General features: G+C 38.1%; 39 protein-coding genes, 1 long non-coding RNA gene, 2 other non-coding genes and 2 pseudogenes across 46 annotated transcripts; 16 read left to right on the top strand and 28 right to left on the bottom strand.

Annotated features, from left to right (window-relative positions):
• Positions 1–3,984: 3,984 nt before the first annotated feature.
• On the bottom strand, positions 3,985–5,748 carry LOC110773707 (AAA-ATPase At2g18193-like). The gene is made up of 2 exons (XM_021978235.2): positions 4,853–5,748; positions 3,985–4,693 (listed from the first exon to the last, which is right to left on the bottom strand). The coding sequence occupies exons 1-2, from the start codon at positions 5,678–5,680 to the stop codon at positions 4,232–4,234; spliced, it is 1,290 nt and encodes a 429-aa protein (XP_021833927.2). The 5' UTR covers positions 5,681–5,748; the 3' UTR covers positions 3,985–4,231.
• Positions 5,749–8,830: 3,082 nt separating this feature from the next.
• On the bottom strand, positions 8,831–10,772 carry LOC148293350 (AAA-ATPase At2g18193-like). The gene is made up of 2 exons (XM_088243984.1): positions 9,708–10,772; positions 8,831–9,529 (listed from the first exon to the last, which is right to left on the bottom strand). Exons 1-2 carry the CDS (start codon positions 10,452–10,454, stop codon positions 9,008–9,010), a joined length of 1,269 nt encoding a protein of 422 aa, XP_088100110.1. The 5' UTR covers positions 10,455–10,772; the 3' UTR covers positions 8,831–9,007.
• Positions 10,773–11,517: 745 nt separating this feature from the next.
• Positions 11,518–13,288, bottom strand: LOC110773658 (AAA-ATPase At2g18193-like). Its single transcript, XM_021978182.2, has 2 exons — positions 12,327–13,288; positions 11,518–12,216 (listed from the first exon to the last, which is right to left on the bottom strand). The coding sequence occupies exons 1-2, from the start codon at positions 13,152–13,154 to the stop codon at positions 11,737–11,739; spliced, it is 1,308 nt and encodes a 435-aa protein (XP_021833874.2). The 5' UTR covers positions 13,155–13,288; the 3' UTR covers positions 11,518–11,736.
• Positions 13,289–16,639: 3,351 nt separating this feature from the next.
• LOC110773714 (AAA-ATPase At2g18193-like) lies at positions 16,640–18,540 on the bottom strand. The gene is made up of 2 exons (XM_021978243.2): positions 17,441–18,540; positions 16,640–17,326 (listed from the first exon to the last, which is right to left on the bottom strand). The coding sequence occupies exons 1-2, from the start codon at positions 18,257–18,259 to the stop codon at positions 16,862–16,864; spliced, it is 1,284 nt and encodes a 427-aa protein (XP_021833935.2). The 5' UTR covers positions 18,260–18,540; the 3' UTR covers positions 16,640–16,861.
• A 4,362-nt stretch (positions 18,541–22,902) lies between these two features.
• Positions 22,903–25,564, top strand: LOC110773669 (AAA-ATPase At2g18193-like). The gene is made up of 2 exons (XM_088244736.1): positions 22,903–23,808; positions 24,889–25,564. Exons 1-2 carry the CDS (start codon positions 22,969–22,971, stop codon positions 25,315–25,317), a joined length of 1,269 nt encoding a protein of 422 aa, XP_088100862.1. The 5' UTR covers positions 22,903–22,968; the 3' UTR covers positions 25,318–25,564.
• A 2,254-nt stretch (positions 25,565–27,818) lies between these two features.
• LOC110773646 (AAA-ATPase At2g18193-like) lies at positions 27,819–29,767 on the bottom strand. Its single transcript, XM_021978175.2, has 2 exons — positions 28,690–29,767; positions 27,819–28,450 (listed from the first exon to the last, which is right to left on the bottom strand). Exons 1-2 carry the CDS (start codon positions 29,671–29,673, stop codon positions 28,001–28,003), a joined length of 1,434 nt encoding a protein of 477 aa, XP_021833867.1. The 5' UTR covers positions 29,674–29,767; the 3' UTR covers positions 27,819–28,000.
• A 1,502-nt stretch (positions 29,768–31,269) lies between these two features.
• Positions 31,270–32,945, bottom strand: LOC110774017 (AAA-ATPase At2g18193-like). Its single transcript, XM_021978538.2, has 2 exons — positions 32,004–32,945; positions 31,270–31,931 (listed from the first exon to the last, which is right to left on the bottom strand). Exons 1-2 carry the CDS (start codon positions 32,523–32,525, stop codon positions 31,482–31,484), a joined length of 972 nt encoding a protein of 323 aa, XP_021834230.2. The 5' UTR covers positions 32,526–32,945; the 3' UTR covers positions 31,270–31,481.
• A 9,565-nt stretch (positions 32,946–42,510) lies between these two features.
• On the top strand, positions 42,511–42,617 carry LOC148293349 (small nucleolar RNA R71). Its single transcript, XR_015825972.1, has one exon. It is a non-coding gene; the product is annotated as a small nucleolar RNA R71 (small nucleolar RNA).
• Positions 42,618–49,860: 7,243 nt separating this feature from the next.
• Positions 49,861–50,340, bottom strand: LOC148293348 (AAA-ATPase At2g18193 pseudogene; annotated as a pseudogene).
• Positions 50,341–51,031: 691 nt separating this feature from the next.
• LOC110774207 (AAA-ATPase At3g50940 pseudogene) lies at positions 51,032–52,621 on the bottom strand (annotated as a pseudogene).
• A 5,611-nt stretch (positions 52,622–58,232) lies between these two features.
• LOC110773780 (HECT-like ubiquitin-conjugating enzyme (E2)-binding protein) lies at positions 58,233–61,370 on the top strand. The gene is made up of 5 exons (XM_021978304.2): positions 58,233–58,784; positions 59,214–59,295; positions 59,406–60,200; positions 60,406–60,666; positions 60,904–61,370. Exons 1-5 carry the CDS (start codon positions 58,379–58,381, stop codon positions 61,061–61,063), a joined length of 1,704 nt encoding a protein of 567 aa, XP_021833996.1. The 5' UTR covers positions 58,233–58,378; the 3' UTR covers positions 61,064–61,370.
• A 91-nt stretch (positions 61,371–61,461) lies between these two features.
• Positions 61,462–64,071, bottom strand: LOC110773791 (AAA-ATPase At3g50940-like). Its single transcript, XM_021978315.2, has 2 exons — positions 62,901–64,071; positions 61,462–62,171 (listed from the first exon to the last, which is right to left on the bottom strand). The coding sequence occupies exons 1-2, from the start codon at positions 63,885–63,887 to the stop codon at positions 61,656–61,658; spliced, it is 1,503 nt and encodes a 500-aa protein (XP_021834007.1). The 5' UTR covers positions 63,888–64,071; the 3' UTR covers positions 61,462–61,655.
• Positions 64,072–65,560: 1,489 nt separating this feature from the next.
• On the bottom strand, positions 65,561–68,483 carry LOC110773898 (AAA-ATPase At3g50940). The gene is made up of 3 exons (XM_088244339.1): positions 67,937–68,483; positions 67,197–67,814; positions 65,561–66,480 (listed from the first exon to the last, which is right to left on the bottom strand). Exons 1-3 carry the CDS (start codon positions 68,336–68,338, stop codon positions 66,004–66,006), a joined length of 1,497 nt encoding a protein of 498 aa, XP_088100465.1. The 5' UTR covers positions 68,339–68,483; the 3' UTR covers positions 65,561–66,003.
• Positions 68,356–68,961, top strand: LOC110773909 (uncharacterized). The gene is made up of 2 exons (XR_002529392.2): positions 68,356–68,495; positions 68,647–68,961. It is a non-coding gene; the product is annotated as an uncharacterized LOC110773909 (long non-coding RNA).
• Positions 68,962–70,735: 1,774 nt separating this feature from the next.
• LOC110774174 (abscisic acid 8'-hydroxylase 3-like) lies at positions 70,736–74,101 on the top strand. The gene is made up of 9 exons (XM_088244216.1): positions 70,736–71,070; positions 71,542–71,866; positions 71,980–72,129; positions 72,297–72,548; positions 72,673–72,759; positions 72,872–72,950; positions 73,235–73,341; positions 73,513–73,631; positions 73,881–74,101. Exons 1-9 carry the CDS (start codon positions 70,808–70,810, stop codon positions 73,972–73,974), a joined length of 1,476 nt encoding a protein of 491 aa, XP_088100342.1. The 5' UTR covers positions 70,736–70,807; the 3' UTR covers positions 73,975–74,101.
• Positions 74,082–78,440, bottom strand: LOC110774166 (TIM-barrel signal transduction protein). Its single transcript, XM_021978712.2, has 9 exons — positions 78,117–78,440; positions 77,374–78,030; positions 76,697–76,903; positions 76,283–76,498; positions 75,950–76,172; positions 75,397–75,644; positions 74,911–75,089; positions 74,562–74,815; positions 74,082–74,405 (listed from the first exon to the last, which is right to left on the bottom strand). Exons 1-9 carry the CDS (start codon positions 78,405–78,407, stop codon positions 74,254–74,256), a joined length of 2,427 nt encoding a protein of 808 aa, XP_021834404.2. The 5' UTR covers positions 78,408–78,440; the 3' UTR covers positions 74,082–74,253.
• A 748-nt stretch (positions 78,441–79,188) lies between these two features.
• On the bottom strand, positions 79,189–80,310 carry LOC110774132 (heavy metal-associated isoprenylated plant protein 2-like). The gene is made up of 2 exons (XM_021978670.2): positions 79,987–80,310; positions 79,189–79,566 (listed from the first exon to the last, which is right to left on the bottom strand). Exons 1-2 carry the CDS (start codon positions 80,069–80,071, stop codon positions 79,292–79,294), a joined length of 360 nt encoding a protein of 119 aa, XP_021834362.1. The 5' UTR covers positions 80,072–80,310; the 3' UTR covers positions 79,189–79,291.
• A 3,514-nt stretch (positions 80,311–83,824) lies between these two features.
• LOC110774183 (S-adenosyl-L-methionine-dependent methyltransferases superfamily protein) lies at positions 83,825–85,417 on the top strand. The gene is made up of 4 exons (XM_021978731.2): positions 83,825–84,021; positions 84,142–84,546; positions 84,627–84,896; positions 84,994–85,417. The coding sequence occupies exons 1-4, from the start codon at positions 83,947–83,949 to the stop codon at positions 85,327–85,329; spliced, it is 1,086 nt and encodes a 361-aa protein (XP_021834423.1). The 5' UTR covers positions 83,825–83,946; the 3' UTR covers positions 85,330–85,417.
• Positions 85,418–91,120: 5,703 nt separating this feature from the next.
• LOC110774006 (tRNA-methyltransferase non-catalytic subunit trm6MTase subunit) lies at positions 91,121–92,226 on the bottom strand. The gene has a single exon (XM_021978527.2). The coding sequence runs from the start codon at positions 92,014–92,016 to the stop codon at positions 91,258–91,260; it is 759 nt and encodes a 252-aa protein (XP_021834219.1). The 5' UTR covers positions 92,017–92,226; the 3' UTR covers positions 91,121–91,257.
• A 5,426-nt stretch (positions 92,227–97,652) lies between these two features.
• LPPEPSILON2 (Phosphatidic acid phosphatase (PAP2) family protein) lies at positions 97,653–99,669 on the top strand. The gene is made up of 4 exons (XM_021978516.2): positions 97,653–98,201; positions 98,398–98,623; positions 99,156–99,229; positions 99,387–99,669. Exons 1-4 carry the CDS (start codon positions 97,842–97,844, stop codon positions 99,612–99,614), a joined length of 888 nt encoding a protein of 295 aa, XP_021834208.2. The 5' UTR covers positions 97,653–97,841; the 3' UTR covers positions 99,615–99,669.
• LOC110773954 (putative pentatricopeptide repeat-containing protein At3g47840) lies at positions 99,658–102,529 on the bottom strand. Its single transcript, XM_088244331.1, has one exon. The coding sequence runs from the start codon at positions 102,462–102,464 to the stop codon at positions 100,332–100,334; it is 2,133 nt and encodes a 710-aa protein (XP_088100457.1). The 5' UTR covers positions 102,465–102,529; the 3' UTR covers positions 99,658–100,331.
• Positions 102,530–103,175: 646 nt separating this feature from the next.
• On the bottom strand, positions 103,176–105,734 carry MAN7 (Glycosyl hydrolase superfamily protein). The gene is made up of 5 exons (XM_021978493.2): positions 105,182–105,734; positions 104,870–105,064; positions 104,600–104,722; positions 104,059–104,261; positions 103,176–103,837 (listed from the first exon to the last, which is right to left on the bottom strand). The coding sequence occupies exons 1-5, from the start codon at positions 105,503–105,505 to the stop codon at positions 103,381–103,383; spliced, it is 1,302 nt and encodes a 433-aa protein (XP_021834185.1). The 5' UTR covers positions 105,506–105,734; the 3' UTR covers positions 103,176–103,380.
• A 1,514-nt stretch (positions 105,735–107,248) lies between these two features.
• Positions 107,249–110,574, bottom strand: LOC110773986 (GTP-binding protein Era-like protein). Its single transcript, XM_021978504.2, has 9 exons — positions 110,130–110,574; positions 109,894–110,039; positions 109,368–109,508; positions 109,178–109,294; positions 108,932–109,057; positions 108,381–108,479; positions 108,156–108,257; positions 107,791–107,871; positions 107,249–107,594 (listed from the first exon to the last, which is right to left on the bottom strand). Exons 1-9 carry the CDS (start codon positions 110,521–110,523, stop codon positions 107,508–107,510), a joined length of 1,293 nt encoding a protein of 430 aa, XP_021834196.2. The 5' UTR covers positions 110,524–110,574; the 3' UTR covers positions 107,249–107,507.
• Positions 110,575–111,181: 607 nt separating this feature from the next.
• Positions 111,182–115,457, bottom strand: LOC110773969 (bacteriophage N4 adsorption B protein). The gene is made up of 4 exons (XM_021978480.2): positions 115,104–115,457; positions 113,798–114,669; positions 112,185–112,625; positions 111,182–111,765 (listed from the first exon to the last, which is right to left on the bottom strand). The coding sequence occupies exons 2-4, from the start codon at positions 114,663–114,665 to the stop codon at positions 111,590–111,592; spliced, it is 1,485 nt and encodes a 494-aa protein (XP_021834172.2). The 5' UTR covers positions 114,666–114,669; positions 115,104–115,457; the 3' UTR covers positions 111,182–111,589.
• Positions 115,458–116,941: 1,484 nt separating this feature from the next.
• Positions 116,942–119,269, bottom strand: LOC110773963 (Tetratricopeptide repeat (TPR)-like superfamily protein). Its single transcript, XM_021978472.2, has one exon. It carries the CDS (start codon positions 118,718–118,720, stop codon positions 117,137–117,139), a length of 1,584 nt encoding a protein of 527 aa, XP_021834164.2. The 5' UTR covers positions 118,721–119,269; the 3' UTR covers positions 116,942–117,136.
• A 227-nt stretch (positions 119,270–119,496) lies between these two features.
• LOC110773572 (Chaperone DnaJ-domain superfamily protein) lies at positions 119,497–125,830 on the bottom strand. The gene is made up of 8 exons (XM_021978097.2): positions 125,302–125,830; positions 120,850–124,603; positions 120,695–120,761; positions 120,468–120,550; positions 120,317–120,382; positions 120,136–120,225; positions 119,860–120,036; positions 119,497–119,695 (listed from the first exon to the last, which is right to left on the bottom strand). Exons 1-8 carry the CDS (start codon positions 125,682–125,684, stop codon positions 119,660–119,662), a joined length of 4,656 nt encoding a protein of 1,551 aa, XP_021833789.2. The 5' UTR covers positions 125,685–125,830; the 3' UTR covers positions 119,497–119,659.
• A 3,836-nt stretch (positions 125,831–129,666) lies between these two features.
• LOC110773945 (gamma carbonic anhydrase 3) lies at positions 129,667–131,839 on the bottom strand. Its single transcript, XM_021978458.2, has 5 exons — positions 131,468–131,839; positions 131,140–131,283; positions 130,810–130,935; positions 130,544–130,695; positions 129,667–130,333 (listed from the first exon to the last, which is right to left on the bottom strand). Exons 1-5 carry the CDS (start codon positions 131,580–131,582, stop codon positions 130,055–130,057), a joined length of 816 nt encoding a protein of 271 aa, XP_021834150.1. The 5' UTR covers positions 131,583–131,839; the 3' UTR covers positions 129,667–130,054.
• A 579-nt stretch (positions 131,840–132,418) lies between these two features.
• Positions 132,419–135,982, bottom strand: PPA2 (pyrophosphorylase 2). Of its 2 annotated transcripts, none has more exons than XR_015825763.1 (9): positions 135,750–135,982; positions 134,868–135,017; positions 134,545–134,573; positions 134,142–134,207; positions 133,804–133,911; positions 133,633–133,698; positions 133,113–133,269; positions 132,875–133,005; positions 132,419–132,763 (listed from the first exon to the last, which is right to left on the bottom strand). XR_015825763.1 is itself a non-coding variant. In XM_021978550.2 (9 exons), exons 2-9 carry the CDS (start codon positions 135,001–135,003, stop codon positions 132,721–132,723), a joined length of 651 nt encoding a protein of 216 aa, XP_021834242.1. In that variant the 5' UTR covers positions 135,004–135,017; positions 135,750–135,978; the 3' UTR covers positions 132,419–132,720. The 2 variants fall into 2 exon arrangements, 1 of the variants encoding a protein (XP_021834242.1); XM_021978550.2 differs by having other exon boundaries at positions 132,875–132,956; positions 133,149–133,269; positions 135,750–135,978.
• A 3,024-nt stretch (positions 135,983–139,006) lies between these two features.
• Positions 139,007–141,511, top strand: LOC110774061 (Rer1 family protein). 2 transcript variants are annotated; one of them, XR_002529420.2, is made up of 5 exons: positions 139,007–139,166; positions 139,469–139,827; positions 140,613–140,793; positions 140,915–141,045; positions 141,151–141,511. XR_002529420.2 is itself a non-coding variant. In XM_021978591.2 (4 exons), the coding sequence occupies exons 2-4, from the start codon at positions 139,481–139,483 to the stop codon at positions 140,933–140,935; spliced, it is 549 nt and encodes a 182-aa protein (XP_021834283.1). In that variant the 5' UTR covers positions 139,007–139,166; positions 139,469–139,480; the 3' UTR covers positions 140,936–141,511. The 2 variants fall into 2 exon arrangements, 1 of the variants encoding a protein (XP_021834283.1); XM_021978591.2 differs by having other exon boundaries at positions 140,915–141,511.
• Positions 141,119–145,549, bottom strand: LOC110773723 (uncharacterized). The gene is made up of 11 exons (XM_088244432.1): positions 143,948–145,549; positions 143,675–143,785; positions 143,541–143,573; positions 143,008–143,185; positions 142,739–142,920; positions 142,503–142,639; positions 142,327–142,422; positions 142,137–142,206; positions 141,971–142,045; positions 141,853–141,898; positions 141,119–141,737 (listed from the first exon to the last, which is right to left on the bottom strand). The coding sequence occupies exons 1-11, from the start codon at positions 145,340–145,342 to the stop codon at positions 141,676–141,678; spliced, it is 2,385 nt and encodes a 794-aa protein (XP_088100558.1). The 5' UTR covers positions 145,343–145,549; the 3' UTR covers positions 141,119–141,675.
• Positions 145,550–146,747: 1,198 nt separating this feature from the next.
• LOC110774113 (alpha/beta-Hydrolases superfamily protein) lies at positions 146,748–149,193 on the bottom strand. The gene is made up of 7 exons (XM_021978655.2): positions 149,064–149,193; positions 148,868–148,969; positions 148,641–148,779; positions 148,183–148,353; positions 147,620–147,863; positions 147,279–147,370; positions 146,748–147,111 (listed from the first exon to the last, which is right to left on the bottom strand). Exons 1-7 carry the CDS (start codon positions 149,164–149,166, stop codon positions 146,832–146,834), a joined length of 1,131 nt encoding a protein of 376 aa, XP_021834347.1. The 5' UTR covers positions 149,167–149,193; the 3' UTR covers positions 146,748–146,831.
• Positions 149,194–149,434: 241 nt separating this feature from the next.
• On the top strand, positions 149,435–151,510 carry LOC110774106 (alpha/beta-Hydrolases superfamily protein). Its single transcript, XM_021978645.2, has 4 exons — positions 149,435–150,069; positions 150,178–150,280; positions 150,721–150,929; positions 151,074–151,510. The coding sequence occupies exons 1-4, from the start codon at positions 149,435–149,437 to the stop codon at positions 151,339–151,341; spliced, it is 1,215 nt and encodes a 404-aa protein (XP_021834337.2). The 3' UTR covers positions 151,342–151,510.
• A 395-nt stretch (positions 151,511–151,905) lies between these two features.
• On the top strand, positions 151,906–155,472 carry COAD (4-phosphopantetheine adenylyltransferase). Its single transcript, XM_088255835.1, has 8 exons — positions 151,906–152,030; positions 152,290–152,365; positions 153,424–153,562; positions 153,664–153,735; positions 153,950–154,009; positions 154,561–154,655; positions 155,002–155,071; positions 155,184–155,472. The coding sequence occupies exons 3-8, from the start codon at positions 153,443–153,445 to the stop codon at positions 155,289–155,291; spliced, it is 525 nt and encodes a 174-aa protein (XP_088111961.1). The 5' UTR covers positions 151,906–152,030; positions 152,290–152,365; positions 153,424–153,442; the 3' UTR covers positions 155,292–155,472.
• Positions 155,473–157,253: 1,781 nt separating this feature from the next.
• On the top strand, positions 157,254–158,234 carry SYP112 (syntaxin of plants 112). The gene has a single exon (XM_021977810.2). The coding sequence runs from the start codon at positions 157,272–157,274 to the stop codon at positions 158,172–158,174; it is 903 nt and encodes a 300-aa protein (XP_021833502.1). The 5' UTR covers positions 157,254–157,271; the 3' UTR covers positions 158,175–158,234.
• A 457-nt stretch (positions 158,235–158,691) lies between these two features.
• LOC110773322 (Galactose mutarotase-like superfamily protein) lies at positions 158,692–161,804 on the bottom strand. The gene is made up of 10 exons (XM_021977838.2): positions 161,652–161,804; positions 161,444–161,578; positions 161,227–161,340; positions 160,845–160,896; positions 160,289–160,426; positions 160,009–160,107; positions 159,599–159,696; positions 159,269–159,376; positions 159,091–159,172; positions 158,692–158,924 (listed from the first exon to the last, which is right to left on the bottom strand). Exons 1-10 carry the CDS (start codon positions 161,717–161,719, stop codon positions 158,859–158,861), a joined length of 960 nt encoding a protein of 319 aa, XP_021833530.1. The 5' UTR covers positions 161,720–161,804; the 3' UTR covers positions 158,692–158,858.
• Positions 161,805–162,544: 740 nt separating this feature from the next.
• On the top strand, positions 162,545–164,778 carry RUG2 (Regulator of chromosome condensation (RCC1) family protein). The gene is made up of 4 exons (XM_021978009.2): positions 162,545–162,892; positions 163,289–163,505; positions 163,669–163,981; positions 164,065–164,778. The coding sequence occupies exons 1-4, from the start codon at positions 162,573–162,575 to the stop codon at positions 164,547–164,549; spliced, it is 1,335 nt and encodes a 444-aa protein (XP_021833701.2). The 5' UTR covers positions 162,545–162,572; the 3' UTR covers positions 164,550–164,778.
• Positions 164,779–165,008: 230 nt separating this feature from the next.
• Positions 165,009–167,519, bottom strand: LOC110773468 (laccase-11-like). Its single transcript, XM_021977993.2, has 5 exons — positions 167,337–167,519; positions 167,054–167,205; positions 166,571–166,944; positions 165,519–166,442; positions 165,009–165,430 (listed from the first exon to the last, which is right to left on the bottom strand). Exons 1-5 carry the CDS (start codon positions 167,517–167,519, stop codon positions 165,300–165,302), a joined length of 1,764 nt encoding a protein of 587 aa, XP_021833685.2. The 3' UTR covers positions 165,009–165,299.
• Positions 167,520–171,552: 4,033 nt separating this feature from the next.
• TLP2 (tubby like protein 2) lies at positions 171,553–174,089 on the top strand. The gene is made up of 5 exons (XM_021978018.2): positions 171,553–171,902; positions 172,393–172,749; positions 172,841–172,928; positions 173,058–173,187; positions 173,279–174,089. Exons 2-5 carry the CDS (start codon positions 172,393–172,395, stop codon positions 173,940–173,942), a joined length of 1,239 nt encoding a protein of 412 aa, XP_021833710.1. The 5' UTR covers positions 171,553–171,902; the 3' UTR covers positions 173,943–174,089.
• Positions 174,090–174,695: 606 nt separating this feature from the next.
• On the bottom strand, positions 174,696–176,730 carry APC10 (anaphase promoting complex 10). The gene is made up of 6 exons (XM_021977922.2): positions 176,302–176,730; positions 176,140–176,200; positions 175,944–176,036; positions 175,752–175,822; positions 175,063–175,167; positions 174,696–174,964 (listed from the first exon to the last, which is right to left on the bottom strand). Exons 1-6 carry the CDS (start codon positions 176,478–176,480, stop codon positions 174,895–174,897), a joined length of 579 nt encoding a protein of 192 aa, XP_021833614.1. The 5' UTR covers positions 176,481–176,730; the 3' UTR covers positions 174,696–174,894.
• A 58-nt stretch (positions 176,731–176,788) lies between these two features.
• On the bottom strand, positions 176,789–176,862 carry TRNAN-GUU (transfer RNA asparagine (anticodon GUU)). The gene has a single exon. It is a non-coding gene; the product is annotated as a tRNA-Asn (tRNA).
• Positions 176,863–177,703: 841 nt separating this feature from the next.
• On the bottom strand, positions 177,704–183,311 carry LOC110773936 (ARM repeat superfamily protein). Of its 2 annotated transcripts, XM_021978450.2 has the most exons (7): positions 183,085–183,311; positions 182,718–182,791; positions 181,789–181,866; positions 180,968–181,153; positions 180,418–180,525; positions 178,893–180,049; positions 177,704–178,746 (listed from the first exon to the last, which is right to left on the bottom strand). In XM_021978450.2, the coding sequence occupies exons 3-7, from the start codon at positions 181,843–181,845 to the stop codon at positions 177,981–177,983; spliced, it is 2,274 nt and encodes a 757-aa protein (XP_021834142.1). In that variant the 5' UTR covers positions 181,846–181,866; positions 182,718–182,791; positions 183,085–183,311; the 3' UTR covers positions 177,704–177,980. The 2 variants fall into 2 exon arrangements, with proteins under 2 accessions (XP_021834142.1, XP_088100449.1); XM_088244323.1 differs by lacking the exon at positions 182,718–182,791.
• A 6,032-nt stretch (positions 183,312–189,343) lies between these two features.
• On the top strand, positions 189,344–190,821 carry LOC110774046 (protein RADIALIS-like 4). Of its 2 annotated transcripts, none has more exons than XM_021978581.2 (2): positions 189,344–189,768; positions 190,538–190,821. In XM_021978581.2, exon 1 carries the CDS (start codon positions 189,490–189,492, stop codon positions 189,733–189,735), a length of 246 nt encoding a protein of 81 aa, XP_021834273.1. In that variant the 5' UTR covers positions 189,344–189,489; the 3' UTR covers positions 189,736–189,768; positions 190,538–190,821. The 2 variants fall into 2 exon arrangements, with proteins under 2 accessions (XP_021834273.1, XP_021834264.1); XM_021978572.2 differs by having other exon boundaries at positions 189,346–189,768; positions 190,602–190,821.
• Positions 190,822–192,222: 1,401 nt separating this feature from the next.
• On the top strand, positions 192,223–196,910 carry LOC110774123 (uncharacterized). The gene is made up of 8 exons (XM_021978662.2): positions 192,223–192,673; positions 193,103–193,198; positions 193,485–193,595; positions 193,956–194,265; positions 194,508–194,598; positions 195,156–195,498; positions 195,862–196,010; positions 196,209–196,910. The coding sequence occupies exons 1-8, from the start codon at positions 192,401–192,403 to the stop codon at positions 196,714–196,716; spliced, it is 1,881 nt and encodes a 626-aa protein (XP_021834354.1). The 5' UTR covers positions 192,223–192,400; the 3' UTR covers positions 196,717–196,910.
• Positions 196,911–197,645: 735 nt separating this feature from the next.
• LOC110773734 (uncharacterized) lies at positions 197,646–201,662 on the top strand. The gene is made up of 2 exons (XM_088256010.1): positions 197,646–197,869; positions 198,285–201,662. The coding sequence occupies exons 1-2, from the start codon at positions 197,745–197,747 to the stop codon at positions 201,382–201,384; spliced, it is 3,225 nt and encodes a 1,074-aa protein (XP_088112136.1). The 5' UTR covers positions 197,646–197,744; the 3' UTR covers positions 201,385–201,662.
• The last annotated feature ends 3,626 nt before the right edge of the window (positions 201,663–205,288 follow it).

The following is a 205,288-nucleotide window of genomic DNA, read 5'->3' as shown; positions in this document are numbered from 1 at the left end:
GGTATGGATCAACTCAAAAGGGATACAAGTGTTACCATCCTCCTACTCGTAAGCTCTTTGTCACTATGGATGCCACATTTCATGAAGATTTATCCTACTTTAAAGCTGCTATGCCCCCTTCTCTTCAGGGGGAGAGAAGGAATGAAGAGAAGGAAGAAAAGGAAGAAAATATCCAAGTCTGTGACAAAACGACCGGTCGCAACCCAGAAGCGATCGGTCGCTTTCCTGAAACGACCGGTCGCACTGACCACAGCGACCGGTCGCATTGCTCCAGCGATGATGAAGATCGACTCTGTGACAAAACGACCGGTCGCAACCCAGAAGCGACCGGTCGCTTTCCTGAAACGACCGGTCGCACTGACCACGACCGGTCGCCTTGCTCCAGCGATGATGAAGATCGACTCTGTGACAAAACGACCGGTCGTAATCCAGAAGCGACCGGTCGTCGTGACAAAACGACCGGTCGCACAGAATCCAGCGACCGGTCGCCAAGCACCAGTGAACTTCAAAATTTGGACAGCGATGAAGGTATTGGAAAATTGTCGTTCTTATTTGGTGAAGATCCCGGAGGAGACAATTCAAATGGTTGCTGCGATCAACAACAAAATACAACCCCTTCTTCTCAACCATCGGACCAGTCGTCTCGTGATGAGGAAACACTTGAGGTAATTCCCGAAGCACCTAATGCTATACCATACACTCTCCCACCTAGGACCACTAGAGGAAAACCCAAGTCTCAATATTGTCCTGACCTTACTGCCAAATCTAAATATCCCATTAATAACCATGTTTCAACTCATAGATTGTCAAAGTCATATGCATCATTTGTCAATCAATTATCTACTGTATGTGTTCCAAATAAGTGGCAGGATGCTATAACAGATTCCAGATGGGCTGAAGCAATGGCGATTGAAATGGAAGCTCTGGAAAAGAATTCTACATGGGAAATGGTCCAGTTGCCACAAGGGAAGAAACCAGTTGGATGTCGGTGGATATACACCATTAAATACAAAGCTGATGGATCCATAGATCGATACAAAGCTCGATTAGTGGCCAAAGGGTATACACAAACATATGGAATTGACTACCAAGAGACATTTGCACCTGTTGCCAAGATCAATACCGTACGTGTTCTCATGTCATTGGCTGCAAACCTTGATTGGCCACTTTTGCAGTATGATGTAAAGAATGCATTTCTTCACGGGGAATTGCAAGAAGAAGTGTATATGGAACCACCACCAGGGATCTCCATGGCACTTGGTCCCAACACCGTGTGCAAGCTGAGAAAATCATTATACGGGCTAAAGCAGTCACCACGAGCCTGGTTTGGAAAATTCACAGATTCTATGAAGCGCTTTGGGTACACTCAGAGCCACTCGGATCACACTTTATTCTTAAAGCGTCGTGGTGACAAACTTACGGCCCTTATCATCTATGTTGATGATATGGTGGTTACCGGTAATGACAATGAAGAAATGAAGAATCTGCAGAAGCTCCTTGCTAGTAAATTTGAGATGAAGGAATTAGGTGAGTTACAATATTTTCTTGGCATAGAAGTTGCTAGATCAACACATGGCATATTTCTATCCCAACGAAAATATGTGTTAGACTTGTTAACAGAAACTGGAATGCTTGATTGTAAGCCAGCTGACACACCTATTGAGCAGAACCACAAGTTAGGGATGTATCCAGACCAAGCACCCACTGACAAAGAAAGGTATCAAAGATTGGTTGGGCGACTGATTTATCTATCACACACACGCCCCGACATAGCTTATGCTGTGAGTATGGTGAGTCAGTTTATGCATCAACCAAGTGAGGCACACATGAATGCAGTAACTCGAATCATGAGGTACTTGAAGGCTGCCCCTGCCAAAGGGTTGATATTCTCCAAACATACACATATGAACCCAGAAGGATACACAGATGCGGATTGGGCAGGATCCATCACAGATAGACGTTCTACTTCTGGATACTTTACATTTGTGGGGGGCAACTTAGTCACTTGGAGAAGTAAGAAGCAAAAAGTTGTGGCTAGATCAAGTGCTGAAGCAGAATTTAGGGGAATGGCTCAAGGAGTTTGTGAATTGCTCTGGTTACGGAAATTACTGAAGGATCTGGGAATTAAACCATTGAAAGCTACAAACTTGTACTGCGACAATAAATCAGCTATCGAGATAGCACATAACCCAGTACAACACGACCGTACCAAACATGTGGAAGTCGACCGACACTTCATCAAAGAGAAACTAGAAAGGGGTATAATCAAGTTTCCATTTGTAAACTCGGAAAACCAACTTGCTGACATCTTGACGAAGGCCGTATCAAGTAAAGTTTTCCATGACTCACTGGACAAGTTGGGCATGCGTGATATCTTTGCACCAACTTGAGGGGGAGTGTTAGTAAAGTCAAAGACAAAACATAGACATCCCTAAATGGCTTGTCTACCACCTTGTTACTTTTCCTTGTTTTCATATTCCTTGTTTTAGGGATGGAAACTCTCCATGTTTCCCTCCATGTCTTGTGCATTGTTTGTAACTAATAATCACCTTGTATACTTGTATATCTAACCCTTCACTAAGTAAGAAACTCAATTGGCAGATTTGAATTCTCTGCAAAACCTATCTTGTTCTTCTTATTATACATTCTCAACTCTCTCAATTACACTATATTTGGCATGTCTATGTGATCCTAGCCGCTGTATGGATTTCATTTCAGAAGGCAACGTGGTAATTCTGCTCACGATTACTTGTGAACGCCTAAAAGGTCCCAAGTCAACGAGACATGTTTGAAGAAGGTCTATAAGACCAGAAATTTCCATCAAATGCTGGTGGTTGCTTCTCGTTGCCTTCCCTGTTGACCAAAGTCAAAGTCTCAGTTTGCATGACTTTTGCCACATGAATATGGGACATGATACTTTTATTTCTTACTCCTCTCTTCCTCAGTTCCTCTATTTGGTATTAATCTACTACAAGACCATTTTATTTTGGACTAAAAAATTGCAAACAGTTTTCTCCGTAAACTCTTTTGCACTAAAGAAAGAAAAACTTCATTTAATAGTCATTCAAATACAAGAATTCCTTGCAAACCAATACAGTCAAAGCCTTATTAAAACCTTGCCTTGAAAACTCCCAGTGGAAGATAATCCGATCAAAGAAAAAAGTCGTTAATTCTTGTCACTTCAAAAGACGCTTGCACTCTACGAAGCATGAAAAACTACTATGTTTATCCTTAAATCTCTTGGAATGTAAAATTACATTTACATCCCAAATTGTATCTCCGGTGAAACTATATGGGATTTTTACTCAAGTGGGTTGGATGCAATTATATGGGGATGTAAAATCGAGAATATAATCTCAAACATTTAATGTTAAAGTAAGAAGATCATTGGTGCGGGGGGAGTTATAAGCTGAATGTGGATGGTACCAGGAAAAGTGCTTCTGGATGCATTGGTGCAGGGGGAGTTATACGTGATTCCTCTGGGGATTGGACTTGTGGGTTTGTTGCTAATTTGGGCAGAGGTCAGATCCTTGAGGCTGAAATGTGGGGCTTGTTTTTTGGGTTAAAGCTTACTAAGGACAGAGGTATCTGCAATCTGTTCGTGGATATGGATTCTGCAGTGGCTGTTAAGTTGGTGAAGAACTCTACTGCTCTTGGTTTACATCCTGTGGCGTCTCTGGCTTCATGTTGCTGGGAGCTTATGGGAAAGTTTGATTCTTGTGCTCTTCAACACATTTATAGAGAAAGAAATATGGTTGCTGACTGTGTTGCGCAATGGGGCTACAATATGGACTTAGGTGTTTGTCTTTTTGATATGGCCCAAAGTTGGATTGGCGCTAGCCTTGTTGATGATCTGCTTGGAGTCACTAGGACTCGGCTAGTCTGTAATGAGTAGTTTCTGTTTGTCTTTGGGGTTCTACCCCCCCAGTTCATCGAAAAAAAAAAAGTAAGAAGATCATTTGGAAAAGAACAAAGAAAAAGGAAAAAACGAAAAAGGGTTAACCACACCATTACTTTATTTGTCGATATAACCAAAGTGATTACATCATAATCAGATAGGATAATAGGACAACACCAAACATAGACCCAACAGAAAAGGGACATGACACCAAACAAAACCTAGGAATCTAACATTCATATTTATTTTTCCAACAAAAGTACTTGAACCCAAAACCATCTCAAAGGGGCTCGCTATAGCTCATGTTAGATGGATGAGTAGTTATCACCTTCATCATTCACTTTCAGATCCATTTCCTGCCTTTTCTTCTTCTTGAGTTTCTGGCTCATCAATATTATTAGTCCCTTCAAGCTTCCTAAGTTTGAGAAACTTGACAACTCTTTCAAGAGCAGCATCAACATCAACATCATCATCATCATCAACATCATCGTCATTTTTCTTCAAGAAATCTTCACAAACATCAGCAGGGGTGACCTTTGTGCTCTCTAGCAACCCCGCGATTTCTCCATAAAGGGGATGACGGTCCAAGTCCTCAACACCAAGGTAGTTGGAGGCCAAAATCCTAAACGCACTCGGAGTGCAATAAGACATGTGAATGTGGACGTCCATTCGACCAGGACGCAGCAATACAGGGTCGAGACGATCCTTGTGGTTTGTTGTGAACACAATAATTCTCTCATCACCACAACTTGACCAAAGACCATCCATGAAGTTTAGTAGGCCTGAGAGTGTGAACTGCAAAATCAACATAACACTGAATGTAAATAATATTTTTATTATTTATAGAACAAATCACCAAATGCAATTATCAGATACACATAATTAAGGAGGTGCATTTAAGGTCACTAAAAATTAAAATTCACCCAAAAAAAAAAAAACAGAGTAGGTACTGACCCTGTTATCCTTACTATGGACGGTGCAATCAATATCCTCAATCACCAAAATGGAACGATTTGTAGTGGACAGAACCACACTCTTCAAATGAGAGTCGCTGCGAATACTAGCAAGCTCCAAATCAAACACATCAAATTTGAGATGATTAGCCATGGCCGCAATCAGGCTGGATTTTCCAGTACCAGGAGGGCCATACAACAAGTAGCCTCTTTTCCAAGCCTTGCCCACCTTCTTATAAAACTCCCTCCTCGCCACAAACCTGTCCAAGTCCTTCATAATCTTTCTCTTCAGGTCGGGCTCCATGGCGATCGTCTCGAACGTAGCTGGGTGCTCCAAATCCACTGATGCGTTGTTAAGGTTAGAAAGTTTGAGAATCTTTTCCTCTTTTTTAATGGCTTCGGCCCGACCAACCACATAGGGCAAGTAGGAGCTCATGACTTTTTCTTTGTGTTTCTTTTGGAACGTTAGCTCGAAGCGATGTTCTACGCTGCCGTCCGGGAATGTTTCGACCACGTAACGCCAGTTGAGGTTAATGTCCTCAAAGGTGTCGGGGACTTGCTCACCGCTTTCCATGGCAAGCTTGACGGTCTCTTGCCTCGGCGTTTTGCTCACTTGGATGGTTCGGGTGGAGGGATTGATCAAGTCAATGGTTGGGAGGTAGCGCTTGGCGGCGTCGTAGACTTGGTTGGGTGGCCTGTAGTCCTGGCGGATGATGAAAGTAAGGTCCTCATGACGATCATGACGATCGTGACGAGGGGAGATAAGGGTAGCAAGGTAATCGAGGGCAGTGGAAATGAGAAGCAGGAGCTGCTCCAAGATAAAATTCATGGCGGATGGATCGAGGCAGCAAGGGAGAGAGGCACAGCTCGAGAACAAGGTGTGGATGGTGTTGGGAGGCGTTTCTATATATATAGTTGAGAGGTTGCTTACTTTGCAAGCGTTTGGGTAGACCCCACAACTCCAAGTATGATATGAAAAAAGGGTAATGCTAGGCATACAACATTTTTATACCACATTGTGTACCATCTCTCTAATAAAGGTGGAGCCCACCAATACAATAGGGCCCACCTTTATTAGAGAAGTGATACACAGTGTGGTATAAAAATGTAATATACCTAGCATTTTCCATAAAAAAAGACAGAGAGCTAGCCATAGCCCAATATAATTTCCAGGGCATTTGTGCCTACGTGTGCTGCACCTGGATGCACGACAAGTCTTCACTGTGGAGTGGGTCCATATCCTTGACATGCATCAAACCCCAGAAGCTGCTGGTTCGTGGTTGCTTCTCCTTGCCTTCCTCTTGTTGACGAGAGTCTGCCTTTTTTCTGGTTTCCAATCTGACCAAAGTCTCTAAAAACAAAACTAAAACGGACAAAAAATCGCATTTAAACTACTAGCCCAAATCACTATATAATTAAACATAATCTCAAATAAATTCCACAAATCTAATATAGCTGAACCCTAAAACAACTTAGGTGCCTAAATGAACTATACAACCATCACCACCTAAGAAAGCATTGTAGTGACCACACCCATCACCGTATAAATTCTTGACACGACCATTTTGCCAAATTTTAGTTTAGACAACACCACTTGACGGTAGCCTTTTTTTTGTTGTTGCCAAGGTTAGGAAGGAGGGGAAAACTCACACGCACAAGTATCATGGGGCTTGAATCCAAAATCACTTGGGAGCGCACCAAAAGTCTAGGTTAGTTACTATTGGTCAATAGGGCCTGACTATAGCCTTTTTATCAATCAAAATGTATGCATGCACCTTCTCTAATCACATCTTTTACAAATTAAAATTGGATCAAAGTTGGGGATATTTACGTGAGGTGGCTTAATGTGCAAGTTTCTTAGACACGAAACCGCGTGCACACAATCCCCAGTATGTTATTGTCATCTTGTTGACTAAAGTCTTATCCCTTTCCTCGTGTTTTGGATAAATATTTGATTGATTATTTTTGGACTGCTAGTGGTACAATAACAATACAAATGCTTGACTTTTTTTCTTCATGATCATGTGAAGTGAACGTAGGAGTTGGGGTGAATCATGATCATGCTTGACTCTTTTCTAACCATTCACATGCGCAACAAACAAAAAAGGCCTTCATTTGGTTGCACAGAAATTTCACGCCCAGTACCTTTCATTTGTTTGCTTCTCTTTGCCTTCCTTTTCTGGACCACACCTTACCACAATTAACTATGAAAGGATTAATTCAAACTTTTTTCCATTATAATGAAGAAGATTAATTAATATATATATATATATATATATATATTATAATTGATTTTTGCTACCAAACCAAACACTTTCCAGCATCTATATATCACTATCATTTATTTTCTATGTCATCATTCACTTTGACATCCATTTCCTGCCTTCTTTCTTCTTCAGTTTCTCTCTCTTGAAAATATTAATATTATTAACATCGACATCCATTTTTTATGTCGTGACCACACCCACCACCGCATAAATACTTAAAACGACTATTTTGCCAAATTTTAGTTTAGACAATACCACTTGACTGTAGCTTTTGTTGTTGTTGCCAAAGTTAGAAAGAAGAAGGGGAAAACTCACAAGCACACGTACACGTACCATGGAGCTTGAATTCAGAACCACTTGGGAGCACACCAAAAGCCTGGCTACAACTAACACCCTATTAGCCTTTTTATCAATCAAAATGTATAGACACACCTTCTCTAATCACATCTTTTACAAATTAAAATTGGATCAAAGTTGGGGATATTTACGTGAGGTGGCTTAATTTGCAAGTTTCTTGTTGAAACCAATTGTGTCCCACATCGGAGAGAGGGAAGGAGAAAGAGTACTTTAAATAGAATTACCCCACTCCAACTAATACCGAGGCCTTTTGTGATAAAACCCCACACCTGAGGATTGTGCAGGTGGTAAAGTGGGGACAGTATCGGTGTTGTTGGAGTGGACCCTCGGCCCGTTAACCTGGAAAATTTGACTTGGTATCAGAGCCGACTTTCTGGTGACCTGTGTGTGTTGTGCCCACCCGTGTTCTACTGTGGGCCCTAATTTCTTTTAGGGTTCTTGTGTCTGTGCCTTTGCGTGTTCTGCTGTGTGCTCTGTCGTGTTTGTGCCTTGTTTAGACCCAAAACCGCGTGCACACAATCCCCAGTATGTTATTGTCATCTTGTTGATTCATGAATCATGATCATGCTTGACTCCTTTCTAACCGTTCACATGCAGCAAACAAAAAAAGTCTTCATTTGGTTGCGCAGAAATTTCACGCCCACGCCCAGGAGAAATTATAGAATAGTACCGTACCACCACGTCAGCTGGTGATACTCCCATTCAAAATTTGACATGTGTATAACTTTTTGACAACTAGAGTATTCATTTTACCCTTAAAAAAAAAAAAAAAGAATTTTAAACACTTACAAATAAAAAGAAAGAAAAATAAAAACCCAAAAATCATTTGCCTCATCGACGGCGACGAAGCCCCCTGTCATGACTATCTGTCTCTCTATCTGTGAATATGATGACAGCCCATGGCAAATGAGTTTGCTCTTGATATATGTTGAAAGCTTGGATTCCTCAAAGACCATAAACTCACCCCCAAGAAAGTTTCAATCTAAATTCCTTGAACCCTACCCGTAATAGAGAGGAGGGAGGAAGAGGGAGGAAGAGGGAGGGGGAGAGAGAAAAACACAAAGACATGAAAAAAGAAAGACCAGCGGCAGCCATGGCAGAAAGGTGGGGGTGGGGTGGGGGCTTTGTCGCAAGTTGAAAGAAGGGGTTGATGTTGCTGAGGAATTTTTTTATTTATTATTATTTTAGATATTTCCATTTTTGTTAAATTAAATTTAAATTGAAAAAAGGATTTTAAATCCAGCTGTTTAAATTTTAAATTTTTCTTTAAAAAGTTGTACACATGTTAAATTTTGAGTGGGAGTATCACGAGCTGACGTGGTAGTACGGTATCATTCTATAATTTCTCCACGCCCAGTACCTTCATTTATTTGCTTCTCTTTGCCTTCCTTTACTCTCGACCACCTTATCACAATTAACTATGGAAGGATTAATTCAACCTTTTTTCATTATAATGAAGAAGATTAATTAATACATATATTTTATAATTTATTTTTGCTACCAAAACACTTTCCAGCATCTATATATCACCATCATTTATTTTCTATGTCATCATTCACTTTGACATCCATTTCCTGCCTTCTTTCTTCTTCAGTTTCTCTCTTGAAAATATTAATATTATTAACATCGGCATCCATTTTCTGGTTTTTTGCTTCTTCAATTTCGGGTTTATCACCTTCAAGCTTCTTAAGTTTGAAAAAGTCGACAAGTCTTTTGAGAGCAGCATCAGCATCTTCATCATCATCCTCATCATTTGTATTCAGTAGTTCCTCACAAATCTCAGCAGGGGTAACCTTTGTGCCCTCTAGCAAGCCTACGATTTCTCCGTAAAGGCTATGACCGTCCAAGTCAGGAATGCCAAGGTAGTTGGAGGCCAAAACCTTAAACCCACTTGGGGTGCAATAACCCATGTAAATGTGGACATCCATTCTGCCAGGACGCAACAATGCAGGGTCAAGCCGATCCTTGTGGTTTGTTGTGAACACAATAATTCTCTCATCTCCGCAACTTGACCACAAACCATCCATGAAGTTTAGTAGGCCTGACAGTGTGAACTGCATGCATGCAAATATTAACATAATATTAATCTTTATTATTTACAGAACAAAATCACAAAACTATCAAATATACTAATTAATAAAAATAAAAATTCAGCCCAGGATCCAAGGTTCTAAATTCGATTACCCGGTGTCGCTTAGTATAAAAATTTACAAACAAAGAGTAGGTACTGACCCGGTTTTCCTTATCTTTATTGACGGAGCAATCAATATCCTCAATCACCAAAATGGAACGATTTGTAGTGGACAGCAACGCCCTCTTCAACTCAGAGTCACTGTCAATAGCATCAAGCTCCAATTCAAACACATCAAACTTGAGATAATTAGCTATGGCCGCAATCAAGCTGGATTTTCCAGTGCCAGGTGGGCCATACAGCAAGTAGCCTCTTTTCCAAGCCTTGCCCACCTTCTTATAAAACTCCCTCCTGCTCACAAACCTCTCCAAATCCTTTATAATCTTTCGCTTTAGGCTGGGCTCCATGGCTATCGTCTCAAACGTAGCCGGGTGCTCGAATTCGACTTCGTCGTACGTGTTAATGTTGCGGAGGTTGAGAATCTTGCTCTCTTGTTTAATGGCTTCGGCGCGACGAACAACATAGGCCAAGTAGAAGGTCATGACTTTGTCTTTGTGTTCCTTTTGAAACGTCAGCTCAAAGCGACGATCAACACAGCCGCTCGGATGTTTTTCGACCACGTAAAGCCAGTTCAGGTCAACGCCGTCAAAGGTGTCGGGGACTTGCTCACCGCTTTCAATGGCGAGCTTGACCGTTTCTCTGCGCGGTGTTTTGGTGACTCGGATGGTCCGAGTGGAGGAATTGATCAAGTGAATGGTTGGGAGGTAGAGGTGGGCGGCGTCGTAGACTTGGTTGGATGGCGAGCTCTCCTCGGGGATGATAAAAGTAAGGCCATGATGATAATTCATGGTGGATGGATGGATGCAGGGCAAGGGAGGCAGAGGTTGAGAAAGAAGGAGGATGCTCCTATTGGGTGGATTTTTTTTCTATCAAAATTTGGTTATATATATAGTTGAGGTTGCTTGGTTTGCGAGAGCAAAAAGAAAAAAAATTCAGGTTGTGGCGGACTGCATTGGACATATTTCATATGTCTTCCGTCTATTGGATGGTACACCAACCACGTGATGTACCGGGAACACTCAAAAATTTCTCCAGTAAAAGACATGGAACCACAAAAAGCCAAATGGACACGTGCATGCTGGTCAGCCACACACATTTGCATAGCAATAGCGACGAAGACGACTTCTTCCACATAATTTCTCCACTCTGGTATGTACACTATAATTAACAAAGAAACTGTTGTTAATTAATGCATTTCCAATAGCAGCCACTGTGTTTGGATGAGGGGAAAAAGATGGGATATGAGCAAAAATCGGGATTTCACTCATGGAAAACGGAGTATTTTGCAGCATTTCCAATACCATCAACTCAGAATTTTGCAAATTACATGCGAGCAATATTGGGGAATTTTGCAATCCGAAATCCCGAGCTCAAATTCTATGAAAATATGCAAATTGTGTAAATCTCAACATGGGAAATTTCATTTTCGGCCTGCCAAATCTTCTGGATAAATACCAGGACCATCTACCCATATCAATTCTGCTAGAAGGAGAGCGAGAGGAGGACATCCGTCCGATGGTGCTCGATTCCCAAATTTTCCTCCATGTTGCAATGTATTACCTAATCGTTAAATCTGTTGTTAAGTGATAACATGGTCAAGGTGAGGCCCACATTTTGCTGAGGTGGCAGCTACATTTGCACCTTGTAAATGGTTTTATTTTTTACTTTGCAATGTTGCAAATTAATATTAAAATAAAAAAACTTTATAAATAATTTTTTAAAAAAACCAGCCCGTCCCTCTCTTCTTCTCCCAGCCCACTGGACCCTCCCTCACCTCCAACCAACGTCCATGTGTTTTGAATCTGAAGAGACGCATAGATAGAGTGGGGGTTGGGCCCTTATATTAGGCGGTTAATTGAACTGACATCCAATGTCATAGCATTAAACTAGAAAAAAGTTCAAGTAACTATTACATATAATAACCATAACAAGGATAGCCAAACAAAAAGGAGAAACACAACACCAAACAAAACCAAATACAAAAGTACTTAGAGCCAACGGGACTAGCTAGGCCATCGGAAGATGCAACTTATTCTACTGCCTAGCTAGATAAAGCTGTGGTCGATTATTTTAGGTGCTTGAGCTCTCACTGTCGTCATCATTAACATTGACATCCATATCCTGCCTTTTTCCTTCTTGAAATTCTGGTTTATCAATATTATTATTATCCCTTTCAAGCTTCTTGAGTTTGAGAAATTTAACAACTCCTTGGAGAGCAGCATCAACATCATCATCGTCAACATCATCATCTCTCTTCAATAGCTCCTCACAAACCTCAGCAGGGGCGACCTCTGTGCTCTCTAGCAACCCCGTGATTTCTCCGTAAAGAGGATGACGGTCCAAGTCCTGAACGCCAAGGTAGTTGGAGGCCAAAACCTTAAACGCATGAGGAGTGCAATAGGACATGTGAATGTGGACGTCCATTCGACCAGGACGCAGCAATGCAGGCTCAAGCCGATCCTTGTGGTTTGTTGTGAACACAATAATTCTCTCGTCACCGCAGCTCGACCACAGACCATCCATGAAGTTTAGCAGGCCTGAGAGCGTGATCTGCAAATATCAACATATTAATTAATATTTTCACTATGTTACACACAAAAAAAAAAAAACCAAAAATTATCAAACACCTAATTCACAAAAAAATTTAGGTAGGTACTAACCCCGCACTTTCGGTTTCGCGCATTAACGGCGCCGAAATCAATATCCTCAATGACCAAAATAGAACGATTTGCAGTGGACAGTAACACGCTCTTCAATTGAGAGTCACTGTAAATACCATCAAGCTCCAATTCATACACGTCAAACTTGAGATGATTAGCCATGGCTGCAATCAAGCTGGATTTGCCAGTGCCAGGAGGGCCATACAACAAGTAGCCTCTTTTCCAAGCCTTGCCCACCTTCTTATAAAACTCCCTCCTCCTCACAAACCTGTCCAAGTCCTTTATAATCTTTGTCTTCTGGTCGGGCTCCATGGCGATCGTCTCGAACGTGGCTGGGTGCTCCAGATCCACTCGTGATGGTGAGTTAACGCTACGAAGTTTGAGAATCTTTTTCTCTTCCTTAATGGCTTCAGCCCGAGCAACCACATAGGGCAAGTAGGAAGTCATGACTTTGTCTTTGTGTTTCTTGTGGAACGTAAGCTCAAATTGACGTTCTATACGGCAGTTCGGGAGTGTTTTGACCACGTAATGCCACTTAAGGTTAATGCCCTCAAAGGCGTCGGCGACTTGTTCACCGCTTTCCATGGCAAGCTTGACAGCTTCTTGCCGCGGTGTTTTGCTGACGCCGATAGTACGAGTGGAGGGATTGATCAACTCGATGGATGGTAGGTAGAGCTCGGCGGCGTCGTAGACTTGGTTGGGTGGCGTGCTGTTCTGGCGGATGATGAAAGTAAGGTCATGATGATAATGGCCAGGGGAGAAAAGGGTAGCAAGGTAATTGAGGGCAGTGGAAATGAAAAGCATGAGTTTCTCCACGATGAAATTCATGGCGGATGGATGGATGCAGGGTAAGCAAGGCAGAGGTTGAGGAGAAGAAGGAGATGTTCTTGTTGGGGGATTTTTTAATCAAATGTGGGGATATATATTTGAGGTTTGTTACATAGGGGGCAAGTTCATATACAGTAACAGTACTAGTGAAACCACAGCCACAATTGCACATGGCAAGATCGACAAAGAAGTCTACTTGTAGGAGAAGACCACTGGTGAAACCGCGTGCATTGTCTTTTGTGTAGGTTATTGTCGTTTTGTTGACCAAAGTCTATCTTTTTTCTCTTTATGCTAGATGTTTTTTTGTACTGTGTGCTAGGTGACCTAGTTTAGGTACCTCTCTGGATAATATTTGACTGTGTTAGGACTGACAGTGGGAAATGCTCGACTCTTTTTCTCCTATCATGATTCATCATCATGTGAAGTTGAACGTTAGGAGTTGGGTTGGGTGAGTTGTTTGATTAGATTGTTAAGCTTTTATAATGGTAAGTTGCACATCTATTTAATATGTGAGGCCAAAACGAATAAAGAAATGGAAAACAATTTTCTTAGGGGAAAATTACTCAAATGGTCTTTAAATTTGTACTCGATTTACATTTTGGTCTATAAATTAAATTATTCGTTCAAACGGTCCACCAACTCTTTATCAATTGTCTCTTTGGTCTTATCGTTACATTTTCTTTTAAATTTAGTCATGTAAGCAGCACATGCTACATTTGTGAGGGTAAATAAGACTTTTGACCTATGTATCACCCCTTTATCATCACTGTATCACCTATCTAGGGAACATAGGAAGGTTATGAACAGTTTTACCCTTACATTTGACTGCAATATTAACATAATTTAACGATAAGATCAATTGAGCGATTAATATAGAATTGATGGATTATTTGAACGAATAATTTAATTGAGGGATCAAAATGTAAATTGGGTATAAATTTAAGGACTATTTGAGTAATTTACCATTTTCTTAGTGAGGCTCTTTCAGAGTTTTGGATGTTTATTTTTCCACAAATTCGGACTCTACGAGAACTTTTTTTTGGACTGGATATTAGTTTTCTCCTCCTTGGTAATAATGACTTTTCGAGCATCACCCTTCTTGATTTCCTAGTAGTTTCTCGCTGTTTTCATAGAGACCAGCACAGCTCGAAAGCTTCTGGTTGCACCAAAATTCAAACCCTATCAAGACGCACAACTAAAAATATAAATCTTATCCACTTTGGTAAGTAAACTATGATATAATTAAGAAAGTAACTGTTGTTAATTATTTTGCACAAATACCACATTCCTAAAAAATTTATTTTGACAAATGTGACACCCAAACTTCCCTCCATGTTGCAAAGTATCACCTAATCGTTAAATTTGCTGTTAAGTGATGACATGGTTAGGGTGGGGCCCACATCATGCTGAGGTGGGAGCTACATTTGCACCTTGTAATACAACATCACCTTGTAAATGTTTTTATTTTTCACTTTGCAATGTTGAAAATTAATATTAAGATAAGAAAATGTGAAACCCTGTATTTTAAATATATATATATAATTGTCTTGGTACATGTTATACTTCCATAAATATTATCATTAATAAATATATACTTTAAATAAATATCCGAATATGTTTTATTAATCTTATATCGTTGCACCTCTTGCATGTTATTAATACTTGGTGGCTAAGTAGGGTTGTAGTGATTAACTTTGATTCATATTAGTGATAGACATATCCATTTTATTATAGCCAAGCTAGGAGCACTATCACCTTGTGAGTTGTCATCATATGCATATCTTGAATTTGTTTAGCTTTGAACACCTCCTGCTATAATTTCTTATAGCTGGCAGCATTACATTCATATGCACATGCCAATTGACACCACCTACTTGATATGCCGACATCCCCTTTCTATCTCATCTTTAGCCAACTCTTATTTGCACTATAAATAGGAGCCTACTTCAACTACTAATTCAATACAACAAACTTAGAGATTGCATGCGGCAAATGCAAAGAGAAGAGAAAAAGAGAGAGAGAGAGAGAGAGAGAGAGAGAGAGAGAGAGAGAGAGAGAGAGAGAGAGAGAGAGAGAGAGAGAGAGAGAGAGAGAGAGAGAGAGAGAGAGAGAGAGAGAGAAAACAAGAAAGAAAACAAGAAAGTAAGTGGTGATCAAATTCTCCGGAGGAGTTAAGAAGTCGGAGCTTGTGTTTTCTTAACTTGGAGCTAGCTTTAGAAACGAGGTAGGGATTTCTTGGGGGCCTTTTACAAAGATTGATTTAATTAAATTTCGTGAGCATTATATTATGCATGATATTATTATTATTGATATTGGATGTTGAAGTGTTGTTAATGATCTATATTATTTTATTAATATTGACATGATCATATGTTATCGGTGATGGCTGGAATTCTTGGGTTGATGGAAAAGAGGGTAATGGAAATAGTCTTTTGTGTAGTCGAGTCTAACTCTTGGCAGGTACCAGGTCTCAGGGATCCCACAGTGCACATGATTTTTATTGGGTGATTTGGGACTGGCGAAAGGGAGTTAGACAAGATGACTAACAAAAGGGGAATTGTGGGATGATTGAAATGGGTGTTAGTTCATATAAATGGGCATTCGGGACCAAGTGGTATAAGCATGGTATGGGACGTGCAGATCTGCTTGTCCAGTTATATGAATTAACGGGATTAGATGAAGAGCATTCATTCATGCATTATTCTTAATTATATGATATTTCGTTGTGTGATTGCATGTCACTTAATTTAGTTATATCAATCTACTGTGGTAAGGTCTCATGTCCCTACTGAGCGGTGGTTGCTCATCCCTCACTCTGTCTAATTTTTCAGATGAATTAGTGAACAAGACAAAGACTAAACCAGTTGAGGATGAATTAGATGAGGGTGATAGAGTTTTATTTATTTCTTGTAAAGTTGTAAGATTTTGGAATCTATTTTTATAAGAAAAGTTTATTTTATGTCTTCGACTTTTCTTTTATTTCTTTATATTTATTATTTTCTCACGCACCGGGCGCTGGATTTCCACCTACCCCGGGTCCGGGGCGTGACAGAAAACTTCATAAATAATTTTTTTAAAAACCAGCGCATCCCTCTCTTCTCTACACCACCTACGCCCAATATCCATGTGTTTTGAATCTAAAGAGACACATAGAGACAGTAGGGTTGGGCCTTTATATATTAAAGTTTTTTTAGTCCTGATCTCTTGGACCACAGGGGTTCAAGAGATTTGTGGTCACTCACCGTTGGATGTAAATTCAACGGTTCACTCACTCTTGCACTCCTTTTAAGAAACTTTTTTGAATCATTGGATTAATATCCAACGGTAGGTGACCACAATTTCTTGGACTCCTGTGGTCCAAGAGATCAAGACTGAAAGTTTTTTTATCATCAAATTTTATATTTGAATCATACTTCTTTCATATTTTTATTTATTTATTTGTTAGGCTGTTAATTGGATTGACATCCAATGTCATAACATTAAACTAAAAAAAAGTTCAAAAGACTATCACATATAATAACCATAACAAGGATAGCATAGCACCCCGCAAGGATAGTCAAACAGAAAGGAGAAACATAACACCAAACAAAACCAAAAACAAAAGTACTTAAAGCCAAAGGGACTAACTAAGCCAAAGGGACTAGCTAGGCCATCGGAAGATGCAACTTATTCTACTGCCTAGCTAGCTATAGCTATGGCCGATTACTTTAGGTGCTTGAGCTCTCACTGTCGTCACCATTAACACTGACATCCATATCCTGCCTTTTTCCTACTTGAAATTCTGGTTTATCAATATTATTATTATCCCCTTCAAGCTTCTTGAGTTTGAGAAATTTGACAACTCCTTCAAGAGCAGCATCAACATCATCATCTCTCTCCAATAGCTCCTCACAAACCTCAGCAGGGGCGACCTCTGTGCTCTCTAGCAATCCCGCGATTTCTCCATAAAGGGGATCACGGTCCAAGTCCTCAACACCAAGGTAGTTGGAGGCCAAAACCTTAAACGCATGCGGAGTGCAATAGGACATGTGAATGTGGACGTCCATTCGGCCAGGACGCAGCAATGCAGGCTCAAGCCGATCCTTGTGGTTTGTTGTGAACACGATAATTCTCTCGTCACCACAACTTGACCACAGACCATCCATGAAGTTTAGTAGGCCCGAGAGTGTGTACTGAAAATGTCAACATAACACAAATTCAAAAAATTATCAAATACCTAAATAAGAGATGCACTTAACCTCATATATGTGTTTTTTCAAAAAATAAAAATTCACAAAAAAACTGACCCTGCGTTCCTCATCATTGACGGAGCAATCAATATCCTCAATCACCAAAATGGAACGATTTGTAGTGGACAGCAACGCGCTCTTCAACTCACTGTCACTTTCAATACTATCAAGCTCCAATTCAAACACATCAAACTTGAGATAATTAGCCATGGCTGCAATCAAGCTGGATTTGCCAGTGCCAGGAGGGCCATACAACAAGTAGCCTCTTTTCCAAGCCTTGCCCACCTTCTTATAAAACTCCCTCCTGCTCACAAACCTCTCCAAATCCTTTATAATCTTTTGCTTTAGGCCGGGCTCCATGGCGATGGTCTCGAACGTAGCCGGGTGCTCGAACTCGACTTCGCTGTCTGAGTAAACGTTGCTGAGGTTGATAATCTTGCTCTCTTGTTTAATGGCTTCGGCGCGACGAACAACATAGGCCAAGTAGGAGGTCATGACTTTGTCTTTGTGTTCCTTTTGAAACGTCAGCTCAAAGCGATGTTCAACACAGCCGCTCGGATGTTTTTCGACCACGTAACGCCAGTTCAGGTTAATGCCCTCAAAGGCGTCGGCGACTTGTTCACCGCTTTCAGTGGCGAGCTTGACGGCTTCTTGCCGCGGTGTTTTGGTGACTCGGATGGTCCGAGTGGAGGGATTGATCAAGTCAATGGTTGGGAGGTAAAGGTGGGCGGCGTCGTAGACTTGGTTGGGTGGCCAGTTCTCCTCGCGGATGATCAAAGTAAGGTCATGATGATAACGGCGAAGGGAGAAAAGGGTGGCAAGGTAATTGATGGCAGTGGAAATGAGAAGCACCAGTTGCTCCATGATGAAATTCATGGCAGATATGGAGGCAGGGGTTGAGAAGGAGACGAAGAAGAAGAAGAAGGAGATGTTCTTGTAGGGGGATTTTTTTAATTAAATTTGGGGATATATAATAGTACCTGGGGGTGCAAGTTCATATACGGTACTAGTAACCACAGCCACTATTGCACATCGCAAGATCGACAAAGAAGTCTACAGTCTACTTGTAGACCACTAGTGAAACCCTGTGCATTGTGTTTTGTGTAGGTTATTGTCGTTTTGTTTTGTTTTTACTCTCTTTTTTCCACTGGTGTTTTGTGTAGGTTATTGTCGTTTTGTTTCTCTCTTTTTTTTTTTACTGTACGTGATGTCTCTGGAATCAGGACTGATAGTGGGGAAATGCTCGACTCTTTTTCTCCTATCATGATTCATCATCATGTAAAGTTGAACGTAGGAGTTGGGTTCGGTGAGTTGTTTGAATAGATTGTTATTGCTTTTTCAATGGTAGTTTCTCTCTGTTTTCATAGAGACCAGCACATGCATGGATGGATGCGTTCAAATTTTTTGCTCAGAAGATTATTGGGTTGATACTTGGGAAGGTAGCAAAAGCGAGGAAGAAACCTAGTGCAGACAATGATTAATTTGATGGATTTGATGTTTTCAGTCATACCGGATTGACCTTAACTTGAGCAATTTGCACACAGTTGCCATTCTTTTCCAATCATTCACATGCAACAACACAATAAAAAGCTTCGGGTTGCACCAAAATTCAAACCGTATGAAGACGTACAACAAAAAATATAAATCTTCTCCCCTTTGGTAAGTAAACTATGATATAATTAAGAAAGTAATTATTTCATTTCAAAAATAGCCACTTGCACTCTAGAGTGAAACATGAGAGTATGAAGCTAATGGGTCATACCATAGTGGAAAAGTATGTTTGATCTAAGACTAATGATCTCAGGTTCGTAACCTCTAGGTACCTGTGTGTGTGAGTAAATTCCCCTCCCTTCCTACCTTTGATGACAACAAAATCACATGAACTTTATAGAGTGTTGCAATGTACCACCTATGTTTAATTCTGTTAAATTTTCCGTTAAGTTTAAGGGCATTTTTGTTAATTTTCTATAACTAAAAAACTTAGGGATGTTTTTAAAACTAACAAAATTATAAATTTATTATTTTAACAAAAAAAAAACTTAGGGATGTTTTTGTTAATTTTCTCTGCACACCATTGGATCATGTTTGATCAGAGCAAGATTGCGAAGATTGTCAAGACTTCTGCAAAACAATTAAATGCAAGCTTTGGTTTGGTTCAAAAGGCAGAGGTATAGTTAAGAGGTTCAGAAATATCATTTGGTATGGATTTCGTTTCAGAAAATGCAACATGGTAATTATGCTCACAATTACGTGTCAACCCCAAAAAGGGACCCTAAGTCAACGAGACTTGTTAGAAGAAGTTGTATAAGAACAGAAATTTCCATCAAATGCTGGTGGTCGCTTCTCTTTGCCTTCCTTGTTGACCAAAAGTCAAGGTCTCTGTTTGCATATCTTTTTCCACATAATTTCTCTACTTTGGTAGGTACGCTATAATTAAGAAAGAAAAAAAAGGAAGAGTCTGAATATAATCAAGGGAATGCTAGCAACCTTCGTCGTTTAGTATGAAAATTACATAAAGAAAGAGCGGAAATTCCATACATTATTTCATTGACTAATCTGTCTTCCTCTAGAACTTTCTTCGTCCTTTAATATGAAAATTACATAAAGAAAGAACGGAAATTCCATTCATTATTTCATTGACTAATCTGTCTTCCTCTGAAATTTTCTTCATCATTTAATATGAAAATTACATAAAGAAAGAAGGGCAATTACATACATTATTTCATTGACTAATCTATCTTCCTTTTTGCTTGTTCTCCCAATACACGATAGGAACTCATACACATCAATAAGTTCAGACATAATAGAAAATTGACAGACCAATTAAGGAAAGACAGTGTGCACGTGAATAAGTGAGAAATGTAAAAATTTCCACATGAAGAAAAACTAACTGTTAGCTTTGGTTTCATTGAATGATTGGGAATACTAGCAACCTGAGAAGGTTGGAGAGAAAGTTGCTAGTATTCCCTTTTATATATATAGTGCGTCTTCATAGGGCTTGAATTATTTGGAGAAATTTATATATATCATGCTTTTCCGAGTCAATAACGTTGGATGCTTGCTTGTGATTGGTCAAATTAACAACATATTGCTGTCTAAAGTAAATGATTGAAAGCATCAAATCCATCAAATCAAACATGGATGGTGTGCATGCAGTAGGCTTCTTCCTCGCTCTTGCTATATGACCTTCCTTCCCGAGTAAGTATCAACCCCAATATACATATCTTTTAGCAAAAAGTTGAAAGCTGGCTCTCCCTCTCTGTGAAAACAGAGAGAAACTACTAGGAAATCAAGCATGCATGGTCAATAAAAAATAGTTGATTGCCACTACATATATCGTATTGAATAATAGTTTTCTGCTTACACTAGTAAAAAAAAAAAACAGGACAACACATACCAGGCGTGCTTTGCCCACAAAAAAAGGCATTAGTGTTGTCTCATCAACTTTGGCAATTAGAAAAAAGTTGGTGTGCACTTACTTTTCAACAGGCCATTAGCATTATGTTTGATAAGTTTAATGGCTTGTTGTATCCATTTTTTTCCATGATGCTTTATACAATTTGACCCAAAAAAAGAGCTTTTTACAAAAGTGAAAAAGAAACATTTGTATATGGGGAGAAATTTTCAATTATCATGCTTTGTATATAGACTCAATAATTAATCATCCAAACCTTACTCAATTATTGGGACCATACTTGTTACAATAAGTATATTAAACGAATGTTAATATGAACGAAAATGATGAAATATCTACTTATATTATAATACGTATCATATATAACCATCCTCAGTATTTTAGGTAACCATAATTTTTTTGTAAGTGCCGAAAGGAAGGGAATATTTGACTAGGACGCTACAGATAAGACTAGTGATGGAAAAGAAACATCATATCCTACTCAGATTGCAAAGAGAAAAAGGAGAGACTTCGGTCAACAAAACGACTACATGAAACTCCTAAGCAACTTCTTAAGCACCAACTCAATTATATATATATAATATACATAGGGCTTTTATTGAGAGATCTCTTAAATTAACTTATTTGAGGGACTCACTCCGTATTATATTCCACTAATTCTAATGGTCTATTTTGTAAATACTCATTCAAAGATCATCTCTACAAAAAATCACTTGAATCAGATATCATTTGACCACTTAATTGAATTATTGAAATTTTAGTAATTTCTTGAAGCACTGTGTTCATTGATTTTGTATGACACAATTGGATATCGAAACGGTTTCCAATTCATCTAATTTTTTGTAAGAATGATCTATGAATGTAGATTTGAAAAATAAATTGCTTGGATTGTTGAAAATAAATTCGTAGTGGACACTAAAGGATGTCCCTCAAATAATTTTTATTTGAGGACTATATGGGCATGTTTGGCATGCCTCACTATGCCTCACTGGATTGGATTGTGTTAAATAGTCCTTGAAACCTATGTTTGGTAAAGTAGGGGATTAACTTAAATGAGATTGTATAGTCCAAAAGGGGAAAAAACATGGGACTCGCTCGGGTAATATAGCGAGCCCAAAATGTGGTTCTCTATTTTGAGCATGCGAGTCCGCCTGGATACCACAACCACCATCAAACACACGACCTTGACCACCACCACCATGATTCCACTACCCTCAGACCACCACCATCAAACCCATAACCAGCCACCACAGACCCAATTGAACCATCATCACCACCCAATCAGTCAATCAAAGCATTATCACCACCCATAACCAGCCACCACATACTCAGTTCAACAGCCATCACCACCCAATTGAACCACCACAACCTTTAATTAGTGGAATCAGACAGAGAGGAGGGTGGGTGTTTGCAGCCACCACATACCCAGAAGTGGATATGGCTCTCTTAAAAATTGGGGTGCAGCATGAAGAGAGAGTGAAAAGGAAGGAAGGAAGAAAAAAAGAGAAAGGAAAGAACAGGAGGAAAGAAAGAAAGAAAAGAGATGGAACGGCCTGGAAAGAAAGAAAGAAAAGAAATGGGGGAGGCTTGGGAAGGAAGAAGAAAGGAGGCAGAAAGAAAAAAAAGAAAGGAACGGCCAAGAAGGAAAGGAAGAAGAAAAGTCAATGGAGAGGAGAGGAAGGAAGGTAAAAAGAAAAGGAGAAAAATAAAAAAATAAAAAAATAAAAAGGTCGTTTGGAGTGTGTGGCTTAATTATTTGTTTGACCAGAGAGATAAGATAATAAACCACCACATACTCACTTATTTGTTTTCTTTTTATTTATTTTTAGGTAAAAGAAAGCCTTAATTAAAATTAAATATTAAAATTTTATTAATTTTTCATGAATTAAAATTAAATATTAAAATAATTATTTTTAGTCCGACACAACACCAAACATAGGTCTTCATTATTTTTACAATCCAGTTTCTTAGTCCGACGCAGCACCAAACGTAGGTCAGTACTTGATCCAACTTAGTCCAATCCGAGCTAATCCAAGACAGTCCCAGGATTTAGTCCAGTCCATGACAGTCCGCCGTACCAAACGACCCCTATATATATATATCCTCTCCTTGTTCTCTCAACCTTGACTGCCTTCCTTCCTTTCCCTTGCTTGCAGCATATCTATCCATAATGATTTTCATCGTCGAGCAACTCATGCTCTTCATTTCTACTGCCCTCAGTTACCTTTCTACACTTTTCTCCCCTCATCCTCGCCAATGCCATGACCTTACTCTCATCATCCACCAGACCAACGCCCCACCCAACCAAGTCTACGAAGCGGCCCAACTCTACCTCCCCACCATTGACTTGATCAATCCCTCCACCCGAACCATCCAAGTCAGCAAAACGCCGCGCCAAGAAACCGTCAAGCTTGCCATCGACAGCGGTGAGCAGATCGCCGACACCTTTGAGGACATTAACCTCAACTGGCTCTACGTGGTCCAAACATTCCCGACCGGCCAGGTAACACGTCGCTTCGAGCTAACCTTCCACAAGAAACACAAAGACAAAGTCCTGACCTCCTACTTGCTCCATGTGGTTACTCGGGCTGAAGCCATTAAAAAAGAGGAAAAGATTCTCAAACTTCGTAGCGTTAACTCACCATCACGAGTGGATCTGGAGCACCCAGCCACGTTCGAGACGATCGCCATGGAGCCCGACCTGAAGACAAAGGTTATCAAGGACTTGGACAGGTTTGTGAGGAGGAGGGAGTTTTATAAGAAGGTGGGGAAGGCCTGGAAAAGAGGCTACTTGTTGTATGGCCCTCCCGGCACTGGTAAGTCGAGCTTGATTGCAGCCATGGCTAATCATCTCAAGTTTGATGTGTATGAATTGGAGCTCAACGGTATTTGCAGTGACTCTCAGTTGAAGAGAGTGTTGCTGTCCACTAAAAATCGTTCTATTTTGGTGATTGAGGATATTGATTGCACCGTCCATGACATGCAAAACCGGAAATCGGAGGAGCCCACGGTTAGTACATACTCTTTCTTTTTAATGTAGATTTTTTTTCGGGTTCTTAGATCTAGGTCCAAAACGATTAGCTGTCATTAGGTCTAGTCCTCGTGTTTTTTGTTTTAGATGTAGGTCTTTGGCATTTATTACTTTTTTGTTGTGTCGATTTTACCCTTTAAGGTAAATAAGGAAAACACATTGAAAATCTAAATTTAATGCATTATTTCCTTGAAATTGAATTCCAAATTTTGAATTTTGAATTTTTTTTCCTTGATAATATTCCTAATGTATAAATAAAATACAATTTAATCAATAAAAAGTAAAGACTCACATATTATACCAATCGATCAGACAAGCACTCACATTAAATTATGTACCTGATATACAGGTAAATAATGTTAATACATACATGTATATATGTACCTGCCTTACAGGTAAGTGTTTTTTCCTTGAGTTTTCTTAAGCAGTTTTTTCTGGAGGTTCATATTTATATACATACTTACATGTCTTCCATGAATTTTTATCTCAGTTGAGTTTAAAGATCCATACCAAGATATTATATGAGTTCAATTAGCTGGGCTAGAGAGTATAACTACCTAGACTAGAGGTAATTTATGGATTTAATTACCTGGACCAGAGGTAATTTATGGGTTTAATTACCTGCATACTGCATACGAAGTGTATGCATAGGTACCTTACCTATTGTTAAGGTATGGAGTTTTCATGAACTCTTATTACAAATTTTGATGTCGGTATACCTTGGGAAAATTTCAGAATTCAATAAATAGATTTGCAATTAAATTCAAATCAAATATGATAATTAATATCCTACAAATCAATAACTTACCAGTTTTAGGAATTCATAATTTACCTTATTTATGTTTTAGGTGCATAATTGGAACAAAAAATAAAAAATAAAAAAAAGTAAATATCAATAAATTGAAAGAGGCATGCAATCTTATATGGCGCAAAAGTCAAAGGACTTGGATCAACAACAATTTCTGCATGGATTGCACCCAAAGTCTCTCCTCATAATTGGACTTATGCCAAATTTTCTATTTTTTTTTTTGGCATTCACTTAACTGTTGATATTTGCAGTTCACACTCTCAGGCCTGCTAAACTTCATGGATGGTCTGTGGTCAAGCTGCGGTGACGAGAGAATTATTGTGTTCACTACAAATCACAAGGATCGGCTTGAGCCTGCACTGTTGCGTCCTGGTCGAATGGACGTCCACATTCACATGTCCTATTGCACTCCACATGCGTTTAAGGTCTTGGCCTCCAACTACCTTGGCATTCAAGACTTGAATCATCATCGCCTTCACGGAGAAATCGCAGGCTTGCTAGAGAGCACAGAGGTCACCCCTGCTGAGGTCTGTGAGCAACTGTTGAAGAGAGATGATGATGTTGACGACGATGATGCTGATGCTGCTCTTGCTGGACTTGTCAACTTTCTTAAACTCAAGAAGCTTGAAGAGACTAATAATATTGATAAACCAGAAACTCAAGAAGGATCTCAATGTTAATGATGATGACGGTGACAACTCGTCCACCTAGCATGAGCTAGGGCAGTAGAATAAGCTGGTGTCATATGTCCCATCTGATAATGAAGTAATGTATGGTTATATTCAGACTCTTCCCTTTTTTATTTTCTTAATTATAGCGTACCCACCAGAGTAGTGAAATTATGTGGAAAAAGACGTGCAGACAGAGACCTTGACTTTTGGTCAACAAGGAAGGCAAAGAGAAGCGACCACCAGCATTTGATGGAAATTTCTGTTCTTATACAACTTCTTCTAACAAGTCTCGTTGACTTAGGGTCCCTTTTTGGGGTTGACACGTGATTGTGAGCATAATTACCGTGTTGCATTTTCTGAAACGAAATCCATACCAAATGATCTTTCTGAACCTCTTAACTATACCTCTGCCTTTTGAACCAAACCAAAGCTTGCATTTAATTCTTGTGCACAAGTCTTGCTCTTTTTCTTTATTTTGGCAGTCTTACTCTGATCAAACGTGATCCAATGGTGTGCAGAGAAAATGAACAAAGTGACAAAACCCGAGTAACGTAATAAGTTTCACTTTCCCCTCTCAGTTCTACTTTTTTCTTACATCCTTAATCAACCAATGCAAATATATTCCATTCCTTATCAGTTGTCCCATTAATGTATTTATGAAATACCATATCAGTTTGCAAACATTTTTAGATTTGGTTGAGCTTGAGACATGGTTGTTCAAGGGAAAATGGGATTGAGAATTGTTGATTTTCAAGTAGGAGTTTGAGACATGGTTGTTCAACCTCATCACAACCTAAAAAGCATATATATACTTCCACAATCAACGCCACCTCACTCGATCAACACTTGATTTCGTTTAATTAAACTAATCTCTCTTGTATTAAGATACCAAGTTGACAACTCCTAAATTATCTTTTAAGTTTATTGTCCTGCCAGCACTTAGTATCGATTCCAAGTTGCTAGGCTAGTTTATTTTCCTAAAATCAGTTCATTAGTCTGTCAATTCCTCACTTACTTTTTCTGTAAGTTATTGCTTATAGTGAATTGAATTGAGAAATCTTCAGTTTGTTTGTGAATTTTTATTTTTAGGAAAAATACATATATGAGGTTAAGTGCATCTCTCAATTAGGTAATTGATAATTTTTTTATTTTGTGTTATGTTAACATTTGCAGTTCACACTCTCGGGCCTACTAAACTTCATGGATGGTTTGTGGTCAAGTTGCGGTGATGAAAGAATTATTGTGTTCACAACAAACCACAAGGATGACGATGATGATGCTGTTCTTGAAAGAGTTGTCAAGGTTACCCCTGCTGAGATTTGTGAGGAACTACTGAAGAAAAATGATGGGGACGAGGACGAGGACGAGGACGAGGATGCTGCTCTCGAAAGAGTTGTCGAGGGACTAATAATATTGAAAAGACAGAAATGTAAGCAGAAAAAAGGCAGGAAAATGGATCATCTCAAGTGAATGATGAAAGTGACAACTCATGCATCTAACATGAGCTATAGCGATCCCCTTTGAGATTGTCTTTTTGTTAGGAAAAGAAATCTGGATGTTAAGTATAATCCTAGTTTTGTTTGGTGTCATGTCAGGTGTTGTCCTATTATCCTCTCTGATTATGATGTAATCACTTTGGTTATATCGATAAATAAAGTAATGAAATGTGCTCCAAATAAATCCTCTATGATCCCCAAATCAATTTTGGGATCAATTCTTCAACAAACACCAAATTTGTTTGGATTTGGTGGAGAGAGTCTGGGGGAGAAATATTATGAAGTGGAGTGTTGCAGAGAGTGGGGGAGGGGCTACTGGGCAGAATGAGAATTGGTGTTGGAAGGGGTGGGGAAGTCGCGGGATAAATTAGGTTAAGTTTTTTTCTTTTTTTTAATATTTATAATTTTGTTTGTTTTAAAAGTATCCCTAAGTTTTTTTTTTATATAGGAAATTGACAGAAATGCCCTTAAATTTAATGGAAAATTTAACAAAATTAAACATAAATTGTACATTGCAACACTCTATAAAGTTTAGGTGGTTTTTTTATTGTCAAAGGTAGGAAGAGGCAGAGGAATTTACTCACACACACAAGTGCCTAGGGGTTTCTAACTTGACCCCATTAGCTTCATACTCTCTTGTTTCGCTCTAGAGTCCAACAATAAGTTTCTCTGTGTTGGTTCATACTTACCCTCATCATACTTACCATCTATTTTACTTGTCAAATCCCTTATTTTTAACATTTATATTTAATTGCTTTGAATTTTGGAACCTATTCTTGGACACTTATTTTTTGAACCTGTTCTTTCTGGGTTTATATACTTAATGGCGGTGCTCCAAGATTTGAGCATCATAAAATCATTTCAACCAAAAATAAATAACCTAATACATATAAAAATATTATAGCTAAACAAACAATGATAATATCTACCTAATACAAATTATTTTTATTCCCAAAAAAGTATACAGGTAAAAATATATAGGTAAAAAAAGTAAATGGGGGTGTAGTACTAATATGAAGAGTGAAAAAAATATTTCGAACAAGATATTCAAAAGTAAGTACCTAATTTATTAAATAAAACAAAAACTCAAACAAAACAAAAGAGCTACAAAGAAGTGGACGGCAATTCAAACTTTACTCATCTAGTCTCCCTATATTTTCATTGTTTGAGTTGATCAGAAACCCAAGTCCAGCAATTTACTCTGTTTCTTCACCCTCATCAGTTTTCTGCCTCTTTGCTTTCTCAGTCGACCCTTCACTCTTATCCTCGGTTTTGTTACTCTCAACCTTCTTACGTTTCAGAAAATTGACAAGTCCTTGAAGAGCACCATCAGCGTCATCACTCTTCATGAGCTCCTCGGCAACCTCTGCAGGGGTCACCTCTGCGCTCTCTATCAACCCTTCAATTTCGCTGCAAAGCGGATGAGGGTCGTTGCCGCCACCATGGATGCCAAGGTAGTTAGAGGCCAAGATCCTGAACCCACTTGTGGTGCAGTATGAGAGGTGAATGTGGACGTCCATTCGACCAGAACGCAGCAATGCAGGGTCGAGCTGATCCTTGTGGTTTGTAGTGAACACAATGATTCTCTCATCGCCACAGCTTGACCACAATCCATCTATGAAGTTGAGTAGGCCAGAGAGTGTCAACTGCGATACCCAATTTGTTATATATATAACACCGACCATGTCAATTGCATTGCAACATAGTTTTGATCATTAAAACATGAAAAACGCTTTGGTCACCATGTTAATTATAAAGTTAGATCATCTAACCTAAAATAAATCAAGGATAATAACATATTAATTGAATCGAAGGTTGACTTAAATGTTGACTGAAAATTAGATTAAGAAAATTTATGAAAAGTTAGTGATGAGAGATGACTGGCCTTGTTAGGTAGTTGAGAATAGTCTTTGTCCTTCAACTTGCGGTTCTTCAAATCCACAGTGCAATCAATATCCTCTATCACCAAAATTGAACGATTTGTAGTGGACAACAAAACCCTCCTCAGTTCATGGTTGCTGTAAATACTAGCCAGCTCCAAATCATACACGTCGAACTTGAGATAATTAGCCATGGCCGCAATCAAGCTTGACTTGCCAGTGCCAGGAGGGCCATACAACAAGTAGCCTCTCTTCCAAGCCTTGCCTGCCTTGTTATAAAACTCCCTCCTCCTCACAAACCTCTCCAAATCCTCCATAATCATTTTCTTCATCTCCGGGTCCAGAGCCATCGTCTCGAAAGTAGACGGGTGCTCCAGATTTGCCGAGCCCCAGCTACTGATCAGAGTCATGTCATCATCGTACGAACACAGGCTACGGCTGTAAAGCTTCACAACTTTTTGTTCTTCTTTGATGGCATCTGCCCGAGCAAGCACGTGGGGCAGGTATGAGTCGATGACTTTGTCTTTGTGTTTCTTGTGAAAACTCAGCTCAAAATGACGCTTTTCCGCAGACTTCTTGTTTCTCCCGTTGCCGCCGTTCGTGGCTTCGGTGGACTTGAAGTGCCATGTCAGCTTGACATTGTGGAAGGTGTCGGAGAGTTGCTCGTCTTTGTGCATGGCGATGGTGATGCTCTTTTGCCGGCTTGTTTTTCTGACTCGGAGGCGCTCGGTGGAAGGGCTGATGGGGATGGTTTTGAGGTAGACCTCAGCCGCGTCGTAGACCTGGTTGCGGGCGGCCCCGGAGAGCTCGTCGATGATCATGGTGAGGTTGGAGGAGAGGGGGGTAAAAAGGTAATTAAGCTTTGAGTAGAGGTACGAGCGGATGGGGTCTGGGATGAGCTGGTTGGCCATGGAACGGACCAGCATCATGGATCCTGCAAAGGAGGCATATGCAGAGAACATAGAGGATGCTGTTGTTGTTGTTGTCATTTCTCTGAGATTGTTGAGAGAATTTTCAATTTGGTGCGTTGAGATGAATTTGTGAATGATATGCAGCAGCAGGGAAATTATATGAACAACATTATATTAGTTTGTTGATTTCCAAGAACCTCTCTGTTTCGGAGAGTCGCAGAGTTTCAGAGAGCAGTTATATCTACCCATTTTGTTGCTAAAAGAAGAATTTGAGCATACAATCTGCGTTTCCTGAAAAATAGAAAAAACATGATATATAATTTGAATTGCATGAAGACAATATTATAGAGGTTTGACTCTGCTGCTGCAAGTTTCCTCATTAGGGAGAGAGATTGGAGTTGTGAGTTGGACCACACCAATTGGAGTTTCTCAAACTTTGACCCGGATTGATTGCTAGTTAGGCCTAAGCACCAACATAAATTAATGTAATATTAAATTTTCTTCCTGTATGTGACACAGATATATTCTCTCAATTTTCTGCCTCTTTGCTTTCTCAGTCCCTTCAATGAATTCATCCTCCACTTTGTTGCTCTCAACATTCTTACGTTTGAGAAAATTGACGAGTCCTTGAAGAGCATCATCACTCTTCACGGCTTGCGTTGAATATGCGCGCCATAAAAAAACGATTTTTTACAGTGCACAATGTATGCATGCCTTAAGAGTCATTTTTGGTGGACTGTATGTTCATTAAATTAGTTTGTTTTATTTTGCAAGAATCTATCTGTTTCAGAGAGCAGTTATATGTACTCGTTTTGTTGCTAGAAGAAGAATTGGTAATTGGTTTTTAGTAATTAAGTTCATCTGCACATATATAGCAAAAGACTTGCTGTACAAGCATACCATGGTTTGAATTGCATGAAGACACTATGTTAGAGGTTTGACTCTGCTGCAGCAAGTTCCCTCATTACACACAGAGAGAGAGAGAGAGAGGACTGTAAAGTCTGGCCCAGTCTTGGACATTTCCTGGATTTGGTTTTCTCAAACTTTAATGGAGCTCATTCTTGCTGTGAACTTTGACCCGGATTGCTTGCTAGCTAGGCCTAAGAACCAACATAAATTAATGTATAGTAATTTTTCTTTTTCTATGTGACGTTGATATAACTTTCCATTGTTTTCAATCTTAGAGTTCATAAAATCAAGTTCAGCAAGTAGGTTACATCAGATAAGATATCATAAGAGAGAGCTTGAAAGCTAATTAAGATGATCTAAAAGAGGGGTTTATCTAATTTTGGCAGAGGAGGTTGGCTAAGAAAAAGTATTGATGTTGTGTAATTTTATTTATGAATTAGCGACATTAAAGTTTGTTTGATGTCCCTATCTCTGTTTCAGAGAGTTGCAGAGTTTCAGAGAGCAGCTATGCACCCATTTTGGTGCTAAAAGAAGAATTGGCAACGGGTTGTCAGTAATTAAGCTCATATGCTTATATAGCAAAGGCTTGCATACCAACTGCATTTCCCCCACACACAAAAAGGCATGATATTTTTGGTCCACATATTTTGAATGCATCAAGACATTGTTTGACTGTATTGCTGCAGGGGAGAGATTGGATTTGTGAGTTGGAACCACATCTAGAGAGAGAGAGAGAGAGAGAGAGAGAGAGAGAGAGAGAGAGAGAGAGGAGACTGTAGTTGCTCAAAGCACATTTCTCTCACCCTGCTGCTTTCCTCTGAATTTGACAAAAGCCCATTTCCCCAGTTCCAAAATTCATTAGACCATTCAGATACAAATTACAAAAACAAAACCCAACATTCATAACAAATTTTTGTTAAAAAAATAAGCAAAGTCCCAAACGCACACACACAAAGTCATATGTTGGAAAGTCAAAATCACCAAAGATGGAAGCTGAACAAGTTTCTGATCCGTCTTCTACGACGTCGTTTCTTCTTAGTTTTCAATTTCTTCATGTCCCTCTCAGTCTCAATCTTCTTCTTTATGATGAAATTGACAAGTCCCTGAAGAGCAACATCAGCATCATCACTCTTCATGAGCTCCTCCGCAACCTCTGCAGGTGTCACCTCTGTGCTCTTTATCAACCCTTCCACTTCACCACAGAGGCGAGGGCGGTTGTCGTCATGAATTCCGAGGTAGTTAGAGGCTAAGATCCTGAACCCACTTGTCGTGCAATACGACAAGTGGATGTGGAGGTCCATTCGGCCAGGACGTAGCAATGCAGGGTCAAGCTTCTCCTTGCGGTTGGTGGTGAAGACAATAATTCTCTCATCACCGCAGCTTGACCACAAACCATCAATGAAGTTCAACAAGCCCGAGAGCGTCACCTGCATCATGCAACATATTGATTGAATCTATAACACCAAAATATATAACAAACAAATAAAAAGTATACTAACCCTTGTCTTAGTATTAGGTTTGGGCTTCTTCTCCGTTTCCAAATCCGAATCCGAATCAGAATCAGAATCAGAATCCGAATCATGTTTCCGTTTTTGAACATCCACCTTACAGCAGTCAATGTCCTCAATGACCAAAATGGAACGGTTTGTGGTAGACAGCAAAACCCTCTTCAAATGAGAGTCACTGCGAATGCTAGCAAGCTCCAAATCAAACACATCAAACTTGAGAAAATTAGCCATGGCCGCAATCAGGCTGGATTTTCCCGTGCCTGGGGGGCCATACAGCAAGTAGCCTCTTTTCCAAGCCTTGCCCACCTTCTTGTAAAACTCCCTCCTACTCACAAACCTCTCCAAATCCTCTACAATGGTTCTCTTGAGATCTGGCTCCAGCGCCATTGTCTCAAACGTGGCCGGGTGCTCCAGGTTTATGGATCCCCATTCAGTGTTGCCATCCTCAAAGACGTCCTCCCATGACAAGATATGACGTGTATAAATCTTGAGAACCTTTTCTTCTTGCTTCATGGCGGTTGCCTGGGCAAGCACGTGGGGCAAGTATGTTGAAAGTTAAACCAAGCAGGAATCCAAAGCTACTTTTGTAAGAGCATGCTGTCGGGTGGAATATTTTGTTTATTGGCTCAATGAGCTACTGTTATTCTACCCATGCTGTCGGTTGTTGTCCCAATAGAACTTTTCTCTTTTGACTAAAAGCTTGTCTCTAAAAGAGACGTCTCTAGTTTTGTAATGAGAATGTTGTAGTAAAAATACTATTATTATTGAATGTGAACTCATCAGACGGGTTAAGCCTTTCTTCCATATTCTCTCTGAGTTTCCAGCTTGAGTCTTCTTCCTTCTATTCTCTTCCGTGTCTGTGAGTTTTTACTTGCTTGCTGTGTTATTTGGTTTGCTTGTCTTGAGTTAGCTGCCGTGAGTTTTTGATTTATTCTACATCTGGTATCAGAGCTGAGGCTCAAGAAGGATGGCAAACAGAAATGACTTTGTGTTGCATTCCTAAGAGGACACAAATTAATGTGCAAACAACCAATTAAAAATACCCGCAAGTGCACGAATCTATTGAAGTATAGATTATGTAAGTACGGGGTCGATCCCACGAAGAACTTGTCGGCTTCCTATAAGTTCTAATTTGAGTACGTAAATAACACTTAATTGACACACCACAAATGCACAAATGCAAAATGGAAACTAAAAATGAGTAAAGAAGTGTAAAAGAAATGAAACAACACAAGAAAACTAAACAAAAACACAAACAGCATTTTCTATCACCCTTTTATCACCCATTTATCACCTATGAACAGTGCTAAAGCGACCGGTCGTCAGGTAAAAGCGACCGGTCGTTTTTGGGCAGATTCGAAACTCAAAATTTGACTTGAAAAGCGACCGGTCGTCAGGTAAAAGCGACCGGTCGTTTTTGGGCAGATTCGTTTTCTCTGTTTTTCAGTTTCGACCTCTGTCCAGTGTTTTGCCTATAACTTTCCAACCGTACGTCCAAAATTCACGTTCTTTATACGGTTGGATTCAGCACAGAAAATGGAAGAACACAACGCAGACCAAAAGTCCAAAATAATTACAGAAAGAAATAAAATTCAGTAACAAAGACACGTAACGTGTCAAACACGCAACTCACACACACATTGGGGGGGGTTTTGATTTGGTTCAAGTGATCTATTTCTATTGCATGTAAGTAAATGGACTTCGAATTTAAATGAGAATGGAAGAGATGAATTATCAAGATGTGAAATCAAAATGTAACAAACACTAGGGTTTCGGAATCCACCCTAAACAATTCTACCCAAGTTCATGAATACTCAAGTGATGAACTCTAAACGTGTTGATGAAGATGTTCGCAATCAAGACCATGGGTCGTGGCTCAAGATGCATTGATTCTCTCTAATATACGTAAAGTGCATGGTTCGTGCTACAATACTTGTGCCCTCCTCATAACCGAACCTAGGTATGGTTCGTACTTCGATTCAATTACAAGGAGAACCCATTAAGTTCAAAGAGAATATGAACATCACAAGAATCCTAATAGCATGATGTTTACATTAGGTATTCAAGAAACCAATTCACATGGATGATTCTTACTTCATCCATTTATTGCTTAGGATAACATGAGGATACACATAATCCCAACAATCTCAAGAAGCATGCTTTCAAAGGTGATCAATCAAAGAAGAACATACATCAAGGATAGATTAATTTGGTGAATTGGAATTCATCAACAATATCTAGAAATTCATACACTCAAGCATCAAAACAATAAGGTATTCATGTTTAGGGCTTCAACCTAAGCCCTAGCTATGGAGTTTAGTTCCTCATAATCATTTCAAACACAAATTCGAAATAAAACTAGAAAGAAGTTACAGCTTTTGTGAAGGTGGAAGCTCAAGGTCTTCAATGGTGGAAATCTCTTCCACTTCTTGCTTGGATGACTTTGTCTTCCTCCTCTAGCTCTCTAGCTCCCAGCTTTTAGAAAGTCTCTGCAAATTGTAATAAAAACTGAATGAATGATCCGTTGCCTAGCTGCTGCCCCAAAGTCAATTGATTCCTCTCTATGCTCCTCTCTCTCCTCCTTTTCATCATGGCACACTTTTGCCTTTGTTTTCTTGTCTCCTCTCATGATGAAGTTTTGTCCTCACAAATATACTCTCAGAAAATTCCACTTAACTAAAGTAAAATATTGTTACGAAAGGCATGGTAACAAGTAGAAGTAAGATCACACTAAGTGGAGGTGAAAACTGGCCAACTCGGATTTCCAGAGCTGTGGTAACATGCTGGATTGGTTGGATAGGCAATACTTATCCAATGGAGCTCAAATTTGGATATGTTGTAGTCAACATCCATTGGAACAAGTCTTATGAAGATCATCACCTCATCCAAGGACCGGAACATGCTGATCCAAGGCCACGAAGTTGACCTACGAAAATGAACAAAAACAGAATTTATATCAAATAATGCACTTTTAGCTCATTTTCATACAAACCAAAGTAAAACCTATTAAAACACAAAAAAGAAGTAAAAAGCTATAAAATGTCAAGAACTAACTCAAAATAGTGGGTGAATAACATGAAAAATCATGTGTAAAAATGAACCGAACAAACTTCCCAAACTTATCTTTTGCTAGTCCTCGAGCAAAACAGAAATTAAAACAAGACTCGAAACAAAACTTTCCGAACACTTTCCAAAGAGAGAGTGACTTATGCAACTGACTCAAAAGTTTTCACAAGAAAAAACTCAGTTTAGACATCATTCACAAGGCAGCAAAGTTCAGAACACAACATGCTCAAGTGTAGTAGTGTGATGGCCAAATGGAACTCATTCTCCAATTTCAGTTTTCACACAACTTCAAAAATCATACCAAGCACAAATGTAACTTCAAATCTCACCAAAGTTGTCCTCTCACAAATGAATCACTCGGAAGAGGGTTACAATGCATCACTCAATAGTAAATATGAGAATAGAGTTAAACCATACGGGACTTAACTCACAATTAGCAAGATGAAAAACATGCATGAATATGATCTCAAGAAGGATGCTAAACACTTAAAAGCTGAAAAATGTGTGCAAATCAACCACATGACATTTAGGATCAATTTAGGTCTTTATTATAGGTTGTAATGGGGCTAAGGGTGTAAGGTGAGTAAGAAATGAAGGATATGGATACAACAAAGTCCAAGGAACTCACAATGTAAGAGCATATAATCGTTGACTAAAAGACTTTGAAACATCACGCTTGAGATTTTCACTCTTTTTTTTCATTATTATTATTATTTTTTATATGTGATCAATTAGACCACAAAGCCTTATACCTCCACTAATTATGATTCACACTCCTTCCTTCCATTTGAACAACCAAGAAACATGGAATTGAATTTGAAACCATTGCCACTTAACCACGACTTTTCTCTTTTCTTTCACCCTTTGAGTGAGGTACTCATTTTTTTTTTTTTTTCTCTTTTTTTTTTTTTCGAAATGTAATAACAAACTTCCCAAACTTAGCATGAAAAACACATCTAAATTAAAGCTCACGAGTTCCTTAGAAAGGTAAATTCTTGTTTTTCAGGCTAGGGCTAGAAGTAATAATTGGTTACTTGAAAGAAAAGGCATACATATAGGCTCAAGGTGGTTAACAATGGAAAATCATGCTTAAGCATGCATAGGGTTAGCTTGAAAGGCACAAACGGTCCAAAGAGGGCCTTAATATCATTTCTCAAATGTCATGTAATCAAATTGCACAAGAATGAGTGACTTTTAAGTGCTCAACCAAATCAATGAATAATGAGATCAAACAACAACTCAGATGACAAGAAAAGTAAGAATATGTGTATAACACTCATGAATTGAAGCACAAGGCTCAAAGCTCACATTATATGGTTATACAAGTCTAATTCATGCTTGATACAATTCTTTGGATCATGCAAGTCCCTCAACTAGAGAATTATGAAACAAATGGCAAGTGCGTAGAGGGTTTCAAACATATCATGCTAGAACGATGCCATTTAGTGAATAACAAATTATTATTATTTTTTTTAGCATTTTCAATCAAGTCATTTAAACATTCATCACAATCTCATCAAATATGTCCGGAAAGTGACTTAAGAACCCAAAAAAAAAAAAAAAAAAAAAAAAAAAAAAAAAAAAAAAAAACTCAAAACAGAAAAGAAAACAAAATAAAAGAAAGTAAGAATTTAAGTGAAACGAAAAAGACTTGCTATCCCTTCCCAAACTTAGAAACAAACATTGTCCTCAATGTTAAAGAATTCAGGCATCAACAACGTTATAACAAGAATTAAAGGGAATAAAGCAAGTAAATACAGGAACAAACACGAAAAACAACTACAACACGGTTGCAAAAACAAAAACAAAAACGAAACCAAACAGAAACAAATAAAACAGTAAGCCCTAACAACAGTCTTACACATGCAGAAATCCAACCCAAAGAAACGCACAAACCAAATGAAAGCCCAACCCAGACGAAAGCCCAAAAGCGAAGAAAGTAAATAAAACAAAGAAACCAAGTCAGAAGCACAAAGAGCGAGGACTCAGTAAAATAGAAAAAGTGGGCCCTGAAGTCTCGGCACCTGTGAGTCACGGGATACAAAGTGAGAGACGTGTCGACAAGCAGCGGTCTCTCTCTCGGTCCCAAGCCAGAATTATTGGCTTCATAGGAAGGTGTGACGACTTTCGTTTCTCAAAAGTGCTGAAAGGCGGAACTGTAATTAAAGGGGTTGGGGACCAGGTGAGGTGACCTAAGGGGATAGGCCGTAAGGGCCGCGCAAAACACAGAAATGCAGTGGCTAGGGTTACGTAGAAACTAACTCTATAAAAGAAGAAGAGAAAGAGTTGGGGAAAAACACACAAACGCAGAAACACACAACAGAGAAAAGAAAGAACAAAAGAAAAGAAAGTTCAAATGGCTTCTTCCTACCCATTCTCGCTGGATCTCAACCTAGCTCCACCGACTCAGACTCGGGGCCAAGCAGTGGCACCAGTGTGGATGCCCTACTTTGCCTCTGCACGGGGGCACGTGACAGTGAATGACTCGATACTGCTGGACAACGATGTTGCCCTTGGAGTTGCTAGAAATCTAGTGACTCCCAAGGATATACGGGTGCTGGGATCAAGGGATGACAACAGGGTCGTGAGCGATGCTCTGGCACTAAGCGTGCAAAGCACCGCAACAGTCGCAAGTGTGGGTCATCGCCTACTTGCGAAGTCCCATGAGGTGGAGGTGCTAAGAGGTCAGTTGGCGGCGGAGCGAAGTATGGTGGAAGAGTGCCAGAGTATTATTAAAAGTTTAAAAAGGGAAAGGGCAAGGATAGTGGAGGTGAATCGACACCAGCTGGAGGCGTTGCGGGAAGAGAACCAAAATCTCTCAAAGATGGTAAGTGTTTACGCCCATGACATGAGAAAGCAGCTGGAGGACCTGGACCAACCGGGTAAACGCAAGAAAACAGATCGCGAAAGTAGATACGCTCAAGCTAAGAGTGCGATCTTTGGGAGCTCGAGTGATGAGCCCCAAGAGGCTGTGCGTGAAGCCCCGGAAGAGGATAGCCATAGGGCTAAACTCAAATGTCCAATGGCCGAGACACCGAGCACTGTGAAAGAATAATTTCTAATGTATTAGTGGTGTGCCTGGTTGTCTTTTCCCTTTCCGTGTATTTTTTTTTAATTTTTTTTTTATTTTAAATTTCTCGTTTCCGGAAATAAAAAGAAAAGAAAGTTGCAAAAGACAAAGAAGAAAAACAAAACGCACTTCCCCAAACCGGAATAAAAGGAATGCGACAAACGAAAAAGACACAAATCACACTTCCCCAACTGAAATAAAACAAAAACGACAAACTGAAAAGAAATCAAAACATAATGCACCAGAAAACAGGGAGGAAAAGAAAGCAAAGCGAAAGTAGAAATGCTTCCCCTTTAAACCGGACGCAACCGCAAATTGCGCAGGAATTGCAAAGTGGTGTCGGCTCCCTTATGAGCATATGGCTATTTAAACCACTTCTCGGTTGAAAGAAGGAGCATCCTGCATTTCACCTGCAAACTCAAGAAAAACCATCAAAAAGCCCAGACAGAAAAATCAATGGCATCCCCAGATATGCTTGTTGATGACCTTAACCTTGAGTTGTCCCTTGCACCACCAAATGGCCAGACACGGGCTCCTCCAAACCATATCTTCCCAAACTCCTCATACCACCATGGCTCGGCCTCAAACTTCTCTGAGGTGGTGCCGCGTAGGGCAGTAATGCCGGAGGGCATGACTGTCAGCAGACTTACAGTTGCAGATCATCTGCATGTGGCGCAGAGGTCTGACCAGATGGCAGTGGACGAGTCCCACAACCTAACCGTGCTCAACGCGGTCTCGGCCACAAATTTGGGCATGCGCCTACTGGCGAGAACACGGGAGTGCGGGGCACTGAGTGAGGAAGTGGCGGCCCTGAAAGCTCTGGTGGCGGACCTGCAGAAGCGGCTCTACAGCGCCAACCAGCATGTAGAGATGCTGCAGAAAAGGAACGAAGATCATGTAGAGCTGCTGCAGATTCTACAAGCAAGAACAGACAGAGGCAATTAGCAGAAGCCTCTGGGGGCGCAGAATGCAACAATGAACATGTGATTAGGAATTTACTGTACGCATTTTCACTAGTATGTATGTAATCACATGTTATGAAATAGAAGAAGCATTCACGCCCAATTCTGATTGTGCATTAATGAATTGAAAACACTTCCCAAACTTATAATATGCCACAATTATACCCAAAAAAATTAACCACAATTATGCACAAATATGCCACAATTCAAAAGAAAAACAAGTTAGAAACAAGAAAAAAAAAATAAGAAAAACAATTAGAGTTAGAAAATCAAAGAGGAAGAACAAGAAAAAACGAAACGAAACTTTACCTTGGACGGCTTGGAACCCTAACTGCAAATCTCTCAAGAATTGATGAAATACTTGAGGGAAAAATGTGAGAAGAGACAAGAGGGAAAAGAAGAAAAACAGAGGCGGTTGTAGAAAAATAAAATAAAATAAAAAAAACGCAACGAGCGACCGGTCGCAAGTGCAAAGCGACCGGTCGTTCTGAAACAGATTCAAAATAAGAGAATTGCGCGAAGAGCGACCGGTCGTTGTGAAAAGCGACCGGTCGTTTCTTCACAGATTCAATTTTTTTTTTTTTTTTTTTTTTAAAACACCAAATGAGCGACCGGTCGCAAGGCAAAAGCGACCGGTCATTTTTATACAGAATCAAATCTTCAGCAATTCGCGCAGAGCGACCGGTCGCGATGGAAGAACGACCGGTCGTTTTTTTTTTTTTTTTTTTTTTAAATATTTTTTTTTTTTTTAGGGACTTACCTTCCCAACTCAGTGTTGCATCCCAGCAGGTACATCAATGAAGTGGAGCACTTCATCGTCTTGTGTTGGTCTTCAGGAGCGATGGCAATTTGGTTGTATCCTGAATAGCCATCCAAGAAGCAGTAGTAACTGTGACCTGCAAGACGTTCAAGCATTTGGTCAATAAATGGTAATGAAAAATGATCTTTTCGGGTGGCGGTATTTAATTTTCTATAATCAATACAAACACGCCATCCCGTTTTGACACGAGAAGGAATAAGTTCATTTTCCTCATTTCTTACAACAGTTATTCCTGACTTTTTAGGAACCACTTGGACCGGGCTTACCCACTTGCTATCGGAAATAGGATAAATTATACCCACATCCAATAGCTTCAGAATTTCTTTTCGGACTACCTCTGTCATGATTGGGTTTAACCTGCGTTGAGCATCCTTTGTGGGTTTGGAATCAATTTCCAATAAAATTCTATGCATGCATCTTGTTGGGCTTATGCCCTTGATGTCCGCAATACTCCAACCAATTGCTCTCTTGTGTTCTCTTAACACTTGCATCAACTTCTGTTCATTTTCCACATTGAGATTGCTAGCAATAATCACGGGCAATGTCTCTGTTTTACCTAAATAAACATACTTCAAGTGGGATGGCAATGGTTTGAGCTCTAACTCGGGTGCCCTGTCAAGAGAAGGAACAAGCTTTTCAGTATTGACTGGCAAAGGTATAAAATTTGGAGTGTACTTACGTGGTATGGCTGGACATGCATCAAGGAATTTCACAGCCTCAAGTAACTCATTATCAACAATTTCAGCAACTTGAGGATTTTGTGTCAACACCTTTTCTAATGAATATGTACCATGAGCACTATTAAATGTATTTTGCACAATATGACACAATGTATCAATACGAAAACATTCATGTTCATCATTGGGGAGTTTGAAGGCATCATATACTTTGAACTTTATTGTTTCCCCTTGAACTGTCATTGTCAATGTTCCTTGTCGAACATTGATCACAGTATCTGCAGTGGCCATGAAAGGGCGGCCAAGAATCAATGGAAGATCCGCACCCGGAATAGGAGCTTCTTCCATTTCTAGCACCAAAAAGTCAGCTGGTAAAATGAGATCATTTACTTTCACAAGTACATCTTCCAAAATTCCTCTTGGATATCTCACTGATCGGTCCGCCAATTGAATGCTGACAGAAGTTGGTTTAAGATCACCTAAGTTAAGGGCTTCAAAAACAGAATAAGGCATCAGATTAATTGAAGCACCTAAATCAAGTAAAGCTTTGTCAAACAATTTATCTCCAATAATGCAAGGAATTGTAAAACTTCCTGGATCTTTTAATTTGGGAGGGAGCTTCCTTTGCAAAACAGCAGAAGCTTCTTCCGTTAGTGCAACCGTTTCATGATCTTGGAATCTCCTCTTGTTGGTACAAAGGTCCTTCAAGAACTTTGCATAACTCGGAATTTGCTTGATTGCATCCAGGAGAGGAATATTGACTTGCACTTTTCTGAAGGTTTCCAATATTTCCTTGGCTTGTTGAATTTTTTTAGAACTCATAAGCCTGTGAGGAAAAGGAGCACGTAAGATTTCTTCGTCAGTAGGTTCACGACTTACCTTCTCCTTTCTTGCCCTTCTTGCAAGTTCATGCTTTGGGATCCACTCGGATGAAGAAGCTGCTTGCTTATCTCTCTCTTTGTTGCTTTCATCCTTTTCTTTAGGCTCAGCCACTTGTTCAACCTGCATGTCATCAACATTGTGAATCAAATCTTTAGAACCATTTATTTCACCAATTACCTTACCAGTTCTCAAGGTAACTGCTTGAACATGCTCACGCCCAGTTGGATTAATCTCTGGTTGGCTAGGCATCATACCAGGTTCCCTTTGACTCAAAGCTTGAGCAATTTGTCCCACTTGATTTTCTAGATTGGCAATGGCCTTATCCGTTTTCTGCATGTGGGTGTCATTCCTCTGCATGTAGCTTTTTGTCTCAGTGATGAAACTATCTGTGTTTCTAGCCATGGAAGCAACAAGTTCTTCCAAAGATTTTCCTGTAGATTGTGGTTGAGGTGGTGGTTGTGGTGGATTGTAGTAGTGCATTTGACCATGAGGTGGGCGAGTATGTTGTTGACCTTGAGGTGGGTGAGTTGGCCCTTGAGATGGTTGAGTTGGCCCTTGTTGAACATTCGAATTGTCACTCCACCTGAAATTTGGATGATTTCTCCACCCCGGATTGTATGTTTGTGAGAAAGGATCATTCTTAGGCCACTGATTTCTCTGAAATGAGCCCACTGCATTTGCTTCCTCATGTGCCAAGGGACAATCTTCAGTGTCATGACCAATTGTGGAGCAAAATGCACAAACCTTGGATGATCCCGGTGCCAATTTCTTCACCATGTTGGTTAGGTTTGCAATCTGAGCTTCCATACTAGAAAGGGTACTTACATCATAGGATTCCCCTTTTCTGACTGGTCTTTGCCTTGAATTATATTGGCGAGCATTTGCAGCAATAAGATCAAATATTTCTCGCACTTGTGTTGGAGTCTTGGTCATTATAGTTCCTCCAGCAGCTGCATTCACATTATTTTGATCCGCTTCAAAAAGTCCTTCATAGAAGTGTTGCATTAGAAGCCAAGCTTGTACATTATGATGCGGACAAATGATTAGAAGTTTCTTGAAACGGTCCCAATAATCCTGGAAGCTTTCTCCCGGCCTTTGCAGAATTCCTGTAATCTGACTTCGGAGTTCATTTGTCCTTTGTGCTGGGAAAAAATGTTGCAAGAACTTTGTAGCAAGATCCGTCCATGTTGTGATGGAATTTGGAGGTAGATAGTGAAGCCATTCCTTTGCTGTATCCTTCAAACTAAATGAGAAAAGTCTCATTCTTATCTCGTCACTATTCATGCCTTCGATCTTTATTGTGGAACACACTTCCTCAAAGTCTAGGATATGTGCATTAGGATTTTCTCCAGGATTTCCCAAGAACTTAGGCAATATGTGTATCATGCCCGATCTCAACTCAAAGTTTTCCAAAGTGCTTGCGGGATATACTATGCAAGATGGTTGTCCAGTTGTTGGCGGTGAAGAGTATTCTTGCATAGTAAGTTCCGCATTTGCAGCTGTTGCCGCCATTGGTGAAGGTGGAGGTGACTCGACTTTTGGTGAGCTTGGTGATGATGAAAACGGTGAGAATGACAAAGGCAATGGAGTAGACACAGCTAGTTGGATGTTCCTTTCTCTCAAAGCTTGAGCTTGGATATCTTCTATTGTGCAATCTAATGAAATATCCAAATTCAAAAGGGACATAAACAGAGTGTTCCTGCAATAAGAAGAAACAAAAACAAACTCAAATAAAATGAAACGACAAACAAAGAAAAATGAAAATAAAATTAAGTACTCTAAATATACTCAAACAAAACATATAAGCAACCGTGCCAGTTCCCCGGCAACGGCGCCAAAAATTGTTGCATTCCTAAGAGGACACAAATTAATGTGCAAACAACCAATTAAAAATACCCGCAAGTGCACGAATCTATTGAAGTATAGATTATGTAAGTACGGGGTCGATCCCACGAAGAACTTGTCGGCTTCCTATAAGTTCTAATTTGAGTACGTAAATAACACTTAATTGACACACCACAAATGCACAAATGCAAAATGGAAACTAAAAATGAGTAAAGAAGTGTAAAAGAAATGAAACAACACAAGAAAACTAAACAAAAACACAAACAGCATTTTCTATCACCCTTTTATCACCCATTTATCACCTATGAACAGTGCTAAAGCGACCGGTCGTCAGGTAAAAGCGACCGGTCGTTTTTGGGCAGATTCGAAACTCAAAATTTGACTTGAAAAGCGACCGGTCGTCAGGTAAAAGCGACCGGTCGTTTTTGGGCAGATTCGTTTTCTCTGTTTTTCAGTTTCGACCTCTGTCCAGTGTTTTGCCTATAACTTTCCAACCGTACGTCCAAAATTCACGTTCTTTATACGGTTGGATTCAGCACAGAAAATGGAAGAACACAACGCAGACCAAAAGTCCAAAATAATTACAGAAAGAAATAAAATTCAGTAACAAAGACACGTAACGTGTCAAACACGCAACTCACACACACATTGGGGGGGGTTTTGATTTGGTTCAAGTGATCTATTTCTATTGCATGTAAGTAAATGGACTTCGAATTTAAATGAGAATGGAAGAGATGAATTATCAAGATGTGAAATCAAAATGTAACAAACACTAGGGTTTCGGAATCCACCCTAAACAATTCTACCCAAGTTCATGAATACTCAAGTGATGAACTCTAAACGTGTTGATGAAGATGTTCGCAATCAAGACCATGGGTCGTGGCTCAAGATGCATTGATTCTCTCTAATATACGTAAAGTGCATGGTTCGTGCTACAATACTTGTGCCCTCCTCATAACCGAACCTAGGTATGGTTCGTACTTCGATTCAATTACAAGGAGAACCCATTAAGTTCAAAGAGAATATGAACATCACAAGAATCCTAATAGCATGATGTTTACATTAGGTATTCAAGAAACCAATTCACATGGATGATTCTTACTTCATCCATTTATTGCTTAGGATAACATGAGGATACACATAATCCCAACAATCTCAAGAAGCATGCTTTCAAAGGTGATCAATCAAAGAAGAACATACATCAAGGATAGATTAATTTGGTGAATTGGAATTCATCAACAATATCTAGAAATTCATACACTCAAGCATCAAAACAATAAGGTATTCATGTTTAGGGCTTCAACCTAAGCCCTAGCTATGGAGTTTAGTTCCTCATAATCATTTCAAACACAAATTCGAAATAAAACTAGAAAGAAGTTACAGCTTTTGTGAAGGTGGAAGCTCAAGGTCTTCAATGGTGGAAATCTCTTCCACTTCTTGCTTGGATGACTTTGTCTTCCTCCTCTAGCTCTCTAGCTCCCAGCTTTTAGAAAGTCTCTGCAAATTGTAATAAAAACTGAATGAATGATCCGTTGCCTAGCTGCTGCCCCAAAGTCAATTGATTCCTCTCTATGCTCCTCTCTCTCCTCCTTTTCATCATGGCACACTTTTGCCTTTGTTTTCTTGTCTCCTCTCATGATGAAGTTTTGTCCTCACAAATATACTCTCAGAAAATTCCACTTAACTAAAGTAAAATATTGTTACGAAAGGCATGGTAACAAGTAGAAGTAAGATCACACTAAGTGGAGGTGAAAACTGGCCAACTCGGATTTCCAGAGCTGTGGTAACATGCTGGATTGGTTGGATAGGCAATACTTATCCAATGGAGCTCAAATTTGGATATGTTGTAGTCAACATCCATTGGAACAAGTCTTATGAAGATCATCACCTCATCCAAGGACCGGAACATGCTGATCCAAGGCCACGAAGTTGACCTACGAAAATGAACAAAAACAGAATTTATATCAAATAATGCACTTTTAGCTCATTTTCATACAAACCAAAGTAAAACCTATTAAAACACAAAAAAGAAGTAAAAAGCTATAAAATGTCAAGAACTAACTCAAAATAGTGGGTGAATAACATGAAAAATCATGTGTAAAAATGAACCGAACACTTTGTGCAGTGCCCTGTTGGTAAATTTGATGGGAAGGGGAACTTCCAATATTGGCGTTCTCAGATGGAGCTTTTCTTCAAAGTGATGGAGTACACAGATGTTGTATTAACTGGATTTGCAGAACCAGGAGATCAAGTAACTCTCACACAGAACCAGAGAGAAGAGTTGGTGAAAAATAGGAAGAAAGACAGCAGGGCCTTGATGTACATTTTTGGTGCAATTGATCCAGCAGTCTATGAGAAGATTGCACATGTCTCTACATCTAAGGAGGCATGGGATGTGTTGATCAACAGCTATATTGGAAGAGAGAAAGTGAAGAAGGTACGGTTGCAGACCTTGAGGAGGCAGTTTGAACTTTTGCAGATGGAAAGAAAAGAAAGTATCTCTGATTATTTCTCACGTACTTTGTCCTTGGCTAATCAGATGAAAGCCAATGGTGAGGATATGAAAGAGCTACTGATTGTGGAGAAAATACTTCGAACCTTGACAGACAGGTTTGAAGGCAAAGTTACAGCTATTGAGGAGACACGTGACCTTAGTACTTTGACAGTTGATGAGTTGCAAGGTTCACTGCAAGCTTATGAGCAAAGATTAAATGAGAAGTCAGAGATTGGGAATGAAGAAGCGTTGAAGGCCCAAGTGAACGTGAAAAAGGAAAAGAATGACTCTAAGAATGAGGAGTCCTGCAATGAAGCAAGATCAAATGGCAAGAATCATAACTCAAATTATAGAAGGGGACAGAATAGATTTGAAAACAGAAGAGGAAGAGGCAGAGGAAGAGGAAGAAGCAACAATTGGAGCCAAGCCCGTGATAGCAACAGTTGGAGTCAAGCTCGTGATAAATCTAATGTTCAGTGTTTTAACTGCCAGAAATATGGCCATTACAAAAATGAATGCAATTCTCAGAGGTTTGAAAATAAGGGGCATCATGCTAAAGGCAATGAAGAAACTTTGTTGCTGGCTTTTAATGCTGTAAGTGATGATGAGAAAAACAAGTGGTTGTTGGATACTGGATGCAGTAATCATATGTGTGGGCACAAGGATTTGTTCAGTGATTTGAATGAGTCTGTGCAGTCTGTGATCACATTTGGTGATCAAACAAAGATTCCAGCCAAAGGAAAAGGGAGAATCTTTATCAAGCTAAAGGATGGCTCGTCCAATTCCATATCAGATGTTTATTACGTGCCTGGTTTGCGGCACAATTTGTTGAGTTTGGGACAGTTGTCAGAGAAAGGATATGACATCCAAATTGTCAATGGAGTTTGCACCATCCATGCTGCCAATCATAGACTAATAGCAAAGGTAAAAATGACACCAAACCGGCTGTTTCCATTGTATCTCAGTTACCGTGAATTACCTTGTTTCAGTTCAATGATGGTTGATGATAACTGGCTATGGCACATGCGATATGGACATTTAAATTTTAACAGTTTAAATCTCCTTGCTCAGAAAAATCTGGTATTTGGTTTGCCTCATATTTCTGTGCCTAATGATTTATGTGAGACCTGTGTTCTTGGTAAAAAGCATAGAGACAGTTTTCCTAAAGGAAAAGCCTTTAGAGCTCAAAGGCCTCTTGAAGTGATACACTCTGATCTGTGTAGTGTTGAGACAACCTCACACGGTGGTGGAAAATATTTCATTACATTTATTGATGATTTCAGCAGGAAGACTTGGGTGTATATCTTAAAGAACAAATCTGATGCTTGTGACACTTTCAAGAAATTCAAGGCCTATGTTGAGAAACAAAGTGGTGAAATGATAAAAGTACTGAGAACTGACAGAGGCCAAGAATACATAGTTTGTGATGAGTTTTTAGAGAAGAATGGGATAAAACATCAATTGACAGCCAGGTATACACCTCAGCAAAATGGTGTGGCTGAGAGAAAAAACAGAACAATTATGGATATGGTGAGATGTATGCTGAAATTGAAGAATCTGCCTAAGTATTTTTGGGCAGAAGCTGTTGCTTGTGCTGTGTATATTTTGAATAGGGCTCCTAGCAGAAGTGTGAATGGAAGAACTCCTTATGAAGTTTGGAGTGGCAGGAAGCCAAATATTCAGCATCTTCGTGTGTTTGGATGTATTGCTTATTCTCATGTCCCAGATCATATTAGAAAGAAACTTGATGAGAAGGCAGAAAAATGCATTTTTATTGGCTACAGCACAGTCACAAAAGGCTACAAGCTTTATAATCCAAAGACAGAGAAGGTTATAATCAGCAGGGATGTCACTTTTGATGAACAAGGAACTTGGGATTGGTCCTTGAATGAAAGCAGACCTGCAACATATTTTCCAGCAGCTGATAATTATCATTTTGGAGATGATCAACAAGTAAATGAACCAGAAATTCAGCAGGAAGTTGAGCCAAGAAGGTCAACACGTGAGCATCGATTGCCATCTCGTTTCCAAGATTATCAAATGACAGGAAATGTTGCCTCAGATGAAGAAATTGTGAATTTTGCCTTGTATGCAGATTGTGATCCTCTATCATTTGAGGAGGCATGTGAACATGAGCACTGGATTAAAGCAATGGGTGAAGAGATTCATGCAATTGAAAAGAATGACACTTGGGAGCTTACTTCTCTTCCTGAAGGAAAGACACCTATTGGAGTTAAATGGGTATACAAGACAAAGTACAAGCAGAATGGAGATGTGGATCGTTTCAAGGCAAGGTTAGTAGCTAAAGGCTACAAGCAAAAACCAGGAATTGATTATTTTGAGGTTTTTGCTCCTGTTGCTAGGCTTGATACTGTTAGAATTGTTATTTCTCTTGCTGCCCATAATGCTTGGAAGATATTCCAAATGGATGTAAAATCTGTATTTTTGAATGGAACCTTGGAAGAAGAGGTTTATCTTGAGCAACCAGCAGGTTATGTAAAACAAGGGCAAGCTGACATGGTGTGTAAGCTGAAAAAGGCTTTGTATGGCCTTAAACAAGCTCCAAGAGCATGGTACACCAGAATTGATTCTTACTTCATGGAGCATAAGTTTCAAAGGTGTCCATATGAACATACTTTGTATGTAAAAAATAATCAGCAAGGGGATGTTGTTATTGTCTGTCTGTATGTGGATGATTTGATAATTACAGGAAATAATATGAGATTGATTGCAGAATTCAGGGAGGCTTTAGCATCTCAATTTGAGATGACTGATATGGGATTGATGTGTTATTTTCTTGGTATTGAGGTGAAACAAACTGAACAAGGGACTTTTATTTCTCAAAAGAAATATGCTGGTGACATCCTCAAACGTTTTAGAATGGAGTCATGCAAGCCAATTTCAACTCCAGTTCAAGAAAGATTGAAGCTACAGAGAGATGGAGCTGGAAATTTGGTTAATCCAACATTTTTCAAACAGTTGGTTGGTAGCTTGCGTTATTTGACTGCTACTAGGCCAGATATCACATTTGGTGTTGGGTTAATTAGTAGATTTATGGAAACTCCAAGACAGTTACATATGCAGGCAGCAAAAAGAATTCTGAGATATGTCAAAGGAACTCAAAGTGATGGTATTTTCTATTCAGCTAATTGTCCTGTGAAGCTGGAAGGATACACGGACAGTGATTGGGCTGGTGATGTTGAAACAGCAAAAAGTACTTCAGGCTATGCATTTCATATTGGTTCTGGAGTGATTTCTTGGTCATCAAAGAAGCAGCAAGTTGTAGCCCTTTCATCTACTGAAGCAGAGTATATTGCAGCCACAAATTCTGCTACACAGGCAGTATGGTTGCGCCAATTACTTGGTGATCTTCATCATGAACAGAAGAGCCCCACAACAATTTATTGTGACAATAATTCAGCAATTGCATTGGCAAGGAATCCTGTTTTTCATGGGAGGACTAAACATATACCTGTGAAGTTCCACTACATTCGTGATTTGGTAAATGACAAGGTGGTTGAAGTCCAATATTGTCCAACTGGAGAACAGATTGCAGATATATTTACAAAGGGTCTCAGGATGGATGCGTTCATGAAGCTGAAGAAGATGATGGGAATGGAGAGCTATGATGAGCTTGGTTTAAGGGAGGCTGTTGAAAGTTAAACCAAGCAGGAATCCAAAGCTACTTTTGTAAGAGCATGCTGTCGGGTGGAATATTTTGTTTATTGGCTCAATGAGCTACTGTTATTCTACCCATGCTGTCGGTTGTTGTCCCAATAGAACTTTTCTCTTTTGACTAAAAGCTTGTCTCTAAAAGAGACGTCTCTAGTTTTGTAATGAGAATGTTGTAGTAAAAATACTATTATCATTGAATGTGAACTCATCAGACGGGTTAAGCCTTTCTTCCATATTCTCTCTGAGTTTCCAGCTTGAGTCTTCTTCCTTCTATTCTCTTCCGTGTCTGTGAGTTTTTACTTGCTTGCTGTGTTATTTGGTTTGCTTGTCTTGAGTTAGCTGCCGTGAGTTTTTGATTTATTCTACAAAGTAGCTGCCCATCACTCTTTCCTTGTGTTTCTTGCGGAACGACAGCTCAAAGTAGCGCAGCCTGTTGTTGTTCCCGGTCTTTGTTTCGGTGACGAGCCTCCACTTGAGCTTGATGTTGTCGAACGTGTCGATGACTTCCTCGTCTCTGTCGTTGGCGACGCCCATGGACTTCTTCCGGGGCGTTTTGCTGACGCGGAGACGCTGCGTGGCGGGGCCGATCTTTTTCTCGAGGTAGACCGCGGCGGCGTCGTAGACTTGGTTGCGGGACATGTCGGAGTACTCGTAGAAGGCGAGAGTGAGGTAAAAAGAGAAGAGGCCGGAGAGAGGGCTAAAAAGGTAACTGAGTGAGGAGGAAATATAGGTGCGGAGAGGGTCCGGGATGAAGTCCTTGGCCATGGAACGGAAGACCATCATGAAGGTTGCAAAGGAGGCATAGGCTGAGAACATAGACGACGCCGTTTCCGGCATGACATTGTTGAGAGAAAACATTTGTGTTGCCCTATAATTCAAGTCCCAAAGGGTTGGGAACTAATAGGATAGCAAGTGAGGTGAGATTTATAATGAGCCACAACTTGAGGTGCAAGGAGAATCTTTTGTTCATTAATGCAGGGTAGTTGCTTAGCTTGCAAAGCTCAAAGTCAGTCATGACTTTGACTGACGTTGACTTTGATTACGTAAGCAACAGTCTGGTTAATGTTTCTTTGGGCACAAGAAAATTGCAAAAGCCATTGGGAGGAGGAACTGTCTGTTTCCAATTGCAAAGATATTTATTATTTACATAAGAATGGGTACCTTTATCTATTTTTTTTTACAATAAAAGCGATAGTCTAAAATTACTTTAAATTAATACAATCTGCATATGGAGAGAAATCTGATGCAAGGGAGCGCAGGCTGACTGTCTTGACCATGTCTGCACCTTTATACAACTTATATATTAGGAAAATGCCAGGCTTACCACATTTTTCATACCATATTTGTACCACCTCTCTAATAGAGGTGGGCCCCATTGCATTACCCTATACTTATTTTTAGTCAATTGCAAAATAAATAATAATAACAGATATCCTAAACAATGTAACATTCCCTAAAGAAAAACAATGTAACAATGTATGGCTGAAAAACAACCAATTATTCCTAAACGGGTTTCATCAAAATACTTTCAGGCGTTCGTTGAAAATATTTTCAAACGTTTCTTCAAAAGAGAAAACCTAGTAGATTTATTCTGCTTCTTTTCCTTAGCCTCTTTTTCCTCCCTTTTTCTCTCCCTCTCGGCCTGGTTATGTTTGAGGAAATTGACAAGTCCTCCAAGCGACACATCAGCGTCGTCACTCTTCATGAGCTCTTCCGCAACCTGTGCAGGAGTGACCTCTGTGCTCTCTATCAACCGTTCGATTTCTCCAAACAGTCGGTGATCTTCACCGTCGTGAATACCAAGGTAGTTAGAGGCCAGGACCCTGAACCCGCTTGGAGTGCAATAGGACATGTGGATGTGGACGTCCATTCGACCAGGACGCAGCAAGGCAGGGTCAAGCATTTCCTTGCGGTTGGTGGTGAAGATTATGATTCTTTCGTCACCGCAGCTTGACCGCAAACCATCTATGCAGTTCAATAGGCCCGAGAGTGTCAATGGCTGCCATTAATTATCATCCAAAAATTAATTAATTTTAATGAACACAGGGAAATTTTTTTATAAAAAGTTGGATCAGATAAAAAAACAAAACGAAGGAAAAATAAAAGTAGCCAAACTGCTGACCTTTTTATAAGAATTCGTTTCTTTACTAGACTTGTCCTGATCATCATCCCGGTTTTGCAAGTTAATGCTGCAATCAATATCTTCAATGACCAAAATAGAACGATTTGTAGTGGACATCATGACCCTCTTCAATTCAGAGTTGCCTTCAATAGCAGCAAGGTCCAAATCATAGACGTTAAACTTGAGATAATTAGCCATGGCCGCAACCAAGCTAGACTTGCCAGTGCCAGGTGGGCCATACAACAAGTAGCCTCTCTTCCAAGCCTTCCCCACCTTGCTATAAAACTCCCTCCTCGCCACAAACCTCTCCAAATCCTCTATGATCATTCTCTTGAGCTCCGGATCCATGGCCAACTTGTCAAACGTGCACGGGTGATCCAGATTTACGGAGCCCCAGCTTTCATTGTCCTCGTCGTCGTCTCCGTCCCAATAATCTAGGTTAGTGAAAAGCTTGAGCGTTTTCTGCTCTTCTTTTAGGGTTTTGGCCCGAGCCAGTACGTAGGGCAAGTAGTAGTCGATCACTTTGTCCTTGTGCTTCTTGTGGAAAGTCAGCTCGAACCGGTGCTTTTCCTTTTCCTTTTCATCCGTACCGCCGTTGCGGGGCTTCTCGACTTTGGTCACCACGTAACACCACTTCATCTTAACGCCGTCGAATGTGTCAGCGACTTCCTCGTCCCTGTCGATCGACACGTTGATCGCCTTCATACGGGGCAATTTGCTGACGCGGAGGCACCTCACGGAGGGGCCAATTTTCGTTCGCAGGTAGACCTCTACGGCCTCGTAGAGTTCGTTATAGGTCATGCCGCAGCGCTCGTCGAACAGGAGGGTGACCTCGCGGGAGAAGAAAGGGGCAAAGAGGTAATTGAAGACTGAGTAAATGTACGAGCGGAGTGGTTGGGGCATGAGTTCGGTGGCCATGGAGCGGACCAGCATCATGAACCCAGCAAAGGAGGCGTAGGCGGAAAACCATACCGACGCGGATGCCGCCGTGGGCATGTAATAGTCAACCATCGTGGGAGGTTGACTATTATTTGACCTTGCAATGCAATAGCTAGTTGGTCTAGGAGGGTTAATTAGGAGAAAGCAAGGGAGCGGGGTGTTTTTATAAGGAACTGTTGGCAAGTTCTTATTTAATTAGGATTTATGTTCCTTACTATATTAGGATTTTGGTTACTTACCTATTTATTTAGTTCCATTGTAATTGAGATTTATTTCTTATTGTAATTTAAATTTATTTTCTATGTTATTTAGGGTTAATACATCTTTGTACTTCATTATAAATATCTCTATATTTTACCAAAGATGATGAGAATGTTAATTCCCAACCATTTATGCATGGAGGGACAGTTCTTATTTTGTGCCGAAACAATTTATAAAGCACAAATTGATACATGTGAAATCAAAGAGCATTACTTGAACGCTACTGTAGATACATGCTAAGAGATGATTAAAGAGCTATATTTGCTAGAGAATGTAATGCATGATTACTTAACATGGAGATTCATTGCAAATACTAGCTTGGCTAATTATTGCCGAGATTTGAGCTCCAACTAAAAAATTTATCCAACAGGTCACCGAAAAAAAAACCCTTTACGCAAGTTGCTTATTTTCCAAGGTCATCAATGTGTGTGTTTTTTTTCTTCTTCAGATTTTAATGTTGTGGCTCAAACTCAAAGGCTAGAAGTTTCAAGTTTGGTACTTTTTTGGGCGTTGTGGGATCTTCAAGCGATGTGTAATTCTTCGTGGGGATTTCTGATTTCGTTTTATGCTGGTTTTATGCCAATTTCGGTATGATTTGATTTCTTTGTTATACAACAATTGAGGGACTTGTTCTAGTGGAATATCAACAACAATACGTACTACTTTCACTAAAATTGTTTTCAAAAGCATACACACACAAAAATCATGGCAGTCCCTTATTTATTAAAATAAAACAGAGGTGTTATGAGAAAAATAATAATAAAATCTTCTTGAAGAAAATAAATAATAAACATTTTAAATTCTCATCAAACTCATATTTGCAATAATAATACCTTCTCTTAAAAATAAAATAAAAAATACTTTATATCACAAAACGTCTCTGAGGTTCATGAAATTATCAGATTGCATCTTTTTTTTTTTTTTGGTATCATTTGTGGTCCTCAAGGTTAATATACTTACTCACTAATAGTCATTGCTATTAGGTTCCATAAAAAATTCTATTAGTTTGCTGATGTGGTACATATGTGGAGTCCCTATATCCAATAATATACCGTCGCATGTATTTAAAATATAATGTATATTTTTTTATAAATAATTTAAAATTTAAAATTCTTAAAGTTAAAAATGAAAAACCCAATAGAAATTTCTCATCCCTCTGTCTCTTAACTCTCTCTCCCTCTCCCAAGGCCGACCTTGTGGGTGGGCGAAAGGGCCATGGCCATGGCCCTTAACCCCAAATTTATTTTTATATTATATATATACCAACGTCCAACTTAAAAAAAAAAAACACACGATGAAATTAAATGAGGAAACATGATTCTTCTTCCCATAAGAAACCCCAACACACTTCCTCTTTTTCCATGCAGCGCCTACTACAAGTTTCTCCATGGAAGAACATACTCTCTATTTAATCCACCAAACTCTTAATCCACCACCTTATAATTCTAGGTTTTTCCAATCTCTCTTCAATCCATCCATTATTTCCAGTTTCTCTCATCCCTCTTTTCCCATATTGTAACCCTAAGAATCGATCTCTCATTGAAAAGCTCCCAATTTTTCTTTTTTGATCTTTGTCTTTGAGATTCATGGTGACCTAAGAGGAGAGGAACATGAGAATTTGAAAAGGTAGTCAGATTTATGAATTTTTCTTTATATTTGTTCCTATCCAGCAAACTATTTTTTTTTCAATTTTCAATAGGAACAAAACACATTATAGAAGCAAACAACAAACTCTTTCCTTGGGCTATTGGGTGATGGAACGTCTGTTTGTAATTTTGTAATTTCCTTCATTATATTAATATCTAATTTGAATTCTTTTTATGGAGATATGTCCTATTATAATGCATGTATCGCGCAAAGTAAAATCATTTTATTTATTTATTTTTTTTCAATTACATACTAAGGAAGGGGCTCGTTTAGTTTAGGGAGCTTTAGTAATATACCCAAAATAGGAGCTGAAATTATAAAAAAAAACCTACATGGAATGCACTTTAGAAACATACCCAAAAACCATTTACTACATACAAAATGAGTGTTGAATTTCCTATAAATTACATGACTGCCACTAACTAACTTAAAAGAAGCCCAATACAAAAAACACAAAAAAAAACCCAAAACAAGCCCAACCCAGATTTTTTTTTTTAAAACCCAAACTTAAGTATTAAAAAAAAACACGAAAACCAAGGGCATGTCTCCACAACCCTTCCTTTTCCACCAAATCTCTGCAAACCATGTCTACATTGTTAATACCATGTCATAGAAGTACATTGTTAATACCATGTCATACAGATACATTGTTAATACCATTTCATAGAAAAACATTGTTAATACCATTTCTTACAAAAAGAAAAAACATTGTTAATACCATTTCTTACAAAAAGAAAAAACATTGTTAATACCATTTCATACCAAAAAAAACATTGTTAATAACATTTCATACAAAAAAACATTGTTAATACCATTTCATACATAAAAACATTGTTAATACCATTTCATACATAAAAACATTGTTAATACCATTTCATACAAAAAAATATTGTTAATAACATTTCATACAAAAAACCCAAAAACGCCCAGCAAGACATCTGATATCCTTTGCAGAAACCACCTCCAATTGTCTACAGTTTCACCAGGTACAATCGCAAAGGCAAAAGGAAATACATCTACAAGAAAAAAAGTACACTGTTAATACTGTGTCATAGAACTATATTCCTAGTAAAAATCACATCCTGCATATCATAAACTTCAAGTGCACAGCTATATATAGAGAAAAATATAAAGCATGTTTTGTTACTGAAAATCTGTTAATAGTATCTCATAGAAGTACACTATTAATACTATGTCATATAAATCAATTCAGTTGCAGGGTATGAACAGTATAACAACTGTTCATACCACTTACTGGAAGTTAACAACTACATCATTTCATTTGCATAATAGGTACAATAAAAGTTTACAACTTCATACCACTCAAAATCAACTACATCATTTCATTTGCATAATTGATTGATCATTCATCACTCCACATACCATAAACATTGAATCGGAGTGGCTCCCACACATACTTCTCATGATCATTGTGCTTGGTTGTAACAATGACCTTATCTGCAACAAGATAAGCACCAGCAGCCAAGGCTTCCATTAATTCCTTGGTGCCACCCTTGCAATGGTACCAAGGTTGTTCACCAAATCTAACAACAAGAAATAAGAACAAAATAATTAAGCATAATAGAATAATTGGAACAACACAGATAACAATCATAAGCCCAAAGCGCATAACTGATAAGGTGAAATAGTATATAGAATTTGAATAGTCTGCTATTTCACTACAAACTACAAGGATAATATGAAACCATTCACTCTCCGCGTCAAAATTTCAATAGATATATGCTGAACCAATAAGAGAATAACATAGATTTTCTAAATTGAACTAAGAAATCCATATTCATATTCATAATTCAAATGACCACCAAAGATTTAAGACACTATGGTCAGATATAATATATGCTGACTTAAATAAGGGGAATATATATCGATAGAGAAAGAGACGGAGAAAGTACGCGTATATGATAATGCAAATTACATCATTGCTATGTCAGCTTCTCATTTATGACAAACGTTTGTTGTAGAAATGGAAGACTATAAAATATGAAACTAGCATATGTGTGAAATATGGAGATAATCAAGCAGAGCAAACATATCCTCAACCAGTTAGAAAATTAGGAATAGTAAGGTTCAAGCCATCACATACAAGGCACCACAAACGGAAAGGTAATATTGTGTTTGTAAGTACATTGAGAGAACAAGTCAGACAATATGAAAGCCCTCTAGTGGAATATATATATATATATATATAAATGTAAAATTCAAACTTCCAGGATATCATACCGAAAATAGTCAATTTGATCATCCAAGAAATTAATATAGATCTTTGCAGTCATCAAATAAGTTCATGTGTATAACAGATTATAGAAACTTATTGCTTCAAATGAGAAATTGTTTTGGTTTCAAAACGTAGAAAACAATTCCTTATAGCTAAATCTTACAGCCAAATCAAAATGACTAGTGCTACTACATCAAACATGAAACAAGTGAGCCAGCCTCACACACTTGGGTACAAGCTCCTTCAAGGATTAAACTGAACAACAACTACAGATGAGAGACAACAACGCATGAATTTTCTACCAACACATATGACCAATTCAAAATCAACCAACACCAGATAGCAAACTAAAATTCGAAAAACACCTATAAATTATTTTTTTATATATCCATTTTCCGCATTTAAACCAGAGATAGAGAAAAAGAGAAAACACAAGCTGTAACCTCCGTTACCACCAATGCTGCTTCCACAAGACTGGGCCTCGTTGATGGTGATGTTACGACCGTCGAGGTTCTGGTCGTTCATGCCTTCGATCGCGTCCCTCATGGCCTTCTCGTTGCTGAAGGTGCCGAAGCCGAAGCCCCTGGATCTCCCGGTCTCACGGTCATTGATGATCTGGAAACACAAAAAGAAACCAAATCTAATCAGATCCATCCATCAAAACCAAAACGCCGGAGTATAATCAAACAAATACACAATAATAAACAAAAATGAAAAGGAATCGATCGATATTCAATCTTTGGGAGAGAAAGATCAAGTAACATAGAGAAACAGAAGATCAAGTCGCAGAGAGAGAACCTGCGTCAAACGGCCCTTCAATTCGATGATCTCACCGAACGGAGAAAAGGCCCTCTCCAGCGCATCATTGTCGGTGGTCCAGGCGAGCCCTCCGACGAAGCTTAGAATGATGAGGTTGAACAAAAACTGAGCTGGAAGAACAAAAATTGAAAATTGAGGTTGAAGATGAAGATGAGAGACTGGAGGTCGTGAAATGAGTTCTGATCTGGTGTTGATTAGAACTCCTATTTTATGTTAAAAGGGTAATAAAAGTATTTCATCTTAATAATTAAATTAAAAAATATACAGCTGTCGATTTTTGGGTTTATTTTGGGTGTGTTTATATACATTAAATAGTATATGGTATTTTTATAATTTCATGTCTAGGAATGGGTATTTCACTAAATTTCTATTTAGTTTATTGCCTAGGGCCACCCAAAAATCAAGGCCGCCCCTACCCTCCCTCCTCTCTTTTTTTAGGGTCGAAAACCCTCTCTCCTTTTCCCCTTGCTCATTTTAATAATTATTACTTTCTTCGGTCCTTTAAATCTTACTCTTTGCACATTATCTTGTTAGATGAGGAAAGGGAAAGATAACGCAGAGACCGATTGAGTATAAATTTCTTTTGATTTTTATGAATTTAAAATATATATATTCTATGTTAAATACATGTGAGAGTACATTATTGGATACATGAATTCCATATATGTACCACATACTAATAAAGTTTTTTTTGAGCAGGCATAATAATCTTGAGACGCAATCTAATAATTTCATGAACCTCAGACGTTTTGTGCCTATAAAAAAAAAAAATTAGGGGTGGCAAATATTTAATTTTCAAAAAAATTCCCGTAAATACAGCGTAGTCGAGCAGAGGTAGCCGCAGCAAAGAAATGTCCAAGGAGCTTCGAACCGCCGAAAATCTTCGAAAATGGCGGTTCACATGGGAAGCCCAATCTCACATCCCAACCCTCCGCTTGTTCCTCTTCGATTCATACACAAAACCCTCGATTCAATGCGAGAAGCTCAGCGTCCTCATATGCCCCTCAGAGTCTCTGGTCCTGGTGAGCTGGACCGAGGATGCCCAAGTCTCGCTTAGGGTTCCAATGCCTAGGGTTTTGGTGGATGCTGACTCTCCTGTGAGCTTCAGTGCCTTAGATGATCACATTGAGGTCAAGCTCGTCCTTCTTCTACCTGTTGATCACCCTATTGTTTTGAGCTTCGATTCTATACTCAGTTTGAATGAAGAGAAAGAGATTGCGTTTGAGAATGCTTCCAAGCCGCTTCCGCTGGCCTCTGGTGAGTTGAAAATGTTGCTTAATCTGTTTGGTTCAGTTCAGTGTTTGTTTGGTTGCTGCAGAAAATGAAACGAACTATTGAACTGTCGCATTTCAATCTGGGTTTAGCTAAATTTGTTTTCTTTTGAGAAGGAAGAAGACCATAAGTAAAGGAAAACTAAAAAGACTAGCTTTTCTGTGTTTTTATTAGTGACTAAACAAAATTGTATTGAAGTTGTGGTCTTTCGAGGATTAATTAGTAATTTAGTTGTCAAATGTGGCTGATTTTTCCTCAATACATGGATGCTATGGCTGTTACATATATTTAGGAGTATGAATTATTATGCGAAAAGTGTGCACATTTTGCCATGTTCCTCAGTTTTTGTAAATTTTGATTGTGTTTCGAATGTCTGCTTCTTTCATGTAATTCTTGGTTGGTTGATTGGTTCAGAGGTAAAGAGACTATCTTCGTCTGGTGGAGTTCACTTTTACTGCAGAAATTGCTCATTTAAGTTGACTGCAAGCCCCCTTAGGTAAGAATGTATTTGCTGGCTATGCTTATAAGTTCATTAAATTGTAGTCAATCGTTAAAGATCTCTTTCCTGTTTATTTGTGATATTTCAACCTTCATTTATAAATGTAGCCATTTTGTGGAAATGCCTTCAGTCAATTGGCGAGAGGTGGCTGATAACTGGTTTGGGGCTTGCTGCTGTTCATTTGGAGGCATTAGTGAGAAGCTGGTTGCTAGGTATGCAAATTCTTACGCATGTGCAAAGGGTGTGTGCCTATTGAACTCTACAAATATTACACTTTGCAAAGAAGATCTTGTTGGGTTTGAATTTCCTGACTGGGGTGAACGTCCAAGATACGATAGTGAATCAGATGGAAGTGGTGAAAATGGTTTTAGCGAATCTGAACTTAATTCAGGAAGTAATCTTGCATGTAATGAGATACCGAGGTTCGCGGGGGTTAAGGATGCATATTTTGCTGAAGATTTTAAATGTGAAGTTACTAAGGATGAAAGTAACAGTGAGGGTGTACCTCACAGATGTTCAGAATCAGAGTACTCTGTAAAAATGGCTTCAACACCAGGATGCTGTAATTATACGGGAAGTCATGTTCAAAGTTATGATGAGGAAGGCTGCAGACTTCATTTGTCTGAAATTTCCTTGGAGGACCCAAAACCTGCTAAAAGCATAGGGATTCTGAAAAACCACAAATCTTTCCTAAATGGGTTTCTTGAAAATATTTTCATGGTTAGGTCCTCCAATATTTCGGTAGATGTCGAGTGGATTGAATTTTTCTGCCCTCAATGTTCGTCTCTTCTTGGAGCTTACCCATGTGATGATGGTAATGCACTTGTAGACGGTGGAGTTCGATTGTTTAAATGTAATGTTTCTACCAGTCTACCAGTTGGCGGGCCAACAGACTTATTCAGGTTAGCATATACCATATAGTGATCTACAATTCATAATTTCATATTGCTGTTTTTCTATTAATGTTGTACTGTGGGCACTCACATGATCACTTTCTCCTTGTAATTTTGACATGTTATTTCCATTTTTCTTTATTGTCTTGAAGTTTGTTCGAGTTTAATATGGTAGACATATGTTTAATTTTGAAAAGTTTTATTTCATAAACAGGAAGTATACCCTGGAAAAAATGTTTGCGAGTCAGCTACTTGAATGTGCAAAAGACGAACTATCTTTTAGGACCGTGGTTAGGGACCTAAAAACCAAATCTCCCATACTGCAAATTGTTCTCATTAATACAAATTTTTGGTCTTGCACTGGTGATTGTTTGGCCAAAGAGGGCAAGGAAGAACCAGTACCAAAGATAGATCTCCATCCTGTCATCAAGGTGCTATTCTCACAGTGTAGCAGCAGTACGGACTCTCAAATAAGGTTGGTTTATCATTTCAGCTTGTGTTTAGAGGAGTTTTTCATTATATTCGAGGTCTATCTTGAAAACTGTTGCTAGAGTAGGCTTAAGAAGAAACAGGAATGCATTTTTCTCTCGGCTAAGTAAATATAAGCTATTCTTTGTTTCCTTAAAAAAAAAAGCTATTATGTGTTTTACTGTGATATGCCGCATAGGTTTTTCTAATTCTGATTTTATAAGATAACTGGAACTTAATGTAGGATGTTAGAAGATTCGGTAACCAAGGATGCAGCTGATGAAGTGTTTATGCTGACGCATCAAATAGAAGAATTAATCGAGTCTCTGTCAGCAAGAAAGGATACCCTTCCACCTTCCTGTTCTTCTTTACAGGGATTATCTTTGTCATCCATGCTGAGGTAGCATATATGGAAATAGCCTAATCTCATTTGGATCTCCAAAACATGGGAAAGAAACCTTCCTCTACCAAGAGTGACAGATTCCGTCTAGTTTGATCTCAACTTAATACATAGTGGGGGATGGAAACATATTAAAATGGTGTATACAGTGGTAGACAAGTAATTGTGATTTTGTTACTGCCGCCATATAGGCCAAATCAATTTTGAATAGTTTTGGAACTGTACCATGTAACATAGATATTGGAGTTTCTATCAGATTGTCCACTGTTTTGAACTTATTCAGGGAAGTAGAAAATTGTTCTTGAAAGCAACAGAGCTCTTCTTTCCCTTCCTTACAGGTACTCAAATCATTGACTAGTACCCATTTCTTCAGGGGTTTAGGTAATGTTAATCATTGAAGTATTTTTAACAGCTGAAAGAAAACTTTTTGCCATTAATGTTAATATGACCATACTCATTTATTTTACAACATAGATTCCCAAGAAGGGCAAGGCAACCCTGTGGCAAACTAAAGAGTGGTGAAACTAAGCCCCAAAATCTAGCATCAGTGTTTTGGTATTAGGATCGGAGACAATCTTTATCCAAAGCAGATTAGTTTAATACAAAATGGTTTTCTTAGCAGATAAGCGGTTGCTTGTTCTTTTGGTGCTGTTTCTTCTATTATTCCTCACAGGTTTCCTTTGTTGCTTCCCTGTTTTCTGCCTCTTGGCTGCTTGAGCTGCATTCTTCTTTTCAGCCTCATCCTCAAATTCATCACCTTCCAATTTTTTCCTCTTTAAAAGCTTCACAAGTCCTTCGAGTGCAACATCAACATCTTCACTCTTCATCAACTCTTCTGCAACGTGTGCCGGAGTCACATCTGTTTCCTTCATCAAGTCTTCGATTTCTCCGAAGAGGTGGTGGTGGTTATGGATGCCCAAGTAGTTTGAGGCCAAGAGTTTGAAGCCATGGTAAGTGCAGTAGGACATGTGGATATGCATGTCCATGCGCCCCGGGCGCAGAAGAGCCGGGTCTAGCCTCTCCTTGTGGTTAGTGGTGAAGATTATGATCCTCTCATCTCCACAGCTAGACCATAAGCCATCTATGAAGTTTAGCAGTCCCGATAGTGTTAACTGCAGGAAGCCAAAGACATAATAGTCAAACTCTAGTACAATGAGGTGTCTCAATCTGAAGTTTCTTTTTAAATGCTTAGTAGCAAGAAACACTCTTCAGAGGGAAGTAGCAACGAAGAAACTCCCTATGACCAAGTGGGTTCTGCCCCCTTTGAGCTAAAAAACAAACACAAAAACAGCAGAGCAAAGAGAGAGTGAGGTGGGGTTGGCTGATTGTGAAAGTGAAAGTATGCTTTTCAGGTTTGAGGTTGAAATGCCTAGTGCTGAGCTAGTGGGTTCTAGAGTAATTAGATGCTAAAATAACCAATCAGATGCTAATATAAACCTAAATTAAGATTCACCAAATCACAAGATCAGTTCAAAGCTTTATACACTCCGGTCCACAAATTTTTTCACCCTGCACTTTTAATCCATGGCACTTCACTTGGTTACTGAAAAGAAAGAAAATGGGACAACCCAACAATATAAGAAAAGCCAAAAAAAGGTAAAAAAACATGACAAAAATTGTGCTCACCATTATTTTATGCAAACAAAATAGAAAATCTATAGCAGATAAAAATTCCCAGTTTTGCAGATAATTTCTTGACAATTAATTAACTATCAAGTGTAGGTGCAGCAGCCAAATTATGACCTTTTTGAAATCACTATAGTTGATAATCCTGGTACCTAATTGGTAGACTCCAAAAACGCTTGAAATTGACTGAAGTTAAACAGAGCATGATAACAAACCTGGACATCAGGTTGCTTTCTTCCATCTCCATGTCGACGATCGGGCAGCTCAACACTACAATCAATGTCTTCAATCACAAGAATCGACCGGTTCGCGGTGCCCAGCAGTAATTTTCTCAGGTCCGAGTCACGAAATATGTTGGCAAGCTGCAAGTCATAAACATCAAACTTGAGATAATTAGCCATGGCTGCAACCAAGCTTGATTTGCCAGTGCCTGGAGGGCCATACAACAAGTACCCTCTTTTCCAAGCCCTTCCCACTTTCTTATAAAACTCCTTCCTCTTCACAAATCTGTTAAGATCCTCAATAACTGCATTCTTGAGATCTTGGTCCATGGCCACCGTCTCAAAAGTTGCAGGGTGTTCGAGATTGATGGACTCCCATTTGACGCCATTGTAAGGGTGGCAGGAATTTAGTGTGTACATCTTCAAAACCCTCTCTTCATCTTTCATGGCATTGGCTCTTTCAAGAACATAAGGCACATAACAATCCAAAACTCTGTCTTTGTGCTTCTTGTGGAATGTTAGCTCAAAGAACCGCTTCTCGGACCTCGGAGGAGAAAATGGATCATTGGGGTCTTTCTGAGGTGACTCTGCACAAACAAACCTCCACTTGAGCTCAATCCCTTCATAGAAATCAACCAGCTTCTCGCCTTTCTCGAGTCGAATCGTCAAGCTCTTCCCCTTTGGGCTTTTGCTAACTCTGATCCTCTCCGTGTTGGAACTGATTTTTGTGCACAAGTATATCTCTGCAGCTTCATAGACTTGGTTGCGAGATATGCCGTTTGATTCCTCTATGACTAGGGTTAGCTTAGGGGAGTGAGTTTTGAAAAGGTAGCGGAGGCTAGAGACAAGGTAGCCCCTAACTGGATGAGGTATGAGCTCATTGGCCATGGACCTAAACAGCATCATTGAGGCTGCCATGGAGGCATAGGCAGAGAACAGTGATGATGGAGAAGGCATTTCTTTGTTCGAAAACATGTTCATGATTGGAAGCTTTGGATTCTGAAAAAAGAGATTGTTGTTTGTCTAAAAAAATTTCTAGTTTTGAGCAGAGTGGTGAATGATTATATATAACCAGGCTTTCTCTCTTTGTTTGGTCTTTAGGGCAGTGATGAATGAAAGTGTACATGTGTGAAAGTGTCTGCGTGGGCTTGAGTGGAATCCTACTACAATACTTCCAAAAGAGAAAGAGAGAGAGAGACCCCATTGCTTTCTTTCCAGTTCTTTTCTCTTTATTTTCGCTCGTCCTTTCTCTTTACTTTCTGTTTTTATCACTAATTCAATTATTATAACTGAATGACCAAAAAAGCTAAATTCTGAAAAGCTTCGGGTGCAAGCAACGAGGCTGTGTATGCTCCTAAAAAGACAATAATTCGTACATATAACAAGTGTATATAATGCTCAACTCACAATAACTGGTCGCGTAATCAACACGCCATGGGTAAAAACCATTGAACACAACTACCCTCTTTTTTTTTTTTTACAGAGAAAAGAAAGAAACAAGTCTGCCAAGATATGCCCCTACTTGAGCTCAAAATCAGCAGCAGCATGGTCCCAACCATTTCATGGAAGAGGTACATGGGATTTTATGAGGGTGAAGGGCCCTCAATTTTTAAGGGTTATGTATTGCACTATATGTACTAGAATTCTGAGTTACAGGCCAACAGCCAACTTAATTTGGTCAAGAGAATATTTGAGGATGTCATGCATATCTTTTAAACAGCCAGGAAAAGAATGATCTATCACTAATTTAATACCTAAAAAGGGCTCTGTAACATTGTCCCATGAAACCCACGGCTTCTGATCACATATCAGAATAGGAATTGGTTCTTGCCACGCTAAAATCTCAATCTAACACACAAGTGAGAACAGCTAGATTCTATAGGTTTAAGTTTTATTGCTTTTTTCTTCTTTTTTTAATGCGTCATTTGAACAAATTGGTTTTTGCTAAACTTCTTTCAGCTTTATATTTTTCGTTTTATTTTTTAGTATAAGCGATAGTCTAAACTACAGGACATGGGGGTTTCTCACACACACAACTATGATGCTGTGAGGATTTGAACCTTTTAGCTTTATCTTTATTAGCTTGGAATTGTCTCTTTTAGTGTCTTAATCCACGAAACCATAAACCATCTGTAAAAAATATGTATATAATATTGCTTGAAACTTGACCTACGGGGCATGCCTTCGCTAACTTTCGGCGTGGAAGAGGGAAGTTTCCAGCAAAGTTGAGTCAGTCGAGCACATTCTTTGTCTGTCATATAATTGGTCACTTGCATTCTTGATTCTTCTGCATTTTTATTCTTAACTAACCATTTTAAAACTGAAACTTTAAAGAGAAAACCATTTTAACCCTGACATATTTCACAGCTCAAAGCCTCCCCAAGTCGCCTTTTGAAGTCTTGCCAAAAGCTAAAAATGATAAAGAAGACATAAAGTTTCTGAGAAAGGCCTTGGCAAGCAAGCCAAGCCACAGCTGCTGCATATGCATTAAATCTATTTGAATCAATATTATTTTTCGCTTCTTATAATCCTTATCAATCCATCTCATCCAAATATTGACTGACCATACTTTTTACTTGGCGTAATCTACACAGATGAAAGCAAAGCAAAGCAGATTTCAAGTTGAAGATCTCAATGGGCCACTTCAAATCAAATTCAATGAAACAGAGCCAAAAAAGCAGATTCTATTTCAACTTTCCACTACAAAATGCTTAAAGATTATGGGGAAATTTCAAAAGGAAAGTTTTCCTCCTAAGCTTAAAAGTCTCACATCTTAGGACCTACAATTCATCTACTAATCCAAGCATAAAAGCGAAAATGTATTGGGATGTCAACTTTTGCTGATCCAAAGCAGAAACTCAGTTGGGTATTTTTATAACATTTTTATAGTTATAAACCCAACAAAGTTTATGGTCATGAATAAAGACAGCCCACATTAGAAATATATATATATATATATATATATGGTCCCCCTAACAAAACAATCACAAGCAAAGTAAAAGCCTCATGGAACTCAGAAATCAATGTGATGGAAATTGATGCTTCCAAAGGGACACCAATTCTAATTACCACTTGATTTATTGTCATAATTAATCATCTACTTTTTCTCACTATTTTTTTCATCATTATCATCTTTCTTGTCCTTAATCTCAGCCTCAGCCTCAGCTTCTCTAGCTTCTCCTTCTGCTTGCTTCCTTTTAGCCTCCTCATCAGCTTCCTCATTCTCCTTCTTCTTCACTTTCAGAAACTCAATCAGGCCTTGCAGTGCAATGCCAGGCTCATCACTCTTGATCAGTTGCTCAGCTACTTCTGCAGGGGTCACTTTAGTCATGTCAATCTGTTCCTCAATCTCCCCAAACAACAGGTGGTCTTTAATTCCAAGGTAATTGGCTGCCAGAAGCCTAAAGCCAGATGGGCTGCAATAGGACATATGGACATGAACATCCATGCGACCAGGGCGCAACAGTGCAGGGTCAAGCTTCTCCTTGTGGTTGGTTGTGAACACTATAATTCTCTCATCTCCACAGCTTGACCACAGCCCATCAATGAAATTGAGCAAACCTGATAGTGTCACCTGTGGCGTGTCGCAACAAAATTATTAGGACCACAAAGCATAAAACTAAACAACAATTAATTCAATCATTACGTTTAACATCATCATAAGTTTTGAAACCACGGAAAGATTTGGACCAGTCTCAATCAACATGGAAAATTATAACACGAATAATACTCAACGTGGCAGAAACTCATTGGCTTTTTATGCATCGAAAGGAACTTTCACTGAAGCTGCCTGGAAGTCCTTGCCTTGAATCTGCACATATTTGTCTATTATAATTATTGCAATCAGACCAAATTTTCTACAATATGGCATGTGCTATGTCTTTGGCCTGTCTTCATGCTATTCCAAATAGGACAATGGCATTGAACTTGGGGAAACACCATCATTTTTATTTTATTTTTACACTTTTTCTTATTTTGTTTTTAACAGAAGCGATCAAACTCTTTATCTATCATAATTCGAACATTTAGGCTTAACCAAAGATTATTATTTTTGGATGTGAAGGGAAACACATATGAAAATAATAATTATTCTTATGGAAGTTTAGCATTTGTTTCTCTCTCTCTCTCTCTCTCTCTCTCTCTCTAGCCATTCAAGTTCAGCAAAGACATTTTCCACAGTTAAACAAAAGAAACATGAAACAAAATATAAAGAAAGAAAAAGAATTAGTCAATATACCAAACACCAAGTCGGCAGAATAAAACAAAGGCACAAGAAGAAAGTAAACTGACCTGTTTCTCCTGGGACCCATGTGGGTGTGAAGCTCTACACTCAGCCATTCGATCTTGAAACTCAATGGTGCAGTCAATATCCTCCACTACCAATATAGACCTATTAGCCATGGCAACCAACAACCTCCTAAGCTCCGAGTTGCTCCTCAACTCAGTGAGTTCCAAGTCATAGATATCAAAGTTCAAATGATTGGCCATTGCAGCAATCAAGCTCGACTTCCCTGTCCCTGGTGGGCCATACAACAAATACCCTCTCTTCCAAGCCTTGCCAACTTTTCTATAATACTCCTTCCTCTTTATGAACCTCTCAAGGTCTTGAAGAATGAAGCTTTTGACCTCCGAGTCCAAAGCCAGGGTTTCGAACGTTGCCGGGTGATCGAGGTTTGTGGGGATCCATGCTTCTGCTATGTTGCAGTACATGTTCTGATAGTCAACCGTGAAGATTTTCAGGGTCTTCTTTTCTTGCTTCATGGACTTTGATTGTTTAACAATGTGAGGGAGGTAAGAGTTTAGCACCAAGTCTCTTTGTTTCTTGTGGAAGCTGAGCTCAAAGGATCTCACTTCTGATCTCAGTGTGGAGTTTAGGTCACGAGGGTTGTGGAAGTTCATCGACTCAACCTGCCTGTACACAAGGTATACGCAAGTGTAAATTCACAGACAATATAAGTATCTTTTGTTACGAGATAAATATAACAATGCTCGAAAAAGTTGCAAGGCTAATTTATCGAAAAACTGAAAACATGCCTGGAGACCAAGATCCAATTGAACTTAACCCCATTAAAGACATCCACAATCTCCTGATTGCTTTCCATGGTGATGGTGAAGTTGTTTTCCTTCTCGGGTTTGCTGACTTTGAGTCTGTGTGTTGATGGGGAGACTTTGCTGCCCAAGTAGATTTCTGCAGCCTCATATATTTGGTTGTTGACAAGGCCATCGAACTCTTCAATGACCATGGTGAGTTGGGAGGAGAAGCGAGAGAAGAGGCTGCTGATTCCAGAGAAGAAGTAGTGTTGGATCTCATGGGGGAGGAAATCTTGGGCTATTGACCTTACCAACATTGCTGTGGCAGCCACAGAGGCTGCTGTTGAAAGAACTGTCTTGGCTGTGGCCAGTTTGGTTTCAGCAGAAGATGATGAGGCCATTTTGGGATTTTGATCAACTAGGACTTAACGAGTATATGGTTCTCTACCCTCTATTTATAAAGCAAATGTTCATGTTTAAAAAACAGACTTCAACTCAAAATTCTGAAGAGAAACATCGCTGCTTCTTCCTTAGCCATTTTGACTTGGATTCTTCGAGGTGCACTAATCAGCTAACTTAATTCACGTTTATTGATTTTTATTACTTATTTTCATAAACTTAGGCATTCTTTTATTTTATATTATCAAATTACTTATCATAATCTTCCATTCAAATATTGCATAATTTCGTATGGTATGATCATCCGTAGGACCAAACTTGAAGAAAAAGAATTGTCGTATGAAAAAGGGCAAAAGCGAAGACCAATGAAAAAGAAGTGTTTGGTGGGACAATTGGTCAAAGTCTACAACATTGTCTTCGTGCGGAATGGGTTAAAAGTTGACTTGCTGCGTCAAGACGACTTTTCTTTCAAATTAAGTTTTGCCCCTATACTCTACAGTTTGCTTTGGGCTCGTTAAAAGCGTTGAAGGACAATGTAGAGCTACTCATGTGGGTTTCAAAATGAAATATGACCCAATATCCATGTACCAAATTCAGCTTTGTACCAATATTCTTGGCATCTTTATGGGGACTTGAACCTCTAATCAACCGTAACCACTACACTAACTTTGTTTGTCACATTCGGAATTTTGAAGGCTTCCGATCAATTGTGCTAATAGTCAATTGGTCAAGTGACAGTTTTTACTTTGTCAGAAAATACAATGAATTCAACTATCATAAAAAAGATAAGTTGTTCTAACTCAGTTGGTAGAGTGAATTGATGTCATTGGTTCGAACCCCTGTGTATGTAATTCCCCCTCCCTTGTTCACTCCCCTCAGTGTGTAATCGCTTGTACTGAAAAAAACATAAGTTGATGAATGGAAAAAAAAAAATGTCCGAACATATTCTTTAGGATTTTGAAGAATACAACTTCTTGAAGAGATCGTATCGAAGAGGTTGTTTGGTATTGAATTTGAATTCAACTTTTTAAACTCAAAAACAGTTTTTGAGTCCAAAACTTAAAAAACCTATTTCAAAGGCTCATTTTTGAAAATTCAAACCTAAAAATAACTCAAAAAAACCAAAAAATTTGAAAACATAACAAGTTTGTTTTCAGAATGTTTTTGCTCGATCCCTCTCTCTCCATCTCTCTCTTCGTCCCTCTTCCCCTTCTTGATCTCATTGATGCCGATGTTGGCACGCTGCATGATGTAACACAAGCACTAGGGCTCGATGTCCCTTATCCCCTTCAACAACTCATAGCACTCTTTCGTCAGAGTCTCCGTTTTCTCTGTCGCGTAGCTCCTGCACATTGCCACTTTGATTTTGATATATGACCCATTACAGTTGATGTAACGAAAAACCAAAACAAAGATTCAAATTTTTTTTTAAAATAATTGTTTTGTGTGCTTAATGACATGATCAAGAAAAAAAAAATCTATATAAGAAAAGTAGAAACAGTTTACAAAAAAATTAAAAAATGGAAAATAAAATTGTTTTCAAGAATTCAAACCCAAAAAAAATTGAAAATATCCGAGTTTGGTCATTTTGGGGTGGGGGGCTCCCTGCAAGTAATCACATGGTAACTAAAGCATTGACCTCCTACCTGCCTGGAACAAGTTAATTGGTATTTTGAGCATCATGGCCAGGAGGCCACACCACTCCAATCTGTCTGTCTTCTTCTTTTTTTTAGGTTTCCATCAACATATATGTATAGTATATAATTCCTTTCCAATCATCAAGGTCTAGCTAGTTTCATTTAGGCCACATTATATAGCTGAGAATCCTTAAAACCATTAATGGAGGTGGGCTTTCTTTCTTGTACCTGTTCATTTATAATATGCCAATCTGTTGTATATCCCACCATTACCGCGACCTCAACATCTGCCACCTCTTTGCCCTACCAAGTCGTCATCAATCAACTATTTCTTTATTCTTTTAAATCTTAATTTTGCCTTTGGTCCATTATATTTGGATGCTCATGAATCTTAATGTTGTAAGATCTCAATCATTGTTGGGTCACTATGTATTCAATAAATAATGGAGCAACATCTACCATTAAATCATGAGCATGCACAAGACTGACCTACTTGGAATTTTTAGTCTGCATCAGAATTATGTAAGGAATTGAAAGGTCATACAGCTCAATCCACTATGATTTAGTTACCATTTACATGCACAACTCTCAGGATTTAACTTGCCTTTTTACCAATTAATTCATGTGAATCTGCCCAAATATGTGTCATTCTCCCTCAGTAAGATGCTCCACAAAAAAATATCGGAAAATTAAAATCATTACTCTGTCTCATTCGAAACATTACAGGTGTATTTATGTAGAATGCAAGCAACCAACACTTACACAACCTAGGAGGCTAAAGACCCCTTAATATTTTCTTGATATCAGTAGAGACTGGTTCAGGAAAGCTAAGAGATGTTGAATCTATCAGAGGAGGAGCTCCTCTTCCTTGTGAGGAACTACTATGATGTTTTCATTGTTGCAGTGTTTTCTATTGGGTTAACATTTTTGGTCTCCAAAATAGCTTGGAGAAGTTCGGACATGACCACTACAAGTTACAGAGGTGGTGGCATCCCGGGTCGGTTGGGGTTGCCCTTTGTTGGTGAAACCCTTTCTCTTCTTTCTGCAACTAGCAGTATAAAAGGATGCTATGAATTTGTCCGGCTCCGACGAATATGGTTAGTTTTTCTGTTATTCCATTGCTATCTTAAAAGGTAAAAGTTGGAATTATAGTATTTTCCAAGAATAGTTAGAATACATGATCAACTTGTGTCCTACATCAACCATGACGCTAAATTCGATTTTGCTTCTTTGGTATTGAGCCTGCAACAAGTGCCTTTCATCCTAGAAACCATATTAGACATTCATGCAAAGGGAACTTGCCTAAGGTGATTCTTGGGCTGCAAGTGCACCAGAAAAATGATGTGGTCTTAACTGTTAATCTCACTTTCAAGACAAACTTTACTGTATTGATCTGTGGTCTACTGGTCCTATAATCATTTTTCGATCGAAATACGAGCTAGGAATTAGTGAGATGCATGACTTTTTTCATTCCCAAAAAAATAGTCATTTTTTGTTTATATATTGTATGTTGTATTTATTAACTTCATATTGATAGCACGTTGAATTGATGATTGTGGTGAAACTAGGCACGGGAAGTGGTTCAAAACAAGGATTTTTGGACAGATCCATGTGTTTGTTCCCAGCACAGGGGGCGCAAGAGCCATTTTTTCTGATGACTTTGCGAAATTCAACAAAGGGTATGTGAAATCAATGGCAGACTGTGTTGGAGCGAAGAGCTTGCTGTGTGTGCCGCATGAGGACCATAAGAGGATTAGGCGCCTTCTTTCAGAACCTTTCTCCATGAACTCTTTATCAACATTTGTTCAGAAGTTTGATAAAGTGTTGTGCCAAGAGCTGAAGAAATTAGAAGGCGGCGGGAAAAGCTTTGCGGTGCTTGACTTCAGCATGAAGGTAACAGCACAACAAAACCGTCACTGTTTTTTCTTTTATAATAATACTGCATCCATTTTTGGATTTTTGGAATAATTGTAGCTGATCTCTCTGAATATATATCTGTTATGCAGATGACATTTAACGCAATGTGCAACATGCTATTGAGTGTCACGGATGACTCCTTGCTCCGAAAGATCGACAAAGACTGCACTGCGGTCTCGGATGCAATGTTAACCTTTCCTTACATGATCCCAGGCACCAGATATTACAAAGGCATCAAGGTAACTCGGGCATCCCCGCGTGCACGATGAGACTGCACGTGAAGGATGGCATTAACTGATTTACATTGTTGGCCTATTTCCTAACGATTTATAAGTTCTTGGGGATCTGATTAAAGAAAAAATTTGTTTTTATCTTAAATAGTATACTAACAGCAGTGTTGAAACAGGCACGTCGACGTCTAATGGAAACCTTCAAAGACATTATTGGGAGAAGAAGAAGTGGAAACGAGTCTGCAGAAGACTTCCTACAGTCTATGTTAGAAAGAGATTCATGCCCTCCCAATGAAAAGCTCCAAGACTCAGAGATTATGGACAACCTATTGACATTGATAATTGCAGGGCAGACCACCACTTCCGCTGCAATGATGTGGAGTGTTAAGTTTCTTGATGGGAACAGAGAAGCACAGGAAAGACTGAGGGCAAGTAATTCTAAAGTGCATCTGCATATTGCATAAATCCCAGTAGCAATTTCAGTGTTGTTTGTTCGAGATAAATATATTTATGTGGAAAAAAATTGAGATGAATATTTTGAGATCAATACAGGAGGAACAGTTGTCAATAGCCAGAGCTAGGCCAGATGGAGCTTCAGCCACCCTAGAAGATTTTAAAAACATGCCCTACTGTTTGAAGGTTATCTCCACATACTAGATTAATAGGAAAAAAAAAAGTTTATAATCTTTTTCACCTGTTTTGGACTGACAGTGGTGACATCTTTGGGTATGGATGGTGGTGTTTTTTCCAGGTTGTCAAAGAGACATTGAGGATCTCAAATGTCCTTCTGTGGTTTCCTCGCGTTGCACTCACTGACTGCACTATTGAAGGCAACTACATTGAACTGAAAAACCTTTTGAAAGCAAAAAAATTATTCTATGTGCCTGTTTAAACCGTCTCTCTCGCCCTCTTGTTGCAGTATGCACATGAGCTCCACTGTTATATAATGGATTCACGTGCATATTTCGTGAGAGAAGTTATATATAACTGACACATACAAAAATTTGTTATGTTGGAAGCCATGAATTTAGTGGAAATGCTTCCCTTGTCATGTATTCTTTGTCAATCTTTCCCTTAATACAAGAACTTGTTTAATTGATATGTTTGATTGCAGGCTTTGAAATAAAGAAAGGTTGGCATGTGAACATTGACGCGACTTGCATACACAACGACCCAGATTTGTATGCAGAGCCAATGCAATTCAACCCATCTAGATTTGATGTAACCACCTCTCTCTCTCTCTCTCTCTCTCTCTCTCTCTCTCTCTCTCTCTCTCTCTCTCTCTACCCAACACCTCATTTTCCATTAATGTCTTGGTATTGACATCACCGTAGTCATAAACTATTAGGCACTGAGTGATTTTATTTGTCCCTTGTGTGATTTATTCTCCAGGAAATACAAAAGCCATATAGCTTTATACCATTTGGGTCAGGACCCAGGACATGCTTGGGAATGAACATGGCCAAGGTGACAATGCTGGTCTTTTTACACCGTCTCACTAGTGGATACAGGTGAGTTGGAATTAAAGGATAAAAAAGGCATCCGCAAATACTATGACCAGTCGCCCACGTATGTGCAGATGTTTTGTCTTTTTTCAACAGTAAAATCACTTGCACACTCGTAGGCGACCAGTCGCCCATGCACGTGTACATGTTTTTAGTCGTTTTTCAACAGTAAAATCACATGCACACTCGTAGGCGACTGACGTTAAACAAAGTCCATGTATTGATGAATCTTAAACTCTTCCGAATACTGTGTAGGTGGACAGTTGATGATCTGGATACTAGCCTAGCGAGGAATGCACACATTCCGAGATTAAGAAGTGGGTGTCCGATTACCTTGAGAGCCTTATAAAGCATTGTGCCTATGAATTGTATGCCTCAAAAGTTATGGTTGTACGTGTGTAAGCATATGATGCATGCAAGTGTAGGGTTATGATATTTTGTAGAACAATATACCACTTCTTTACCAAATTATAATTATTATTGATCAGATCGTATAATTTTACAAGTGGTACTAGATTCTTGAGACAACCATATCAACATCAACTTGTACATTTTGATGATGCAACCAAGCAAATACAATAGCACATGATATCAGCATTTGGGCTTCCGAGAACAGGCGGATCATACTTCAGTTAATGGATATTGATTTGTATTGTTGGACCGTGGAGGTTATAGCTTGTTCAACAGGTAGCCTTTCCACGCTTGATGCCCCATAAAACCCATGAACTCCCTTGGTGTTCTTAAGTATAAATTCTGCCTCTCTTGGACCAGAGATCGGTCCTGCAAATTGCACCAAATCAATAATCTTCATGTTGGTAGCTAAAGATGAAAAAGGCTTCATATAAGATCAAATATACTTTCCCATGCAAATTCACCACACGAAGCAACCCCGCAAATAAAAAATTTATAAGAAAAACAAAGTTTCCAAGATCATACCACCATGGCAGAGCACAATGACATTAGGATTGATCCTGTGTGCAGCATCTGCAATATTTTGTACACGAACTACACTTTCCTCAATTGAAACAGCCGTCTTTGCCCCTATAGAGCCGGATGTAGTGAGTCCCATATGGGCCACTATGATATCAGCCCCACCCGATGCCATTTGCACAGCTTCATCTTGATTGAAAGCATATGGAGTTGTCAAGAGCCCCATCTTATGTGCTTTTTCAATCATCTCAACCTCCAATCTGATCAATACATTAAGAAAAAAGTTGTAACTACAGAATGCATAAATAATATTCCTAAATGTTTAAGTTTTAAAAAAGATATGTTTAATACCTACCGGTATCCCATTCCAGTTTCTTCAAGATTTTGTCTAAAATTACCGTCAAAGAGACCAACCGTTGGAAAATTTTGGACCCCAGAGAATCCAATTGACTCCACCTGCCTCAGGAAGAAATCCATTCGGCGAAAAGGATCAGTGCCACATACCCCAGCAAGAACAGGCACCTTCTTCACCACCTACACTATCATCAGCTCCACATCAGCAAGAGATGATTTTAAAAGGGACATCAGAGCTGGTAAGGTATTGCATTACGAATTTGACTTGTCGGTCTTAAATTTTACAGTTTAGTTTCACTTCCTAACCAAGAATTTGAATATTTGAATATTTATTTTAGTTGCATTAGCAGGAGAAATCAATTAGATCACAGAGAAATTTGGATTATATGAAGACAATCTTTCACACAAAAATTTCAAACCAATAAACAGTGAATGACTGAAGAAGCACTCTTTTAAAGTTTTAGAATACGAAGCCGTTGAAACTTACTGGCAAGACTTCATTGGCCATGTCTAGTACTACGGCATTTGCATCAGCAAAAGGCAATAAGCCTGCCAATGAACCTCTTCCTGCCATGCGAAAGCGACCTGAATTGTACACCACTATAAGATCAACACCACCAGCTTCCTCAAACTTTGCAGATATGCCTGTCCCGGCACCTGCCCCTATAATTGGAATTCCTCTATTTATTTGATCTTTGAGTTGCTGCAATATAGCCCTAGTTCGTTGCAACGTTTCTGCAACATAAGTAATAAGTTACTCATTAGATCTGACTCCAATAATGACATAAAACAAAATCTGGAGTTCTATTTATTGAGCTAAGTTGCTCTATATTTCACAATAAAATGCTGACATTTATGACCCAAAGCATGAAAAAATGAAGATCAAGCCAGATGCTATACATTCCATGCCTCAAGTGGCTAACATCCACGTGTTGTAATACAACACATGCATCTGTTGGATATCAAATGCTTCTGATTTAATTAAAGCTCCTGATGATTGATAACGTCACAAAGAAAATGAATATGGTATAAACTCCAACCTGGTCTTGCATCTGGGAAGTCAATCAGGTTCCGCAGAATGGTCCCAGAGCTTGAGAAATTCATCTTGGAAACAGAACTTTCATGAGCTTGTTGATTAGATTCAGGAATAGAAACTTGGGAAGGAGGAGACCGGATAGAGCTCTTCGTACTAATCTCTAAAAATGAGTCAACCAATGCATTTGCAAACTCGTGGTCATTTATATGATGAGGGTACACCTTTACCTATTAAAAATGCACCATTTCAATAGTAAAGTTGGTCCTGCACATGAAACCCAAGCAACTAGAGAAGGTTTAAGCATTGAAACAAACCACTTGATGGACAATAATAGTACCTGCCGATCTTCATTTGTCTGGATCAGCCTCTGCATTTCGTTAATCAGAGAAGCAGTGGCCTCCGGATCATAGAAAGGCTTCCCTGGTGCATCCAAAGCAGAGATACCCTTTTGTGGCAGGCAAACAACAACTTTTGATGATGATTTGTTCAATTTATCTGCTATAAAGCTAGCAAATTTCTTGTTCTCATCTACTGTGGTTCTCATGATTGAAACCTGAAAAATGACAAGTATTGTTTCCATGTCATACACACACAACACCCTAATGCTAACTTGTTTGTCAAATGATCATATATGAAATTGACATGTTTCACATTCATTGTGCTTTTAAGATTCTATATATGATCTGAACACTTCCAGACAGGTCCTTAATCTTCTAGTGTTATATCGTGTTAGAGACTTATCAGTGATCACCTGCTTATTATGTTCATGAATCTTTCTGTGTTGAAAATTGGATGGTATGGTGTCCTTAGCTCCAAAGTTCACCATATCCAAAGCTCCGACACTTAGAACTAAAGGAATCCTTTTCCCTATGGTGGCATCAAAGCGGGAAGTATCGCAAGCCATCACCCCTCCAACCACATAATCTGCAACCTCTGTTGTTGTGATATCCAAAACACCCTATGTAAAACCATACGGAAAGGAGTGAACATGAAGAATAGAAAGAAACAAAAGAAAACAAATGAAAGCCCCACAATAAGATTAACACAATACTAAAGGTCTAACAAACAGTGAGAGACAGAGCAATGCATGTAATGTAAAGGTCTCTACCAAGTAAACTTTATCAAGAAAGAATATAAACTCTGCACTTAAACTGATATCCATCCTCAGCCTAAGCTTGGCAATGAGTACATCTATTCAAGAATTTACATACAAAAATGAGAAACCGATCATATCTCAAGCTTCAGCAATCAAACTATCAACCAGTGCCATGTTCCCCTACTCTGCAAACGGTTCTCAAAAATAAAAACTTGACCAAGTTCACATTTTTATATGTTCATCCCTAAAGTTCTACTGAAAAAACTTCTAACACTGAACTTGTACATTTCAATAAACACAAATGAATAAATTTCCAATAAAAAAGACATTACCTTTATAAACCCATCACTAACCAGAGACTCCATGGCCCTGCCTCCAACCCCAGTGGCATGAAAAACCAGTGTCTCATACCCCTCCTTAACCAATCTCTCTTTAACAGCATTCACGCACTGAGTCGTGACCCCGAACATGGTAAGCCCTACCGTCGATTTCTCTGCCCCACCGCACGAATCTCCATCTCTCTCAACTCTCCCAATCACCATCCCACAAAACGCAGCAGCAGCATTGTTAAACACAACCCGGTTCACGCTATTAATCCCACATACATCGACTATCGACGGGTACAGCACCAGGTCGGATTCTCCCACATAGTGATCGGTTCGACCGCTCGCTACGGTCGATACGATGAGCTTAGGCATTCCGATTGGGAGAGATCTTAGGGCAGGAGATATGAGAGCCGTGCCTCCACTGCCTCCGAGCCCTATTGCACCGGCCAAAACGCCGTCGTTTTGAGATTTCGCTAAAAATTTCTCAAGCGCTTTGCTCATTACAGCAACAGCTTCGCCTCTGTCCTCCGGAAGTTCACGAAGCTGGCCCGATGCTTCAGAATAGTGAAACAAAACCTCCTTTCTCGAAACGAAAGCGAAATCGGTTGTTTTGTTATCGGTCTCGCTCTGACTGGCCGAAACGTCGACCACCGAGACTTGGACCTGTATCGGACATTGAATTTCCGTATCGGAGTTATTCAAAACTACGTGAGCAAGATAGTATTGGAGACAGAGAGAGATGGATTTACCTTGAGCGAGGAAGTACTGGAGAACGCGTTGAGATGGGATCGGACTGACTCGGCGAGGAATCGGAGCTCGTCGAGCTTTGTATCGGCGGTTCCGATACAGAAGACTCGGAGAGGTTTATGATCGGACGCCATACTGAGTTTCTCCGAGTTAAGGAATTGAGTCAAGGACGCGAGTGCTGAGAAGTGTGACGTGGACTGTGGAGAAGAAATTGAGGAGGTGAGAGTGAGAGAGTGAGATGAGAGCTCGGTGACGGCTTCTGGAAGTGAAGAGTGAGGCAAAACGTCGTGCATTCCATTTCCGGGTGGTTGGGTGGTGAAATCTGTAATTTCAAGCAAAGTCTGGATTTGGAGCCGCGTCACCCACCTTTTTTTTCTTTTCTTTTTTTGGAAAGCATCTTTTGTTTTTTCTTTTAAAAGCCATAACCACAATTTTTTTCCTTTTAAGTACACAAAAATTAATAATCAAATTGCAGAATTTCATCCTTCATTCAAATAATAATAATAATTATAATAAATTTACAGAAATAGTACTTATAATCATCTACTTGCATCTGAAAGGGTTTGTAGCGAAGTAATATTCCTGAATCGAAGTGCTGAATTCGAATCTTCCTACCGTAAATATCACTTGTTAAAAAAGAACAAACTCGAATTAAAATAACATATCTATCATTTATCCTTGGGCGGTAATAACATTGGAAAAAGAGTGTTGTGGGTGGCATTGGTTGGCTGAAGGGGGGAGAGAACAAAAATCGTTTGAAAATGTTGCAACACAAATGAGAACAAAAATGGTATCATCGGAGAATATGATGTTGCAACACAATTAAGGTAAATGATACTAAACCAAGGTGGTTGGTGTGAGTGGTTTGACACTCTCATTCCTTAAGAGAGGTTAGGGGTTTGATCCCTGCTCTCGTATGGAGTCACCACTTTGATCAGCACTTTATCTCTTACGGGCTGATCCGGTGTGAGCGGAGATTAATTTGAATTGTGGTTAAGGCTTAAAGGTGCCACCCATAATTGGGGCCCATCCAGAACCACCTCGTGGTTCAGATAAAAAAAAAAAGGTAAATGATACTACATAATAATTGAATTTACATAAACCAGATCGGACGAACACCATCATACAAAAATCATTGACCTAAACAAAATAATGATGGATTGACTATTTGACTTTATCACATGATACAGCAAGAGGGGTTGGGCTCATCACATACAATAGCATAGTCATAGGGAATGCAAATATGTTGGGGCCTCGGGTCTGGTTTCTTTTCCTCCTTCTTCTGTTCAGGCTTTTTCTCTGCAGGTTTAGCTGGAGCAGGAGGAGGCCCAATACTCACTACTTCAACAAATTTGCCAACTTTTCTAGTGCGAACTATTATGTCATAGGGATCACAATCGCCTGTTACAGTCAAAGTTCCCTTGGCTGCATCAGCTTCAACTTTATCCACACCTGCAATTCATTGACAAGAAATAACTCAGAAATAACAACAAAAAAACCACTTATAAACAACACCTACAAGACCAAATTAGCTAGATATATGATCCTAATTAATAGTTCACACGAGGTTTAATCTTCGCTCGAGTTTTGCTGTTGTAAATAGTTCACACGTGCACCGGCGTGATAGGTTTTTGAGCATTAATTTATACGTAGTTCATGAGGTCTATATCAATCAACAATTAGTATTCATCTATGCAGACATAAACAACTGACGTTAGCATTTATCGTATACATAAACGACTAACGTTAACATATATCATATATTCCCTACATCATGGCTATGGATTCTTGTTCCATAGGTAGAGAAAGTGATGGTAAAAGAAATCTATACCTATGGGAAAACAAGATTCAAAAGGGACATGATCGTGTTACCTTGCAGGCCACTCACTGCCTTGATCAGCTTCTTCTTGCATTTTAGGCATGATATGTCAACCTTCAGGACAGTCCTTTGTACCATTGAAGAGCTACAAATATATACTCTCTCTCTCTCTCTGTTTTTCAGTATCTCCTAAACTAGCTAGATGGGTGGATTCTTGACATATATAGTGTTATTTAAAGAAGATCATCTCAGCTAGGAAGAGAACTAAATGTGTAATATAGAGCTTTGGGTTGCTCACCTTTTTCTTGCTAGGCTCATCTCTTAGGCTGTCCCTTGTCCAACATGTCCTTTATATATATATATCCTGACCCAGCATATATTATATCAACATGATGAAAGATGAAGCCTCCTATATGTTTCATTGACTTGTTTTATTTGACAACAATTTGATTCCCCATGCCATCAACCACCGTCCACCATATGGCACTCCTATTAAATAACCCAATAACCTAACCTAAAAGGAGTAGAAGTTACACCAATATGAGGAAATTCAAGACACAAGCTGACTAGAAAAATATTACATATATTAGACTAAAGAACAGGAGTTGTATGTTGACAAATGTGATCCCATCAATCAAAGTATAGGGACTAATTTGACTATTATAAGTTTATAATCCTTTTTTATTAGTACAAGCGATAGTCTAAACTTCATAGAGTGGGATTTCTCTTACACGCAACTATAATGCCGTGGAGATTCGAACTTAAGACATCTTGTCTGCAATCATCAAGATGCATGCCAGGTTCTTTTAATTAACAAAGTGGAGAGATCATCAAGATGCATGCATGCCATGTCTGGTGTTTGACTTTGTCACAAAACCAAATAAAATTACAAAATATATATTATTTTTGCCATTTTAACCTTTACGATACAATTGATTTTACTTTAATTACTAAAAACAACACATTTTATAATAAAGGAAATGAAGTTTATGTCTCTCTATCGAAGGAAATTTTCTTCCTTGTATATAACTGGCTGTATGAAAGCGTTTTGACAATTGATTTTTTTTTTTTTTCATACTTCATTTTTTTGTCTGCACATAGAGTGATGGATAGAATTTAGAAAGAAAGAAAAAAAAAAAAGGTCTGGAATTTATGAAGCAAGCAGAAGCATCTACCAACTGATTAAGAAATCGTTGACAGTGATTCTAGGAGTCGTAGAATAATGTCTTCCATCAACATGTACAATCGGCTAAACACAAACCAACAATAACAAATATAAATAAGCAGGTGGAGATAGCCCACCTAATTGTCGTTGTAAACAAAGAAAGGTGCATGTTTGTCTCTTCAACTGTTTATGTAAATTATTTATGAATTCCCATAATTTCTATGTTTTCTTTTTTGTTTCTTTAGGATACAAGATAACTAAGTTGCAATGGCAATACAGTGTGTAGCTTCCTCGTTAGATCTCTTTGTCCATTTATGTACTGTCTTATTTGCTCACATGTTGTAGGGTTCACTCTCCTATCTTAATTAGTTCTTGTAGAACTAGAATTGATCATGGACTTTCTGATTTATCACATGTTTATCTTCAAAGCGATGAAACCAAATTAAGCTATCAAGCAAAGCAATGGATCAGTGCCATCCGGCGCGCAATTAAAGAGATAAACTCATCTCACAACATTGTTTGAGAGACATGTTACAGTCGCGTGTCTCTATAAATGAGAAAGTGAGAGGAATGTGAAGGTGGATTGAACGAGTGGAGTATACGACAGTCTCACCCAAAAATTACTCCGGTTTGAAAATCAAAGAGTAGAGTCTACAAACCATGAGAGGTGGATAAAGTTGACTTTGCTGGTACTCCATTGCATTGAACCCTCAAACCAAAAGTGCATATTCACAAAAGAGTTCCTCCTCATAAGCAAAGGGGGGCCAATAACCAATGGACTATGTGCAGGAGGACAGACAGTCTATCTTCTGAAAAGTAAATGAAATAAGCTCCACGGCTTTAAAATGATTCCGTAGATTCTCTCTGAAGTTAGGTCACAATGAGCTGAGGCCAAGAAGACAAGAAAAGCATTGATTGCCAAACGCATTATGATTGAGAAGCAAAAGCTAAAAAGCCATAACAAAAAAGGAGAATTATTGGCCTCATATGTGTGTCTGCTTTTTTTCTCCTTCGTCTGCTTTGCTCCTCTTTCAGCGGTCCACCACAACCCCGTCATGCTTGTAGTTCTTGTAAATGGACATAAACTCCACGACAAACACATCTGTTTTTTTTTTTTAAATGTGTTTTATTTTTGTAGTGCATGATAAGTGGGAAGAAAACGTGGTTGATTTTAAATTAATAACATTACATGTTATTATGGAGTTCACAGTTGAAACAAAAGTCAAATTTATTTATGAACCTGGAAACTTTCTGGGTAGAAATTATTTTCCATTTGGGTTTGACAGATTTTTAACAAAGCATTTAGGCCCAAAATGTAATTAGCCCATGCCTAAGAGATGTTTTTTTCCTTAAAATAGCCAAAAAAATAAAGCAAGAAGAGGGATGTACTCATATTTGTACTAGTGACACAAAATTTCTCAATCAAATCATCTTTTTTTTTTAAGACAATCAAATCATCTTTTCAATGTAATCATTTGTTATTTAATTCAATAGATGAAACTATATATTTAAAAGTTCTAGATATTCTTTTATTCAAATTATTGGAAAAATAATAAGGTATACTAACCTAACGAGAAATTATTGGATGGTACTAAAACACTACCACATGTTAAAACCTATCACATATATTGTAACATGTGTTTTGTTGATTAACACTAGACATGAAAGTATGTCCGTCTATATTATAACACCTAAAATGATTATATCACGTAACAGTGTTTCAGTACTACTAATCTTTTGGAATTGACCACAACCCTGTTGACGCGTGGCTCAATTATGACCTCTGTGCATAATTACAGTACTTTTTTTGTGGTTGGAGAATAATTACAGTACACTTGTCTCAATTATGACCTATGGTTATAAAACAGGCTCATGTAGGAACTGTTAGAAGAGTCATTTTATACTTGGTAACCTAACTAATACGAAGCATTTTCTGTTTTTTATTCGATAATTATTTGTTTCCATTTGGTGCTCTAAGCCCAATAAACCCAACGTCCACTTGTTCCAAGCTATTCCAAATAGCAATCATACATGGTGATCCACAATCTGTTTATTGATTCTGTAATTGTAGTAGCATGGACCAATTCTGGGACTCATCTTTGAAGTTCATGTATGTGCTCGATAACACAGCCTCATGGGAACCAGTTACTGCCCCCTCAGCCGACATGTGTCCACCAGGCGTGCTCTTTGTGACAAGATATAGACAACCAGGTAAAGTATCTCAAAAAATTTCAACCATGGTAAACAGTGTGTCTCTGTGATTCGCAGGTACTGCTTCCCCAGACAACTTGGGAAAAGTTTGGGACCAAAGCCAGCTTATAAGCCTTATCATCATGCACTAAAAGCTTGAACCATCTCCATCAATATGACTTCATTTCAGGCACGAAAGTGGGTCATTGGCCAACAAACAGACTTTTCAAATTGAGGAGCAGATAATGACCAAAGCCTGAAGTTTTTGAAAGACAATTCCAAGTCAAAAGTAAGAAATGTCATACTTTCTGCAGTAAAAATTGCCGTGTTTTATGCTATGTTAAACATTTTTAGTGCTTGTTTACCAAGAGATTAAGCTTAGGCAATGTCCAATAGAATACGAGATTTTCTCTACTGTTCAGATTAAGCAAAGCAATGATGGCCCATTTTGGAGATAGGTTGCCAAGCCACAAACTGTACCCATAATCATTACAGTTGGATTATGAAAAGGCAATATGAATTACCATGATGAAGAATATATATATTTAAAAAAGGATAGGTGCCCCCAAAGGGTAAAGAGATGCATCATTTGAACTTGCCTTTATAATAACAGTAAACAAAGCAAAGCACCACCAAGTTCAAGGCAGCTTCAACAAGCATGGATGTAGAGAAAGTCTTCCACATGAATGGAGGGGTTGGCCATACTAGCTATGCAAGAAATTCTTCATTGCAGGTCTCTCTCTCTCTCTTCTCTCTCTCTCTCACTCTCACTTAGCAATTTGATTTCACAATGTTTATTTCCTTACATGTTCTTCTTCTTCTTTTTTGTGTTTTTGATTTTCTGTTGTGACAGAAGGAGGTTTCTGATATGGTGAAGGACATAACATTAGAGGCAATACAAGAACTTTACCTCACCACAACTCCAAAGAGCTTAGGCATAGCTGACTTGGGTTGTTCATCTGGCCCCAACACCCTATCAATTATCAAAGACATCATTGAAGCAGTCCAAGGGACAAGTAGAAAAATCTTTCACCCAACACCGGAGTTCAGAGTGTACCTTAATGATCTTCCATCCAATGACTTCAACTCCATCTTCAAGGCCTTGCCAGACTTCTCTAAAGGCCTCAGCAAAGAAAGAAATGATGGGTCTGCCCCTATTTATATAGGAGGCTATCCAGGCTCATTTTATGGAAGACTTTTTCCCAACAATTCCTTGCACTTTGTCTACTCATCCTGCAGTTTACACTGGCTCTCTAGAGTGCGATATTCAGATTCCGTAATTTCATATTTATTAATTTGCTTTTTTACTGTTTATGTAATGACCAAAATGCCATGCAGGTTCCTCCAGCCATCTATGAGCAGGGGAAGTCAATAAACACAGGAAGTGTTCACATTTCTGAATCAAGCCCTCCTGGAGTGTCTCAAGCTTACCTGAAGCAATTTCAAGAAGACTTCACTTTGTTCCTTAAGTCAAGGTCTGAGGAGTTGACTGTAGGAGGAAGAATGGTGTTGATCTTGCTGGGAAGGAAAGGCCCTGATCATGTTGACAGAGGCAACTCTTTCTTCTGGGAGCTTCTCTCTCAGTCCATTGCCATTTTGGTTTCCAAGGTACTAATAATATATGCACGCCATCCAGAGATGACTTAAACACTTATGGAGCTTTAAATTTTTTTTTTTTTTTTTTTTTTTCTGTTTTGGATTTTAGGGAGAAGTGGAGGAGGAAAAGCTTGATTCATATGATGTGCATTTCTATGCTCCATCCAGAGATGAAATAGAAGATGAAGTGAGGAAAGAGGGTTCTTTTGAATTGGACAGGTTGGAGGTGCTAGAGCTGGATCAGAGGGGGGACAAGGATAATGAGAGCTATGGAACAAGTTGTGCAAGGACTGTGAGGGCTATTCAAGAATCAATGATTGCCAAGCATTTTGGAGAAAAACTCTTGGACAGTTTGTTTGAGACTTATGGAAGATTGATTGATGAGGAATCTGCCAAAGGAGACATTAACCCCATCAGTTTTGGGATTGTACTTAGAAAATTATGAATGTAAGCCACAGGGATGTTGTTGCAACAACTCTGATCTTATATATTGTGATTGTGAGTTTTAATTCTAAGTCTAGTTTACAAAGAAACTCATGCTGGTCTAGTGTTAGATTTAATGAGATCAACGAAAAAAAATTCCAGGCAAACGTGGGTTAGGCCAATTGGCCAAGACAATGAGGGCGGCCTGTGTTAATAGTCAGAAATCACCGCAAAATAAAGGAAAAAGAAATAATCTGTGAAATATTATTATCCATCAACTGAGAGGATGAAGGAGAAGAGTTTGCATTAGTGATGTAGCTTTTATTTGAAAAAGGTAGTGATATTGCTTTGCATATAATTTATTTTATGTTTGGGTTAAATACTTTTTTGGTAACTGAGTTTTACATGAAAATATAATTTGACTGAGAAAAAAATTTATCCAAATTAGCCACCGTGTTTTCCCAAGTTTACATTAAAAAATGTAATAGTTATATTACGCTCCAGCTATTGGCCCAAGAAAGAAGAAGAAAAAGAAAAAGAAAACAAAGCCTATTGAGCTCCAGTAGTCATTTTGGGCTCAAGTAGTCAAGTGGGTTCTTTTAATTGGGCCTATTAAGGTTTTTCTCTTTCTTTTTTTCTTCTTCATTTCAAGGCTCTGTTTTTCTATTTGTCAAAATTGACCTCAAAGTTAAAAATGAAATTGACAACCTAGCTTTATATTTATTTACAAGAAATATTGGAAAACGGAGAAATTGAATCTCAGGTACATGTGTAAATATTTGTAACTACTAATCCAACCTAATTTTTAATTGAGTTGAATTGGCTTGATTGAATTGCTTCAAAACAGAGATTTTTTTTTATTATCAGTCGATCGACCTCTCACATATGTGTGTACCTTCATATAACTTATAATTCCTCCAAAACTTTTATTCTTTTTCACTTTGTAGCCATTTTTTTTTCTTGTAATCTCTTTCATCTTTCTCTCTCATAAACCCAAAACATTTTTCTTCTGAAAGCTATGAAGGGATCCGATCAGATCAGCAGTGTCAAGGCAAGTCGCTAGTTCTAAACTGTGATGATATATATAACGTACAAAGCAATGTTGATTTATGTACTTTGTTCTCATCTTCTTAAATTTAAAAAGCAAAAGTGTAAGAATTGACAAAAAGAGTTCTTCACAAACAAGAAAATCAGGCTTTTGCAAGAGATGATGACATGCAATTATTTAAAAAGAGAAGGCAACAGACCGATATGGTCCCCTATATAGCACGTAGCAAAACCATACATGAGACAAGGTTGTCAATTTCAGAACCCCAACCAAGCTAACTTATCTTTACCAAAAGTTTCCCTGTACCACCTACCTTGTATGTGATATGATATGATTGCCCATCATATTGCATTCCCTCAAATATTCCCAAATCCCAATTTCCTTTTCAAGCAAACGATTCTTCACAAAAATAATAAAAGACAGTTCCTTCACGTAATGCTACTAATTCACATGTTATAATACAAACGAATAATACGATTGATTCCTCCAACACGAGACGATGATGAATGAACCATGTAACTGAATTTCCACTTCTGATGAGCTATCTTAGAATAATAAAAATGCCCCATTTCCAATTTTAATTTACCCATTTCAGCTCAGGCTAATTATAATTTTAGTCTGCCCCATGCAATCTATCTAAACTCACTTTATTTTTTCAGTCTCTTTTCACCATTTCTTTTCTTGTCTCAGGGACCCCTCCCTAGGGTTATTTTGAGCTTATAATCTCTGCTAGACACGTATGTTTTGATTGACATCTTGTCAACTCATCACAAGAGTTGCATTGGGAAAGGCAATGTGTTTTGATGCAGAGACACATCTCCAAGCTTTCCACAGGAAGATGATGATCTGTGATTCTGTGAACCTGTGATGGTTTTTTTTTTTTGGTCAATAGAAATCTGTGATGGTTTGATGGTTCACATATAGCATAATATATCATGTTATAGCTTTTCCCATTAATTATTGGTCTGTGGGTAGGAGAGGTTAGGTAAAAACTATAGAGTAAAAGGGTAAACCAGTTTTGGGGATGATATTTACTGTGGGGTAAAGAAATTGAGAATGATTTAAATTCTGCAGAAGGCTATCAATCATGTGATGGTATGGTATGGTTCTATGCTGGAATCTGATTCAGTGATAAAGCAGATTATTATTATTTAGCCATGAAGCAGTTTTAATATCCAAACCAGCAAAGGGGAGTGGATTTTATTAGCAGAATTGGAGATAAAATTGCGGCAGAATATTTGGAAATAGGTGCTGTCTGATGACTTGAAAGGGAATTGATGCTCTTCTTTTATGGTTGGTATATATTGTCATGAACAACTGAGTAAAATCCTTATTCGAAACCTAGCATCTAATGAATATTTGTGTAAACCCCCCTTCCTAATCGTTTGTGTTAAAAAAAGATACTCATTAGGAACGATATTATGACTTCAATTAGATCTTGTCATGCTGGTAGACAAAGTATCTAAAGTTTTGAACATAAATTTGTTCTGATAGACTAATTACATATAATTTAATCCTTCTTTACCTAAATTTAATAATAATAATATTTCATGAAACAAGTGGTTTGGAGAATATAGATTTAAATGGGTTTAAATTACTTTTCCAGGTGAGTGGGACTGGGACCTCAAATGCAGGCAATGCATATATCATGTATATATTAACATAAAAAGAGAGGATAGTTATACCAGTCAAATATTAATTTTGATTGAAAAAAGGCTAACCATGATTATATGAAACTTATTGCTTTAGGGAACAAAGGCTAATATACCTTAATAATACTGAGTACTTTGAAAATAGTCTTAATCATGATGAAGTTCTAGAGAAGCACCAAAAATTCATATGAAGTTCCTTCAGCTCGAGGTTGTGGGTATGCTCTGGTGCTAGTGGTGAGAGTAACCAATCTCCCTCTAAAATTTTCTTTTATAAAAAAAATCCATATGAAGTTGTAGCTATCAATCATATTTTTTATGTATTGCAAATTTCGTTTTCTGTTCTGCCAATTAATTTAGCAGCAATAAAATAAATAATCACAGGAAAATAAAGTATGACCTTGGAGATTTCAACAGATAATGAATGAATGAATGGAGGTCTTCATCAACTTGTGGGAAATAATTGTGGGGTTTTCAATTTTCTCCTAAGAAGCACTTCTTTTGAAAGACTTCTCCAACTTTTTTTACACTCTGATTAATCCCTTAATATATAAAATGTGCATTCATTGTTGGCACCTGCCACTTACAATTTCCCCCTCTACCTAATCAATTAAACATAATAATAAACTGGTTGGCAAATCATTTTTATTGTAAAAAAAACATAAGTTGTAAATTTTTGTATAAAAAAGAAAAAGAAAAAAAGAAAAAGAAAGAGGCTCATTTGGGTATGTGGGTTCTATTTGTTTATGCATAAAACAAAGAAAGTAAGGTTGAAATCGAAAATCACTTCACGAAAAAGAATAAAATCTCTTTCGATAAAAAAAAAAAAAAAAAAAAAAAAGTAGAAGTGACTTTCGGTCTGGAGATCACAGGAGTAGTTAAAGTACAATTTGGTTTAGAAAATTATTGCCATATAACTTTATGATGATTGGTCGGTGTTGTTTTTATTTATATTTTTTGGGGTAGCAATTGCTTCAAATCACTGTACAAACGGTTCCTTTGCGGTTGTTGCTGTTTTATCCACTATATAATTGTGTTACTTAACAGTGAATAAGAATATGATCACTCTAAAAATAATAATAATATGATTTGCTTGGGTGGGTGGGGCAATGCTTAATGGTGCGAGTGATCATTACATTATCAATTATACACCATATTACATACCTACTAGAATCAACTATTGAACTTTTTTTATTCTAAAAATGAGTGTTTCTTGTCAACAATCCAAGTTTGTTAGGCCATCTCCAGTCATAGGGCTAAATGTAGTCCATGACTAAAATTTAGCCCTCCAAAATATTAATTTTTTAAAGAATAGTGCAGGGCTAAATTTTTCCATCTCCAGCCATGCATGGCTATATTTTAGGGTCCTTCATATTTTATTATTTTGAGAAAAACTACAGTACAACACTCATACATTCCACAACTCCACAATTATATATTGTTTAATTTAATTAAACTAGTATTTGGAGACAATATTCCACATATGACACGTATACGTTGATAAGAACAAAATTTCTAATAAGATTTTGTGTCCACGTGGCAATGGTCTCCAACGGTCATGACCAAGAGTTTTTTATATATTTTTTTTAACAACACTTGAAAACATTTATTAAAATTGACCACATTTAAACCATTTTTTAAACAACACTTGAAAACACCACATTTATTAAAATTTAAAAAAAAAAAGAAAAAAAGGAAAAAAAAAAAAAAGAGGAGAGAATGGGTTTCAATGGTCTGATTCATGACCAATAATATTTTATACTTTTCTCTTCAACAACACGAATTGAAATAGAGGCTGTTAAAAATATATATATCCAGCTATGACATCAACTTGCTTTACTGTTGGCTTTTAAAAAGCAAATGCATGGGCCCACAAAATTTTGGCATAGACTAAAGGTGGACTATATGTGGCCCGGTTGGAGGGCTAAAGGGCAAAATGTGGCCCTCCAAATTTGGCCAAAATTTTATTTAGCTAATGGCTGGAGATGAGTTTTGCATTATTTTATGGCTATATTTGAGATATAGCCCATGACTGAAGATGGCCTTATGTATTAGCTACGGGTTGAAAAGCCACTTGGTGGTAATGAGGATTTTTTATTAGATATTTATAAAAATACCCAATCCTAGACATGTATTTATAAAAATACCCAAGCACTATTTAAACATAGAAACATACCCAAAATGGGTTTTGGGTATTTGTGTAATGATGGGTTTTGGGTATGTTTATAAATGGGTTTTGAGTGTGTGTAATGATGAGTTTTGGGTATGTTTATAAAGTGTTTTGGGTGTTGGGTATTTTTATAATTTCAGCCCCCATTTTGGGTATTTTAGTGAAACTCCCATTTTTTATTATATATATTTATATACAAATAATAGTATTTACTACTTTAAATTAATATAATTCACGGAAATGAGAATTCGAACTTAAATGCAAGGGGGCGGGCTCACTGTCCTAATAAACTAGCTAAACCACCGTTACATAATTATATTTTTTGCTGAATTGATGGTTTTAACTTTAACCACCATAATTTTTATTTTCATTAATTAATTAACCACCATAATGTTTTAGAGCTTTGAACAAGTGAGAATTTTCAAATATTTTTTTTTTTATTTTTTAAATTGAATTTTCAAACGTAGTGGTTTCTTTACCAGTAAAATACTAAATTTTCTATAAATGCATGTATCAATCAAAGGTAACAAAAGCATATTTACACGCATACAACTCTTTTTATGGAAGTTGGAATTCTATTCGATTCCTACGCTCTATTTTTCCACCATTTAATTATACCAGAAAAATACCAAATTATACATATCATATCACAGTGTATAATATATTGGTTCCTTTCCTCACTTACGTAGTCCACTTGGTGCACAAACATAATGTTCAGATTTTCAGAATAAATTCCCTAATTAACATATTCCTTGCATCGTCAGACTGATGTCAATCCAACTAAATTTTTTTACATTTAACAAAAATAACACTGTTTTGCTATCTCCGACCAATAACATAATGACACGTGAAAAAATTATCTTACGTATCATTGTGTTATTGATCGAAAATAGGAAAAAGGCTCGGATAGAAAAATGCAAAACAAATTAATTCAGCAAAAAAGAGATTGTAGCAAGATTATTTCAACCAGAAATTACTGTACATAACCTCAGGTAGCCGTGCCGTGGCTTACATCCAATTAACCAACATTTTAATTTTCTCTCTCTCTCTCCACTTTTTTTTTTTTTTTTTTCTTAATTCAAATTAGCTCTTGTTTGGAAGAACAATGGCCAGAGACTCCTGGTGACGAAACTTCAACTGCTTCTCGATGAAAGCTTCTATGGTGCGCTGAAACTCCTCGTTACTCAGATTGTCCTCCTCCTCCATATTTTCCGGCGGATAATCCTCGCCGGCCCTCATGATATTCCGGCCAATCTCGGTCTCCGATCGCCGTAGCTTCGCCGTTTTCGGCTCTCTCTCGAACTTCTCCGACCTCGTCCTCCGAATAATCTTCGGAAACTCCGATTCCGAGTCCGAGGTCGAGTCAGTGTCCGCTTTCGGATCGGCCGAGTTCACCTCGGAAACGATCTGCTTGTCCTGGTACACAACCTCCTCCTCCTCCTTCACGCCCGAAATGACGTCGTCTCCAAACTGAGACTTCGAACTGCTGCCGCTGCCGCCACCGCCGTTTTCTATGAGCTCCTCGTAGAGCTTGGCTTCGACGGCGTCGTCGTGGTTATGAGCCGGGGCGACGTGGCGGGACTTGAGGACGAGAGATGCGATGATGACGTGGCAGAGGAAGAAGACGAAGAGGGGGCTCGAAACGACGCCGGAGAGGAGGCGGAAGTAGTCGCGCGAGAGAGTGAGGGCGAAGGGGAGACGAGAGAAGGTCCATGAGACGAAGACAACGCCGGCGCCGAGCTCGGCGAAGCGAAAGAGTTTGGCAACGCTCCGGAGGCGATTGTACCTTCGCATCGCGCTCGCTTTCTCTGCTTTCACGTCGTCGAAATCCCACGCCTTCATTTCCGCAGAGAGATAGAGAAACGAAAGCGATCGGCGGATGCTGAAGGTGCAATTAATTAGTTATTAACGGTGAGAGAAAATTGAAATTTTTTATTATGGCATTGGGGTTGATTGATTTTCCGGCAAAGTTTAGAGGGAAAGGAAAAAAAAACTTAGGGGGGGAAAGTTTGCAGAGGAAATGAAATGGAGGAAGAATTGAAAGAAGTGAAGCACTTGTCACTTTGTCATGCCTTTTATAGACTCTCCCAAAAATCCTTTTGCTTTTATTTAATGGTTGTTTTTTCCTTATATGTTTTTTCATTACAATAAAAGATTAAATATAGAAAAATATAAATTTAAAAAAATGGTGCTCCAATAATACTTACCTATCTTACTCTCACTATACAACAAATTTGAGGAGAGAGAAATTGCTATAGTGACTACTTTATATTTTATATTTTATGGAGGGAGAAATATATATAGCAAGAAATTTTTATTATTTAAAATATAGTTGAGCATTTTTTTGCTTACCACTTTATACAATATATGAATAACATCGTTCCATAAATACAAAGTAAAAAGTTAATACAAAGTATATGGTTATGCATATAGATACGTGTCAAGAATTAAAAAGAATGGTGAGAATTAATACACCTTAAGTTAAAATGATGAGCAAAAATATTTCCTAAAATATAGAGCATGAACTAGCTAAAACAACTTTCTAGAGATCATATCTTTGCGTGATCGGGTTTATCTTTTCAAATCATTTTTCCAACTATGTTTTGGTTTTGCTTAAAGTTGTTAGACATGGTTACTTCCTAAGGTGTTAGTACCATATTCGTACAAATCCTTTAATATAATCATATTAATTCGAGATTCAAGTTCAACAAAACTCATGATTTAAATTCATCTTAGACTCGTACCATCCTTAAATCGATACTTGACTATATATAAATTACGGTAACGTAAACCCAAACCTAAAATCGATATTTTAACTCAAACACAAACCTAAGTATTTTTTTGTAACTCGATGTTTCTTTCTTTTTTTTATCTCCATGCATAAACACAGGCCTAAGTTTCTTAAGCATCATATTGCGGTTTGGGGGTGTAATGAGTAAAAAATGTGTGAATTTTTTTTCTGAAACGATGACAAGATGTGGTCTTTATGTCACGTGCGGTGCTCTGTTTCAATAGAGGATTCAGTCCCTGCGCGCCTCGTGGGCTCTGGCTGTTGGTTCGACCCAACATATTCCTCATGTGCTGCGGTGTGTACCAATTCAAATTCAACTGTACATACCCCTCTCTATACTTTCACTTGCTTGGTCTAAATCATCGTTTACCTTTCTTTTCTTTTACTTGCTTCCCCCACGACTTGGTCCAAACCTTCTCAGCAATTCTTCCTTCCATTTTTTTTCTAATTGTTTCCCGTTTTTCAATTTAAAACACATGATAATGAATCAAATAGAAGAATAGCGTCATCAGTCCGAGAAATTCTTTGATCCGGCAGACAGATTATCGCATCCTTCTACCGAAACATTTATACAATATAGCTCCTCAATTTTAAAGAGCCAAGGCTTTTTTCATCATATAAGTAGGGTTTCCAAAAAAGATATATTAGGGATAGGGGACAAAACTACTTTATGTGCACAAACTACGGTGCATACTGCCTCAGTGAATCAAGTTCGTACACAGTGCATGGCAGGGCTATGCGTGCATTAAAATGTTATCACCTGAAACTCATTGTACGTCCATTTAATTAAATTTTAATTTTTTTTTCCAGCGTGTAAGTAATAATCCATCTAGCCCAGAAACAAACAGAAAAAATAAAAATATATATATATATCTACATATATATTTTTACTTTGAATTTTCTTCTCTTTTTCAGGAAAATTTAGTCAGGAAAGGAAACGATCTCTGATGATCAGCTGCTGGTCCTTTCTTACTGAGATTGCAGAGAGTGCAGAGAGCTAGATAGGGTGCTTTGACAGACACGCGACCTAAATTTATTTCCCGAGACAAATTTAATTCAGAAATCAGCTCAATCAGAGGGCTGGTCATTGGGCAACCTGCTAGTCAAACAATTAATGAATCTACAAATATAAATTGAACAATATTTGAAAAATAAAAATCAAATCAAATTTTGAAATGAAATAATTTCTATTGAGTTTGGTTGACTGGGTTGAGTTTCTTCTTTCTTGCATGGGATCATTTGGAATGGATAGGGGTTCATGGGCACTCCAATGAATTAATGGGTGAATTGATCAAATATTATATATTATATTGAAAATTAGACTGTCTAGGATAACATTATTTTGCTATTCCCGACCAATAATGTTATGCCACGTAAAAGTGTTATCACTCATATCATAACGTTATTGTCCAGAAATAGCAAAATAATTTCATGAAAGTCTTTCTTACTAGGGTTACATATATTATGAATGCAGTTCAGTCCTCAGTCTTCTCTTTTGTCCTTGAAGCTTTCTTTTACTTTGTGCAGATTGAAAATAAGAAGCCAGTTTTATTGACAGAGTGATGGACGCCTGCTTCCAGTCCAGTCCAGTCCAGTTCAGCCTCTAGCTTAACCATCTCCTTCACCACGCCGTTTAACCTGCTTCCTACACGTGGCAATGCCCCACACAAAACACTCACCACCCAGTCCAGTCCACGACATTAAAGCTAGCTTTTAGAGCTAGTCTCCTACCACGCATGTTTCACTTTTTGACTCTCTTAGTTTTCACATGTTATGGGTTTGACTGATACTGATGTTATAACATATTTTGGCTCCGTCTCAGTCGACAGTTCACTTATATTATAACACGCATACAATAATTAATATACACATATTATAATTTGAATGAATTTGTAAGCATTTCACGTAACATTATATAATTCATCATTATACTAATTTTTTATACTTAACTTCCCATTCAAGTTGTGCAGAAAAAAAGATCTCGGGCTTGTTCCTTACGATTTAGAATTCAATAACATTTTCTAGATGATCAAAGAGTCTGCAAATTATCCATCACCAGCAAAAGAAAACAATTTAAATGACATGGGCTCCATTTGTTCCATGAATTCTGCAATTTGTCTTTGTCCTGCTCTACTATTATTATTACTCTTGGATTGATCCTTGAGGCCACATATCTAATATTATCCATAAAGCATTTGGATGGAGTAAACAAAAGCAGATAAAGGAGCTTTTAGTGGTGGAAAATTTGCTTCTCCGGAATCTGCATGCAGTCAGTGTCAGTGAGAGAGTTCCATTGTTGGCAGAGTTTGCAACATAATTATTTTGAAAGTGATTTTGATATCAAAGCCGAAGCTTTTTGTTGATGATAATGGGACTTTCTTGGCTGTAAAGACTAAGAGAATATATGTAAAGGCTGCTACAGAGAGTTCCTTTACCTTTCAGTTTAAGTCTTGTATTCAATTTTAGTTTGGCTTTATTGTGTGTGGATGATGTGGTCTTAGTAAGCTCCACACAAATGTGACATATATTTGACCCCTTTTTTCTGTTTTATAAAGAGGAACGACTAATCTTTTGAAAGTGTTGTGTGCTTAATCTTTAAAATCAAGTCCACCGTCACATATTAACTAACTCTTAGGGTTAATTTGGGATTACTGTCACTTTAAAAAAAAAAGTTGTTTATGATGTGCTTTGAAAATAATTAGCTGTACAGTAAAGCAGCTCCATATTTGGTAAACAATTTTTTTAAAGTGTTGTTAGTACAAAAGGCAGTGTCAATACCATTTGGTAAATTTTAATATAAAACTATTGTAACTGTGAATAATGAATCAAATAGACATGATGTTGAAAGTGTTATGCCCTAATATGTGGTGGTGGTGAGAGATGGAAGTGACGATGGTGGTGGTGATGAAGGTGGATGTGGTGGTGGTGGTGGTGGGGATGATGATTGTGGAGGTGGAGGTCGTGGTTGTGATATTGGTGGTGGTGGGGATAACGGTTGTGAAGGTGGAGATGGAGGTGGTAGTGGTGGAGGTTGAGGTGGTGGTGGGACTAGTGTGGCAGTAAAGTGAAACAGGTTTTTGGTGGAAAAAAAAAACGGGGCCTAAGCCCAACAATATATTTTTTTGTTAATGTTAGAAGATGTTTCAAATTCGAATATCTCATGTCCCGTTAATTAATATATTTAAAAAAAGCGTTGTCATCTAGAAAAGAGACCTACATGGGCTTGTTCTTCATTTTTCCCTTGACAGTCCAAAATTATCCATATGAATTATGAACACTAATATATTAACAGAGTCATTCTATAGTGAGGGTGCCATATATGGACTATAGATGTGGACCTTCATATTAACAATAGTCAGATTTCATTCACCTGTTCATGGGCCTCACTGTTCTTCTGGTTTTTACTTTTGTCACTTCGCTGCTGTTCTGGTTATGTTGATCGCTCAGCCCATAGAAAAATACAAATTCCCACGCATGTTTCTAAACTTAAAGCCCACAACTCTCTCCAGCTCCAGTACCAGCCAAAGTTAAGCCCACTTCATGAAATAAAATTCAGGCTTGGCCTCTGAAAGTGTTAATGTAATTTTGTTTTAAACATAGATTTAGATGAAATAGGTGAGAGAAAGGAAGGGATGACTGAAATTAGAGGAAGTGATGAGAGAGAGGTGGAAGAAATGGATATGAAAACCTACATATAATATGAAAATTAAAACTTTCCGTTTAGTAATAATAATATGTCTCTTCATAACATTGAAAGAGGTTCTTATTTTGAATTCCTCATATTTCATGAATATAATTAAGAAAAAAAAACCAATCTTAAGTTATTTTCATCATTCTTCTTGATGACTGTGGGGTATTGCCAATTTGCCATTGTCATGAATATAAAACGATTGTGGGAAGGGAACTATTGGCATAATGAAAATGAACTGACAAAGATGGACTTACAAGAATATTGCAAAGCCTTAGCAGTCAACTATTCTCTTCCATTTTTCTGTAACTTAATAATAATAGTACCCAATTCAACTAGAAGAAAGAAGATCCCAAAATTGAATCAAACTCAGACTGTCAATTGAAAACAAACACTTGAGAATGGACCACAAAATCTCAAGACTCCAGAACCCTTCTTTATGTTTCTTCGAGACTCCAAATTCCTCTTTATCTTACTTTTTCAAGAGTCCTATTTATTTAGATAAATGATATTAAAAGAGGGAGGATCAAATTTAAGATTACATTTCTCATATTAATGTGAATTAATTGAATATGATATTTATTCAAATCAAGTTGAAAAAGGAAAAAAAAAAAAACAAAGTATCGCATTCAAAATACATATATCGTTCTTATATTTACGTGAAAGTGGAGCTTGATACCAATTCAAATTAAGTTGAAAGAAGTCACGTTTGTTTGCTCGAGTCTGTAAACTTTCACAATTTTAATAAAAATTTACTACTTCCTCTAAAAAAAAAAAAAATTTGAAAGAAGTAACACTCAACCAAAAAAAAAACTAGGTTAAAGTCATTTTCCTTTTTAGTGTGGATAAAAGTTCTTAAAAGAAATAAACGTTTGGTTGAACTTTTTTTTTTGGGGTCAAATCTTGAAATTATTGTTTAATAATAAGCGTGATATTTATCGTAATCAGAACGTGGTGTGACGATGACACCGCACACAAGAATTTGATTACCTTTTTGGAATTTTTCCAGAAATGTTGCTAGGGAGAAATATGTAACCCCGGTCCTTGTTTGGATTTTTCTCAGTAAAATAACGCAATTGATGCGCCACTCATTTCCTATTTCTTCCATCCAATCCAAAATAGACATAAAACTTTGGAAATTGCTGCCGATGGGTTTCAGTCTTACACTCCATCCCAGTTGAATAAAACATGTCATCAGCAGCAGCCACCAATTTCCACCAGCCAAACCTCGAACTCTTTCCCTGCCGATCTTGCACGCTCAAATCTCTGAAACCCATTTCTTCTCTACGATTTCCCACTTCAAAATTTGTTTTCTCTGGTGGGTTATTATTAGTCCCCAAGAAAGGTGTTTCTGGGAGGAGGAGGAGCAGAGCCATGGGCCCCAACTCCATGGTTGAGCTGAGAAAGATGCTACCTTTTAGGAACCCTGATGATGATGATGACGAAGAAGGCGTTGGAGTGCTTCAACGCGATGATTCTGTTGATGGGCCTTCAGAATTGAGTCCTTTGATTGTGGATAAAGGGTGGGAATCTACACTCAATCGACTGGTTGGTAATTTCTAATTTCCTCTTAGTTTTACAGGGTTTGTTTCATTTCAAAGCTCTCTATGATGAGAGTTCTGGGTTTCCAATCCAATCATTCTGCCTGTTTTGTGTTTTATCAACATTCTGATTTTTCTTTTTATTTGTTCTTTTTTTAGTATTTGTTCTTATGATATTAGTGGCTGGTTTCTGTTGGATATAGAGCAAGTGGATTATATCTGCCGTTTTTGCTGTTGTGATTCTATGGAGGCATGATGCTGAAGCCATGTGGGCTGCTATGGGGTCTGTTGCAAATACCATTCTATCTGGGGCACTCAAAAAGATACTAAACCAGGAGAGACCTGTTCCCTCATTGAGATCTGAGCCTGGAATGCCTTCTTCCCATGCACAATCTATCTTCTACATTGTTTTGTTCACAATTTGGTCAGGTAATCTCTCTTAATTCCTCTTGAGTTTAAGAGCACTTCTGAAATGAAATTGGTTTGGAGAGATTTAAGGTATGCTTGAAACTTAAAATATGCTGATTGGTGTAAACTACTATAATCAAGTTGATGTAGAGTGTTTGCTTGATGTACATTGTTGGTCCATTCCCTAATATGCAGCAATGTTAATGGGGAGAATACTAAGACTGAACTTTTAAATTTTCAAATTGTAGTCACAGAAATATTTGAGAGAAAATAGACACTTTTTATGGGCATCACATTAGTCTACCATGCTGTATGTAGAAGAGTATCATCTTTAGCTCATTTTCTGCTATGACTTCGTCTCAGTTTTGATACCGTGAAAGGTTTTGAAAATGAATAAAATTATTCCCATAATTCAACGAGAACAAATGGCATGCTGCTTTCTTGTTGGTCCTAATGAGAATTGGCACGTAGATTTCTTGTTTGTATTAGTAAAATATGAATTTGTTACCTCTATTTTCTCATCTAATTCTGTTGCCTGTGTGCTATATTGCAGTTGTGGAATGGCTAGGGATAAATGAGATTACCTTGACCATCGGTGCTTTTGCCTTAGCAACTGGGATATATCTTGTAAGTATTCATACTCAATCTTGCTCTGCTTTCAGTTAAATGATGCTTTGAAGCTTGGCTTACATATTTGAGTGTTCAAACTGCTTTAGTTGATTTGAAGAAAACAGAACTGAAAGGATATATTGCTTATGCATATCTTTGTGATTTGTCTTTGCAGTCATGGTTACGAGTCTCGCAAAACCTTCATACACTCAGCCAAGTGGTTGTGGGTGCTACATTTGGAACCATTTTCTCCATTCTTTGGTTGTTGTTATGGAATGCTTTTGTGCATAAAGCATTTATTTCCTCTTTATGGGTTCGAATAGTTATAGCTTTGGGGGCTGCTGGGTTTTGCCTAGGATTTGTTGTATACGTAATTCGTCATTGGCTCAGGGATGAACGGTGAACTCCGAAAACTGATAGATAATAATGGTAAGATGCATTTCTTTTTTCAGTTCTAATCACAAATTGATCTCCTCAAATGCTTCTCAATTTCACTTTTCTGTTCAATGTCATTCAGAGAAGTAGAAATGTATACAAATTCACTATTCGGTACCGAAATCAATATGCATGGTATTGAGCATGTTCCAACTATACAGTTACAAATGTTATAAATTGCCCAAAAATAAGTAAAAAATATTTACAGCAAAATAAGAAAAAGAAGATTGCATTTAGATGAGTGACAGAAGATGCAAAACTCAAGCAAACAGTTATTTCATGAATATAACTTATAAATTGGTCCTCTGGTGGTGAAAAAGTCCAAAACCTTCCACACAAGCGTGTGCATTTTCTTGGAAGAGACCAGTTCATAAATTTCCATGTCTTCAGTAATGCTTGACCTTTCAATGTGACTCTGGATTCAGATTTGCATGTCTTCAGTAATGCTTATCCTTGAGCCACGGCCATGTCTTAAGAGGATCTCCACATAACTAGATGCATCTTAAACAAAGCTTCGTTTCACATCCTTGGTCGAGTATAAACTTATGGACGAAAAACTGGACTTTTTGCTTGTAATTTATGTATTGAATTTGAAGCTTCTCCTCAGAACTTTTCATCTGCAACTCTCAGATTTAGCTTCATCAAATTGGAGAAATAAACTTTTTAACTTCCAATCGACTAAATGCTAACCTTCAACATCAATTAATGAAGACCTCATTTCCTGAATAGTGCCTTCTGTCTTTGAAGCTAGTAATTCCAACACACTGTATATATCATCACCTTGTGGATGAGACCTATCTCCAGCAACAAATGCAGAAATCCGATCCTTGACCTTTATCCATGACCATCCTGGCTCCTTAACTACCCCCTTTGATCTCATCATTTTCCTTACATCTGCTGCTTCCCTCCACTTGCCTTTGGCAGCAAACATATTTGCCAGGGTTATATGAGTCCCTGCACAATTTGGGTCTAATTTAAGAATCTCCTCTGCAGCACGTTTTCCACAGTCAACATCACCATGGAGCCTACATGCTCTAAGCAGAGTAGACCAAACAACATCATCCTGGTGAAAGGGCATACTTTTGATCATATGTTCTGCCTCACTTAACCGTCCAGCTCGACAGAGGAGATCAATCATGCAGCCATAGTGTTCTTTTGAAGGATTAATCCTAAAGTTAGTTCTCATCGAATTGAAGTAGTGGAAACCAAGATCAACCAATCCAGCATGGCAACAAGCAGCAAGAACACCAATGAAGGTGACCGAGTCTGGTTTCAGACCAGCACTAGGAATCTTCTCAAACAGATCAATGGCTTCTTGGTAGTACCCATGTTCAGCATATCCATTAATCATGGCTGTCCATGAAATAATATCATCATGTTCTGTCACATCAAAGATTTTTGCAGCTTCTTTTATACTTCCACATTTCGAATACATATTGACTAGAGCACTTTGTACCATAGATGTACACTCTAGACCAACAGACAGGACATGAGCATGCAATTGCTTCCCTTGCTCAAGCATTGCCATGCTTCCACAAACACTCAATACACTAGCAAGAGGAAACTCATTTGGTTTTGGTCCTTCCCTTCTCATCCATGACAAATACTGGAAAGCTTCTTCTCCATAACCTCCTTGAGAATACCCTGCAATTACAGTGCTCCATGAAACAATATCTTTTATGCCCATCTCGTTAAACACGTTAGAAGCTGAATTCAAACGACCACATTTGGAATACATGGTTACAATGGAGTTTCCTACTGACAAAAAAGAGATAAGACCCATGTGTAAAGCGCTGGCATGTAATTGTTCACCCCATTCAACTCTAGCTAGATTGGCACATCCAGAGATAACGGCTGCAAAAGTGTATTCATTAGGACTCACGCCGGATTCCTGCATTCTTATAAATGCTTTGATTGCAAGGTCCTCTTGACCTGTCCAAACATATGTTGTAATGATTGATGTCCATGAAACAACATCCTGGGTCCTCATCTTTGCAAACAACTGCAACCCATAGTCTAATTTGCCACATTTATTGTACATGGTAGCAAGAGAGTTGGCTACAAATGAGTTCTCATCAAACCCTTTCTTCATTGTTTGTGTGTGAACCGCTCTGCCATAATTCAAAGCACCCAAATCAGCACATGCCTTCAATGCGATAGCAAACGCATATGCATCATACTGCACTTTTGACCTCCACATTTCAGAAAAATACTCCAAACCCTCCACATTGTAACCGGCACGAACAAGCCCGGTTATAATGGTAGTCCAAGATACCACATTTCTTATCGGCATTTGGTCAAAGACTCTACATCCTTGCTCAATCTTACCAATCTTCATATACAAGTCAAGAAGAGCACTGCCCACAAAGACTGAATTCACAAAACCCGATTTTATCGAATACACATGAACTAGTTCCCCATAAGACAAGTTCAAACTAAGTCCACAAGCCTTGAGTGCAACACTAAGAACAAAGGGGTCCATGCAGAGTCCAGGCTGAACCCACATGTTTGAGAACAAAGCCAACGCTTCGGAGGCATCAGAGGCACCAACATAACCTGAAATCATATTGGTCCAGGAAATCTCATCTCTTTGAGGCATTTTATCGAACATTTTCCGAGCCTCTCCCACATTACCGACTTTAACTAGCTGCTTCAGTTGAGCGTTTAGTTCAAGCATATCTACATGACTACCCAAATGGGTATTCTGCCCTAGCTGGTCTGGTTCTCCCTCGGAAACCAGAAGGTTTCTACATTCTTTGTGAGCAAAGGCCGAAGCTGTAAATATTCCTCGAATATGAGGTCGAATTGATAAAATCATGTTCTATATTTTTGCTGCACATAAGACCAATGCTCTGTTATTTGAGCGACCATGCGAAACATTTGGCGCCCAAGTTTTAGAAGTGCGAATGTTTTCTTTTTTGCGGTTATTTTGCCCACTGGTTTTGAAGCCCACAAACTGTGGGCTAGCCCAATCTCAGTGCCTATAAAGTTGAATTGATAGAAGCCTTATTTGTTTGTTTTTTTTTTGTTGCTATAATGGTATGCTGGTTACTGTTGATGAAACTAACCATGTTGATCGTTTTGTGGTTTAATTGCCTTAAATGGAAGCCACATCAAGTGAGTCAGAAGAAATGACTCGTTACGAGTAAGGAGGTTAAGTATTTTTCAGAAGTATAATCATCGGAGATGAAAATCTTGCATTAGTGATCTTAGATTTCTCCGCCAATTGCCAATTCATTTTGGATTGAATGCTCATATTTTAATATGGTATTGAAGCATGCTATTCACGTCACCCAATAATATATATTACTCATGCATTTGGCTTGAGTGACGCCGCACATGAAGAGGTTTTGTGATGCTCACATTTTACTATACTTACTCATATCTGCCAATTTGATTTTACAAACTAGTCTACCGCTTATGATATAAGTTCTCCAATCCTTTAGCTTTGTGATTTTATCGCACAAAGAGCAAGTACCCCAAGAATAAGTTATCTGTTTCATTTTGCAGCAACATTACAAGATTGATAGAAAGAAATAAACAAGTTTGACTTTATAAATCAGAAAACTCTGCCTAAACGACTCAGTTCACACTTCATAACATAAATATATGCAGGGGAAAGAAAAGCACAATACTAGGTGACACAAGTTTCCCTCCTGGACGAAAAAAACATTCGTCTGAATCATCTCTAAGAGGTAAAACCATACAGCAACCTCACAAGGTAATGCATTCGATCAATTTCCTATACGCTTGCCTTTGTTTCTAGCCAGCCATTCAGCCCTTCTAATGGCCCTTGCCCTTTTCCACATCTGAGCATTTCTTATCCTGGCAAAAATCTTCCTGATCTGATAGAGCTTGTGAGATTGTTGAGCAATTACATTTGCAGTTGAGGGACTCTGGCTCAGAACTATATCGTACCCATCACCGAACGAGTCCATGCCTTCAGTGAGAAGTTGCCAGAATAGGCCCCCAGCAGCTGCTCCTCCTCTTCTTGCTGAAGAGTATATCTTGGAATACACAGTGTTGAAGAGCAAGTCTCTTTGGTAGGTGTTGAAACTAGGATCTTTCCAAGATTTCCCAAATTCTGTGATGAACACCGGCTTTCGAAGAATGTATTGTGCATCTTGGATGTGGGTGTCGAGCCAGTTGTTCAAGAAAGAGAGCTGATTTTGATCATTTGAGCTAGACAACCTGCTCATGCAACACATGGTAAAAAGACACCAGTCAGGAAGTTGAACTAAGGAAAGCTATGTTATAATTGACAACATTGAGCCTTATGAAATTAAGTACTAGTTATATGCATTTGAAAATGGACATTAGAGAGTGTTTTAACCTGCACTAGGTCTTTTTACTTATATATACTCTTTTATGGGTGATGAAAGTTGAAGAGATCCTGCAAGTAGCATATTTACCATTGATCAGGATAAGAGTGAACTGTTGCAAAATCGATGCCGGGAATCCGATTGTTTGCAATAAAGTCTGTTCCTATATTGAAACCAGGGTTGAGTCTCATCCTCTGAGGTATTGCTTGTCCATAAAATCCTTCTAGACCAGCTTCCAGCAAGTGGTTTCTGTCTATTGATTTCACATGAGAAGCCATTTCCATTATCCAAGCCTGTTATGAACACCAATTAGTAAAAATTTGGCATGAAAAGAGTGCAAAATAAAGAATAGCCATCCTAAAAGAGCAATGCATAACAGATTTATAAAAAAAAAAAAGGAAGCTGCAATTAGTAATTAGTTAGCTCTATACATCAAGATTTTGCCATCTGTACCATTTATTCATAGACTGCTGTTGGTTAAGGCAGAGAACTAGCCTTGTTACTTTCCTAGGAAACTTGGTTTAGTAACAGATTAAACTAAAAAAGAAAGCAAATTGAAGATTCTTAAAAATTTCCCTGATATTGAATATTGATATGCAGGATGAAATTAGATAAAGAGCTTGTTTTTAACCTGAACAGTCCTTCCTGAAGGATCTGATGTGCATCTAGGCTCATTGATAAGCTCCCAGGCCATAATTGTTGGGTCATCTTTGTAATGAACTCTAGTATAGCTGTTATATCTGTTAAGAACAGTCTGCAAAAAAGTTTATTCAAATTAGAATTGAAAAGAAAAGGCTCATCATAGACTGTTATTCCTCCACAGAAATCATTTCCAGACCAAAATGAATAAATAAACATACTAAAATCCGATAAGAATCATATAATATGCACTTTCACTTACAGTTACATGGTTCTTGTAGTAACCCTTAACAACAGGGTTTCTATAGAAATCATCATCAGATGTCAGGTAATGCCCCTGACTTCTTGCCCAGTTCACATACTGCTTCCTTCCACCAAAGCTCTCATAGTTGTTCACCAAGCTTAATATCAGCTTAATCCCATACCTTCTGGCCTCAGCTATAACAAAATCCAACCCCTTCAAACCAACACAAAACAAAATAAGAATTGAAAAAAGGGTTCTAAAATCACCATCAGTGCAATATTTAAAGATCTAAAAAAACAAACAAACAATTAAGCATAGTGTGAGAGGAACCTTGAACATTTGCTCATTGTAGGAGCCAGGGGAGTATTGAAGAGGCCTGTAACCTCCATCACTGAAAGCCCAAGTTCTAGCCACTGTGAGCCCATGGCTAGTTGCTTCACGAAAAACAGATGAAACTTTGTACCTCTGAGATGGGTCAGAAGCCACATACATCAACCAGTAGCCATTGAAGCCGTTTGCATAGTATGGGCTACCATTCAAAAGAAAATGCACTCCCCTGGTTCTGATGAAGCCATCACCTGCTTCAACATGGATGGGAAAACCTTGTTGGTGGATCAGAATAGCTAAAAAAAGAGCCAAAGCTAGATGCTTCATCTCTCTTAATGTGGAGCACCGAATCCTTAGCTAAAGGAAGTTGGATAAAGCCTGAAGATGAGAATTGTCTTCTTACAACTACAAATAAATAAAGAAAAATAAAACAGTAGTCGACACAAGAGAGAAACTGCCAATAACTAGTGCCCCTTTGAGCTGAACAATCCCGAAAATGAAACTACCTGTGCCCTGATGGTAAATTTCTTAACCCAAATTTACTCTATGCACAGCAAATAAACTTGCCTATCTCACGTTTCACATACCTTTCTCTCGTCTCTTTCATCACGTGAGAGATAAAGAGAAAAGGAGTATAAAACATGTTACATGGAAGTTTTACTCCTACGCACAAGCCTTAGCTTTAATGCAACATTGCAGGGCACAAACCATTTAAATTTTGGTCCTACTCATTCCCTCAGCTACCTGTTCCTAGCTGCAAGATCATGGTGTGATCCTAAAAACTGATTTGCTAGACCCCTTGATGTACTATGCTATTTAGTGCCCTGTCATAATTAACGAGAAACCAAGTTCTTACCTTTTTATGACCATGGAACTGCATGCCCAACATGTGGGGTTCCTTGGAAAAGAAAGAAAAAGTACTCAAATCAGTTTAACAGAGCAATGATGTTCCCACTTTCTCCTTTAGGTTAATTTTACCTAACAAGCTCATCCTCTACAGTACTTGTTTCATAGTAGTTGTGTTGCAAGTTTCAATCTTTTTTATGCACTAAATTTGTGGGATCAAATTCTAATGCTGGAAAAGAATGAAAAGCACTAAAGCTTGTTTCCCTTTTCGTTTAACTCTTTGTCCATGGCTAAATTTCCGATCCTCAGATGAGTGGCCATGATCTTGTAAACCCCGTGAGCCCTACATCATCAATTGCGTAGAACAGAACAAAAATGGTAGTTTTGGCTGTTGGGGTACTAATTCCTTCTTCAATATTCCATTTTTTAACTTTTAATGTGTCTATCTAATCCAACCATACGCATTAACATTGTTGATGTTGCATTTTTAGTCCATGTGAGGAGAAGAGAAGCATCTAATACCCTTTTACATGGTCCTACTCTCTTTTTGGTGTTTCTGGGATGCCACATTTTTTTTTTGGGTAAGTCTTTTCACTCAGCATTTACTCTTTATCTTCTGACCGACATTGAATTGGCAACATATGCGGATCTTGACATGGTGGTGACATGTGGCATGCCAAATCCGTGGCTGGCCATGCACTGAAAGTGATGAGGCCTGTCATCATGCAACCATTTGAAGCATCCCATGTTCTAGAGAAGAACTTATATGAACCGACAGTGACTAACACTACAGTGGTATCCTTAATATAGGAGAAAAACTTGGTTGCAATGGGAATAATACTATTTTTCTATTCCAGCCAATAATGTTATGCCACGTGAAAAACTTATCACACATGTCGTAGCATTATTGGCCGGAAATAGCAAAATAATGTTATCTCCATTTCACGCAAATGTTTCTCCTATTTTAGGTAAGTTTTTTCCATGTTCTGGGCCATTCTGCGTGTGTTTGCTCATTGCAGTAAGCACAATACTAACATGCGCATATGGAGGTAAGCTTCACAAAGCCTGGGCTGAACAAGATCAGATTCCAAAACTAGGCTTAAAGCTTTCTGATGGGCTGCCAATGAAAACTGAAACTTGCCACTGGGCTCTCCTACTCGCATCATAAATCCATAGAATTGCTCAAGGCCCAAGGCTCTTTGAGAGAGAGAGAGAGAGAGAGAGTTCTGCAAATAACTAAACCTTTTTTTGGGGGGCTAATAAGTAACAAAATCTTGGCCTTGGGAAAATGCCATGCCATGCTTACAGGAATGCTTGAAACTATCTTCCCAGTGAGATTACTACTACACCTTACTCCAGCCAACAAAAAGAAATGGGAGGCATACATGCTAATCAACAACATCAAAACCATTTCAGAGATGACATACAATCATGGAACTTAAATGATACGGCAATCCTCACTTGTGTTCTCCACTGGCCGACATCATAATGCTTGAATTTGACCTCCATAGCCATAATTCTTCAAAAGCACTTCATCTTGCCGCCAGTTCTCTTTAACCTTCACTTCAACCTGTTCAAAGCGTGAGTTATTTTATAAATTTTCTATATAGGACACAAAACCCAGTAAAAGTGTGTGAAGATAATGCAGCAGCTGAACAAGCCATAATGACAGAATGCACAGAGTGCAGGACAAAGCCCAATTAAACGAAATTTAACGTAGTTTATGCAGAAAGATTCCCAAAGATTGTCATGGTATAGCTTGGCACCTCCAGAAAAACTTTCTTCTGTAAAAAATTTTCTATGTCAAGTCGTGCAGCTGTTGCAAGTAGCTTCAGAGCTCTCCCTTCCTACAATAATTCAGGATACAAAATCAGTGATTGATCTCTCCCTTCCTACAGTGATGGCATGTAAAAGCTCTATAACTTTGTGTGATACATGTCTTTGTGCAAACATATCACATATGCACCATATTAAATCTTTTATCAAGAAAATAAAAATAGTTAATGTCAATACAGTTTGCATGTCTTTTTGCAAGCATGAGCACAACACATTTGAAAATTTCGTCTTCCAGCATATTAATTCATAATGGTTTAAACAAGCCAACAAAATACTACAAAGGTTAACTACTTACTTTGCCAATAACAATGATCTTCTGCGAGTTCTTTTCAACGACAATTTCCACTTGTATAAAATCTTTTGCCGTTGGCCTAGTTTTGTAGCTCACGACATTCACCTGGAAATTTAATAGAAAAAAGAGCAGAGAAACTAGAAATATTATAATCCTTTTTCTTTTTCCCTCTAGGGATGGGGTACTCTTCCTCACAAGCCAAATCTTTTGAGCTTCTCAACTGCATACCTGACACACATAAGGAATCTCTTTACGGTATTGCATAAAGATCTTTTCTCGAACAATTTCAGATACAAAGAATCTTTCTGGGTGCTCACTGACAATGTCCTGAGAACTCATAGAGAAAGAGACCAAAGATAAGTATTTCCAAACATGAAAATAGCACTTTTGGATATTTTTAAGAGGTATTAATTTGAAACAACGAATTTGAATATGGAACGGATATTTGATCATGCTTCAAAGGAACTAATTTTCAAAAGTTTAACACCAATGTAGCTTTCTTCTTTAGGACGTAAAGCATTATAAAACCAAAGCCAGAAACTTTACAATTGAAGCAACTTGCTCTTGTTTAATTTTATGTAACCCTTATAAAGCGATGTATTGTAGAAATGGTCTTAAGACATTCATAACCTTCATGCAATTTCTGCACCCGACTCCTAATGGTTGGGATAAGGCAAGAATAAAACATTGGCGACCATAAAACAGGAACACCATTCAAGACTTTAGTTTCAAAAGGAAAGAAAGGTAACCATGAACCTAAAACATGAAATTTGAAGTACCTTTGGATAATATGCTGGCCCAAAAGGAAGTTTTGATAAAATCCAATGCTTGACGTCTTCCACTCCCTGCCCATGTTTAGCACTCACAGGTATGACCTCATCAACGTTCGTAAATTTCTCATACCACTGCAAAAATGTGATTCTTACTTAGGCTTTTTAAAAGTAGCTGAAACAACAAGATCCAGAATTACATGTGTAATTATAAATGCCTACATAGATATAATTTATAAATAAACATATACTGACCTCTAGTTTCTTTGCAATTTCACCAGGTTTAATCAAATCCTTCTTATTCATCACCAGCAAAGTGGGCGGCAACCTATCTGCCTGGTTACCAACACCTTCTTCCAACACTTCATCGATCTAGAAACGAGAAAATTATCTAAGGACAAGAGGAATAAGTTTCATATACAATCCTACAAATGAAGAAGCATACTTTTTCAGGCACTTTACATGCATCAACAAGAACAAGTACACAATCTGCATTAATGACAGCACTGCGAACATTTTTCATCATCATAGAATCCAACTTGTGCATTTTCTTCTCGATAACACCTGGTGTATCATAAAGTATCATCTGCAAACAAATCATTATGTCAAAGATATCATCACAACTCCAGAAAGCATCAAGAAGGTACTACTTGTGTCCAAAAGAAGATTTGACTAGTCGGCTCTAAATCAAACGAGATAACTAAAACCCAGGACCATAAACTATCCTTCACAAATTTAAATCTTGAACATTAAAATATGAATACAGAAGCAAAAACACTGCTCGGGAAACCACACGTGGGTATTCCCCCAACCTCAGAAACTTTACCATAGGTACCATTTCCTCTATGTTTCCTTTTATACATTTCTCACAGTTTTTCCATAAGAAGTCAATAACTTATACAAAATGCAACTGAAACAAAACAAATAATAATACCAGCTAAAATTTCAACCAAAAAAAAAAAAACCCAAACCTGATAGTCTGTGCCAGAACATATACCAAGAATTCGATGCCTTGTAGTTTGAGGTTTATCAGTAACTATGGACAACTTCTGACCAACCATTTGATTTGAAAGAGTACTCTTTCCCACATTTGGCTTTCCCAGAACAGCCACATACCCTGCATTTGACTCAATGAAATTCACAACTACGAAACAAACACATAGCCCTTCAAAAACAAAATTAAAGAAAGCCCAGAAGAGACTTTTACCACTTCTATGGTTAGGGTCGATGGCATAGTCAAGCTCCTCTATCTCATATTCATCGAGCAAAGCCATGCTCCTGTCAGGCTTCTCACTCAGAGACAACAATGATGACTCGTCCTCCGAATAAGCGTACTCTTCTTCTTCATCATCTTCAGCTTCTTCTTCTTCTTCTTGGCCTCGCTGTTGTTCGCTAATCCAAAGCCGTTGTTTTGTGGTTGAAACCACAAGTTTCGAAGTCCTGTTTATTCGATTCTTAGGCTGCTGCAATTGGGATTTTCTGGTAACATGAGGAAAAAGAGTCTTTTGGTACTCTTGGGTTGTTAGGAAATTGGAGTGGCAGTAATGGGTTAGAGAGTTCTCTCTGCAAAAAGAAGCGGACATGTGTAGAGTTAGCTCCATTGTCGGAGCTCCAGTGTCTCTGATAACTCTTCCACTCTGTTTTATCTTCCACAAGTGGATAAATTTGTTGCGACGTCGTTTGACCCTTTTTTTTTCTCCAGTTTTTCTTTATTGTCTTTGAATTTGACCTCGTTACTTTACTGTACCCTAAACCATAAACTTGTCGTTCATTTATATAATAATATTTGATTATCACACTAAATATGTAGTTAATCCATCTCTCTCATGCAGACAATCTTCGTATTAAACTCAGAAATGTATATATTTTTGGTGATTATAACATACCTTTCAAGGTTAGGCTAAAACCTATGAACCACAAAAACGCTCTTCGGAAACCATCTTGATATATCAAACAATTTAAAAGATGGGGCAAATTGACGACATTCATAGACTGGACTACTTTTATTTACAGCTATTGCACAGCTATGGCATAACTGAAAGTGTAATTAAGTTTTGGTTTTGATATTTGGAAACACTTGCATTCTTATGTTACAAGAAAGAATTGATAAACAAAGGGCAACCATCATCAGTTTAACTGGAAAACTGCATAAACATATAGCCGTATTCGAAACGGGCAAGTGAAACTGCATGATATAATGGCATTTTCCCGTAAGTTGGAATTTTTAGATAGGGCTGTGGAGCACCATGAAAAGGCACATTTCAAGTTACTAGGGCACCAAGAAACTGATACCTGTATGTTCCTGTAGCCTGTTATGAATTTTCAAAATACCTTACACTTAACAAAAATAAGTAAATCAGAGCAAAACTTAAATGGCAGCAAATTACGTGCGCATAAACGGCGTATAAACGCTTCAAGACATCCTGAAGCTGAAATGTAGACTTTAAACAATTCTGATCCTATTCATGATCTATAAACCTTCCCAAATGCCAGTGACGGGCAAAACTTGAATTATTTTTGTAGAACTGTACATCCTCAGATAAAATGAAACTCTAACTGGTAAAAGAGCAAGAGAATGTAATCCACAAAGGGTGTGGAGTATAAAAGACCTTTTATTCTCTCCTTTTGTTAAATGGCATAAGGTCAGGTTGCTACATAAGGTGATTATCATTTGCCTGCATTATGACTCTCAGGAACCTCAGAATCGTAGTTTGGTGATCCCCTACCAGACGGGATATAAGAGTATGCCAAGGCTGCAGTACCAAGAGTTAAAGCAGCAGCAATCGAGCCCCAGACCCACCTCTGTCTTCTTTCCCTTCTCTCCCTGTCACGCCGTGCCAGCTCTACATGAAAACAAACAGAAAAACATACATGAGATAATAACGGGAGGCATATCCAACAGGACCTAAACTACAGTTGGAAACAGAGAACTTGCACTAATGCACATTGAGTAGGGTATGGATGCACAGGGGCATGGTAGTCAATATTTGGCCACACAGAGAAAACTGTTAAAATTACGTCCATAGAGAAGTTGCATTTTGTCAAGGACTGGGCTGTCCTGCTACTTTGAACCCGCTAACTAATGAAACAATTCGTTCAAACCTACAGAGGGTTACAGGTTAAGCATGGGGAAAATTACAGAGTTCAACTGAAGCGGACCTTGTGAAGGATTATGATTTAACGACATAATGTCGTCTCTAAAAGGGAACTAAAGCCTTAGTAATCAAGAAATAAACAACTGCATAAAGTATAAAAATCTCACCGAGAACGTCCTGATTCCTCTGAACCATTTCCTGATTCATAGCCTCATAATTACGGAGTTTGTCCACCAACCGAGCAATCTCAAAGTTCTTTGACTCAACCTGAGCTTCCATCTCCATCTCCATCTCAGCCCTTATTATGCCCCTTCCAATAGAATTTGATACAAACCTAGCAAGATGAACTTGTTGGCACAACTCTTCTGCAGGATCAGAACCTAGTTCCTCATGCCCTGCTGCAGCAGTGGGATCTGCAGGGAGTGTCAATCCTACAAGAGATAAATGTTGCCTAATCCTCTGCCACTGGTTTCGCAAGTTATTCAAGGATTCTTCTGCTTGCTTCCGCTTCTCTATTTCCATCAAAAGACTCAATCTCATTTCACGTAATTCAGCTTCAACATCAGAAATGGAAAGCTGCTGCCCATGCCCACTCTCAGATGAAAGTTCTATACAAAGTAACAGTAAAAGTAAGCTTTACTGAAAACACAATCACTGATAGTGCACATGTAGAGCAAGGTGGATTACCGAAAACTGAAGAATAAAATCTACAAATTTGGGAAATCCTTTTGTAATTTATAACCAAACTTCAGAACAGGAGAAACTAGGTGGACTTATAATGCATAGGATATCACACATGCAGAACATATGCACAGAATGCTATACTTTAATTTCCCTTCTATGCCATTTCGAAATTTCACATACTCTGATATTTCAATGGGAAACAGCATGTTTGTGCCTTTAATCATAATTAGAGACTTAGTGCTAATCTCACAGATAATGCAACATTTATAGGCCACAAAAAGATAGGGATGTCATTTTTCGGCAAAACACGAAAAATTAACATTCAACATGACACAGTAACACAACTTGAACCCAATACAAAATTAACAAGTTCCGATTTACTATTTTTTTTGGGTAGGACAAGTTAGAGTTAGCTAATGAATCCGAAAATAACACAACATATTTGAATGCCAAATGCACTAGATTAATTATGAACATGAAATTCCTATTTTGACATGAGATCTTAACTAGTATTGTTTGAAGAAAACATTTTATCTTTTTATTTTATTTTATTATTTCTTTCATTTTCTTGGTATTGTATGAGTTGTTTTAGAACTATATTTTCTTACCCTTGATTTTCAACTTTTGCTTTTATTTGGATCGGGTCATTTTTACTGTATGACAAGTATTGAGTTTGGTTTAAGGTGAAAGGATCCCAATCTTGAGTTTCTAATTCATGAAATATGTATGTCAACCAAAACAAGACAGTTAACAAATGAGTCAAGTTAATTTATTGTCAAGTCATCTAACATGATTAATTAAATAGGTAGAGTTACAGTTGACGCTCTCAACACAAATCCAAATTGACATAAGAGCTGAAAACGATATGATACCACACAATTGCACAAACCTACATATATATAGAGAGAGGGGCAAAGAAAAATGCACCAAATTCTGTGTACTTAAGACACCAACCAATGGCAAAACCAGTATGTTCCAATCTTCAATCATGATGGGCAATAATTCTCGGATATATGGACATAACATAATCAAGATAGTTAAAACATACAAACAAATGGAAGGAAATAAATTTTACCAAAAAAAAAAAGCTACATACCATCCCAAGCATCATAGAACTCCCCCATGGGTGTACTTGTCTGCGCAGAACGCTCTGCCCCAGCATTTACCTCTCCATCTGTGTAACTTGAGACACTCATGGAGTCTTTTGGATCAAAAAAATCTTCACGGTCACTATCTCTTTCTGGAGTCATCGCAGGTTGCTTCCACAAATCATCATCCCTATCCGAATCTTTACTTAGTTCCACGTTACTGCTTCTCTTTTTCGACTGATGGAAGCTATCTGCACGCTCACTACTACCACCCAGTTCCACATTACTGCTTCTCTTTTTCGACTCATGGAAGCTATCTTCACGCTCACTACTACCACCCAGTTCCACATTACTGCTTCTAAATTTCCCATTACTTGTCCCAAGCTTCCCATTGCTGCTTTCAAAATGATGAACGCCATTCGAATGTTGCACTTCAACAGGCTTGGGAAAAGTAAAAGTAGCTGAATCATCCACAGTTGAACTCGACAACTTGGGCTCTGCATTGTTGACATCCCCATTGAGTTTCTCTTCATTTCCGGCCTTCTGGTGTATGGACACGTCCTGCTCGGAATAACTCTTGAGAAGGCGAGGGCCTCGGCGCTTGTGGTTGATGATGTAAGGCGAGGGAGGGAAGGAAGTAGGTGAATCAGGGAGTGGGGTGGCCTCAGGAGTAGTATAGAGGGCTGGCTTTATTGGAGGTCGATGAAGCCTGTTCTCCACAACTGAGGTACTGTTCCTTCTCTCCAGCTTGGACTCAGGAACCGGCATTGAATTTGAAATAGGCTTGGAATTCGGAAGAGAAGACATGTCAACGGATTTGGAAGAAGTTCCAGGTTCTAATAACCTATCTAAAGCTATGACAGTGAAAGTCGGCATGGCTCTGCATCACCATCATCATCAAACGTCCAAATCAACAACAACAAAAATAAAACCCTAGCTGTTATTACCAAATCAATTGAACATCCCAAAACCAAACATCTCTAATTCCTTTAATTGCTAGGAAGCTAGTAAAAACCTAAAGCAAATATTTTTTTTCCTTCTTTTTTTATATATCCGGAAGAAGTTGGCGGTCGGTCGATCAAAACATACAAAATAACCACACACAAAAATAAACATATAAACCGAATCTGGAAGAGCGCAAAGCTATGTTTGGTTCCTGAGAAAAGTCAGAAAAGCCTCCCATTTTCGTGGAGGCGCCGATTCTCAGCAACCAAACACGAACAAAAATTCAAAAAACTAAAGCAAACAAGATTCAAAAAGGAAAAGTAGAAACAAGAACAGAAAACGAAGATCGGAAATAGAACAAAGGCGTACCAGTGGAGCCGAGGAAGGAGGAGAGAGTGAGGGGAAAGCGGTTCAGGTGAGAGGAAGGGAGGGAGGGATGATGCAATTGCAATTGCAATTGCAAAGCACCATTATCGAGTTTCTAGGTATTTATGGGCTTTGATATTTTGGGGTTCGCCAGTCATCACCACCCTTCTTCCATCACCGAGATGATGAACCTCTCCAGGTTTCCTGTTTTTTTTTTGGGGTAAATTAAATTTGTTTTTGTCTGAATCTCTAAAAAGGCTCTATCGCAACGACCGCCTCTTTTTCTCTGTGCTGCTTAGCTATTTGGTCTCGCTCACACACGGTCCCCGCAAATATTTCAAACGCCTCTTTCCTATTCTTGGAGGCTACGAACGTCGAAGTGTCCACCAAGATTTTGCTTCTTATATTATTTATTTAATTCAAAATTCAAGATTTTTTATAGTACAAACCACGCTGTTAACTATTTTAAATATTTTTTTTAGGTTGGAAATAAATGAATCTAATTTAGGAAGAGGTAAACTCGCATTTGAGAGTACAAGAGAAGCGGTCTCATTATCCTAGCCAACTCACTGAACTTATATGTGCAAAATTCAAAATTAGATTAAATTAAAACTAGCCCCTTAGAACACGCGTTGGTTTTTGTTTTGAATCACATTTTAGATTGAAGAAAGATATAAGGGATATGATTGTTGTTTTTTAGGAATTCAATTTTTGGGTGGGAGGTGGTATTCTAATTCCTGAAAAACTAACCCATTAGGAATTCATATATTTTTACCCATTGTATTCTCACACAATTTTAAAAATTCCAAATTTATTATATACTTTAACCTAACAACGAGAGCATTACCATAAATGTCGTGGTGGCCGTGACACAGTCGCCTACAAGGTTGCTTATGTGTATTGTATGACGGAAAAGCCCAAAGCATTCGAGATCCTTCATGTGTTAATTGTGTTCCACATGGCAGGGACGACGTCGTTTGTTGTTGCCATTTCACTTATTTGAATGGGGCCGTGTGTTTGGAGGCGGTTGGCACTTTGGCGGGGTCAAGGTTGAGACTTTTGGCTTGGGGAAGACGCTTGAATGAGCACGTTGTTAAGTGGGGAATCAGTCTTATAGGCTTGTTCTTCTTCCTTGGTTGCTTTGAAACATCAACGCTATTTTATTTTCCTTGGCTTTCACTTAACTCTCTTTTCTTTTCTACCGTATTTAATTTTTCTTTGAATGAGAAGAATGATAAAGTTTGGTAAAGTTACGATCCAAAAATCAACTAACTTTTGATCTAATAGTAGTTGTTTTTATTTTGTTAGAGGTCTCGTGTTCAACTAACGAACGATAATATATATTTGTGATAAATTGAATATTATGTTATAATCAGTGCCGTTGCCGTGCGTTAACTATATTGTAGGTATAAATATCATACATTGAGTGTGTCAAAGAAAAAGAAAGCCACGTTATCAAGATTCTTGAATCTAAGTGGGCCCCAGGAGTGTGGGCTTAGATTCTCATGTCATTTTAATATCTCAGGAGACTTGGTTTCATTTGGAGCCACTCAATTTAAGTTGAACTAGCGTTCGCATTTGGCTCGTGTCAACCCTACCAAACATGAATTACTTTGTCTTGTGATCATGTGTGCATCTCAGTCGTTGTCCTTTCATTGTCCACATTGTCCACTTCATTAACCAACCAAATAGTGTACTATTTTTAAATTTTAATACATCCTCACAATTTACACAATTTTAATGTAGTTGGGGAATTAATTGGGTCTAACTTAGTGGAAAATAACATTAATTTGAAGATAAGAGGTCAAAGGTTCGAAACCCCCTTGACATCTTGGTTGTGCGTGTGAGAAACTCCCCTCTCTTGTAGTTTAAATCATCGCTTGTACTATTTTAGAAAGAAAAAAAAAGCTGGTGTGAAAGTTGAAGAAAAGTCGGCTTTTGACTAAAAATGGAACTGGACCGGACTTGACCGGTTCAGTTCACGGTTTTTACATTATGTCACAGGAGATATAACCATATTCTGCCTTTCAAACAAATTATGTAAAATCACTTTCATGGCATTTCGAGTCAGTGACCCAGCTACTTCCAACTTCCTTAGCCAGTCCTTTCATCTCCATAATGCTTCTCAATTGATCTACAGAATCCCACCTTCCAATGGTTGCATAAAAATTTGATACCAGCACAAAATTCCCAGGCTTATTTGGCTCCAACTCCAAAAGATGCTTTGCAGCAACCTCACCCCTTGCAACATCGAGATTATGGCCACAAGCATTCAACAATGCTGACCACACTGCTACTGTAGGCCTAATGCCATGCTCAACCATGTCCTGAAACACACACCACACTTCATCTATCTGACCGGCCCGGCCTAACATATCGATGAAGCAGCCATAGTGCTCTGGACCCAAGTCCAAGCCATACTTCTCCGGGGCCGAATTAAAACATTCCCGGCCTTGCTCCACCAGCCCTGAGTGCCCACAAGCTGAGAGAACAGCAAGAAAAGTCACAGAATTAGGCAATACTTCACTTCTTTCCTCCCCCATCCTCTTGAAAAGGTCAAGAGCTTCCAGCCCATTTCCATGACTTCCATATGCATCAATCATGCTTGTCCACGAAACTACATTTTTGTTAGAAATTCCATTGAACAAGGATCGAGCATTTGAAATTTTCCCACATTTTGCATACATGTCTAGCAGAACATTACACATTTGTGTGTCGGATGTGAACCCGTGACGCATCGCCACGCAGTGTATCTGCTTTCCAATCCACAAATTTGAATTCTCAGAGCAAGCAGCAAGAGCGCTAGTGAGTGCAATTACATTGGGTTTCATTGTAGACATAATCGATAATGCCTCTTTGTACTTCTGGTTCCGAACACACCCTGCAACTAAAGAATTGAACATTGCATCATCCTTTCTACAATTAAAGCCGGAGAACACTTTCATGGCTTCACTAATACACCCAACAGCAGAGTAAAAGTCAATCAAAGCAGTACCCAAAATTAACATATCACGGCCCATCACAACCACCATCCCATGAACCTGCTTGCCTTGTGGAGAGGCCTTCAAAGAGGCACAAGCTTTAAGCAGAGAACACAAAGTAAACTCGCTGATCTCCACTCTTTCCTCCCTCATTGCTTCAAACGCACCAAGCGCTTCTCGAGCAAGCCCGTGCCTCAAAAAGCTAGAAAGCAAGGCGTTCCAAGTCACAACATCCTTGAACTCCATCTCTTCAAAGGCTCTAACAGAGTCCTCCAAATACCCGTACTTGGCGTACATGTCCATGACGGCAGTCTTAGCCACAGTTCCTGACTCAGCACCCGTCTTGATCATAAGACCATGGACTTGTCTGCCGCTTTCGGGGCGGGGCAACGCCCTGCACGCGCCCAATACTGGAGTGAAAGTGTAGGCATTGAGGTCGGATTTCGCGCGATGAATGCAAGAGAAGAGAGCCCATGTGGTGGAAAATTGTCCATTCCGGGTATATGAGGCAAGCAGTGCGTTTAGCGAGTAGATGTCTTTTTGAGACGTTTCATCGAACAGGTGGTGGGTGTGTAAGCCCTTGAAATTGCATTTGGCGGGAAGGCAAAGGAAGCGTATAGGACGAGTTAAGGTGGTCATGAATTTGGTCACGGGGCATTAGGGTAGGCCCAATTATAAAATAAAGAAATTGGGTTGCTCTCTTTTCCAATATGTTTGGGAGAAAAGTATAGATTACAGTAACTTAACATAAGCCAAGTCTGATACGGCAAATATTAAAGAATAACGACACCAGCGTTTGGTCGAATGCCGGAAGAGACACATGGCTCATAAAAATGGTGCAAGCGTCATGCAACGTGTCTTTTTTCTTTCTTCTTTTAAATAAAAAAAGTAATACACACCAAAGAAAGATAGAAACTTGGGGCACCACAAGAGAAACCAAGAAAGAAAAGGCTAGGTTATGGGGTATAGCTCAATTGGTTGAGGTGAGATGATCAGGTATAATTGAGTTGGTTGAGCTCTTCCACTTCAACTTCATGTGGGCAAAGTTTCGAAACCTCCAAACACCCAATGAATATATGTGTAAACCCCCTCCCCTAATCGCTTGTTCTAAATTAAAAAAAGGGTTAAAAGTAACAGAGCACCAAGCAAACAAAAACACACCACGGAAATGCCACAAGAAAAGGGTCAAACTAAGCCAAGGAACAAGCCAAAGCAACCCCAGCAAAGCACACACGGCATGTCGTGAGGTCATAACAGACGTGATAATTGTCACATGCTAAATAGAGCTAATCACCTTTCCTGAATTTTTTTAATGAAATTTATTTAAATTTGGCCTGGTGGAGATGTTAAGGAATCTTTTTGTATGGCTTCTGTGCTTAATGTACTTTAGTTTAGAGTTTGGTGGGGCTTCCAAGTTTGAACATACAACACCCATATTTCATTCAATTATATTTGCCGCAAAACTATTTTTGGAGCTTTTAAAGCTTACTACAGAAACTACATGGATATATATATATATAATTACTAGTTGTATAAAATTACATAATGTGCAGTATATCTGCATATTTAAAGCATGTGTTACCGCTCTTCTGAGTTGAATTTGTTCCATGCTTCCTGTAGTGAACAAAAAAAAACTAACGAAATAAGACAAAGTGAAGAAAACGAAATCACAAACAAGACCCATTTGTTGTACTTTTTCATATATGCTTTGCGAAAACGTCCCGCCAGTTCTGGTAATAATTATTCCAAGCCACAAAAGAAAATGGCAGTTAACGCACCTTTAGAAGATCGAAAACTTTTTCACATATGTACTTCTGTTGAATGCTTGCCCCCCGTTGTTGCAACTTATCAGGATGAACACAAAGAGTGGCCTTCCTGTAAGCTTTCTTTACAGCAGCAGCAGTTATGACGTCCGTTAAGGGAATAGGCTGCCAACCACTATCAGACCCAAGGATCTGCCAATGAAGAAAAATGAGTTCAAGTTCCCAACGCTAGAGCCTAAACATCATAACACCTACAAATTGCAAAACACATGTAGCTCAAATAACACCTACATATTGCAAAGTCGAAAGTAATGCACGCAAGTTGCCTTCTTTTCCACTTGACCACCTCCTGACATCTGCGTCCAGATTCTCGGCTAATCTCTGCAAACAGAATTAGATCCAAGCCAATCAGCGAGAAATGAAATACAATTCAAAGTTCCAGAAATTCATTTAACGTGGACAGAATAATTACATTTCTCTCTGCTTGCTCTCTTTGTGCAAGAAGATCACGCATATTCTTCTCTGCAAGAGCTCTTGCCTGAAACAGTCCCACAAAACTTGAAATTATAATGTTTCCGTATAGACTAAACCGCTCAAAGATTATAAATGATTTAAAATCATACCGCTCGTTCGGCTGTTCTAGCATGCCTCTCTAGTCTTGCTTTACACCTTTGAGCTGATTCACCTTCAACTCCGTCATATCTCTCTTTGTAATAGAAGAAAGTTTCAGAAAAGACCATTAATGTAGAAACAACCAAGCATAAGTCAAATGTTAATGGAAACTGAAGAGAAGCTCAAAGAAAGATTTGCACTGCATGAAATAACCACTGGAGCATTACAAATCACATACCAGCATAAACTGAGGAATATGGATATCTTGAACCCCCAGTGCTCTGAAATTGTGAGTCCTGTAGATCCTATGAATTAACAGCCATATTAGATTTCTGTTGAAGATTATGAATTAATTAAAAGGGGGACGAATCCAGCAGAAAAAAGAATACTCACCGAGGATGAAGAACAATGTCTCAAACCGTTATTTCTAGAAGAAACAAAGAACTTATCAGAAACAGATCTTTGCACTCGTTCTCTTGCCTCAAAAGCAGCCCTTTCAGCCATTACTTTTTCTGCAGCACGCTCTCGGGCCTCTGCAGTTGCTCTCTCTACTGCAGCACGCTCTGCCTTAAGCCTGGCCTCCATAGCTGCCTTCCCTGCTATTGACTTCTCCCTGGCCTCTGTGCATGCCTTCTCTAATCTTTCACGAGCCTCTACCATTGCTCTTTGTCGAGCTTCAGCTGTTGCTCTCTCCACAGCAGCCCTTTCTGCCCTCTCACGAACTTCCCCATATGCCCATTCACGAGCTTCAAGTGTTGCTCTGTCAACAGCCATCCTATCCTTTTCTCTTTCCCGCTCTCTTTCTCTTTCTTCCTCTATCTTTCTATGGCGATCATTTTCGAGCTCTCTTTCTCTTTTCAACCTTTCAGTTTCTTTCTCCCCATTTTTAAGGGTCTCTTTAAGATTCTTATCTTTTCTCTCTGGCGCCTGGCTTGAATTAACTTGCTGAGATGATCTCTGGCTGTTTACTTCTACCATGACTGGATAAGCTGCTTCTGTTTTCCTTTTATTTTCAACAAACTCTTTCACCAGTTCAGGGGTCGAGTTCGCTGTCCTGTTTTCTTCCCGACTTGAGGTAGCTTGGACTCCCTTCAAGTCCTTTTCACCCTCTTTCCATTCCTGAACAAATTCCATCTTTTTAGTTTCATGATCAAAATCCATTCGAGAGGTACTCTTATATTGCTCAACTTGTGGTTGTCCAATGCCACTGCCAGCTTCTCCTGCCGTCTTCGTGTGCTTAGCTAAAGGAATTGACTCGTAGGCATCATCCACTCTAACTTGGCTATTCCCGTGTTCTATGTCTCCTTGGGCCATGCCAGATGCTTTGAACTTTTCATCAACCTGCACATTTTCCATTTCAAATTCCCCCAATTCCCTTTTGCTAGCTTTAGGTTCAGCCCTAATTTCTTCCCTTGCTTTCTTCACACTATCATCTAAAGGAAGAGAAACATTGGAATCTTCCCTTCTGAACCGGTTCTCTCCATTTTCTAAATCCTCTAGGGAAACTCTAGATGCTTGGAATTTTAAGTCAGTCGACACACTTACTCGTTCAACTACTTCTGGTTGTGTATCACTAATTTTGTGTTCAGTCCTTTTCTCTACATTTTCTTCATGAGTGGGGCCCTTTTGAGTTGCTTCCGTTGTTTCACTGTTTTCATCATGTTTGCTGGCTATTTGAGTTGCTTGAGAGTCCTTATTACAACCTTGGTTACATGTTTCATCAGATACCCTTAGATCCCCCTCTTCCATGTGCAAGCCTTTAACTGATCTTGGTTCCTGACCATTTTCATTCCTCTCTGTTCCCTCATTTGTTTTGTTTCGGACCTTCTGTTCTTCCCAGTCACCAGCAACTTTAACAGTCTTCCCAGTCTGTTCCGACTCACTAGCCTTTCTTATGTTCTGATTTTCTACTTTCCCAAACACTTCCTTTAATGTTACATCAGTTCTTTCTATGTCCTTAGCCTCCATTAATCCTTTTTTGTCATATTGCTGATCCCGCGCATGGGCCATTTCAAATCTTTGTTCACTTTCCTCTCTTTCACGGGCATCTTTTTGACTCTTCTCATATTCTTCCCTCTCAAGAGCTTCTTTTAGCCGCTTTTCGTTTTCTTCTCTTTGAGTAGCCTCTTTCTGTTTCTTTTTATTTTCCCATTCAAAAGCCTCTTTTTGTCTCTTCTCATACTCTTCCCTCTCGAGAGATTCTTTTTGCCGCTTCTCATTTTCTTCTCTTTGAGCAGCCTCTTTCTGTTTCTTCTTATTTGCCCATTCAAAAGCCTCTTTTTGTCTCTTCTCATACTCTTCCCTCTCGAGAGCTTCTTTTTGCCGCTTCTCATTTTCTTCTCTTTGAGTAGCCTCTTTCTGTTTCTTCTTATTTTCCAATTCAAAAGCCTCTATTAATTTCTTCTCCTTCTCTTGCAACTCAAGAGCCTTTTTTAGCCTTTTCTCATTTTCTGCCTGCTCAAGAGCCTCCTTTAACCTCTTCTCATTTTCTTCCTGCTCAAGAACCTTCTTCAGTCTCTTCTCATTTTCTGCTTGTTTCAATGCCTCTTTAAGCCTTCTTTCATTCTCTTCCTGGTCCAAAGCTTCTTCTTGTCTCCTTTCCAAATCTTCCCTTTCACAAGATTCCTTGAGTCTTTTGTCACTTCTAATTCTTTTATCATTTTCTTTCTGCTTCCTGGCCTGCTCAACTTTGAACTTAATTTCTTTATCTTGAACCTCTACCACCATGTCTCTTTGCTTCTCAGATTCTGCAGGCAGTGTACCCATGCTAGGACTCATCTCATTCTGTCCCTCCTCACGAATTTCATGAGTCACTTTCACCTTTTTCTCAGGCTCTTTTCTCCTGCATGCCTCTTTAGCAGCTTTTAATTTTGCACTGCATTCCTCCCATTCACGAGGTTGCTTCCCTAATTCTTCTTCTATAGCTGCTCTTACTTTCTTATCATTTTCTTCTTGCTGCACCAATGCTTCCATGGTTGCTTTTTCTTTCTGCCTATGCTCATAACTTTTTCTGTTCTGAACCAAAATCTTCTCTTTGTTTTCCTGCTCAAAAGCCTTCCTGGACTCATCTATTGCCACCAATTCAAAATATTGAGTTGCTTCTTGCCATTCACTAGCTTTATCAATTTTGAAAGACCCCTGAGATGACCAAGATCCCTTCCCATGCTTCTCTTGTGCAAAATTTTTAGCCACATTTAATGAATTTTCATCTTCTAGAGATTCTGGAACTTCTCTGGCTGTCTTCAACACCTTTTGCCTTTCCTTCCTAACAGCAAATTTCATTCCACTGTCTTCTCTTTCAGAAGTGCTCTGCACTCTATCATCTTTCATACTGTTGGAAGCATCAACAATTTCACCCACCTTTCTTTCTTTCTCTTTCATTTCTTTCTTTGACCTGGATTTTGTACGCCTTTGGAAACCCTCTTTCCTCCTCTGCATTAACTCTTTTGCACTTTTCAATTGTACTTTGGCTTTCTCCATTGCTTCTTTCATAGCTGCTGCAGATACTGCAGCAGATGAACTTGCATCTACCTCTACATCAAAGAAAGGAGGTGAACTATCACCTGTAGTCCCATCAGAAGCTACAGTGTCAGAATTTGAAGACAATCTACCGGAATCTCCACTGTTTCCATCTACTATGGGCGGTGGTCGAGAGGGTGGTGGCAATTGAGAGGGCTGAGTTCTAAGGCTTATGTCTGATATAGTTACAAAAGGCTTTTTATGATGAGAATCATTTCTACCATATCCCCTTTCAGGATTAAGGTTGTCCCCAAATGCCTGTCCGGAAGAACTACCAATAGGGGGATGTGACATGGTCTTTTTGAGATGCTTTTGGTTCACCCTTTCCATGTTACAGTTCATACTTAACTTGCTATCATCAGTCACTTGCAAGATTGGATTCTCATTTTCTGTCTGTTGCGAAGGAATGTTTTCATCCAGCACAAAAGTGTATCCAGGATCATGTGCCCGAGTCACATGCGTCATCCCGTTCAAAGAATCTTTATTGCTTTTTTTATGAGCGGTGTGATATGATATGCTGAACTCTGTACGGCCATCAAATGACTGGAAAGGATCTCCATTTGAAAAGCATTGGTTCTTGCCGGAATCATCTGATCCTTCCGACAGAGACCCAGATTCTGCAGGAGTCCTATGAATGAGGAAGCAAGACAAACATACTCTAACATCAAATTCTAGCGTCATTAGGTTCAAATTAAGTCAAACAGCTTTTTTTTTATTTTTATCTCATTTAGTATTACAAAGATACACAAAACATTTATGTTTCTTAAACTCATTAGATATTTTAGTACATATGTTGTATATGTGGTGCAGTTGCAACCTTGAACCAAAACAACCCCGAGATCCTAACAGAAAAAAGTTAATCTTGAAGCCCAGTTTACACACACTATCTCGACTTTTTACAATCAAAGAAGTCAAAATTACTTCAATCCAATTTCCCCTAGGACACTATTTCCTTACTCAGAGAACCCAAAAACCCCAGATCAAAGTTTCACTGGTTATTAATTGTCCCGTCAAAATTAGCCCAAATACCTTAATCCCCAAGACTTTGTTTTGGTCCCCCAGTTTCGAGTCCCTACTTAAAACCCACAAACGTAGAAACACATAGATGTTCACCAAAATGGTGAAAACCGTAGACATTGTTCCACAAAATAGCTATTAAAAAACCCAACATATATACTAAAACCAAATACTTCTTAAACACATTTCAGTAAAAAAAAAAATTGCTTTATAGACACATTTTGCACACATTTGACTTACAATTTCACAAATGAAAGCACCAAATGCTAACAAATTTAAGCAAATAAATGCATGCATGATCATACATACCAAGCTTCATCAGAGGAATCACAGTCACCATCTCCACCCTTAGATTGGTTAACCAGGTCGTCGTAGGCGACCGCGAAATCCAGACCGTTAAAGCCCCCGAAGACCTCTCCGTAGTCGAAACCGGAGCTCCGTACATCGAAGAAGACCTCGTGTTGGTCGACGGCGGGAACATCGAGCACCGGAATCGACGAGGCGCGTGACGCGTGGAAGCTCCCAAAAATCTCGCTGTAGTCCTCCATACGAGGCGAGAGAGACGAGAGGCCGAACTTCGGCGGACCACCGTATACGTCGTCGTACAGCGTCTTCCCTAAGAAGCCGCCATTGTTGATCATTTTCGCCGAGGAAGACCTGTTTGGATGCCGAGAATGCGAGAGATTCTCCATGAGAGAGAAATGAACAAAATTAGCGCTCCTAGGGTTTGCGTTTCGAAGCGTTTCGTGTTTCTCCGCTCAGTTTTCTCTCTTTCTCTTTCTCTTCTCTTTCTCTTTCTCTTTCTCTCTGCTGTTGCTGAGTCCCTCTGCTGCAGCGTCTCAGGACTCAGAACACAGAAAGAGGACGACGAAAGTGGAAACTAAAAGGAAAATGCGAAATGACGAAAAAGGACTCGTATAATTGCATGATGAATTTTCCGTTTTTTCTTTTTCCTTTTTCGAATTTTGCAATTTTCTTTTTCGAATTTCAGAAAATAACAGGTTTAGCCAGTAACCGGTGGACAAATAATGAAATGGGGAAAAGGCCAATTGGAAATATGGGTTGGAATTGGAATCTTTTTAAATACCCATGTGTCCCAAGTGTCCAACCGAAACTGTCCCAAACCTGGTTCCCACATAACCGCTTTGGGAAGGACTTTGTACAGAGAATAGTGACAAGGGTCTATGTTTGGTAGTATTTGACCATTTGTGGGGGGTGAGTTTGTAAAGATGAGAAACTTTACTGGGCAGCATTGGCAATTACCAACCAAGTAGCTAATAAGTTGTTGTCTAATTTTTGGGATGGTGGTCGTGAGTCTTGAGACTGTTGGATTGCCTCTTGAGGAATGGTAGAGGTTGTGGTTTCAAGTGGTGAATGAATTTTAAGGTATTAAATGACATCATTTGATTTTTATTTGGTGAAAGGTGGTTTGTCATATTTTGTTTGTAGGAGAATATCATTGTCACTCGTCTACGTGCGTCGCTCATTGTTTTGGATTCTAACCTTATCAACAATACATTTAGTAAAACTTTTCAATTACAACAATAGTCGTATTCGAATGATAAAAGAATTCCCACGACCGTTACGGTGACTAACAATTGTTGATTGACATGAATTTACATCACCTAATGATCGTCTGAAATCCTAATGAAGAATATGAAAAACCCCATTGGACAGAAAATCATCATCAACTTTGGAAATACCTCATGTACAATCCTAATACTAATTGCAAGCATTGAAACCATTTTTCTTCTCATATATTAAATACTACCTAACCCATTACTTTATAAATTCAATCATCCAGGAATAAATTATAAAAGTTTGTTCACACCTTGCAATCTGCAAGCAAAAATTAGGTGTCAATATTAAAAATGCAGAAACTCCCATAGGGGTGCTCAAAGAGTGGTTGTTGGAGCAATTTAATGTGGATAATATATGTATGGCATGTATGCTTTTCTTTGATAGCATCACAATTTGAAGATTTGAAGATTTTGATGCAGACATTTGATTCATAGCATTCATTATAAGCTTAACTGTTACCAGAGTGAGGCAATTGAGATTAGTCATGGCTCTGTTTCCATGAGGCCAAAGCCAATCATTCAAATTGGTTGCACCATCTTCCATTTAACTTGACCTTGGGGTCAATTATTATCACCCAAAAAAAATTATTATTAAGCACAACTGCTCACACATAAATTTAAGTGCTTCTACCATCACTAAATTTATTTATTGAGTTTTGTTTACCAAATGATACATTATAAAATTTTAACATTAATCAGTTATGCACAATGAGTATATACAACGTTCTTCTTACACTAGTTGATTATGTGATCGCCATATGAAATGTTGAAAGAGATAAATTATATGTACCAATTGTCTAAATGTGCATCATGGATGACTGTCGACCAACAAGTTATGCACATCAATAGTTGATAGTTATTCACGCGAATAACCACTGTCGGAAGCAAGCCTTCCCTACAAAGCTTGTTGGGCAGCAATAATTTATCTGATTTTTTAAACACATACACCTGACTAAAGAAAACCAGTTTCTTGTTTTGAAGACCTGTCCAGGATTTGCATATTCCAAAGAAGGTAAAGAAACAGCACACCTCTGTCTCTGTCTGAAAGCAGGATAAGATAATGATAAAAAGGATTAAAACAAGGTTCTGGGAATCCGAATGTAATTAAGTAATGCAGCTAAACATGGATAGTATCTTCTTCTTTATATTAACTTTGGCACTTGTCCCCGTATAGCCTGTCAACCAGTCCAATATATATAAAAAGCACAGAGAGGGCTTCTTCTTCTTCTCCTTCTGTTTTTGTTTACAGATAAAGTGAATTTCTTTTTCTGATTCAAAGATTCAAAGAAAATGTGGGTTTGCCTCATTCTTTTTTCTTTTTTCAAACAAAATACAATGTGTGTTGAAGTTTGAACAGTTTACATGGGGTACTTCTGACACAAATTTCTTTTTCTTCTTCAAAGGTTTGAAATTTTGAATTATAAAAAACCCCAAAGGGTTGGCTCTCCCAGAAGCCTCATGCCAAATGCCAAATACCAATACCAGAAAAGAAGGGGGGGGGTCTTTCTGGGCCCTTGTGTTTGCCACTTTATGACAGTGGCATTCAGCCAAAAGCATCAAAAGTCATCATTCTGGAGATTGAAAAATGGATTTCTTTGTTTGTTTAATGATGCAGAAAATATAATAATAATGAATACAGTCATTATACTATCCAATATCTTGTAGAGGGAGGAATTGTCCCATGAGGGCAAGAGCGCAAATACAGGGCTTGGTGCTCTCTACAAAGTTGAATTCTGTAAGACGTGGTGGGCATAATTGCTTAGTGGGGTGGCACATAAATTTAAAATGTCGTATGTTTTGGGGAAGAAGAATGAAGTGAAGAATGCCGCCCAACTTATTTGAAAGAACAAATAAAGTGCAGGATGGCTTGTGAAGTTATTAGAGAATGGATCAACAACGTAGATCAAGTTAACGTCCTTCCTCACGCACAAGCCCATTATGTACGTGGAGAGACAGACAAGTGCATCCTGACTCAGTACGAAATAACTGAAAATATGTTGAAGATGAAAATTGGAAATTTTGAACCCATGACGTGTTATCAAAGAATGAGCAAATAGTTGTGAATGATTATTTCAAATAGTTGTGAATGGGACAATTATGAAGCAAATTCCAATGTACCAATGAGCACTATCTACCAACTACCAAGAGTTCCAAAAAGGGCTAAAGCAAAGCGAGCATTGCGTGGGATCAAGACAGACACTTTTAACCACATGAATTTGAAATTTATGATCACTTTTGGGTTCACTTGTCAACTGATTATATATTTGGATTGGAGAAGTAATTCAATTAAAAATTTGAGATGATGCTAGTTAGTACTCATTATTAGGTACCTAGACAACTTTAACTTTCAAGTTTTGAGAAGAGAAGCCACCCAAGCTTCAACTTTTTCTTTTTTGCTTAGAAAGGTCATTATTAACTTAACGATGATCATAATCATCCACTACGTTATTAATTATGGCTCTCCCGAGTCCGAGAGAATAAAAAATTATAGCTCTCTCAAGCTCAGTCCACAGAATTGAGTACACTATAGCAGGCTCTGTTGGGCTGTAGGAATGCAGTCAGTTTGGGCTGAATATTGGAGATCTGCAGTTCAGCTTTTATTGCAGCCCAAACCTTCGAGTTCTTAGCAGAAAACCCGCTTTTTTACAGACAAATCACAGTTCGACATGTTTTCAATGATGTATTATATGATTAATAATTTGATACCTCCAACTGGCGAGTTATCTGATGCCTAATTAGCAGGAGTTCAAAAACCCGTTGAAAGCACTTTGTGGTCAGGATCAAACCGAACCCGGAGCGGGGATTAATTCCACCCTTCGGGTGTGGGAACACCTCGTGGTATTTACTAAAATAATCTAAGTTAGTGCAAATGACTCACTAGTGTAATGGTTTGGTAATGGTTTCGTATTCAGCTTAGACTCAGTTAAAAACATCATGTGCTCTTTTTCCGAACTTCCGAAGGCCACTTCCTTCCGGCCGGGCCAGGCAGATACAAATAAAGGGGAGGGAACCAAAAAGTATGGGAGAGATGGTCGTTTCGCCTAAGCCTCTGTTCGTTTCAATGGTTGAGAACAAAAGTATAATTAATCAAAGCTACACCAAAAGTATTACAGGCTTCGATGCCTGATTTCAGTTTCTTTATTTCATAAAACATATGCAAAGCAATAAAGCCCTAAAACTACAAATCTAAGAGACCTTCCAGGATGCTTCGAAAACATCTAAAAATATGTTCTATTTTAGCAGTTTTTGTTTTTCCTCCTCGAAAATAGAAAATGAAGTTGCTGATCAATCAGAAAATCAAGTAGAGCCATATGCCAGCCAGAGATGTACTCCATGTTTGAGCTTCACACTTCATATGGCCCCCAAAATTATTGGAAATGTAAAGCAGCCATTTGCCTTAAATCCGCACATAAACAAAATACTCACTTACACTAAATCCCAAGAGTACCATTCATTTACCAACGCATCATTCATAGACACTTTTAAGCAGCCTTCGGTACTTTGCCTGGCGGTACGTTGTCAGGAAGAGTAATCTCCGCTGGTGTTTCACGAACAACACCCAACATAGAGTCATATTCCTCATCACGGCGTGCAAACTTCTTTCGCAGCACCTTCTCAAACTCTACCTCATCAAGGCTCTTTGCATTTTCAGCTGCATGAGCCTGAGCCAAGTTGGAATAATTTATGGCTGACTGGGAGATGAAGGCCATCTCTTCTTCTGTCAGCTTCCTCAGGAACTTTGCTGGATTCCCTCCCCATACCTGTTATTTAACAATCAGTAACAAATCACTTTTAAAATTCTCTAGTCTGTCGTGAATGTAGGATAAACCAAAAAACAAAAAAAGGCTGCATTCATTTAAAAGATGTTAGCTCACTGAGTCACTTGGATGCTTCCTATGCGAACTTTGTACTAACAGTCTAACTCGATTGACTAGTCAAATTCCAGGCAAAAAAAAGGAGCTTTGACAAACCTCTCCACAGGGAATCCTTGTGTTCTGCCTTACAAGGGCTCCAGCAGCAACCATGGCATGTTTCTCAACATAAACCCCATCAAGCAAGGTTGCCGCCATGCCAACAAATGCCTCATCCTCTACAGTACATCCATGCAAGACAGCACTGTGACCTGTATAGTTCAAATTGAAAATCATAACACGGAAGTTAGACCCTTAACATAAACCCTAATCAGCATAAGGGCAATGCTAAATTTTTCGGAAACACGACACAAAATGTAACCCACCTACAGTGACATTATCTCCAATTACAGTGGGCAAAACCTTGCCACTCAAGTTAGACTTTGCTACATGAACAAGGGAATTATCTTGTATGTTGGTCCCAGACCCAATGCTGATGCTGTTAACATCACCTTCACACCAGGAACCACAATCAGAGAAATACAACAAATACATGATTATGTTTTAATCATAACACCAAATTGGCCTACTTTTTTTTTCATAATTAGATTCTAACATCAAACTTGGCCTGCTTTTCAAGGAGTAAAATTTTCTAAAAGAAAATGATAACAATAATAATATAAAGTAAATGATCAAATTCATAGAAATGGTTTTACCTCTCAAAACACAACCGTACCAAATGGAGGAACCTCGTCCCACCTGAACTTGGCCTACGATGGACGCACTGGGCGCCACAAACGCGTCCTTATCAACCACCGGAGCTTTGTCAAACACGTTCATCAGCGTCCGATGCCGAGACACTGAACAAGCAATCACACCAAAAAAAAAATCACGCAAAACCCAACCCCTCGTAGATCTCAAAATTCGATTCGATAAACAAAAGCAACAGAATCAAGATTGTGCATTTTCGTGGGCATTTGTGAGTGACAGTGCAGGTTAGGGTTTGGAGGAATTGAGTTCAAGGAGAAGGATTGGGAGGCGTACGTTGCTCTTGGAAGTAGTAGTTGCCCTGGAGTCGGGAACCGAGGCGATCAATGGCCTGGCCGGTCTCGCGGATCCAGAATCCAACGGTGTAGATTGCTCTGCCCAGGGTCCCCATCTTCGTCAGAGATTGGAGATTTTGGAGGAGTGCGAGGGTTTAGGGGGCTGAGATGTAGGTGGAGGCGTGTGTTTGGGCTCGGTCTCAGGCTCTGAGCTGTGGGCGTTGAAGCAAAAGCATCGATTAGGACGAGAGCGCTCGCTGTTGCTGCTGACAAATGGAATGGAAATGTTGGCCAACGAAGGAGGTAGCTCGACTCGCGCTCACTCACTATCCAAAGAAAGGAAAGAATGGCACCGAACCAAAGCGCGCCGTTTAGTACCTCACCTGGTTCACCTCACTCCTTGTTTTGGTCATTGTTATTGTCTACGGCTCTGCCTACAGTTTCTTAATGTGATTCTCTCACTTTACACCACGTGTCACTCATTTATTGCAGGTGACAAATGCAGGGAACAGGTGATTTGGGGCATAATCTGGGAGAAATTATAGAGTGGTACTGTATCACTACGTCAGCTGGTGATACTTTCACTAAAAAACGAGATAAATAATTTATTTGCTTAATTTCATATATTTTCTTTTTCTTTTGTTTAATTAGGTGTGTCCCTGTTTTCATTTACGACGCTGAAGTAGAGATATTTTGAAGATGACTCTTGTTTGTTTCGGGTAAAAAAGAAGTCCCCAGTCAATGAAGCATTTTTGTATTTTTTATTATTTTATAAATCCTTAATAATTTAAGGTTTGAAACTTAACGAGTGAAGTGGAATGGAATTCTATGTAGGACATAACAAGTCAAGAAGGTTCAATAATTTCACCTATTTCAATTAGAAAACTTAAAATGTATCTGAGAACAGTGCCCATAAAGGTTATTTGAGTTATGCAATCCCAATCTAGATTCATTGAGCATAATATCATTTGCATCCAAAATGGAAGAAATTATTTGTACCATTTCGATAGTACATTCTCCTCGCTACCGAGGAAGCCAATACTTGGAAACTACTCCAAACAGCATTCAACACATACAAGTCTTTGGAAGAGATGTGATCAAAAGTACAGCATAACATCTCCATTCAAATCCGGAGAAATGGTTTGGTAGTTGAGGAATTAGAACTTGTATATAGAGGCATTCTGCAAGAAGTCTATAAGCCTCACTACATTACTAAATGGTTTCAGCCATTTCACTAATTAGCCACCAGGTTAGTTACTGCCTCAAGCTTTCCACAATGTAAGATGCATACAGGTCCCTACAACACAAGGCATCCTTTTAAGAAAAGCGTAGAAATGAAATATTTAAGTTCCCTATGCAATTATCATAGGTGGCTGTGAACAGAGAGGAACTAAAATTTTTATCTCACATGGAGTATTTGATGGCATCGATGGCAGCCTCAGCAGGTAGAAAATCTTCAACAGCCACTTCCTTGTTCTCATTCTTTTTGTCTATCATAACACTGAGTTAAGAACATACAGAAGAACCAGTACATATTGTCTGCCACAAATTTAATGGATGGTTGAAATCATGCAAATAGATTTCAGGTGATTTTTATTAGTGGGAGTGCAAACAGTTTCAATACAATGGGGTTGAATACTGCTAACCAAAGTAAACATAGCAAGCATGAGATAATAGGATACAGTCCTCAAAGAATCGACGAATTTCTGCAAGGCGATGGGGAGGAAGATCCTTGATGTCCTTGGTGTGGCGGAACTCAGGGTCATCAGCACATACTGCAATAATTTTATCATCCTTTTCACCCTGCAATAGAACTCATGTTATCGATAGCTACACCCTCTTCTGGATGTACGGAATCAGATCTCAATGAGGGAAAAGAGAGAGAGAGAGTGAATTTGATGGAAGCTAGTGAAAAACCACAGTGAAATGAAACCAAATTTCCTTCCTTTGTTATATTAAAAGCTTCATTTTTATTGTCCTAGATCAAAACCCTAGCTTCCCCTGAAGAGTAATAATATCTATTCCCAAAGGTTCAATAATTGTGGCGCAGATGTTCCAGTCAAATAAGATAGCATGACACAGAAAAAACATAAACACTTGATCAATCATGGGCATTAATTCCAGTCAAGTAAGATAGCATGAGACAGAAAAAACATAAATACTTACTTGATCAATCATGGGCATTAATCCAATAGCACGAGCACGAAGAAAAGAACCAGGTAAAACGGGCTCCTATATGGGTGAAAAATCCAAGATTGTATTTAACAAGTTCAACCGAATGCACCAAAATCAGATTCATTTCATTGTGGAAAGAATTATGTGTCGAAATAACTTTACCTGCATCAGTACCAGTACATCCATAGGATCACTATCCTCACAGATGGTTCGGGGAATGAAACCATAGTTGTGTGGATAAACAACTGATGAGTAAAGAACACGATCAACCTACATTAAAGATCCTTATGCATTAGTGTCCTCCATGAGAGGCATAAATTTCATATTAGATGTCAATACCTTAGCAACCATGACAATAATAACGTAAATCAAACAAGGGTAATGATATAGAACTTGTTTGAAATTCTCTAACCGTAATTGAATAAACGTGGTTCAATATTTATGACAGAGGCAACAGCTTGTCATCTAGGAAAGAAGAAGAAGAAGAAGAAGAGTCTCACTTTAATGAGGCCAGTTGTCTTGTCGAGCTCGTACTTAACCTTGCTGCCTTTGCTAATTTCAACAACCTGCCACAGAAATTCACATTTGAATTAGTACATAACTGTTGTTACAGAATCTTGAGATAGAATATATAATTCTTTTTTATCTTTAAATAACTGAAGACGATTATGAAATTCATCATCCACTAAGAGAAGCATCACACAAACCTTATTCTAAAAGGTTTAAATCTCATCCACCACAACGATATGCAAGGCATCACACAACTTTATTCTAAATGGTTTTAAATCTCCTCAACCACATTCATGTACAGACTATCAACATAATCTCCCAAATGAAGAGACCAATATGAATGATGAAATTTATCAAAAGGAACAACAAATACTAGTACAAATAACAACTTACAGAGTTGAAAACTGCTGGCGCACCAGGTCCTGCACAGATGAAAAACATGTGAGTCTCTCTCTCAACTCATGCATGGAACTCTTTAACAACAGCCTCACACACAAGAAAATCTAAGCTTCTCTCAACCACTCATGCACGCACGCACAAAACACTACTTATAATAATGCTCATCACTCTCTCCGTGCAGTGACAGGAAAAACCAAGTTCTCTCTATATATAAAGCCCTAGGGTCCCTAATTTTTCAGGGTAAAGGAAATGCTCAGCCAATCAAAAAGAGAGGAGAGAGGAGAGAATGAAAGTCAAAAAGCCCAAAGAAATTGTACCAATCTCTAAGTCATGCCAGGGATGAGCAGCAACCGATCTCCGTGACATTGAAGAAAGGATTCTTTCATTGAGGACAACATGAGGAAATCCTGAATTCTTTCCACTCCCTTCTCCACCACTGTTAGCCATATTCATCCCTTACAGAAAGCCTTGGAAAAAAGAAAACAAAAAGAAACCTTACCACACAATCTTCTTGAATAAATCATATTTTACCCATTGAGTAATTACACACGCATAGTGAATTTCAGTGAGTAATAATCATGGCAGAGGACTAATAAGGACTTATGACGGCAGGAAATCATGGCATAGTGAATTTCTGTTATTAACAAAGTGGAATTTCTCTCAAAATCGAGGGACAAAATACAAAATATGAAAATCAAGAACAAGAAAAGACTGCTAGATTTTCCCTCAAAATATTGGGAGTCACAGAAACCACGTCAAAATTTTATAATTCACAACACAAATAGATATAACAATCCCCAATGCTATACCGATTGCATGTAAGAGATTAACACCTCAGAAAACCTCAGAAATGAAAGAGATAGAATCAAGACAAAACGAAAATGAACACTGATTCAACAATATCAAAGAACCACAAAATTGAAATCTTCATGCATAGCATACTCAAAACAGACCCAGAGAATACAAACGATTAAGATTTCAAATACAAACGCAACAAACCCAATCAAAGCAAATCAAACAGATAACCAAGAATTTCCATCCAGATGCAGTATTGGAAGAATTTAATAAAATCGTTTCCGCTTAATTTTTCTATTTAGCAGAACACCAAGCACACAAACCATAGACTACGCCATGAAAAAGAGCAAAAAAGGAAACCAAAAATCTCTGAAACCATTGAAGAAGGGATAAGAAGAACTTACAGAGCACCAGCAATGCACAGCAAAAAATAGGTTCTAGAACTTGCGTGTATATGTGAGAAAGAGACTGAGATAGCTCTGAGCTTAATTTATAGGAAGGAGGACGAAGATGCTGCTGTCAAATTCTTGCAGCGGTCAGTCATAAGTCAATACCAGTCGTTGGATCTTAACGGAGTCAATCGGACGGCCACTATTTCGGTATGCGTCAGAGAATGGTTTCCCAAGTTGGCAACTTCGGCGCAAAAATAAGCTTTTTCTCTTACAGCGGCTGAACGAAAATAGGGAGCCAATCATAGTGTTACACGTACGCTAACCTTTTTTTTTTTTTCGATTAACACTTATAATAACTTTTGACCCCAAAAAAAAAAAAACACTTATAATAACTTTTGGAAATTAATCCAGAAAAACAAAATAACTTTTGTAAATTATTATTCTATTGATAAAAGTTTGCGTAAACTTGCCTCTCCGCTTACAACTGGCAATACATGGGCTGGCCAGTATGCATGCTATCATTAAAAAATTGTTTAATCTATATATATATATAAATCAAAAGATAGAAAAAACCGTAAAATATTCAAAATGCCAAGAAATGCTCTTCGTTAATTAGGGTTATAAAATAAAATAACTTGATTAGTAAGGGATAAAATAGTAAAAACAAATTGGAATAAGATTGAGAATAGTAATTTTTATTATAGTTACTGTACAATATGATTTCGTTTTTAAATAATTTTTTCATTGCTTCTTTTTTTATTGAAATGATCTCAAACATATTCCTTCTAAAAATAATTTTATAAATATAATAAAAATAAAAAAAAGAGATATTTAGTTATATACCCATTTTTATCACTAGCATTATAGATAAATACTATACCATTTAAATTATATAAACAAACAAAAAAAAAACCCTATTATTGCCAGCTGTCCCATTCTAGAGTTTACTTAATATACTAAATTCCGGTTTTACCCTTTTGTTTTGAGTGTTGGTTTTTTTGTAAGATTTTAAGGTTGGGCTTGTTCTAAGAAAACCGATGGTAGTTTTGTAAATTATATGAAGTTCAAAGCCTCTTTATTATGTTGTAAATGAGATTTTGGTGTGATTCTAAAGTTCTTTTTTTTTTTTTTGGTTAAAATTCTAAAGTTCATTTCATGTAGGAATTTTTTACTATTATAAATAGTATCGCCGGGGCTATACTCTTGAAATAGATACTGTGAATTTTTTTTCCCCAATTTTTGTTTATCGATAAGAGTAGTTTAGAGCATTATTCATTACTATTAAGTCATTACCTAAGTCTCTATTGTTCCCTTTTGAGTTTTTACTTTTCAAAATTATTACCCATAAAAAGAATTTAGCATTTTGCTATTTAATACTCATATTGTACACGTATGTACATATTTTTCATGTTTAATATACTTATTTTTTCAACAAAATTTTCAATATTACACACAAAATTCACTTATTATACACAAAATACTCACATATTATTGAATAAAAATAAAATATATTTAAATATTTAAATACTAATTATTCACTAAGTAAATAATAATTGAAACATAACTATTTAAAAAAGAGAAATTGAGATTATGCTATTAAATGGGTATAGCCGCACGGCTATACTTGGAAATATTCTATCACAAAAACACAAGCTGGGAGCTAGGTGATATGTGTGGCCTTTATTTTAATAGTATCGCCGCACGGCTAAACTCTGGAATTTTTTATTATTAAAAAGAGTATAGCCGATCGGCTTTACTGGAGTCGTTTTATTGAATTTTTTTTATAAATAATAAAGCCGAACGGCTATACTCTGGAATTTTTATTTATAAGACAGAGTATAGCCGACCGGCATTACTGGCGTCGTTTTTTTGATTTTTTTTTTTTTTATAAATAGTATAGCCGGTCTCTAGATTTTTTTTGATAAAAAAGTGTATAGCCGCCCGGCATCACTGGCGTTTTTTTTGTTGAATTTTTTTAAATAAATCGTATAGCCGCGCGGCTATATTCTTGACATAGACAAATGATGCATTTTTGCTCACCACTTTAACCATAGGTGTACCTTCACCATCATCCTCAATGCTTGACACGTGTCCATAAACATAACCATAGTTAACTTTTGCTTTGTATTTATGGAATCATGATTATACCTATGAACACGTGTCAAGCATTGAGGATGGTGGTGAGGGTACACCCATGGTTAAAGTGGTGAGCAAAAATGCTCCCCATAGACAAAATCCTCACATATTATTGAATAAAAACAAAATATATTTAAATATTTAAATACTAATCTATATACATAAAGCAAAAGGTAGAGAATGGTGAAACATTCAAAATACCATAAAATGCCCTTGGTTAATGCAAACATGAAGAATTGAAATTATTAATTAAATAAGGATAATATGGTAAATTCACAGTTCTTCATATTAAAAAAATTAAAATTAAAAGAAAAATTAGATAATGAATCCTAATTTTTATGGAATATAACTACCCATTATCTTTTTTTAATTCTAAAATAAATTTTAAAATTTTTTTTTAAAAAAGCCTCTTGCAAGTACGAAAGCGCGTGCAGAGAAGCTAGTTATTCACTAAGTAAATAATAATTGAAACATAACTACTATATATAAAGCAAAAGGCAGAGAATGGTGAAACATTCAAAATACTAGAAAATGCCATTGGTTAATGCAAACATTAAGAATTGAAATTATTAATTAAATGAGGATAATATGGTAAATTCACACTTTTTCATATTTAAAAAAATTAAAATTAAAGAATTTAGCATTTTCAGGTTTAATACTCATATTATACATGTACGTATGTATTTTTCATGTTTAATACACTTATTTTTTACAAAATTTTTAATATTACACACAAAATTCACGTATTATACACAAAATACTCACATATTATTGAATAAAAATAAAATATATTTAAGTATTTAAATACTAATTATTCACAAAGTAAATAATAATTGAAACATAACAACTTAAAAAAGAGAAATTAAGATTACGTTATTAAATGGGCATAGCCGCACGGCTATACTGTAGAAATATTCTATTCAAGGAGTATAGCCGCGCGGCTATACGATTTCCACAAAGACGATAGGCGTGATTTTTTTTTAATAAATAGTATAGCCGCTCGGCTATACACTGGAAATTTTATTATAAAAAAGAGTATAGCCGCCCGGCCGTACTAGCCAAATTGGAATCACCCTATCCCTTGGTCATTGGGCCAAAATGGGCTGATTGACCCGACCCATTGTTAGGCCTACTCACGAAGTTGGACGCGGGTAAATCCCCACATCCCGTTCCCAGAGCTTTATGAACAACAGACCACGAGAGCCAATCGCTGACGCTGAGTGGCAACCGTTGTAATTTCATCATCTTCCTCGTTTTGTCTACTTTTCGAAACCCTAACTCAGTCATCACCAGGTAATTTGCTCTTTTGCTGATCTTAGTCTCGTAGATTCATTTATTATTGGTTTAGCTTAAAGCGCAGTTAATTCATTGATGAACAAGGGCAATCTGTAGCCTTCCGTTTGTTTCCTGAGAAAATGGGATAGAAGAAAAGAGAAAACTGTAACATCGATTCACACGCCTTTTCTCAATGATGTTATGTTGAGCAAACGAACTAAGTAGCTATATTAGGTTGTGTTTCCAAATTGTAAAAAATAGTCATTTTTGGTTCATATCATGCTTTTAATTTCTACATTGTTGCAATTTTTTTTTCGTAGAATCTGATTTCGATGGAGGGACCAGGAAGTGAAGGAGCACCAGCGGCACCGCTGGCTCAATGGAGGAGCGATTTTTCGAGAGCATTCCAGTACTATTTGGATCGGTCAACGCCTCACACTGTTAATAGGTGGCTAGGAACCCTTGCTGTGGCAATGATTTACATTCTGCGTGTGTACTATGTTCAAGGGTTCTATGTTATCTCCTATGGCCTGGGGATCTATGTCTTGAATCTCTTGATAGGCTTTTTCTCACCGAAGGTGGACCCGGAGCTTGAAGCCTTGGATGGGGCTTCATTGCCAACAAAAGGTGCTGATGAGTTTAGGCCTTTTGTTCGCCGCCTTCCCGAGTTTAAGTTCTGGTAAATTTCTTTCATTCTGTTGGTTCATATTTGCAGTAATGGTATCTGGACTAGTGACTGCAATTTCTCATGTTAGGTCTGCTCCACATTTTGATAAAACCCCCTTTGCATTTGTTTGTGTAAGTGAATCTTTTAGCAGTCATAAACGTTTGAAGTGTCTTGTAATAATGCCCTTTGTCCTTGACTGGAATGGAACTGTTTACTGTTGAGCAGCAGAGATGGGGAGCTTACTAGATGAACCAACAATCTGTATGCTACTTTTTCCTGTGGGTATTTAGTTCAACTTACTTAGAAATGTTTGTAAACCATATGTTTCCCTTTTTACCAATGGGCTTTGATAGGTTTTACTTTAGTAGAAAACCGTTTTGACATTCAATAATATGAGTTTCGGCTCTTAACTGTCTCCTTAGTCAATGGTGGAAGTTGTTCTTAAGTACTGAAGGATGGTTCTGCTGGAGGTGGTCTCCTTGCTGATATGGCTTATAGCCATCAGGTTGTGGGAGTTATTAAATGCGTTGAGTTGATAGGGTGTTTATGCCATGGAGTATTAGTTTGAGATTTCTTGCTGTAACCTGATTCATGTTCTTGAGACGGAGAATGCATCCATCGAATACCTTAATTTCATGACTAACTGGCTCACCCCAAAAAGGAAAAGCAGTTAAGAAGCTGAATTGTCTCTTGTCTTTAATAATTTCTTTGGAGGCACAATTGTTAAGAATGGTTTTAGTGTACTGATGTTGTATTGATTTTGAATTTTTTTAAATGAAATTGTTTAATGGTTTCAGGTATTCCATCACAAAGGCATTTATTGTTGCATTTATGTTGACCTTCATTTCTGTGCTGGATGTACCTGTTTTCTGGCCAATATTGTTATGCTACTGGATTGTTCTATTTGTCCTCACAATGAAACGGCAGATCCTACACATGATCAAATACAAATATGTTCCATTTGATATTGGAAAGCAGGTGAGTAATCATATTCTAGTGCTTTCTTCCCATCTTTGTGCTTGGCCCTCATATGTAGGTCATGCATCCCTTACTACGAATGGAAGCTAATTATATGCTATCTCCGTTTGTTTTTTGACAGCGGTACACTGGGAAGAAGTAACTGAATGGGAGCGGCTTTTCTGCAAATCTAAAAACAAAAATGCTTGATTTGTAGATCTTGTGACTAAAGAAAAAAAAGATACGTTTGGAGATCTTAAATATGCTTTGAAGGTAATGTTCTTTTAGTGTATTTGTACATTGGCTAGACTCTCTAGTTTAGAAGTGGATGACAGGTCTTGCCAGGATGCCCTGATAGTTCATCTATCACTTCCATAGGCCTAATGAGGGTTCAAGCTACACTGGTCTTCCGATAAAGATTACCTGGCAGATTAAAGTAGACATGGGGTGAAACAGCATTAAACCTGGAATCTCGGCTAACTGCGGATTATGTTATAGTGTTCTACGTGTGGGGGCATGTGCCCAATGTTTTTGTTGTAAGCAATTTCAAAGCATGAGAAGCTGCTTCTTATTCGGATGGGTGCCTTAGTTGTGTTTTCATTCTTGCGAACTGAGATATTAATTGACATGCTTATCATTGTTCATGTCAGAAGAAATACTTACTGACCAAACTGAGAATGAGTATGCTGTTGTTTTATTTCTTTTAGGCTAAACAAGAGAATGTGTTCTTTTTATGCTATATCTAGGTCTTCATGATCACCATGACCCTAGGAAAAAATTTCCAGGGGCATTTATCTCCGTCTCATTCTGATCTTCCCGGTATTAGCTGCAGTAACACAATCTTGATAACGACCTATACATAGGAGGCAAGAAACGATGGACTCTCAATGAGGGCTTGTAGAGCTAAGCATATTGACGATTGTTGGAACTCTTCCGGTATATGCTCATGAACTTAGCCACAAATTCTGCAAAAGAAAAGTGCATGATTAACCAGTAAACTATTACAAGAGTGGTCTCTGCCCAAATTATTGATTATGTGCCCAAATTGGATGAAAGATTTTGGTGATTTGCATATGTTACCTTCTAGTTTCAGTAAAGCACTCGCTCCTGCTGGGAGTCTTTTCTCCTGCAAGGACAAATATAAGTTAGTTCACCTTCTCAGCAAGACAAAAATAAGGAATGCGGGAGATAAACTTACATAATAAGCATGCCAATAATAAAGTTCCCTTTTAGTACTACCATCTAGTCCCTTCAGGAACTGTTCCACGAGCTTCTGCATGTTGGAAATTGGAAACTCAATCACACAATTATACTTTGGTGAGCAAGTAGATACGAAGAACAACTCTGAGGTACGAATGCAATACCAGTAGAATCAGTTTCGGATGCACAAAATCAACGAGAAGCTTTTGAAACTTTCCCCGGATGAAAAATAATCTGACAAAAGATCAAATTTGGAAATCAATTCAACTATTGTTAAATAGAAAATATCGCGGGACGTCGTTAGATGAACTGTGTGAAGAGAGAGTACATAAAAATCTAAAATGAAATTGTTACCTCTTAGGTGATGGATCAGCTAGGATTTCAGCAGCAAGTTCAAGCAGCACCTCTTCCCATCCAAGCGGAATTGGTTGATCATCTCCAAAAGGATAGCTGCATTGGCACAGCTCCACATAAGTCAGAGTACAATCCAACAATGTTTTTAATAAATTTTTTTTTCATTATGTTCTTACTTGTGTGCTTTGCATGCTTCAAGACCCATGATTGCTTTTCTCAAGTTCTGCTTTGATTTAATAGCAATCTTATTAGCAAAGCTCATAGGTAGGTCGAAGTCTTCCTTCCTTGCAATCTGAATAAGAACTTCCATAATCTGGGAATTTATAAAGTGGGGTTAATGACAGAGAAAACTCAGAACTTACACATAATCACAGAAGCATTTTGGTGACTCTAAAATCAAGGTAATACTTACTTCATGAGTTACAGGAGCATCAACCTTGATAACCTTGCACCGGTTTTTCACCGATTCGATGACGGCTGCATCGTTTTCACAGCAGAGTATGAGCTTACAAGCATCTGAGTAACAGTCCATTATCCATTTTATCAAATGCTGAATATGCTCTGCTGCTTTGTCAACACCGTAAAGAACTATCACTGGACCAAAAAAGAAGTAGCTTCGACTTTGAGTGAATGGTTCAAATTGTTTAGAGGGGATTTATGCATGCGTTTAGAGAACTGAACCTTTATGATTTGCCTTGAAATTAACAGTGCTGACTTCAGGAGCAATTGCATTCTCATTGTTTATTTCCCTGACCAAACCCATTAATGCATATCTAGCATTTGCTTCCAATTGTACATTGAGCTCTACATGTTGAGCACTGGATGTCAATGGAACCACTACTTGGATTGGCTTTTGTTCCTGTCAGCATATGACAATGTGAGCTCCCATAAATTTTTTTTAAAAAAAAAAAAAATGTACAGCTTACTGATGTGTTTTTCTGCCTTTGTTTTGATGGTAATATGAGCCAAAATATTGTGGCAGAAGGTAAAATAGAGGGATTAACAACCAACCCATGTAGTTAGGGTAGGGATTAGTTGAGTTAGCTTTTTGCTTAAGTAAAATAGCCTTTGTAGTTCTTTCTGTCAATCAGCAATTAGAAAATTTCACTTCACTATATTGAAAACATCAATTTCCTAAGGATGCTATGAGCATTTGCAAATTCTAAGTTAAACTGCGGAGTTGATAATTTGTTCATTATTTCAGTACAGAATACCTGAACCTGGAAATATCTTAAATCATGAGATATCTGCAGAAACAAAGGAAAAAAAAGAAGAAGAAAAGATCAAGTCAGCCAATGTCCAAGGAAAAAAGGTTCAAGGTTATTGCATCTGATGAAAAGAAGCATACTTCCCAACTTGAATCACCATATGTTTCTCGTAGATAAGCCATTTTTAGAGCCTTCTTCCCCGAACCAGATGGTCCAGTGAACAAAATATGAGGAGAGATGTTATCAATCACCTACAAACTCAACAAAATATGAGTAAGAAAGTAGGGAGGAAAACGTATAAGAAAGTATGTGGAACTAGAAAAAACAAGCAGTACACAAAGCAAATGATCCACAATGTATAACAAAAAAATATATATACATATTTAAGAAGATTCTGTCCCAAAATAACTCACAAGTTGCTTCAGAATTTGAGCTTCTTGTTTGTGGCAAGTGAATCCATTCAACGAAGCGGGTCGGTGCTTATCAGCCCAGAACTGTCTGAGACTCTCAACCACAAATGCTTTCTCAATGAATGCAGCTTCATTGAATGTACTACGCTCAGGTGATTTTTTAGTCTTGCAAGCACCCTTTCTCATACACGAAAACCATGCCTGACTTTCACTTTTCCTTCGATTTTCTGTGAATTTCCTCATGCTTGCCGTTGTGGTCCCACTTGCATCACTCCTCTTGCTGCTTCCAACGCTAAGCGTACCACTGCTCTGCCTGCTCACGGCGGAGCTTGATGTGGTAGTGGTTGTCTGTGACAAGCCATAAGGGGATGGAGTCCCTCTACCATTACCATTAAGATCATAACTACCATTTGTTCTGCTTCTGTGTTGAGAGGCAGCAAAGTCTCTCTGGGGAACCATTTTGCGCTTGGGACTATAGGGGCCCTCAAAACCACCATTGTTCACCAAGACCTTTCTTGGCAATGCCATGACTGTGCACTCTCTAGAAAAGAAGATGTCACCTGGTGATATAGAGTCTGAGCTTCCAAAAACTGGAGCTTTGTTATTGGACAGGGGATTTGGAGAAGTTCTAGCAAGCTTTGCATTGGCAAGCATTTCATTGATTTCACCAACGGACGGCGATTTCATCTGGGAGTTCACTGGCCTTTGTTTCTGAGCCATGTTTTTTGACAATGGTGATGGTGTTCTCTCCACTTTAGTTGGTGTTCTACTTCTCTCCCCCTTAGTTGGTGTTTGGTCATAACTATTTTGTTGGTCAACTTCTCTTGGTGATCTATGTCTTGGAGCAGTTGTTGATCTCCTGCTGTAGTTTGGTTTCTTCTCTTCTCTGCTGTTCCTTCTGTGATGCTGTTGCTTTCTGTTTGAGCCCACAATCTCGTCATCAAAACCATTCAAATCATGCTCTCCCCTCTCAGCTTGGAAAGGTGAAACATGTCTTCTGCGCTCAGATTTTGACAAGGGGCTAATATTTCTATGAAGATCAGAACCCGCCAATGGTGAATTTCGTGCATTACCATCATCTCTCCTTGGCTTGTAGGGTGACTTGCTGCTATTTCTTCTTCGAACTGGGCTCACTACAGAGTTAGTTCTAAGAGAAGGGCCATCATATTCAATTCTTGAAGAGTGCCCCCTGCTCTGCTTCAAAGGGCTAATGTTTCTTGCCAAATCCAACTCTGCTTTTGTCCCTTCATATTCCAAGCCAACATTAATCCTCATCTTGCCGCCGTGCCACGGACTATCTGGGATTTCAGTCTCAGCATCAGACGGCTCATATCCACTCCTCCTTTGCTTCACTGGAGTCACAGAATTTCTACCATGCCTTGACCAATTATTCTCCATTTTTTAACCACCCACCAGAGCTCAAAACAAACCAGCTTGAACACCACACACTATTTTCTGTTGCTCCTAAGATGGAACATAACCAGGCCAAGAAATCAAAGAGTTGTTGATTCACAAGGACTAAATTAATCTGAGGTTTGGGGCATTGGAAAATCTGAGAATCTAAGGAGTGACATGATAAAGGAGGGAGATAATGAGAAGACGAAAGAAAAAGGGTACCTAAGGAAAGTGCTATTGAACCAACCTATGAAGGCAGAGATACTTAAAACCATGCGGATGCGATGCTTACAAAGAAGAGAGACATTGTTGATGCTAACAATGTCGATGAAATATGATGGGATTGCTAAATTTACAGCTAGAAACAGAAAATAATGTATTAAAAAAAGCTCGTCTTTCTGTAATTTCTAAGCTGGCCATTGTGGTTTAGTCTTTGTCTTCTCTCTGTTATGGGGCTACAGCTTACAGGCAAAGATTGCAACTTTGCATGGAATAACTGCGCGGCATTTGCATGGCGGCTATAACAGCATATATTCCTAAATCCGCGCCATGTCATCTGCAGAAGTTTGTCGTTTGGATTCATTTCGTTTATCTCCAATTAAACACACTGGCACTGCCCTTTGTTAGGTTTTATCAAACTAGTTACATCTTTCGTCGGAGATGTAATCAACAACATACTCGGTAAATGTGGTACATATTACATTACTTGCAACACATATATCGTCAGCTTATGAATTGAAGCTCGATTCCGCCTACACAAACAACTACGTTTGCTGCTTGACTGATCAACCTTATTATTATCAAAATGATTTGAACTGTTTCAAAGACCCACCCAACGTGCATTTTGTTGTTGTTGTATGTGGATCTTTTTCAAATAAACTATAAGGTCATGCACATAACATAATAACCCCTATTATACTGTACAAATGACCTCGTAATATGATCAATTTTGGGATTCTTTATGTGCTTTGTAGACCCGAGACATCTCCAAAGGCCATGTTGCAATGCTGTCTCTACTAAGCCAATTACAAGAACGACAAAGAAACGAATTCTCCTCTTCGAATGAGCTTTAAAATCTAAAAAGTTTCTTGGACAAACACAAATGTTTAATTATTCTATGGATGAAGTCGTGTCTTTTCTGGTTTTCCTGCCTTTTTGAGGGTTTGGTGACTAAAGTAAAAAGGGCCCTGTTGGTGGTTTAGGTATGAACAGAACATATGGAAGCCATTGGAACTCTCATAGCTGAACTGCTTCTTTTAAAAGACAAAATGGCGCAATAAAAAGTGGCTTAAAGCTCTTTTGCGCAATGCCCTAAACAAAACAAAGAGGCAAATCCTAGGGTGAGTATTCTGTTGTTGCAACTAAAAAGGAAGCTCTTACTTGAAGTTCAAAAATGCTATCATAAAGATGAAGGAAGGAGAGATACCCTTAAATGGTAATTTGGTTCGTGAATTTACAATTCTAAATTGGTATTACAAGTATAAATTCGTATTCAAACTGTTTGGAGAGAGGCTTCAGCCTCAGATGTCGAAGTTGATAACCAATCTAATAAAGCCCTATTGACAAGCTCTGGAACTTCATCATGTGGACAGTGCCCGGCCTGTAGATTTACCAAAGTTGTATTTGGATAAAACTCTTTGATTCTGTTGGCCTTGGCAGGACCTACCCACGGATCCAAGTCACCCCATATCAACAACAGCGGGCAAGACATCTTGCTTAAGACACTGTCTAGAGTATACTTGGTCTGGTTTGTCATGAACCGGGTCATCAATCTGCACAAAACAAATAAGAAAACAACATACATAGGAAGGACTTAGACACCAATGTTCATGACCAAATTTTCAAGATCTCACTAATCTGCATCATTCTTATTCAGTGCATCTATATTAGATGCTTTCATGTGAAAGACTAAAAGAGAGACGATCAGATCTCCACATACCTGTAATAGACTTCTCCAGCATTTGTGTCAGCTGCTGGCATTGTTATGGATTCCACCAGGTAGTCATCCACATTGGAGGTATTTTTATACACCTGCGTTGGCAAAAATAAGTACTTAAAACATACAGTCAAAATATTTATCATGAATGTGGGAGGGCTCTTTTACAATGATTGCAAGAGGGTTAATGGCGACTTGCAATATACTGGGGATTGGGATGAAACTGCCCTTATATCTGTGAGATTAGTTGCAAGAATGGTAGAAAAGCTTGCTAATTCATTTGTTTTACATACTAAGGATGATATATTCTCAGACTTCAAGGAGAAGACTAGAAAGAGACTTACACTCTTTAAGACGGATTCAACTCGAGCTGGTTGCTTTGCTTGCCAGAACAAAAATCCAAGTATCACCCGCTGGAAAATTTCCTTCAGGGGCTTTAGGATGAACCTCTGCAGGGCTGTTTCCTCCTCAGACTTCTCGGCTTCAGTATTTGGATTTCCGAACTGTCCTGCAGAATTGAGGAGTGCAACTCCAATTACTTGCTCAGGCAACCCAGCTGCTGCAACCAAAGCTGTAAAACCTCCAAGGCTGAAAATTTACAGCGAGTCATATAATCATTAGTTGAACTGCCATCTCAAAAGAAAACATGATAATAAACACATTGTCCAGCTTGCAACAATGAACTAAAAGAAAATTAGCCTCTTGTGAACAGGTGCCAGAGTGAAGTTCTTAATTGGATAAGTTCAGGAAAACCTCAACTCAGGTTTTAAGCTGGTACATTTAGACAACATAGTTTGATGGTTCAAAAGTCGTGATCATCCCCATTCACGTTTCTTTGAAGTTTTCTAACTTAGTTACAAATGAATTATTAAAGATACCATATGTAACCAAATAAAGTTTAGATTACCTGTTTCCAACTAAAACTGTTGGTTCTTTCACTATCTCCTTCACAAAATCCACGACTTGATCCCTCCAAACCATGGCATCGTATTCAATAAGTGCTTTCTCACTCCACCCGAACCCCAGTAAGTCTATAGCATAAACCTTGTATTTTTTAGCCAACTCTGGTATATTGTACCTGTATTATGGGAGAGAGTAAAAACTTATCAGCATTAAAGTATACTACACTTACAGCCACCATTAACATTAATGTGTAGCTAATAACACATTCAATGGAAAATTAAGATTTAAGTGTTAAGAAAAACCAATTCCCTGCAATTTAAGGCTTTATAACAAGTTGACAACAATTGGGTTTTAATCACAGAAGCAAAAGAAGCAAAGAGGAAATTCCCCCTGGTTTCTTCAATTTTACTTGACATATAAATTGAAGGGAAAATAGAAGGTGAGGGTCATAAAATAGCAAACCTCCAGTGAAATGCAGAAGCACCAAACCCATGGATAAGAACAACAGGAGGCCCTTCTCCTTGCACCACATAATGAATTTTGTGACCCCTCCATGTCCAAAAATTGTACCCCTCCGGTTTGAACGGTAGTCTTTCAACACCTATAGTGAAAAAACATTCCCACTTAATTCAAATTAAACGCAGGAATTGTTCTAAAAACAAAAAGAACAAGCAAAGAGATTGATTAACCTTCAACAGGCTGAGTAGTCAAAGAAGAGCCCACAACTGAGAGTCCTGAAGCTGCAACTCCTCTAAAAGCAAAACCCCTCCTGCTCATTACACATTTGCTTCCTTCCAAGTAGAGCAACAAACTCATCAGTCACAAGCCAGAATAAAAATTGAAACTTTTCTTGATTTGATAGAAAGATAAAGTGAATGAACTTACTGTTGCACTGAAATGGTCTTGTAGATGCAATGAACCTGCTTTCATGCACTGGGTTGAAGAGCTCTGTTCTAGCTGAAGGCAGAACGGCACATGAGGAAGACATTGGAAAATGGTTGTGAAGGCTCTCAAAAATGAGTGTAATTTGTAAAGTTTTGAGCTTTCTCTGTGGTTGGTGTACGTTTCGAGTTGTGGAGGAGTGGTAGACACAAACCAGGAGAGATCACATGAACGGTATGTCGTTTTTCATTCTGTACAATATACCGCCATTTTGAGTCAACGGCGTCGTTTCTTAGTTACTCTCAGGTGATTGCGATCGTTTTATGACCGAACTGCAAACCGGTTTTCAAAATCCGATTCATTAGACTTGGGCCATGGAAACTCCAGTGAGAATTCTCAGTCTCAATCGCCAGGTCTTAGCCAAAATGACGCCGTCCGCTCTTACTTTCTCTCCCAAACTCCTCCGACCCCCAAATTCCTTACTTCCATTTCACACTGTCGCTCGAAACGGCGTTGTCAAAAGAACCCCCTTTTCTCTTTCTCTCGCACAGCCACAGTCCTCGTTCACCTTCTCCACCCATACAAACCCCTTTCAATCCCTCCTCTTCTCTCTCTCTTCCCAATTCCTGATCAACAACTTCAACAACTCTCACTCGCACTCACACGACGGCGTTTTCACATGGAACCGAGCTTTCCAGAGTGGCATTAATGGAAATGTGGGTTCTTTCGGAACCCAAAAGCGTGAAGTAACCGTCGTCTTGCTGGGTTGGCTTGGGGCCAAGACCAAGCACCTGAAGAGGTATGTGGAGTGGTATAAATCCAGAGGCATTCACGCCGTGACCTTCGTTGTTGATGCGAGGGAGGTGCTCTGGTTTGATTTGGGCCACCGGGTCGAAAAACGGGTTTCGGATTTGGCCCACGAGCTCGTTTCGTGGATGGAGGAGAGGGTAGAGGATGGGAGAGAAAGGTGTTTGCTTTTTCACACTTTCAGCAATACGGGTTGGTTTGTGTAGGTACTCTTTGTTTATGTCTTCGCTGTGTAAATCTTTGCTTTCTGTTAGTACTGTGCTCTTATGCCAACAATTGGGTTTTTAGAGGTTGTTGATCTTTTTGGCAGATATGGCGCCATTCTTGAAATTCTTCAGGGTAGACAAGACCTGATGGAGAAGATTAAAGGATGTGTTGTTGATTCAGGAGCAGCGGAGCCTTTTAATCCTAAGGTTCTTTCAAATCATGGTTTTATTACATTTCGAAATATTGGTTGATTACCATGTAAAATGTTGTGAAAATTGGATGAGTTTTTTTTGCTTAGATTGTGCTTTTGATTTGTTTGGTCAAAGTTTTATCAGATAGATTTGTTTTCTATAAGACATTACCCCAATTTGGTAGAAGCTGAAATGACTTGCTTAGAACCCTGCAATGAATTTTTTTTATCTTTTTGGTTTCTCAATCGTGTGCCATGTTTTGATGGAAGTTGTGTAATAAATTGGATCAGAGGAGTACATTTTAATCTAACTGGCCAACTATGCCTTTTCTTATGATTATACCTTCACTATGAGCTGAAGTTGAGCTATATGTCTCTAATTAAGTAGGATGTTATTTCGTTTTGCACTTATTTCGTTGAGCTGAACTTGAGCTATAACCTTCTTTAACTTGACAGGTGTGGGCAGCGGGCTTTTCTGTCGCCATCTTGAAGAAACGCAGCTCTTTAACAAGCCCCGCAGTTGAGGCTAGAGAACTGAATAAATCTGAAGATGCAGTGAGCTTGTCAAAGATGCAAGAAGAGAAACCTCCGATAGTTGAAACCATGGTTCTGTTGGTATTAGAGAAGCTGTTCTCAGTTCTTCTAAAGTTGCCTGATGTGGACAAGTAAGTACTCTGTGTTCTAATATTTGTTTCAATATCTTGTTTTGATAGTTGATATATAATTGGCTGTAGAAGAAAATGGGCAGAACATCTCAATTAAAGGGGTAAACAATTGACTTAAGTTGCTTTCTGTTGGTTTTCTTGCAGGAGGTTGTCGAAGGTAGTTTCTATCCTCTCAGAAAACACTCCTTATTGCCCTCAACTTTATCTGTATAGTACCGCTGATGGAGTTGTTCCGCATCAGTCGATCGAGTTGTTCATTGCAGAGCAAAGGAGGAAGGGTAGAATGGTTAGGTCCTTCAATTTCGGCTCATCACCCCATGTAGACCACTTCAGGACTTTTCCCAACATCTACTCTTCAGAGCTCGACTGTTTCTTGAAAGATTGTTTAGCTACCTCTAAGACGACAGCATAAAATTCTGCAAATGCAGTGTGTTGTGCAGGAACTTATTTGAGGTTATAAATCAATTGACGATAACAATTTACTTTTCTTAATCTTTATACGAGTGCCAGAATTCATTGTTTGTTTATATCACATTGGAAATTTGTGAAGTTTGCCTGATGCATCTTCTGAAGTTTGCATATCCCACTGGTTTACTGTTTGTCAAATCTGCTCACTGTTTATATCACATTGGAAACTTGTGTATGTATTGCTAGAGTAGAAGTAGATTTTAAATTTGTGATGAAAGTTTCAACCTTTATGTAAAACCAAAGTGCTAATCACAATCATATTTGAAAAATCCAAAAACTGTTTGGTATTCAATTTGAAGAATATTTTGTAAATTTGAAAAGTGATGAAAACATGTTACGTTGACGTGCATTTCTCAAAATATTTTTTGAAATACTTGGTAGTATTAATTAATCAAAAAAATTATTTTTGCTCAAAATTTAAAAGATAATTAATTAGGAGAAACAACAAAAGGCCCACCCATACCCGGAAGCCCAGAGAAAAGAAAAATGACCCACTCGTGAATGGAGCCCTAAAAAGTAAAAACCACAGGATGAAAATGGCGGGCAAGGCAGACCATCACAAGTTCACAACTACACCATCCAATTTCTATGGGAAAGTGAAAGAAGGGAGCCTCATCCTGAAGAAATTGCTGAGTAAAGCTTCATTCTTCGTCTTTTTCATTGTAAATTTTGAAGATTAAAATTTTGATGTTATCTTCATTAACTCTGAGAAATTGTGTCCAAATTCCTTTAATTTTAATTTTCTTAGACTTGTGCGGATTCGGTGAGGTCGGCTTAGATCGGAGGAAAAGTTCAATATTTATTTCTTAGTTGAGTTGGTTGCATTTTTGCCACAGTTGGCATATAGAAAGCGAACGTTGAAAACTAAAGAATCAAAGCTCTTCAATTTCAGAGAGAGACGGAACAACTTCAAAGCATTAAAAACATCGTAGATTCTTACGTCTCAGAATACCACTCTCAACTCACTGGTCAGCTCTCGTCTCTCTCTCTCTCCCTCCCAAGTTTGAAACTTTTTTTTTTGTTTGTTCATATTCTTGAATCAAGATTGATATTTTGTTGGACTTTCGGGGGATTTGTTTAGTTAATGGAACTGGGTTCGGCTTATTTTTAGCTTTTAATTTATAGTTCTTTTGGTTTCACTTGGATTTGGTTTGGGTGCCGAGGAAATTCAGGATGATTTGAATACCATGTTTTATGTTTCTAAGCTGTTTGTATTTTCTCTCCACCGAGCAAATAATTGCAACTAGGGAAAGCTTCTTGCTCTTTGGTTAGTAAAACGTCCAGGTTCATTGTACTCGAAGTATTATTTTTTAACAATTTTTCTAAGCCAAAAAGGTACTGGTTTTTCAGTATTGATTTGTCATTTCATACCCCAAAAAAAAGAGATTTTCTATTTAAACCCCACACTTCTCTTTGTTCACCCCAATACTTAAATCATTAAGCTGTAAGTTTTATTATTGTGTAAAAAGACAAAAAAGGTCATCCAACTTAATAATTAACCCTAGTACATCTATACACACACCCCACCACTCTTTATATTAAGTTTTAGAAAAATACAAACTTCTCTACATCCTATTTAAATTGAATCAGGATAGAGGTAAAGTATAAATTGGATCATATCAGGACAAACTCCTCTACTTGGAAAGAGGTAAAGTTGTTCTCTTTCTCTCAAAAGTATTAAATTTCGGGTTTGGGGTTCCATTTGTTTGTGTTTTTTTTTGCTATGAACAAAAAAAAATTGTGGGGTTTAAATAGAAAATCTCTTTTATTTCTTATTTTTTTCAGTTTGAAGTATATTTAAGGGTAGTTTGGAAAGATAGTGGGGTTTTCTTAGAAATTGCGAAAATTTAAATTAGAACATGGGGTGAACTAAGAGAAGTGTGGGGTTTAAATAGAAAATCTCAAAAAAAATCACAAAAAGCAATGATTTTTAAGCATTGACTTTTCGTTTCTTACCAAAGGAAAAGAAATTTAAAAACTTGTCTTTGCATTCTCTAACTACTACCACACCAAACCCACTTCCCAGTTTAAACTCGCGCGTCAAAATGGCAACTTTGGAGGATTCGCTGGTGAATACTAAGCTCTCTCCGTCGAATACATATGGGGCCGTGGTTCTTGGCGGCACCTTTGACCGATTACACGATGGCCATCGCCTTTTTCTCAAGGTTTCTTTCTCCTTCATTTTCTTTTGTTTGGGTTTGTGCATTTTAAGATGCTAAAAATTCCATTAAGAAAATTTTAATGGTATGCCCGGAAATGGATCCAGGCAGCGGCGGAGCTGGCAAGGGATCGAATTGTGGTTGGACTATGCGACGGACCCATGTTGACCAAAAAACAGGTTCTTTTTTTCCGATCATCATTCAGATTTTCACAAGTTTTGTGGATTTGAGTTGAATTGTAATTTAAATTTTAACAAATGAAAGTGGATAATGATTTTCCAGAATAGTTATAAGGTTAACGTAAGTGCTAAACTAGTAATTTGGAAGACAGTTTAGTTAGTTGATAAAGTGGATTTGATATTAATGTTGTGATTTTTCTTCCCATTCTGGCAGTTTGCTGATTTGATACAACCCATTGAGGAAAGGAGGCATAATGTTGAAAATTACATCAAGGTATTCTGTTCAAGGAAATTATTTACATTGTGACTGGAATACTGTTTCTAAATGAAGAGATTTTGGATTTGCATTTTTAGAAGAAATGGTTTAATGAGATTTCAGAAGTACTAATGCCCATGTGAATTCCACTAGTTGAATCATTTTTTTGAGCATTTGATGCAAGCAATTGCAACTGAGTTGTTCTTTATCCCTCATTTTGAATCATCTATCCAAATGCCAGCAATGCAGCTCATTCTGTTGTAGCTGAGGTTGTGTGTTTGAAATAGGTTCATGTGTTCCACCACCATGTTCACGCTCATACCCATCTACTTAGGTCTCTAGATTCAGCAGGTGGCCTTTGCTAGTATTTCATTTTGGTAAAGGTTACTGAACTGGACTAGGTGGTGACACACATGGACCATCAACCTTGCTATATCTGGGGAAATGCATTTAATAATTTCTGTATGGTTTTGCTGCTGCTTGGTTGTTCCGTAAAAAATGTGTTCTTATCTTATGATGTATAATGATAATGATACTTTCAGTCCTCAATTTCCTGCCAATATTTGCAGTCTATCAAGCAGGGGCTGGCAGTGCAAGTTGAACCTATTACGGATCCCTATGGCCCCTCAATAGTTGATGAAAATTTGGAGGCAATTGTTGTCAGGTTTGTTTCAGATTTACATCTGTTCTTTGAGTATTCTTAATTCTCTAATAATGTTGCCCAGTAGCACTTCATCAACATTTAGATGCAAAGCTTGATATGCTTGTCCTCCCTTTGACTCTTGAGGTTCATGTGTTACTTTGGAGTTTTGGTGTAGATCATCACCTGGTTTAATGTTCAAACCTAATCAGTCTGGCTTTGATCTGGCCCTAGTTGATTTTCCTTTTAAAAAGGGAATAAGTTGAATTACCTCAGCTTGCATACGACATAAAACTCATTATTGAGTCTCCCTCGCACCGGTGAGAGAGTGTTACTTCTTCACTAATTTTCTAGATTTGGTTTCTGGCAGCAAGGAGACTTTGCCCGGTGGACTGTCTGTTAATAAGAAGAGAGCGGACAGAGGCCTTTCACAACTTAAGGTTTGAGTTGTTTGCTATGCATTTGATCTTTTTCTCTACCAAAAGTAGACTTCTTTTAATTCTACTTTGAAAACCTTTACGATGCTTAGTCCTAATTGTGGATCTTGTGCAGATTGAAGTTGTAGATCTAATTTCTGAAGCATCTAGTGGAGATAAGCTTAGTTCAACAACATTAAGGAGGCTTGAAGTGGAGAAGGCGAAGAATCAACAGCCGGTGTAAACCTAGCCGCTACTTCTGAAACATGTTTCTGGAAACTATGCAAGTGTAATGTGTCACATTGAAAGGCTTGAGGGTGAAAAATGTCTGGAAATAAGATTTTGTCTTTGTAGCAATCTTAAGTTATAATCTCCACTTGAGAAATTAATAAAATATTTTTAGACGGGTTCCTGGCACTTTTTAATATTGTTCTCACATAATTATTAATTATTAATTATTATGTATATATTAATTATTGTTGCATATTTTAATTGGATTTATACTCATACAAATTAAAATTCAATCACAATCTTTCATAAATTGGTGTGATTGTATGTAAAACTGTGATAGTGAATTACGTATTATTTTTTAATAACTTATTGCAATTATATTTATTCCATTATTTTCCCAGTACCAATTTACCCATTCAGCGCAACTCTTTTTTTTTTTTTGGGCAAACATTCAGCGAACAGGTGAGTCATTTTCTAATCCATATTTGATATGGTTTAATGCATTTCCTAATTGCTAGACATATTTACTCTTATTTAAGAGTACAGCCGCGCGGCTATTTTGAGTTCTTCTTGCACACTGAATGGGATAAGCTCTTACCATGATTAACACAGAATGATGAAGGGTTGTTTATTGTATAATTTTGTGGGTTTTTGTTGTTGTTGTTGCTTAGGTTCTTTATACCCTTTTGGTTTCTCCTTGTATTTTATTCATATTACACGCTTCCTTTCATCAGGCGATAGATCCAGCCCTCTTTTGGCTTAAAAATGTGTTGGTTTATACACAATAGTAACATCATACAATATGCACTAGAACATGAGAGAACCTAGAGAATATGTTGTAGAACAAAAAGAGAAAAAAAAAATAAAGTAAATAATTTCGGAGTGTTGTGTGTGATATAAAGTTTAGAAGCGACATTGGTAAATCCTCCTTAGACCGAAAATTGTGTTCATCAACGTGTGGAATGTTTCAATTTTTGCATTTCATTGTGCTCTTGAATAGGAAATAATTAGACTAACTTCTTCACACGCTCTTCTGCAAGTGCAAAATGCCTTTTTTAAATTTCGCGCGTGACTTTAAAAGTTTTTTTTAAATCTTTTGTTTTTTCAATTCTATTTTTTCCATATGGTAGAGTTTAAACAAAAGTGTAATTTTCTGGCCAAAAAAAAAAAACGAAGGTGTAATTATTTTTTTTATTTTTTAGCTTAACCAAAGTTGTACTATCTTTTATATCACGTTCTTCTACAAATGGATAAAGATTAAAAAAAAATGATTCAAATAATAAAAACGGTTTTAACTAACACCTCAGTAACGGCGCCGTCCATGTCTACCGCCTTTCCTAAAGAACAAATATTAACGGCTATATATCGTCAACGGCAATTTAAAATTTAAGCGGTTACACAAGGAAAACCAACCCAAAAGATTGCGATCCCTCCTCTCTCTCTTTCTCTCTCTCGCACATTCATCGGAGAGTTTCTTCTTCTCTGTTCTTGGATTACATTTCTTCCAAAACCCCACTGTCAAAAATCACAGTGACAGTGATAAGAAAGTAACAGTCGGCGATAGAAACAGAGCCATCAAATTTCTTCACGGTTTTCACGGAACCCCACTTTTTATTTCTTCGTTTCTTTCTTTAATTCTTGTTCTCTGATAGACCTCAAACCTTGAAATTGCGAAGCTTTATGAAATTGGTTTTGTTTGTTTTTGTGGTTTCTACATGGTTTTTGGTTCACGTTGATGAGTTTTTTCAATTTCTGTCTCATTTTCATGTGTGAAATTCAGTTCTCTTGGAGCAGAGTAACAAAGAAGTGTTGTGTTCTTGAGAAGAAGATTCGGTTCTTGAATTTGAGAGGGTAATATACTCAGTGAATCTCTATTCAGTTTCTACTGGGTTTTCATTTTCATATTGTTTGTTTTGTCAACGAGTGCATTCCTGTCCAAATTTCAATTTTTTCTGACTTTTTTGCAGGTGGGTATTGCAAATTCTTTGCAAAGATGAATGATTTGATGACTAAATCGTTCTTAAGTTATGTGGAACTGAAGAAACAGGCACAGAAGGACCTCGAAGCCGATCTTGATGTTGAAGCAGGCCAAGGCCAACTCAACCCGTCAGACCAAGAAAACCTCTCTCAGTTTTTCCAAGAAGTCACACCAATCAAGAGCGATATGGAAGAGATCACCAATCTCTTGTATGATCTTCAGAGCCTGAATGAAGAGGCAAAGTCCACCCACAGTGCCAAGATCCTTCGCGGGCTTAGAGACCGGATGGAATGCGATATGGTGGCAGTGCTTCGAAAGGCGAGGATTGTCAAGGCAAGGCTTGAAGCGCTTGATAAGTCCAATGTGATCAGTAGAAAAATTTCGGATGCGTACAAGGAAGGAAGCACTGTTGACCGGACCAGAATGTCCATCACTTGTGGCTTGAGAGTCAAGCTTAGGGACATGATGGACAATTTCCAATCTTTGAGAGAAAAGATTGTTGCAGATCACAAGGAAGATCTCAAGAGGAGGTACTATAGCGCAATCGGTGAGTTGCCGTCTGATGAGATGATCGAAAAGATGATTTCTGGAAGTTTGAAAGTTGAATTGTTTGAGGGGAAGACAGAATTGGATATGGGGAACAAAGTTAGACATGAGGCAGTCATGGATATCCAGAGAAGCCTGAACAAGCTTCATCAGGTGTTTCTTGACATGGCTGTTCTGGTTGAGGCACAAGGTGAAGACATTGACAATATTGAAGAGAACGTGGCCAATGCAAGTTATTTTATCAATGGAGGGACAAACAGCCTTTACTATGCCAGCCAGATGAAGAAGAAGAGTAAGAAATGGGTTTATTGGGTTTGGGCTGTGGTTCTGATTATACTTCTGGTTTGTGTCATTTCTACGCTGGCGTCTTGAACAGAAGAGTCAGAATTTTTTATGGGGTCTAAAAACTGAAGTGGATGATAGTGTTGAGGGGTTTCAGGGGTCTGTGAATATTTCCTGAGCTTTCTGAGCTCATAGAGTAGTTTATCTACCGCTTTATTGGCTGTTGCTTGTTGGTTGAGAAGAGTACTTCTCTTTATGTATTTTGAGGTTCTGTTAATCGACAGAGAATGTTAATGAACTAGATTTGCTTAATTGAGTTGAGAATTTCAAACTATGTTTTGGTTAGTTATTTTTCCCTTCAGTTTATTTGGTTTCTTCCTATGTGCATAAACATGACAGTGCTACATCTTTGCTACTCTGTAAATTTCCCATTTGTTCGGGATTCGGAATTGGATTTTGAGGAATTTATATGCAGCTCATTGAAATTATAAAATCCATAACTCTGCTTGGGAACTAGGCCGGTCGAAATTTGTTTAACAGCAATCCAGTAGCGAATTGAGGAGCTGGAGCTGGCTAGTGCAAATTGAGAGAGAGAGAGAGAGAGAGAGAGAGGAAACACTATATTCAGAATGAAAGCATACAGGATCACCCATTATTAGTAAGCTTTACTTGTTTTGTAGCTTCAAAGCTTTGTATAACACCAAATAAAATACTCAGAGGAAAATAGATGATACATTATTTCTACAAAATTGAATAACAGTGATCAGCCACTCTTCAATTGATGCTAAGATGCTGTGTAGCAGTCCAAGTATGACCAGGCTCCAGCTGGACGTTTCCAATCTGAAATGAACATGTCATCTTACAGTTAGCAGAAATAGAATCAATTTAGCAGTCTGATGAGTATACATACTGTCTGGATTATATCCGGAATTGGCAGTATTAGATAGACAAACCCGTTTTGTTCAAGTTCAAATAGTCACAATTGAAGAAACAGGGAAGTTATTACCTTTGCATTTTCCACACAAACAAAATCTTTGTAGCATGCTTCCATCGTCAGATAGGGGTTCCACAAAACAGCATCTGTCCAACTACACGAGAAAAAAGAACAGGGGTGTCAAGCATGTGAAACAGAGTTATTTTGATAAAATCTTACCTAAACTTGTGAAACAGAGATTTACACTCACTTAGTGTTCTTGATAGATATTATGTCACCTAAGCCATTATCAAGATGCAACTCATTAGGGGCTTCCAGGTATACGCAATCCACGAATCCAGGAAAAGTGACCCCATCCCTGTGTCATTAAGATAACAATCAGAAATGCCTAGCAATCTGTGCCAAAAGGGTTTCTAAAGATGTTGCAGAAAAGTGAATAAGCTATGATAATAGCATTTTAATTATGAAAACCCATTGCCCCATTAACCTCATTTACCCAGCCAATAAACTGAAAATGAAAGAATTGAATTCATTTTGCTTTTATCATGTGATAGAAGCATTTCATGAAAATGATACAGGCCTTTCTTCCTTGCCCTCCAATGGATTCTTGGGGTCAGGATCTTTATTCAGTGTTTTGCAGCCTTTCAAACCTTTAACCGATGCCCCTTGTGCAGAAGCCTGCATGATAATGGCTAATCTTAATGATTTACAATCATTTTTCAACACTCATTTAATGCAATCAATTTCAAAATCTGTGCATATGGAGGTACGATTCCTAGTATTTTCAGACTTTTGAAGTCATTATATACAATATATGAATTTCTCCTTATCTTTATTCTACTACATTAACTTCCATATTCAATTCTTCTAACAATTCCAATTTCTTTTTTTAATATCTAAATCATTTCCACCTCAAATGAGTCCTCAACACTGCTAATTTCGTTATGCCAGAATGACAATTGAATCACTGAGGGAGAATATTATACTTACGCGGAAGTATGTGTGCAATGCGGTGCTGAATGAAAATGGCTTGCTGTCCGTATTTTTAATTACAAGTTCGGTGGAAAGGCTCTTTGTTTGCAAAGTGACCTGCAATCATTGGAACACATTAGAAGTTTTGTTACCTAATCCACATAATGCAGAATTCAATATTGTGCATGTAGTTTAACACAGTATTGTTGTGTAGAACATGGTGCACACCAAGGTGGCAGTGAATTACCAGTGTGAGCTAGACAAGCATCATTTTTATAGAGAGATATCTGCAACTGACCTTGTACAAAGCTTGAAAGCTGAAATCCCACATGGAACGACTGTATTCACCATCCTTTAGTTCTAAAGTTATGGCAGGATCTCCTTGCACATTTTCAGAATCAATGACGGACCAGTCCAGGTTTCTTGCAAATCCATGCTATTAATTGAAGAAACATCTCCAAGCCTCAGTACAACAGCAGAAGGCTGATAATGCAGTCATATATACATCATGCAGCCATAACAAAGATCTGGATCTCCAGACGGGAATCCTTAATGGTGGCAACAATGTCAGTAGACTCACTACCACCATATCACATTTAAGCAGTGGGATTTTGTAAATTTTATCAAGAAATCTATCAAACCTATCATCAAACTTCAAATCTTCGTAGTCTATATATAAAAATATCCATCAATTGCCATTGCTCGGGGTTTAAGTGTTTAGGTTTTTAATTTGCTGGCACTCATCAGAACGGTGTATCTGATAGACCACTAAAATCAATTGAGCTCGTAAAACCAAAGATACAATTAAAGGCAACAATGCTGGTGGATTCGGAAAAAAAAATAGAGTACCGTACCTGCTGAATTGCGCCTGGTCCAAACTGTGGAAAACAATGTGGAACGCCTCCACTATCCCAAGAGAGAATAGTCAGTATCTGACGAAAATCCCAAGCTTTCAGGCAAAATGACTATTCAAAGGAACTCAGACGCTTAAAACATACAAACACAAAGGCAAGTAACCACATTTCCAAACTAAACCAAGTGAGCTTTGTGAATGAAATGATCATTTAAATTGTTCTCGTTTTAGCACACATTGCAAAGTCAACCGGTAGCTTAAACCCAACAGATATAGCAAGAAGCATAATGGTTTGTATGGCTCAACTCTAAACAAAAACAGATAAAGCAAATTACTTTCAAAATTGAAAGTCAAGAAAATGAACCCACGAAATCCAAAACAACCTGATTGGTTTTTTCTTATTGAAGACAGCATCAGGTCGAACAAAAAGGAGGTCCCTTCCATTTGGAACTTTCCAAGACGTAATGCAACCACCAAACAGATATATATCTGCCTCACTGCAAAAACAAATTCACAAATTCACAAATTCACAATCAAAGAGTCGATCTTTCATTTTTATATGTGAATTCAGCAACAACCCACAAAATCAATCCAATGTACCTGCCACCAGCGCTAGTCAAAACGACCTTGGGTAACTTCTCTTCACCCTCTGCAAATTTCACTCCTGTAGTAGCAATCTCTGTGTTGGCACTTGCAAGAGCCATTGCAGACGACCTTTTTGGTGCTTGCCAATACCTGTGTGGGTGTGTTTTGTGAGTTTTACAAGTAGCAGATGAGTTACCGAGTTGAATGAAAGAAATTAACCCACCGGTTGACTCGGCAGGAGTTTGGAGTAGTCAGGGTAGGGAGTGAAATGAGCATAGAAACCATCGCCATCTTCTTCGAGTGGGTTGGTTTGTGTGACTGTGTGGTTCCGCTCCATATATCTTCTGTGATTGTTAATCAGATCAATGTCAATGGGTGCCACCACCCGCCAAGCCCAAGTATCCCAAAATAGAAATTCGGCTATTCTGTTGTTTTGAGTGGCTCTTAGTCTTAAGAAAAAATCAGTCATCTGGCTCAATCCAGTTTTGTTAGTGGGTTTGGACCAGCTCGATGCTCCTATTGCTCAAGCCCAACTCATTTTGTTTACCCATTTAGCCCCGTAACACGTAAGGAGTCATTCTTTCTTACAATCCAATCATAATTTGATTTTTCAGTCTGAGTTCATTTCATGGTTGGTTTCGTATCATAAATAAGCAAATATTCGGGACAGGGAAATTGTAATGAGGGGTTATAGTGAAGGATTATACTTATAACGAGGGAATTCTTAATAGCCATCTGTTTAATTGCAGAGTTATATTGGACCCCTTATAATGACTGGTCAAATCAGCTCAATCAATGACTTGAGCTTCTTGTTTAGCAAAATTCTTTAGTGAGGGTGTTATATATGGACCCATTATGTGGATCTTCATATTAGCCGTAAGATCATTTTATTAAACTTAAGTGAAGTCCCTATTCAAATTAATCGTGCGGCTAATATGAAAGTCCACATTTATAATCGATATATGGCACCATCATCAAAGAACGACTCCTTGTTTAATGGTGCTGTTGCAAGGCCCATGGACCATGATGAACAAGTACTGTGCCAACAAAACGACCCTTGGGCTCAAACAGCCCAAATTTGACTAACAGAATTGCGGAACAAAATCAGCAGTTAATTGAGATTGAGAAATGAAATTTGTAATCGATGCCAGGAGTGGGATCGCTGGTGAAGGGCCCTCGGGCAGTGAACGTGATCATCCAAAGGTTACAGAGATGTATGAGCAGCACAACCGGCGCTGTGATGAGCTTTGGGGACGGAAGTCATGGAGCTCTGGGTTTGCCCACTTCCCTCATGGGCCTTGGTGTGTACGCATACGAGCCTATTCGGGTCCCTTCTCTGCCTTCTGATGTCACCAGCGTCACCGCCGGACACTACCACTCGCTTGCCGTGACTTCCCAAGGCCAGCTCTGGGCTTGGGGCCGAGACCTTGAAGCCCAGCTCGGCCGTGGTCTCCCTTCTCCCAGGTAAAGCTGAAAGCTTTTCAGCTTCTTCGAGCTCCAAGAAACAGCACAAGTTAACCCTTTTTTAGCCCTTTCCATATGTATTTCTTTTGTGTTGCATCGAAAGGGTCCTTGTGCTAATTCATAACCGTGGTCCTATTTTTGAGTCAATAGTTTCTTCTGGGCACTTATATGTTTTGTATGTATGCATGGCCAAGATTAACCATGAGAGTGCATTTTTTGTTTTTGTTTTTGGGTTATAATGAGAAGCCTCTTTTTAATGGAGTTGTTGATCGTTATCTCGCTAATGAAACATCATGGGATTTTTTAGAGTTTTTCTTTGACTATTTCCTATCATGTTTTGATGTGTATTATGAAATGGTAAGTTACTGCGTGTTAAGCTTTTGTTATTGGTGGCAGAGATTCATGGAATGAACCAAAGAAAGTATCTGGGTTGGATCAAGTAAATGTTTGTGCTGCATTTGCATCTGGTGTTGTTTCTGCGGCCATTGGAGATGATGGTTCTTTGTGGGTTTGGGGAAAGTCGAAGCGCGGCCAACTTGGTCTTGGAAATCAAGTAACAGAGTCTGTGGTGCCTTCCAGAGTTGAAGCACTTGCAGGAGAGAAAATAATTAAGGTGCGCTCTAATGCTTGAGGTAGGAGTTTGTTATACACTATGATGCAACAATTGACTCACAATTGGCAGAAAATAAATAAATTGCAAGAGCTTTGCCTAGGATGCTTAAATGTTGTTTACTTCATAAGAAGGAAGTTTTTGGGGCACACATGTTCTTTGGCAGGTATCGTTTGGTTGGGGGCATGCTCTTGCACTGACTGAGGATGGAAAGTTGTTTGGTTGGGGTTATTCAGCTGATGGTAGGTTAGGAAGCATTACAGAATCTTTGGAGACGTCTCTACTGGATTCACGGGGAGATTTGAATAATAGGGAACTGTCAAGTTCAACACTGGAAGCTGCTGAGAAGCTGGTTTTAGAAGGGATGGCGAAGGAGAATAACATGCCAATAATTTGGGAACCTAGTTTAGTGAGAGAACTACATTCTGTTGAAGTTGTAGACATTGCATGTGGTTTTGATCATTCATTAATTCTTTGTGGTAGGTAGTGTTGTGTTCATTGATATGCTTATACAGATATAGATATTCATGTGTGCATGTCTTTTCTAACTTTAAAGTTTCAGGTGATGGAACACTACTAAGCTGTGGGAGCAACGTATATGGTCAGTTGGGCAGAGAAAAACAGGATTTAGGGTTGTTTCCTGTTGACATAAGCTTCCGTCCCACGTCTATAGCATCAGGGCTTGGCCATTCTTTGGCGATTTGCCAGGTTCCATCATCAAATGTTATAGGAGGGGCCGAAGGCATTGTTACGTGGGGGTGGAATCAGAGCTCTCAGCTTGGAAGAGGTGGATCTGAGAATATTCCGTTGGTGGTTGAAGGATTGGAAGGGGAAATTCCTGTCACGGTGTCAGGAGGGCGTGTGCATTCCATAGCTCTCACATCCAAGGGAGAAGTGTGGGTTTGGGGTTGTGGTAAGAATGGAAGGCTTGGGTTAGGAAGCTCCTGTGATGAAGCTGAACCAATATTGCTCGACTCTGTAGAGGGTTGTCAAGTTTTACAAGCAGTGTCCGGATTTGATCATAATCTCGTCCTCATTGCCGAATGATGTGTATGACAGAATGATTGTAATTGCATCATTTTTGCGGTTTTGCTTATGATTGTCTCTTTTCTGGCTTATATATTCCAATGTATTTGTAAGTTCATCTGAGCTTCTATTAGGATATGATTATTCAGGTCAAAGGGAGAAACAAAAATATAGATTGCTGAATGCTACATTTTAAAGTAGAGATGGAACATGTGCGGCTAATGTAGAGATTAACGTTTTATCTTGTTTATCTCCTAACTTTGATCCCGTGGGTCTTCAGAATGTTGTTATGTCTGCATCTCCAAATTTCTTGTGCTACATACCATGTGATTTTATTTTTCTTTATGTAATTTTCTCCTTGTTGTGACATTGTGGGGTTCAAAGTGACAATGTTATATTATGCTGGATAACGTTCACAAGGCACAAGAGAATAGAAGATGGTAGGTTCTGCAAAGCTTCAACCCTTTTCAGGTTGTGATCTGAATTCAAAAAAGTGGACATGTAAAGATGCATCAGAATGGAAGTACACAGTATGTGGTTATATAAACGATTCCAGTATCAATCAGAAGAAATATGATGAAAGCAAACAATTATTACACAGTATATTAGTATGGTGTAATTTGTTACATTTCCAGTCTAACACAAATTGATTCTTTTTAAATTTGATAACAGTTTGTAACCCTCAAGAAACCTTCTGCAACTTTTGCAAGAAGTGTAAGTAGGCTGTTGTCCAACTTAAACCAGATTGATCCGAATACAGTCCATGAAGCATCAGCATGGCGGAAGATCCTTAGGCACAGGCAGAACAGATTGATCTGATCCTGGTCCATCTTCTACCACGAATGCTGTTTTCAGTCCCCAGCCTGTATGAAGCTCCAGATGACAGTGCATGAACCAAACGCCTAGACATTCAAACAGGAAGCAAAGCATATAATAAGTAAATGTGGTACATGTAACATTACTCAAAATAATTATTTGCAATTGTCATACCTGGATTATCAGCTCTAAAACGAATGGCAGTCCAACCACCTGTGGGAACTCCTACTGTATTTCTCTCAACAGGATCAACCAAGTTGTATTTAGCAGGGTCCTTGGCAGGATCAAAATTCCCAATCCCAGTACCAACAACAAAGAAATTGTATCCATGGAGATGGAATGGATGTGTCTCAACTGTTAGAAGGTTGGTGTCCTGCAACACCAGCTCAACAGTAGAGTTGAAGGCAATCTTGCTCAGCCTAGTCCCTGTGGAAGTCCCAAGATTGGCTGTAAGTGGTGCACCAGTATAATTGAAAGGAGTTTGTGGCCTATCAGGGAAGTCAGTTTTGAACACTCCCTTGAGATTGAAGTAATGGGCTTGTAGAAGCCCAACCTGAGGCATCTCAAAAGAGATGTTGTTCAAGGAAGCAACAAATCTTGTTCCATTAAGGCAAGTTGGGCAGGGTTCTTTTCCAAAACCAATTGTGTAGAAGAGCTTTCTGTCAACTTTGAGAGGAACATTTGCTGGAAAATTTGGCGTGTTTAAGCTCTTGAGTTTCTTGCCATAGCTTAAAGCAAAGGATGTGTCATTAGAGGCAGGCAGTTGAGGAAGGCTTGGTAGAACAGTGTTGGGGATGCCTCTGTATTGGAATATTCCTGTGGCTGCCTTGTTGTCTATGGGAACTGGAGCATCCATGAAAGGCCTAGTAGCCATGAAGTATCTGCCTGAAGCTTGATTGGCTTGTACCAAAACGTTTGTGGTCTGACCAGGTGCAATTAGTATGGCTTGAGTAGTGAATGGTTTTGTGTACACTGCATCAACCTCCACCACTGTCAGGTTGTGACCGGCAATGGCGAAGAAAAGTTCATCATTGAGAGCAGCATTGATTATTCTCAGTAGATAGGTCTTCCCTTGCTCAACCTCCATAACAAAAGTATCTAAACCAAGAAAAACAGAACAAAATCGAAATTAGAACTTCTGCAATTTGCATGCCAACCACCTTTGTGGTTTGGACTTGAGCCCAAAATTTCATATTCTTGTGTTTTCTCTGATTAATTGTGCTTACGTTTCTCAGAGCAAGGAAACAAAGGCCCTGGCTTCCCATTAATTGTGTGTGCGTCAGAGGTGTTTGGTGCCAATCCCAAGTTGTTTGCTTTCTTGACAAACTCTTCCACATCGACATTCCACCATTCTCCGAGTATAATTTCAGCTTCCCTGTGTGGTTGTGGGAAAGGAAATGGGGTGCCTTGTTTAGGCATGATAACAATTGCACCATGGACGGTGGCCCTCAACCAAAGAATGTGTGCATGCCACCATAGAGTTCCTCTTTGCCCTGTTACATTGAAGTCATAAGTGTAGCTGCTTCCGGTCTGAATTGGACATTGTGTTATATAAGCCGGTCCATCTGCCCAACCGTTTCGATATTGCTTCACTCCATGCCTGTAAGAACATATATAACTCAATCAGCTATAAGCTAAGGCATGCTGATTATTTGGTTTTGATTTTGATCACTTGTTTGTTTGGTTAATTATTTAGTTCAACTCTTTACCAGTGAATTGACATGTTGTATTGAGCATGGTTTGTAACATTGATGACAACTCTGTCTCCTTCCCTGACATAGATGGTCGGCCCCGGAAACCTTCCATTTACAGTAACAATGGATTTTGCATGGCACAATCTACTCACATTCTTCACTTGGACCTGTGAAAACACAGAGGATGTTATCAAATGGAAAGCCATGCACAAAGTACAACTTTTTCTTTTCTTTTTCAAATGTTGTTTGAAGGTTGTATGTGCATGCAAATGACATTAAAGCATTTGAAACAACTCACATCAAATTGGTAGTTCTTTATGGCAGCTTCTGCTGGAGAAGTGATTAAGCCAAGAAACCCAAAGCAAAGAAACACCAACCCACAAAAGAATCTGTTCCAGAAGCTGCTAGCCATTTTCTCTCTGGTGATCACAACTTCAATTGTGGTGTGTTTATTTGATGCGGCAATGAGGCAATGAGGCATGAAGACAAAGATGCCAAATATATTTATATGAATGTGCAGAGGCAAATATGTTGCATTTCTTTTGAGTTTGTTAAAGGGGTTTGTGTGGCTCATTAATTAGGTAAGAATTGTGAAGGTGATGTACATGAAACCTTGCAAGCAAAACACTGAAAGGGACACACATTGCCTTTGACTAACTTAAAGGCTGGGATTGCTAAACCAAGGAGAAAATTTTAGAAACCTGAGGGTTAAAGATGGATAAAGGTATATTTAAAAGGTGCATTTTTTATAATTGCACCAACCAAACCCCCCAAATCCAGTTCTACAAGCCCTGCTAAGCTTTACCTTCAAGGGAAGTTCTTGCAAAGTGCCATCTATGCAAATGCCTCACTACTGCTGTGCTTATGTGGGCCAGATGTCATTTTCCAGAGGAGTTATTTGTAGCTAGAGTGCTGCCTACTAATCCTATGGGCCCCTGGTATATCAGAACCCATTTTTTTTCTTACTTGTAAGCTTCATTGGCATTTCTTTGATATCAGAATTATGGTTGTTTATGCGTATTTTGGGGCTGTTTTCATTAAGGTACTTGGGAAAGAGGCTTCCTCTTGCTTCTAGCCAACTCCATAAGGGAAAAACAAATGGAACAAACACACGCACACACACATATATATAATATACATATATAAATATAGCCTTATTGAGCTTTAGCAGGCCCCCATCATTGAAACAATTCCCTGCTGCATTTTAGAATATGCTTTTATATGAAGCACCAATGAGCTTTCAACTTGGCAATGGCATAGGTCCTCTCTACAATGAAGCAAATAACAAGGTGAGTGGCATAAGCCCACGTCTGACAAAGAAAAAGAAGGATATGATAAAACATAAGCCCACGTCGAACAGGAAGACCTCATCATTATACATATCTAATAAAGTGAATGAATATTTTAATGTTGAGCAATGAGAATAGTAGTGCTATGATATCGAGAGAGGAGGATTTTCTCACAATACTATCAATGTATTATGGGAGTTCGAACTTAAGACCATTGCTTGTGATAAAAAATGCCGACGATTTGGCAAAGGATCATAGAGTCGCTCATATTACAATGACGATGATCCGTCAGCTGACAAGAGACTGTGAAAAACAAAGAGTATATAGTAGGATGAATATGGTGCCTAAGTCTCAAGTTCCAACCTTATCGAATGTGACAAGTCAATCAATTATCACACGTGGCATGCCTCATGATCAAGAGGCCTATGCTCCATCCAACTAAGGCAAGAAAAAACCAGTCTCTTCTCCTAATAATTCAGCTCAGACAAATTAAAGCAAGTAGGTCAAGAACATGGCTTGCTTCAGTGGAAGAGCCACTCTTAGGCTCCACTTCATCAACCCCACTTACCCATTTTAGTACTATGCATGCAAACAACTTGTTCTCATCGTGAATAACTGATATACAAGTACCCAAAAAAAATTGAAGACAAAAGAACTATATTGAGATTTGAAATTGATAAGTAGAGTTTGGTAAATTTGTGGTGAATATAAAGGCTAGTTTGGAACTGTTTGTTTAGAAGTATTTATGCTCATAAGTACTTTTAGTAAAAGTGCTTTTATTATAAAGATGTGGATATTTCGCCGAATTGACCTTTGAACTTGTACCTAATTATTAATTTAATCCATAACTTTTTTTTTATAGAAAATTAAGGAGTTGAACTAAATTTTATTATTAATTCCCCCCGCAATTCAAATTCTCAACATTTCATTCAATTTTCTGTTAAATCATTAAAAATAAATAAAAATAAAAATTTGGAAAAAAATTAAAGAAAAGAGAAAATAAAACCCCCTCCTCACAGCCGTCGCCTTTCTTCCCCAGCATCGCCATCATGCCTCTCCCCACCATCGTAGCACTTAATTGACTTCCGACCTAAACCTAGACCCAAGACCACCCCTTTCCCCAATGCCGCCTCCCCTCTTAGCAGCCCACCCTCCCACATCCACCACACTCTTTCTTCCCCCTACAAATTTACTCTACACACCCAATCACCACAACCAGCCCCTCATCTCATTGACCCAGAACAACTCCTCCCCATCTCCTAGCTCAGCCACTCCAATCCTCAATTGAAATCATAGCAGCCAATGACCACCCCCTTCCCCACCCGCAACTCACCCCACATCGGAAAAAACAAAATAGAAAACCTTATCCCTACCCATAGACCCAACATAAGTGCTTTTGGTTGTCAAAAAGCGCTTTAGCTATTTCAGAAACACTCCCAAACATGCCCATAGTTTAAAAATTATATAAAAATTGATTATTTTATAGCGAACTTAAGGTTATCTATGTACTTATTGTACATCTTTGTCACATTTTTCCCCATTTACACACAAAAAAAAAAAAAAAAAACAAAACTTTGGAAATTCCATTTTAAATGGAAAAACAAGCGGATTAATTTATTCAACTTTTGCGACATTGCCAAGCATGTTGAGTTAAACCTAACCTACCATTATTGTACCTTCCAATGTGAAGGTTGGAAGTCCCATGAAAGTTTGCTTGTCAAATCCCAAGTGAAACTTTTCTCCCCAGAAAAAGTCCAAGTAAATAAGAAATAAAAACCTCCTTCCAAACCTAATTAATCAACTTATAAGAAGAGAAGGTATAGAACTTGTATATATATATACAGTACTCATTAAAGATGTCGACAGTGACACATTGGAGAAATAAAGACGAACAAACTCTTGACTTATCTTAATTATTTCTCACATTTTCTTACCACTTGAGTTATTTTCAGAAATTTATGACCGAAAACAAAATTTCTTTCGAGAATTTAGAATATTGTTGATTGATATTGTCACCATTAAATTTAGGATAGGCTTATTATCACAAAAGGTCCCTAAGGTTTATAAAACTATCAGATTGCATCCTTAATGTTTTTTTGTGTCACTCGTGGTCCTTAAGGTTAGTATGTGTGATCACAAATGGTCCCTGCCGTTAGGTTCCGTCAAAAACTCCGTTAGTTTGCTGATGTGGCATATATACATATCACAAAACATCCATGAGTTTCACACATCTATCACAAATGGTCCTTGCGAAATTTTTTAATTTTTTAATCATAAAATTTAAAAATGAAAAAACCATTTATATAAGGATTTTAACCCTAAGGACCATTTATAAACCCTAAACCCTTGGTTTTTTTCATTTTTAAATTTTATGAATTTTAAATTATTTTTTAAAACTTCCATTAGTTTGTTGATGTGGCATATATGTGGAGCCCACATCTAAAATAATATAGTGTCATGTGTATTAAAATACAATATATATTTTAAAATAATTTAAAATTCATAAGATTTAAAAAAGAAAACCAAAATTTTATGAATTTTAAATGGAAAAAATTAAAAAAAATTGCACGGACCATTTGTGATAGGTGTGTAAACCTCAGGGATGTTTTGTGATATATATATACGCCACATCAGCAAACTAACGGAGTTTTTAACGGAATCTAACGGTAGGGACCATTTGTGATCACACATACTAACCTTGAGGACCACCAATGACACAAAAAAACATTAAGGATGCAATCTGATAGTTTCGTAAACCTTAAGGACCTTTTATGATAATAAGCCTTTAGGATATAATTAAAAGCATTGCAATAATATATTTGTATTTGTGATCTCCACAATCCAAAAATATCAAGCATATTCAAGCATAAACCATTGGATAATGCACACTAACTAAGTTTCCCTATTTGGGGTTTTTGTCCAGTTAGATTCTGACAAAAAAAAAAAAAACTTTCTCTGCATTTATAATTCGTAGGGTTAAAGACATTTTCTTTCTTTGCTGTAAAAACATTCCTAAATTCATACTAGCTTCTATCAATAGAACAAATTCCACCAAATCAAATCAATCAAAACAAGAAAAGCTGGAATAATCTGCCACGTGTACGAACACAGTGGGTCCAGCAGTGGGAGTGGCACACCAGATTCCCCCGCCATTGAAAATTACAGAAAATTTACAGCTCATAATTTCGTTGTTTTCGTTTTAACGGACTAATAAAAACCAGCCAAAATGCAGAAAGCAAAAAAGCGCCTGGGATCCGTTTTCGACCGAGCGAGCAAGCGAGCCAGAAACGAAACTCTGCTGCTCTGCTGCTTGGTCGGCGCTGCTGATCGAAGCTCTGCGGTGGGCCCCGTGGAGGTACTGACGTGGCAGCGGCGGATGCGGTGGCGGCGATGAGAAGGCGATCTAGGAGGGCCTTGAAGTAATACCCAAGTCGGAGAACACACGGTCGGCGTCTGAGAGTTTGGCCGTGGTTCTCCGATTTGCGATCCGGGAACGTTCTAGAACTTCTCCTCTGCCTGCCTTCCGTTTCTAGGTCGTCGTGAAATAGCTGCGAGCTTTCGAGCTGGTTCAACAGGTTGGTTCTTGTTTTTCCGCCTTTTTTTTAATGATTAGCGATTGGTTTTTCAATTTTTAATTATTTAATTTCCAGATCGCCGAAAGTTTGTCATTTTCAGAGACAATGATAGAAAATAAATTTTTTTTTTTTTAAATTATTGCTAAAAATAATGCGGTCTTTTAGAAATTACAGATTTTCTGTATAGATATTGTTGATGCTGGTTCAAGAGGTTTTGATACGGAGGAGAGAAATTTTAAAGGCATTGAAAAGATTTGAACTTTTGGGTGGGAAGAGAAGTTATGTTGTTTCTCTTGAGATTTCTCGTAAATGTAGCCATGTTAATGCCAAAACTTTGGCCGATTTAGCGTCTTCAATGCACTCACAGAATATGGCTTCGTTGACATTTTGAATTTGATTCAAATTGAAGATAATGGGTGTCATGTACTCGATACCGAAATTACTAAGGTTTTGGTTTCATGTTATATTTTGATTGATACGCTATGTGTAGATGTCGTTCAAAGGCCTTGTTCGCGAGCTGAGGGAGATGAAAGATGGAATTGGGAGCATGTCAAAGCGAGTGAGTGACCGGAAGCATTGGCATAGTAGGATGATGTCACATATTGCTCCTGATCTGGCACCAAACCCTCCATCTGATTTGATTCAACAGGGTCAGTGGGCAAATTTACCTCCGGAATTGCTTTTGGACATAATTCAGAGGGTAGAAGAAAGTGAAACCACATGGCCTGCTCGAGCTGTTGTTGTTTCTTGTGCTTCGGTTTGTAAGTCATGGAGGGCCATTGTGAGGGAGATTGTCAAAACTCCTGAGCAATGCGGAAGGCTCACATTTCCAATCTCATTGAAGCAGGTGTTGCTTTTTACTTCTTCCCCTAAAGTTTGTGTTTGCGTGTACTGATTGCCTTCTCTGAAATAGTGTTAATTTGGTCTGCTTTGTGTAGCCGGGGCCTCGCCAGTCTCCAATACAATGCTTCATTAGAAGGGATAGAGAAACTTCCACATTTTATCTGCACTACGGTCTGGTGCCTTGTAAGTCTCCTCCTAGGGGTTATTTGCTCTTTTCATCATTCTCGTTTTAAATTACCCACCACATAAAATTTTCCTCAAATATCTTGATGAAAAGAAATGTGATGTTCACTAATATTATTAAATTGACAGCTGAGGGTGAGAAAGATAAATTATTGTTAGCGGCCAAAAGGATCAGAAGGGCAACAAGCACAGAGTTCATTATATCTTTGGTTGCAGATGATTTTTCTCGAGCCAGCAGTACATATGTTGGTAAATTGAGGCAAGTGTACGCTATTACACTTACAAATATCTTTGTCAAGTTATTCATTGGCTATGCTCTTGACAACTTATTCAAAAAACAATTTTTCCAGGTCCAACTTTTTGGGTACCAAGTTCACCGTATATGACAGCCAGCCTCCATGTGATGCAGTACCTCAAACAAATAGTCGATCATCTCGAAGGTTCCATTCTAAGCAGGTTTCTCCAAGAGTACCAGCATGTAACTACAGTGTTGGAACCGTCTGTTATGAGCTCAATATTCTCCGCACAAGAGGCCCAAGGAGAATGCACTGTGCCATGCCCTCTATTCCTGTCTCTTCTATTCAGGAGGGGGGCACCGCTCCAACACCAACGTTGTTCTCACAAGCCTATGATGAGCACTTTGCTCCCTCACCCTGTTCAACAGAAAAGGAGCTAGTCACTGGTTACAGCTCTACAAACCTCTCTGAAACACATGTCCAGGGCGCAGAACCGCTGGTTTTGAAAAATAAGTCCCCTAGGTGGCATGAGCAGTTACAGTGCTGGTGCCTTAATTTTAGAGGGCGTGTTACGGTGGCTTCTGTAAAAAATTTCCAGCTAGTTGCAGCTGTTGTTCCATCCCACAATGTTTCAGCTGAAGAACAAGAGAGGGTAATCCTACAGTTTGGAAAGATTGGAAAAGACATCTTCACCGTGGATTATCGCTACCCCCTGTCCTGTTTCCAGGCATTTGCAATCTGCTTAAGCAGCTTCGACACCAAGCCAGCTTGTGAATGACACTTGAGTGTAGAACATGATCGTCATTTCCTGAATTTTGTCATTTAATTCTGAACCATATGCATGTTCTACCAAGAAGTTCGTAATGCTCGATCATGTACTGCTGAAATTCACAGCTATTTCAATCAATTGATGCTTTTTCTGAAAGCCGCCAATCCCAAATTTGACTTGTAAGCTGTTTTATGTGAGGCAAAATGGATCCTATCTATATAGGGTTGTTCTATGATGCATGCCCCAGAATCCGTACAGATTGTAAAATTCCCATGGATTTCATTTACGCTTTTAACTTGGATCAACATCCAGACAATCCCAGCATTGTAGAACTTTCCCTATCCTTTGTCCTTGTGGAAATGAGAATAATATATGCTTGTGTGAGCATTTTCAACGGATGATGTAGCAAATCTGACAAAAGCGATACGCTTAAAAAGTCGATGATCTAAAGTAAAATTGCATTTGAAAAGGTTGAAAAAAGAGATTTGCATGAGTCATGCTTGGCACTTTAAGTGACACATACTTCATTTTGTAAACGACATGGATTCTTGCTTTATATTATGGCTTAGCATCTCATAACTGGTATTATCCAAAAGCTCATTACTTAAAGTTCAAGTCTGAGCTCGATGGTCAATGATGTTTTTATTGTTTAATATTCTAATACTGCTGGACAACGATGTTTCAAGTAGGCAATGTAGGCCTACGCACAGCTCACACCCCCACCAAAAGAGGAAACAAAAATTCAAAGCTGTTCTAGAGAACTCAGATGAAAATTCAAATCATGCCATAAAAGTACCAAACAACATTTTTCATTGCCGGTGGACATAACATCATAATGTTACAGATATTACACAGAGAAACTTCCTCATGGTGATTAGGTTATGGTTTATGGATTCGATCCCGGTTTCAGTTCAAGCTCCAACATTTCCCATCTGTTTCTTTCTATGCCAGGTCACATTTCTCATCTCACAGAAGAATAGGTGATGAACTCTCTTGAAGTAAACTGAAATGGCTGATGCGGAATAGGGTTCCTGCGCCGTACAAATAAAATGGAAAACATAAACAAAGAATCACACAATATTTCTCATAATCAGCAATTAACGAGCAAGAAAAAGATAAGGTGACGCACGGTCGAGGGCCGTAAACTTTGATCTGCCGCACATGAGTGTCCCTTCCATTAAGGTGATTTGATAACACGGAGATTTGCAACATAAAAGTATTGACAAAAGTTTCCCTGCAAACATATTGGCATACATTTCAGAACTTGAACATCATTTCGAGAAATTGAACATCATCGTCAGATTCTGGGAAACATTTCTTTACGCATATCTCATTCCTCAAACATATCAACATGCAAACATATTTCACCATCATGTCATTGAACCACACATAAGGGCAAAAGCATATAATTCAATCAACTCGCTTATCTTTGATATATCAATCATCAATACTTGTCACACCATAAATTGAAATAGGAGGATGTTACTGAACCCAATTTTTTCCCAGATTAAGGTCCTCCATGTGACAGAATAGAAAAAAGAGTTGAGCTCCAATTATTATTCAGTGAAGTATCAGAGATCAAAACAAGAAGAATGCAACAGCTATCAAGTTTTGAATTTCTTAACAATAATATTCTACATGTTATTCATGTAAGCTCTTGCAATTGAACCTTGTTGAGCCACCGCTCGTCAAGTCATAATTTCATGCAAAGATGTAACAATGTTGTAAACAAAACTACAACCCAGGAATAACAAGGAGAAATATGCAATCCAGGTAACTACTAAAGCTTAAAAAATGAATAATGCTTTCACTGCTTACCTAGGATCATTTCCAGACAATGATATATGAACCCAACCCGTTGGCTTATCGAGCTCAACAGTTTTTATGTCCTAAAAACATTTGCAGCACCATAGCCAAAGTTAATCAAATTGGGTCTTAGCCAAGATCACATAGCAATACAGCACAAAAGGAGATATGTAATATAATCATTCAAGTAGACAAACATATTACCTTCAAGTTGTGGAAGCCATCCCCGGCACGAATTGAGATCTTACAAGGTGTATAGCTCTCATCAAGCTTGAAATCCACATAGAGAACAACAAGCTGATTTTGTTTTGTTTTTTTGGTGAGAAAAAACAAAACCCATTAGTCAAAATCAAATTTTGGATTTTTAAATAACCAAAAAGATAGAAACTTTCACACATACTTGGAGCTTCACTTTCTTCTGGAATTGAATGTTTACTAAATGAGGTTGCGCACCATCCGATCTGCAAACGAAGCAAAAAATAACAAAACAATTATAAGTTTTCATTTTGCATTTTCGTATTTTTGAGGGATCAAGAAAGGAAAAGAGAATTGAAGCAGAGACTGCCAATAAGTATCAAGATTGTCGTCACGGAGAGATGAGACGCCATTGCCGGCCTTGCAAGAGCTGACACTCCAAGCGGCCTTCTTGCCCATTTCTCTGAGATCATCGTCCACTGTTAGCACTTGGTTCCCTCCTGTCAGCTTCCCTTCCTCTTCTCCCTCTGATGATTCTGTCGCCATGGCCTCTTCTTCTATGGTTCTTCTATGAACAGGAAGAAGAAAAGAAAAAAGAAAAGAAAAACCCTAATTTGATCAAGAACACAAAAACCCCGAACCCTAGCTTAGAGAGCAGCCTGAAGCGAAGAATCAATCAAAGCAAAACCCTTTATATCATAAAATTAAAATCAAGTCTGCAAAAATGAAGCGACTCTGTTCATGATTTTGAAATTTTGAATTGTAGTTTCTCGCAGTGTTATAGACTTCAGGGTTATGTTAAAGGCGCTGGTTAATTTGGCGGTTTTAAAAACAGAAAATGGACAAAATTGTCGCGCTAGAAGAAGGGTTCGAACCTTCGACCTTGTGGTTAACAGCCACACGCTCTAACCAACTGAGCTACCCCAGCTTTTGATGATATCGTCCCATATAGTTCTTACATATATTAATTACAATACTAAACCACCTAACTTATTTTATTTTTGACTCCGATTTCTTTTTTTTTTAAATAAAGGTTTTGTATCCGAAATTAAACCACATAACTTTATGATGTAATTGCTTATGATTATATGACGTCATTTTTCATTCACCAGTTTTTACTTTTGATTCATGAATAATCAAAGTTGATGCATAAGGGTGTCGGAGCTCAATCGGTTAAAGAATTAATATATTTATTCAAAGTCCTTTATTCGATCCCAAATCTATGATATCACTTGTAGAAAACACAAAAAGAAAACAAAGTGGAGAATCATATGCAACTTCAGTGGGATCAGTCGATCCCAATAGTATTTCTTCTCTCCCAGTGATCTTGAATGAAGATGCAATTTTGATCCAATATTCTTGAGTTTTTTTTTCTTGTTTCAAAAGTGAGGATTAATGTGTTTCATGATGGTGATCAGCCTTCCTCCATCATCACTTAGCCAAGGTTTAGCCAACTCTGCTATTGGCTCGTTAAAATTGAAAATGTTCTCAATTAATACCCACCAATCAATATTTACTTTTTTCTTTTTTTGCCAAATCAATATTGACCTACTGAACATGTTTGACATGCCTCATTCTTAAGAATGGCATGGAATGATGGTTCATGTAAGACAGCTGGCAAAAATATTGGATTCCATAGCATCTTCCTTCTCTAAATTTCATGTTTTCCAGCAGGCTGCAACAGTGTACCAGGCAATACATATATGATTATGAATGCAAAATCTGTCAAGCCACAAGTACATACAAATGCAATGAGAAAGGGGATTCAATTTTCAGAAGCACATCAAATAACATCATTCTATCATTTTTATGGAATATACAGCTGCAAAAGGGTGGAAGATACACTATGAATGAAGATTAAAAGCTCACAATCTTAATCTTAGCTGAATTCTAAAAACCTGATAAAAACTATGTTGAAATTAGTATGACCGCAAAAACCAATCAACTTCCTACTATATTTACATATGACATGATGATACCTTAACTCAGCTTTAAGACCACAAAGCTCTCCGAGCTAGAAGCAATGAACCTTACCAGACATTGGCTTCATTTCTTCTTTTTCGGTGCAAGCGAACTGGGTTTTGAGAACTTGAACATTGTCCTTCCAAAGAATCCTGACGGCTTTGACAACTTCTTTCCAGCAGAGTGATTGTCATTGTCTTTAGATGCATCAAGGTCAGATCCAGAGCATTCTTGCTCATCAACGTAATCGATATCTCTTAAGAGCCGTAGCACTTCCAATGCACTTATCATTGCTCTCTCTTTCCCATTGTTAGATAAAAAGACAAGAGGAGGGATAACACCCTCATGCATGACCAAGTGACAAAATTCAACACGCTGAGAGCATAAAGAAAGGAGGATAGCAACGGCATGCTCTTGGTCCTCACTACTGCCTGTCTCAAGTATTTCAGCAATAGAAGCAATGCATCCGCTAGTTTCAGCAATGGAAATCCTGGCCTCTTCAGTATCACACAAATTTTTCAATATGGAAATGCAGTTTCCCGCAAGAGCGTCATCTTTAAAGAAAGAAACCAGTTTTGGGATGCACTCCAAAGATACAATTTTTGGACAAATGTCTCTGTTTAAGGACAAATTATACAAAACCTTAATGGCTTTTCCTTGTATATCTTTGATCTGGGAATCAAGGAGTTTTAGAATGGATGAAAGTGCACCAGACTCTGAGATCTTAGACCTGCAATGCTGTTGGACAGACACAATTTCCAATATGGCAAGAACTTCTTCTATGACCTCTGAATCAAGATAAGATGCCAGCAGAGTATATGCCTCTTCACGTAAGTACGTTATATCATTTCTACATTAGGCAACAAGAAGGAAATTAAAAGAAAAAAATTATAAACCAACCCATAAGCAAAAGCAAGAGCAGAGTCACTACGAGAGTAATGACATGGATAAGAAATGACTACAGTAAGAATTCCCAGCTACAAAATATAAATTTACCTGTTTTTGCTCACAAAGGTGAACAATAATTTAAATCCCTCTCTCTGAGCTTTTACATCATCCAGGTCATGGGCATCCCTCAAAAATTTGATGAGAGGTTCAACAAAATTCTTAGATGACATGGAGTAAGAAGCTTGAGGATTGCATTTCAAATGGCTTTTGACATCTTCAACAACCTTGCATTGGGATTCCCATTGGAGCTCACCAAGTTTAGATAGAAATTCCGAATCTGTCTCACAATTTTTAGCATTCTGGTATTGCAGAGAATCGTCATACTCCTGCACCAAACTCAAGCCACTTTCTATCTTTGTGCGTGAAGAATCTGAATTGTAATTAGTATCTAAGGATCCAAATGATACATTGCTGAGATCCATTTGCAGATGTATATCATTCATAGAACTGCCCAAACTAGCAATGGAAGTGGAGGAGGTTTCCCATGAGAGGGTTTCTGGTTGCATACTTGGGTCGGGAATGGTGACTCCATACTCTGTACACCACCTTGATATTAACTCCTTCATGGCAACGTTTGGAGTAAATGACAGGTGGGTGAGCTTCATATGAGTTTTTGGGCATGTATCATGACCCTCATCAAACCACTTCTGTATCCACTTCTTTTCGTATGTTTGTCCAGAAGCAATAACAACAGGATCATACATCAATCTGGAAGATATTCCGCATAAAAATTCCTCAGGTGGTACAGTTCTATGCAACATGTCACTTCGATTATATTGATTATATTTAACATGAGGTTCAGCTTCAGCATATTGATTATATTCCAAACCATTGCCAGAAGTCTCAGATGCCAAGGATCCTTGTTGCCACATAGAGGCCCCCTCTGCTTGCTTCCCCATTATTAAGTGTCCATACTTCTTGATTAGACACAAGAAATATGTCAAAATCTGCTTTTTTCGAAGGTCACTATCACCAACTTTATCTAGCAACTTCTTAATAGATCTTTTCTCTATCAACATTGCCTTTGATGATGTAATATGAAGCCTCCAAGATGCAATTTGAAGAGCCTTGATTTCAGAATCCTCCCTTGAGTTTGATTGAGAAGCATCTTGATGGAGCAATCCTCGGACAACCCTCCCAGCCTCTTCTTCAGATGGGTCCAGTATAAAGGTTGCACCTTTAAGATCATCGACTATTTGAGAGATCTGCAGATAACTTCATCATCAGCTCCACCAAACAATTGTGACTCAAATTGGTATGAACCATCATAGAAAATTGGAAATTATATGACAAAAATTACATTGACTTAGAAACAGGTTGATGCTGCCAGAAAAAGAAGAAGATTCATAAATGACATGCTGCTAGAAGCCTAGGACATAAAACTTCAACATGTTTTGATTCACTGAATATCTATAAATGTTTGACTTGAGCAATAATAGAACACTGTTATACCGTTGCACACAGGTCACTGGCCAGCACCCCATCAGAAGGGAATGTAGGATTGGGGGAAAAAGGAAATATCAAAAGAGCATGTAAATTTTTAATAGGAAAAAGGGCATGTAAATTGACAAACCTCCGCTACTAACATCACTGGAACCCAATTCTGAATTTCATGTAAATTTTGCTCCAACAATTTCCTTGATCTTTGACATCTTGAGACTATCACATCCCCTGTAAATGCCTGCAAGTGATGCAAAGGAACTCTCAACCATAGAAAGACAGGTAGGTACAGAGTTCATAGTGGAGAAACGCACTGAGTATATGACAAGAAATGAAATGCCTTGGTTTTGCATTTCAAATTGACTAACCCGTAGGCATTGGAGCAAGCTCCATAAAAAAAGTTTCTCAAGGGTAAGTTCCATCAGGAAACATGAAAACCTAATGCAGAAACAAGTGTAGAGGTTTCCTAGAAAAACCATCCTAGAAAAAGGAAGAAAAGAATGCAGTTATTTATGTTTCTTCCTCCGTTATTTATTCAAGGATCGCCAAATCTTGTTATCTTTTACTTGGCTAGGCAGCATGGAACAATCTCAGTTGCTGTTCCAACACCATATTGACACATTCAATAAACAGTCTTCTCACTCCATCTACTTTCTTCTACTAAATCATGCAAAGGTACAAACCAGGTAGAGTTTACTAGAATCGCTGCAATGCTGGAGAAGTAGCTTGGCTTTCTCAATTGCACGAGTTAACAAGCATAGAGCCTGTATTCCTGTTGTGCACCGAGGTCTTGCTGCTTCTATATCTGGAAATATCCGTGAAATTCTATCTACCAACTTCATAAGTTCCGTGCACATCAAACGATGAACCTGTTATCATGAATAACAATTTTGTAAAAATCCAACTAATATGACCACACAATTAGATAAATGCACTTAAAATGTTCAAGGACACAACTATCTCAAGTCTGAGATTCCGTAGAGCATCCATTAGGTTTTACAAGGAACCCTTATCATTTGTCATGATCCTAATACTAGTTCTCAATTGGATATACCCTAACATTTCTTTTTGTTTTTCCACGCAAAATACAGAAATATTATTAGGGTCATAATCTGTCATCTTGAAGAAATATCAGTACAAGTTTTTGTGTGGCTTTTCTTGTCCCAAGTTTTATATCAGCTACTGGAAGTTCAACAGCTATTATCTTCCTTTCAAAAACCAACTATTAGTTGGGAAGATGTATAAAACTACACTTTGTATACATTTGAACTTTATATTTCATACATCAAAGCAAATACAAACTAGAGCAATTCACAGTTTCATTAGTTTTGTTAAATTTTAAAAAAATATATAACGTGTAAAAAAATTAAAATAAAAAGGTTGTTTCTTGCAATATGTGATTAAAGCTGATCAGACATTGAATCCATAACTACAAAGTGAACGCATATTCAAAGTTGGACATCCCATATGAAACAAAATAAGAGACTTGTGTGGCATATCACACCTTAAAGGAATGGGGTTTTCTCACAGTCTCCACCCCTTCAGCGGCATCAGTACCCATTCAAGAGGAATTATCTCATATCTGGGTATTCAATAACAAGAAAAAGATGGTTACTTTCATATGTTTCAACCATATCTCTTTACATATTATGCAGAAAATCTAATATTGTGAAACAGTTACATGTCAACATTCTGTAAACATGCATCCCGTATGCAAAACAATGTGACTTCGGTCACAAGTTCTAAGCAACAGCAAATTGCAAAACTTTATTTTCGAGTTAAGGCATTAATTATGCAAATAATGAATGGGAACCGTCAAGAATCCATAAAAAAGAAACACTCAAATTAAAATTAGATTATAAAGTTTATAACACTCCCATATCAAGAACAATATGCAGAGTTTAGTAGAGGTCCTAACAAAATCATTTTCAAATATATGCAGCAGAAAAGAAATTTAACCAGTAACAGAATTTGGGAACCAAATAATCATTGCAGAAGACCATATTTGATTGCTTCAACTGGGTAATGTTCCTGTTTGGAATCATTTCACCACAAAGATTCATGTATCATCAGCATTCATGACTGACAATTTTAAGTACATGCAATCTTATTGTGCCTTATATTAAAGATTTTCTATTTCCCACCTAAACAACTATTATTGTTATAAATCACAAAGTTATATCCCACTCATCATTTGAATTATACTTGAGTTGGAGCTATTTGATAGATTTTGAGAATAAAGTTGAAGACTGCAAAAACTTGTCCAGGACCCTTCCAATCTCTGTTTTGCTTCTTTTTTCTATAACATACCAATGAAGCTAGATATTAAGAAGCTCTGATCTGATGTATGCTATAACTTGAGCCATATAAAATAGAGACCAAACTTGATGACAACTATCTACGAAAAACAAAAATAAGAAAAAATGGCCTCACCAAGTGACACAGAAAGTGGAGCTATGTTCACAAGCTCCCTCCTCGGTCTTCAGCCCACATAGATACGCTAAAAACTGAAAATAACCACAACCCAATTCATATACCCCACAAAATATGGCCTCCAATATATCCACCTTTCACAACCCCTTGAAACTCCAAGTCTCTACAATAACACAAAAGTACCCACTGCCTACAGACTAGCTCTTAAACTACAAGAATTCTCAAAAAAGTTGTCAAATTTCAAGCAGAATTCAGCTTCTTGTACTGTTAAACCATCCCATATATGAGAAAGCAAAAGAACAAACAGTATTTTTACACAAACTTTGAAGATAAACAAAGCCCAGAAAGCCACGCAAGGAGCACCAACCAAGTTGCGTAGCTTCTATATCCAAAGCAGAAAACAACCCAGGAAAAAAAAAGGGGTAATCTTTATCACAGAAAGTAAAGCATGCCCACAAGGGAGACTAGCAGATAACAAAACGAGAAACTTAATAGAAAACACAAGCTTTATCTCTTTGTGTTAAGACTTCGAATAACTATAACACAAGAGAGAGAGAGAGAGAGAGAGAGAGAGAGCAGTCAACGAGCATGAGGTTTTACTGGTCGTCTTAGTCACAAAGTGAGAGCAAGAGAGAGAGCAAAGAGAGATCAAAGACCCAGTGGGTTCTTCTGTCTCAATCGCAGACATCACATTACATTGAAGCAGCATGACATGCCTGTCACGGCTGTGATAAATTTCAGCGTGTCAACTGGTGGTAGCTTGGGCTCCACCTTATAGAATCTGATTGTTTAATGAGCTCTAATTACATGTTAATGAACTGTGATGGTGGGTTCTCGTGAAGCTGAGTGGCCATTTGTAAAACGTCAAAAGAAGCTGACCTTTCAAATGCGCAGACTATATTGAAGAAGTCTCAACAGGTGCCTTCAAATACTAGAAGTGGACCAACAAAAAATACTATAACAGTATAGTCCGACTGCGATCTTGTAACCTTTTTTTCTTTTGCCTTTTTATTTTTTATGCAAGCAATAGTAAGAGTAGGGAAATCAAATTTAGAACTTCAAGAACTTGGGTAAATGTAAATGCTCTAACTTAATCACTTGAATTACGTCAATGGGATTTAACCCGGTTAAAAAGGATATTGACTTGCAGATAAAAGATCTCATATTCAAACCTCCTATGATATCTTAATTAAGAGTGTGAGAAATACCCCTCTCCTATACCGTAAATACTATTGTTTGTACTAAAAAAACCATTTCATCTTCAAGCCATTTACCTTTCTTTTTCTAATTCAAAGAAAGAAGGAAAAAAAAATTCCAAATAGAATGGGAACCATTCAGAAAGGCGTGACCCCATTGGCACCAATTAATTACAAGGGTACTATTTTTTGGCCTTTGGTGTGGCTTTATGAAAGCGAAAGGAGAATTTTAAAGTGACCAAGTGAGTGGTGACGTGTGGGGTCTGCCAGCAGAAAAAAAATTTAGATTAAGAAGCAAACACCCAAGAGACAAAGGCCCTCAACACAATAAGCAGGCGGTACGAGTTAACGTAGTGGGAAGGGAACATTTGAAATGCATCATTATCATAATGCGTTTTCCTGAAAAAAAACATACCAATCCTTGTATTGCCAAACCCTATCCTGTCTAATCACTCTGCCTCGGCTGACGCCCCACTTGTTCCAAGAGATCTTGTAATAATATTCCCATCCAGATATTTATCCTGGCAAAGGTAATATTCCCAATCTTCTCGTAAAAATATAAATATTATGAAGATGACGAGTAGATGCAATGCTATTTTGGAAGAAAAAGTAAGATAGTCTTTAGTTCTATTTATGGCTCATATTCATTTGCTTCATGTGTTTATCGATAACATGACTTTGATGACTTTGATGACGAATTCACCAACGTTAGCAATAATTGTCAAAAATAGAAAAGAGCAAGTTGGTAGTGAGAGACAAATATCATGACTTTGTCGTTCGACGCAAAAGATTTCAACTCAGTCATACAACCTTTTTTTTTTTAATCTCAACCGTTTCGTTGAAAAGCTTGTAAATCTTCTTCATCTTATTTCTGAGGAGGTTTTCAACTCTCTCTTTTTTCTTTGTTTGTTGGGATTTCCTCTTTTCACAAGATAACAGTTGCGTTCTCAGCATAATCACTGACAAATTCTCATCCTGAATGTTTACTTGTTGGGTTGGTTAATAAAATATGAAAGGGTAATTTAAATTTTGAAAGAAAAAAAAAGAGGAGAGGCTTTCATAGAAAAAAAAAAGGTCAAAAAAGGCAATTAAATTTGTAGCAAAAACTATTATAATTCAGGTTTTCTTCAGAGATTATACCAAGTCTAAACAGCTACCGTTGAGAATGGGTCAAGTTGACACTACAATATTCGAGTATAAAATATGATAAGTGGTTAAAAGCATCCTTCTTGATATTCAATCATAAGCGCTTTTATTATAAAAATGTTGAAATTTTCATAAGAAATCTAAGTGCTTTCTAAAAAAACATTATAAACTATGTATTTTTTCAAAAAAACGTTTATATAACCCAAAAGCACTTCTAAATCTTTCTATTGAACACTACTAAAAAAAACACTTTTAATTGCCATGAAGTATTTTGGGCTCTTTCAAAAGCACTCCCAAAATCTAAGTAGTTAGCATTGAGACAGGGGTCGAAGGGTCGAAGCTTCGAGTATAAAATATGCACAGGTTGAATGATATTATAGCTAAATATATTTGGGCCAAAAGACCCAAAAAGAATAAATTTGGGCCTTTGGGAGGCCCAGAATAATAATAATAATAATTTTTTCCAATAAGAAGCTCTCCATTTTAGTACATGAACTATTAAGGGCCGACAAAACTTTTTGTCCAACAGCTGTAAACAGGCTTCCATTTTAGCACAGAAACTATTGTGAACAATCTTGTAACAGAAGCTTCATAGCTCCAGAAATCAACCATATGCAGGCTACACGACAAAACCAAACTCCAGTTCAGAACCAAAACCGACAACTTCAAAAAAGCTAGATATGGTTCTAATTCTAGAACAGAAACATTGCACAAGCAAATCAATGGTTGAAAATTAACCCTAAAAGTGGTTGTTATGTTTCAAATCAGATCCCTCAGCATCCCTCACAATAATTGGATTGTATCTTGTCCAACCCGTTCAAGCCACGGACCTTTTATCGCCACCAAGAACATCAACTTGTGGGGGAGAACGAAAGGCTGGGCCTTTAACTTTTTAATATGAAACAAACTCACCACATATTGAATGACGTGGGAGCACGTGGAGTCATTGGGCCCAACACATGAAGCATTGTTTTGATACTATTAAACAAGTTGAAATTCCACCCTAAAATCAATTGGCAATAGGGAGAATAGCCAAATTCCAAGTCCAACCTAAAATGAATTCATAATGGCATGTTTACTAATCCGTAATTGGATTAGCAGGAATTGAATTGAGGAGGAGTTAGATTGAGAAGAATTAGATTTCATATTCCTATTGAAGTTGTTTACTAAAATTATATGGATTGAGGAGAGTTAAATTCCAGATTCCTATTGAAGTTGTTTATTAAACCATATGGAATTGGTGTAGGAGTGGTACTAATTACTCAAATGTCCTCGTTGTTGAGTTAAAGTAGATGGCAAATTTAAAATTTTGAATATTGTGTGAGGATATAATGGGTAAAAAAAAAATGAATTCATAATGGGTTAGTTCTTCGAGAATTAGAATACCACCTTCCATTTAAGAATTGAATTCCTCCAAAATCAAGAATTCAATTCCAAATTTTGTATGAGCCCTACTTACTTTTCGATTCATTGATGTGAAGTAAACGTATGAATCCTCCATAGGTGGAATTCAATTCATGATGAAAATTCCAATTCATGATTAGCAAACACACCATTAATGTAATACAAACACTCAACAAAAACAATGATGCGTAGAACTTATCCTTGAAAGAAATGGTGCGTGCCGGTGTGTTTATGTGTTCTGCACATCACAAAGGTACAAAGTGATGCGACTAGTCTATATATGCTAATTAACACACAGGTCTTTTCCAATCTGCCGATAATTTGGAAACCGAATCACTAAGGAAGCAGATTCAGGGTCACTAGAAAACTATTTAAAGAAGGAATTTTGTTTACTTTGATCCCCTGAAAAGGGTGGTTAGTTCTCATGCTTACGCTAGCTTAGCAGATAGAGATGCCTTAATCAGGAGCAAGCAACCTGCAGAGCTCAAAAGCATGAAAATCGAATTGAATTTCGGTATAAAGATGCACAAAAATATATATGTTCCATTCACAACTTTTTAATCCCCATCAAATTTCACAGAGCAATAAGAAACAACAATGGAGATACAAAAATCTCTGCAAGACTATTATAGCCATAAGGGTATAAGAAAAAGGAATCTATAGGCATGCATATTTACTTTGATAGACGTAGACTTGTGATGAGGTGATAAAGATTCCAGCTATATACATATCTCTGCAAAAGATTAATGATGTATTTGAATGCAATGGTCAGTGGCAGTACATGAGTACAGATTCTCTCCCTCCACTTTTCATAAAGTCCCTCTCAACCAATGATCATATCAACCGACTTCAACAATAGTGGCACAGCACAATATCTAGATTTTTGTGGCTGTTTTTTTAGGATGATTTTGAGGGACTTGGATCAACAAATTAAAGCTAGAAAACATTTTCCAGTTAATTATTAATCTAGTGCTATAATTTTGCTCTATTTTTTTACAAGAAGTGTCAAGTCCGAATCCCGAATCCCGAATCTCTAGATTTAAAAATATTTATAATATTCTCACAAGTTCAAATTGCCAAAGTGTATAATTCCTTGTCAAAGTAAAATTAAGCATATATTTATCTAGAAATGATTTGTTGATAGAGTTGAAATTCATGACTCTTAATCCCATCCTCTGCTTTCTGTGCCAAGAAATCTAAACTATTGCAGATTCTAGGCCTAGCAATGAAACAAAATAATATGCAACTTGCATGCGAAAGGTATCAGCCAATTAGTGATTTATCTCAAGAATATACCAAACATTCCAAGCAGCCATAGATTTTGGTCCTAGAAAATGAGTCCATATCTTGTTTGGAATAAAAGCAAGTGGAAGAATCAAAGATCACCAAGATCTGTTTTACCAGAGATAAAAATGAGAAAAGAACAACAACAATGCAGCCTGAAAAAGAAATATCAGCAAGGAGATCGTCCAAGATTCGAAAGTGGTCCAGTCGAATTCATATTGACCCAAATGAGTTGCTATCAGTATGACTTTGAGCTCAAAACTTATACCATGTGAATTGCATAGCAGATAGTTACCTCCATTTGTGCAGGAAGTTTTCAAACAATATTGGAATCTGAAACCCAAAAGGCAAAAGATGGAACCTTTATAGGCTCTGCTTTTGAACCATATTCATACTGCTGACATACAATCTTAAATACCAAGCCTTGCCCATTTCCAAACATGGGATGAGGATGGAGAAATTAAAATGAAAATTAACTCACTCTTGTATTCTGCATTGACTTTCTTCCATTTAAAAAAGCACAAAAAGGTTTTTTTAAAAAAACAGAAAAGCAATTGTGAATAGAGGGGTTTTCCCACCCAAACTAAGCTTAAACTATAATGTAAAACATTATGAATGAGGCACTGTTCCAATTTCCAAATGTTAAGTATTTGTTCCTCTAAAGCAAGAGAAAAGAACCGAACGAAAGACCGGTTGAACAGACGGAAACAAGTAAGCAGATTTATGAAGTAATGAACACTAGAAACAATCTTACTTTCTTGACCAGAATCTCAAGTAGGTTTTATCTATTCTTGCACAAGCTTCCCGTTTTTGGAAAATGATTAAAGGCATATAATAGTCATTAACACTCAAATGGCAAACAAATTGATGTCAAAATCAGATATTTAGCAGCAATGACAAGGAGGTGATACAACTTGCAATCTTATCCCAAAAGGGCCCTTTGCTTATTAAAAACGTATTGCTGCTATCAGTGTCCTCTCTCTCTCTCTCTTTTATTAGTCATATTCCTATTATCCTTATTTGGGAGAAAATCTGGAATATATACAGCTTTAATTTTGCACCACTAATAATGCTTTAGTTAGACCAGTAGCAACATTAAGAAGAACCCATTTGCCTGTCAGTGCTGATTAACTATATGGATCAAACCAGACAAAGAAAAAAGAAAGAAAAAAAGAACCATCTTGCCAAACAAAAGAAAAATGGAAAACAAATATCTGTTTACAGCAGCCAAGCAAGTACTGATACATTATGTGTTTTCAGTTGCTGCAATTACCAGTATTTCAATTGAGTCTGCTTCAGTCGGCTAGATAATAACAAGAACTGGCCAGTAACTAATAAAGGAGGACCAATTTGCTGGTCATTAGATCAAAGGAATATAGTTCCAGTGAAAATAAAATAAAATAAAATAAAAGGGCCAGCCCTTTCATACTGATTCTCCTCTAGCAATTGATGTTCCTTGTCCTGCTTCATCTTGTGGCTCTTAAGGGAACGGGTCACTTCATATTCTGCCCTTTTGGAAGATATATTCGGCCAACTGGCTTAACCCCACCACTCCTTTTTAGGCTTCTCCTCCTGCTTATAAGGAGCTCACTTGGTTATCTATTTTCTCAAGCCATTCCTTGACTTCAGTCTTCAAGAAACCAATCTTGACTTGGAAGGAAGAAAAAAAACAACCATTCTTTTCCCTTCTTTCCCTTCTTTTTTGAGTTCAGTCTAGTACCTCTTCTTAACAAGTGCTTTTCATGGCATCCAACTCACTCACTTCTTCAAGAAACTCTAACTCCTCGTGGACTCCTAAGCAAAACAAGCAGTTCGAAAAGGCCCTGGCTTTGTATGACAAGGATACGCCAGACCGCTGGCAGAAGGTTGCCAGAGCAGTGGGCGGGAAATCTGCTGAGGAGGTGAAGCAGCACTATGAGATCCTCATTGAGGATGTCAATCACATTGAGGCCGGCAGAGTCCCATTTCCTCGTTACCGAGGCGACTAATAAGGACAATAGTTTGAACTTTGAATGGCAGCGGTACTTAACTAGTTCCTCTCTACTGTTTTTTTTCCTTCTTCCTGTTCTCTTTTAACATTTTGCTTTGCAATCCATAAACAAATCACCATTTCTGGTGCCTTGTATTGGACTCGACTGGACTATATTAAACTGGATTGTATTCAAAGGATATGTTGCAATATGACTTATGAACTTAATGACAGAATGCTGGTTGTTCCCAGTTAACTCGAACGAGATGGCCAACACCATTTCTGATATGGGCAGTTGTATCTGTCCACTTTAGTTAGCCATGGGAACAGCTGGTTGAGTTATGCATCTACTATCTCCATTTCCAAGTCCCCCCTAGAGCTTCCTTTTTTTTTTCTTTCTTCTTTTTTGTTTTGGTGGGGACAATAGAAAAGTCCAGGAAAGTGAAATTGAGAAGTACTTCTGAAGTGCTTGTCCTCAGTGTGGTCCATCAGTTTCTGCTACTGATCAATAGGCTAAAATCCTACTCCCTCACCTAACTACTTATCATTATACAACGTATTTAAGGCAAAAAGGAAATACCTGGCCACACTAGTTCAACTTCTTATCCTGTCTCTAGGCCAAAGAAAGTCCACATGTGATCTAATCCTACCTCCTTCTGGATAACGTATGCCAATGCTCCTATGGACCTAATTCATTGGCCTGATGAGGATTCTCTAGCATACCCAACTCAATATTTTATCCTTTCTTTGCAACCCATATGAACCTTTTGGCTTTTGTCTATGCTTGGATTTAACTTTTGGAATTCTTCACGTTTTTGCAGACTGGTTTAAAGTCTCTCTGCAGACTGAAACTTACATTTCTCTATAAAAAATTCCACCTTGCAGGGTCTTCAAGTATATGATATCAACGTTTCGATGAAGTTCAAGATGCAGACTTGTGAAAAGTAGCAGATGCAGATATGTATGTAAATGAAGCAGTTTGGGTTTTATGCAACTAAGTTAACCATTGTTATGGTTTTTCAGTGTACCAAGCACCATGTATTTGTGTATGAAATTTTCAGTACTAGTGTGATTATGACGTTTGCAAAAGCATATTTCTTCCCTATTGTTGTCCAGCTTGAATTCCCCATCCTTGGGGATGAGATTTTTACTACAAACAGCACAGCACAATTACAATGTAGGCTAGAAAAATGAAGATGTTCTCCTGGAATGGTAGAGAAAACTTGAGCTATACGGCAATCAGAGCATGCAAAGTGATCTAAATGGATGTGATTATTGACTTAATTACATCAACATCAACATAATCATGAATGATAATTAAATGATAATGATATCTATGGGGGAGCTTGATGGAATTTAAAAAGTCAAAAAGGTTGTGGAGAACTTGATGGCTGACCCGACAGATTCTGGACTTAAGTATTCAACCAAGAAAGACGGCCACGAGGGGAATCTAAATTTTATATTATAACCTCTGACTCTAGTACTAATTTAGTTAAAGGGGAACTCAGATGTAGTGAGGGAATTCAAATTCTGACCCTAATGATCAACATCTTCGGCCGCTAGAGCTATACATAGTTCGTATCGTATTAACGGTTTGTGTTACATTATGTGGGATGTAACCTACATTATGTTACATTAATAGACATCAGATCAATTGCGGAACTATTATTGAACGGTTAAATTAAACCATTCAGTACATCCACTTAACATGGTCCTCTCATTATAAAAGGAACCCACCATAGTAAAATTCTATAGTTAGATAAGGCCCTTAGTAGATGATGCCCTATTTCTTAATCATTGGATCAAACTAACTAATTTGATCAAACAGCTAACCAATTTAATCCAACAGTTGCGAGATAAGATCTCATTTAATAACCTTAGAGCATCTCCAACCGAAATGTCAATTCCAACGTGGCAAGTTTTAACCCCAAAAAAAGACATTTTAAGCCTTCCAACCGTGATGCCAAATCCTAGCTGGATTGACGTCCTTCACTTTTGCTGTAAAAAATGACAGCCCACATGTTGAGACGTCTTTTACTCTTTTTTATTATTTTAATGCTGGGCCCGCTTCCTTCTCTCCTCTTCCATGTACAGTTTTTAACCCTATTTAATATTTTACTCTTAAATACCGAGCCCACTTGACTTTAAAAATAATAAAATAAAATGTATATTTGACATCTCGATTGGATAAAGAGTTTTACAATATGTCAAATTGCCACATCAGTCATTAAATTTAAATTTGATATTTGGTATTTGAGGAGATGCTCTTAGCTGAAGCCCTCACTATTGAATAACTCCCTCACCATATCCCTTGGTTGGGCCTATTTTGTAAATCATTTTGGGTCAACCCCAAATTCACAGTCCACTTTGTACCCTTGTAGAGAGAAATACCATAAACCGGGTCAGGATAATGGACCAAGTGTATCCAAACAATCCTTGACCTACAGTGGGGTCCACGTGTATGTCCCAGTTGGTCAATTGGTTTATTCTCCACGCAAGCCCTTCCTCCTAGATCCTAGAAGGGCCGCGCTAGCGCCTTTCAATGTTTCCGTTTAAACCCTAGAGTTCAGGGTTTAAGGTTGAAAGAGGTTTATGCTCACACAGACATTTGAGACATTTGAGTTTACGCCCATGAATTCTCGAACTTAGAAATCCGATCAAAAGCAAAGCTCGAACCTTTATCCATGGCAGCCTCGAAAATATCTTCGTGCATAGCAATGGCGGTCGCCGCGGCGGCTTCCATGCCCGCGCTCTCCAACCGCGCCTACGCCGACTCTCCCTTCCGTTTTAATCCATTCTCATCTTCTTCTCCTTCTTCTGCGCCAATGGACCAGAGCTCTAATGCGAAATCGGAGCCTGAAGCTGAAGAGCCCAGAGGGTCGGGGATGGATCCCGAGGATTTAGAACGAGCTGCCAAAGCTCTCCGGAAAATCAATTCCTCGAAATACGCCAAGCAGGTAATTTAAATGTTGCTGAAGTTGAAATTTTTCGTTGGTGTTTGTTTTCTGAGAAAAAAGATGGAAAATAGAAGAAAGATACAACTGTTTTAGTCTTAGGGCTCTATTGTATCACTAAGAAGGAAATGAGGGATGAAATCAGAATGCTTAATTCCTGATTTTCTGTTCCTTTTGTTTCTATAATTTAACTTCACGTGTTTCGGTAGCCATTTGGTAGGAGTCCTTAGTTTTATCTGTATGTGTTCCTACAATTACTATGCCCACGGCTCTACCTTTGTTGTTGTTGGAGCCATTGAAGCATATGAATTGAAATGTGTTTTTCTTTTTGTTCTGCATGAGGTTTCAACGCAACTGAATTATGATCTGAGATGAATCTTTACATGGAGTATGGTAAAGGTGTTAAATTGGTCACTTGGTCTTGTTCTCCAGGTCTTTGATCTGATGAGGAAGCAGGAGCAAACTCGCCTTGCCGAGTCAGAAGCAGAGAAGAATCATCATCAAGCAATACAAGCTCAAAGTGATATTGTAAGTTATATCCATCTTAGAACTTTAGTCATCTTGTGGTGTTATTATTTCAAACATAACTATCACACGAGATTGGCTCCTAGTCCTTTCCTTTGTTGTGCCTTGGGTTAGGTAATTTCTTTTCAATTAATGAAACATATAATGTTCTAGGTTTTTAGCATTTAGGTTTAGCAAATTGTGAAAGCCAGCATGCTAATCAATCTTGTGAGAGAATAAATGTGGTTTTCTGTATCTTATCTTTCCTCTATGAATTTTAACTTATACTGCATAGTTTTTTAATTGACAGGAAAGGCAGAGGAAAATGGCTGAGGAACAACGAAATATAGTGCAACAACAAGCACAAGCAAAGGCACAAATGGTTCGTTATGAAGATGAACTGGCTAGGAAAAGATTACAGGTGCAAGCAGTGGAATAAATTATGTGTTCTTTATCTAAGAATTTATGGTATCTAGCACTTAGACTTTGTAAGTTCTTACCACTGAAGGGAGTCACTATTAGCTCTCAATGATGGTGGGCATATTTTGAGAATATATCCATATAAATCTGCCATGTCTTGCTTATAATCAAGAGAGTAGCTACTCTCTTACCAAAAAATTGGTCAAGTCAGTAGTTGGTTTAACAAATTCTCAAACATTGGTAAAGTCTGTAACTACTCTCTAATTCTGGAGCAAGAAAAGATAGGTTTGTTTTATCTTTTAATATTCAATTATTAACTCCTGGTTATTGAAACCTTACTTTATTGTCTACTTGAATGCAGACAGATCATGAGGCCCAGAGGCAGCATAATGTTGAGTTGGCTAGGATGCAAGAAGAGTCCTCTATGCGAAAAGAGCGAGCAAGACAGGCTACTGAGGAGCAGGTCCAAGCTCAGCAGCGTCAAACCGAGAAAGAGAGAGCTGAAATAGAACGAGAAACCATTAGAGTAAAGGCCATAGCAGAGGCTGAAGGTCGGGCCCATGAAGCAAAATTGACTGAGGACCATAACAGGAGAATGCTTATAGAGCGGATGAATGGTGAAAAAGAAAAATGGCTTGCTGCAATCAATACAGCTTTTAGTCACATTGAAGGTATGCAAAATTTGGTAGCTGTGTTTTATTTTATAGGAAAAAATCTGAGGCTCATATTATGTACTTGAATAACCAACTGTTGCTTCAGACAGATTGAGTAAAATGTTGTCTTTTTAAATTTCTCTGGTGGTGGCAATAGTGCCACTTTTATCTTGAGTTCGTTGGAACACAATTGTTTGATATCATATTTTTGACTTCATGATAATGTTTGATGGTATAATTGTCTCATCTGGTATCTGCAGGGGGTTTTAGAACTTTGTTGACTGATAGGAATAAGTTGGTTATGACCGTTGGAGGTGCCACAGCACTGGCTGCAGGTGTTTATACGACTAGGTTCGTATTCTGTTCTTTCGTTGCATTCAAACCCAACTACCCTATGTATTACTTCTTTTTGGCATGTTTCAACTTAATTAGGATACACATGGGTCTTATGTTGAAGGAGCAGAGTTTATCAGTCCGTTCTGCTACTTCTAAACCTCCCCATATAAAATGGCAAGGAACCTAGTCTGCACAATGAGAGGTAGCCCTCTCCCATCCAATAAACCCGCTTAACCTTGGTGTAGACAAGATTCAACCTCTTGTGTGACCACAAGACACATCCTAACTAACCAGTTGGTACCTTCCAGAAATGCTACTTTATAGCTTTGTAGTAATCGTTGCACTGCAACCTTTCTATTTCTTGTGTCCAATTACACAGGTGGATAGATGATAACTTTCAGTCTCTCTCTTAATGATGATGTCAAGTTAATCAGTAATGCCTTTTACTGTGTTGATGTGATGAACTTTTAATGGAATTATGATATCAAGTTCTTCATCCGTAGTTTGTGATGACTGTATTGTTTATTGGATGTGCCAACTAATTGTCTTTTGACATCCTTTCTTTTCTACAGAGAAGGTTCTAGAGTTATATGGGGTTATATCAACCGGATACTGGGGCAGCCATCTCTGATTCGAGAATCATCCATTGCAAGATTTCCAGGTTCAGAGATAATATCTAAAGCAAAGAATAAAGTTTTAAATTATAGTGCTGGTGCTGCAGCATCTGGATCTCTGCAAGGCAAGAATGGTCTTTCAAATATTGTTCTCCATCCCTCGTTGCAGAAGAGAATAGAACTACTTGCTCGAGCTACAGCAAACACTAAGGCTCACCAGGCTCCCTTTCGCAACATGATGTTTTATGGCCCCCCTGGCACTGGTAAAACCATGGTTGCCAGAGAAATAGCTCGAAAATCGGTATTTCACTGATTCATGGCCTTACATTATTTCTTTTGTCATTGGTGCTCATTTATATGCCTTACTTAAACCCTTTTATATGTTCTACTGCCTCGCTGGGACAGCACCCGTGCATGGGGAGATCTTTATAGGTCAAATGAATGCAACTGTTCGAATAGTTAAAAGCTTCAATTTGTTATCAATTAAAATGAATGCTAATTTTCATCAATTTTTTTGTTTGTTTTATATATTGAATTACTTTATTGTTGGATCAAAATTCTTAGGATTACAAATGACTATGTTTGTAACCATATATAAACAGGAGTTATTCTGAAGGAAACTGTAACTTCTCAACATGACAGTTTTTTATCCTTCCGAATGCAGGGTTTGGATTATGCTATGATGACCGGAGGAGATGTTGCACCCTTAGGCCCACAGGCTGTTACTAAGATCCATCAGATATTTGATTGGGCAAAAAAATCAAACAAAGGTCTACTGCTTTTTATTGACGAGGCAGATGCTTTCCTATGCGAGTAAGTTCGAGTTTTCAGGCTATCTGTTTTTTCATCTGTTGCACGCTTTTTTTTTAAAAAAAAAAAAAAAAAAAAGCTTGGGAGTTAACTTCCATGGTTTATAGTTTCAGAGGGTGCAACCTAGATTTTCATTACCTCATAGCTTCGGTCATATATATAAGCTCAATCAGCAGGCCTCTAATGAATGTTCCCATGCAGGCGTAACAGTACACACATGAGCGAATCTCAGCGTAGTGCTCTAAATGCATTGCTCTTCCGAACTGGAGATCAGTCAAGAGACATAGTTCTAGTACTTGCCACAAACAGGCCAGGTGATCTTGACAATGCTATCACTGACCGCATAGATGAAGTGATTGAGTTCCCAATCCCTGGAGAGGAGGAACGATTTAAACTTTTGAAGCTCTATTTGAACAAATACCTTTGTGATGAAGGCGAAAGCTCTAAGTCAGGCATTTTTGTCAAGAAGAAGCCGCAAAAAATAGAGATAAAGGATTTCTCTGATGATTTGATCCGAGAGGCCGCCCGTAAGACAGAAGGGTTCTCTGGCCGCGAGATAGCGAAACTCATGGCCAGTGTCCAAGCAGCTGTGTATGGGCGCCCAGACTGTGTATTGGATTCCCAATTGTTCAAGGAAATTGTAGAGTACAAAGTTGCAGAGCACCACCAAAGAATAAAACTAGCTGCTGAAGGTGGTCATCCAGCTTAGCTATGGAATTTTTACCCTGGCTTGAGTGGATAGAGAAGTAGGGATTTAACATCCATCAAAATCCCATATGGTAGAAATTGTTGTCGTGTCGATTTATGTTTCACATTTTCCATGATTTTGGAATATGTCATTCATTCAATAGTCTTTGTTAATTGATGAAGCATGTTTCCTTGGGCTAGTCATCCCCACTTTTACTCTCTTCTTAACTTACAACAGTTTTACTCTCATTTCTCATTTTGCTTCAAAGTGAATCTTACTCTAAGCCCCTATATCTTTCTCTCTCTCTTCTTTCCCCAATTCCTAACAAACCATCCTTTGGAGGTGCTAATGTCCACATATATAAATTAAAATGAACATTATTAGCCAAAAAATCAAGACTATACAAACTAGTTATATATTTTTATTTTTTCATTACATGGAAGTTTGAACATTAGAATTCAAAATTTCTCAAAATGACAAAGTTAGCCTTTGAGCATTATATACATAGCCGTGGAGCTTCATGAAGAACTCGAACCCTTTTTATCAAAATTTAATTTTTGACCATATGTATTCACCAACTTTATCTAATATACATTGTACAGTCTTGTTTTAAAGAAGCTAGTGGTTCAGATTTGAGTAAATGACAGGCAGGTAATTTGGTGAATAAGAAAATTTGATAAATAAATTTGGTGAGTGTAAATTATAATAATGCCCCCAGTCAAGTCACCTTCAAACCCTTGTCGCAAAATGCAATTAAGGCCAAACATTCTCACCATCCCGCTTAGCAAGAACAACCAAGAGAATTTGTCAGACTGCAAATTTAAGGCGCAGAGGGAGATGCGGCCAAAGCTGCTTTGGTCAAAGCAACAGGTAGAGCCAAGGCAGCAATACTGCATCGCTCCCTTTTCTAACGGTCTGAGTAACTGCCACTATGACCCGACGCATATATATACACACTTCATCAAACATACACTTCATAGGCAAAAAAGAAAAGAAAAAAAAACAAGTTTGTGTTGTTCAGAGAGAAAGAGCGAAAGAGAAATTGAAAGATGAGGAAGAGAGCAGCGTTGTTGATGGTGCTATGGCTGGCTATGTTGGTGGGGACTTTGAGTGAGGATCAGAACGCCGAAAACAGTGATTCATGGACTGGCTGGGCCCGTGACAAGCTCACAGAGTAATTTCTTCATCTTTTCTTTTTCTTATTTACTTTCAAGTCTCTTCCTTTTTGTGTGTGTGCATATAATGAAATTGAACCATCCCCTCCTTTGATTTCCCTTCTAAATTAAACAACCATGCATTTTCATTCATGGGAAAAATCTAACAACCAAGCTACTGGGTCTGGTACATTGTCAATATTTTTGTTAATTGCCAATTCTGTGTTGATGTGATAACAATTGACATGGACCGAATATCGACAATGTACCAGGTACTATAGATTGGTAAACGTCCAAACCAATCACTTTTAACCAATTTATGTTTCCTTTCCAATATACTCTGTTTCTTAGATTTTATAGTTGATGAAAATAATGGTTGTTTTACTTTGTTTTCTGAATGCTTATTGATCATTAACGTTGTGTTGTGTTCTTTAGGGGACTTGGACTCAAAGGTGGGGAAGCAGGCTCTAAGTCCGCGGAAAGAGCGAACAAAGCAGCCTTCGTTCAAAAGTTTTTAGAAGGAGCTATATACTCTCTTGAAAAACATCAAACAGCCAAAGCTGAAGAGCTGATGAAAGGAGCTATGGAGTTTCTTTATCATGATAACACAATAAAAGATAAGGCAGCCAAACTTGAAGAGCTCATGAAAGAAGCTATCAAGTATCTTGAGCAAGATATGGTAGAAAAAGCAGAAAACGTGGTGAAAGGCGCTGTGCTGTATCTTAAAGGCGATGATGAAGACAACAATGAAGAGAAAGGGAAAAGAGTGACATATCTTGAAAAGGATAAAGTAGCAGCGGGAGTAAATAAAGCATCCCTTGTTGATTCGTTTCTGCAAGGAGCTTTAACCTATCTTGAACAACGCCAAGTAGCGAAAGCTATAGATATTGTGCAGGGAATTGTACTGTATGTTGGTCAATGTGACGAAATAAAAGATAAAGCAGCCGCTGCTGAAGAGATGATCCAATTAGCTTTGACGTATCTTGAAGCAGACAAACTAGAGAAAGGTACGGAGATGATCCGTGAAGCTGCGAAGGTTCTTGAAAACGACGAGGATTACAAAGCAGCAATTGGTAAGGGGAAAGGAGCGAAGTATCTTGAAAAAGGTAATGCGGAAATAGGACTTCAAAAAGCACATTTTGTTGAAGAGGTTCTAAAGGGAGCTATGTCCTATCTTCATGCAAATTCTTTGGTCAAAGCTAAAGACGTTATTCAAGGGGTGCAACAGTTTATTGCTCAGGATAATACATTAAAAGATAAACGTGCCACAGCTGAACAATTGCTCAATGGAGCTTTTGGCTATCTTGAAGAAGAGAAATCAGAGAAAGCGCTAAAAATAATCCAAGAAGCTATAGAGTATCTTGAAAGCGATGAGGATGTCAAAGCAGCAAATAAAGTCTTTAAAGAAGCAGAAGCTAAGGAAGCTAAGTTCAGAGGAGTGAAGTATCTTGAAAAGGATGAAAAGGATAAAGTAGCAGCAGGAGTAAATAAAGCATCCCTTGTTGATTCGTTTCTGCAAGGAGCTTTAACCTATCTTGAACAACGCCAAGTAGCGAAAGCTATAGATATTGTGCAGGGAATTGTACTGTATGTTGGTCAAAGTGACGAAATAAAAGATAAAGCAGCCGCTGCTGAAGAGATGATCCAATTAGCTTTGACGTATCTTGAAGCAGACAAACTAGAGAAAGGTACGGAGATGATCCGTGAAGCTGCGAAGGTTCTTGAAAACGACGAGGATTACAAAGCAGCAATTGGTAAGGGGAAAGGAGCGAAGTATCTTGAAAAAGGTAATGCAGAAATAGGACTTCAAAAAGCACATTTTGTTGAAGAGGTTCTAAAGGGAGCTATGTCCTATCTTCATGCAAATTCTTTGGTCAAAGCTAAAGACGTTATTCAAGGGGTGCAACAGTTTATTGCTCAGGATAATACATTAAAAGATAAACGTGCCACAGCTGAACAATTGCTCAATGGAGCTTTTGGCTATCTTGAAGAAGAGAAATCAGAGAAAGCGCTAAAAATAATCCAAGAAGCTATAGAGTATCTTGAAAGCGATGAGGATGTCAAAGCAGCAAATAAAGTCTTTAAAGAAGCAGAAGCTAAGGAAGCTAAGTTGAGAGGAGTGAAGTATCTTGAAAAGGATGAAAAGGATAAAGTAGCAGCAGGAGTAAATAAAGCATCCCTTGTTGATTCGTTTCTGCAAGGAGCTTTAACCTATCTTGAACAACGCCAAGTAGCGAAAGCTATAGATATTGTGCAGGGAATTGTACTGTATGTTGGTCAAAGTGACGAAATAAAAGATAAAGCAGCCGCTGCTGAAGAGATGATCCAATTAGCTTTGACGTATCTTGAAGCAGACAAACTAGAGAAAGGTACGGAGATGATCCGTGAAGCTGCGAAGGTTCTTGAAAACGACGAGGATTACAAAGCAGCAATTGGTAAGGGGAAAGGAGCGAAGTATCTTGAAAAAGGTAATGCAGAAATAGGACTTCAAAAAGCACATTTTGTTGAAGAGGTTCTAAAGGGAGCTATGTCCTATCTTCATGCAAATTCTTTGGTCAAAGCCAAAGACGTTATTCAAGGGGTGCAACAGTTTATTGCTCAGGATAATACATTAAAAGATAAACGTGCCACAGCTGAACAATTGCTCAATGGAGCTTTTGGCTATCTTGAAGAAGAGAAATCAGAGAAAGCGCTAAAAATAATCCAAGAAGCTATAGAGTATCTTGAAAGCGATGAGGATGTCAAGGCAGCAAATAAAGTCTTTAAAGAAGCAGAAGCTAAGGAAGCTAAGTTGAGAGGAGTGAAGTATCTTGAAAAGGATGAAAAGGATAAAGTAGCAGCAGGAGTAAATAAAGCATCCCTTGTTGATTCGTTTCTGCAAGGAGCTTTAACCTATCTTGAACAACGCCAAGTAGCGAAAGCTATAGATATTGTGCAGGGAATTGTACTGTATGTTGGTCAAAGTGACGAAATAAAAGATAAAGCAGCCGCTGCTGAAGAGATGATCCAATTAGCTTTGACGTATCTTGAAGCAGACAAACTAGAGAAAGGTACGGAGATGATCCGTGAAGCTGCGAAGGTTCTTGAAAACGACGAGGATTACAAAGCAGCAATTGGTAAGGGGAAAGGAGCGAAGTATCTTGAAAAAGGTAATGCAGAAATAGGACTTCAAAAAGCACATTTTGTTGAAGAGGTTCTAAAGGGAGCTATGTCCTATCTTCATGCAAATTCTTTGGTCAAAGCCAAAGACGTTATTCAAGGGGTGCAACAGTTTATTGCTCAGGATAATACATTAAAAGATAAACGTGCCACAGCTGAACAATTGCTCAATGGAGCTTTTGGCTATCTTGAAGAAGAGAAATCAGAGAAAGCGCTAAAAATAATCCAAGAAGCTATAGAGTATCTTGAAAGCGATGAGGATGTCAAAGCAGCAAATAAAGTCTTTAAAGAAGCAGAAGCTAAGGCAGCTAAGGCGACAGGAGGGAAGCATTCTAAAACAAACAATGGAGCTAAACATGATGGTTCAGAGCTCTGAAGTACTTACAACTACCTGATTGCATGTTAGCCCCATGAAGCCATGTGCGATCAGTTTATGTTATTTCTTGTTTTCACATACTGTGCCCTTTAAGGCATTATTTTCCCAAATTTTGGATCTTGTATTGTTCTTTTGTTCCTTCAAAAGGAGCTGCAGGAGCAATAGCGGTATTTAGATTTCCTTTTTTATTTTCCCGTATTTTTCTCTGTTTTGTTGAACGGGAATTTTTGTATTTGGTAATGAGTTTATTCATAACTCGAATAAAGTGATTGTGATGAGTTTATATCCAAATCATATTGGACATGCATCTCAGCCTACAATATTCAAATTATTTAGGCTTACGGTTAAGTTTTGCAGTACCTGCTTCTACTTTTTGTTTACAATTTTCCTGCTGAGGGTTTAGCGTACTTTATTATCAAGGATCTTTCCTTTTTCTATCCCTCGAGTCCTTCAAATTCATATGTCAATAAGAAAGACTTTGAATCAGAGTTGTATTTTGACTTCAAAAAGTCTTTTGTATTGTATGTTCAGATATTCTGAAATGAGTGACAAAATGTAAGTAACTGTGACCGCTTGGTTGTTTCAGTCATGAGATTCATTTCTGAAATTCATTTTAAGTTTCAGTTTTTGGGTCACTCGTTGAGCAATGTAATGGTTTTTTCTTAGATTACATTATAATCTAGGATCTATTGTTTCCAATGGCATTTGAACCTAGATATTCCACTCTACCCTTGTACTTGCAATACGGCTTCAATCAGAACTCATGATGATTTTCAAATACTAGTTAAAATTTTAAAACAAAGTTGTGAATTTCCTCAACAACAAAAAATGTTGCGAAAGTTTTTGTGAATCTTATAATACTTGTAACTTGACGGTTTATAACTTCTTGTCCAAGGAAACAAAAGTGCACTGCACAGAAACTTGTCCACTTCAACATTCGAGACGAGAAACATCACTAGGAAATTAAGAGCTAATTGGTAGACAATGCTTCGTAAATCTGATTTGTTGCTCATGTGACTCTTTTTATGGTGTTTTCGTCTTATTCACTCTCATCTCTCTTCCATGGCTTTTCTCTTTTCCTTTCTTTCTCTTGTTCTCTCTTCTGTTTCTTGAGCAAAATGAGAAGTGCACTCTAGTTTCTCAATAAAAATTTCTTGGTGACTGAAAATGTGATTGTGATTCTCACAATGCACAGTAAATATTCGTATTGTACATGTACGTACGTATTTTTCATGTTTAATACTCACATATTATTGAATAAAAATAAATTTTAATAAAATATTGAAATACAAATTATTCACTAAGTAAATAATCATTAAAACGTAACTACTAATTAAAGGAATTAAAAAAGAGAAATTTAGATTATGCTATTCAATGGGTATAGCCGCTATACTTGTTAAAAACTTCTATTTATAGAGTATAGCCGCGCGGCTATAGTGTTGAAATATTCTATAAATAGAGTATAGCCGGGAGGCTAAGGCTGGGCGGGTTTTTTTATTATATAAATCATGCCGCGCGACTATACGATTTTCACAAAAACACAAGCTAAGCGCTGGGCGGTCTTTTTATTTATTTTTATATAAATAGTATAGCCGAACGGCTATTTTCCAGATTTTTTTCAATACAAAGAAGTATAGCCAGGCGGCTTTACTGGGGGCATTTTTTTTAAAAAAAAATTCATATTAAAAAAAATTAAAATTAAAAGAAAATTCATATAATGGATCTTATTTTTATGGAACACAACTACCCATTATCTTTTTTAATTCTAAAATAAATTTAAATTTTTTTAAAAAATAGTCTCGCAAGTGCGGAAGCACGTGCAAAGAGGCTAGTTCTTTTTCATACATAGTATACTGTGATCATTTTTTTATAATTGTTTTTTCCTGATTTTTGTTTAGTAGCTTAGAGCATTATCCATTACTATTAGGTCATTACCCGAATCTCTATTGTCCCCTTTTGAGTTTTTTACATTTTTAGAGTTATTATCCGTATAAATAATTTAATATTTTCACGTTTAATACTCATATTGTACTTGTACATATGTACTTTTCATGTTTAATACACTTGTTTTTTTACAAATTTTCAATAATACACATAAAATTTACGTATTATACACATAATACTCACATATTATCGAATAAAAATAAAATTTAATAAAATATTTAAATGGGTATAGCGGCGCGGCTAAATGTTTAAAAAACTCGGCTATAGTGTTGAAATATTCTATTTATCCAGTATAGCCGCGCGGCTATAGGCTTTTTATAATACTCATATTCTATTTAATACTCATATTGTATACGTATGTATGTATTTTTCATGTTTAATACACTTATTTTTTACAAAATTTTCAATAATACACACAAAATTCACGTATTATACACATAATACTTACATATTATTGAATAAAAATAAAATTTAATAAAATATTTAAATACTAATTATTTACTAAGTAAATAATAATTCAAACTTAAATACTACTTAAAGTAATTAAAAAAGCGAAATTCAGATTATTCAATGGGATAGCCGCGCGGATATACTTTTAAAAAACTTCTATTTATAGAGTATAGCCGGATGGCTATAGTGTTGTATAGAGTCGAGCCGCGCGGCTATACTCTTTTTTAAAAAAAAACACGCACTACGCGCCGTTCTTCTTATTTTATATTTTATATTTTTTAAAATAGTATAGCCAAGCATCTATACTCCGGATTTTTTTTTAATAAAAAAGAGTATAGCCGCGCGGCTATACTCTTTTCACAAAGACATGCCCTAAGCGCTCGGCGGGTTTTTAAAATATAAATAGTATAGCTACTCCTTATTTTTTTTTTATATAAAAAAAAGAGTATAGCCTCGCGGCGTTGTTAGGGGTTTTTTTTAAAATTCTTTTTAATAAATAGTATAGTCGCACGGCTATAGTCTTTACACAGATACTGTGACTTTTTTTTTATAATTGTTTTTCCCCAATTTTTGTTTATTGATAAGAGTAGTTTAGAGCATTATCCATTACTATTAGGTCATTACCCGAGTCTCTATTATTCCCTTTTGAGTTTTTACTTTTCTAGAGTTATTACTCGTATAAATAATTTAACATTTTCACGTTTAATGTTCATCATTTTTAAACACAATTGTTGCCAACGGGGTCTAGCCTAGTGAAAAAAGCACCTTGACTTGCAGACCATAAGTCTCATGTTCAAATCCCCACAACATCATAGTTGTGTGTGTGTGTGTGTGTGAAATCTCCCTCCCCTGTAGTTTAGACTAAGTGTGGGCATCGAGATTGGAAAACCGGAACATCGAGCCGCACCAGAAAGAAAAAACCGGAAAAAACCAGAAAGTCAACAAATCGGCATCGAACCAAACCGGACTAATTCAAACTGATTTTCGTGCCGGTTTCACATCTTACAAAACCGAACTAGACCAACTACATATTTTTATATAATAATAATAATAAAAAATGATTTAAGTCCAATACTAGATTTCTAATCCCATAACTAATATTTCCCCAAGCCCAACTTCAAAACACCTCTCTTTTCTAAGTCCAATAATTTCTTTTTGCATGAAATTGGGTAATTTGTGAATTTTTAAGCCCAAAGAATAAAATTTTAGTTGAAATTTGTATAATAAAAAAATAAATAATCTATTAAAAAAATATACATATCCGATCCAAAACCAAAAATTCCAAAAACCTCACATGAGTCGGTTTAAACCAAACTGATCAGTTTCTTTTTTTTTTTTTACCAAAATCAAACCAAATTGCATCGGTTGCAATTCCAGTGTGAGGTGGAAATCAGACTGGACCACACCCACCTCTAATTTAGACTATTGTTTGTACTCAAAAACTAATAATTACACAATTGTCAATTTCGTCTATAAGTCCACGTCATAAACTTGTAAGAATATAACCTAA

The sequence above is a fragment of the Prunus avium genome, chromosome 7, assembly GCF_965620075.1.
Source record: "Prunus avium chromosome 7, drPruAviu1.hap1.1, whole genome shotgun sequence".
Classification (NCBI taxonomy): domain Eukaryota; kingdom Viridiplantae; phylum Streptophyta; class Magnoliopsida; order Rosales; family Rosaceae; genus Prunus; species Prunus avium.
The sequence above is the reverse complement of the archived record's forward strand: the minus strand, read 5'-3'. Positions and strand labels throughout refer to the sequence as shown.

What these genes read in the sequence shown, in the direction of transcription:
- LOC110773898 (XM_088244339.1), bottom strand. Translation starts at nt 68,338, where the DNA reads ATGGCCTCATCATCTTCTGCTGAAACCAAACTGGCCACAGCCAAGACA. An exon ending in GGATCTTGGTCTCCAGGCAT is followed by an intron (nt 67,815 to 67,936) that starts GTTTTCAGTTTT and finishes GTGTACAGGCAG; the next exon opens with GTTGAGTCGATGAACTTCCA. An exon ending in ATGGGTCCCAGGAGAAACAG is followed by an intron (nt 66,481 to 67,196) that starts GTCAGTTTACTT and finishes GACACGCCACAG; the next exon opens with GTGACACTATCAGGTTTGCT.
- LOC110774123 (XM_021978662.2), top strand. Translation starts at nt 192,401, where the DNA reads ATGGCAGCCTCGAAAATATCTTCGTGCATAGCAATGGCGGTCGCCGCG. An exon ending in AGCTTTTAGTCACATTGAAG is followed by an intron (nt 194,266 to 194,507) that starts GTATGCAAAATT and finishes TGGTATCTGCAG; the next exon opens with GGGGTTTTAGAACTTTGTTG. An exon ending in GAGAAATAGCTCGAAAATCG is followed by an intron (nt 195,499 to 195,861) that starts GTATTTCACTGA and finishes TTCCGAATGCAG; the next exon opens with GGTTTGGATTATGCTATGAT.
- LOC148293350 (XM_088243984.1), bottom strand. Translation starts at nt 10,454, where the DNA reads ATGAATTATCATCATGGCCTTACTTTTATCATCCCCGAGGAGAGCTCG. An exon ending in ATAAAGATAAGGAAAACCGG is followed by an intron (nt 9,530 to 9,707) that starts GTCAGTACCTAC and finishes GCATGCATGCAG; the next exon opens with TTCACACTGTCAGGCCTACT.
- LOC110773791 (XM_021978315.2), bottom strand. Translation starts at nt 63,887, where the DNA reads ATGAACATGTTTTCGAACAAAGAAATGCCTTCTCCATCATCACTGTTC. An exon ending in GAAAGCAACCTGATGTCCAG is followed by an intron (nt 62,172 to 62,900) that starts GTTTGTTATCAT and finishes GGCTTCCTGCAG; the next exon opens with TTAACACTATCGGGACTGCT.
- LOC110773954 (XM_088244331.1), bottom strand. Translation starts at nt 102,464, where the DNA reads ATGATTTTATCAATTCGACCTCATATTCGAGGAATATTTACAGCTTCG.
- LOC110773969 (XM_021978480.2), bottom strand. Translation starts at nt 114,665, where the DNA reads ATGCCGACTTTCACTGTCATAGCTTTAGATAGGTTATTAGAACCTGGA. An exon ending in GTTCTATGATGCTTGGGATG is followed by an intron (nt 112,626 to 113,797) that starts GTATGTAGCTTT and finishes TACTTTGTATAG; the next exon opens with AACTTTCATCTGAGAGTGGG. An exon ending in GAGGAATCAGGACGTTCTCG is followed by an intron (nt 111,766 to 112,184) that starts GTGAGATTTTTA and finishes GTTTTCATGTAG; the next exon opens with AGCTGGCACGGCGTGACAGG.
- LOC110773646 (XM_021978175.2), bottom strand. Translation starts at nt 29,673, where the DNA reads ATGACAACAACAACAACAGCATCCTCTATGTTCTCTGCATATGCCTCC. An exon ending in ATTCTCAACTACCTAACAAG is followed by an intron (nt 28,451 to 28,689) that starts GCCAGTCATCTC and finishes TGGGTATCGCAG; the next exon opens with TTGACACTCTCTGGCCTACT.
- LOC110774006 (XM_021978527.2), bottom strand. Translation starts at nt 92,016, where the DNA reads ATGAAGGCGTGGGATTTCGACGACGTGAAAGCAGAGAAAGCGAGCGCG.
- LOC110774183 (XM_021978731.2), top strand. Translation starts at nt 83,947, where the DNA reads ATGGATGTAGAGAAAGTCTTCCACATGAATGGAGGGGTTGGCCATACT. An exon ending in GTTTACACTGGCTCTCTAGA is followed by an intron (nt 84,547 to 84,626) that starts GTGCGATATTCA and finishes AATGCCATGCAG; the next exon opens with GTTCCTCCAGCCATCTATGA. An exon ending in TTGCCATTTTGGTTTCCAAG is followed by an intron (nt 84,897 to 84,993) that starts GTACTAATAATA and finishes TTTGGATTTTAG; the next exon opens with GGAGAAGTGGAGGAGGAAAA.
- LOC110774106 (XM_021978645.2), top strand. Translation starts at nt 149,435, where the DNA reads ATGGAAACTCCAGTGAGAATTCTCAGTCTCAATCGCCAGGTCTTAGCC. An exon ending in AGCAATACGGGTTGGTTTGT is followed by an intron (nt 150,070 to 150,177) that starts GTAGGTACTCTT and finishes TCTTTTTGGCAG; the next exon opens with ATATGGCGCCATTCTTGAAA. An exon ending in CGGAGCCTTTTAATCCTAAG is followed by an intron (nt 150,281 to 150,720) that starts GTTCTTTCAAAT and finishes TTAACTTGACAG; the next exon opens with GTGTGGGCAGCGGGCTTTTC.
- LOC110773658 (XM_021978182.2), bottom strand. Translation starts at nt 13,154, where the DNA reads ATGAATTTCATCGTGGAGAAACTCATGCTTTTCATTTCCACTGCCCTC. An exon ending in CGCGAAACCGAAAGTGCGGG is followed by an intron (nt 12,217 to 12,326) that starts GTTAGTACCTAC and finishes TGATATTTGCAG; the next exon opens with ATCACGCTCTCAGGCCTGCT.
- LOC110773723 (XM_088244432.1), bottom strand. Translation starts at nt 145,342, where the DNA reads ATGGAGAATAATTGGTCAAGGCATGGTAGAAATTCTGTGACTCCAGTG. An exon ending in TTTCAAGGCAAATCATAAAG is followed by an intron (nt 142,921 to 143,007) that starts GTTCAGTTCTCT and finishes TTTTTGGTCCAG; the next exon opens with TGATAGTTCTTTACGGTGTT. An exon ending in ATTATTGGCATGCTTATTAT is followed by an intron (nt 141,899 to 141,970) that starts GTAAGTTTATCT and finishes TTGTCCTTGCAG; the next exon opens with GAGAAAAGACTCCCAGCAGG.
- LOC110774166 (XM_021978712.2), bottom strand. Translation starts at nt 78,407, where the DNA reads ATGCACGACGTTTTGCCTCACTCTTCACTTCCAGAAGCCGTCACCGAG. An exon ending in CCAGTACTTCCTCGCTCAAG is followed by an intron (nt 78,031 to 78,116) that starts GTAAATCCATCT and finishes TGTCCGATACAG; the next exon opens with GTCCAAGTCTCGGTGGTCGA. An exon ending in CTTCCCAGATGCAAGACCAG is followed by an intron (nt 75,645 to 75,949) that starts GTTGGAGTTTAT and finishes CTTATGTTGCAG; the next exon opens with AAACGTTGCAACGAACTAGG.
- TLP2 (XM_021978018.2), top strand. Translation starts at nt 172,393, where the DNA reads ATGTCGTTCAAAGGCCTTGTTCGCGAGCTGAGGGAGATGAAAGATGGA. An exon ending in TTCCAATCTCATTGAAGCAG is followed by an intron (nt 172,750 to 172,840) that starts GTGTTGCTTTTT and finishes TGCTTTGTGTAG; the next exon opens with CCGGGGCCTCGCCAGTCTCC. An exon ending in GCACTACGGTCTGGTGCCTT is followed by an intron (nt 172,929 to 173,057) that starts GTAAGTCTCCTC and finishes TTAAATTGACAG; the next exon opens with CTGAGGGTGAGAAAGATAAA.
- LOC110774046 (XM_021978581.2), top strand. Translation starts at nt 189,490, where the DNA reads ATGGCATCCAACTCACTCACTTCTTCAAGAAACTCTAACTCCTCGTGG.
- LOC110774061 (XM_021978591.2), top strand. Translation starts at nt 139,481, where the DNA reads ATGGAGGGACCAGGAAGTGAAGGAGCACCAGCGGCACCGCTGGCTCAA. An exon ending in CTTCCCGAGTTTAAGTTCTG is followed by an intron (nt 139,828 to 140,612) that starts GTAAATTTCTTT and finishes TAATGGTTTCAG; the next exon opens with GTATTCCATCACAAAGGCAT. An exon ending in CATTTGATATTGGAAAGCAG is followed by an intron (nt 140,794 to 140,914) that starts GTGAGTAATCAT and finishes GTTTTTTGACAG; the next exon opens with CGGTACACTGGGAAGAAGTA.
- LOC110773707 (XM_021978235.2), bottom strand. Translation starts at nt 5,680, where the DNA reads ATGAATTTTATCTTGGAGCAGCTCCTGCTTCTCATTTCCACTGCCCTC. An exon ending in TCCATAGTAAGGATAACAGG is followed by an intron (nt 4,694 to 4,852) that starts GTCAGTACCTAC and finishes TTGATTTTGCAG; the next exon opens with TTCACACTCTCAGGCCTACT.
- MAN7 (XM_021978493.2), bottom strand. Translation starts at nt 105,505, where the DNA reads ATGAAGCATCTAGCTTTGGCTCTTTTTTTAGCTATTCTGATCCACCAA. An exon ending in ACAATGAGCAAATGTTCAAG is followed by an intron (nt 105,065 to 105,181) that starts GTTCCTCTCACA and finishes GTTGGTTTGAAG; the next exon opens with GGGTTGGATTTTGTTATAGC. An exon ending in CACTCTTATCCTGATCAATG is followed by an intron (nt 103,838 to 104,058) that starts GTAAATATGCTA and finishes TTGCATGAGCAG; the next exon opens with GTTGTCTAGCTCAAATGATC.
- LOC110773963 (XM_021978472.2), bottom strand. Translation starts at nt 118,720, where the DNA reads ATGACCACCTTAACTCGTCCTATACGCTTCCTTTGCCTTCCCGCCAAA.
- LOC110773780 (XM_021978304.2), top strand. Translation starts at nt 58,379, where the DNA reads ATGTCCAAGGAGCTTCGAACCGCCGAAAATCTTCGAAAATGGCGGTTC. An exon ending in GCCGCTTCCGCTGGCCTCTG is followed by an intron (nt 58,785 to 59,213) that starts GTGAGTTGAAAA and finishes TGATTGGTTCAG; the next exon opens with AGGTAAAGAGACTATCTTCG. An exon ending in AGTACGGACTCTCAAATAAG is followed by an intron (nt 60,667 to 60,903) that starts GTTGGTTTATCA and finishes AACTTAATGTAG; the next exon opens with GATGTTAGAAGATTCGGTAA.
- LOC110774174 (XM_088244216.1), top strand. Translation starts at nt 70,808, where the DNA reads ATGTTGAATCTATCAGAGGAGGAGCTCCTCTTCCTTGTGAGGAACTAC. An exon ending in TGCTTGACTTCAGCATGAAG is followed by an intron (nt 71,867 to 71,979) that starts GTAACAGCACAA and finishes TCTGTTATGCAG; the next exon opens with ATGACATTTAACGCAATGTG. An exon ending in AAGCACAGGAAAGACTGAGG is followed by an intron (nt 72,549 to 72,672) that starts GCAAGTAATTCT and finishes AGATCAATACAG; the next exon opens with GAGGAACAGTTGTCAATAGC.
- LOC110773734 (XM_088256010.1), top strand. Translation starts at nt 197,745, where the DNA reads ATGAGGAAGAGAGCAGCGTTGTTGATGGTGCTATGGCTGGCTATGTTG. An exon ending in GCCCGTGACAAGCTCACAGA is followed by an intron (nt 197,870 to 198,284) that starts GTAATTTCTTCA and finishes TGTGTTCTTTAG; the next exon opens with GGGACTTGGACTCAAAGGTG.
- RUG2 (XM_021978009.2), top strand. Translation starts at nt 162,573, where the DNA reads ATGCCAGGAGTGGGATCGCTGGTGAAGGGCCCTCGGGCAGTGAACGTG. An exon ending in CAGGAGAGAAAATAATTAAG is followed by an intron (nt 163,506 to 163,668) that starts GTGCGCTCTAAT and finishes GTTCTTTGGCAG; the next exon opens with GTATCGTTTGGTTGGGGGCA. An exon ending in TCATTCATTAATTCTTTGTG is followed by an intron (nt 163,982 to 164,064) that starts GTAGGTAGTGTT and finishes TTAAAGTTTCAG; the next exon opens with GTGATGGAACACTACTAAGC.
- PPA2 (XM_021978550.2), bottom strand. Translation starts at nt 135,003, where the DNA reads ATGAATATGGCTAACAGTGGTGGAGAAGGGAGTGGAAAGAATTCAGGA. An exon ending in CGCCAGCAGTTTTCAACTCT is followed by an intron (nt 134,208 to 134,544) that starts GTAAGTTGTTAT and finishes TTTCTGTGGCAG; the next exon opens with GTTGTTGAAATTAGCAAAGG. An exon ending in ATGTACTGGTACTGATGCAG is followed by an intron (nt 133,699 to 133,803) that starts GTAAAGTTATTT and finishes TCACCCATATAG; the next exon opens with GAGCCCGTTTTACCTGGTTC.
- COAD (XM_088255835.1), top strand. Translation starts at nt 153,443, where the DNA reads ATGGCAACTTTGGAGGATTCGCTGGTGAATACTAAGCTCTCTCCGTCG. An exon ending in ATGTTGAAAATTACATCAAG is followed by an intron (nt 154,010 to 154,560) that starts GTATTCTGTTCA and finishes CAATATTTGCAG; the next exon opens with TCTATCAAGCAGGGGCTGGC. An exon ending in GAGGCCTTTCACAACTTAAG is followed by an intron (nt 155,072 to 155,183) that starts GTTTGAGTTGTT and finishes GATCTTGTGCAG; the next exon opens with ATTGAAGTTGTAGATCTAAT.
- LOC110773986 (XM_021978504.2), bottom strand. Translation starts at nt 110,523, where the DNA reads ATGGAGCTAACTCTACACATGTCCGCTTCTTTTTGCAGAGAGAACTCT. An exon ending in GGCCAGCATATTATCCAAAG is followed by an intron (nt 108,480 to 108,931) that starts GTACTTCAAATT and finishes ATGAGTTCTCAG; the next exon opens with GACATTGTCAGTGAGCACCC. An exon ending in AGAAGAAAGTTTTTCTGGAG is followed by an intron (nt 107,595 to 107,790) that starts GTGCCAAGCTAT and finishes CGCTTTGAACAG; the next exon opens with GTTGAAGTGAAGGTTAAAGA.
- LOC110774113 (XM_021978655.2), bottom strand. Translation starts at nt 149,166, where the DNA reads ATGTCTTCCTCATGTGCCGTTCTGCCTTCAGCTAGAACAGAGCTCTTC. An exon ending in ACAGTTTTAGTTGGAAACAG is followed by an intron (nt 147,864 to 148,182) that starts GTAATCTAAACT and finishes GTAAATTTTCAG; the next exon opens with CCTTGGAGGTTTTACAGCTT. An exon ending in TTGAATCCGTCTTAAAGAGT is followed by an intron (nt 147,371 to 147,619) that starts GTAAGTCTCTTT and finishes TTGCCAACGCAG; the next exon opens with GTGTATAAAAATACCTCCAA.
- LOC110773945 (XM_021978458.2), bottom strand. Translation starts at nt 131,582, where the DNA reads ATGGGGACCCTGGGCAGAGCAATCTACACCGTTGGATTCTGGATCCGC. An exon ending in CTACTACTTCCAAGAGCAAC is followed by an intron (nt 131,284 to 131,467) that starts GTACGCCTCCCA and finishes TTGCTTGTTCAG; the next exon opens with TGTCTCGGCATCGGACGCTG. An exon ending in GTACGGTTGTGTTTTGAGAG is followed by an intron (nt 130,936 to 131,139) that starts GTAAAACCATTT and finishes CCTGGTGTGAAG; the next exon opens with GTGATGTTAACAGCATCAGC.
- LOC110773572 (XM_021978097.2), bottom strand. Translation starts at nt 125,684, where the DNA reads ATGGAGAATCTCTCGCATTCTCGGCATCCAAACAGGTCTTCCTCGGCG. An exon ending in CTAGAACAGCCGAACGAGCG is followed by an intron (nt 120,383 to 120,467) that starts GTATGATTTTAA and finishes GGACTGTTTCAG; the next exon opens with GCAAGAGCTCTTGCAGAGAA. An exon ending in AAGTTTTCGATCTTCTAAAG is followed by an intron (nt 119,696 to 119,859) that starts GTGCGTTAACTG and finishes TGTTCACTACAG; the next exon opens with GAAGCATGGAACAAATTCAA.
- LOC110774017 (XM_021978538.2), bottom strand. Translation starts at nt 32,525, where the DNA reads ATGAAGCAAGAAGAAAAGGTTCTCAAGATTTATACACGTCATATCTTG. An exon ending in AACCTAATACTAAGACAAGG is followed by an intron (nt 31,932 to 32,003) that starts GTTAGTATACTT and finishes TGCATGATGCAG; the next exon opens with GTGACGCTCTCGGGCTTGTT.
- LOC110773936 (XM_021978450.2), bottom strand. Translation starts at nt 181,845, where the DNA reads ATGGGTACTGATGCCGCTGAAGGGGTGGAGACTGTGAGAAAACCCCAT. An exon ending in GAAAACCCCATTCCTTTAAG is followed by an intron (nt 181,154 to 181,788) that starts GTGTGATATGCC and finishes TCATGATAACAG; the next exon opens with GTTCATCGTTTGATGTGCAC. An exon ending in ATTCTAGTAAACTCTACCTG is followed by an intron (nt 180,526 to 180,967) that starts GTTTGTACCTTT and finishes CATCACTTGCAG; the next exon opens with GCATTTACAGGGGATGTGAT.
- APC10 (XM_021977922.2), bottom strand. Translation starts at nt 176,480, where the DNA reads ATGGCGACAGAATCATCAGAGGGAGAAGAGGAAGGGAAGCTGACAGGA. An exon ending in AATCTTGATACTTATTGGCA is followed by an intron (nt 176,201 to 176,301) that starts GTCTCTGCTTCA and finishes CTTCGTTTGCAG; the next exon opens with ATCGGATGGTGCGCAACCTC. An exon ending in TTGTCTGGAAATGATCCTAG is followed by an intron (nt 175,168 to 175,751) that starts GTAAGCAGTGAA and finishes ATATGTTTGCAG; the next exon opens with GGAAACTTTTGTCAATACTT.
- LOC110773468 (XM_021977993.2), bottom strand. Translation starts at nt 167,519, where the DNA reads ATGCCTCATTGCCTCATTGCCGCATCAAATAAACACACCACAATTGAA. An exon ending in TAAAGAACTACCAATTTGAT is followed by an intron (nt 167,206 to 167,336) that starts GTGAGTTGTTTC and finishes GTGTTTTCACAG; the next exon opens with GTCCAAGTGAAGAATGTGAG. An exon ending in TACAACATGTCAATTCACTG is followed by an intron (nt 166,945 to 167,053) that starts GTAAAGAGTTGA and finishes ATGTTCTTACAG; the next exon opens with GCATGGAGTGAAGCAATATC.
- LOC110773714 (XM_021978243.2), bottom strand. Translation starts at nt 18,259, where the DNA reads ATGAATTTCATCATGGAGCAACTGGTGCTTCTCATTTCCACTGCCATC. An exon ending in TCAATGATGAGGAACGCAGG is followed by an intron (nt 17,327 to 17,440) that starts GTCAGTTTTTTT and finishes TGACATTTTCAG; the next exon opens with TACACACTCTCGGGCCTACT.
- LOC110773669 (XM_088244736.1), top strand. Translation starts at nt 22,969, where the DNA reads ATGATTTTCATCGTCGAGCAACTCATGCTCTTCATTTCTACTGCCCTC. An exon ending in GGAAATCGGAGGAGCCCACG is followed by an intron (nt 23,809 to 24,888) that starts GTTAGTACATAC and finishes TGATATTTGCAG; the next exon opens with TTCACACTCTCAGGCCTGCT.
- LOC110774132 (XM_021978670.2), bottom strand. Translation starts at nt 80,071, where the DNA reads ATGGTACAAAGGACTGTCCTGAAGGTTGACATATCATGCCTAAAATGC. An exon ending in GGCAGTGAGTGGCCTGCAAG is followed by an intron (nt 79,567 to 79,986) that starts GTAACACGATCA and finishes AATGAATTGCAG; the next exon opens with GTGTGGATAAAGTTGAAGCT.
- LPPEPSILON2 (XM_021978516.2), top strand. Translation starts at nt 97,842, where the DNA reads ATGTCATCAGCAGCAGCCACCAATTTCCACCAGCCAAACCTCGAACTC. An exon ending in AATCTACACTCAATCGACTG is followed by an intron (nt 98,202 to 98,397) that starts GTTGGTAATTTC and finishes TGTTGGATATAG; the next exon opens with AGCAAGTGGATTATATCTGC. An exon ending in TTTGTTCACAATTTGGTCAG is followed by an intron (nt 98,624 to 99,155) that starts GTAATCTCTCTT and finishes GCTATATTGCAG; the next exon opens with TTGTGGAATGGCTAGGGATA.
- SYP112 (XM_021977810.2), top strand. Translation starts at nt 157,272, where the DNA reads ATGAATGATTTGATGACTAAATCGTTCTTAAGTTATGTGGAACTGAAG.
- LOC110773322 (XM_021977838.2), bottom strand. Translation starts at nt 161,719, where the DNA reads ATGGCGATGGTTTCTATGCTCATTTCACTCCCTACCCTGACTACTCCA. An exon ending in AACTCCTGCCGAGTCAACCG is followed by an intron (nt 161,579 to 161,651) that starts GTGGGTTAATTT and finishes ACACCCACACAG; the next exon opens with GTATTGGCAAGCACCAAAAA. An exon ending in GACCAGGCGCAATTCAGCAG is followed by an intron (nt 160,427 to 160,844) that starts GTACGGTACTCT and finishes TTCAATTAATAG; the next exon opens with CATGGATTTGCAAGAAACCT.